General features: G+C 42.3%; 4 protein-coding genes across 5 annotated transcripts; 2 read left to right on the top strand and 2 right to left on the bottom strand.

The window, feature by feature from the left end:
- The first annotated feature begins 2,018 nt into the window (after window positions 1-2,018).
- DHRS7 (dehydrogenase/reductase 7) lies at window positions 2,019-24,708 on the top strand. Its single transcript, XM_082485595.1, has 7 exons — window positions 2,019-2,172; window positions 7,162-7,314; window positions 14,983-15,089; window positions 16,095-16,334; window positions 21,941-22,063; window positions 23,557-23,772; window positions 24,505-24,708. The coding sequence occupies exons 1-7, from the start codon at window positions 2,037-2,039 to the stop codon at window positions 24,538-24,540; spliced, it is 1,011 nt and encodes a 336-aa protein (XP_082341721.1). The 5' UTR covers window positions 2,019-2,036; the 3' UTR covers window positions 24,541-24,708.
- Window positions 24,709-28,795: 4,087 nt separating this feature from the next.
- PCNX4 (pecanex 4) lies at window positions 28,796-40,088 on the bottom strand. Its single transcript, XM_082484931.1, has 11 exons — window positions 40,034-40,088; window positions 38,602-39,328; window positions 37,090-37,269; window positions 36,484-36,998; window positions 35,828-35,928; window positions 35,597-35,719; window positions 34,985-35,348; window positions 32,124-32,227; window positions 30,634-31,670; window positions 29,902-30,088; window positions 28,796-29,535 (listed from the first exon to the last, which is right to left on the bottom strand). Exons 2-11 carry the CDS (start codon window positions 39,288-39,290, stop codon window positions 29,284-29,286), a joined length of 3,552 nt encoding a protein of 1,183 aa, XP_082341057.1. The 5' UTR covers window positions 39,291-39,328; window positions 40,034-40,088; the 3' UTR covers window positions 28,796-29,283.
- Window positions 40,089-43,072: 2,984 nt separating this feature from the next.
- Window positions 43,073-111,713, bottom strand: LRRC9 (leucine rich repeat containing 9; the record flags this gene model as incomplete). Its single annotated transcript, XM_082485757.1, is given in 24 exon segments — window positions 43,073-43,503; window positions 72,349-72,515; window positions 80,585-80,634; window positions 80,638-80,724; window positions 81,077-81,183; window positions 81,954-82,021; window positions 82,798-82,904; window positions 83,426-83,442; window positions 83,445-83,547; window positions 84,260-84,412; window positions 84,415-84,461; window positions 84,854-84,893; window positions 84,897-85,000; window positions 85,003-85,030; window positions 90,021-90,158; window positions 101,188-101,191; window positions 103,246-103,372; window positions 105,481-105,584; window positions 106,105-106,154; window positions 106,156-106,173; window positions 107,512-107,589; window positions 107,593-107,649; window positions 108,217-108,435; window positions 111,672-111,713. Coding segments are annotated over 24 exon segments (2,346 nt in total).
- A 26,741-nt stretch (window positions 111,714-138,454) lies between these two features.
- On the top strand, window positions 138,455-263,513 carry RTN1 (reticulon 1; the record flags this gene model as incomplete). 2 transcript variants are annotated; one of them, XM_082485906.1, is made up of 9 exons in its annotated part: window positions 138,455-138,644; window positions 209,982-210,716; window positions 215,019-215,801; window positions 258,922-259,129; window positions 260,279-260,417; window positions 261,298-261,367; window positions 261,757-261,803; window positions 261,894-261,952; window positions 263,471-263,513. In XM_082485906.1, 9 exons carry the CDS (start codon window positions 138,455-138,457, stop codon window positions 263,511-263,513), a joined length of 2,274 nt encoding a protein of 757 aa, XP_082342032.1. The 2 variants fall into 2 exon arrangements, with proteins under 2 accessions (XP_082342032.1, XP_082342033.1); XM_082485907.1 differs by lacking the exons at window positions 138,455-138,644; window positions 209,982-210,716; window positions 215,019-215,801 and adding an exon at window positions 247,372-247,432.
- Between the last annotated feature and the right edge of the window lie 24,845 nt (window positions 263,514-288,358).

Below are 288,358 nucleotides of genomic sequence, written 5' to 3'. Positions count from 1 at the left end.
TGCTGAATACCTGTGACTTTGGCGATAGCGGGAAAAATCCCACTGGGACTATACTGTGCAGGTGCAGTGTATGTCTTCTTCCAACATTATACTGCCTGTTCTGGTGTGTTGTAGTGCAAAGCTCCATGATCTTGTGTGCACCATCTGCATTTCGCACAAGGAGGAGACAAGACCCAGAAGATGTTTTACCAGAGCTTATAAGGATCTGGCAGGGATGGACAGCTGAACTTCACAATGAGAAAATTTGTTCATCACACCCTAATTTTCCACTGGAAAGTAAGAAAAATAGTTTAACTTACTTGCTCTTTATTTATATGATTTGTGTTTTGTGTGGCATTAAGGTTCCATTGTGCTATGCATTGCACTAACACAAAATAATTCTCAATTCAATAAAACAAGAGAAAACAGGGAAATACAAAAAATATATGTAAACATGATGTATAACTTTGAACAGCCACAGTTCCTGTGATAGTCTTCCTTCATAACCTCCAAAGGCCTGTTTCTATTCTGAAACACAATAACCACTTAATTAATGATTGGTTTGGACACAGTTGAGGATAGGTGCTATTTACAGAAGCAAGAGTATGTTGGCAATGTATTTTTATTTTTCTGTCACCTTTCCCTTGTTGTATGGATTAGGGTCTGACTGATTTGCTGAAAAATCAGCCAGAACCTACAGGTTTAAAGGTAGATCATGGCTGTGTTTTGCCTCAGAAAGCTGTAATGCAAATTTTGTGGCCATTCAGGTAGTGATTCATGAATCCTTGTCATAGGTGGAGCTGGGACAGACTGGGCCACTGCGTGCGGTCAACATGGCCAACCCGTGCTAAGACTTCTGATAGATCATGGGCCTCAGCCCATGAGGTTTTGGGAACAGGGTCTATGTGTCCCTCTGAACAACTATGTGGCCTGTCCTACGTAAGCTCTGCATGCGTTTGTGTCAAGCGTCTGGCAAGGAGGCAGAAATTATTACAGGTTCGTCTTCTTATATCTGTACCTCCTGCTGTAAAAGACTTTGAAACATCAAGGTAGTAAGGACAGGTAGTCGTGCCTCTGCACATAAGCACTAACAAATCTACGGTGAAGAGCTGTAGACGAGAGCGATGTGATGTCCAGAAATGCTGCAGGCGCTGGGTGTTTAGCACTCGTGGGTACCCAGCACCACCGATTTTGGAGCTCAGGGTTCCAACCAAAGGTCTGAAACGTTGGGCAGAGGGGGCGTATGTGAGAACTAGCTTGGCCTTGGCAGGCAGAGCAGGGGGAGGCACGGCCATGAGCAGCATGACTGCAGGCACCCGGGCGGGGAAGGCCTCCACAGCCGCTGCCTCCTCCACACGGGAGACCGTGGGGTCTGTGACAGGAGTGGGGGATGACTGCCGCTGGGCTGGGGGCCGCTGGGCAGCTCCGGGGGTGGGGGGGAATGGCTGATGTCCCTGTGAGGCTTTACTCAGGAAGGCGGGCACCGTTTTTATTGATGACTAAACACCAGGTTTTGATCTTCGAAGCCAAACCGCCCTGGACACCCGCCCAACGCCCGAGGACGTGCAGCCGCCAGCGTTGTTTTGGAGCAGTAAAAGGCCGGGCAACCCCCCCCTCTCCTCTCCCCCTCTCCTTCCCCTCGGGGGCACGCCGAGGAGGGAAAAATAAAAGAGGGCCCCGCTCCCAGAAACCGACCTTCACCCCCCTGTCACATGCGCGGCCTTTCCCCCACAAACCCGCCGCTTATCGCCGCAGCCTTGACTGTGGACAGCCCCCGGGGTCCGCCTCACCCACCAGCCCCGACCGCCGGGGGGCTCCCGCCGGGGCCGCCTCGGGGCCGGGGAGCGCGGGGCGGGGGAGGAGGGGGGGGAAGCGGTGCGGAGCTGCCTGCCCCTGTCCGGTGGGGAAAGGGGGTGGAAGGGGAGGCGGGAGGCGGGGAGGAGGCCGGCGCTGCGCTGCCGTGGGGCAGGCGCTGGCTTCAGGCAGCGGGGGCGGCTCCCGCTGGGCCGCAGCCCTGATAAAGGGGACGGCAGGAGCCTAGGCGGGGGTGGGCGGTCATGGCGTGGGGCTGCGGGCTTTGCCTGGTGCTGGCGGGCGGCGCCCTCCTGGCGCTGCTGGTGCAGCTGTTCCGCTGGCTGCGGGCCGACGGCGACCTCACGCTGCTGTGGGCCGAGTGGCGGGGGAAGAAGCCAGGTAAAGCCGCCCGCCAGCAGCCGCCGCCCGCCGGGACGGGGGGGGGGGGTTGTGGTGGTTATGTTTATGGTGGTGGTGGCGGCGGGGGGGCCCGCGGCGGAGGAGGGGTGTCGCCGGGAGCGGGTTTGGGGCGCTCCGTGAGGGGAAAGAGGCATGGCGGCGTGTGGGGAGGGGGGAGGAGGGTGTGTGTGCCCAGGGACGGGGCTGAAGTCGCCTCAGCTGGGTGGACCCAGCTCTCCCGGTAAAAATAACCCCCAAAGCGTAATTTTCCTGCCCGTAACCAGCGAGGCATTGGGTCCCTCTCACACGCCGCTAAAGTAGCTCTCTAAAAGCAGCTTGGCAGTAATAGCGAGCTCCAGCAGATGTGCGGCGAGCGCTGGCTCCTTTGGCCCCAAAACCAGTTGTTTTGCACCATTTCCGGGCAGGTGTTGGCTTCTGGCATGGGCAGGCGGAGTAACCCCGGCTGAGCGCCAGCTTCAGGGACGGTGTGGAAGGAGGAAAAAGGAGGAAAAGAGGATGCTTGGCCTGTGTGCGTGGCTGGGATGAGTTGCTTCGTAGTCAGTTTAGCTTCTGTTCCAGTTTGCTGTGGCATTTTCAAGCAGATGTCAGTTTCACCGTAAGTGCTGAAAGTGGTTACAACGCAGTAAACATGAATATTAGTTTGCAGATTAAATGGATTTTCTCTTCGGAGAGCTGTGCCCTGAAAGGGATAAGGGAACAGCACCACACGATCGCTGTCTGTGGCTTTGCGTCACTTTTCTGTAAGGTGCTGCTTTTGACACCTGTGGGTACAAAAGTTCAATAAAATGCCTTCAGACAGGGGTTTTCAACCCTTGCTCATGTTGATTTTTGTAATCTGACTAAGTCTGCCAACTTCTGGGCAAAGATCTTTAAAAATCGTAGGTTTTATCTGCTTAATAGAGGCTTTTGATCAGAAAAGCCATAAATTTCTGAATATCCCCTCTCAGCTTATCCAGCAGTGGTGTTTTGGGGCTGTTGTGAGCTGTGCTGGGTGTGGGTGGTTGGGGTGAAAGCGGGGAGCGCTGCTGGCATCTGACCAGTCGGGGGAAGAAGCTGATCAAAAGAAGATAGGACATGGGACACTGTAAGCCTGTCCCGCCTGGGAAATGAAACTGGATGTTGGGTTGAGATAGAACTGCATTGAAGGAAGGTGGATCAGGAATGTGTGACTTGGGGGAATGGTGGAGTAAGGGTTTAGGTTTGAGGCTGATTTGGTAGGGGATGGTGGCACGGGTGAAGATCCCTTCTTGAGAAGGACTCTTCTTGAGAGAAGAGTACGATGAACCTGTTGAGACGTCTGTCTTCTGCTTTCAGTAGAAGCTTGCTGCAAAAGTGCTAGTCTGTGTAATGGAGAAGAGAACAAAAAAGCATACACAAGTAATAAAGCACTAAGAAATACTGAATTTAAATCTGTGTGAGCAATCTTCCGGTAACTCTTTAATATGCAGCCCAAAGTTTTATAGTAACTCCATCAGGTAGTTCTCTTACTATAAGAAAATTACAAAAAAGCTTCGTGTGTGGAATTTGCAAAGATTATGGAAAGGCTCAGGGCAGAAAAAAAAGATAAATCTTGACTAATACAAACAGAATTGAAGCTTTGTCCAGAGGGATCTATGTGCAATACACATCAAGATGTAGGAGCTCTCAGGTAGACATAGTGTTATTTCAGTGTAGCCTTCAGTCTTACTGGAAGCCTGGAAACCTTTTAACTAGTCTCTAAAAGTTCCCATATAAAGAGCAATGTATTTATTTTCTGATGTAGTTGTTTCAACATGTAAGAATAATCAGGCAGAATATTGTCAACATGAGCTCCTTTGCTCTGCAAAGACATGAGCTGCGTCTTGCTCCCTGCCCCCCCCCTCCCCCCCAGCCTCAGTGCTTGTAATTAGCTAAAATACATAGCTGAAATGGTAGCATTTAAGTGGCATTTTGCTGATAGTTCGGCCATATACGTGTGGGTTGGTGGTGCCACAGTGCTGATCCTACCTGTTCAGGCAGGAAAACAGAAGGGACAAATACTAGAAAAGATGTTTCTTTAAATATATTCCCCCTTTTCTCTTTCTCCTCCCCGTATTGTACACATAATGTAGTGTGCCTAGGCAAGCAACACGTAGATCCCATGGAAAAAAAACCTTGATTTTTATTTAAAGCTGTTATTAGATCTGTGACTTTTGCAGTCATTATGTTGTGTTATCACTTCTACAACATTATGGATGTCACAGTTTTTGGAGATAAAAATACTTACCAGAAAGCAGACTGATCTCGTATGTTTCTTTCTCTTGTGCTATAATTATGAAGAAAGGCCTTAATATATGTAAGGCTGGTTCCATTTCAATAAATCCATTGTATAGGGGGAATTCACTTCTGGATTTTGTCATTGGCAGGTGCTGGATTGCTTCCCATCTTCTAAATATTTGTGTGGCCGGGAGACAAGGGTTACTGGGTGCTGGATGACTTTTCTTACGTGTTGTGTTTCATTAGCTGAACAGCAGTCACTCTAAACGGTGTGCTTTTCACAGGCAGTGTAATATTATCAAGCGAAGGAGGATCCTTTTACGTATGAAAACCTATGTATCTGAAAGCCTACTCTTAAAGCTGGGAATAAGGGTATGATGCTTTAGGGCTGTGGGGAGGATGTTCTGCTTTAAACCTCCTCGCCCCAAATTTTTTTAATGAGTGAAATGACATGGCAACCTTGTGCTATAGGAGCTATAAAATGTTGGAAAAAAAACTAAATAGAGCTACAGAAGCACTTCTTGGATTACTTGCAGTACTACGCTGTTCAACCTCTCATTTGTTATGCCTTGTAACACAGTAGTTAATGGTTAGTAATAGTATAATCTGCTTTTCTTTTTTAATTTGTCATGGTTAATTTTTAAACTTATTTCCAGTAACAACAGGACATTTATTCTAGAGCAAGCTGATGGTTTGATACTTGTTCTACAACAGCATTTGAGCTAGGTTTTCCATTATGTTAACTGCCAGTAGCTCCGTGCTTGGTAACTATCAATCAGCACTGAGGCATCAGTGGAAAACTTTCCTTATCTCAACTAATTATTCTGTCCACAGAACAAGATCCTGAATAACTGCAGTGAAGCTGCCCAAGACAGGTTGGGAACAGGGAAACTAAGTGGTAGGAGGAAGCGGATTTGTTTTCAGTAGCAAGAGGAGAGGAGTGTGGTAAGCAGGGTTGAAAGTATGTCCATGTGTTCTTTTGTTCATGTAGTGTTTGTCTACACAGGTTTTCTGCCAAAAAACCACCCCAGTAACAGGAGACACGAAACCCCATGTTTCTTGGGATTAGTTCAATGAATTAGTAAGGAAGAGAGTGTGAATAAGCTTTACAGACAGCAGTGATTTGGTATAATTATTAATAAAGTGGTTATTCCTACAACTTCAGTAACACCTCTTTCCACCTCCCAAGTACATCTCTCCTTTGGAAGGGGGCTGTTGCTGCTTTTGTTACTATTTTTAAAAGCAAACAAAAAAACCCAAACAACCCAAACCCACCAAATCTTGGTTTTAGGAGGGATTTTTCTTTGACTAAAATACCGTCAGCTTAAAAAAAGACAAATAATACTCACTACCACAAACTAAAGTTGAGCTCTGATAGTCTTGAGCGCTCTCTACTCTTGTCAGAAGGGTGAAAGGTTTTGGTGCTGATCTCTTTCTGGGATTTATGTCTTTAAGACTCTGAAAATAGAAATTTGAAGCACAGTGGAGAGAATCAGGAACTGATTACTCAAGTGAGCAGGAAGTAAAAGCAGTCCCATCCACTGGCTGTAGTGAAAAAGAAGTACTTTTGCTAAATTAAATGAGTGGGTAAGTTTCAGTGAGCTGAAAAATGCTATTCTGGCTTTTTTTTTAGAATAGAACTGGCTTTAAGCCTCAGGAATTGTATTTGACTCTGCTATTTGAATGATACGATGGAATCTTTCTTGGTTGGCTAGACATTGTTGCAGTGCTCTTCTGTATGAACTTGAGAATAGAAGGAAGAGCTCCTGTCAGCAGTGCTCTTGAGTACTTGAGTCAGATTTTCACCAAGACTAATAGTCACTAAAACTACTCTTGAGGAACACATACAAGCGTTAGACAATGACACATTCTGGAAAGTGCTGTGCTATTAGTGATCGTTCATCCTTAAGTCATGTTCTAGAATTAAGTGGGTGATTTTCATCCATCTGTTGTTTTTTGAGTTTGGATATGTGTCTGGAAAGCTAAGCCTTTTCCCAGTACCCAGGTGTATCATGGAGTGGAGATGATTGCAAGCAAGGGGGAAACAAGCATATAAGCAGAGGAGTAAAAGGAGTAAGATGCTACTATTTTTACTACAGGTTAAAAAAGCATGCCTGGGCAGGTACTATGAGTACACAGGAAATTCACACGTGAGCTTATATCTTGGGAACTCTGTGTACTGTACTCTGCCCAATGCAGGAATTAACCTGCATCAGATACAAAACAAAGGATGAACACCGATTTGGTTTGTTCTGATTAGCTGTCTTTGTTCAGAGAATTTTCTCCTGTTGGTGATTACTTAGGAATATATTTGAGGCAGAACAGTATTGGGAAAGGTTTGCTTTGGCTTTTGTTTGGATTTGCAATGCAGTAACTGTTTCCTGTCATTTCCAAGAATTCTCTTCTCCCTTTTCCTCTGAAGCTCTTTTTGGTGAGGTTAGTGGAAACGCTATGTGTAGATGGCTTGCAGAAATGCAATCAAATTTCTTCCATCAGGTAGATAATCAGTGTTTATTCAGATTAGCCTTGGAACAAAGTTCAAATGGCAACAGAATAGCTGTGAATGATTTCACAACTGCACGTGACCAAAAAATAAAGAAGTCAGGATTTTGTTACAGCCCCCCAAAATAAGCATATTTCTTAAAAGCAGTATCGGATTATAGCCCTGCAGTGACTTAAATGTTTATCCTAGCATTGGCAATGTGTGAACTGCTGTCTTGATTCTTCTGATAGAAAATGAGCTGCGTGGCAAGGTTGTCTGGGTGACAGGAGCTTCAAGTGGAATTGGAGAAGAATTGGCTTACCAGCTAGCTAAGATAGGAGCCTTGCTTGCCATCTCAGCAAGAAGAGAGGATGAGCTGGAAAGAGTGAAAAAGAAATGCCTTGGTAAGTACAACTTGCTATTTCATGTGATCAGTTCCACTCTTGCTGTGTTGGAGTTGCCACAGAATACTGACCCACATATCACAGGAATAAATTCCGTGATGAAAGTAAACTTTATACATAGCTTCACCATACATTTGAAGCCGTTATTTTCTTTTCGTGAGTGATAAGCCTTTTTATAGACTTGCATTATGAGTTTCTTCATAAGCCAATATTACTTTAAAAAGTCTCATTGTCAATTGCAATTGGTCTTGTAAGATTCTAGATTAAGAAAAGGTATAAATACTATTGGGAATGGAGGAAACAATCTGAGGGGCATCATCCTATTAAAAACCAAACCGTGTAGCTGCATGCTACTAAGAAGTAGTCTTCCTTCAGGTTTATGTATGTTACAGGTAGACTGACAACTGATTTTCCTCTCTGGAAAAGGAATGAATAGAAGTGTTCAGAAAAAGTTGTTCTGAGCAAGTGCAAGAAAGAGAATGTCCTGTAGATCAAGAGGAACAAATGTGAAGCAGAATGTTTAACTATTCCAGTTATTTTTCATATGCCTGCTGACTCAGTAGTCTGGCTTCATTCCTCCTGTTTCTCTTTTTCCCTCCTGTTTTCTGGTTTTATAGTGAGAGGGATAGACAGTTAATTCCCACTGATAAGTAGAGGTTTTGGACATGATTAACGTTATGCCTCTTTCAGACTATTTATTCTCCATGGTTCAGTGTGCAGTATTTTATACTGAGTATATTTTCACATTGACAGTTCATTCCTAGTAATGTTGATAGAATGTCCACAGTCTACTTGGAATGTGTGCTAGTGAATAATGAAATGTTTACTTGGGTTAGCACTTAAACATTTCTAGAAATCTAAACATTGCAGTAGGCTACTCTGAAAATCTGTCAGAGAGCTTTCAAAAATGCACAACTCCTTATTTCTATCTACTGGTGCTTCAAAAAAGCAGTCACTTAAATAAGTATCTCCAAAAAGAAGCAAGAGACATAAGATGACAGTGTGGTTAGGTGGTAACCGTGGCAAAATTCCAATGCTATATGATGCAATGTTTAGCAGTCAGTAAAAGTATGCAACTACATTTGCGTCTGTGATCATTTGTTGTCATTGCAAAACCGATAACACTAGAAGGCTGGCAGGAGCCATAATCCTGGATATCCATTTTCAGTCAGCATTTGTATGAGGGTGTGATGTACTAAGAAATATTCAGAAGTATTATTTCAATTGATGTGAACCAAGAGTACAGATTTATCTAAGATGATTTATGCCTCTGCCAACTTTAAGTGACCCTGTGAATTTCTTAGAATCACTGACTCATAGAATAGTTTGGGTTTGGAGGGATTTTGAAAGGTCATCTGTTCCAACTTCCCTGCAGTGAGCAGGGACATCTTCAATTAGATTAGTTGCTCAAAGCCCCATCCAGCCTGACTTCCAATGTTTCCAGGGATGGGGCATCTACCACCTCTCTGGGCAACCTGTGCCAGTGTTTCACCACCCTCATTGTAAAAAAAAAAAATCCTTATCTAGTCTAAATCTTCCCTCTTTTAGTTTAAAACCATTACCCCTTGTCCTATCGCAACAGGGCCTATTAGAAAGTTTGTCCCCATCTTTCTTACAAGCCCCCTTGAAGTACTGAAAGGCCTCCCCAGAGCCTTCTCTTCTCCGCAACCCCAGCTCTCTCAGCCTATCCTCATAGGAGAGGTGTTCCATCCCTCTGATCATTTTTTGTGGCCTTCCTCTGGACTCACTCCCAACAGGTCCATGTCTTTCCTGTGCTGAGGCCTCCAGAGCTGGACGCAGTACTCCAGGTGGGGTCTCACAAGAGTAGAGGGGCAGAATCACCTCCCTTGGCCTGCTGGCCACACTTCTTTTGATGCAGCTGTGAGTACACATTGTTGGCTCATGTTCAGTTTTTCATCCACCAAGTCCTTCTCCTCAGGGCTGCTCTCAATCCCTTCATCTCCAGCCTGTATTGATACTCGGGGTTGGGGGTTACCCTGACCCACTTGCAGGACCCTGCACTTGGTCTTGTTGAACCTCATGAGGTTCACATGGGCCCACTTTGCGAGCTTGTCCAGGTCCCTCTGGATGGCATCCTGTCCCTCAGGCGTGCCAGCCACACCACTCAGCTTGGTGTCATCTGCAAACTTGCTGAGGGTGCACTTCATCCCACTGTCTATGTCATTGATGAAGGTATGGAATGGTACTGGTCCCAATACGGACCCCTGAGGGACACCACTTGTCACTGATCTCCATCTGGACATTGAGCCATTGACTACTACCCTCTGGATGCAATCATCCAACCAGTTCCTCATCCACCAAATCCATCTCTCTCCAATTTAGAGAGAAGGATGCTGTGGGGGACAGTGTCAAAGGCCTCACAGAAGTCCAGATAGATGACATCCATAGCTTTCCCCTTGTCCACTGATGTAGTCACTCCATCCCAGAAGGCCACTAATTGGTTGGGCAGGACTTGCCCTTGGTGAAGCCATGCTGTCTGTCTCAAACCTCCTCCCTGTCCTCCATGTGCCTTAGCATAGGTTCTAGGAGGATCTGTTCCATGATCTTCCCAGGCACAGAGGTGAGGCTGACAGGTTGGTAGTTCCCAGAGTCTTCCTTTCTACTGTGGATGCAATGTTTCCCTTTTTCCAGTTACCAGGGACATCAGCTGACTGCCGTGACTTTTCAGATATCATGGGGAGTGGCTTGGCAATTACATCACCCAATTCCCTCAGGACTCCGGGATGCATTTCATCAGGTCCTATAGACTTCTCTATGTTCATGTTCTTCAGATGGTCACGAACCTGATCTTCTCTTACAGTGAGAGGGACTTTGCTGGGATGGTAGGACAGTCTTAGCTGTGGTATATACTAGATTTAAAGTCTTATGAAGCTCGTGTTTTGCAAGTATACACTACTGAACTTTAATTATAGGTCAGATTGGTAGGATGGAAACTCTTCAGTAACATAGTTACTCCATATTTTCTATAGCCAGCCTTTGAGTAGTGGAAGAGAGTAGTTGGACCCACTTCCCCTCTTATCCTTCTCAAGTCTATGTAAACTCAGGTTTCCACCGCTTTCCTTCATTATCATGTGTGCTAGACCCCCAGCCAACTTAGTGGCCCTGTGCTACACTATCTCAAGTTTATCAGTATTTTTCTTGAACTAGGCTGTCCAAAATTGGACACAGTACTCCAGATGGAGTCTTAGAGTGCTGTGTAGATGCACTTAAAAATCACTTCCCTCAGTCTGCTCTGGCTAGTGCAGCCCATTAACATTTTTAATTGCCAGAGCTAATTGCTGACTTACATGCAACTTGCGGTTGTCCTTCTATCAGGACCTCAGGTCTTGTTTGGAGAGCTGATACCTAGCTATTTGCACCTTGGCCTGCAGTACTGCATACCATTCTTCTGTCCCAGGTGTGAAATTTTGCATTTTATTTTGTTGAGCTTAATGAGTTTCATCAGGCTATTCTTAAAACTTATTAAGGTGCTTCTGAATGGCAGTCCTGCTTCCAGCACAGCAATCACTCCTTTGAACTTGATGTTAACTGAAAATTTGCTGAAAACCTGTGTTTTGTCCTATAATCTGGGTCGTTAATGAAGATATTAAAAGATACTGATCAAGGACGGATACCACTTATAACTGGCCACCAGTTAGACTTTGAATGGTTGTTTCCTATTCTTTGGACCCAGTGACCCAGCCTGTTTTTCACTTGCTTTGCAATCCACTCATCTAGACCCCTCATATTGCCCCAGTATAGCTTCAAAGATGCTATGGAAGACAACATAGAAAGCTATGTAGTCAAGGTAAACAACTTCACCGCTCTCCCCTTGTGCACAGAGCCAGCCATCTTATCACAAAAAACGATTAAGTTGGTCAGGCAGTATATCTCCATGCTAAATCTATGCTGGCTTTTCCCAGTCACCTTCTTGTCCTTCATGTACTTGGAAAGTGCTTTCAGGAGGAATTGCCACATAATTTTCCCAAAGACTGAGGTTAGGCTGCATGACAGTTGGTGTTCTGGAGTCACTGGGGAGCTACTCCACTTACCAAGTGCCTTCCAAAGATGAGTGACACTGGTCAGCTCTTGTAAATCTTGGGTGTAAATCTTGGGTGTATATTCTGCCCTGCTAATGTGTGCAGTTTGTCCCTAACTTGGTCTTCCTCTGATGTTGGTAGTATTTCTTTCCCGCAGAGTCTAGCCTTAGGAGTGTGGGAGACCTGAGAGGAGATCTTGCCCGTGAAAACTAAGGAAAAGAAGGCAGCGAGTACCTCATGTTTGTCTGTGTCCTTCGTCACTTCATCGTCATCCCTATTCAGCAATGAGCTCACTGTGTCTTTGGTTCTCCTTTTTTTGGTGCTGTACCTATGAAGCCCTTATTGCCTTTCACATTCCTCACCAGTTTCAACTCTGTCTGAGCACTGATCGTCCTAATTCCATCCCTGCATGCTCGGGCAGTGGGTCCACGTGCTTCCTGGGTGGCTTGTCCCTGCTTCCACCTGCACGTTTTCTTTTTGCAATTGAGTTAAAGAGTATTCTGTAAGGTCTGAGTAGCATGGGATGGGTTAAGATTGAGCTGCAACATGTAACATCAACTTGAATTTGGCTGAATTATATGGCATAATTGGAGCTAATCGGCTTTAACATGTCTGCTGTAGAGCTTTAAACAGCAGCAACTTAACTAGATAATTTGCATATTAATGTCCAAAACAAGCACATATTCATGTTTAAAATTTAGAGACACCACCCTATGATATACGTTTATGCATTCTACACTGCTTAAAAGCTGAAGGAGAGAGAGAGAAGGAAAAGTACTGTAAAAGCCATGGTAATATCTGTTGAGTCATGCGTATGCTTTCTCAACACTTCATTGCACGTCTGCAGGAGGGGGAAAAAAACCAACTTGTATAACTTACTTGGTTCCTGCAGGTGGCTTCTGTTCTTCCCACAGCCACTCTCTGCAATGTGAGCTGAATTCAGCGGTAATGTTGGAGGCTGTTTTCTCTCAGAAGACCTAAAAGAAAAAAAAGTAGAAGAGGGTTGGGGGGATGTTGTTTCTTCATTTGAAAAAGCTCAAGTATGATTTAAATATGGATAGGCCGAGTGAATGACAATCTATAAATTACAGAATTATACAGTAATTGAGTTTGGGACAGACCTCAGGAGGTCATGTTGTCCAGCCTCTGCTACAAGCTCATGTTCTGTTAAAGGGCATTATACAAGATAGGAATAAAAGAGGTAAGAGGAAATGCTGAAGAGCTGGAAAATAAAGGATCTATCTTGAGTAATAGTGTTTATCATGTTACAAGAAACTACTATCTTGGATTAACATGTATTGAACAGGGTGGTTGATGTGAAATCCTCTATGGGATCCTAGGGGAAGGAAGTGTACATTTGATGTTGTAACAAAACATTATTTGAAGTGAGCATTATTTATCCAGCTGTCTTTCGAAAACAAGTTGGCTTTGAGTGATTGTAACCATGTTTTAGTTAAAGAGTAACTAGAACTTAAAAAACCATCAACGGGGAATAGACAGCCTATGATTGCTCGATAGGAGAATGTCAGTCAGAAGACCTGCTGCTTGGTGGTTGGGCAGTTCTGATCCTGACCAGAAGCCATGTAGTGTAAAGCTGCTATGTAAGGAGACTTTAAAAGACCTCCAGAAAATACTGTGGACTAGAAGCGCACAGCTTCACAGCTGTGTGAAAGTGGCCTTTGTTCTGGGTAGGCTGAGATGTGAGCACTCAGTTTCAGATATGTTGCTTCTGAAAGCTGGAGGCCATGTGCATTTGACTTCACAGCTGGAGGCACTTCACTAAAGGATGTTGACTAACATATGTTAGCATTTGTGTAAAATGGTGAACTCTTAAAACTAAGGTCTCCCACTTGGGAGCAAGTGTTTTTCTGGGTTATTGTAATTGTTCCCTTGAAAACATCAGTTTGGTAGTGGCCAAAAAAGGAAGTGAAATATTAGGGATTATTAAGTAAAAGGAATGGAGAACATCATTCTGACAATGTATAAACTGGGGCATGTACATGTTCAACACTGCATAGTCCTGGTCATGTGCCAAAAAAAACAGGGGTGTGGGTGGGCAGTAGAAGTAGTTTAGGAGAAGGTAACAATAATGTTTGAAGTTTCGTGAAAGCTGTCTATGAGGAGTGACTAGAGCAAGGATTCCTCACCCTAGAAAAGAAGTAAGGAGGCTGATAGACTGCACATCTCTAAGTGCTTTGGGGGACGGTGGAAATCAGACTGGGCTACTGATTGCTCCAAAACAAGAACTAGGCCTCTGCTTTGATGTTTCCTGAAGCCAAAAGTTTCTTACATTATATGAGAGAGCAGTTCCTTCCTTATCAGCAGTTTGTGTCTCTTCCTCTGCTTTTTTCTCCCCACCCCACCCTGCACAGCTTTCTTGGCTGGGTTGACTGTGTGGTCTTCTTAATCCACTGCGGAAACACTCCAAACCCCAGAAAGCTTCAACTGTGCAAATCTGCTTGAGGGAGCATGAGGCAGAGGTGTCTCTGAGAGGGTAGTTTAAGCTACATGGATTTATTGCTGTTTTTCTGGAGGAAATGGAGGTAAAAATGCACACAGAAGAGTTGTAGGGAGCAATAAATGGAAATACTGGTAGCTTTAAACCAGACAGATGGGTTTATTATAACCAGTAGCCTAAATACTAGTGACCTTTGAGCAGAGGCAACTTAGGGATTTAAGTAACCTCCTTAGTTGTACATCACTGTAAAGATGAAATTCAACCTTACCTGTATAGGCAAGAAGTAGTAATTAAAAAATCAGAGCCATAGGCTGTCTAAAGAGGGCATCTGGTTAAAGGGGAGCAGGTACACTTAGTTGTGACTAGAAATCAATTTAGAAACAAAAATAGCACTATCAAACTAATATAAATAAAGTAAAAAAAAAACACATGTTGTATGTAGTTAAAAAACCTGAGGAGATTAACATTGAAGATTTTATTTTTGTGGATCATCTGCTCCAAAACCCCAGGGTAACAAATCACTACTCAAGTACTTGCTATGGAAAAGGTCAGTTGTTCTGAAGAGGCAGTGGTCAAAACGCTCAACATGAATGCTTGAACTGGATGATGACAGCTGACTTTTATTTCAGGAGATGGATATATTAAAAGCTGTCAGTTAAACAAAACCTTCTACCTCCTCCAATAATCTAGCTTCTCTACACTTTGCTTCATATCTATTCATGTATATATGTTGTGTTTTGGGTCTAAATTGTAGGAGGCCTGTTGTCAAGAATAAACATGCTTGACCAGTTAGCATACAAGCAATGTGTCAAGGCTGCCCATGTGCTGTGCTTCTGAATAGCTCAGTGAAAAATTTGAGTATCAAATGATCCCATTGCATGTTACTCCCAACTATTGCGATTTATTTGAAGAACTGAATTGACTATATTGTGTTTAATAAAATCAAGCTTTTTCACAAGCAAAAACATAATGATGAGAAAGAAGGATTTGGTAGGAACACATTAAAAACAGAGATCAAAATGAAAACAGAGCAAGCATTTTATTTCCAGCTTAATGTTATGGTTTCTTGGTGTCTTTTTAGTGAAAATGTGGTGTTTAAAAGCATGTTACATTTCCCATAATTGTTATGTTAGCAATCTTATTGGTTGCCATTCACTTTATGGTTTTTAGAGATTAGCAGCTTGGGTGAAAAAGATATCCTTGTTCTGCGTCTTGACTTGACTGATAGGAGCTCTCATGAAGCTGCAACCAACAGTGTTCTTAAGCATTTTGGCAAGGTAAGGTGTGCTTCTGGAGTTAAAACTTCTTTTACTTCTCTGTCTCCTATCCTTGCATTTATGTTCATATTTCACTTTTATTCTATCATATGGTAAATTCATCAGTATCTACATCTTGCTTAAGTTTCGGTAGTAACATGCCAAAAAGCACCTAAATTCACATCCTTTCTGTTGCTTGCTTCTGGGTTTTGACAGGCTTTGCAGAGGTGCAGCAATGAACAAATAATCACTGGTCATTACCAGGAACTAAAAAATCACTTGCTTGATGTCCCTGAATTTCTGGACCATCTGGAGCAATGCTTAGCTGTATATTTAGGGCTTAAAACTGTGTAGGGAAGTCAGAACCTTTATTTTGTAGTTTCAGTAGTGCATGTAATTTGGCTTAGAGCCATATGGGACAAACCTGGACACCAGGCAAAATTGTCTTTCTTGTTTTGTGCATAGTTTTCTTGATTGCTTGTTCAGAGCATGGAGTTAAGACTGTTGCGGTCAGATCTAACCAATATTAAGTACAACATACAAAACTTCAAGCGAGGCCTCTAGTCCACTGGTATTTTGATTTCACAGTGAAATTACTGGTAGAAGATTTGTTTCTTCTGTTCTTTACTGTAGTTCGTTTCTGGTTTTGCACAAAACATGTTTTCAGAGGTCACCTTGAAGGACCTGAACATTGTTATTTGCTACAGTGCAGTCGGGTTAAAAAATGTTGTGTGGAAAACAACTTTCCAACTGCCAATGTTCCTGTACAAGGAGTTAACCTTGTTTGACATCAAACACTGTATTCCTGTTTTGTTGACTCAGCTCAGAATTAGCCTGCCTTCAATTCAAAGGGGAATCTAGTGGGGGAGGGCAGCTGCTGAAACTTCTTCAGCAGCTGCTGCATCTTAGGTGGGTATGCCAGAGACAACACCAGAGGGAAGAGAATAGTCAGTTAATGGTTGCCTGAGGAAGTGCAAATATTAAAGGAAATGTGTTATATTAATATATTATTGTGTCTTTCCTGAGATTGATGTTTTGGTCAACAATGGTGGACGTTCCCAACGCTCTCTGTTTGTGGATACAAACCTGGATGTCTACAGTGCCATAATTGAACTCAACTACCTAGGTACAATCTCTTTAACAAAATATGTCCTGAATCACATGATCCAAAGGAAAAAAGGAAAGATTGTTACTGTGAGCAGTGTGATGGGTATCATGGGAGCTCCTCTTGCCTCCGGGTACTGTGCCAGCAAGCATGCCCTGCAGGTAAGTTAAATTTCTGAGATTAATTAAGTCTTGTCGTGTAATAGACCAGCATCAGTTAGTGCTGTAGTGGATGACTTTATTCTGTGCAGAAAACACTAGTCTCCCCTGAAGTTGCACACAGAATATGTAACTTACTCAGGTTTTGAAAGTCCTTCAAAATTAATTTGCTCTGAAACATGAAATATCTCAGTTTCCAGCGTAGATTTATTTTCCTGACTAAAATTCAAATGCTGTCTTCATTGGGTTTAACCACTGCGTAGTTAAATTCCAATGTGAAACACAAGACCTTAGCCTCTGGTCTTCAAATGAAGGAATACCTAAATCAGAGGATTATTCTGTTGCATATAGAAGCCCTAATGTTCTCATCTTAATTCAGTTAGGGAGGAAAAGTCACTGGTGAGAGTTTTAAGACTACAGAAAATCTTTAGGACAGTAAAGTGAGAACAGTGGGTGTTAAAGCAGACTACTCAGAGAGATGAGAATTCCTGATCTAGCTGGGAACATCTGAACAAATCTTCCACGAATCTTCCCAACAGTTCTGAATCTTGCTGTGGTGTGAAGAACTGGCAGCTCATACTCTCTTAGGAAGTTATCTTCTGTATAACACTTAACTTTCAATATTGCTTGGAAAGAGGTTTTGAAAGTAATCTCACTTGTGTAGAAAAACATAAAAGAAGAGGTCAGAAAAGTATCTGGGGCAAAAGAGTGCCTGTATCAGAGGAATCATTTGTTTAACTAGTAAATTTATTTAGACATATTTGTCTTTCACCACTGTTTGACTTCCTGCTAATGTACATTTTGATCTCAGTAAAATAAACTTCAGCTGTGCTCAGTGATGATTTAAAAAAATGGCACCTTCTTACTCCCTGCTGGATTTAAGCACATAAACAGAGTAAATAACTCTGCTTAAGCTGTGGAATCAGTATCTTTTTGACAATTTGACTGAAACCAACAAAAATGTAACAGGTGGCTGACACTGCAAAGCCACTAGACACTTAAAAGAAGTAGATGTAGAAGGCAGGTCTCTGCTAATAAAGTTTTCAGTTAGTGATGGGGACAGATCTGCTGGTCTTCATTTGAGTGGTAGTGATGAAATTGCCCATTAGAGGCCAGCTTTTGGGTTCAGTCTCGCAGATTTAAATTAGAAGAATGCAATGAGCAGAAGCATGAATTCCCTCTGTGCTCCTTTATTAAGTGTTCTTTCAGTTGAATTATCTTTTGGGTGTGGTGTAGCTGGTCTAAGCATGGCTAATTAGTTGCAGAGCACAAGGAATTCACGTGTTGCTTTAAAAATTCTCAGAACTCTGACTATCATGTTAAGGTCAAGAACATGGAAGAAGGTTTAAAGACATAGTTTACTAAAATTTCTGGGTTAATTAAAAATAAGCTAACTGAACTGCATGTATCTTTGTTAGGTTCTACCTCTGCTCAATAACCAGGACAGACTCCAAACCCCCTTTCTTGTTTCTTTCACGGTAATTCAGCAAGTACTAATTTGCAGGTGTTAAAACATGTGATTTGCAATACAGATTTCAAAAAGACTCAGTATGAGAGTCTCTTGTCAGTGTGGAGTTATGGCTAGATGTTGGTATGAAACGCCAAAAAACTAGAAAAGCTTTTTTGAAATACCAAACTTCACCAGTACACTTCAGGTAAAGGAAGTCTGTAGGAATGGCGGTCCTCTTCAGTAGCCCAACTCTGACGATGACCAAGAAGAAATGACTAGAGACAGGGTAGGGGAAAAGTTAAGATGAAGCATAAAGCGGTGCTTTTCCTGTTGTGTTTTCCCAGCATGTATCAATCTTTATTCTAAGATCTTCATGAAATGAAGATTGCATTTGGGCCACCAGTTATTAAATATGTGTGCCTATCTGACAAGAATTCATTAACAGCTGACAAAGTTAATGCTGCAATCTTAATCATGCCTTTTTTGAAAAAGTACCTCCTTTTGTTCTATGTGGGGGTTTTGGGGGATTTTGCTTTTTTTTTGTTTTGTTCTGTTGGGTTTTTTTAAATAAATTTCTTTTAAATGGCAGTTGGAGGAGGAAAGAAGGAAGAAATTCTGTTAAGAATTAAAATTTGGTCTTGAAACAATTGCGGTTTTATTCATGCCAACTGGAATTCTTCATAACAATGTGCTACTGATGAAATTAGCCTTTATTTCTGGGAGTGCTGTAAGAGCATGAGTCAATTCCATGGGAGTCTGCATGTAATTGATGCAGTTTCTCTCCTAGTGTGATGATGCTCATGGACATCGTGTGCCATCATCTAGTTGTAATTTGTATAATGGGTGGCATGTGGAGTGGATCGGAAATGGTGGCCTTCAAAATGTTCCGTAATGAGGAACTTTTCTAATAAGCACATGGCCTGCCCTGAGCACCAACCACTGCTCCCTTTGTTCAGTCTCTGGCCATTAGGGGAGTCTTTAAATGTTTCTGTCACCGTAGAAGTCAGTTCAGCCTTGCCTTCTTCAGCATCTTCTGGGATCTGGTCACTAAGCTGGAAAAGCCCAGAGATGGCTTAAAGTGGTTCTTGTTCAACAGATCCTTTGTCTGCCTGTAAGAGCTGGCTTCAGTCTGGGCTTGGGGGAAATGCTCAGATTCTTCCCCTTGCACTTGAGTTCCTTTAGTGCTCCCAAATCTGGGTCTGCCTCTGCCTGAATTTAAAGAAAAGAGAGCACTTAGGAATTCTAAGCTTGTCTTCTGAGAGGAAGTGGAGGAGTTTCATACCACTTACCTTTGGATATCTGAGATAAGTGCTGGAATTGGAGAACCTGTATGTACTGTAGATGGAGCCTCCAAAGGGGACTGAGAGTATGTGAGGTACTGGTCTTAGGGAGACTCTGTTCAGTGCATATCGGCCAGGATTTCGGTTGAGCAAGTGTCCCTGGACATCCTGTGTTGCTGGTGAAGACTAGACCTCTTCCATGGTGCAAAAACTTGGTACTGCAGCACAGGGGAAGGAGGGGCCACACAAACCCCTTGAAATGAAGGGGGATAGCAGAATGGCCACAGAGCAGAAACAGGAGCTTGCAGTGATCTCTGGCGATGTGCATTTCATGTTTACAGGCTGTGCAACCCTTTAATGAAATAGCACTGACTTTGACAGTGCTACTCAAACAACACTCTGAAAAAAGCCTCAGCAGCCCTGTGCTCGGCTACTGTGTAGACAGGATCTCCAAAGATGACATAAGCTTGCTGGACCAATGCTCAGATTTTGGTATCTTGCAGTTTGCTCAGGTCAGCAGGGCTCCCTTTGTAACACTTGGAGAGAAGCAGCAGTCTGAGTGGAGTGTGCCAGAGCCAGTGCACTCTGCAGGAATGTGTCTGAAGTTGCCTACAGAGCTGGGTACTGCTGTGTGCCGCTGTGTGGCTACTCAGGACTGCAGGCAGGTGTCCATTTTTAGGTAGAACTTGGATCCCAGAAGCCGCCCAGCATTTGAGCAGGTGTAGGTACTTTGTCACAAGTGACTGAGCAACATTTCTGGCTTTCTTTCCCTCACAGCATTCCCAGACACACACTCTTCCACCTCCTCGACTCCTGGAAGTACATCTTGAGTTTGTCTCCTTCAGGCAAAATGGGAGTCAATTCTGTTCCTCACCAAATCACCAGTGAGCGATACAGGAGTGTGGGCTGGGAGAACTCTTGCTTAGTCCTGCTCATGCAGTTCAGTGTTGACAGAATAATGATTGCCCAAAGGAGGGAAGATAACTGTGTAGGCTGTGTTTCTAGGAGAGCCTGGGCTTCCCATCATTGCTGCAGTGAACAGGATACAAAGCATTCATGTTTACACGGAGCAGTACCACGTCTGCCCCTCACCCAGGTGGCTGTGCTGGTGACACATGCTGCCACCTTCTCCCCTTTGGGGTCTAGTGTCTTTTTACTTGTTACTCTTTCCTCAGCTGGACTGATAGCACAATTTGTGTGATAGGACTGCACAACTTGGGTGTTAAGGGGCTTTTCTGAGATAAGCAGGCTCAAGACCCTTTGGGGAAAAGAGGGGGATGTGGAAAGCGCAGGTGGGGGCTGTAGCCTAGAGTAGTGGATAAAGCACAGTTCTATTGGTGCCACATCTGACAGTGTTCACCAGGGGTGGAGGAGCCTCCTGTCAGGGCAGGAGATAATCTAGGGGAGGGCCCAGGTTTTTAATCCAAAACAACTGGGTGGTTGGCAGCTCTGAGTGGCTCTCCGATGTGTCCATAAGCAGACTTCTGGGCATATAAGTGTCCTTGTGTTAGAACTTATTCCTCTAGAAGTTACACATCTCCAGGCTTTGATAATGTGCTGTGAGGATCTGATACTAGATATGGGGCCTGCAGGTACTTATAAATTGAAATACATGGTCATCTTTTTTACAGAATGTAACTGCAAAGTGTGTATGCAGTCTTTAAGCTGGAATTAGTCACCAGCAATTGGGAAATTAGAGCCTATGTTCTTGGCCATAGATGTGCACCAATGTGCACCTCATTGCCTAGCTTTAGCGGGTTGCCCCAGTTGACTACTTCTGTGTCATCACAGGAGCATCTGACTGATTTTAACCCTGTGTTGCAATTTAGTTCAGAGCTCTAGGTTAGCTGGCTGTCTTCCCAAGCTGGATAGGAGTACAAATGATAAGTTTTTGCTATGGTGGGAGGATTTTATCAGTCTGTGCTCACTCTCTCTCTGTTGTGACACAAAATTAGGTGTTAGAATAAATGCAGGGAACTGTTGTTAACCAGAGCAAAGATAAGACATGATGTGGTGTTTGCTAAATTATAGCTCTGCAGTGCTTGACCAGCAACTGGTGGGAAGCACCTTCCTGAATCAATCATGTTCCCCACAATAGTTGCTGTCTAAATGTGAATTGTCACCGAGGTTAAGAAAACTTGTATTCTGTTAGCTTAAAGAAAAGAAATACTTGCAGCTTTTGTAATTTTAGTTTAACTTAGATACACTAGTAGCATATTCCTGAGCTGAAATGAGATTTATATCTATGTGTATGCAAATTTAAATCTCTGCAGTGAATTGAGTGGTAGAGAATTACCCCCTAAAGTAGCAGAGTGCACCTTTGACTTCATATGCTGAAAAGTTTTCCTCATTCTCTTACATAAAACCAGTGCCACTTACTCAATGGAAACAATTTAAAATCTTTAATCTCGCTGCAAAAAGCAATTCCCCTGCAAAAGATGATTTCCACAGTATTGCAGTTCTGACGGTTGGTGGCACTTCCATGAGCAGAACAGTGAGGCTGAGCACTTGTAGCTGTGGCTAGCAACTCCAGTGGGAGCTGAAGGGGTGCAGTATCTCCAGTAATGAGCCCCCATAATACTCTGTCAGTGGGACTCGTCTCCCATACAGGGACAGCAGAATCTGGCTGTGGTTTAGAGAAATTATTGTATATTTGAGAAGGCAAGGATAAATTCTTCAGTAATTTATGTATCAATGATGTCTACAATTGCAGATAAGCCATTGAACACAAAAAGTAAAAAAAAGGCAGTAGGAATTGGTTTTAGTGGAATATGGCTATCTTTGCAGTATAGAATTAGAATGAAAATACATAGTCAGTTATGCCTTGCTACACGCAAAAATGTGGCAAAGGAAGATTACATTATAGTTTTTTCTTCTAGGGTTTTTTTAATTCTCTTCGGACTGAGCTGACTGACTACCCTGAGATAAGTATTATCAACATATGCCCAGGACCCGTACAGTCTAAGATTATACAAAATGTCTTTACGGAGAATCTTGCAAAGGTAAGGACTCGATTCTGATGTGATAAATTCAACTTTTGCTGCAGGCCCAGTGATCCTTCCATGTTTTTCCTTTCTTTTTCTCCTCATAGCAAAAGCCAACCTCATCTTCTTACCAAAAAATGCTTTGATTGGTGCAGAACTTGTATAGTCTTGTAATTCTTGTGGTATCAAGTCCATACCAAATGAAACTAAAGTGTGAGAGTTGCTATGCCTTCTCTCTTCCAACACATACAATCCAAGTCTAGTAAAATTTACTGTACAGCCACCCTGCTGCAGTTTTAGGGGAAAGACCAGGATTTTCTGGACACAATTCTGCATGCAGAGTACTATCCTTTCTGCACAGGTAGCCTTTTGTTTGGCCTAGTCACGATGTCCCCTGTTCGGTTGACGCTGTTGTTGGCAAAGCCGCTAGAGTCAGCTGATGCCAGGCATGCATTCTTTTCCTGTTAGGGATTGTTCAAGGAGAAAAAGCAAAACCTTACAACTGCACAATTGCTTTTAATAAAGGCTGTCTAACAAAGTAGCTGGCAAAAATTGCTACTATGATACATCAAAATGTAATTTGTCCTAAATTCAGTCAATTTAAAGCTCAGGATAACCCACCAGTGAGGGGGAAGAAAAAAATCTCCCACTGTTGAATCGAGTTTTGAAAGGATTCCTGGCTTGCAAAACTTCATGCTTCTGTGAAAGAAAAGATGTACTTTTTGAGCAATCTGGAAAGCTTGCACAACACATTCCTCAGATTTCAGCATGGCAAAAGACCTAGGAGGATGACTGAATCTAGACCAGAATTGCTTTTGCTCTGGGAAACAGAAGAGGTTGATAGAGAGGTTGATTCCCTTACTGCTGGAGGGAAATGCACATAAATTCATGGGGCTGTGGCTTACGTTCACTAAGTGATACCTGTGGACAGGCTGTCAAGCAAGACATCCCTGCCACGGGAGAAGCCTGTTGCTTTTCCCTTGTGTGGGCCGGCTGCCCACAGAGCAGAGCTGGCAGGAATATTTAACTTAATGGGGAATATGGCCTCATCTACTAACTTGTTTACTGAGTGACTTGTAGCATATAATGGGGTAGGCAGCTGGGTAACAGGAAAGTCCCTGTTTCTCAGAGCCCTCAGCTGCAGAATGGGTAACTTGTCCTGGTACGTTTATTTCACAATGAAGTAGAAGCCATGCTGAAGCAGGGCAGATTTTGGAAATGCAATTTTTTAACCTTTTTTGACCCATCAACCAAGGCATTAATTAAAAGGGTGCTTTAATTAAGCATGTATGGTAAAGGAAGGTGGTAAGTGTTCCCACACTGAAGGCTAAAGGATTAGCATAGTGAGGGATGGGGTCCCCAGCCCCAGCTGGTGCTGTACTGGCTGGATTATTCTACTTGTGCAGAGTGGAGACACTGGGAGGAGTACATGTGTTGTGCAGAGCGTGACCCTTTCTCTCCCACAAACAGAAGTCTGGTTCTAATCGTTCCTCACTGTCTCTCCCTCCCAGTCCATAGAGAACAGTGGCGATCAATCCCACAAGATGCCAACTGACCGCTGTGTCTGGCTCACCCTGGTGAGCACAGCCAATGACCTGAAGGAAGCCTGGATCAGTGACCACCCCTATCTGGCTGTTTGCTACCTCTGGCAGTATGCACCCACCTGGGCCTGGTGGCTGATGAACAGAATGGGCAAGAGGAGGATACAGAACTTTAAGAGCGGAGTGGTAAGTTTATTCCTCTCTCCTCCGCTTGCCTGCTTTTTTTTATTCCGCTGACAGACTGTTTAGCCATGGGAATGTTGGGATTGCATTTTGGATCCGTTTCTTTTTTCCCTCCTCGCTTCCCTAGCAGGCCAGACTCCATCGCTGCATGCCTGCTAGTCTAGAATTACCGTAGCGTGGCCACATCGCAGAACAGCGAAGTCAGTACATTGTGTGGTGCCAAAGGTCTTGCTCTGATCTTCATCACATGGGCTGCACGTTCAGCGCTCAGCATTAACACAGAGTGAGCTAGAAGTCACTGGTGTAAATTATTCAATGCAGCTTGGCATTAAGACTCGAAAACATCTCCTCCCTTGGTTGTGTCTAGTTTTTATATCAGGCACGTAATCTGAGCACCTCCCAGAAGTCCGTTAAGCAATACTGTCTGTCAGGGCTCTGCACTCACATTTACATCTCTGAAAACAGGTGTGCAGTGCAGTGTTCTGTTCCTGCAACACTGCTTGTGAGATGGTACTTTTCTTACTGGGTTTTTGTTGAACTTTTTGTACAAAAACAACATGCCAAAGTTCTCCAAAAGCAGGAAATGAAAATATAAGGGTGGCGTGTGCAACTTAAAGCTTCCTGCTTCCACACTGTAACTGCCCGCGGTCACAGGCTATTTCAAGCAAAATAACACTGTGAGCAAAGGACTAAAGTAAGGGGAGGAAATACTGATTTAATGTACTCTCACTCCAGGACGCTGATGCCTCTTACTCAAGAAAGAAGAAGTAAGGACAAATGTGTACCAGATCCTGCTTGTGCTAAGGCTGAGAAACTTTTTTCATATTGCGTGACTGCAAGCAAAAGCTTTTTTTTATGTTATACCTTTGTCATCATGTAACTTGACAAATCTATCAAGCTGTATACTCATCTGACTAAATAAAAATCTCTTTCTAAACATACCTGTTTCATGTCAAATTCCCATAGGCGGAGCGGTTAAGCTTACAAGAATTGAGACAGAAGAGGCCAGGCAGTGTTATTTTCTTTTTCTGCTTCTGTCACATTGGCAAATACTTGGTAAGCAGGCTAAAAATTATATACCCACAGGATCCTGTTTCCCTCACTTCCATTCCTAATGGACCTTCAGCAAAAAAAAACACAAGTAGGAGCTTGTGAAATAGAGTAAGGATGTATAGTCTGTGTTTGAAGTGTTTCTGTGGGAAAAGGAGATTATATTTCATCTTTGCTGTACAGGTGGTCTGAGAGCAAAATGTATATCATCATCATGTGTATTTAGAGCTAAATCCCTTAACTTCTGGCACAACATGTAGAAGTACTTAATCTTTAGGTCTCTGAGCACCACGGCAGAGTCCACAGTCCTCCGTCTTCTGGTTGTTTTGTAAAGTCAGAGGATTGGGCAGCGTATAACGAAGCAGCGGGGAAGGGAGAGTGCGATGGTGTAACTGTAACCCCTGTGTAGGCAGTACTCAGCTTCCCTCTGAAACTGTCGAGCATCACGGAGAGAGGAGCAGGGGAAAGAGCCTGTAGCAGAGCAGCAGATTGCTCACAGCCAAGACACCAGTGCTTGTGTCAGAGCTGACCTAATTAGGGCAGACATCGCAGGACAGGGAATTTAAGCATGAAATAGATGCTGCGTTCCCAGCTCGGTCAGAAACAGGCCCTCCCAATACAGACCAGACAGCACTGGTGTTCTTGGCGCTGGACAGCAACAGCCCTGAGGAACCAAGGATTGTTCCATCCCATCGACTCCCAATTCAACCATTAGCTAAAAGTACCTCTGTACTGGTTACTCGTCTATACTTGCAAGTCTGGTGACCTTCTTGCTATTGACAAAGGCCTCAGTAATGTTTGGACGTGCCTCAGGCCACATGCTATCCAGGTAAAAAAAATTCTTATTTGTATCATTGAGGGAGAATAAAAGAACAACCACCCATTTATAAATTACTGAAACTTTCCAACCACAGCAAAGAATAAGCCGAGAGTCATGTTTTTAACATGACAAAGATGCAAACTGCTGTCTAGGAGAAAAAAAACACCACCAAAACCGAACAAATGGTGACAGTTGTCTTGTCTTGGGCCGTTCTGGAAGAACAGAAGGTACATTTCACTCGCTAACACACCAGTTCCTGTACTGTGGTTTGTGAAACGTGCTGTAGAGGCAGCGCTAAGTCTGCATGACAAAATACAGTACATGTGCAGATGCTGTTCACGGGATGCTTTAGCTGCCATCTTCTAATCCCCAGAAGATTTGGCAGTGCGGCACTCAGCAGGCAGCTCCCTCTCCCGTTTACATGCAACTTTATCTCCTTTTTCACTATAAAACCAGCCTAAGCTTTTGTGCTCAAAGAGGTCACTTCTATCGCTTGAGCTAAGGACAGTTGCTGCTAGGCAACTAACCACCGCCCCACCTTCATGGACTGTGCTATTGCCACCACTGGCATGAGAGAGAAGAGCATGGAAGGAGTGACGGCAGTGATGACAGGTGGTGAGGCAGTCGGGTCCTTTGGAGAAGAAGCAGACATTCAAGGAAAATGCAGGAAGTAGAAACTTTCCAAGGACAAGGCATTTGGCATTTGAAAACCTCACTTCCCCTGACTCTTCGTTCCATTAAACTGATTCCTGTGGCTTTATGGTACGTGAATGGGACACAGGCAGTCTCCAGAACTTAATGTTTTTTGTAAAGGCTGAAAAAAAGGAGTGAAAAATCATCTAGTAAGGATTTAAAAGTCTTTAAACTGATCTCGTTAAACAAAGATTCTCCAAAGCCACGATGAAGGTGTCTTACACTTTGTGTGATGGACATCACAGTCTGTAAAGCCAGTCAGTGTTGGTAAGAATTAAGTAAAGCTGATGCACGCAGCTGGTTAGAAAACAGAGCAGTTCTCAGTGGTCACACAGGAAAATGGTGGGGGGTCCTGTTCTAAGCTCAGCCCTGGATATTCATTCCAGTGCTAGCATTCCAGCTGTAATCCAAATAGCACCATATATTATATGCTTACCAGAGCTGCAGACAAGACCAGGCTTGAAGGTGCTCTAAATTCCTGATAAATCAAAGAAATGCTCCAAAACAAACAGGACACAGTTCAAGGCCACGCAGACAAAACAACACACTTAACCAGGGTACTCAGCTGCACAAATTTGCAATACAGAACAAGAGGCTGTAACTCGTGGTTCTGCCAAAAGAAAAAAAAAAAAAAAAAAATCTAAAGAGGGTTACAGAAAATTGTAACATGAATCAGGGTCATGCTGTTGCAAAACATACTGGAATGTGTTAACCAGCTCGGTACATTAACGAATCAGGGGCTGTAGGACGTGCTGCCTGCAACAGCGGGGACAGGATGTCACAGCCCTGTAGAGCCCAACTCCACATTCCTGTGCACAAACAGGAATTCTGCACATCACTAACTCTGGTCCTCCAACTGGTACCAATCGGGATCTCTGCTGGAACACCAGGGCCGGTAACCAGCACCACTTTCCAAGAAGGCTTAGTGGCAGATGGACAGAACCAGAAGAAAGGAAGAGAAAATTACAACAGCTTTCTCCAGTTTTTCCTCAACTGGTTTATTCGGTTTACAGAAGGCAAAGAATGAGGGCAGAAATTATAATTTTCAAATAAAAGACTGCTGCTGCAAAAAAATGTAATTAAATTTTCTGCAACCATGCAGAAGACAAGTAGTAAGAGGCTTACAACGATGCAGGGAGGTTTAACTAGATTCAGGAAAAACCCCCAAATTTTCTACCTGCTGCAAGAGCAGCAAAGAACTGGAGCCAACTATTTGACAAGTTCATGATACTCCTGGTATTGAAAGTTTTAAATCAGATTAAACATTTGCCAGGAGTATTTCCTTTGGAGAGGGAGCTGAAGTAAGTGGTCTCTAAAAGCCCCTTCTGGATCAGTTTCCCTGACTGTATTTCCAGACACAGCTTATGGCCAAACAAGGTGATTTGAGGTTATTGGCACTTTGTTATTGACACTCCCGCACACCAAACAATCACCTTCTAAAAGTTGCTTCCATTAATGTTCTGTGTGAATTTCATCCGGTATGTTTAAGTGTTATACCATGGAGTTTGACAGGTGTTTCCTTACCACTTCTGAATTCCACTACACAGTTTGCTTATTTTTCTTTAAATCATTTATGGTCACTGATCAAAAGAAGTCACTAACAGCCAAATAATAAGCATGTTCCAAATTATACAACACTGGGTGTTCTAAACCAGTACTAATTCAGTTACAGAGCAGATCTGATTTAAATTGATTCTACAGGTTAAAAGAAAGACAATTACCCTGACAACTACCTTGCTTGGTATATCCCAGCAGTGACCACCCTGTAACTACTGATCTACAGAGAAAACACATTTATGTGCTAATAACTGGTGGTAATGAACAGGATAAACAAGCCACTGGAGAGATGACCCAGGCTTGTCTTCAGGGAGACCTACAAACCAATTGCCAAATTCTGTTCTAACCTCTGGTATGGCAAAAAAAAAAAAAAAAAAAAAAATTAATTCTGGCACAGACAGCTGGATTCCACCCCTCCATCATCAAACTCTCGCTGTATTCGTGGAAGACTGGTTAGTGATGTGGACATAGGTTGCAAAAAACATATATTTCACAGAATCATGGAATCGCGGAGTTTCAGAGTTGGAAGGGACCTCTAGAGATTATCTAGTCCAACTCCCCTGCTAAAGCAGGATTGCCTAGAGCACAATATATATTTACATATATAAAATACGTGGATATTGGAAGAAGGAAATAAAATTAATCCATTTGGACTTAAATTCCTTCTCTCCCCTAATTACAGGTTTACTTTCATCAGTAGGTCACAGGTTATTAACGTGTCAGAATGCACACTGCTTTATATAAATTCTCTTTGCCCCCAAACAAGTACTTTGGTAAAAATCATCCCTTACAACTTACTTCATTAAAACACAGCTGATAACTTACTACAACTAAGGAAGATCAGCTAAAGTCATATATTAGACCAAATGCTAAAATTGAACTCAGTCCAATATAAAATGGTAAGAATAAAAAAAAAAAAAAAATCATATAAATAGTCGTATGTACACTTTGGCTACCAACTCTACAGTTGACGGTACTACAGTGAGGTGTAACCTGTCAGTGCAAGTCACCTGTCCAACTATTAAAAATAAAAAATAATAATTAAAAAAAATCAGAATGCACCACAAGTAGTTAATGATCAGAATTACGCTGCTCTTCTCTAAACTAGAGAAGAGAATTTCAGCATCTCCTGGCTCGTTGGCCACACGGGCAATGGTGTCTCTCACATGTTCCAGCAGCAAGAAAACAGCTCAAAACTTCCTGACTGCTGAAGGTTCTGGCTAGCACCATTTCCATGCAAGTTACCTATGCTGGCTTGGCACTGCCATCCAACGCCGTTTTGAGAGTAAAATCTTATTTGTAGTGTATAAATGTAGCATGAACATTTGATTCCTAACATGCAGACGGAAAATACAAAATAATAATAATACAAAAAAAAAAGTGCTACAGACATTCTAGAACAAAGGCAGATGCAGAAGTTCAGATGAATAAATGGGGTAGCCAAGAGGTGGGTCCGCAGCTTGCACAGTAAGGTTGCGCAGGAGAACGGGGTGTGCCTGGATGCTGTAACGTTCTTCATCATCATTTGTAGCATACAGCAGCTCCCAGGACAGATTTGCCCACTGACCTCGGACAGCTTCATCATTAAGTTTTCCCACTTGTACTAACAATTCCTGAAGAGTGAGGACTCGCCCAGTGTAAATTCCCTTTAAGAACAAACAGATCAAAGTGTTCAGTACATTCTGCAAGAATTTTGGTTACAAAGCACTAAATCAAGCTTTGGGGCTACATACTATGAATATCATCCCTTTAAAAACAGCAAAGTGTATAAACTAGTCTCCTCCGTTCAATTCTTCCATCTTGGAAGATAGTCAGGAAATATTGTTGCATCCGAAGAACAATGCGGTGTGATTTTCAACAACAGTGATATCGGCTCCTGTCTAGTATAAGCAGACTTTGGTTGCACAGACTCCATGTTGTGCAACACAATTAAAAAGGAGAAAAAAAAAAAAAAAGGCAGTGGAAAAGAAAAACAAACTTTTACCCTGCTTACTAGTAATTTTTCTTCTTACCATGTTTGGGTCATGCCCCAATGAAAAAAGGTATGGCTTTTCCTGCAGAACTGCTTGCTGCCACTCAAGGTCTGATACCAGCCCAATGTACCAATCGTTTTCGTATTCTTCCAGATAATTAACCAGCTCTTTGAAGTTCTCAATTGGACCCAGGCTTGATTTGTCAACCATAAGTTTAAAAGTGTATCTGAAAGGTACAGAAAGCCATACAGTAAGTGGTGCAGCAAAAGGCAGGAGGAAGAAAGCCTCTTCAGGCTAGAAAAGGCAGAGAGGCACCATCAAATGTTATCAAGCGCTAGCAACTTTGTGAGTTATTGCTTGTCAGCTGAGTCACTAGAAGTTAGTAAGGGTATGCTTTTAGCTCACCCAGATGTAAAACACATTAGCTTAAACATCCTTCATTCACCTCAAACACTGTTACCGCTGCCTGATAATGGAAAGTGCCACACATCTAACTCCATCACAGTCCTCTTAGATTATGGGGACAATGAAAATGGGCGTTGTTTTTTTTGCAGTTTTGGAGGCAGCTGCTGTGGGGAAGGGAAGGAGGAAGGAACCTCCATATCGCAGTCTTCACTGCCTGGAGTTACAGGCAATATTTATGTAGGAAGAATCTACAAATATATTTACATGATATGATTTTAACGTGAACTACTCTTAGTGAAGTGATACCTACTTTCAAAGCACAGGACTCTATAATTTTTATAATAGAAGGGAATATTTTTCTTTTACCTGAATGCTTTCAATGCAAGTTGGAATAGCTCCGGTTTGCCCGTTAGCCAGTCCAAACCAACAGACCAAGGAATACCACCAGTGTACGCTCGGAACACATGGCTCGGGGCAGGCACGGTGTTATCCAGTCCAAACAGACCAAAACAACACGACAATACTCCATGGATGTATAAGTCTTTCAAAGCTTTATCTTTCATAAGGTCTTCAAGTAAATTGGAAGGCTTTTCTTTCAGATGAAAAAAGTCCAGCTGACTCAAAATGAAGTGGTACCATTCTTCTGGAAACCTCTGCCTCATTTCATTGACTTTGGAAGTAGGCACTGGGGCTGTTCTCCATTCTTCGGGAATGCTCAATAGCTCTGAATAAGAGCAACTAAATGCAACCCGAGGTAAAACTTCTTGCTGTTTGCCTTTGTCTACAGCAGGAAGCCCAAGCACAACAGCCCTGTATAACTTATCTTCTGGTGACATTTCTTGTGGGATGTCTTGGCTCTGTGTGTCTACAGATCCTGGAATGGACAGATGTACTTTTGGCGTAGTTCCCCACTGCCCAGGTTCTTTTCTGTCTTTCATTCTGCCACTGGGTTCAAGATCAAAAATGTCACTATCGTCAGTCCAGTCCTCGATTGTATCAACACTAAAACTGTCCTCTTCCCTCAGAGGCCTGGATCTTTCTACTGCAGCACTATGCTGATTTTCCAGAAATGATCCTTTTTTGCTCTTGTCGGCATTGCCCAGGCTTTCCCATGTTTTTGATTTTTTATAACAATACTGGACAAGCATCCATACAAGCACTTTAATGAAATCATCTTTCAGATGCTTTAAATTTTCATGAGAGTCAATTATTCCAGATAACACATTTCTGGCATCGGAATACAGCCGCACAGGTAGAACAGTACAGGGGGTCAAAATGTGTCCAAAATGGTGATTAGGAGAGAGAATCTTTGCCTGCTCCTGATGTTCAAAAGCCATTTCAAAAATTTCATCAACTCTGTGAGCTTCAGCAGCATGACAGGATGTTTCCTGCAATTCTAGCCCCTAAAGCATAAATGAAAACAATTTGGTTTTAGTCTTCACCAGTACATATCCTTAAATGCTAGCAAGCTGTTTTCTTGCAACAAAATTTTTCTGAACAAATACATTCCATTGTCAATATTTCCACAACTGAACCTACAAACCTAACTAGAGATAATAGTAATAGCAAAGCACTCACTACAATATTAGACATGGATCTATGTCTTAAAACCATAAATCTTTGCCTCATACAGATTTTATTAGTCAGCTTATTAAAGAGGTGTCACAAGCTAGATGATAAAAAATTTCACATCTGCTAAGCATGTCAGTTCCAAAACTAGTTATTATAGCAATAATGCTCATCTTAAAAACCTGACCCTAATATCAGGTAAATTAGTTACATTGTTGAAATATCATACAGCAAAATGTTTGCATGATTTCAAAACTGTAATATGTCAGCCCTCAGCATGCAGTTACCTTAATGTTAACACCACAGTAAGTGAAGCCTTTTTCTAGCACCAATATCCACATTAGTCTATCTTGAAAACGGCACAAGTAATGTGATCCAGGCAGAGAGAGACCTAGACAAAAAAAAGACAAATCAAAACCTATGGTATTGCTGTGGTATTATATTGATAAAAACCCAAGGAGTTCAACTGCAAACACAAAATATTTCTGCATCAACATCAAAATGAGTTAGAACTGGTTATCTAGTACGCTAGAATCTTAAAGGAACTAGCTGCAAAGCTAGATCTTGAAACTGTAGTGGTATCTTTGAAAAAGCTGTGGAAAACTGGGAAGCCCTTACAGAACTGCAGGACTACAATGTTCATACTGGACCAGTGTTAAGCAACCCCTCCCTCAATTCCCTTTGTAGACAAGACTTTCATGATTCAAGATCACCTTTGGCTACTTTTCCAAGTGCACAGTTCCCACTGATGCCACCTGGAGATCTAAAAATTCTTATGACTGACAAATACATTAAAAAATTGTCATCTAGCACACAAGTATCTTAATGGCTCTGTTTGCTGTGGAGTATGAAGTTTATTTGTTATGGGAGAAATAAAAATGTAACTTAACAGGATTTGTTACCTGCACTACCAGTTCCTAAATTGACTTGTCTGTATTCCAGAATGATTAGAAAATACCCCTAGGATGTGAAACCCAGAGTGTAAATGATTCTGCTCAAGTGTCAGCATACCAATGACATAATGTCACATCCTTTTTACAGATACACAGAGGCAGAGAGATAAAGGTCTACATTTCAAGAGCACCTGCTCATCTTTAAAGATCTGTGAACCAGTATCGTACACGTTGAACACTAACAGCAGATACAGTAGAAATCATCTGCAGTCTTTCCAAAATACCTCTGTGTGTGCGTAATAAATCTGATCCCACTGTCTTAAGTTTGACATCACCAAAAATACAGCCACACAAAATAAAATGGAATTTGAAAATCAAGTCCTGAACAACTTCAGATCACCCATCAAAGTAATTAGTACTCAAAAATCCCACAATCTGGCTGTCACTGTAAAAATTAGATGACACTTATGTCCAAAAAAAAAAAAAGTACTTTTTCTTTCTTATACCAATTTCAATAAAAAGTGCAATGTCAAACTTCCTAGCAACTGGTGGTTATACTGTATTTCTTTTAAGTTAGAGCCTGTTGTCAACTTCTCCAGTACAACGGTGCTATTCTCTGTTCTTAAGGATGACATTTGCTGCCAGCTTATGACCTGCTTCTGCTCTCACTCACGTCCAAGTGATCACTCACTTGCACAGAAAATTTTAGTTTTAGAACGTTGTAAGATGAAATTAGTGAAACCAACCATTAAACTGTAGTTAAAATTTAAGTAACCTTTTCTATCCCACTGAGCTAATGAAGTGCATTTTCTTGCTAACATTTTGCAAAGATTTTAATTCTTTTCTTGCTAGCTGTTAAAGCTACTAAAACTCCTTTACATAGAAAAAAGTATGGTTTTAAATTAAAATAGAGACACACAAAGTGGTACCTCTTCAATTTGAACTCATCTGAGAACACCACATTTTTTCTTGCTTGAAGACATTAATTCACAGATTTTCACATTAAAGAAGAGACTTTTTCTCCCCTTCAAGACCGGTGTTTAAATTATTTAATCTGAGGCATACATGCCACCACAGTCATGATAGCAACGGGGAAATATATATACATCTATAAAAATATGTATAGATAGAAAATAGATAGACATAACATATATATAACAGATATTTATATAATAGAATAGATATTTATATTTATATCTATTATGTATAAAAAACATACATAGGCTGATTCAGTAGACAAACTGAAGTGTCTCTCCTCTTTAGAGGAAAAAAGCTTCCTAGTTTTATTTTTTTAATACCTCTCTCTACACCAGTACTAAAACTGCAGCAAGTTTCCTAGTGAAGTGCGTGCATATAGTCTTCAGAGAAGTGTGATTAAGGTTAACTTCCACTGTCTTCAAATATTAGCCCATTTTTTTCTAGTCATAAGCCATTTTCTAAGAGGTTTATGTAAATATTTGCCTCCTGTCTAAGGGCAATGATCTTTTGATTATTTAGGTTACACAAAGAGTGTTTCTCAAGAAAATGAGCTTGCAATTTTAACAGTTATTCTGTCTCCAGCTGGGAAAAAGACTTGGCATTTCTTCACCTCTGTTTATATAATTCTGTGAAATACCCATCATGATGCCTTTCACAGGCTTTAAGACCAGAAGTCCTGTTACAATCCTACCCTAACAAGATATGTCATTAAGTCTTATCAGCTGGTTCTGTTCTCAACTGTTTACTGCCAGTTAGGCTACATTGTGTATGTTACAAACATCCAGTCCATATTCACCATACCTAATTAAGACAGATAAATTAGCAAAGTCACTTTCTGGATCCTGAGTAATGGGACTGATGTAGAGAAAGACACACACACGCACAACCATGAAGAGCAGTTTGACACACCTCCTTCTCTTTACAGTCAAGAGAACTCCTCAATTTATTGCCTCCAACTAGGTGGGACAAATGCATACCATCCTCTTTTGTTCAGCATACAAAGATTAGGATTGATACTGTTTCATCACCATTTAGTTTCTCCTTATTTTAAAGATAACAAACCATAATTATTTTCTTACAAGAATGTAAAAAATAGAGATGTATGACAAGGATAAAAGTAAACATCTTTTCATCAATTGAGCAATCTCTGAATATCAGATTTAACCTACGCCACGAAACACTGTTTAAATCGGATGCTACGATTCTCCTGTTCTCCAGCAAAATCATGTTTCCTAAAATATTCCTACATTACTTCACAGTGTTGCCAGCGTACCTACCTAGGCTACCGGCTGCTAGTGCAGACTGCAGAGCAACAGCCAGACTTGGAACCATCTGCTGGTAGTACACAGTATCAGAGCAAACACACGCTGTGGCGCCTACAGGTCCTGGCCAGCTTCGGATAGGCCTAGGAAACCCAATCAAAAATACCGGGAGCGTGAAGAGTGGAAGCAAGGGAGAAGAAAGGATGGCAGAGATGGTGATGAAGGTCAGCAGGATCGGGAAGAAAATGACATTGAGTGTGATTAAGGTGGCGGTAGATTTGCGACGTTGCTTCTTCTCTGTCCATGATGTCAAAATAATAGCTATGGCAAACTGCAACTTTGAGATGAACTGAAGCAGTCGATCCCGTAGGATACCAACCTGCAAGATACATACAAGCAACACGTTTATTTGTATCCTGTATCATATTGTATTCAGCACTGCCAAAGCTGCCTTATCTACAGTAATTTTAAGAAAATGAAGTGTGATTATCATTGACTGGTATCAGAGTGGATATCTGAGTACAGTTTTTCAGCCTCTCCGAGGTCCTGAACTAATTCTCTAATATGGCAAGGAAACAAAGACTTGAAGTGGGAACTATCTGCTTAAATTTACAATATGACAATTACCAGCAGGATTCTGATTCCTGTATCAAGGCTCTTGTTCCACCAGAGGTCTGGATTAAACACCAACATCTGTGCAATTGACACAACCACTATGTCCAGTAGGGCATTTTCTGTATTCTGCCAGACCTAAAATAGAGGTATGTTAGGTATATGTTTAGAAATTTATTTATCTATCTCTGCTTTCATCATGTAGAAGAGAATTTCTTAGGCTAACATACTTAAAATTCATATTACCATCCTAAATATTCTTGTGAATCCAATGCAAACAGACACAGAATGAAGATTTTGTAGCGAATGGTCTAGTGACAGGAATGCTATCATAGCAAATGGCGACACTGCAATTGAAATAAAAGAATCATTGATTTCCGTTCAGAAACATAGTTAAAATCTACAGAGGTAAGCAGTCTTATTGCAGAATGGAAATCTTAGCATAAAGAGAACATTTGTCCCTAACCTACCACAAAGGAGATTGTTCCCTTCACTAGCAAGTTGTACGAACCAAATATTTAGTCAGTTTGAAGACTTTCAACTCAGTTTTGTTTCTGAGTACCTTTTAAAAAAATCTACAAGAGCCATTTTTTAAAAAGCAAGCAAGTACTGATGTTACAACTAAAATCCTTTAAGAGGCCTTACTTTCTGAGCTGGACTTTTAAAAAGCTCAACTTTTTAGGTTTACCCCTCAAAAAACAAATAAATCACTAATCACTTTCAGATATTCTGAACCAGTATTTTTAATCTCAATGCACAATTTACAAAACATCAACAAATATTTCCAGCAACTTGGTTTTTCTTAGTTCAATTATAGAATCTTGCACATACAGTTATTTTAGCGTTGTTTCAGTCTTCCTACAAGCATCATCTAACAAACAACAAACAGCGCATATTCCTACCTAGTGTTAGTAAAATCCTCCTGACAACACCAACTTTCATTAGCCTTCTTTGCTTCTCCATGAACACAGTCACAGTCCTGACATCCTTTGGATAAAAGGGGTTTCGGAAGACTCCAAACAAGTACACTCTCTGAATCTCTCTAAGAATCCACATAATTATAAGTAATATGATCAGAATGTAACTCGCTATAGCCTGAGGACTGGCTTGGGAAAATGATGAAAAGCCTGCAAACTGATGCAGCAGGCTAGCTTCTATAAGAGCAAATGTCAATACAGTCAAATAAAAAATAAATTCCCTCCACCCAAATTGTATTCTAAGACCTCTCTGCATATTTTTAGATTTGCTGGAGGCTAAATGGCTGATCATGGTGTGTTTGAAGGCAAACCCAATCTCGCTTAGGTTAAGACTCAGTATGAACCCAAATCCAGTCATGAAGAGGATCACACCGAGAGTGCTGGGAATGAAATACGATGCTATTGCTGTTCCAGCAGAAATGAGAAACATTACTAATAACCTGTGAAGGAGAAAATAAAAAAGATTTGCTTGAAAAGAAAAAGGTTATAAACAATACTGACATATTTTACAATTATATAAACAACATTTACTTTGTGTTACTTGACATAGGTGAACCTCCTAGTCCAAACTCCAACAGTTGTTCCATTCCCCATAGAAAAAGTGCGTCAAGTGGGGGCAGAATTCCCATTGCCCATAAGAACGGCAGAAAAAGAAATATGATGTGCAAAATCTGGTTTGTCTGTTCTAGAATGGGTGTGTTGACAGCAAACCTGGATAAAAGAAGAAATGTATTTGAATTCTGTGATGGAAAAGATAACTGATGTGTGGGAAGACTTTTTGTTTAACTACTACAGCAAGTCCAGAAGTATAAACATTACATATTTTATCTACAAAATCTAAAAGGGTATCTTTTAAAAAGAAAATAAAGTACATAAATTTATGCTTGGGGCAGTAGTACAGTAATTAGAACATCAGAACACAGGATAATTTTTCATTCAAAAGATTTGAAGCCTTCAGAGTACACAGATGAGTCAAGTGATGTAAGTATCCTAATTGTTTTGATACCATTGTGATAATACAGTCAAGAAAAACTTGTGCAAAAAGAAAGGTCCAGAACCTCAATTGTTTAACAAAAAAATGCTAGAGTATTTTTTCAAAATTATAAAAGCAAAACTTTATGCAAGTCCAAGACCCAAAATGTAAACATTAACACTGAAAGAACTGGCATTAACAAAGACATCCCGTAGTGCAAAACTAGTAAAATCAAACATGCTTTTTTAAAAATGCATTTGAAGTACCCCAACCATAAAATATGTACATGTGACAAAGTGATATGAATATCACCTGATAGGAAGAAAGAATACATAAAGTAAATCTAAAGGCATCTTGCTTTGAGATATCCCACAAATTCTTTAGCTAAGACATTCTACTGAAAAGTGGAAATAGAAGTGTCTCCTATTCGTAGACTGACATAGTTCTATCACAAAAGCATTTAAAAATTCAAGTTCAAAATCCATATAATAAAGATATAGCAATGTTCACGTTTGCTTATCTATTCATTAAAACCAAATTAATTGTCCTTTTTGTGCATGTAATTTATAACCCCCTGCAATCACTTTGCGGAGATTAAATTAGCAAATATTCCAGGATGAAATCTGGATATAAATCCAGTGCTGCTGAATTTTGCAGCAGAGATTACATTAGAAAATATTCCAGAATGAAATCTGGATATAAATCCAGAAGCTCCTGAAGCTTGCAGTGTTTAGATCTCCGATTCCAGGTCAGGAATGTGTCTTTAAAATGCAAATGCTCTTGTACAAAAATACTGAAATTGACACTAGAAGAAAATTTTAGCTGTCCTTTACTTAGAAATGGCTCTTCCTAATTTAGATCGAATGCTATGAAAATTCAAGAATAACCTTTTATGCACAGCACAGAGCATCAGTTTTTACCATATACTCTTCTACCTTCTTCTTTTGTAGTTCCTATATTTGATTAAAATCTCAAAATAAAGCTTCCTCAGAAGAATCATTTTATCTTTCTCATTAAAAACATATAGAATAACCATTACTTTAATTAGCTAAATGCTATATTATGTTTACCTGTGTGCAAGATCCACTGCAATAAAGACAAAAATGTAGAAAGGTCTCATCAGAGCAGTGATTTCATAAGTATCCAGTGCTTGGAAAGTAGCTGTTTCGGTAGCTGTATTTATGATTAACGAATACTCTCCTATACATATAGTCACCCATCCAAATACAAAGATCATTACAGTTCCTCCAATGTTGCTATACAGCAAGGTTATTCTGTTTGGCAGCAAATACCAAGTTCCCAACCCACACAATACCCCTGCCAGAAAGGAATGAAGTACAGTGTTGATTATATACTTCTTGCCAGGAATAATAAATTTTACTGTCTCTGAACCTACACAGCTGGAAAATTCAAACTCATCTTCATCCATTAGGGTATTCTGAATTTGCATTCTTTCTACTGTCACCGTTTTCTGTTTTGCATATAGATTTGTCATCTGAAGAATAAGTGCAGTAACAAACATCAGTCCTCCTGAAAGTGCTGCGGTATAGTAGTCTTTCATAACTCCTAACTGATACAAAAGTGTTCCTACTCCTCCCAAAACCCATGGCATCAAGAAAAGAATAATCTGATTCACATATATGTAAGGAGGAGCACAGTAGCCTAATTTAAACCGGGGACCTCCCAGCACAGTCTGTGGAAAACGCTTCAAGAAGAACTCCTGTTTGTAATCATTCAGCAGAGGTACATCTGGACCCATTCTTATTACTCAGGAATGATGGATGTATATCATTTTTCCTGAAAGAGAACAGAAAGAAAAAGAAGGAAACATTACCAAATCTGGAACTGAGAACTTAACCAGGGAATTCTTTGGTCCTGTTTTCATTTACTAAGTTATAGTGGAATTCTGACATGTTAGTGTTAGCAGACATCATCCTAAAGCACGGACAGAACCTGCCAGAAAGTAGCAAACACCTAAAGAAACCACTAAGCAAACAGCTAAAATGGAAAAACATTATCTACTTTAAAATAAGGAATATATTCACAATCTGAAGCTTTAGGCAACAAATAAAACATATAATCAGTTCTTGGTAGATGATAAAACCAACTCATCTCCACACCAGAACATCTTCCCGAAACTGAATTTTTTTTCCATCCAGCCTGATTACAATCACATCTTGCCACAGACCTCTAATTCCAATTAATCCTATTAAAGATTTCCATATACAAACAGAAGAGTCAGTGATTTCAGTGAATAGTCACATAAGTGCAACAATACAGTCACACTGAGCTCCCTGTAAAAATCAAAGCCTTATGTAATAAACTAACTGTAAAAAAAATTAGTAGAAGCATTAAAAATTGTTTTGCACGTCAGCATTTTTACTGTCCTACACAGCCTGGCTGCAGAACAGGATCTCACTGTCCTAAGCACTACAAGACGTAAAATAAACAGTTCACTTTCTGCTTCCTAAAACATACAAAATAAAAAAATAAACACAATACTTGTGAGTGGTAGCAGAATCGGCACATATTCTTCTGTCTGTCAATGGAGAAAGCTGAAAAAAGGAAAAAGGATACCTGTAAACATTTACAATGAATCATCAAATAGAAATCAAATATAAATACTCATTTAGAGACAATGAGGCAATGTAGAAATAGTGAATGTAAGAAAGTAACTATGATATTAAAATATATTTTTATGCTACTAGTCATAAAAGCAAAAATCCATGAATGGCAGGTAGAAATACTCAAGCTAAGAAACAGGGTGATAAAACAGCACAAAAATGCAGTGCTAAAGCACTTCATTAATAATTCTAAAAAAGAGATGTTGGTGTGCATTAGGAGTTGTGTAGCTACTGAAATCCTGACTTTCTTCTACTGGACCTGTATAATCTGATGAATACCTATTAGCCATTATTGCTGATATATTAAAAATGAAACCCTTGGCTGCCATGGAGTTTCCAAACTACTGTGATCCCTTCTTTATACAATACCAAATGCTTATATGCACTTCTGAGAACAATCTACTTCTTACGTTTAAACACTTGACTGTAGGTAGATATTGGTCATCATGGGACTAAATTAGAAACAGTGCAAATAAGAGAGATTAAAGGCTATTCATAGGCATAATCACAACTGGAAATTTGCATTCAGGGTCCACGAAGTCAATACACTCCACAATGAAAAGCAGGACCCCACAAGCTCTGTAACTACTTTTTGAGTAGGCTGTCAAATGACTTAGAACACTGAATGCGGAATATTGAAACTACAGAGGTTTTTGGTCACACTATTTCAAGCCCTTGAAAGTTTCTTAAGGGACGGAGAAGGCAGCAGTCACTCTTAATGGAAAAGACACGTGTTGACAATGGAGAGGGGAATTCATTGCAGTCAGCTCAGGAATTTGAAAATGCAACGGGGACACACCCAACTAAAACCAAATTTCAACTGTAATTTAAAAAAAATAAATCACAATTCAGCCAATCTCGTTTAGAAAAAGAAATGCTGTTTAGAAGGCTACACAGGCATGAAACTAAGTTGCTGTGAAAGTTACACACAGTAGAATATTTACATGCACCTAAATGATACAAGTTGAGTTTTAAAAGAAATGTAGAACCAAAGGTGCATAGTTTTCAGGCAGCTGTGTTTTTGTCCTCTAAGAAGGGCTATTTTTATTTCATTTGTTTTCATTTGTGTTTGTCAGTTTATATTGCTAACAAAATGTTAACAAAACATTCCTCTTACAGTTTCTGTGTAAACAATAGACATCTTTGTGTGAGACAAAAATCTGTGTACATAAACAATATAGTTCTACTTTGCTACACTCCAAAACAAGCCATAAAAAGATGTGAATTTATTTATAAATGAGAATCCTAAGACTGAAGCTCACAAACTATGGAAACGATACCCTCGACTATTCTCCTGGCTTCCAAATAGCCAGGTAGCACATTAAGACTTCAAAGAGGCACTCATGCGTGTCTCGTTATTTCTGTGCAAAGCCCTAGCAACAAGACTCCCCACATAAGTGAGTGTTTACAGGACCTGGCTTCAATATACATTCCTAACATACAGGCCTGGCCCAACTTTGACAACTTGCCTAGTTACCCAAACAATCTGCACCACAACAGTTTGTCATCACCAGCAGGGATCCATGCGACTTAGATACTATCATAACAAGGATGGTAAAAGAACTTCAACACCATAAAGTAATTTAACATGTGTCCCCTCCTTCCCCCTAGTATTCTCTCTATGTCCTTATTACAAAAACAAAGCAAATCTTGCTCAAAATCAGGCAGAACTTCACAGGAGGGCATGAACTTTTGCCTAAACGAACATCAGCCTTCACGTCCATCCTCCGCTGACGGTGGATCAGCTCAGTGCGCTCTGGTTTTATTTCAAGCAGATTACAGGAGAAGAGGTGTACAGCTCTCAGCCGTCCAAGCTGCCAAAGCGCGTAAGGCTTAAAAATACTTACCTCCGTGGTCTTCGAGGTCTTTTCGCATGAGACTAAGTAACAGTCACAAACCACCTGCAAGCGCAGGCAGGCGGAACGCCAGTATGGGAGGTGCAGGGGGAGCTGCGGACAGCCCCTCTCCAGGCAAGCCCCGAGGCACCCCCTGCCCACCTGTGCGCCCCGACACCCACACCTCCACTCCATGGTTATTCAGCTGTGCTGCAGGCCAGCTTCCAACCCAGGAGGCCTGATGGACCAGGCTGGGAGCCCTCTCCTCCACAGCATCGATGCCATCCCCCAGTGAGACCAGCCAGGGACGAAGCATTTAAGGCTGACGAGCCCCAGTTATGGGAAGAGCGTCCCGGGGCCACTTTGGGAAGGGCGGCTCACCACCTCCTCCCCGAGACACCTCTGCACCTCACCAGGTGTGAGCTCCTACCAAGAGCCACCACACTTCCTAGCCAGCCACCTCTCCGCCGGCTCTTCTGCAGGAATGTAAACAATCAACCAAGCGACCCAAAATAAAGCCTCTGCTGTTTTTTAACTCCGCAGGGGAAGGGAAGCCGGGCAGCCACCGGGCCTGCCGAGGCACGGCCGGTGGGCAGACTCGGGGGAGGGTAATGCCGGTCAGGCAGAGCCAGGCGGGACGCGCTGCCTCCCCCACCTGTCCCCGCACCGCCGCCTCCACGCTTTGGGGAGGCCCCGGCGCCTCTGCCTGCTCCAGTGGAGGGCCCCGCGGCGCCCCGGTGGCTGCACCCCTGCGGTAAACGGCCGGGGCCGGTGAGAGGCGACCGCGGTAAAAAGCCTCTGCAAGGCGGGCACCTACCTCTGGCCCGAGCTCGGAGTAGGTCAGGGGCTTTGCGGGGCGGGGGGAGAAGGGGAACGGGGCTGAGCCTGCGGGAGGAGAAGGAGGAGGAGGGAGGGAGGGAGGATGGCGGAATGCTCCCCCCTTCCCGCCCCTGAGGGAGCGTGAACGGCGCAGGCCGCGGTCGGCCGCTCCTCCCCGCCGGCGGGGCCCCTCCGCCCCGGCACCGCCGCTGCTGCTGCTGCTGCTGAGGACGGCGAGGAGGGGGGGAAGGTGTAGGCGGCGGCTAACGGCGGCCGTTAGGCCCGGCCTCGCCGCGGCGGCCCCCTCCTCTCCCCGCCCTCTCTTCCCTCCCCTCGGCCATAGCCGCCATTTTGCCCGCCCGAGGCAGCTGGTGGCCGTGGTAGCGGCGAGGCGCCGCGGGGGTCTCCGCTGCCTGCGGGAAATGGCCCCGGCTAGCGGAGCGGTAGCGGGTGGCTTCTCCGGGCGTCTTTTTGGCGGTCTCGGGACAAAAGCTGCGAGCGGCGGCGAAGGCATAGGGGCTGACCGCCCTCCCGCTCCTCCGCGGCAGGCAGGTGCCCCGAGCTCGGCGGATCCCCGCCCGCGCTTCCCTCAGGCGCCCACGGGTTTCTACAGCTGTGCTTTCCACACGTAACCGTCGTCCTTCTGTTGTAAAATTAGGGGTGAGGCATCTCTCTAGCTGCGGTCTGGCAGCAGCTTCCCGAAGTGAAGGAGAAGAAGAGAGAGGGGTGAAGGAAATCCTTCAGTCCGCAGTGGGGCCTGTGGCTGCCATGGCCGGCCCTGAGCCGGGCCCTGTGCTCTGCCTCCTGCGGCCCCTCAGTCCACATGGGTCCCTGTGCCCCTGCTAGCAGCGCAGCTTCGGGAGGCTTGGTCCCTCTTCAGCTGGTGAATTTGTCACCCAAATGGCTTTGGTTTCCTGAAGTCTGTTTCTGTCCCTCTCCTAGAGCCAGCATGGAAATGTCAGAGGTGTTTTTTTCATGGCTTTTTTTTAGTCCTTTCCATAGTCTTCCCTCATCAGCAAAACTGCAAAACCAAATGAATCGGTCTGCTTCTTTAATTATGACAACATTTAATGTTAATGTTCAATACACAACATTCTAGTATTATATAAAAACATGTAGCACAAATACTCAATCCACAGCATTCTGACATGATACTGAAATACTCTTAAACATTTCCTTAATCTTGAATGTTAATGGTCTTTCTCTGTTTTACTAATTGGAGGTGAGAACACTGATTCTAGCCTCAGGTAGAGGAAAATGCATTCTCAGTTTTCTTTTAGGTTAGATAAATTTGAGCATTTACTGGCAAATTTAAATGTAAATCCAAATACTGCAATACTACTTACCACTTCACATTACACCCATTAAGCACTGTCAATATTTAATAAAGTGAGCATGTTTAATATAATTTATATCTAATAATGCTAAAATGTATTACTCGCTGTATTCATTAGAGCACCAGGGCATGCTTATGTCTGCCATCTATGTTATAATAATCACCATATAAATTCTTACAGTAATACCTATTTTGATCTGAATCCCTAATAAAATTTAACACACAGGCATACGCTTAGAATTTTAGAGAGACTAAAAGAATTACTGTAATCAATTTAATTCTTATCAGAGGCATCAGAACCTTTTTGTAGGTCTGTTAATCTTTATTCTGCGGAGATAATAAAAAGGCTGTTAGATTGGGCTATCCAGTGTAAAACCTTGGAAATGCTAGCAATGAAAAATGTTCATTTAGCTTTACTGAATTTCTTTTAAATGAGGTTCAATGATACAAATGATACTGAAGTCCAGCCTGCTGGAAGACAAAGACAAGTATCTCAAACAAACTGCTTTTCTCAGGATCCTTGACTTAGGATTTATTCACCCTGTCCTTCAAATGTATCTGTTGCAATCCTATTAAAATTAAGTATTTGTCTCACAGGTATTCCAAGGTAAATAGCATCTCTGTACAATTCACTAAAGGTCTGTAGCAGGTATTTACTCTTTGTTCACAAGTTTCGTCCTGTACCAGTTCACCAGTTCAGTTACGATTTTGTAAAGATGATGATTCTGTTCTGGAATATGCAAATCCTAAATAGCAGCTGCAGGGGGGGAAGCAGACATTAGATTTATTTCTTTGCAAGCTCCACTGCTTGTATTTCAGAACTCAGAGAAGGCTTCCTGCCTGTCCTTACTTCCTATGATTTCTCCCTTGCTCAAAAGAATAAAATAAAATTTCAGTCAGTGCAAACTCCAAGCCGTTTACTGGAGAAGGGAACATACTAATTTATTTCTCTTAAGAGTTCTAAGAATTTTCTTGGTCAGATAAAACCTGCTAACAGAGTAAACTATTCTAGGTAAATTCTGCCTTTTTAGCACACAATGTGTAACTGCAAGCATGTGAACTGTCCCACTGAAATTAATAGGACTCCTCATCTGCTTAAAATTAAGATATACATAAACGATTTGCAGACCTGGGACTTGGTTTTTGGCTTGCTTCTTTTTAGTTTGTAAAAAGGCTATTAGTCCCAGCTCCCCACATGATCATTTTGCCTATTTCCATATTTTTTACGTTTACTTTGTTTAGAATCATGCATGCAGTAGCAAATATTTTTCTTACTGACCTTTCTCCTCTTTAAAGATAAACAAAAAAAATGATTTTTCTTTTGGAATGCATCTTTATACAGTGATAAGAGTAGGAGAAACAGATGCTTTGCTGCATTTACTGGTTATTAAGGAAGACAGAGCTTTTAGGAAATTGTTCTTTTGAAGATAATTAGTGCTAGGTAAAAAAAAAATGGTTATTTTCAAATCGAATCATGGAAGTTATTTATTCTCTTTTTCCTGGTGCCCGAAATTAATTATTGGTATATTGTGATCTGTAAGATGGCATTCCCAAACAAAAGATGTCAGAGTGAAATCTGACTCCTCATTTTACTCCCTCTTTTTGTTCTGCATCCCATAGCAGACCCATCTTGTGTTTATCTGTGTGGCTTTCTGGAAAGCTCTGTATGCTCGATGAGTGTTATCCACGACTACATTTCTATGGCTCCCTTGGAAGTAATGCCTTTCGACAATATGACCTTAGGCTGGCAGAAAAACATGAAATACTAGGGAGCTTGCTTCTTTCTGGATGACTTTATCCCTTTAAAATAACTTTACGAAAAAGTAACCCATTTCTACACGTGAAAGATACCTATGTTTTCTTGAAGGCAAAGGCTTTTGATGACCGTTCTGAGCTACCACTAAGAGGTCAAGGGTAACAGTCATCCATGTCACGAGTTTTATCAATTGATTTATAAACTCCCATTCAGCTACCCTCACTGTATGGCAGCTAAGCATTATACTTCAAAACATTTTAGAGTTGATACCTACATATTTATTAGGATATTAAAGCAATATAAAAGTATTTCCCATCAGTTTAGTGTGTAATATTGTTTGGATTTTATGAGAACTGTATTCTTCCAATATTGTTGCCAGTGAATGATAAAACAGTCTGAGTTTGCAGATTTCCTTTTAGTTTGTGTAGGATATTCTTAAAATCAGAAGCTGTGAGCTGAATTCTTTTTGTTGTTTAACAAAGCAAAGTTTTCCTTTTTTTTCCGCCTTGCATTTAATGCCGAAAACATATCAATTATGGAAGCAATCTAGTTAAATATTTTATGTTTTTGGAGAGACTCACGTGCCTTGGAAGTCTCTTTCAATTGCTGTGTTTTGAGAATCTATTACTGATCTGAGGAGAAAGGGACAGAGAAAGAATTACAAATCGCAAATTTGTGTACTTCTGGAATCACAAGTGACAACACAGGATTGACTGTGGGATATTCTGCATCTTTAGTTTGACAGCGTGTAACAGTCCTGTGGCCATACAGACTTCACAGTTGTCATTTATACCACAGTCCGTGGCCACACAGATGTTGTGGTTATAAATGGAGACAGATCGTGTGCAAGACACTCCACTCCAGTGACATACAACCTTTCACTGCTAGAGCTTAAGGACAATTTGTAGCTGCCACAGCAGTATCAAATTTTGTATCATCTACATGCAAGGCAGTGTATCCTATGTCCTTGAGTACTTCACCCAATTAAGAATGGTCATATTCACATGTGCTAGTTGTTAAAGACCGGGTTTAGATCTCTGCCATTAGGCATCCAATTTTGCAATGACTTAAAAAAGTATTCTTGACCCCAAAAAATTAATTCAGAGATCTAAGTGAGACATTTTGGCTTTGTGCAAGACTGGGAACAGAGCGAAGTAGGTGTCTCTGGAGGATAGTTGGGTGCTCACTAAGTGGAGAGCTGCTGCCGTTAGCTATTGGGAAACGTCACTCCAGCAGCAGGTCTGAGCTGCTGTCTTAGTGCATGTGATGAACGGTTGTGCATAAAGTGCCTCGATCCACTTGGGGCAGCAATGCTCCTGGCAGGGCTGGTACCTGCTAAAGAAGGACTAAAAGGCAGTGGTATGATGCCAGGAGCTGCCTTTTGTGAAGTAGGCTAGTGGCTGCTCGCCCCAAGAGGAAGGAGGCCAAGGATCTTCTTAGCCTGCAGGAGTCCAGCTCACTGTGCCACTGTGTAAAAGATGTCCTAAACATGAGGCTACAGACAAGACTATGGAAGAGCCATTATCTGCGGTTCTAGTAAAATCAGACTAGAGAAGGAGACTGATCCCATCACCCAAGGATGAGCATTTCCCTTGTATGGCTGACTTAAAGTATTAATTAGTCCTCACCTGTTGCTTCTACAGGTGTCTTCAGAAAAGCAGACCAGCAACAGAAGGTCTCAATGTGAAGATTCTCACATGAAATTTCCACAGTACTGAGGAGTTCACCATGGTGTCTTGGTATACACCATAATCATCACTTGCTCCTACAGCATTACAGACTATTAGGTCTGCTGGTGAATCTCCCACATGGAGAAGAGATCCACTGCCAGCCATCAAAATGCTTCCCAGGAGCAGAGCTGGCCCTTCATAGGTCTTCTGGGTGGCAGTATTGAATAGTATGCTTAGACAGTAAAGGAACATTGTGGGTGAACTGGTTGCTCTTGAGAAGGGCATGTGAGCATGCCTCTGTTTAAGCCTGTCCAGGTCTGTCCTAAGTAGTAAACCAACATATATGTATAGACACAAATGGTAAAGTCGTGTTCTGTGCTGGTGCTCAGCACACTGCAATACTGTTAATTAAGTTTTGTTATTTTGATGTCCGTTTTTTCTGACATGGGTTTTGATCCAATCTTGCAGAATTCTAAAACTCTGCCTTTTTTTCTTTGTATGTGCAAGTACATTTAAAAAGGATTTTCATAATTTCTTTGTGTCCAGCTTCTCTAATAAGGTTGGACAGATTCTCACAGTTTCTGTTGCTAATATGATTCCTGGCAAATAGAGCAGAAGGTTCAGGAGAACAAAAGAAATGATCTAATTTTAGTAATGGTGCAGACTGAGTCTGTCATTTTTCTCTCTCTTTTATCCTCCTACCCTTTCTGAATGTCAGAACCTCTCCCAGCACTGCCTCTTTTCAGTTTGAATTGAATTCTTGTTCTTCATCAAGGACTGGGCATAGGGAGCTTTTTAGATACTCCTCTGAACAGAAGTTGGAGTGTTTGAGAGGCTTATCAGTGAAATTCTGACTTGTCACAGGTAATTTGCTAAGAATGAACCACTTCCAGCGAAGCTCTTTTTGCAAATTAGAAAACCTTATATCTGAAATTTCACTTAATATGTATGTCATATTTCTGTTATCCATTTTAAACCTTCAATTGCAGTTTGAGTCTATTCCAGTATAAAGACAATAAAGGAATTTAGTTCCTGAAAGACAAAGAGGGTTGCGTTTGATGTAGTAGGCCTGCTCAGTTTGCAAGGTGCTCAGACCTCCATTCAGTGAAGTTCTTTGGCCTGTGCATATTGCATATTTGAAGTATGAGAATTTCTATGGAAGCTTTAACTTAAAACATATTATTTCAAAGTCAGCGGAAATACTAACATGTTTTAAATTAAATATACATTTACAAAGTTTGCTAGGTTTGGATCTTGGAGCATTGTTCTAGTGAACAACAATTATGCTTGTCTCAGTTGAGCTTTATTCTTGTGGTCCTGTTTTGGATGTGATAAATAAACAGGCTGTATTTCCAATTTGGAGGGTGGCAATTATAGACATCTGATGTGCAGAACTGGACAAGAAAGCAAAGAGTAAAGAATAACATGGTTTGAAGTGAAAATTGCTTGAGCAGTAACAAAATGCAGAGGATGTCCTTTCTCGGGTGTTAATTTATTGAGTGTACAACAAGAACACCAGTGTGGTTAGAAATAAATTATAATTCAACATTTAGAGACATAGTATATTACCAAATGAAAAATAAAGCCAGCCTAAAGATTAATTCTGTTCCTCAACAGGTCTATTTAAGCAACCATGTCAAACTTGATTAAGAATGTGCAATCATTTTTCAAAATAAATCATTCCTTAGAATCTAGCTCCAGTTTGTTTCATTTCATGTCATCCGTATAGAAGGGGGCAGGCAAGCATCGCAATTAAATCTATAAAACCTAAAACCATATTCACGTTAAAATAACTTCCTGTGATTGACCTAACAGACCACGCTATTAGGCCTAAAATTGGGCTTTGGAATACACTTGATGTACTTTAGAATAGTATTTTAATCTGAAGATGCTCAGTAAATAATTGGGCACGCCTCCTCCCCCAACTTGCGTGATGGACTTTAAAACTAAGCTGAATGATTTTGAGATGGGAAGAGTACTGCTGCTCATCTTTGTGTCTTTAGGAATTATATTTACATTGTTTTTTTTCTGGAATCGTTAGGTCTGAAAAAAAAAGAAAGTTTAGATGTATTCCAGGAACTGGAGCTTAAAAAAGGCCTCTGCCAAATAGGCCAAGTTTGCAGTGAAATCTCCCTTATCCCCACTAAGCAGCTCATCGTTTAGCCAGGAAATGGAAGGGAAGGACCGTTTTCTCTGTGTTCCTGTTTTCTGTGCATGAAGAGGTTTGGATGGTTCCACTCCGATGCTCAGCTAAATGTGGCATTCAGGCTGGGACAGTGTCCCCTACCAGCCTGCAGGGCTGGATGGGGCAGGTTGAATGGTGGTGGGGAACCGCTACACAGCAACGTGGTGGTTCCCTGTGATGCAGTCCTCTGTGCCGATTCCACCACGCAGCGTTAACAAGAGTCAACTGCCCCCTTCGTCCTCTCCCTCTCCTGCCACAGTAAATACACGCGTGGCTGCCAGCCCACCCCTTCTCAGCAGCTCTCAGTCTTGCTTATCCCTCATCTCTTTCTGCTCTGGTGCCTGGCCATCACTCCTGCTCTACCTACAGACATGGAATAGCACAATATTTCTGTTTAAATCAATGTTCATGAAATGCTCCTCATCCAGGGGCCGGGCGGAAGACTAGAAACGGACAGGAGGATCTGAGGGTCGCTGACAGTTTTGCCCAGAGTACAAGAAGGTCAGCTCTCCCAGGCTTCTCTGTGGGCGCACTGTAACCATCTTCAGAGGTCTTGCCTATGTCTGGCACGTGTTTGTCACAGGATGATTTTCTGGCTGGGCTAAGGCATCCATAGCCCTTTTGGTGCAGCGGAGCCTGCGGCACAGGCTCAGTCACCATTTCAGCCAGTCCCCCCCATTACTATCACATGCAGCTCTTATCAGGGTGCTAATACTGTGGCTAATGATGTCTATATTCCTAAGGCACATGAAGAAATCTGGCATATAGCCCACAGCTAGAGCTCAGATTCTGTAACAATAATGTTTACGTTGGCAGGCCTTCGAACAGAAATTCGCATTCACTCCAGCTGGCTGGTATGATTCTAGCAATTAATTCAGCTTTTCCAGTGGTAAGAGTTTGTTGATACAGCTTGCTGCTCTTCCTGTTGCAAAACACATCAATAACTTGGAAAAAAACTGGCTAGGCAGTCATGGAATCACAGACCGTTGAGGTTGGAAAGAACCTTTGGAAGCATCTAGTCCAAGCCCTGCTCAGAGCAGGTCAGCTACAGCGGGCTGCTCAGGGCTACGGCCAGTTGGATGGAGACGCCACAGCCTCTCTGGGCAACCTGTTCCAGTGTTTGACCACCCTCTCAGTAAAAACTTTTTCTGTTTAAATGGAGTTTCCTGTACTTCAGTGCATGTCTATTGCCTGTTGTCCTCTCATTGGGCACCACCAAGAAGAGTCTGGCTCCATCTTCTTGCTCCTTCACATCAGGTGTTTATACACATTGGTAAGATCTTCCTGAGCTTCTCCAGGCTAAACAGTCCCAGCTCCTTCAGTCTCTCCTCATATGACAGATTCTCCAATCCATTAACCATCATCGTGGCCCTTTGCTGGATGCGTTCCTGTATGTCCATGTTTCTTGTGTACTGGAGAGCCCAGGACTGGACCCAGCACTGCAGATGTGGCCTCACCAGTGCTGAAGAGAGGAGGAAGGATCACCTCCCTTGACATGCTGGAGATGCTCTTCCTTATGCAGCCCTGGGAGGCTGTTGGCCGCCTTAGCTGCAAGGTCACATAGCTGGCTCATGGCCAGCTTGTTGTCTACCAGGCCTTTCCTGCAAAGCTGCTTTCCAACCGGGTGGCCTCAGCCTGTACCGGTACTTGGGGTTATTCATCTCTGGATGCAGGACTTTGCAATTCTCTTTGTTGAACTTGATGAGATTGCTGTTTGCCTGTTCTAAGTCTTTATAAAGAATCACTTGGGATAGAACTGGAGGGATGGAGGTTTAAGTGTCTCAGGTTCCCACAAACCCCACGTTGTTATTTATCTAATTTTTTTCCTCATGACTTTCACGAGACCAAGTCATCATCCTGAGCTCCGGAGGCTGTCAGAAACCTGAAATGAAGACAGAAGCAATCCATACAATGATTAACTGTGTAGGTTTACATAGAAAGAGGAACTGTAGGTATTTAATTCTCCGTGTTGTAATCTGAGTCCTCAAATTTTGTATTTATAGCATTTCTGTTTTAACTACAGGAATTCTGCCCAAAAATAAATGTGTGTACATGGAAGCTTCTTGGTTATGAATGAACTACTTATTTTCTGTATATTTATATAACTGAAATTCATCGTTTCCTCTGTATACTATGTTTTGTTTGCAAGGTTGTTCTTTCCAACAACAAGGCCTCACCGCCTCTGCCCTCAGCTCATCTATGGTGAGGAAGTAGAGCGTCCATGTTGTTTCCTGACTATACAAAATACAGCGAAATGCTGGCCGTGAAATGTCAACGACTAGAATTGCCATCAGATTGCCAAATGTCCTGAATATGCCCATTTTTTTCTTTGCCTTTATTATGTTGCCTGTTATTTTGGGGGTAGAAGGGACCTAGAGCCTCATGGAGTGGTCTGGTAGAGCTCCTGGTTTCTTCCTTTACTTTTGCCATTCACATTGGACAGTCATCGATTCATGACATGGATTTACACCCGGCTGTGAAGATTTGTTACTTTGGGCCCTACCTTGAATCCAGACTTTCCAGTCTATAATGGATGGCTCAGTCGGTGCATTGAGGACATCAGGGGCACAGTCCTGGTTTCTGGGGAGTCAGTAATGAATATGTCTTTGGCATGGGAGTGTGACTCTCTTCATGTTCATCAGCCCCTCAGCTCCGCTGTCTGCGTGGCTGGATGGAGCCCAGTGCCTTGCTGTCTATGTGCCCTGCCAATATGGTGCCCCGTACATCCCCGCAGGGACACTTCGATTTGGAGGGCGGAAGAATGGCCTTGTGTTTAAGTTACTGGACTGAGATGCTTCCAGGCTAAAAAAGTGAAAAATTGTTTTCTTTAAGCAAATGTGGTTTCATCTGACCTTCAGTAAATCTGCTGACTTCAGCTTTCCCCCTGCAAATTAGGTACTGTCAGGCTAAGTTGGTTGCATACCAGGTGGTCAGAGGGGAAACCTAATGATTTAAAAAAAACCCCAAATCCTGCTTCATGGACGGACCTCATCTCTTGTAAGTAGGTCAGAGTTATTACAGAAAACAGCGGTAGTTGTACTAACAATAGGCTCTGGTTTATTTAATAGGTGGTGTTAACATTTAAGACTTTTTTTCCCCTTTTAAAATTTCCATTCTGAAATCAGATGATTCACGATAATATTGTTTTCCTTTTGTGGTTAACAGGCTGACCCGGCATCTCGGCAGCAGCACTGGGAAGCTGTGGTGGTGAAACCAGGTCCTCAGGTCTCTGAAGGAAGCACCCATGAACAGGTCCCTGGGATTAAGGAGGAAGCGGAGGTTTTAATGAAGCAGACTCCATTCTTCGGAGGGGTGAAGAGAGGTAAGGGAAGCTCCTGTTCCTTATGCGATTATCGCTAATTACTGTAATTGAACATTCTCATGACAGGAATATTTGGTGCCTGAGGTAAAGGTTGTTTGCTTCCATTCCTTTTTTTTCAACTGTCTCGTGGTGCCCTCTCGAGGTCGGAGAGCAGCCCATTTCACTCACTGTCTTACGGCAGCTGGAACACAAACTGGAAACGCAGACCCTGGGGAAGCTGAGAAATTGCTGTTTGCTTTGAAAGTCAAATTAAGTTTGCTATAACTCTAGGCAAAGTCAATGTTTTTTAGATTCCCATTTCAAAAAGCACACCTATCCCTTTGCCTCAAGCTTTTCCACTAGAAAGGACACAATAAACACAGGGGATGCTTCTTCGCAGTGCCCTGAGGCCACAGAGGTGCATTTCCCCCCGAGTGTGAGACAGCACATCATTGCAAGGTTAAAGGAAGGAAACGCATTTCCCGCAACATGCTCTTGTGCCCTTGAAGTTTAGCACAAAATGCATCAAGAAATGCTGACGTGTTTGGATACTAAAGTGGATTAGGAAACCTTGACATATGAGGAAGGCCAACCTCTGGGCTCAAGCCAAATAGAGGGTGTTGCGCTTGTGGGGAAGGTCTGGGAGTGAGGTACCTATCCCTCCTGGTCAGGGGCGGGGGAAGCCAAATGCCTTGGATGTGATCACCACCTTGCTGTGAGGGACTGCAAGCTGTAGGTTTTTCTTTAAAAGCGACTGTTAGATGCTTGGTCTTGAAATAATCTCTTGCCAGGTGACAGCAGATTGTTTTTCCAAAAATGCCTCATCTTAAATCCAACAAGGAGCAAGGACTGGCAATACGGTGGGTCCTCAAGAGCCAGTGAATTAATTACTTTGGGTTTGGACAGGGATAGAGTTGATGCTGAATGTTTGGGGCAAGGACAGCCTGTTTAAGTGATGAGCATGCTATGGGTGCACACTGATTTATTAGTAGTCTCCCTTACAGCTAAGTAGGATATATTTCACCTCACTGTGCGGCCTCTGTCATTACCTTTTCACAGGATCCTGCTAAGTCACCCCCGGCTGCTTCCATCCAATCCCATTCAATGTGGGTTTCAAGAGAACAGGCGCAGGAAAGCCTGAGTCCTTTCAGACCTCCTGCCCCTTTCAGGTGCCCTGACAGCAACAGTCACTATGAAGTCTGCTATGTCCATTTGAGCAAAATCCCTGTTTCTTTGTTTCCGATGTACCCTTCAGATTAGGTGAGCACAGAGTGCTTGGTACTGACTGACGTTCAGACCGAGGAGCAGCAGAGGCTATGATGGGCCACGGAGGTAAGCACACCCACGAGGCTGACCAACATGGTGGGGTTTTTGGTTATCTCAGCAAGCAGTGTGACACCTTTTCTCCTCCTGATAGCATGACAGCTGTGATTTTCTGAGGCACCTGAACCAGTAGGCACCTGGGGAGCAAGATTTTCTCAATGAAGTGTTTTTTGCTCTGATTTTCCTCTGCTGCTATTACAGACTGCGGACTTCGTGAACTACAGCCCCTCCTCCATCCTGTCTTTTATGTGCAGCTCAGTTTTGGAGTTCGGAAGGCTTTTCATGTGTTGATTTTGTGTCCATATTGAATACATTTTAAAAATACTTCTCTTTTAAATATCTCTGCTTCTCACAGATAAATTTTGGTGGGGACATTTGGAAATAAATGTAAACAAATGCTGAACCAACATGCTGAATCTGAAGGCATAAATCCCCTCCACAGAGCTGCAAATTGAAGACTCAAAGCTCCTGTTGTGTTGAAAAGAGGGACTCTTGGGCCCGACAAGGGGTAAGATGTTAATAAAACCTTTGTTCACTGTTACAATAGGGAACAGCTAAGTGTGGTTTGGGGTTTCTGCCAAGTTAACTCTGACTTATTCCCATTGTCACAAGTACTGCTAAGAAACCCCTTAACATGTTGTTAAAGATAACGAACGAAAAACAGTTAATACTTTTCATTTTGAATGCTGCATTTAAAGCAAGAGCTTTCATTTTAAAAACATCCTTAATTCCCTTTCCCTAGTTGCTAGACTAGGGGCTTTAAAGAAAATTCACATTTTATGTGGCATTAACTTTCTTTTTGTGGGGAAAAAACAAAGTTAACTTAAATGATCTGAAGCTGGCACTGTCGTTAATATTACTGGAGTCTTATTTTTTCTAAGATGAAAGTGCAGGTGCCCTGAGTCCCTCCGAACACATGCTAACCTGGCTTATTTGATCATTTCCTTCCCTGTGGTCTGTTGGGCTTTGCCCATCCGTGGTCTCTCGCCCTGTTGTTGTTAGCTCCTTGGGGCAGGAACCATGTGCAGCACATTCAGGTCCATGACTGGACAGCATTGGTACGATAATGTGAATAATAACAACAAAAAGCCATGGAAAAATAAGGCAACATTCAATCAGCATTTCAACATTTTATTTCTTCAGTGAAGAAAGGCAAAAGAGGGACAGCTTCTGTCTACAGTCCTGCCTTTCATTTGCAACTGTGCTGGCAGAGAATCAGAGGCTACTCAATCAGAGGCTAATCAAGTCTTGGAAACCCTTTGGATGAGTATTAGATTGTAGGAGGCATTGTTTTGGGTGCGTCTCCATGAGAAGCTGATAGTAGTATGATGACAAGTAGTATTATCTTGACAACTAGGGAAGAAATGAAGGAGAGAGGTGGCAGGTGTACCTGAGTACTCTCTGGTCAGGTCAGGATGTCCTGAGTTTCAGGGCCACAGAGGTCCAGTGGTGTCATGTTTAAAAGCAGGCTGGCAGAATACGCTGGGGTGATATTCACATTTCTTCCAGCCCTCATACCTTCCTCTGCTCTCCTTTGTGCCACCCACTCATCTAAGGAAAGGTGGCATTTTTGTTCCGGTAGAATTAACTAATCAAAGTACACTGTTGGTGATTTCAATTATAAATGTTTCCTCCTATTCTTAAAATGTTTCCACTTGTTTTCTTGGCAGGACCTTGAGGATCTCTCCTGAGAGTTCGTTTCACATAGATATGCACAGAATGAATAGTTCATCTCCAGCTCCTGCTGACTTTCATGAATAATTTGATGTAAAAAGCTAAATTGGACTTCTGCTGTGTCGGATTACTTGGGAGTACCAGCTTCTAATATTCCAGCCACAGACTGGAACAGACTTTCTAGTTTTAGAGGCCACGGTGGCCTCTCTGACTTCCACTCACCTGCAAGCTTTCTTGGAAATTTGTAATACCTTACCTTTCCCTCCTTTAGCTACCTGGCTGCTTTATGAGAGAGGCTCTAGGGCTTCCAGCTGGCAGAACTCCTCTTGTGAATGAAAGCTAGTTACTTAAACAAAGAAGATTTCATGGGACATATGACTGTGATTTTTACTGTGCCTTGCCCACCTCCCCAGGTGTATGCCAGAAAATACTGTGGTTGCTCCTGAAGGTGAGCAGCTTGTTTTACGGCGTGTATTCATCTCCCCAGTCTCATTGAAGGCAAACAGAATTGCTTATCTGAGTAATGTCACACACGTGCCTAAATGATTGCAAGAGACTGAAAGGAGTTGGGAGTAGAAATAATAGCACTACTTTATCTCTCACAGAGCAGCGCCAACAAAATAATGAAGCCATGTGAATAAAGAACCAACATAATAATCAAGCTCTAACCATTTTTGGAAAATTAGCACTTCTTCCATAACAGTAACGGCTGCTGGGAAAATGGTACAAAATATTAACTGTCAGGTTAAGCACACCTTAATCAACATGTGCAGAGTCCCACTGATGTGTCCTCAAACCTGTTACTTAAGTACTTGTTAAGGCCAATTAAATAAACAAAATTTTAAAGCCTAATAGCATAAACCACATAAATAACATAAAAGCGCCATAATGGCTGAATGGGTGGGTGTTTAGCCCTTCTTGATTTAAAACAGTGAAGTGAAAAATGTTGGAGCCCTTGAAGGTGATTTCGAAGACGAGGAAGTGACTGTGCTACACAAACAGCAATCAGAGACAATTAAGAGAACTGGGACAAGTGCCTCATTCTCTCCACAGACTGCATGGGAAATTGCGCTTTACATTTCAGTCTTGTTGCATTTCAAATAAGGCCCCCAGCTATGTCATTTTTCAAGTCCCAACTCAAATCAAAAGATACCGGTTAAAATCTTCCTATTACTCCAGAAGTGAAAGGAATGATTGTCTATGCTGATGAGCCTGGAAGATTGTCTTGGAAAGAATTTGACAGTTTTGTCTCCCAGTCCCATTATAATGTTATTACTGCCCCTGAAGAAGACTGACAGAGCCTGAATACCGCGTAAGTACGGGGGTAGTTTAGGATGGCTCTCTGCTGTCTGCTGCTGCAGATTTCATGTTGTTTCTCTGCACAGCAGAGAAAACACATGCACAGCAGAGTGCACAGTTTCATTTAAAGCTTAATCTGATGAAGAATCTTAGCGAGAGAATATAGTGACAAAAGAACAGAAAATACAAGCAAGCTAAAAAAAAAACCATAAAAATGGAAAGAATGAAAATAGGAAAATTTGGAAATAATTATCCATGTCTAATTATAACCTGATCCCGGCGCAGAATACACAGCCCATGAGTGATACTTTTTCCAAGAACTTTCTGATAAGCACAAAAAGGTTTCAGTACATGATTCAGAAATTTCCTGATGTGCAGAAGTGGCCTCACTTTTGTAGCCTTCTTCCCAAAGGCAGTGAGTTTTCAGAGCTCTTCTAGCTGGTTTGGTTTGTTGTAATATGCTGCGGCGCTTAGAAATGAGCACCTTACTTTTTAAACGTGCTTAAACACTGATTTAAGTGACTATGCTTCCCCTGGGGCAAATGCTCATCTGCATGTAATTTGTGTAATACAATAACTTTTGCTAGTATTTATCCTCTTAGTTACGAATAAGAAGTAAATGAGAAGTAAGACGAACATACTGAATTAAGCTGCTTACCAGAACATCAGTGCTTTTTGATGCATATGCAAGAAAGACAGTTTATTTAAAAAAAAAAACAAACAACAACAGAACATAGGGGCTGGAGGAAGGGTTGAGAGCAGGGATGTGCTAGAGGCACTGCCAGGTTGCGCTGTCTCAGGCGCAGTGCTCAGCTAAATGCTTCTGTCCCTGTTTCCACCTTGCTGCAGCCTGGGAGAGCCGGAACGCTGTGGAAGCCCATTCCCAAGTGCCAACTGCTTCCCCAGGCCTGTGTGGGGCTGCTCTGCCTTCATCTCCGGCTGCGTGCCGAGGGAGCGAGCGGTGGGCCAGCCGCTGCTATTGCCCCGGCACATGTTGGTGTGCAGAGGGATGTGGGGGGACTCTGTGCTTGGGCTGACGGCCCGTGTGGTGCTCAATAAGCCTTCCCTTAACCAGCCCTGACTGCTCTGCTCACTGTCATGAAACTGTAAGATGGAGGGGCTGTGTTGTGTACAGAGAAGTGACGCAAGCTTTGCCTTACAGCAATTTTCCCAGGGAAGTATCAATGTCAAGCTCATCTCATTGTTTTCTTTGCATAAGGCACGTTTTTTCTTTGAAAGATTTTGTTTTTAAATGAAAAAGGCTCTAAATGTAAATGTTCAATTGTAATGTTAATAAATAGAAAGTTAGTATAAGATCTCTTCATTCACATACAATCAACTCTGCATAAACCAGGTAATCTTAGAAAACAAGAACCTAAATCAATTATTTCCAGATTAAAGATTTAAACTTTTACTTTTCACTATATTACAGTTGACTGAGAGATAAATTACGGTTACAATGAGAACCTGGTACTCACTCTCTTCAGTACAGTACATAAGCTACCCAGATCTCTGAAAAAAAAAAGCAATGCCTTGTTGATATGTGAGGGCTGCAGAGCAAATATGCCCACTGAAATTAGGAGGAATTTGTAAAGGAAACAGGCTGCTTCTGAGCCAGGGATTGTAGAATTCCTTTATAAATTGTGATGACCCCAACAAGGAGCCTTTCCCAGTGTGGTATCAGAAAGCAAGTCCATCTAGATCATTTGCCTATGGAACTACACAAACGAAAGGAAAATACTGAAAAAAATATTCACTGCTCTCAGAACCTTACCCCAGTACCCAGAGTCTGTAGCAGAAAATTCATTCATTTCAGTGGGACTTCCTTGGAGCATGGTACTACTTAACTAATGATTGCAAAGTTGGGTCGTAACTGGCTTGTTTTAAAACATCTTTAGCAAAAATATATTTAGGGACCAATGTTTTTTTGTGACTTAGTTTCTATATTATACAACAAACTACCTTTTCTTACATTTTCGTGTATCTCAAATATGTTACTCCTAACTGGAAGGAACACATTTATATACATAAAAATTATGTGTATAAAAATTAATGTTTAGTATTTTATATTCCCTGGTAACTCTATGGCTTTGCGTTACTACCTCTCTGTCGTTTTCTGAAACAAAGCTGAAAGGCCAATGGGAGCAAAATACCAACCTGAGATAGCAATGTAGCAAGAAAAGCAATGCTGTCACTGCAGAGGGACTTGTAGCAGAAGAAACGACACTTCCAGTTACTGAGACTGTCAGTCCAAATCCATGTTGCTTTGGTACCCCGGATAAAGATCAGGCCAACTTAAGCGCTGGCGACACGCCACGCAGACAGATGGACAGATTGGTGAGCAACACAGAGACCATGCAGGAGCATCAAGTGTGGATTCTGAAGGCAGCATTCCCAGCTGGGAGATTGAAAACAGCTGGCCAGCCTGATTTTTTTAAAAACAATTTCTGTTTTAGGAAAGCCACCGTTGGTTTGGTTCTAGATGATGTAACGTACCGAACAAACCAGGGATAGGAAGGGGTGTTGTTATTTAATGTTGGTAAAACTGGCTTGAGCGGCACAAAAAGAAGGGAGTGAAGAAAGGGCATTCCCTCTGAGCCCTGGAGAGAGCGAGGATGAGAAATGGTAATGGAATTTGCCTGTGCTCTTCTGTGGTGGGGCAAAACAGATCCCACACACTGCTGAGTGGAGCAGCAGAGGGAGTGCCAAAGCTGCTCATTAGAGATGGGGAGGAGAAATCTTGCCTTGGATTCAGAAACTGGAATTCATCATGAACTCACATTTCAGCCTTCCTCTCCCAAGAGGATCAGAGTCAGGGTAGGGGCACTGTGGGACAACTCCTTCAGGACTTCAACAATCCAGCTGACCCATGAACACTTCTAGTGCCATCTCAGGACAAAACTTTGGGATGTTCCTCCATCTTCCATGGCCTCTGTAGTTCCCACATAAAGGTAACACAGGCAAAGGCTAGATGGTGGTTGTGTTGTATTAAGGGAGAGCTCTGATTTGGATCATCAGAGGCCCGAGATCACGTCTGTCAGTGTAGACATTATCTAACTGTTGGCCCTATCTTGGCTTGCAAAGATAAAGTGCAGAAGATTGTGCACCACCAGCAGAGAGAAAGAAAACATTACTGTGAGCCCAGCTCTAAGCCAGTAACGTTACAAAGGGGTGAATCTGGATTTAAGTCCGCCTCAGCTTTTTTAAGGTCACCGATTCTCTCTAAAGAAACAAAACAATGCATACTTGTGTGCGCAGAAACACACACACGCACACACTAATTAAAAGATTTAACACGGAAATTAGGTTGTGTTGCAAACCAAGATTCTTGTTAAGTGGAAATTTGCCATATGCTCTCCAACACTAGACGCAAAGAAGAGTCATTCTACTAACTTAAACCTCAATTTTGCTGGAGGATTGGAGTGTATGTTGTTGTCAATTGACTTGTTTAGTTTAGAATATTAATGTTTATTTTGGGGACTGTATACCAAGGTTACTCTGAAGAAGTTTTTGGAAACTCTTTTTCTCTCAGTGTGCTGAGCTTTTATTTTGAGGAGAAAGTACCACAAATAATAAAACGTGGAGGTGCCAGTGGGCTTAGTGTAAAGAAGACTTGGAGGTTTATATGTCTTCCCTCTTTTTTTTTTTAAACAGTCCAATTATGTACCACATAGCCGCAACTGGGCTAACAACAGCCATATGATGGAATAGCCTGTAATCCGGTTGTGGGTCTAGCTCCATGAGACAGACTCCAAGTAGATGAGTTTTAAATCTCCTTAGAATTAAGAAGGGTTTGGCAACCAAATTAATTGTTTTGGAAAAATCCTGCTTTATGGATCATGAAGAGGATAAAAAGGGAAAAAACATGTCATCTGTAGTGGTTAGTCAGATGTTCTTTTGGAGTTACAACGATTTCCTCTCTAATTCCTCTTCTTGTTGACATTCCCGTTAAAAGAATAATGAGTACTATGTTCGTTGCTTTAGTGCTACTCATCCCTGTGTACATTATGAAATCTTTGCATTAAGCTACCCAAATGGATTGAACCATATTGTAAGGCAGGCACTAAAAACAATTGCACTCAACTGTAAGCATGCATAAAAGCGAAGTATAGACTGATACGCTACGATACAAGTGGTAATAATCACCGGTACCCTGTACAGTAGTTTGTTTCAAAGAGGCGGTGGGGCCCAGACAACCGAGAGCACACATCAGTCTGGTTTAGCAGGACTGAATTATTTTAGTCTTTGGATTTTTAATATTTATGTCGTTACTCTTTTACCAGTGAGGTTGTGATGCTTTGGAAAAATATGTTATATGTATTATTAATGCCATGTTTAAATAATGGGAGACAATTAAACAATCACTGGGTAATAGTTTCCCAGGTGTAATTCTATTTTATATATTTTGTAGATACGTAATGTATTCTCACAGGGGCTACATTACTTAATTACCCAATGCTTTTAAAGTATTTTGGTAAAAATAGGTGTGCAAAAAAAGGTATTATTATTTCACAGGTGGCATAAAAGCAGCTTCATTAAGGAGGCTGGTACTAATAGTCCTTTAATACAGAAAGCCAGGAGATGGTTCTTCACATGGTACATTAAACAGTGAAATATGCCAATTTTGACTTGATTTCTATGCTGCTAAACTACCCCACATTCATTTGCTTCAGCTTTAAGCCCTTCCATTCTAGTATTCTCTAGCCCCGGTTACAGAATTGCAGCTTGCTTTTCACCTATCTTCTAACAGTTTAACATAGATGTCTGGGTCCAGTCCATTGTTCCAATTGTATATAGTTTAAAAAGCTCTGCAGTATTTTACTCTTTCCATTATATCTTGGCTTCCCTGAGCGCTCTGCTCGCTGCATTTTGCTTGTACTGGCTCTGTTTTCTAAACCCATTTATGGCTTTTTTTCTGTACACACTTGTTCATTGGGGAGCTTAAATTGACTTCTCTCCATTCTGTTTCCTTAACTAAAAATGCACCATTAAGGTTGATTGAAGTCTTTTGAAAACACTTCATAAAAAATGAAAGGCCATAAGAAATTAGGCTACCAGTGTTTGCAAATACCTGTTTTCAGCCAAATTGATGGGAAGGAATAAGAACTGAAATTTAAAAATGCTACTGATATATATTTGTTTGCTACTTATTTTCATGAGACTAGAAAAAGCATGTGTAAAACATTTTGAGGAATAAAATATTGAGACATTAACAAAATATGCCATGCAGTAGCTTTTTGCTGCAGAAAGCTTTTTCCCCAAAAAACATCAGGCACAGTTCTGAAGAGAGAAAATGGCAGCATGAACGGAAGTATCTGGATCAGTTATTTTCCTGTTTTTCTTTCTAAAAAAATATTTTTTTTAGTCTTAAATATTTCTCTTCAGACAATATGAAAATTATTTCTTTCTCAGAGTAACGTTTGAACCATGGAATAACATATTTATTAGGAATAGGAGGGGTTCTTAAGGAATTGCTTGACAAATGGGAGAAAAAGAAAGGTTAATTAAATCAGCGAAACTTTGAGTCTCCTTTCAGCACAAAAACATCTGTGCAGTGGTTGAGGATGTTAAGTGTGTTTTACATTATGTCCATGTACACTTAATAAACAAAGCAGCCTCATTTCAGCAAATCACCCGACAGGAATAAGGAAAGTCATTCTGAACAGCACGCTGAATTGTCAAGGAAACTTTTATGGGCATATGGAAATGCATCTACTTTAAAACGAGAAATATCAAGAGGGATTTGCACAAAGTTAAAAGCAAAGCAAGTGCTTTAGAATCAAAAGTGATTACATTGAAAATGGCAGCTTGCTTGTCAGGGCAGCTGAGATGGCTCCCTCACCAAACAAAATACTAAGTGTTCCAGCTGTTTCCAGGCTCTCCTAATACTGCTGCTTATCATTAAAAAATATATGCTTTAGAAATGTGGAAAGCTCTAAAAGAAACATTGTTTGATTTTAGTTTATTTTTAGATAATTTTTCAGACAACTGCCAAACATATTTTATTTACGAGACTTATTACTTCTATGGCTTTTTCTCTTTTCAGAAATAGAGATATTCATTTTGACAGTCATCTCACTAAGTGTAGACATCTAAAATGCAGGAGACTTTCAGTATAGGACTTCTGTTACAGAACAGTAGCAAAAAATCTGCATAGTGTGAGTTTTACAGTTTTAATAGACTTTTTCCAACAAAAAATATCTTAATGTGGAAAAAAACCCCACCTAGCCCAAAGTTCAAAATCAGGTTTGAATTCAAGATCAAACTTGTAAATGAAAGCTGTTCCCAGACTTTGCCTTGAATATTATGATCAGTTTAAAATGTTTGTTCCTTTTTATTTTTAAAAGCAATAGAATAAGCCCGCCAGACCTCAAATGCGGTAGTATGTGATGGTGTACGTGAGCACGAATGGTAGCACACGGTATCACTTCCTTTAGAAATTCTCCCGTTAATGGAGGAAAAGAGCAGCGAGATCAACAAGAAAAGTAGCTAAGTACAAGGAGGTCATGCAGCAGCGATGAGTTCTGTAGCAGAGGTACAAGGAAACCCTGTCAGTTTCCATCCCATTAAACAAGCTATGAGCTATGTGTTGGACTCGCTGGGATTACCAGCAAACTCCTACCAAGCTGTGTGCTAGCTCTTGCTCACATCCGCTATCAATTATTCAGTTCCTTTTATGCAAATAATGTTTCATAGACGCAATGGAGATCCATAATGGGAAGAAGAGGAACATCCATTTAGAAGAATTAAATGGTAGATGAACAGTGTGACACTTTGCAGGCAAAAGCTATTGAAAAGCTGCAGCACCAGTACTTCTTAAATGCCTGCATGCATGCACAGATGGGGAGATTCAAAGTTTTGTTTGCTTCTTTTTGACGAACAACTTTATACAAAATTAAATAAGAAGGCAATAGACAAAGACTCCTGCTTTCACAGTGCTGCCCAGGGGACGGTCGCAGAAGCCAGGCCTCTCCAGCAGACCTGCCTGTGTTCTTCAGGCTCTAAGCCTTCATTTTGTATTTTACAGGGAACGTATGCAGTAAGCCTGGATGCAAATGGTGCTTACCCTAAGGAGAAGCCTCACTGTTCTTCCCAGTCAGGAGTCAGAAAAAATCTAAGGGCTGCTCCTGTATCCTTTTATCAGGCAAAACATCCCATTGATTTCAATGCATATAGGGGATCAAAACTTCTCTGCTGTAGCACCACTACAGTTCACGGGGCCAAATTCAGTAATGGTGTATGCAGAAGCAATTCCATTCCCTTCAGTGGAAGTAAGCCTGCTGAGTGAGATTCAACAAAGATGCTCCAAAAAGGCTTATGTTCTTCTGACACTCTTCCCTCAGAAGAGATTGATGAGTAAATGCAGACAATCCTGGGTGCATCCAGCCGAAGAACTGATCATGTCTCTACTGCGAGCCTTTAAATCCTTGTCTGGGATTTTCCTTGAAGGTTTATCCCTTTTCTTGTAAGTAAACTAATTATAGTCTTCCTGCTGAACCGTCTGTGGGCTGTTTGATCACTTATGTCTGGGTCTGCACTGGCAAGTTTGGGAGTGGACTAATACCTCTCCACTGCAAAGGTTGTGGTGGAGCCACTTGTGAACATAAGCAGGTCAGTGGGGGTAAGAAGACCTCCTTCATCCTGTGTGCTCCAACATCAATTAGAGGATCTCATAATAACCTTGAATTTTATGTTTAATAAAGTGTTTAATAAGGCAGAAGCACAGAAAGAGGACCACAGCCTCAAGGCTTCTATGTCTGTCCTGCTGCAGCCCCTCTGCCACACTTTGCTAGTGCGACTCTTTGTGTGCAAGGAGTGTGAATTAAAAGCAAAAAAGTGTTATTAAATCTTTCTACTTAATTTTGGGACACAACACCTAAATGCTAAGAAACTTCTCACAGCTTGAATCTGTATTTCCTGGAACTTGTGTGCGTGCTCCAGTGTTGTAACTATGTCTTCTAGACATGAAGACATTTCTTCTAAAAGCTTTGTAATGTGAGTGCCTTGTGTATTTATGGTGCTTCTGCATTTAACTATCTTTAATTATACTGTCATTGGCAAAGGAAATTTTTTGCTAAACCAGGAGAGACTGAAAGTGTGTTTAAATGGAGTGCAGTTAGCCCCCCGAAGAGAAATATGCTTCCATCATAAAATTCTACACTTAAAAACGCCCTGGCAATAGGCAAAGGGGGAATTTAAAATCCCTGAAAGAGATGGAAATTTGAAAGACTATTACACGCAAGCACAGATAAGTTCAGAGGATTAAAAAGAAGCAAAGCTATAGGGGGCACACACATATTTCTAATTTCATGTTCACCACATTGTGCTTTTACAGCCTACAGAAACGAAAGCTCTTCACCTGTAACAGGCTGGCAGAGCAATGCTCTCCATCTCGGTGGCAGTGTGCCACAAGAAGCTCCAAATCCTTTAGGAAACTTTGGCTGCTTTAGAGCACAGGGTATTTCTACTCAGGATTATTTAAGGGGCTTTCTGTAGAGTTCAAAATTACACAGAGAGCACAAAGCAAAAAGCTGCACGGAGCAGCCTCTGCAGAGAGCTATCTGAGCTCACCCTCATCCCTTTCCTCTCCCCTTATCCCTCATTAAGGCCAATTGTTAAGTCTTGCCTTAATATTGACTTGTTATCGACGGAGGGCTCGGACTGACCTTGTACAGAGATCAGTAACACCAGGCCATGAGTACCACATGCTGCGTGAGCAGTCCTACTCTTCTTTTTCCTCCACATAGTACTTTTACAACCAGTTCACTCATAAGAGGCTATCTTCTGTTTTGTGTTGTTCCTCTGCCTCCATCAGCCACACATGTGCTCCTCACTCCTTTGGGCTCACCTGAGGGGTACAAACTGTTTTCCCTGATATTCCTGTGTCCTTGTTCAGGTCCCTCTAGCTCTCCCGCAACGAACAAACCTGACTGCTAGCAGGTGACAGCCTGGCAGTGACTTTTACATGCAATGTGATCCAAGTTCTCTGTACAAAACCCAAACCAGTCACACTCAGACCCACTTCGCAAGAAGTCAGGGCTCCAAACTAATCAGAAGGCAAAATGAATCTGACCCAAAGGCTGTGCTGCTCTCACAGACCCGTGCTGAGCTCTGCAACTGCAAGTGGTCGTTCCTTGCCTTGAAATGTCACGGATGGGATTTAAATCTTTGATTTGTTCTGCCATAACCCGGCTGAAGTGAGGGGGGAGTCTGTTACCCTGCGTATTCATGGCATGTCTTAGTGGCCCTGATGTAGAACATCAGCAGTACAACAAAGACACCTGGTGGATGTCCTGCAAACCGCACGCCAGACAAAGAGCACTTACCAGCCAGAAACCCGGGGATCTGACCCAAACCTGAGTGCCTGTGGTCTGGTAGCAATTTCACCCTTACTGCCTGCCGTCTTCTTCTAAGGATAATTAATACTAATCCCTCTTTCAAATCACCTCGGAGAAACAAACAAACAAACAAGTATAAGGTGAGTGTAATAATTTCTTAATTGTAAAAATTAAATCTTATCATTCACAGAAATTTGATGATGGCTTCCAAATTAAGCATAGAAACTCAAATTATTAAATTAAAAAAACACAGTAACTCTGGTAGTAATTTAATTAGACCTGTTACGTGAAGTGAATGCTATGAAAAATCTATCAAGTCTGGAAGTAAGCTCTTATATTAGAGATGGTAATCTCATGTCCTCTAAGAACTTTAATTTCATAGTAACATGGTAAGTTATCAACATTTACTTTAAAAATACTTATAATTTTATTAGAAATCAGCAGATATATAACATGTTTATAGTTTTGTATACCAGTATATTTTTTAAAATCCTATATATTCCTATACATGATACCCCAAACACTGTTTTAAAAAATATAATATGAAAAATGAAATGTATTTTTTTAAAAATAGATGGAATAATAAGGATGTAGTTTCATTGCTATTCCTTGCGTCATTTCACACACACACTTATATGAGAAAGGCTCTATAGATATAATAAGTGGCAATTTTTGTGATTATCTAAAACTGTGGTTCTGAACAGCAAAACAAAATCTTGCACAGTAAATTTAGCAGCATAAAACCTTGATCTGAGATGTAATTAATTCATTATAATATAACCCATTATATTTTCCCAGTTTAGTAGAAAGGAAGAGTAATTCATTCAGATCATAAAGCTCTTGGAAAAAAGACCAACCCACTATGTAGTAAGGGTGGGGAGATCAAACTTTGCCCTCTGTTTTTCCAGTGCAAATCTGAAGAAATTATAATAAATTCAGACTTCTTGTCAACAAAATTCTGAGATTTTATTGCTTATTTATACCAGAGTGAGTGAAAACAGAACAAGCCAAAGGGATCTCCAATTCCCACAGGATCCAGGTATTCTGTGTGTGTGTAAATGGTTGCTTCATTGAATTAAATAATTTAATAACATAATTGATAATTCATATTCATTATATCCACAGGAATATTTTTTCCCCATAATTTCTCGAATTTTCACAGTTCTTTTGAGTCTTATGGTTGATTTAATGTGGAGAGACTAGAAACAATTCCAAGTCAAATGACAGAGACTTTGTTTTGAAAAATATCCTTTAATTCAAAGAAGTAATAATAATAATAATAATACATATTTAATACATTAATAGCATGATATTCAATCCTATCATGCCCTCCCATGACAATAACTTTATTATGTACCCTCATGGATGAAATCAGGACTTTGCTTAAATAACTTGGAGATCTACTGCTAATACAGGCAAGCCAAGATTTCGCCATGTACTTTGCTAAATCCCTCTACAAGCATTTTTAGAACTGTTTTTGTACAAAGAAGATGAAATACTGAATTCCCTTAGGATCAGATTTGTAAACATCCCTAGGTATTGCTCTGTTAGCCCTGCGAGGCCTAAATATCTTACTAGTTTTAATTCTACTGAAAATCAGCTATCATATTGCCCATACTAACAAGTGGTTTGCAAATGACAAGCAGAGAAATATACCATCAGCGGTTCATAAACATCCTGTTGCATCTTTTAACTCCAATTTAACTTGTTGTTTTCTCTGCATAAGGAGGAAGCTTTTAACCCCATTCAGTTGTAATAACATGAGAACAGTACTGACCTAGTACTAGGGAGCATGTGTCCCAGACGTGACCTGAAAGAACCCGTAAGATAAAAATGTATTATCTTATTATCACTCTCATCTACAAGCAGCTGATGGATGCAGTGACCGCCTACTGCTTTGTGCCATCAAAGGATAAAAAGCCAACACTCTAAAAACACAGGTGTTTCCTTTCAAGTCCAAATTATCTTCTTTTAATCACCTCTTTTTGGTAGAATTTGCCTCCTATTGAAATATAATTTATAACTATAATATTTAAAATGGAACAAAATGAAGCCTGGAAGATCTTAATATTCAGAAAGGCAACCAAATGTGATGTTCTGTTTTAAGCAGGGAACTCTCATGGAGACTCCACTGGTAAAGTAATGTTGTTTTGCACATTAAGCAAGGATTCAGGCTCCTTTTGTACATTAAAGAGCGCATGCCTTTGTACATTAAACAGCGCATTACTAGCTCTCTAATAGAATGGGAAAATTAAAGCAAATCCATTTGTTACTTTTTGAAATAAAATGAGGTGAAACCCTGTCTTTTAAGAGCTTTGCCTTTCTGTGTGAGTTGTTTCTCCTTCTGATCGTAACAAAGGAAAAATACACATGCTTTAAACTTTCAAGGGAAATATATATATTATACGTAGACTGCACTTGAATAAATTAGTTGGCAGTAAATTTAAGTTACTAATAAAACTTGTACACAAGTGTTATGATTAACAAGGTCACACACAAACCTAAACAAAAATTCAGTTAACTCCAAAGGGTAACTGTCTTAATATGCATCCACCAACCTCTCACCCTGTGGCCTCCATGGCTAATTTTCATACAATATTTCCACATGTTGTAGTGGTTCGCTAGCATAAAATTGTTAATTGAATGTTAGCTGTCCTGAGAAATGTCATAGCTGCAAGGTACCTTGAATATCAATGGAGCAAAGGACAGTGGGCTGATTTTGGGCATTGAAAAAACATTGTCAAAAGACCTAAAGTAACTTTAAAACCTTAAAACTTTTTGGACTCAGGAAACTAAGATCTTCCTTCCTACATAGGTACACAGGCAAAGTTGAACTTACATTACCATACAAACTAACCCTTTGACTACCAAAGACTAAGGAAGAAATGCATGGGTTCATATGTTTTCTGGTGATGGAATGCAACTATAAATTTAGCTTAAATAATTACTGTAGTCTTCCTGCTTTGATGTATAAGCGAATCTTCCTTGAAGTTCAAAAAATAAGTACTGATTCGAGACCAATCCTGTAAACAGAAATAATGAAATAATCTCATAACAGAATTCTTGTTTCATTTTTACTTTAGGGTTGTGTGCAGAATTTCTTATTATTAATAAAATAAAATTAAAATATAAATTAATAACTAAATTTCGGTAACAACTGTAAAATGCTAAGAGATGCTACAAATATCATCGAAATGAAGAAATTTAGGGAAGATAATACTTCAAAGAAATCTAACCACAGTAAGGTAAGAATTAGACTGTTAAAACACCTGAATAGCTTTAACTATGCCTGAAGAGATGCCATGAGGGGAAGGGTTAAAAACAAGGCTGATTTGTCCTAAAACATCACTTCATCTAATCTGGGATAATGTGACTAGTGTTGCTTAATCAGACGCAAACATATTTTTTTTTTTTTAATTACTATCTGGGTGCCTTTGTGGTGGTGTTCTAATTTTAGCATGTTGGATTAAACTGGAAACACCCAGACATGATGCATAGTTTTGTAATGTTACAACAAGCTGAGAGAAATGGGAAAAGATCAAAGAACACGTGGCATGTGAGGAAATGCAAACATAGGTGCTGGCAGAGGATGCTTGCTACATTATTTAAAAATATGTGGTCTCCATTTGTTGTTTTTTTTTTTACTGTGTGAGGATCAATCTATAAGATGGGGAAGGAGTGATACATGCTGCTTTAAGCCAGAAAAAACCCACTTTTTAAGTAAAAGAGAAGTACCTGTAAAAGGATCCTGGACAGTGTGCAGTTAAGATAGAATCCAGTCCTGTGAAGAGGCCAACTTAGATCGAGGCTATGGGGAATTTAGTTCTGTATAAATCAGTCATGCTGAGCGATGTCACTTCTGACCACTGCCTTCTCATCTGTAACATCTGAGTCAGCATGGGACTACATAGTTTAAATAAGGTTTATTTAAAGTGTTTTCTCTCTAGAGGTTTGGTGATATTAGTCACCAAAAGTATATGTTCCTTTGGAAACAACTCCTATCATCTCTGTGCATATGTAAATACCAATTGAAGACGGTTGTGGAGAAACATCTTTGGGTACAAGCCCTTAATTAGTGCTCTCTTTTTCATTGGCACATATGGCCTACAGCTTTTACACACATTTTTTCTGGCAAGGGAAAAAACATACCTTATACCATAGTGTATAGGTATAATAATATATTAAGTATGCCTGAGAAAACTGCTTGTTTGGGGCTAATCTTACATGAAAAGCAACTATGCATACTGATTCCAGAAAAATCACCTCACTAGCTTACACAACTGATTTTGAGGGAATCTCTTTAGGTAGTAAATATTAGTAATCAAGATGGAAATTTAAAAGTCCCAGTGCCAGACCTGTTTATTCACTTCCCTGTTGTGGAGAAATGTTTGCTACAATAAGAAATGTTCAATCACACAACAACATTCAACACAATCACACACTGATTCACATTCAACATTCAATCACACACTGGCTCGTTCCAGCTGTGGCAGTCAGTAATAGCAAGATACTGCTGTTTGTATCACAACTATTAGATCTATTTAGCTACAGTAACAGCATTTCTGCTTCCATACTTAAGTTTTAATTACTAACAAAATGAGACTTCATGCAACAGAAACCAACAAACCAAACAAACCAGAAAAACTCCAGATAGTGACAGAATAAGATTAAATATGGATTTGGGAGATACTGACTTATTTCTGTTAAACAGCTGGCTCCATTTTATATTATAGTCATTGTCCTAGTTGCAAAATTTTAAATTGTCCAGATGTTTTCTTAGATACATTGCAAGTTTTAACGGAAGAAAGAGAGTAAAGAAATTTTTGGTGGATCTGGAAACTGAGGTAAAGAAAATATGACAGCATTTAGAGAAAGAAAAGTAAAGTTTGAAAAGAAGTGCCTTGTCTGCACGTCCCTGCCCCCCCCCCCCCGAAAAAAAAAAAGAAAAAAAAAGAAAAAAAAACGTGGAAAGAAGAAGCAGCAGTGTTTAGGGCTGTTAAGAGCTTCACCTGCCTGCATTTTCTGTGTTGCCCTGATGCAGGTGGCTGGTTGGGGAAGTAGCACTGTGATGCACTAAATGGTTTAGAAGATTAGTTGCTGCTCCTTTGGCTTGCCTAAGAGCTCTTTCTGCATGGATGCTTCAAAGATTATTTGTTGTAATTCCTGGGTTCTTAGACTTATCTGTAACACAAAATGCACATGGATATTCTCCCTGCACAGCCTCACCCCAGCTGGCAATCATCAAGTACTGCACTCGTTCTTTTCTTCTTAATTTTCCTCACTAGAACGTTACATCATTTCCTTTCAGTTCCTGGTATAGTTAAAACTTTAATTTACAGACTGAAATTGATTAATAAATTTAAAAAACTCAAACCCAAAGCTTTTGAAAGCACTGAAAGGCTAATTCTATCAATTATTCGGACTGAACCTAAAAATCCATCCTAGTGTGAAGAACTGACAAAGATATGTATTCCTCCAGAAAAAAATATTTCCCAGCTCTGGGAAGGTTGTGAGAAACTTACAGACTTGCAATACACCCAGGAAAGATAAAAATGTCCTTGTTAAAAATGCTTTATAAGGCCATATAATATGTAGCATGAAGGAATATAACTACGTTAAGTATTCAGGAAAATGTAATCCTGTTTGTTTACGCTTACTTTCATTTGACTTATTCAGTAGAGGCTCTTCAAGTTCATGACCAAATATAAGATCAGAGGCAAATAAATGGTTAATGTTTTCATTAAGATTCCCATTTGTTATTCTGAGGATTATATCTTGTAAAGTTTGCTGAAATCCACTCTGGAGAGTTTGCAACTGGAAAACCCTTCAGAAGAAAAGGAAAAACAAAAATAAAGATTATGTATCTTGGTCTTTATGATAGAAATGTCTTTTTGGTTTTGCAGTAATATAAACAGTAATGATCAACTTTTTGTGAGTAAAGAACTGTAGGATCAGTTCTTCAAACTACTGTTGTGAGCTTGAGATTTGACTATTGCACTTTCTAGACAAGCTGTCAAACACAGAAGCTATGCAAGTTGTGTAAATTAAAAAGTAACAGTAGCTATGAAACTCAAATGCTTGAAACAAAATTGTAACCACTTCAAGAACAAAGCTACTGTAATGCACTGAAGCTGTTTTACTGAGAAAACGATTTTCCATTGTAAACCTATTACAGGGGATGGCTGGCAGGGGGCTGATAGAAATTCAGCTCTGGAAGGACCTTTATAATATTTTAAAATACTTAGTAATTCCTAAGTCTCACTTTGTGACCACCACTTCTTGTAGCAACTGATTTAAGGCTGTGCGCCAGTCTGCGCTGATTTGTTAATTTTGTTAAAACTGGGTACAGTACAATGACAACGGTGATTGCCTCCTGTAAATCATCTCTAATTCAGCAGTAACAGTGTTAGAAGATTTAATCAATAGCATGAAAAAAGAAAATATTATTATGTACAGAGTGTTCTGGTGTCTACCTAAAACAGTACTAAATAAAGTGCTAGCCTACTTTCTGCTGGGAAAATCTCTTTTGAAGCTGAAGATCAAAAGCACTTTTTAAGCTTAAACACCACCATACGGTTTCAATTCTTGCTTTCTAACAAGCACTTTAAAAAGCACAACTAAAATGCAACTGACAAACTTGAAAAATCTTTTGTGTTGTTCCACTTGAGTGATCTAATGAGAAAATGGCTCAGTTCTGTTGTAGCTAATGAGGTATAACATCTTCACTGAACCTGAATATGAAACAGAGATTTCTCTAAAGATATAGTCTTAACATGCTTCTATTGCTTTACGCATTCTGCCATGTTTTTATTTAAGTGATGTCCAATGAATAAAAGCACAGGTCAGTTTTGAAATAAAACATTTACACATGAAATTACTCAATCCAAAAGTGCTTTGAACTCTGTATACAAGCATTGTGGCTTCAAGTGGGAAAATGTGTTTCACTAACTTACTAAGGTCTTGAGCCTGCAAACAGAGATACTAATGTAGTCAGACAGAGATCTGTGATAACACACTTTTGACAGATGAAGTTCTGAGACAGAACCCCAGTGTACATGGATTTTAACCTATCTGGTTTCAGCAGTGACCTACTATCAATGTGAAGACAGATTTGGCAAAACAGTGAAGATACCTCTAATATCAGTATCAAATAACAGCTTTTATTCTAGTAGTAGCTAGAAGCGAATATCCTGCTAAAGGGCTGCATCTATACAATAAAATATTAATACCAAGAAATTTATACAAGGATACAATAAGAACATAGCCCATAGGTGTGGGAAGCATAAGATAACAACAGAGGTGTTAGATTCAGTGCATCAAGTAGTATTTGCAGCTCAGCAACAGTTTAGATGTGGTTGGGCATGGTGACAGCATCATGACAGTAAAAAATTTAAGGCGACAACTGGAGAATAACCTTGTGGTGTAGGTGTCTACTGGTAGGGCTTCTCATCTACATGTGTCTACAAGTGAAGAAGTTTGAGGGAAAGCTGGACAGGTTGATGAGGACAGAAGAATAAAACCGATCGTACTGATGCTTATCATCCTTAGTACTTACGTTTCAGATGTGTAAAAGAACTATTTCTGTGCCCTGTAAACATGAAACCGAGATGTGAAGAGAGAACTGGCTTGAAGAACACAGACAGGGAACAGACTTGAGATCTCCTCATTATTCTATTGATCATTCTGAGGAAACCGATGGTTAAAATGCATACTGCAGTTTTTTGAGCTGGAAGGAAAGAATTCTGTCCATCAAACAAATCTCCAGAGAAGTTTCATGCTGTGATACAGAAAACACAGGTCTGCTGTGGGACAACACACTCTTTCAGTAAGTGGTGTCTTAGTGATAAACAGAACCACAGAGACAATGAACCTTCTGTTCGTAGGAGACACGTGCTAGGCTAGCCTCCTCTCTGACTCCTTACTGTTGTTATTGTTATTCTTGTATTTAGGAAACCTACCAGTGAATCCTACTAAAAATCTCTGTTTCAGTGAATTTATACTGTAATACGAGATGAGGCACACCCAATGAATGCAGACAGACTGACAGATGGGTGAGCACAAGAAAATAATGAGCAATAAAATTGGTCAGTGTGACAGACAATGGTCACAGCAGATGCCCAACTGTTGTGAAGCTTTCTTTTGGTTTCATAGTCAGTGAGAATTTCAGGGCAAGGTTTGGAGTAAAACAACAAGGTAGCTTGTCCAGGGAGCCCCTTCTCAACAAAAGGAGTAGCAAAGGTAGAAATATGGCAGTGAAAAAGGGGTGTTGCACCTCAAGGCATTAAGACGTGACCTCACTCTCAACAAGAAGCATGGGGATAGGCAAGATTGAACCACAGCGATGGAGACAAGTACTTTGATGAGGAGGGACAGTGAGAGCTAAGACAAAACAACAGGCTTATGGGCAAAGCAATAAATGAAGAATATTATCTGTGCTAAAGTATTTCTAATGGATACAGATGGGACAAGAAACTATCTTTCAAGACAAGACAATATGATATTGATTATCAAATTATAGTTGAAAAAAATTATAAATTTAACTATCAGTAAGAATAGAAATTGGAATCAGGTGTGTCAAGAATCCCATTTATCAAGAGAAGATGGACAGAGAAGTTATAATGGTGAATATTTCACTTTGAAATTACAGTTCAAAACACTGACACAGAATTGCTATGATACTGCATTATGTAGTAACATTATGAGATATAAGAATTAGGTTTCTCTGAAACTTTTAGAAAAAATTAACAGATACAGATACCCTGTGAAAGTATGGGTACTTCTTTTCCTTCTGTTCTTATTCCGTATGAACATCCTTGCATGACACTGGTAGTGCATCTGCTTAACCTATGTATGAGGATTTGATTTATCAAATGTGGACCTGCAAAGTTGATTTCTCCCCATGACCTCATTCTACCTGTAATCTAGACTATCCAAAAGCTGCATAAGTGCACAGGACTATGAACCGAGGGTGAAACCTGCTGGAAGAAATGAGTGGATTTCCTGCAGCATGTAGCTTCAGGGTAAGTATAAATTGCTACTGGGGGTAAATTTCACATTTCTGAACAATAAAATCTATGGTGTTATCTGTATTTATAGATAGATGAGTCTCAGGCTCTAATGGGTTTTTTATAGTTTTTAAATACAGAAATGAAGGCTGGGTGGAGACTGGATTGAGAACAGCCCTGAGGAGAAGGACTTGGGGGTATTAGTGGATGAGGAGCTCAACATGACCCAGCGATGTACGCTTGCAGTGCAGAAAGCCAACTGCATCCTGGGCTGCATCAAAAGAATCGTGCCGAGCATGTCGAGGGAGGTGATTCTCCCCCTCTACTCTGCTCTGGTGAGACCCCACCTGGAGTACTGCATCCAGCTCTGGGGCCCCCAACGTAAGAAGGACATGGACCTGCTGGAGCGAGTCCAGAGGAGGGCCATGAAGATGATCAGAGGGCTGGAGCACCTCTCCTATGAAGACAGGCTGAGAGAGTTGGGGTTCAGCCTGGAAAAGAGAAGGCTCCGAGATCTTATCGCAGCCTTTCAGTACTTAAAGGGGGCCTACAGGAAAGACGGGGAGGGACTCTATCAGGGAGTGTAGTGATAGGATGAGGGGTAACTGTTTTAAACTGAAAGAGGGTATATTTAGATTAGATATTAGGAAGAAATTCTTTACTGTGAGCGTAGTGAGGCACTGGAACAAGCTGTCCAGAGAGGCTGTGGATGCCCCATTCCTGGAGGTTTTCAAGGCCAGGCTGGATGGGGCTTTGAGCAACCTGGTCTAGTGGGAGGTGTCCCTGCCTATGGCAGGGGGTTTGGAACTAGATGATCTTTAAGGTCCCTTCCAATCCAAACCATTCTATGATTCTATGAAATGTTTGGTTTCTATTACAATTGCCTATAATGGGCACCTCAATGAAGGTATTACAACACTTAAATTTTCCTGGCAGGATGATAGAAAGAACATATTATAAGTTCTCACACTCATTAGATTCTGTGGTGAAGAAAGAAAGCAGATAGTATGTCTTTTTTTTTTTCCTGATTTTACAAAACCTGAGATTGCTTCAGAGGGTCTATTCAGAAGGAAAAAAAAAAGATCTATTTTAATGCTATGATAACCACATTAGGCATCCATTATAGGTGACATGAATATTGTCCTTGGAATTTGAATAACATTTGTTTTACTTGTTCCAGGGGCTGATAGTCAGCTCTCATCCTCTCTTCTGCATTTACTGGCAGTCAAAACAAAGCAATAAACAGTAGTTTTTCTTGAGAGAACCCTGTGGAAAGAAAATACAAATTAACCCAGAAATGAGGTCCATGTCAAAAAAGTCAATTTGACAGTATCTTGGCTACACCAGTAAATGTCTGAACCAAACCTTACACCAATGCTACTCTCCTAAAAACAGAATCCAAACTGTGCATAAATGATTATATACCTTTGAGAAATATTTTTCAACTTTAAGTGCCCATGAATAACTGACACTTTGTACTGACAAAGTGGCATGCTGTGTGCAAATTTATACCTTCCTTATCAAGTTAGCCCAGATCACAGTAGCTTCTCATAGCCCTCAGCACATATGAGGATTCAAGTGCACTGTGCACCCTGCAGAGACAGGAAACAGCCTTACAGAAGGCCAAATGTTGAGATGCATGCTGTGCTGCAGACAGAAAAGGCTAGCAATATTTTTCTGTTTTAATATACAACGTTAATGAAAAAGACAGGTGGTAAGGTATCTGAAGTGTGGATCATAGTGGCAGGTACTAACTGATGTTTACTAATACACTGTGAGACGTACTTCTTAATGCCACATTGTATAGGAGACAGCTGAGCCCACCACCTCAATCCCCTTTAGGAGAAAGTGTAGGCCTGCAATTCTACAGAAGGAGACCCTGGAACAGCAAGTTCCCAAGAGGAATCTGTTTGTCTTTTTTCTTTGTGAAGAGCATGGCTGTTCTTCCCATTTCTGGGGAACATTCAGTTTGCTTGACATTCTCCTGTCATTTCATCATCCATTTCAGAAGCCAGTTCATTTCCCACTCTGCATAACCCTTTGAAAGTTGGTTTAAAAAATGTCCTAAGTGCAAAAACATTCTTTTGAGTGAACCACTGAAATCAGAGTGCACGACTGCACCAAATGTGCTATTGTTCCAGCATGCTCCTGCCTTCTCTCTTCCCTGTGTTTCTAGCTGTTGCTTTAGACCAGAAGCTGCTCATTTATGGTAAAAGCAATATATAAGCACCACCTTGGAGGTGGAAATACTACATATATACACTTCTATTCTGTGGATGGTTGGTGAAGTTTTCTGGATCCAGATAATGAAAATCAAACAAATAAATAAACCCCCTCCTCTGCTCACAGAAGTCTGAGGAAATGAAAACAGCTGTAAACCACTGTTTAATTTAGTAAAATACTTACGGCAACATTTGTTTGTATTCTTACAACAGTTGAATGACAACGGGGCAAAATAAAACAGCATATACTGTTCCACTAATTTGCTTGTCAAGCTTCATTTCTGTTACATCTGACCTGCAATTAGGTAGCATGAGGAAATAGATTAAGAAAGAGAAGGGGAAAAAGAGTCCTAATTTTAGCTTTGCTTCTTGCTCACAACCTCAGTTTCCATAAACCCACTAAATATTGGTGATTGCTGAGCAGGTAGTGGACATTACTTGATTACATTCATATATCACAAACAAAACAATATCCAAACTGTATGTTAATATGTAATATTAATTTGTGTTAAGATGTGTAAATATGTACTATGCGTATTTTATGCTTTATGCAGGCTTATCTCACAAGGCTACAAAAATTGAGAGCTAATTCAACCTCCGAAGAAAGTGTCAAGAGGATCTGGGGAAGGTTTAGGACCATTGTTGTCCCTAGAATATCTCACAATTGATAAAGAATGCAACAGACATAAAGAAGACAGTATCCACTTAGTGAGAAATTAAAAGCAGCTATAATAAATGGAAATATAAAGAAATTGACAGTAAGAAGTAAAAACTTCCAAAAAACTGATGAAAAGAGCAAATGCACATCAGGGGACAGTGAGAAACAGTTTGAAAATATATCAATAACAGAAGTAATCTTGACAATGGTACTGGATCATTACTAACTGAAGACGGTAGAAGTATCAATAAACTTGAAACGAAGCATAGTTGTTTACTAAATACTTTTGTGCTACATTTGTGGGGAAAAAAAGGAGCAATGTTATTGATCTCATACAGTAACAATGAAATAATTTCCATTCCAGTATTGACTGGTTGTTAAGTTAAGGTTGTTAAGTAGCAGCTGCTGAGCTACAATCTAACATGTTTAAATCAGTGACTTTGAGTAAGTCACATTCAAAATAGCTGGCTGAGAAACATCATGGAATATTTATGTTTACTTACACTAAGTTTGGGAACATCTGCAAAGTTTTAGTGGCCTGCAAGAAAGCTAAAATTTGTCCTTATTTAAAAAGGGAAAGGGGAAGAAGCTGGAAGGCATTAGTGTAAAAAAAATCCCTCCCACCAACAAGAGGGGCCATCCTACAGTTACTGAACAACCACTTCAATTCTTTTTTGAGCCCCCAGTCTGTGGACAGAATGTTCATCTCTCATGAGGAAGCATGTAAGCAAAATTAGCACAGATATTTGTCGTATTATGATGGAAGCTCAGACAGTCTATATCCATGTATGCTTCTGCCAATGTCCCTTTTCCCTGAAAATCTGAAAATGAATTCATGTTTTTCCCACACTCCAGATGCTGAGCATATGCAAAGAATGAAGACAAGAAGAGCTGGGTGAAGTCTTGAAAAGTATGCGCACAACAACTAGATTTTGCAGGATTGTCTGATGCTCTGTCACTGTTACTTTTATAAAACTTGACCAATGTATAGAGGGAATTCTGCATGGTGACTCTGCAAGACTCGTCTGATATGATAAAACTGAATTTGACCATGAAGGTTGCCTTATATACACAAAAATAAGTAAATGAATCCTGACAAGTCTCAGAAGTATCAGTCCTGAAAGAGTGCACAGATGAGAAATGCAAACTGAAAGATAATTTGAAAATGCTCTTTAGGACACAGGCTGATCTAACGTTGATGGCAAAAGGAAGAAGAAAGAAGTATGACCATCTCTGTCAGAGGATGATGAAAAGAATATCACTTATGAAATGAGAAAAGGAAAGGAGGTTTAACGGCAGAATGAATGACTGCTTAGACTACACACAACCTTGCAGAACAACTTTGGATGAATATACAAAAGCCTTCTTTGCGCTCATAAAAGATACTGTAGTCTGAACTGGCTGAAGTCATTGATTCTAACAAGTGCCTGTCATAGCCATCAGGACACTATACAGTGTAAGGCAGCTGAATTTTCACGGGTCAGGCACAAGGGACTGAAATACTATCTCAATATATTTTACTCACTATATGAATATATTCCTAAAATTTTGTAGTGTAATGTTGTCCAAATTTAAGTAAAAAATGAAAACAGAATATGAATGATCAATCCAACCAGAGATAAATGTACACACTCTCCCAGATCAAAGCAGCAGCCAGAGAGGTAGATAGTTTCCCTACTCAAAATGAAATCCTGTGTAGGAAGGTGAAAAAACGTGAATGTATGCCTAACCACCTATGCAATAGGATCCAAAGAACAGATAACAGCAGCCTGGTATCGTTAGTGGCGTAACAAGTTGTTCACAAAGAACTTAGGAAATAAAAGCCAACTAGCTGATGCCAAACATACCATATGTGTGCAAAACAAAATAAAAACCTAACATACTGGATTTCTTCAAGCTAGGAGGGGGAAAAAAAAGGGAGATCCAAAGCTACTGACACTGAAGACACCTCCTTCCTCATCAGTGGAGTAAAGGAGAGATAAAAATATATTTTGAAAGCTGATTGTACTTGCTTCCTTTGGCAAGTCCTTGCCATCCATAGCCACACAAGGCCATCTTTCAGTACAGCTGCTGCCTATTTGTTACCTGATTTGGGAGCTTTTGTCCAGGCAGTATTGATTCAATGTGATTGTAGTTCAGATACAATACCTGTAAAAAGGAAACACAATTAATCAAACAGAATGTTCCTCTGCTAACACATTAGCAAAACGGCCAATTACATTTTTCTGGCTCAGAAATTTGATCTTTAGAAAGATGATTGGTCTGTTTAAAGAGCTTAAAAAGGTTTGGTGCAATTCATTGATTTTGGATCAGATTACTGCAACAATACTGTAAAATTCAAACAGTGGTTGCAATCAGCTTTGTGCTGATTGATTGCTGTTGTTACAAAAAACCACAAACAACAGGGTATTAAAAGAGATTAAAGACTATTTTCAATCAAAGGAAATTAGTTTATCATTAATATTATTACAAAAAATAGAAAAGACTGTCATGAACCTGCCTTGGCATTAGGAAGGAAGATTAAACCACTGAAAGACATGAGATTATTGTTCTGTAAATTCATACTGCAGACATTTCTAAACTGGTCTGCTAGCATCAGCTCTACAGCTTGGAATTAAGTAAAAGAAGACAAATATTCACTGAGAATACAAGTAACCGGGAAAAATAAGATAGAAATGAGATACGTAGCACGAGCAGATCCATAACATGCTGACTTTGGGGTAAGAAATGCAACATGCTCCTATGAAAGAAGCACCCTAATGAAAATCTCACAACAAATTCACAGTTCTTTTTCCAGTAGCAAACAATTGATTTGATTCTGACATCAAAGGCAAGGGCTTTCAACAGTCTGCTCTGTTTGCTTCTATATCACATTACTGAAATTCCAGTTCCATAGCTCTTAAGCTGTCTTCATTGCTTTCCAACAGCACTGGAGCTGTAATTGCTCAGATGGAATATTCCATTCTCCACTTACCCTGAGGCCTGCCAAAACACCACACAGATTGTAATTGTGTACCTCAGCTGTGTCAAAGCCTGCTTGCAAGGTACTCGTTACTACTAAATGTTAGAAGCAGGATACTCTATTGGTCAGAGGGACATTCCTCAAGTAATTTTTATGAATTCATAACTGTGCTGTTGATACATGTCTAAGAAATTCAGGGCTCGCAATTGTAATACCTTAAAAGGCACATAGTCAGTGTTATAGTATTGCTCTACAACCTTCTACAACAAAGCCTCCAAGGAATGAACGTCCTTGCAGAAAATAATTCTGACAAGAACGTTTAGATGCTTGTATCTGTCCTCACATCTTAAAACAGTCTCTTGAAACCAAGAATCAAACTAAAAGGAGTTACAATTTCTTTATGAACAAGACCTACTCAATTCCACCAGAGTATTGACACTGATATTCCTGGCATGGTGATACTGTTGCTGAAGGCCCTCTCGGCTATATTGAGATCAAAAGGTGAAGATTGTGGACTGTGCCATGAAAATTGTCTTTACATGTTACATCAGGTAGGGACTTTCACTGATAGATGCAGGATACTGGGAAAGAATAATACATAAATATGTCTCTAAGAGGACAAATACATACATACAACCCATAGAAATACTCCCCTAAAGATTAATTTCAGGATGATGTCTGCAAACAAATGTGACTGGTGCTGTGCAAAATACTTTTGTTGCAGAACAGTGACTGTCTTACTGGGTGCACATACTAGTGTTCAGTTAAGGATACACTTAATGAACCCAATTACAGGCCATTCTTGCTCTGAATTCCTATAGTTCTACAATGGACAAGGCAGCTTTTTAAGAAATCAGAAGACTGGAGAAGGAGCACGGCGCATACATACATGTCTGTTCTCACTTTGGCCAAATTTGTTCTGAAATGAATCAGATCAGGTGGGTTTTGATCAGATAAAAATCTCTCTTCTAGGTACCCTATCTCTTCCTAGACATTTTCTGTCAAACAGTGTGCAGGCAGCACCACTCCCTAAATGAAAAATGGAAGCATCTAGAGAAAGAATATTTCTTCAATGAAACAGCAGAAAATCACCCTTTGTGATGAAATTACACTATGGATCAGTCAAGGGAATTTGGCCTACAAAGGCCAGGGAATTATCAGCGATATTTGCTAGAGATTCTAGCTTTAGATTTTTACATTTTAACCACAATATTAGATGCTACTTTTAATAGATAATGCATTTCTCAAAATCATTGCACCTGATATGCATTTTTGTGAAGTCTGAGTGTCCCCATCTATCTGTAATCATGTCAGAGGTGAGTTTGCCTCCAAACAAATCTTTTGCACTTTTTCCATCTGTTGGCTCCTGTTAAATGCATTTGAAATGGTCTGCTATATTAATGTAGATCTAGAACTATCATAGTAATATAGGCAAGGAACATTTTACAATTCAATGAATTAAAAATGTTTTAAATCAAAGTAATTTAAAAAGTGTTGTTTTGTCTTCATATGAGCAGACCTGGATTACTATTTTCTTACACAACAGATTAATAGAGATACTGTGTGTTCTCTCAGTTTACAATACAGATTTGTAAGTAATGTACACTAATTTCATAGGTGTTAGAAATTATTAAGCTCCAAAATTATAACTAAAGCCTTGGGAACCCTAGCAGTGTGCCAGGGCACTATTGTGCTAGGTATTATTACAAAAAAAAGGCAACTTCAACCCCAAGATGACTAAAGAGAGACAGAAACAGACAATGGAGTATTATGGAGTATATGAAAAGATTACACATGTATTAACAAGTCTGATCAGCCAGGTCTTAATTTGTTAAAGAATTATTTTAAAAAAAGTTATAGTCATAATCTGCATACAGAATAACTTACTACTGCGACATCATCAAAGCTTTGAGAGAGGGACAATGGAATAATGCAAATAGTTGGTAGCGATCTTGTTTCCAGACTATTAAATTTCTACTCTTGTCCAAAATTATCAGATTAGTTAAACCCTAAGTAGAAAAAAGCATGGGTTTATTAATACAACTTTAAAACATCCATATATAGGTGTATTCAAACTACTTTGTTTTCAGCTCCTTCCTCAGCTGGCATCTGCATGACTCAAAACTAAGAAATCACTTAACAAAATCTTCATTTAGATTAATATCACTTTTCAACACTCAAGGCACCAAGAAATCCCTTAAAGTGAGTGAAAACTATACTGACATTGCCTTAAAAGCCTTTGTGCTCTCACACAGTTTACAGAGTCTGAACATAAATAAGAATCAGGGCCTCAGTCTCCAATCAGTATCTGAATCCAGCCAACAAAGTTTATAATACATACATACATACACATATTACCTACATGATCATTCCAGGTAAGCTGAAAAGAACTGGAACTGCTGCAGGTGTAACTGTTTGTTATTTGACATGAGTTGCAGTATCATTCCATGGATTGTAAACCTTGATTTAGCCTACCTGGTATGTGATGTTTGCCTCTGCAAAACATTTTGCACCCAGTACACCTGGAAGGTTCAGTACCTCCTTCTCAGGGGTGAGTATCAATCCAAAAATGTTAGACTGGAGTTCTCATCAGTTTGGGTTCCACTGTAACGATGCATGAATGCCGCACCCACAGACAGAACCTCCAGCTATGTTTAAGTATAGCTTCCTCTATACTTGAACAAGTCAGGAAGGACTAGTTTTGAAATAGTAAATATTTACCTTTAAATTATGTATCTCTTGGTTGGTATAAACAAAATTATTACTTATGTATAGCTCTATTAGGGAGTAAGTTTTCTTTAAACCAACTGAAAATGTGATGGAAATGTAATGAGGATAAGACAGATTTTCAAACACCTGTCTTTTGAGGCTGGTACGATGTTTTTTACATTATGTTTTGTAAGTTTGGTGAGCTTTGAAATTCCTTGAAAAATATGCAAGATGCTCTTACTATAAAGTGAGCTGTAATAGAAAAAGGTGGCTGATACAGAGTGTAAAACAAGCTACAAGTGACACAGTTGGTGTTACTGGGTCCAACTGTAACTAGATAATGATCAGTAGATCAATTAGATCATTAAACATAGATAAATATGCACATTTAATAAGAAATACTTATTTTGCTGGAACATAACTGTTCTGCCTCACTCCCTTTCTTCAGTTCTGCTAAAGATACACTCAGATTTTTTAATATTTGAAAAACCCACTCTGTTGGCAGTGAGTGAAAACTCACCCTCTAAAATATTTACTATAAGGAAACATTTCTACTATGTCCCAGCTTAACAGCCTGCATTATCACTACCACAGTAAATAACGTACCATCCAGTGTTGAAATGTAGTTTTCATCTAAAGTAAGTTCTTAGAGGTTAAGACAAGACTTCATTTCTTCTATTTGTGTGAGATTGTTGTTGCTAAATGATGCCCATCTTAAATGCTCTAATATTTCCAAGTTGGAAATTTTGAAGAGTGCTGGTCATCCAGATTTATGAGAGTGATCTGTAATAAAACTCAGAATTGAAAGAAAATGAGCAGTCAATTAATATGTAAATTAATTCCACCTATTTATTCTGTGCTTAGTTTCTATGTGTACATTTTCTACTAATATCAATGGCAACTTCTTGGATGCAGGATGTGATAATTCCCCATTATACAACAGAGCTATTAATTTTTAATAGATTTCAAAAAAGTTCAGCTACTCCTCAAAAAAAAAAAAAAGAGCTCTACAACATAAGCATGTCAGCTCCCAAATGTACCTTTGCAGTTGAAGCTATCTGGACATAGAATTTTTTTTCTTGTCTGCATTAGATCTCAGATAGTTTTGTTTTAAATTTAAATCCTTCTGCAATACATGATTATTTTATTGGCTAGTCTGCTTTACACATTCTCATTCTAGAATCGGAATGGAAACAGGATTTCAGCTTAACACCAAGACTGGATATTTAGCCTAGAAGAGGCTGAGTGCAAAGTCAGAGCAGAGTTTATCCTAACTTTATTGTTCTTCATACTTGTTATATACAAATTAAATACTCTTTTCTCTATATCATAGATTAACAAATTCAGTAATTTTCCTGTTTGAAATATTCTTCAACAGAAACAAATAAATGTTGATACCAAACGTGTATTTTGCTGCCCAGGTTGTGAAACGACTTTCTTACACAGGATCTGACTTTAGACACCTGGCAGCAAGCTTCCAACCTAAACCATTCTATGATTCTATGATTCCTGTAAAGACAAAGCTGTCAATAATCCAGCTGACAACCTGTTTGTATGACTACGACTCCCCCTTTCCGATAATACTACAGCATGTTAGCCAATCATTGCACAACAAAGAAAAGAAAAGGAAAGAAAAGAAAAGAAAAGAAAAGAAAAGAAAAGAAAAGAAAAGAAAAGAAAAGAAAAGAAAAGAAAAGAAAAGAAAAGATCATAGAGTCCCAACCAAAAAATTCAAATTGTATTGTAGTGGCCCCAAATATCCAATATCACAGTATTGAGATTGTATCTAAGACAAATAATCACTTAAATATTAAGTGCCATTAGACTGGCTTTGGTGATGACTAAAGAACATTCTTTGCTATATTATTTTATTTTTCAAAGTATTTATCTTACCCTTTACCTTTATGAATCCCTTCTCTCTGATATCACAAAACTTATATGACATATGCCAAAGCATTAATTTTCCTTGCAATTTTTCTAAACATGAATTCCCCAATGCACACAGAATGAAACGCTATGCTTATCAGCAGAAATGTGTTTTCCTCTAGCTATTCTATATTCTAATAACAAATTGAACTGACAAAGGAGCTGTTAACCTTTCATACTGGGTAGATTAACATAATTCCAGCTGATGGATCAGAACAGGTTAGGATGACCTTGGATCTTCCTCTACTGACTCTTGTGGCTTTTTGTTAGCTCAGTTGCCTACGGAAACAAGGTTAATGTAATCATGCTATCCATCTGCTAGCCAGACCGCTAATTTTTAAACCTACTGTCGAATTTCGGCCCTATCTGTCAGACAAGCACTACTTGAATTCCTACAAATTCCATGGAAACAAGCAGCTGAATTAGACTTATAAACTGATGATCCCAATGTCGGAAAGGCTACAATACTGGCTCAGCTACAATGCCAGATACTAGAGGATCCAGGAGACACCTGTTCTGAATGATCTGAGAAACTCTGAGAGCTCATACCTGATTAGGCACTAGATAACCCAAAGACAAGGTTCTTTCTTAAGGTGAACAAATTTCCTTCAGTCCTGCTGCTCATCAAGTGACTGCTTAATTAGTTTGTAATTTTAGGTAGTCTTTCAAGGTGAGAGATAATGTTCACAGGGTTATTCTCAATGTCTGTTGGTTTGAAATTAGACCTACTAGCTCTCTTCTTGCAATCTGTTTTTCCTATTGGTATTTAGTAGAACTCTCTGAAATTTTAATCCTGCCTGATCACACAAAATAGATTAGTTAAGAGAGTTCAATATGGAACTGGCAAAGCTCATTTGGCTTTAGACATGAAATATGCCTAAGCCTCTATATTTTAGGGCAGGATATATTTGAAGGGTCAGTATTAGAAAACTGTGTTGCTATATGCATTAGAGAATTTATGTTTATAGAATTTACTAGGAGAACTAATGTTTCAACATTATAATTTTGTGACATCAGAAGCTGGGTTCAAAATTGGCAGAATAAATAAGCTAAGCATAGCTACTGAATTTTCCAATGAAAAATTCTAAGGGCCAATCTCTACTGATCAGGGAGAGAATGCAAAGGAACTGGCTGCAATTTCCTGAATCAGTCTGGTTCTGTCAATATTCTTGCCACCAGTGTCCTTGCTCTAAAAAATTTCTCAATATTATTGAAGCTTCACTGACACTCTCCTTTGAAATACTTCCAGAGCATTTGGAATTCCTGGAATCTTTAAATGAAGCAAGCAGCTTAAGGACTTTTTCTTGCCTTAGGAGGCAATTTAAAAAAACGGGCAAGCGTATCTTATAAGCACATCCTTTATATAGCCTTGGCAATTTTCATACGCTGAAAGCAGTCATGAGCAAAATGAGTGACACAAAAACTTAAGCTAAAAAATGTGCAGGCTAGTTAGGAGAGGTTTAAAGATGCAGAAGTTTACACATTAAACATTTCATCATTACACACTTTTTCATTCACAGTTAAAAAATCTTCACCCTTTTAAGTTTACAGACTAAAGCAAATATTCATGAGCCCTACTGGATCAGGTCATAGCCCTTTTGTTCCACTACTGCAGAAGTGAATGAAAAATAGGAAAAACGATAGCAGTGAGAATAAAACAGTTATTAGAAACACAGATTACTGAAAATGAAAGCTAAAAATGTCAGTGAAAAGTTGATGGCTAATATAGTTAGAGATAATAATCAGGACCTAATGAAATTCAAACAACGCTTGATCCTATCTAAGGATTTTAAAATAATCAATCAGAATATAGAAGAGAAAGGTAGTTTCAATGCATATTTTTCTCTGCCTTTTGAAAGAACCATGATGAGGCGCTCATAATTTATGTGGATAAATAAATACTTTGTATTTCATTAAGAACTAAAAAGAATCTAAAACTGTAACTACTCATGTTAACATTTTTAAAGCAGGTATTTTTCAATCAAGGATATTAATTGAAGTTGAAGAACTTTCTGAGCCACTCCTCAATTAATTTCATGCAAATGATAGTATCCTTGGAAAGTTTTAGAAGGTTATGAACAAACTGAAGTTACAATAGTATTGAGGGTAAACAGGATGACCAGAACAGGTCAGTTAGCTTGATATCATCCTTAGGTATCACAGAAAGTCTGATATGCAACACAGTAAATAATTACAAGGTAACAGCCTTACAAATAGATGCCAGTATGATGCATAGGAAACAAAAATGAATATTAAATTGCTTTTGATGAAAATTTAAATGTATTGGTAACATTAATAGCTTCTGCCTGAGAATGTAATAAAAAAAAAAAAGATATCCAAAAGAGAAGGTAACTCTTGTTAAACAGACAAGAACTGATTAGCGGGTGGATCTCAAAATCTAACTAGAGAAAGTATATCATCGCTTTACAGCATATTTTTATTGATGTTCTGCTCGAAATTCTCAATGATCTAGCAAAAAAGAATGGGAGTCCCTTCCTGGTAAATTAGGAGATGGCATAAAGATGTTAGTAAGGTCAGCTCTAAACAAGAGTTTTATAATGACTAATATGGTGGCCCTATTTATAAAGCACATTTCTGCATAGAAGAATTTGTAAATTATGCAGCTAGGAACAGAGAGATTCACAGTCACACAATGCAAGACAGTATCTCAAGAACCTTGAAAAGAACTAGAACTTATGATAGAAAACCAGATTAACATGAGTTTGTACTGTTGCCACAAGTACACGCATGTCAGTTATTATTTAATCATTGGACTAGTGAATAGGATTAGGCAAGTGGAATATTTCTGTGTATGTTATTATCAGTCCAGTGCTGGAAGTTTGTGTATAGATTTGTAGGAGGCCATATATAAAACCCATTTGGACATAATGAAAATGCTCAGAAAGGAACTAGAATAATGTTATGAGAAATAAAAAAAAAATGCTTTATAATGAGACACTTAAGAAGCTCAACCTAACTTAGTTTGTTTAAGATAAGATGAAGTGGGGTGATTTTGACTAAAGAAGGAAAAGACTTTTGGTCCTTTAGAACATTTGGTTCTGCTCCTTTAGAACACCAGAAAGAGACAAAATGAGACCCAGTCGATTAAATTTGATAGTAGCCAAATTTTTTATAGAAATAAGATAGGCATAATAGAGAGGTAAGACAGATCTGGTAGATTCACCGTTACTTGAAATCTTTAAACAAACAATAAGATTGGGTTTCATACCAGCAAAACAGTATCAGCAACAGAGATAATCTCCATCTGTGGTGGCTGTTTGGGCTCTCCGGTAGGATGCGATTCACTTCAACCTATAGTAACCCTCTAACTGTTAGGTGACTAATGTCCCTAAACTATTTTTGTTTCTACACTGTCTATAAGAGGACTTTGGGGTGATTAGTTCAAGTGTGGTTACCTACACTGTAGATAAACGAAGTTAGGTGAGATTAATAATCTGAATGGTTTACTGTAAAATCTGCTGTAGCTCAAAGAAATAGTATGAAATGGATGTAGAAATTGCCATGTAATGATTTCTTGCCTGCTTTATACATAGTCAATCTAGAGAATCTTATTAATACCCCTTGGTCTTAAAAATCTATTAATGCTAAAAAGACAGTTGCACTGCAAAATAAGTAACTTAAATGCTGTCTTCAGGGTATCCTGGACCTCCTGTAAGGCATCTGGAAATGGCCATTCTCAAAGCTCAGAGACAAGGTAACCATTGGTTAGACCTGAATATGTTCAAAAGTATTTTTTAACCAAAACCCATCTAAGTCAACAAAAGAAAACTTTTACAGAAATTAATCTAAATGTTAACCTAAATACATTAAACAGCATCAGCCCTACCACTGAATAACAGTTATTATGATGCATCTGCAAATCTACCTTGTTCTTGCAAATTTGAGACAGAATTTGAGTGCAAGGAAATACACTGAGAAGGGGAGTTTTTTCTTCAGCAGTCCTAGAATATTCTAACAGAGACACCTAAGGGAAAATAAAAGAAAACACTGTGTTAATTATATTATATAATTAGATACAGTATACATACTTCACAGCTTAGTATACAGTAAAAATGGCATAAAAATCCTGCTATTCTTGGAAGGGGAAGGTGATATATTAATAGACATAATAATTCATAGTTCTAATAAGTTTAATAGTTTCAAGACTCCTATAGATCTTGCACATACATTAGTTTTCAGTACATAAAACAGTGAACATAGAGCTCATTAAAATGCTCTGTATTAACTATAGTCTGTTTTTTTGTGGAGATATTTCTCCTTCTTTTTTTTTTTTTTTTTTCCGAAAACATGATCTTATTCAGCATGTGAGCAGACATAGTTTCACTGTGACTGTGTTGTGATCATAATTTATGAGCTAGATGGTATAACATCTTCTGAGAGCAATAAGGATTTTCTGCTTTGCTCTGAACTGAACTACCTAGACATTATGGTTAGATGCTTAAGGAACTCCGGAGAGGCACAGGTTTAGCGATGTGTAATACTCAAGGGTTACCATTTTGACACACAGAGCTGATGGCAAAGAACACAGCAAAGTTAAAAGTTTAATCTAATAAAAACATAAGTAATAACAACAAAGAACCAGAGACCAGAACTGGTAGCTCTTATTATTTCTTTTTATATTTTAGCATGTATTGAAAAGATTCACTGAAACTTAACTGACAGGCCAAATAGACAAGGCAGCATCTTTTTGGATGCTTCTTGGGTGCCCTAATGGAGTTCTGTTTCCTGTGTTAGTTTGTTGTTCAAATTATTTGAGAGGTATTCTATTCAAATAATACTCTGTTTGCCTGACTTTGACTTGTACAAAATACTAAATTTAGTGTTAAATGTTCATTAAAAAAGATTTTTAAAGAGACTTTCAATGTCCCAAATTTGTAAGGTTTAATTCTGCTGATTCTGACTGAGCACTTCAAATAATTTTAAGATGTACTGATTCAAAGGGAATAAAGAATAGAGAGAAATATTTGTTCCAGAAGCTGGTTGGGCAATAGGAATGAATGAGAGTCAGTAAAAGGGCCGAGTATTGCCTTTCTTGCCAAAGCTCCTGCCAACACAGCTGTGCTGCTGCAGACAGATACATGCAGTAACAGACAGACTAACAGTGTATACGCACAGCCCCAAGGCTAGGAACTCTCTCTGCTCCCACCTCTTATTCAGTGCAGCTGAGATAGCAAAATTGAAGCCAGGGCTTGGTTTTTGATATCTGGCACAGGCCACCAATAAATTTAATTGTTAAGGGAGTCAAAAAAGAAAGGAATTATGCCTCAGAGATATCTCTGAGCAAAAATGCCACAGAGCTTATTCACTTGGTTAAGCTGTGACTACAAAAAGAAGTGAAGGCCCTGTGAGAACAAAGATGCCATAACATGATCATAAGGCTTCTCACATTGCAAGGCCCTTAGAATAAATAAGGTGCAGGACCAGATTTTAAGCCCTAATAACTGTGGTCATGGTTAGAATGCTTTCCCAGGAATTTCAAGTGCTGATATGTATCTTATGCCATGGGTTGTGTGTGATGTCAAGATTGAGTATGTTGGGAGTGTCTTTATGTAAGATGTTTATATCTTCTCTGGACTCTGAAGAACTGCAGTTTGCTTAAGCCCCTAATGCCTTCAAAAGTGATTGCATAGTTAGGGCTCACATCAAAATATTCCCAGCTGGGCTGCCAGACTTTGCAGGTTTGAAAATAGTTGTATGGCCAATAGTGTTGCAAAAGAAACTTTTGTTAAAGTAATCAGACGCATTTAATCTTTAAATAGACTTAATTGGATCCGGTGCCTAGGACTGGGTCTGTTGAAGGAGACCTAGTGTGTCTCAGACATGTTAGTTTTGTTAAAAGGAAATGACCATTTTAAAGGGGTGGGTGATAAAGTGATACCACTGTAATATTGTGATTCAAATTGGAGACAACATCAAAAGACATCAAAACTGTGGGCTGCTAATAATATCTCACAGTATTCATGATCCTAGCTTAGTCCCCCATTCTGTTCCCCTGTGTGTGTCCTGGCACAATCCTGTCTTCTGGGCACACCTCACTATGCAAGAATATTTATGCTATTAAATGTTCCTTTAAAAAAAAGAATTAGAGCTTAATTTCTCACCAGGTCATAAACATTATTTAAGGAAGTAAATTCATTAAAGCTGATGATAAGCTTTGAAGTGTTTTTAAGTCTAGACATGTCCTGCAGCATGCTGCCTTTAAAATGAAAAAGCTTCAACTGATGGAGTGCAAATACAAATACTATCCTACTGGTAAACCATAAAAAAATATAAAATATGAATCCAAACCAACATGAAATAGTGAAAAGACAACAAAGGCTATGATGACTCTTTCACTTATCTGAAGACTATTTCTTCTCCAATTTCTCCCTGAAATAAAGGTGACCTGGGTAAGATGGGGCGTCAGACAGTCAATCAGTTCACAAGAGAAGGGAACAGACGCTGCCAACACTAAGGAACTAAAAACTCTTCCATTATGAGAGAGCAGTATGGGAAGAGTGGAGTCAAGCGGACTGGCAGCAGATCCTCAGGAAAAGGCAAAGTCAGAAGAGAATTGGTAGTATCTCACTGCAAACACAGATCACTGGAAAGATGGCACTCTGGTAAAAGAAGCAAATTGTTATTCTCCTCTTTCTTACAGTTGCCTCTAAATAAGCTTCAGAAAAGAAAAAGTTTAATTGAAACTGTAAAAGAAAAGGGGATTGAAAACATAACCATCAAGTATAACAAATAACACCATTCACAAACTAGAGTTAAAAATGGAACAGTTCAGAAACTATTTCACAGTTTTTTGTATCAGGTATTTAGCAGGGCTACTTCATCAGAAAAGGCAGCTACTGAAGGTGCCACACAACAGTTATGCATGAACGCAATGTCAGAATTATGCATATAAATGTCCACCTGAAGAAGCATTTTTCTGTGCAGCTATTATAACAATACGTATTTATGAAGCTAAAACCTGTAGCCTGCTACAGTTTGATGTGGTTTTTTCCCCATGATATGTTCTCGTGACGTTTAATCTGACAAAAAAAATCTTTTCAAGAACAACTGGCATAATGGCATGAAGTCATGTATTTCATTAAATTCAAAGGAAAGACTGATAATTTAGGTTGTGTCCTACTCTTAGATGCATTCTTCTTAAAAGGTTTCGCATTGAAATTACATGTCCTTTACACAATAGGAAATCTAATTAGGATTAATTGTAATTCACGTATTGCATAATAACTGACAGGCAGAGGAACACAAGTTCTAGTGATGTTAAGTAAATGTAAGCATCATCAGAATCAAGCCCAAATGGAAACATTAGTTTTTAACTTTTGTGTTTGGTTAAGGTCATGGGCCCAGCTGAATAACAAAGTAATAATTACATAATACATACATTTTACTGAAAATTTGACAGCAATACCTCAGCTGTATCTGACTAAATATTTGCCTTAGCCACTGAAAAGACTGGGGTTTTTCATTTAAGCAAGCAATCTGAGGTCTGACCTTTACTGTCTGTTCCATGTTCAAACCTTCATCATCGTGTTGCAAATAATAAGACAAAATAAATCTTTCTTTGCTTCTCTTTCCCTCTTCCACAATTATATTGCATGTAGAAAACAGAAAAATAAAAGGCATTTGAAATTTGCAAATGTTCCAATTTTTAATAAATTTTAATAAATTAAAAACTGAGCATAAAATGAGAGAAAGAAAATGAGTCAGGAAATTAATAGCAATCAAGTCAGGAAATCATCCTTCTATAGCACGGATCTGCTAGAAACTGGGTTTAATTGCCTCATAATCAAAGCATTGCATAATATTTTTGCTTGTATGGGTTGTTGTGTACCATAGAGAACTCTGGCTAGAATCCAAAGAAGTACACCTATGTGCTGAAATTCCCAAAGTCCAAGAATCACAGTAGAGCAGCCTAATACTGGACCATGGGACCAGGCAGACCTGAGTCATCAGTGAATTTGACTCTCTCCTTCCTTTCCCCAGAGCAGAACACCCCACTTCCCCATACTCTCTTTTTTTCTAACAGACAGAGTAACTCAGAGTCTGGAATGAGCCCTTCTACCCTGGCAACAAGTTATGAAGTTAGATGAGTGGCACAGCAGCATCATATGCTTGTAAAAATGAATAGAAGGAGTCAAGGAAAAACTTGTTCAGAATACCAGTTGAGAATAAAATAGATTTTCTTTTTTTTCAAAACTGCACATGTCACAATTTAAATCAAACAACTAAAGATCATTTGCTCCTGCAAGACCCCATGAAAAAAAGATCCTTTGCTCAGTCAATACTGTAAGTTTTACTTTGCATGGTACCTCAGAGAAAGTAGTTCTTGGTGAGAGAGGACAGTTTTATGCTGCATTTCACTTAATCTGTTGAAACTTACAGGATCTTTGCTTTCTTTGCTATGCTTTTTACAAGTACAAAATAAAAGCCTCTTCCAAATCTCACTACAATGACTGGAAAGTTTCTCACTGACTTCCACAGAAGTTTTATTTGGTTCTGACAGAAAGGACAGAAGAGAATCAACCTTAAACCTGGGCTTCTTAGGTCACATTAGTAGAGCAGAATTTAATTTTACCTACTTGTTTTTTTTTCCTCTTGATCTGTGAAATCCAAAGCTTGCCTTCTAATATCAGCAGGAAAAACAAAGTTCATACCAGTGTAACGTACTCAAACTCAGCAATGTATTCTGGCAGGACCAGTTAATGGTCAAACACAAACTACTGGAAATGCCAATGGCTGCAGTCACAATGTCTCTCCAAAGAAGCCCACATTCTAAAGTGGAGGAAACAAGGTAAATATACTATTGGTTTTTATCTAAGTTTGGTGTCAATTTCAGAATGTTAATAAGTCAAAGGTATCTCCTTCCATGAAGATGCATCAGTTTTATTCCTTTCTGTCGTTCTTTGCCATACAGACTCACACAGGCTAATAAAGGAGTTTAACTTGACTATCTAATACCCTATGTAGAATAAGCAACTGTCAGATTCCAGCATGAAGATCACGGCCTGCCATAGCCTAGCTTAGATCCTCAGAGCATGGACAGCTCTCTTGCAGTGCTTTCATTGTTGCGCTGTTCAAAACTACTCCATCGTATCATAGTGTGATTAGCTTCCAAATTAGCTTTAATTTTGTTTCTGGTTTCTTAGAAACCAGAAACAATCCCAGTTCCTTTATAAAGGGACAGATATTGCCCCCTGTTAGCATCTGAAAGTTTGAAGGGTATATCAGAGTGACCAGGTAAAATTATTACTCAATTCCCACTCTTTTCTCTTGCAAAAAAAATAGGGTAAGGCAGAATCTGTCACTCAGAGGATACATATGATATAGAGATTTAATCTGGTTACCTATAACAGTGTATTTCTCAGCAGTATTCGTTATTATTTTGCTTAAAGATAAAGGCTGTGGTATTTAAGGGTGAAGATTTCCTTTGTGGTATATAAGTATTGCCCTTTGCAAGACTCACCCAATCCCACTGTATGAAGAGTGGGTATGAAACTGCATGAAGTAAGCTACTTCTAGTGTGGACTAATAGCTAAACAGCAGCATGGCACAGCTCACATTCTGTGAACAAAATAAGCACAAATATTTATTAAAAGATGAATCTTCCTTGCTTGTTTTGTCTTTGAAAAAATGCACTTCAGCTGAGCAGAGACTATGTTCTGATGAATGAAGCCTCTTGACACGATGAATGAAACCTCTTGACACAAACCAAAGTCAAAGATAAGTTTAGAATACAAATATTAATTTAACCATAACTGTATGCTAACAAGTGCCTACAAATACATACCATTGCCAGAAGTAGATACATCACTTTCTAGGCATTTCTATGACCTGAATACTGAATTAGCTTCTGGGCAGCTGACTCGATAGATGGGATTCATTGCACCTTGCTGGAGCACGGTGGCCAAGGAAAACTTTTGCAATTTTCACTTTCCCTAAGTGAGGAGAAATGACACCGAATACCTCTAATTCTAGCCTGGGGTGCAGACAGGATTATTCAACAGTAGTGCTTAATGTAATAACAAGCAGGCTAGATCTTGGGCTGGCAAATGAATGCTCTAATATGTATATAATATATATTAATAAAATTATGTACTTTTTATATATATTATGATTCTGGTTTTATGTTTTCTATGAAACAAATACACTTTGGCAAAAAAGATTGCACTGTGAAATCTAACATTTGAAGCCAGCTAATTTTAAAGCCAGTGAAATCAGAAATACAATTGATTTCATAAAGAGTGGAACCTGTGAGGCCAGGTATCCTTTGGACTTGTGTTTTCCAACCTCTTTCTTCCATATTGCAGTAAACCCAGCTTCCTCAAGCTCCCTATGACACCAATGCCAAGCAGAAGGTAGTATGTGCAGTGGCTAGTCTCAAGCTTTATATACACTGACAAACTTGCCAGAAATCCATGCTGACTGCCTTGTTGGCTGATGCTAAGCAAACCCTAGAAAAGCTGAGAAATGTCTCTTTTCTTTGTGGGGAGGAGGAGAGGGAAGAAAAGTATCTCTATTTAGGTTAAGCCAGATTTCTACAAAAATCATAAATACTTAATTACCCTCTTCTATGCCTTTTTCAAATTTGATTGAAATGTGATGATTCCTAAGCCACTGCAAAGACAGTCACACAGAATTACTGGCATTTTTCCCTCTCATGTCCGGTCCTAGACCCAGATTGACCCAATGTATTTGTGCCTTTCCTCACTCATCTAATTAATTCTCACATGAGAACATTTCTCATAGATGCTTCAAACTCCTGTCTGGGAATTACTCCCAGCAGCCCAAGCCCTTTGTGGGGCTTCTTAATACGCAGAATACTACTGGGACAGACTTCAGCAAAGTTTCAGACCTCCTTTCAAGGCTGCATACGCCATCTCATGGCCATCTACAGTATTTACAAAATATCCCTTCTGTAACAGCAATTAAAACAATCCATCAGCAAATATTTTACATCTTTCCAAACTTTGAATTATCATGCTTGAACAACTTCTCAGATCACTGCTGGGTTTGCCTTCTGCCTTAGCTTACTTATTGTTTCAGAAACTCTGTTCTGGGACATTCACATATGTTTAGACTGTTACAGAGACAAAAAGCTTTTCTTTCTGTCAGACTGCTGCAAAGATTAAAGCAAGTGCCAAGTATCTTTATTTGACTTAGACCATGTAAACAAATGTACACAAATTTAAGCAGCCTGAAAATTTAGCCATGAATTATCATAAGGGATGGCAGGCAGGGAAAACAAAGAATAATGAATAAGAAAATAGTTTATGGTGTCATTATTCTAACAGAATGAGAGATACAGACAAGAAAATCAGATTGCTAGCTCTGAGGGACAGAGACCCCCTTCCCATATGCTTATATATCATTTAACACAAAAAGGAATCTCAGTGGGGCCTCTGCAAACTAGCATGATATAAATAATAATAAAGCAAAACCGGACAATAGATACTGTATTTGAAGATACAATCTTGCCACCCAAAAATCTGAAGTCTTCCCAGAGCAAAAACAGAAAGGCAGGTGTGCAAAAGCTTGGAAAGAATAAAAGGAGAGCAATGGGGACTAGAGAAGAGTTGCTCTGAATTAATTTTCCTACTTGCTATTCTTATCTTTCATAAGTCAGAATGAAAATTTCCTAACTTGATATGTCTCCATCCTTGGAGACATTCATGGTCCTGCGCAGCCTGCTGTAAGTTACCCTTCTTGATCAGGTAGGTTGGGCAAGGTGACCTCCAGAGGCCTCTTCCAGCCTCAACCATTCTGTGAGTCTGTGAAAATACTTCTTCTATTCATAATTTCTTACTCAGCATGAAATAATATATTCCGTCTGTCTGGCTATTTTATAGTCTGGAGATGGAAGGGGTCATTGGGACAGGACCGACAATTTCTAGGGTTATGAGTGGCCTGACAACTAGGATCCATGCTAGAGGGACCCTACATTTAGGGACAGGTATCTGGACATACCAGAGGTAAATGGACTAGGATTAAATTTAGGATTAAGGACAAAGGAGGCAGTGATTTAGAGTTAGGATGAGGCTTGCAAACCATGACCTGGGATGCTATATTACTACAACTGAGACTGAAAGAACTGAAAACCCATGTTACGCTTTGTGCGAGCACTGGTAGGAAGAACAAAATAATAGCAAAATAATATTGTGTTCAAACAAATACAAATCAGAATTATAAAACAAATGGCTGAAGAAACCACCGAGCCAATCTGTTCCACAGGCAGCAAATACAGATGCTGCAGCTGTTACTGTGAAGACTTCTAAACTAGTACTGCATTAGTCCCCACAAACTCTAGTGGGAGCACTGATGAGAAGCGGTGAGTAAGAAAAGGCAATTTGCAACAAGAAGAGAAAGGGCAAGGACAGGAAAAAAGATGATGAGAAAAACTGGAAAGCACTGATCATGCCTTTGCCACAGATGGCATAAAGACGTGAAGAACGAAGCAGAGGTAACATGAAGAAATATAATGAGGATAGAGGAAGAGAACAGAAGAAAGATGAATAGAAAAATGATGAAAGGAGGAAGAAAAAGAGCGCAGCACTTTTCTGCCTCCTCTCTTCCATGCTATCCTTTACTAAACAACAACATTCTTCTATCCACAATGCAGCATACTGTATGTATTTTCAGACCTTGGAAACCATCCTCCAGCATTTGTAGCAGCTGCTTTTCTTTAACTGGCTATTCAGAGTTGCATATGTAAGAGAGATTCCATCTTTTCTTATTAAGAAACTACAAAAAGAAGAAATAAGGAAAGACTCCAGGTTTTCATTATGCTGTTTCAAAAGCAGGCAAAAGACAAGAATAAACATTCTGACCATATAAAGTTTATACATTGCACAATATTTACTAAGTATAACAGACTATAATTAACACAAATTCCATAACACTGATGTTCACAGTAATCATGAGATCACTTGCGAGACATTTTTTCCTGCCTCTTTATAATCAGTAAGAGTAGTCTCCATGTCCTGTATTACATAAAAAAAAATATTTAAAAAAATCTATTTATTTGCCTCTGGAACCACAAGTCTTGTCTTTGCTGAAGATCCTTAGCAGGAAGGTTGCAACAGCATGAGATGAAAGAGAAAAGTACAATATATGTTGACAGCAGATCCAGAACACCATACAAATACTACAAAACTGTTGATGTTATTTTCTTCTTGAAATGTATTTTTTCATAAGGATGTAATTTCTGGTGATTTACAACGCTGTAGTTTGAGTGGCAGCAGGTTAGTGTGAGGATTTGATTAATTATTGCTGGACTCCTCTGCCAAAATGAGAATCACACCATAAGGTTTCAATTTAAGAACAGTACTGGGCTGATAGCTGCTTCTTGGGGAAGATGCATAAATTGCCTACCACCAACTGGAATGGGCTTTAATACATATGAACGGAGCTGATCTGACTAATCCATACTAGAAGCTAATACGATGAAGACAGTTCATACAACCCGGAGGATATCCTACCAACATGATACAGAGTGCATTGGGGAGCTTCCTGAAAAATTTTGTTCTCTCCAGGTAATATGAAAAGAGCTCCTAAAATCATTAGCTGTGCCAATCTGACTTCCCCATGGGCCAAAAAAAAGTGCAGCAAGCAGGTAGTCTGGTACAGATTCTTACCTCAAATAATTTCAGGTAAAGCTATAAGAGTGAGGGTCATTTTGTGTTTCCAAATTTTTGTGAAGAATAGCAAAGGGTGAACAAATCTGTTTCATGCTGTGTTGGAATGGAATAGAAGCTCAGCTATGGGGGGAAAATTTAGCTAAAAAACTCTAAGTGGCCCAGTCCACAAGATCATCTCTGCCCACCTCTGAATGTTTCTTGAGGCTATGCTGTTTCTGGGTCAAAATACCACATCCCTCAAACTCCCAAGCAAACATAAAACCACCTAATCCCACATCCCCCTTCAAAACATGCTGAGCCATGTGTCGTGGTTTGGCCTCAGCCAGCAACAAAGAACCAGGCAGCCGCTCGCTCGACTCCCACAGCCGTGGGAAAAATCGGCAGGAAATTGCAAAACTCGTGGGTCGAAATAGTGTGATTTAACAGAACAGCCAAAGAGAAGAAGAAAGAAAAAAAAAAAAACAGCGATAAAGGAGTATAAGGACGCGAGTACAGTACAGTACAGTACAGTACAGTACAGTACAGTACAGTACAGTACAGTACCGCAGCGCAGCGACCGCGACCGCATGGCCACAGCCCACCCCCGGGTGGCGACTGCCCCGCCCTCCCCGGCTAGCGCTTCTTATAGCCCTGGCATGGGTCACGTGGTATGGAATACCTGCCTCCCCTGCCGGTTCCTTGGGGAAATTAACCCCCTCCTTGCTGGAACCAGGATACCATGTTACGCCATTAACCGAAGTACTGCATCTCAGAATGGGCACACTCCCAGGGAATCTTTTTTGATCCGAGCAGCTAAAATGTCCTGAGCTCAGAGGGCACCTGCTGTCCCTCAGGCAGATAAGATTTTGCTTTCAAGATTGAAAAGGTCTTCCAGCTGCCTTCAAGCTCTCACCTCTGATTTCTACACGCAGAAATCACACATACATTTATATGTATGAAATAAACTTTCACATACGTATAAACATAGTAAATGCACATAAAAAGATGAAAGGCACTGTATTAACTGTACCAAAATGATAACAATACAGTCACATGGTATCAAGTCAGCAAACTGCTCAGTATGCAAAGAAAGAAATGGATTCAACAGGAGTTCTGTCTCATAGCTACAAGTGGGCAAATGGGTGTCCTAAGATCATTGTTCCACTGGTGACACAGTTCTACAAGCTGCTTTGGGCAGATGCTTCCCAGTGCTTATCACAAAGATCACGGCTGCATCAAAAGTCTCAACATGATTCTTGGATGGCAGTGAAATAAATGAGCACAATCACACAAATCTCAAAGTTGAGACTTACCCAGAAAAACTTGGGACTTACCTGCATGGATACAAATCCACCTTGTGACTGTCCTGACATATGCACATACTTTCCTGTAATACAAATGAAATACAGATGCATATACATCTGTGTGGGCCTTGTTTTGTTTCTGCATTGTTCATCTACTGCTGCTTTCCACTTTCAGAAATGTGGCCATTCATAACAATATTTACTCTGTTTTCACAACCATATTAGGAACAGATGAGGTAAGACCCAGATTCTAACAGCAAAAATCTGAACCGATTCTCAAGTTATGGATCTCTGAAGTCCAAGAACCAGTCATAGAAACACCAAGCATAGGGACTTTGGAGAACTTCAAGCCACCTCTGTCTGGGTAAAACTTCTTAATAATCCTAAATTATTTCATGCTTTGCAAAACTTTTCTGTTCTTATAATCACAAAGTTAACTTTGTTCACAGGCCAATGCTACACTAAATAACTCTTAAAACTTAGGCACTTACTCTGCTACACTGAAAACTTCTTTTTACAGAAATATTTGAAACTTCTTAAATTTCAACCTCGGAATTTTATTGTGCACTCTAAAGATGTGATTTATTGTCATTCCCATGATACTGTATGCTCTCAAGTCCCAGGTACAGAATCGTGATTGAATTATATAACAAGAACTAAACCTGAGTGCAGAAATGCACACAGGAGAGCAGTAAGTTAATAATATTTTCTTCTTGTTTTGCACTGAATTTTTCAGTGATATCTGCATGATTTTCTTCTGTTTCCTATTCACAAGAAAGAATCACAAGCAATACCTCTAGCCTGTTTCAGTTCATTATAACTTTGTTCTCTCAGGTAGAGACAAACAAATTTACCTTATTTTATTCAAATGCTGCGTTCAACGTTAAGCATCAAACATCAGTATCTAATCATATGTGATTCGTTGTGTTCCTTCTCTCCATTTGCACTGTCATATTTAAAATTTGTTTAAATCCTTCTTCACTATGCAAATGAGCAGTTCCACTATACTAAGCACAATCATGCTTAGTGAGCGTGGTTTGCAAGAACCTACAACAGTTTCTAGAGTCAAACTTGAGAAAGAGTGGACAGTCCACTGGCCAGCCAGGAACCTGGGGTCAGAAGCTCACCTATTCCCTATGGTACACAAGCCAAATCACTTAAAAAATATGCAGCAATTTTCTTTCTGTCTGACTAGGAAGACAAAAAATTCCTGGACTTCCATCTGGTAATGGAAGATTCCTTAGAGATTATGGGGTAATCAGACACCTTAGAAAGAGAACCAGCCTAGAAATGCAGTAGGTTCTCCAGTTTTTCAATCAATGGAAAGTTTTCTTAAAGAAAGAAGAAGATATAACATTCAAAATCCTTACTGCAACTAATAAAAATATTGCTCTTTCTCAAAAAGATTCTGTGCTAAGATTACTCATCCAAAAACCTTTGGTTTGGCTTTCATCGCTACACGAGTCATTTATTAATTCCTTCTTGCCAAAACAAAAAGATCCTTGGCTTAAGAAAGTGGCATTAAAAGTAAGCAGAATGCTATTTATAAACAAACTCAAATGGAACCTGTAAGTACAGAACTACCTGCAGCTCTAACAAACATCCCTGAACGCAAAAAGAAGGCATAACTGAGGTGGACAAGCTTGGAGTACTCAAGCAGAAAACAGTCCTTGAAATACTGACAGTCTGAATTTGAATCTCCGCTCAACTAAGCGGCAAGGTTACTCACATAAAGATTATGTAAGCAACTTCTAATGCTTCTTTATAAGTAAAGCTGTGTTGGAACTTAGAATAATAATTATCACTGTTGTTAAAAAGCAATTGGATAGCTTGCTTATTCTTTTATCTTCCTTTTTTAAAATCAAGGGCTTCATAAATAGGTAATAAAAATACAGGCAACAACAACAACAACAACAAAATTGGTCTTTGTGGGCTCAAAGCTTCAGCTTAGTACACCACCAAGAGAAGGAGAGGGGAGCGAATGTTTCCTTTCTTGTCAGCTATCTGCAAATGGAGTCTGTGGAGCATTTATGCTTCAAAATACTCCAGACCCTTGTAACAAATTTGTTTCATTAAATATTATGAAGTTGGAATCATAAGTAACAAGTTCTAGTTTGAAGTATCTTTAAAAGTATACCACGTGTTATTTGATAAACCTTCTTCAAAATGAAAGTTTCCCACTGTTTCCAAGTCAATCAACAAGAACTGTACAACCAAATTAAAACTTTCCTTCATTTCCACCTGGAAATCTTTTAAAATCCCGCCTGGGACAACATAACAGGACAAATTAACATAATTTTGATTTTCTTTAAACAACAAATTTAGACAAGTGAATGATTACAGAAAGATTTTTTTTTTAAAAAAATCTGAAATACTACAACTGTGGATATACTGGTCCTATACTTATCTATAACACCAAGCTTCATCTACTGCACCAAGCAGTGAGTAGTTACTCACCCCAGCTATTTTTGTTCAATCCTTTTCCTATTTACTAGATCACCAGTAATGGGAATGGCAGCATCTGCTGACTAGAAGGTGGCCTGGATCCAATAATTCAGACCACATAAGAGCTGCAACTTTAATGATACTTGCAATACTCCTAGTTTCCACCTTAAAAAAAAACAAATGCGAGACAGGCTTCAAGTCCTATCATGAATCTCCTAACCACCAGCCACCATCATACCCAATTATTAATGTCTAAAAATATCAGAATACTGTTCTTGTACAATTCATGAAACATACTCATTCAGTTTTCTGTTCTGGAACGCTGTTCTTTCCTCCAGTGCATTTATTTTTTTGTAAGAATGCCTTTTCAAGACAGGTCTTTTCTGTATCTTCATTATCATGAATTGAATTTTCAGTTTCCAGATTCCTGCTCCTTAGAGATTTATTACTTGATGCTTTACCCAACATTTGCAGCTTGGCCAATTCATGTTCCAGCTGACAAAGAGACCCCACTAGGATTCAGAAGCAAGAGGTTATGTTAAAGTATGGAAGGAAAATTATCTTGTGTTTCCTCAAAAGACAAAGCCTCTAGATGTGTACTAAAAAGCATACTTGAAAAGATCAAACCAGAAAACTATTTGAATATATTCAAACTCTTGATTGTCAATAGAAAAAAGCTGAATTACTTGGCCAAAGGGACAGCTCTGCTCTGAGCAACTGCACATACTCTTCTCTTGTATATTGGCTCATATTCGAGTCCTGTTCATATCTATTAGACCATTGTTTCACCCAGGCAGGACTGATCCTTCAATGTGACTTCATCATGATGCAAGTCTCAGCAATGAAAAGAGAATTAGAGGGAACAGGCAAAATGGAAGTGCAGCTTTTCTTCAGACACCTCAGGACAGGGTTCATTTCTCTCCACATGTGTGATCACTGTGTGGCATAGTAATTACTGTCTGCTTTGTGGGAGCAAAACATTCTTTTTTAAGAGGTAAATCTTTAGGACCAATCCAGCCGCTATACAGCTCATATTAGGTAAAGCAAGAGAATAAACTCCTCATTCCTTTTGAATAACAAGCGAGGATTTGGCACCCAAGTATAAAATTTTCATAAAACTCTTCTTAAAGAAAGCAACTCTGCTACACACCCCAATGAAAATGCTGAAATGAATATTCATATATGCACTAACTATAGGCACTTCTGACAAAGAGATGAGGTGATTGAAGCGCATGTCTGCTTCCTAGATAATCCTGATCTACATAGGGCAAGCAAAGGAGGAAGATGTGACCATAAAGGCATGAGTCTGCACCGGCAGAGTCCTTTGTCTGTGCATCCCTGGTCAAAAGAATGTTGACTTTTGATTCAAGTACTTTTAAGGGCTCCTATTTACACAATCAGCAATATTTTTTCAGTGACGTGTACAGACATATGTGCAAAGAGCTCACTCAAGGTGCATTAAAGACCTACTAGGAATGTTTACAAACTGCTGTACAGAAAGTCTGTAATACAGGTCTTTTCCTTTTAGAGTAACTGCAGTTGCACTGAGGCAACTATAGTCTGACTCTGATCCATTATGTTGCTTATACTGTTCTTAAAGGAAGGGGAACAGACTAAGTTCGAAATCAGAAAAAAAAACACCCAGTAACTTGAGAGCTGGGTGAGAAAGAGCTTTCTAATCTGCAAAACACAGACCTTTCAGAAATCTTTAGAGTATCAGCTAGAATAAGCAACAACCATAATAATCTGGGAACTCAGCAGGAAGGTCCTCTGCAAACACCTATACTGGATGAATAAAAGAAGCAACCTGAAACTCAGTTTGCCACATTAGGTGAGTACCTTATCTAGTCCATTGCTCTGGACTGGATCTCCAAGTTTTCCTTCTTGGTGCAGTTCCATTTAAGAACCCACTGGTCAAAGCACTTACCTAAGACTTGAGACACCAGATGCAAATAATTATGAACCTGGCAGAACTGGAAATGGATCCCCTGCAACACATTAAGTGTCCTAAAAAGTTGGCTGTTGATTATTCTGAAGAATAATTAACACAAACAATGATATCACACCTATAATATATTATTTTCCATTTCCACTCAAAGTGCAGGGATAGCATTTGGAAGACCTTTTTATTACAGATAAAGATAAACCAAGAAAAAATAATAGATTCTCTAGTATGTGTTCAGCAAAGCAGGCATGATCTACATTTCCATTTATAACCAAACAGGCTTGATTTACATTTAAACTAAAAGTCCTTTATAGTAAAGGCAGTGGAAAAGAAAAATAAATACATGCACAAATGCCACTGATAGCTAATTTCTGTCTTCTTTGACATGGCTACAGCAATGGAAAGGAGTTTGGAGTAAACAAAGATGTGCCCTAGGCAGTTTTGACACAGACTTTGGGATGATCAGGGCTGTGTATATAGGATATGACTCTGAACCATGCAAGTTGGTAGAACATTTTTATTAGAATGAGAGAAAGATTAAACCATGTACATAAATCTTTGGTAGTAATCAGAATGCTCATGCTAGAAAGGCCAGACTGATATCACCTTCCTATTTTTTCTAGTGTGTTTCCAGTGAGGTTGACCTCTTGCAAACTTTTGCAGAGTATGTAAGCCCTGCAAATGTTTTAAACAATACAGTTTTAATCTAATATAACACTGCAAATGCTGAAGAGCCTGTAGGCTAAGAGGCAGATCATTCAAATGTAAAAACAAATTTGACTGGAGTCTAAACAATGTTAGCCTCTGTTGTAAACTATAGCTTTATTTTGACATGGAAAGAGAGAATGCATTTTGCCGAAAGGGAACTGGCTCAGAAAGCCTTTGTAAATGATACTGCAATGAAAATAAACTTAGTCCCCCAGCCTTAGTTTCACAGCTGTGCATGAGAAACCTAACAGATCATGCCCCATGTCATGAGTACTCATTAGCTTTTGGCTGCAGCCCATGTCTTGGCCTCAGGATACCATGATGATGTCAATCATTTCTCTCCATGATGACACTGCACTTCTTTGCAGTGAGATGCCACTAGTGTTTGGTTGCTAATAAATAGTCATTTTCTGGAAACACTCTCCTGCCTTTACGCTCGTACTCTGTCAGCTGTAATTTCTCAGTCTTCCTTTTCCTTCCCTATCATCATGCCCAACTTCAATTTCTCTCTTCTCTCTTTTATGGCTTTGAAGGTTCCCAGTGATCTGGTCTCATTCATCTCTATCAGCATCTCCTGCTCTAACTACTTTTATCTTGGTATCATTATCTCCCTCTGCCTTTTTTTCATGTACTCTCCCAAGGGAAGGTGGACTGAGCTGCAGTACCTCTGTCTCCATGTTGGGGCACAGTAACTTGGATAATTCAGAAAGCTACACAGTCTTTCGCTAGAAACGGACATTTATGTATTTCTTCCCCCTTTACATGCCAAACTGCTAATCACAAAGCTATCGCTGGTTCTGGACTAACTGCCAACTCAAAGTTAGCATGGAGAGTATTAATCTGGGGAGAAATAAATTTTTCATAGGAGCTAATTTGATATAAGACAGCATGAGAAAAAGCTGGGATAAAACTTCTCCTGAACAGGAGTTAATCTCTCCAAGTTATAAAAAAAATAAAAACCCCAAACACTAAAATAAAAATTAAATGCCAAGCCTTTTACATAATACTGAAGTGCAGACAAAAATCTGCAGTTATAAGAAAACTAAAAAAATCTTTTCCTCATCAAGAATCTCAGAGGTATTTGAAAATGAGTGATATATTTAACTCTGCATATGCAGAAAACCTTAACAGCTAATCTATTCCAAATAGGGTTTCAGACTTAATTATTATAAATTAAAGTTTAAAATTGTCCCTTCTGTTGTTCAATAATTCTAAAAGTTAGCCCTACTTATTAGTCACATCTATATACCATACTATTAAAATACCATGCATTAGACAAATTAGAAGAAAAGACACCAGACTCACCTCTATATTTTTGATCAGGTTATTATTCAACCAAATACAAAGCTTTGTTAGGGCTTCCCGACTTTCAGTCCTGGAAATTTAACTGCAATAAAGATAAAGCTTTTGCAAATTTACACATTTTTGTAGACCATCTATTTTCTGCAGTAGAAGAGGTTTTACTTTGCAGCCCTGAACAACAAAGTGTCACTCTTTTTGGTCAAGATGCCATTAACTTGCACAGTAAATTGTTATGTATTTCCAAGTAATTTGAGACCACACTGTCTACAGAATTCTGCTGATTTAGAAAGCTTTTCAATTACACCAACAAAGGAAAAAAAAGTAGCAGCTACAAGGGTTCATGATAAATGACTATGTGTTTTTAAATACAGTATTATTTTCATTAAAATTTCTTCAGTCTAACAATTTTCCTGGAAAAGGTTTCAATGTAATTATTCCAGTTTTTAAAAATATTGTTTCTAATGATAAATACTCAACAATAGGTCCTAAATTGCAAAAAACTTTAATATGTAACATATGTAATTTGATCCATATCTAAATTGGCATTTTTGGATACTTAAGTAAAGAAGTGCCAGATTCTGATTCCTTCAAATAGTGCCTTCTTCCCTGAACAGATGAATGGAGTGTTTGTGAAAGAATATGATAATCATTGTAAGGGACTGGAAATTGACTAATGTTGGCTAGAAAGAAAACTCATAGTTAACTTACCACTAAAGAGCATTCAGCAATCCACAGCAATTTGAGCAACAGCCAGTACCCTAGGTGTAAAATATTTTGAATACTTTGTCCAATAAGAATGACAGTAGTTATAGTTGGGAAGTATTTAATGCCTACAATTCTGGGATAACCTGAGAAAAACATCTCCAGTGCTGTTGGTTTTAGTCCCTCTTGATCAATGTTCTCATAAGACAATACACTACATGTGTACTGGAAATGAAAAGCAACCATTATTCTCTTTATGTCTATGCTGTAAAAAAGTACATTACACAGTAGAATGTATTACTGCCATTCCAGTGAATTAGAGATTGCTGCTTAACACCAGTTGTGTCTTTAAAGACTTCCTCTGCAGTAAAATGTTTTTGCAATTTTGATCACATTCAGCTAAGTAGCTTTCTTCTGCTCCCAAATCACATTTGGAAAGTATTACATGAGTGCTTCATATCACACCTCAGAATGTATCTTCAATTTAAAACAAAATAATTTTAAATTATGCTAATTTAATGAAAAATAAAAACTGGAAATCCGTAACTATCTATAAGCTAGTATATGTATGTGTATACATACACACACATACATATACATATATAGATGAGGATAGATGGTCTGCTTTATCAGTCTTGTAGTTTTCTACTTCTGGAATGGTTGTATCAAATAAAAATTATAATAAAGTCTTTTGGCCAGGAAAAAAAGAAAATGTTTACATGGAATTTCACTAAGGGTGAGATTGAGTTTTAGATGAAGGAACAGGTATCCACACGTGCGCCACTTGCCTAAGATGTCATGTTAGTCGACTGATTTAACCAAAGGATCCTGGAAAGCCATTCAGATGGCCAGACAAGAGGGGTTTATGTCACACAAAACTGACTTATTCTATAGGTTCCCTTGACTATATTGACTAACAATGGGATTCAGAATATCCATTGCTGTTTCAGAGACCTTAAAAGCATCCTGCCACAGCCGTTCCAGTAGGGTGCAGTTTTCTGTATATCCTCCTAAATATGTGCGTTGTCACAGAGACTTACAAGAAATTAAATTAGGCAGGTGATAAACTCAAAATAAACTTTGTTCTAACCAAAACTGTTTAAGACTCTGGTGCATTAATAATCTACATGTTTAAGATGTAAAATGGAATTATTACTACACATTTGATTTAAGAATTCTTAAGCTTTAGAAACAAGGATCCAAAATGCGCAATCACTCACCAAGTAAGGTGAGGGCTCTCAATCTGCAGGAGTTACCATGGGCAGTGTCCTGAACCATGGGGAGAGCCCCCGACTGCAGACCCACTGCTCTGAGGAGGACTGACTCAATTTGCCCTCCAGCAGGGGTCCATTTATATTCTAGTTGAATCTGATCTGTGGTCATATATGGTTACGTTTGTCCTCACTAGCTGAGGGCCTTAATTTCCTTGTCTTTAGTGCCACGTGGATTGGATGGCCTGAACCCCAAACTGCAATTTCTAGATTTTTCAAGAAGTTTGTCCACGGAGGAGGTGCAGCTGCCACAGTCTAAGATACCTTGAGGCAAGTAAAATGGCCGTAGACAGATATATATCTATGCAGCTGAATCCTGTCATTGATTTCTATTGACTGTAATGAGAGCCAAGAAATTAAATGCATATGTAGACAGGTACCTGTAGACACCTAAATGAAGGTGTCTTAAGCTGGAGTGGGATTCCATTTTAAAATTCTAACCAGTTCATAGTAGACAAAATTTCCACCATCTTAGTTAATCACGTGATTCTGCTCACAATTATCCATTGTCTAAAAAATGCAGGACTGAGTCCAAACTACAAGATTTTTTTGATCAAATTAATATAACAAGCTTATTTCTGTTTCTATAAATGAATATTTCTGCAGGGTACTTCACTAGAAACAGAGACAAAGCAGGTAGTTGTACCTTAAAAGTAATTTACTCTGAAGAGTAAATCTCTTGAGTGATTCTCGTTTCTGCATCTTAACTAGTAACGTGTTTCCCACAGTTCTGAAATGTTAGATCACCACAAACTGTTATTAATGCATGCCCTATAGACCACCTTTGGGGCACTCCAGAATGGAGACAATCCTACAGGTGCTATCTCTAGGGAAGCAAAAATAATTGTATATTCTTGCTAGAATATCGATATTTATAGAAGTACTGAGAGGAAAAAAAAAAAGATTAAAACCAAGATCAAGTAACTTAACAGCTCCATAATAATTTCCACAAGGTTCTGGTTTTCGTTATCAATTGTATCATCTCTTGAGTTCTCTGCAGTGACTATTATTTCTTAGTATTTTCTTCGAAAAAGTATAGTAATATTATCAGCTGCGTAGCCACCCACATAATTTGTAAGTAATGGGATTTCCAAGAAGTTTGGAAAGATCTAAATTCTTAACAGACTGAGTTCCAGAATCTGTATTTCTAGTGGAATCACAATGCAGATTACAACAGATGAAAGTTGAAACTGCCTGGAATACTTTGATTTATTACTTTTTCAATTAACTTTTTTGGATTCTAAAGGTCCAGAAATTATTATAGAATAAGGTATTCCGACCACCTTTATAAGGAAGGGTGAGGAATTGCACCTACTTATCTTTGTATGGGATTTGGTATATTGTATTTGCACAAAGCATAAAGATGTGGTAAAACCAAACCAGTCAGAACTCATAATTCACCAAAAACCTCAATGAAAACCCTTCTGCATGCATGAAAAAATATATCAGAATATAATTGATAGTATAAAAACCTCTGCCACAATTTAAGTAATCATACAGCTGCTACAATTAATCTTTAGAATTATTACTTATTAGTAGTAAGATTGTTGCAGCAGCTTTTTTTTTTTTTCCTTTTCAAAGCACTTCCACTGTATATTAATCACAGTATGCACAAACTACACCCTGAATATACCACATCCCTCCTGCTTTTGAATTTCTGCCACAGTATTTACTGACACACAGCCCCTCTAGCGAGTAATTTAGCACAGGAAACAAAGAATATATTTTTCCAATTACAACAGCTAAGGAAATTACATTAGACCTGAATTAGATTTGGGTGGATGCTTGCTCCTCTGGGCTCTGTAGGGGAAGCTCAGGGAATTGTTCTACCTTGCCTAGAAGGGGCACGACTTTGCAAGCATCTCTTCTGGAGCACGGCCTCCACAGAGAGCTTCCATATAACATATTCCCACAGCGTCATGCCACCTATTTGCCTGCTGCGGCCTAGACAGGCCCTCCGGGTGAAGCCTCAGCACTGCCGCTGACCTGGCACGCGGGCTCAGCGTGCTGCCGACTGTGTGCAGCAGATGGCCTTGCCCCGCCCAACCAGAAGCAGATGGCCTTGCCCTGAGAGCCAACCAGAAGCGAGTAATTCGCCCCCAGTGGCCAGGTGGGGCAGAGCAGCAGCCAATCGGAAGCGCGTCTGTCAGGGCTGGTCCAGTCCCCAGGGAGTGGGGCCAGGGTGGTTACCTCAGTGAGAGGAGTCTGCAGCCGCAGGGGGTAGTGATACATCCTTGAGGGCTCAGCACCAGTAAGCCCAGTGAAAGGGGCTGGTGGAAACTGGGTTCTCGCGTTCTTCAGCTGTGCTAGGCCAAGGGTCTGACAGCAACACACTAGAGACCCTCCCTATCCCTTTATCGGGCACCTGGCCCAGTGCTGGTGGTTCATTTAAGCTGCAGTGGCTTTTCCTCTTGCTCTGTTAGTGTGTGGGGTGCTGGAGTGTAGCTGATAAGCAGGTTTGTGAAATGTTGAAAAAAGAGAGTTTTATTCTGGCTTGTGTATCTCCCTTGGTCAGGGAGGATGTCAGGTCTGTGCAGCAGTTTATCTTCAGGGGACGACGTAAGCTGACTGTGCCAAACTGCAGCACAGAAGCTTACTGTGGCTTAGCTTAAATCAATTAGAAATGTGAGCATGAGATAAAATAGGCCATGCTTAAACCAAAAGAACCGTGTTCACTGAGCCATGTACACTGGATTAATTTTATCAATCTAAAAAAAAATTATAATTAAATAGCTGTGTGTGTTTTTTCTTGTATGCAGTGAGATCAGCTGAACATTTTCCAGTAGCAGAATTGCTCAGCAGAAAATTGGATCCTCACTGAAATAAATGTCATCAAAGATGTCTGATTTGTGAGTAAGGAGGTTAAATTTATTGAAAATTGCAAAGATTTCTGCTAAAGTACTTGTATTAATGTTTCTTAATATTTTTAATGGAGAGGGAGAAAATTGCTCAAGCAGCTTCTGCAGTTCTACCAAGGCGGATCAATCGGTCTGTAGCTCGTTACTTGCACTGCTTTTTCGTGTCACCAGATGTCACTCCAAGTCCACATAAGACAGACCACTGCCATTTATTTATACACTGTAAAAGATGTTCTGACTTGGTTCTTGGACTTCCCTATTCATAGGTGCTGCATTTCACTTACCCAAAGACAAAAATATATATACCCTGCTTCTTTTAGCAGAGGTTTGTAATAAGGTAAGTCTATGAGTCCAAATATGCTCTCCTGAATTTACATGTCCTAACAAGTACAGAATGGAACAATTTGAAATTAGAAAGGGGATGTTAATTCTCTGAAAATTATGCACACTTTCTAATTCAAGGAAAAAACAAAACTAATAATCTACTCTGAGCCTTCTCTAGAGAAATTTTTATCTAATTTTGTGTAAGGGGAGTGTGTTCTGTTCCCTTTAAGAAAGAGGGGCTCGTTTAGCAAATGACTCCTTTCCTTTCTCATTGACAAAGAATCTTAGGGGCAACTTTCTAGGTAAATTAGTTTAGGCAGCTAGGCCAACTGATACCATTTTGTGACCCGTTTCATTTTTTTTTTTAAACAGTAACTGACTGAATAAGCATTAAAACTGGACATTGCATCCAAATTTAGATATTCATTGGTACTATCAGTAGCAAAATGCAACTGCTTTTGTTTGAGAGCGTCTAATGGAATGACTCATCATTGGCAGCGAGGAAAGCCAAATGATCCAATTTGGGTACAGGGATTTCTGTTTGACTGGAAAGCACTCCTCTCTTACCAGAAGGGAATCATTGTGAAATCATCATTTTTGTGAAACACTGCAGTCCTTTCTAGGCGACTGAATTGTCTCAGAGTGACCTGCTCTGGCAGCCTAAAATCTGTGTGTGTAATACTCCTAATCTCTTCAATTTCAGCAAACATGCAGGGTAGCATTACAATCATTAACTCAGCTCATTAAGTACTAGCTAATGTTACTGCTAGATAATCTTGTGTCAGTTTATAAAGCTGTTAAAATGTATATTTGCATGTACAGGATTAAAAAAATATCTGGCAGCAGTTGCTAGGTTTGTCTTTTAATGTAAAGGATTTTCAAACCTACCTCAGACTGAATGAATCATTGCAAGCGTGTTATCTTTCACCTTCTGCTGTGGCACATTCTGCTCTAATTCTGCTAAAGCCTTTTAGTATAATTTGAAATTGTTTCATAGCATAGTCAAAGCAAGTGTTTAAGTGCTGATGGTGCTTTGCTACTGTATATTTACTTTTGGAATTGTCCTTGTAGTTTTGCTGACTACTGTAGAAACTTTTCAAACCAATGTTCATCAGATTCTCATGGATCACTGTGCATCATAGGCATGTGTTTCTGTCTGTGCCTTCTACTGATGCTCATATTTTTATAGGCTAGTAGATGATTTGGTTTTACTGGCATTGCTAAACAGTCATCATTGTATTTGTAGAAGGGTCTCTGTTGTTAAAAAAATACTGTTTGTAATCTACGTGCAGCTTTTTGTCTGCTTCTGCTTCATATCACTGGAATATTTCTGACTTCTACTGTGTCATTTTTTAATCCAAATGCTTCTAGTATCATCTCTGCAAGCCTGTGCATATTTAGATGAGATGTCAGAATAAGTGGCAAGAAGCAGTGATGATAGAACTCGTGTGAACATTTAAGAGAGATTACATTTTAGAAACTAGGCTCTCTATGCCTTATCATTAATTAAACACTTTAGCTAACTTTTAGTATCGGGTAAGATATATGAGATAGGCTTTGGCCTGTTTTTTTCTAATAATTTTAGCAGGATAAATATTTTGATGTGAGACATGTCTATGTCTTTTGAAGTATTAAAAATAATACTAGATTTCGCATTAAGCACCTGGGAAATGTCACCCCTTCAGCTGTGATTGGAAGCAGTTAGGTTAGCAGGATAAGTACAGACAGTAGTTGGAAACATGATCTAGTTATATTGATGTCTCCACTCAATAATGCAGAGTCCTTACTCCCACTGAGGTCAAGAAAAATATTGCTGAAACAAGACTGAGGAAGGCTTCTAGGGTTTGGCCGAGCAGTTGTGATGCATAAACTGTGTTCACAAGAGTCCCACGAGCCATGAGTGCAAATGTGGCAAGGGGAGAAGAGCACTTGCTTACTTTTGGCACTGCCAAAAATAGATATTATTTGGGGAGCATTCTGGCATGTATCCCAAGCTAGTTACAGCTTGACCTGCAGGATCAAATGGGATAAAAGTGGGTTGTCTCAAGTATGTCACTAGCGACAGACAGTTGTCACAGACAATCCAGAATCATAACTTTAAATGCATATGCACTAGTGTTTTATCTAAAATAACTTATGAATATCTGAGCTCTGTGTGGAAAAGGCCATTTCCCAGCAACTCTGGCTGCATCCTCATGCCACAGAGTATGTGATGCAGAATGAATGTCAGTGCTGTGGGCCCCTGATTTCTCTGCAGCTCACCTGATTTTGCAGACAACTGTTAACCATTTTTCTAAAGTAAATGAACTAAACAGAAGTATATAGATGGATATGTATGTCTGTGCTTTCTATTTTGCATGGTTTTAGATCATCTGAATTGCTGTATTTTCTTGTTGCTTTGGATGATGGGCTGTAAAAACTGAGGAGTGAACTCAGGTGGGCACTGGGCATCTATAAGAAATTCCCTGTGGAACAGGACAAGTAGCTTCTTATGTATCTGTTAATAACATGTAGGAAGGAAAACTGAGTTATCTTAGGTGACTTTGTCTTGGGTATAGCCGTTGCAAGTCTCCTGTAAGGAGATTAAAAAAAAAAAACAACCCCCAAAACCCCCAATAAAACTTCATTAGTGCTTTTAAAAACAATAGATAAGAAATTACTTATAGAATGTTTTATTATTGCAGTAACTTCTTCAGCCAGCTCTGGACTGGATGTCATGCTAAAAGACAGAAATGAGCTCAGCATTGATCTATAAATTAGCAGTTGCCTAGTGACTCATGCTCCTGGCATACTTGCTTTATGCAAACAAAAAATAGCACTATGCAGTAATGGATATATGCCAATTTTTTGTCAGGGTCATTGTCCTAGAGTTTACAGCAATTTTTGACATAATTTTTGACAGGGAGTGTAACTTGAAAATGGAAAATGTCCATGTAAGCAAGGAACTGTTCAGAAACCATCATCAAAGTACCCACAAAGGAATGTTGCTATAAGAGGCGAAAAAAAACACACCAAAAAAAAATCTGGCCCAAAATATATGAAAATAAGTAATGTAGCATAAGATAGAATTTGTAGGGCGTATATTAAATGGGTTAGAAATTGGCTTAAAAGCAGATCTCAAAATGGGAAAAAATAATTGTCATGATTATTAATCAGTTTAATGAAGCTATCTAATCATTTTATTGGCCATCCAAATGGTAACATAGGTCTCTGCCAGTTAAATCTGCAGATGGCAAAGGCTTGTTGAGTAGTAAGTAATGATGTTACACCTACAAAATTATTTGAATCACCTAATTAAATGGTCACAGTCCAGCAATATGCACTCCAATAAAACCAAATGCAGGCCGATACCTCGGGGCTATATGGATTACAGCCACACGGTACGAAACCCTGTCTTGAAATGCTTTGACTCAGGAAAGTGATATAGGGTCATTCATAGCAAAGTACTTCAGCCTGAGGTCCCACTGTAGTGCTCTAGTTAAATTAACCAACATGATCTAGGGGCTTATCAAGTAGATGAACACAGAGAATAAGCCAGGGAAGGGATTTTTCTTTTGTGTGCAACACTGATGAAACAGCTCCTGTAATGGTGTGTTCATTTAATGTGTCTTCACTCCAGGCAGGGAGGCCACAAACTTAGCCATAGACTGGAAGCAAAACCTGATGATACACTGCTGACAGACCCTCACTGATGAAAGGAAGGTTGAGACTGAACTGAATAGTAATATGTAGATAGCTATGGAAAACTACAGCTGGTTACAGAGGGCTTTTGAGTCTGACAGGAAGAGGCGCAACAATATCCAGCCACTGAAATTTTAAGTTGAACAATGTATTGTAATATGCATGTAATGTGTTGTCAGCGTTAGTGGGGGTAGTGTTGTGTCAATGCCGAATTCTTCTGTACCATTAATCTCAGTGGGATCTGAGTTAGGTTAGAAATCAGCACCTGTAAAACTTCATCCTGATATTTTCATGGACAATCTCAAAAAAGAAGTTGCAAGATTTGCTTTTTAGTAATTTCCACTTTATCTTTCCTTGTAATCTATCAATAGTATCCAAACCCTTTGAGCTTTTTAAATTTTACAATCTGTATTTTTCAATGCTTATGAATGGTAAAGTTAATAATTTCTCTAGGAGGGAGGTCAAATTCTTCATGCTTTCTGAAAAGGATCTGCAGATATAGGAATGCGAGTGTGTTTCTCGTCTTAGTTGTGAATATTTCCAATTTTTATGAGAAAAACTCTGCTTGCACCAGGACTTTTTCTTGTCTCCATCCTTTTTGTCTTTCTTTTCTCTCTATGCATCGAGGGCCTCAACAAGCTCCATTGAAACAAAAGTAAATCTTTCATGGGACATGGTGTCATTACAGGCTCATGAAGTCACAGGAGAAGTAATTTTGGCTGTAATCTGCACTCCATGTGTACTCCTATAGCTCCACTGAATCCCATGGAATGATGCTAGTTTTGTGCCTGCTGGAGGCCAGAACTGTTTTATGGTCATATTCTTGCCTGCTATTGGCAAGGCGCAGGGCATTAAACCCACACCACAGTATGTGTGGAAGAATCATTTCAGTCTTATGAAGCATCCCTATAAATCACCTTTTCCAGAGCCTGGTTACATTGAGATCAGGACCACTTGTTACAAAGTGGTAGGAAGAAGCAAACAAAAATATTTAATGAAGTCCTTGAGCATATTCTACAGTCACACTGTAATGTTGGTCACCAGAGGTCTCTAGGAAATGTGAACCTCAAAAAGCACCACAGAAGTAGCATTGGAATATATTTGTACAGTGACTGAGGTAAAAGAATTGCGCTTGAAAGCAACAATGAAATGCAGTGAGGAATTTTTACCTGCTTTGCTTTTCTTGCATTTTTCCATGGTGACTAGCGTATCTCTTTGTCTCCGAGGCACAATGGAAATTGAAAACCTGCTGGACTGGAACAAGTGCAGTCAGCTTCCCAGGATGAAATAATACCTTAATTGGTCTGTCTGCATGGATGAAAAAGGGCCGAGCCCTATCATCCCAGTCTGAGAGATATAATGAGAAAAACATCCTAGATCTGATATCAGCAAATATTCCTGGAGCTATTTGTATCTTTTCATGAAGAGACCTGGTAACATAATTCACAGAAGAGGGATACTGTAAGACTTATGTATCAAAACATTGTTTTAAGCATGTGATGAACTTCCTATATAACTAGCTTAAGGAAATTGTAAAAAAAAAAATCTTGCTCTTGTATTTCTTTTTTTATCAAACTTTTTTTTTTTTTTTTAAATCACAGAAACAAGACTAGCAAGCACCTTGAGAAGTCGCCTAATTCACCTCTTTGCTCCAAGGCAGAATGGACTTTTTCCAAACCTTCCCTGTTTCTGTAACCTGTCTTTAAAAGCTTCTGGTAATGGAAATTCCAAAACCAAAGGCTAATGGCAAATGTTAATTGCAATGAGCAGAGAAGGTTAGTGAGTGCAAGAGAAAATAGTGGCATGCTCAATGGTACTTTGATATTACATCACCTTTTAGATTTTGCTGTAGGAAAGAAAGAATCTGGAAGTTTCTAAGGCTCAGCTGGCTGTTTCAGGAGCTTCCATCATTTCTCTGAAAGATCTGTACAGGTTTATATCCCTTTATGTTCCTTAAGGAATACATTTCTTGTTCAAATTCCTGAACTGAAGATTGATAGTAGGAAATGGAATGAGTGTGCTTTTGACTTATTATTGTGATAGAGAAGACATTCCCCCCCCCCCCAATTTATAGTTTTCAACAATTTAATATATTGCAAACCTCCAAAACATAAGTGTCAAACCCCTCAAAACACAAAGCCATTTTTGAAATAATCTAACAGGGAATCATATTTAGCTTTCACTAGGTCCCACTATAAAAAAAGTTGTAACACAGTCTAAAGGACTCAAAATTACAAAAAATATAAAATTAATATTCTAAGTTAATATCTGAATTAATAAGTTAATGAAACATCCTAAAGGCTGCTAAACATTGTTATACTTTGGGGAAAAGGAAGACTGAGAAATGATCAACTTGTATTACTAGCAAACAGTTCTACTTTTCAAAGAAGGAATTAAGGGTCTCTGTTTGTGTTATAGTTAATGAAAAAAAAAAAAAGTTCAGAATTTCTGCCCAGTTCTGAGAGCCACAATTGATGTATTTCTTTTGAAAAGATGCAGCAAAAATGTGTCTTTAATTCTTTTTCTTGTATCTCCATGTTCTAGGGCAAAAATATTATGTACGAGTTTCTGTTATGGAAGTGACTGTAATCTGGCAGGTTGAGATACTGATATTGCCAAAGCAAAGGAGAATTTTGAGAAGCCTAAGTGACTGAGTCCATCTGAAATGTAGAATAAGTCCCTCAATAGATGTGCCAGGCCTGTGGAACCCCTGAGTATCAAGAGGCCCGACAACTGCCTTCAGTTGCTCTGGGAGAGGGATTATGATTGCAAAAGTGCAGCTGAAAGGCTACACTCACATTTCTGGGAAATTATGTGAGCAATATAATATACCAGTCTTCCTGAGCACAGTATAGAAACTAGATACTAGGGCTCAGGACACTCTATAATTTCATTTTTGGAGTGAAGAATGTGTCTTTCTCTGATGAGAAAAGGTTGGTTCTATTGGTTCTCTGACATCTGATGTTGAAAATCTCAGGTACACACCATTTCCAAACCTTCATCTTACCACCTCTCTAATAATTTGTAAGAATCACACCTGGGCCTCCTTGCTCTTTTAAATGCAACTGGAAAAAGAATCATAGAATCATAGAATGGCTTAGAGTTGGAAAGGACCTTCACGATCATCAAGTTCCAACACCCCTCCCGTAGACAGGGACACCTTCCACTAGAGCAGGATGCCCAAAGCCACATCCAGCCTGGCCTTGAACACCTCCAGGGATAGGGCCCCAACAACCTCTCTGGGCAACCTGTTCCAGTGCCTTACAACCCTCAAAGTAAAAAATTTCTTCCTAATATTTAATATAAACCTGCCCTCTTCCAGTTTAAAACCATTCCCCCTCGTCCTATTGCTACATGCTCTAGTAAAAAGTCCTTCTCCAGCTCTCCTGTAGGCCCCCTTTAGGTACTGGAAGGCTGCAATAAGATCTCCTCAGAGCCTTCTCTTCTCCAGGCTGAACAGCCCCAACTCTCTCAGCCTCTCCTCATAGGAGAGTTGCTCCAGCCCTCGGATCATCCTTGTGGCTCTCCTCTGGACTTGCTCCAGCAGATCCATGTCCTTCCTCTGTTGGGGACTCCAGAGCTGGATACAGTACACCAGGTGGGGTTAACAAGAGGAAAGGGGCAGAATCACTTCCTTTGACATGCTGGCCACACTTCTTCTGATGCAGCCCAGGATACGGTTGGCCTTCTGGGCTGGGATTGCACATTGCTGGCTCATTTGAACTTCTCATCAGTCAGCACACCCAGGTCCTTCTCCTCAGGGCTGCTCTCCAGCCATTCCTCGCCGAGCTTGTATTTGTGCTTGGGGTTGCCCCAACCCAGATGTAAAACCTTGCGCTTGGCCTTGTTGAACTGCATGAGGTTGGCTTGGGCCCACCTCTCCAGCCTGTCCAGGTCCCTCTGAATGGCACCCCTCCCCTCCAGCGTGTCTACCTCTCCAAAGAGATTGGTATCACCAGCAAACTTGCTGAGGGTGCACTTGACCCCACTGTCCATGTCGCTGACAAAGATGTTGAACAGTACAGGTCCCAGTACCTACCCCTGAGGAATGCCACTCGTCACTGCTCTCCACTTGGACATCGAGCCGTTGACCGCAACTCTTTGAGTGCAACCATCCAGCCAGTTCTTTATCCACCAAGTGGTCCATTTGTCGAATCCATGCCTCTTCAATTTAGAGACCAAGATATCATGTGGGACAGTGTCAAATGCTTTGCACAAGTCCAGGTAGATGCAATCAGTTATCTTCCCTTGTCCACTGCTGCTGTAACCCCTTTATAGAAGGCCGCCAAATTTGTCAGACGACCACTGCCCCCCCTCCCCCCGCCCCCCCAAATGCAAAATAAAGGGGAAAAAACCACAGAAAAAGCAAAAAACACACATAAGGGCCACATGGTCTAGTGCCAGTGAACATTAGTTCCCAGAGTGGGCTATCATGGGTGTGGATCTCAGAAGAGAATTTCCAGCCACTACAACCAAGAAGAGAATTTCTCCATTAGAAGAAACACAAACATTGACAGCATCAGGTGCTTTTCTTCTTGCCAAAAAGATGAAAAGTGTCTCCCTAGAATGTTAGCTGTACTACTGCATCATATTCTTGACCACATCTTCAGCCAGCTTTGACTCAAATTATTTCTTTTATTAAACTAAACTCCTCATAAGAAGCCCACTAGAGCAGCAGTAGCAGACGCCAGGTTGCTATCTACAGCAAAATGCACGTGAGCAGAAAAAGTGCCTTCTGGGATTAAGAGGGAAAGCAGACATAATGAAGACTTGTTTCTTCATTGTGCTTCCCACAGACCAAATTTATTCCAACAGATGCACATAAGATGGAAAGACATGCTAATTAACAGCTTTTTTTTTTTTAATGAACCTGTACTTCGGGACCTAATTAGCCTTCTAGTTAAGGTTTATGTTTTCTGTGCTTTCAGAGGCAAAGGTGGCCAAATTTCTGTTTCTCCAAGGGTTATGTTCATGTATTTCAAATGCTTGAAAAAAACTGCTTCAGATTTATGAATATTTATTTATATGGTCTAGGTATACACTCTAGATGATAAGAGCCCTCTTTCACTACAGCTCTGGGGAATTACACAGCACAATAGATTCTGCAAAGACAGAGAAGGTAAAGGGAGCACAAAGGTTGAAAGTCATGGGTAAGACCATTATACCAGAGTGGTGGAGAACAGTCATGGTTGTGAGACAATAAACAGAGCGAGAACAGAACAGGAGGAGTCTGGGAGGAACCACAGTAAGAGCAGAAAAGCCAAGAGAAATAGCCTACAGTTTGTATGTTGAAGGAAGAAAACAGAAAATATTTAATGGAAAACAGGGATGAAAGGAAAAAAAAATCTAGAGAAAAATGTAAAAAAGAAGTTAGCTCGTTAGATTAAATTGGCTATGAGGATAAGATAACTTCCTGGCAAATATATGCGAGTACTTGTTTGTATCATATCTCAGTAAATTTTGGGGAAAAAGATATGTATGGTAAATAGTTGTGCTGGAAGAAATTGAGACTTAACACTCTGCTGTTTGCAGCCTAATCCACTGGATTTACTACCATGACACATGTACTTTTAAAAATTCAAAGCCATGCTGGCAAGTAAATTCTTCTCAATTTTTATGCTGCAATTTGTGACAATTAAGATGTTTGAAAACAGTTAGGAAAACCATGAAGGAGGCTGAAATGCTGGTTCAGGGCCAAACTTGTACTAAATTTTACATCAAGTCTGACTTCAGAAATACTCAGATATTTAAAGATAATTGGATGCTAAAATGTTCGCTGACTCATGACAGCAATGAATAAAGGCACAGAGGAAGTGTATGGTACTGTACTATAATGGTGGTAGCATGTAGCGAATAAAGACTTAAGGACTGTCTAAGCATGTTTGAAGCACGAGCTCTTAGCCTCAAGACTACAAAAGTAAAGGACAGAGGTTAATTAATTTGTTACTGTTACTTGGCTTTGGTAATGGTCAACCACAAAGGATGCATTAAAAAGGCCACCCCGCACCCCAGCAGCTTCTTGCAGTGTGACAGATCTATGACTGTGCTGCCACAGAGGTAATAAAGACAGGCTCAGGCAGCAGCTTTTCTCTTCCAGAACTAGCTCTCATTTCTAGGGAAATACTGCAAAAACTAGAGAGGAAAGAATGAGAAAGATGTTAAATTTGGCGATGATAATGAAACTCTCAATATTGGACTAGCATCAGGTTAGACTGATTCTCTCTTGCAGGGCAGATTTGATTGCTTTTATAATAGAATTATAAAATGTAATGGAAAGAAGGAATCAAAAATCTGCCTTGTATTTGATGGAATGTGTATTTGAAACAGATACCTCTCGAATCTTAATTCAAGGGGATTTAGGTGGGGGCACTGTCACTAGCAGAGTGGTAACACCTGTACAAGATCTTATTATGAAACTGGCCATTGATCAAGCGAAGTCTTCAGCTTTCCAAACAACGAAATCTCAGTTTACTGTTTTGACAGGTATTGCTGGAAGTACAATACAGTTCTGCCTCAATCAAATCAATTACAGAGAGCACAGGAGTATGGAGACGAATGCTGCTTCTGCTGCAGGGAAAGGAATGGCTATGCTGATTTTCCTATCCAGATACATCCTGTGAGAGGAAACATCAAACACAGTCCACACTGTCTTGATCTGTTCCACTTAAAGTTATGGCAAAATTAATCTGCCTGCATGACATTTGTCCCTGATGATTATTTATGAGATTATGGTGTGAGAGACAAATCAGAAATTGGTGATGTGTGGATGAGGAAGCAGCAAACATTGTGCAACATGCTCTTAAATTCTTGTTCAATAGTTAAAACATTCACTGTTTCCTGACTGCAGTGAGCTTTGGCACTGGCAGTACACCTGGCAAAACCAATTTCTTCTTTCTGTCTCTTTCTAATGCCTCTAGACTTTCAGTCACCAAAGGAGATATCAGAGGTCCAAGTTGGGTGGAAGCCAGGCAGAAAGCAACAGCTTCTTTCAGCATTAGTTTACACACTGTTCTTAGTCTCTAGTCTCCTGGGGTTTCAGCTGGATTCAAGATACTTATGTGGGTTAGATCCTGTTGCCCCTCTCCCTACTGTTTCACCAAAAGAGGAGGCTATGGGCCAAAATGGGCTATGGGTAAAAAATCCAGGCAGCCTCTCCAGTTGTTGGGACCCGCCTACAAAGCTGCAAACCCTGATCTCCAGCCTCTCCCAAGGGACCCAAGTATCACGAGATAGAATCAGCAAGAGGATATCTTCACCTTTTTGTCCACAAGGAGTTCTGTCACTCACCATGCCACCAGAGAAAGATGAACACAATGAGAGTCAACTTAGAAGACATGGAGATGCTTCATGCATGCCTGGGTTTAGGGTTCATGTGATGTGCATCCTTGTTTGCTGTGCATGTCTGATGTGGTCTCTCTACACAGTATGCAGTCCAGCCATGACATGCCAGTCCTTACTGTGCAGAAGCAATGGCTGTGGCATATCCGGAGTGATATTTCTGTTGCTGGAAAGTCAGAGTCTGAAGAAGACTTATGCCACCATGCTTCCTAAAAGGCAGAGTCTGCAAAACCAGAGGACACAAATCACTAAAATTATCTGTGTCACAGCAAAGTTCAGGAGCATAGATTTAGTTCTGTGAGAAGAATTAGCAAGATGGGCATGAAGGAGGGAAATGGGGGGGAGGCTTAGTGAGCTGAGGGGCAGAAGAGTGGAAAATGATGATTGAAAAGAGGGGGCACAGGGGTCATAGTGTTCAATGGATGGATCCTCCCAGTAATGTTCACGGGAGATGTGATGGATATGTGCTGCTCGACATATTCATAAATGCTGTGGAAAATGGAGAACAGTGGTGTGACCAGGATTACAAATGGTGCAGAATTAGTCAGGTTAGTAAAAACAAAAGCTATCTGCAAAGACTTGCAAAAGGGACCTCATAAAATTTGAGCAACTCAATGGTGAAACAGTAGATGAAACTCCATGGCGATAACTGCAAACTGCTGCACATGAGGAGAAACAGCAGTGACTACAGATATGCACTGATGAGCTCTAAATTACCTATCACATCTCAGGAAAAAAGATCTCGGAGTCATTGTGGCTAATTCAATGAAAATATCAGTTCCATGTTTGGGAGCAATTAAAAAAGCAGACAAAAAGTTAGAAACCACTGAAGGAGGAGACAACAAAACATTGCACTGCAGCAGCAAATCCCTAGTGTACCCACACCTTACATCGTACCAGCAGTTTGGCCTCTTCCCAGTTCCTTGTTCACAATTTTTTTTTTTTAAAATATAACTAGAAAATGCTCAGGGTAGAGTATGTAACATGAACAGCAGTATGGAATAATTTTCATATGAGGAGAGTCTAAATAGATGTGCTCCCCTTGGAAAGCAGATGACTACATCACAGAGGCATATAAAATATATAAAAAATATATATTTATATATAAAAGTATATAAAATATACCACACAAATGTCATGATGATGTAAACGGGGAACAATAGCCATTATTTCTCACTGTATAAGCACATCATGAAATTGCCAGGCAGGTTCAGAACAAACAAAAGGCAGTATTTCTTCAAGCAGCCTATAATTAAATTGTGGAACTTGTTGCTACAGGATGTCATGGAAGCTGAAAGCATAAATGAATTAAAAATGTGATTAGACAAATTTATGGATATACCTCCATCAAATGTTGTAAAACAAAAGGATGTGGTTTCAATATCTGGCTCAGGAAATCTTTCAGCACAGATTGCGGGAAATTTGCAAGGATATATTGAGAAAGGACAGAGGATTTTCACTCCTTGTGAAAGGGAGTGATTTTTGCTGCAACTGCGATAATCAGCTGCAACTGGACATTCTCAGAGACGGGATCCTGAGCAATCCTTTGGCTTCACCCATTATGGCCGTTTATAATTCTTACTTTATTTCCTTTCTCTTTTCCCTTTATCTGTCTTTAGTTTTTATGACCAAGCCACTGGATTAGCTAAAATTCCCAGTAGCATTGGTCCTGGCTGACCAGATTTTATAGCCCTTTTTGACTCCTGGGAGTGTTGGACAGTTTACCCATGACTTGTCTTAATGCTTGGCACCTGGTAAAATGGGGAGGATTTTTAACTAGCTCCTGGGTGCATAAGCCATAGAGTTTGTTTTCCTTGATGCAAGCTGGAAAAGTTTTTGAAGGCACTGCTAGGCGAGTGTGGGCAGTTGTCTCAGGCACACAACAGACTGGAGTTACAGTTCTAATTAATGGTGATGTGCTCCTGGAATGACTATGATAGTGCATAACAACAATAGCTCATGAGTTGAGCTAGGTTGAAAAAAACTGTATTAGAGCTACTCTTCATGAATGAATTTCCATTATCTAAAAAAGCACTTAAAGCCACAATTCTAAAATGTGTAAATGATCCAGCTCTGCAACAGGATGCAAACGCCAATTGGGGAAAAAAAGAGCAACCAGGAAATGGAATTTGGAAATTTGTTTTAAAAAATGAGCTCTCTTGTAAGGTGATACATCTGGGAATCACCTTGCCCCTCCTCCTCCCCATATTCCTGTTCTCAATGGGAGGCAGAAATGTTAGTGAGTACATAGAAAAGCAGATGTTAAGTGAACAGTAGCAGGAAAAGGAAATGACAGTGGTATATTGAAACGGAGATGGGGATAGTCAATTTGATCTGCATATACAGAGGCATTAAGTCATGAAGTCTCTTTTAACATAACCATAGTAAAATCACATTTACAACACTGCAGCTAGTTTCAGAAGACTGTTGATAAAAAAAGCAGAACAACTTACACAGAGTTTAAAACCTACAGCAAAATGAAAATAGAGAGTGACTTTTGGGAAGCTATGAATACATCAGCAAAGAAAACACCAGGGAGGCGGAAAAGTTGTTTAAGCTAAAGTACGCTGTTGGCATAAGAACAAATGGCTGTAAACTGGCCATGAATAAATTTAGGCTGGAAATCAGAAGAATTTTTCTAATGCTAAGAGAAGTGAATTTTTGGAACAGCTTTCCAGTAGAAATAAGAGGGACAGAACACTCTACCTTATTTTAAAATGACAGTGAACAGTTTATGTGATATCGTTGCCTGAAATAGAAAAGGACTGTGCTTGGCAAGCCAGGAAGTCCCTTATATTTTTGTATTTTAAGCAATTGTGTATTATAAGATGAAGGTAGATTTGAGAACATAAACATTTGAAGGGCAGAGAGAGAAGTACTTTCTTGAGAAACTTTCTCAGAGTGAAGTGGTTATGCAATATTTACTCAAATGAAGTCATGGATGACTCATCATTTGGGTTGTCTAAAATAAGACCGAATAAAGCAGTAATCCAGGTACTTTCAAGATGTGCCCTGCAGTAGCTAGTGTAATGAACAAGGCAATCTTAATTGGTGTGTCTTCATCATGAGTCATGTTACAAGGCCTTGAAGGTTTAAACCCTAGAGCCTGGATATACACAGGGAGATGGATTCTCTTCAGTAGTTGCTGAGAAGGAGGAATTAGTGACCAAAAGTCATGGTTGTTGAACTGGGGACTTCTACGTCCTCACCTCATCTTGCAGGCAAGTGGTGTCAGGTTTCCACGTTGTTGGTATGAGCAGTGTCTACATCCTAGAGAGAAGACTGCAGGGAGGTATGCATTTCAGAAGGAGCTTCAGAACCAAAGTTTCCAGCTACGTGGTTTGAAGTGTTATGAAAGAACCTCAGATTCTGAAAGCAGGGGGCTTCAGGAGAGTTCACATAATTAAGGTACTAACCATGGAAGTCAGTACTTAAAAGATCAGATCTCAGGTATAAGGAGTGGCCAGTGCAGACTACAAAATTAGCTTCTAATTTTAGTTTTATCTTCAAACTGCTTACTTTTTCTCTCTGAAGATGACTTTTTTTTAAATATTAAGCTGCCATCTAATCTTGTGTTTCACTTTGGGAAAATAGGAGGTTGGAAACAATCAACGATCCCCTCTCCTCTTTCTCAGGCACATAGGAGGGTCTTCTGTCTTCTGAATGACAAACATAGCAGTGGGTTTTCTGTTGAGAGCTGTTGGAATATTGTTTTCCAGATCAATGGTGAAAGTGGTCATATGGAGACTGGAACATGTAGTAGGACAGAAGAACAGGTCAAAATGCTTTTCTCTTACAAGAACAGTCACTGGTACTTAGCTTTAGTGCATCTTAGAAGTAATAGACTGGATCCTTTGTGGCAACAAAGGGCAGCTAAGATGACTGAGGGCTTGGAGCATCTGCCTTATGAAGAAAGGCTGAGAGAGCTGGGACTTTTTAGCCTGGAGAAGAGAAGGCTGAGGGGAGACCTTATTATTCCTTACAAGTATCTAAAGGGTGGGTTGAAGGAGGATGGAGCCAGACTCTTTTCAGTGGTTCCCAGTGACAGGACGAGGGGCAACAGGCACAAGTTGGAACATAGGAAGTTCCGTTCGAATACACGGAAAAACTTCTTTACGGTGAGGGTGACAGAGCACTGGCACAGGCTGCCCAGGGAGGTTGTGGAGTCCCCTTCTCTGGAGATTTTCAAGACCCGCCTGGATGCAGTCCTGAGTAATGTGCTCTAGGCAATCCTGCTTTAGCAGGGGAGTTGGACTAGATGTTCTCTAGAGGTCCCTTCCAACTCTGAAAATTCCATGATTCCGTGATTCTGTGGCATATCACTGTGGCACTAGGCACAATACGTGTCTCAGAGAGTGCCATTATTACACCAACAGGTAATGGCTTCACAGTGGTGTTTCTAGTGAACTAGAATAACAGAGGATGAAGATTCAAATTCTAACTTAATTGATTGTCTGTTTTAATGGAAAACAAGCCATAGTAAAAGCAGACATATTTGGGAAATCAAGCTCTCCAAATGAGTTTTCTGATTTTAATTCAAACTAAAGTTTTGATTCTTTACATTTTGACGCTTGCTCCCATGCATATCAGTAGAGGTAATTTATGCACTGGGGGCATTTAGTATCTGGCCATGTCCACTTATACAACAGATGTCAAGCAGTTACCCTTTATTCTTAATGTACAATCAAATTGTTAAAAGCATTGAAATTCCAGGCTCTGCCCAAGACCAATGGATGAATAATTAAAGTAAAAAAGACTTCAAGTTCTCACATTTCTTTTTCGTGAACTCACTTGATGTAACTTTCAATACTAAGAATACCAGAGCTGGACAAAACCCTGTCGGCAATACTTTCACCAATAAAATACAGGTTTAGGATCATGAATTATTTCCTACCGATTCTGCTGAACTGCTTCAGCTGGAAGATGGAAATGCAAATCCAGAATCCAAACCACTATTTTGAGATAGTGTCATTTAAAATGTTTAGTTTTCATAGAAGTTATCCTATTAACCAAAACGATTTCAAAACTTATTTTATATGAAATAGTGAAAATTTAAAGATGAAAAAAAGAAGAAAAAACCCATGTTTCCACCATTAATAAGCACAAAGGCAATTAAGCTAGTAGCTTAGTACGGCTGTGAGTAGGAGATGCTAAGAAAGTTCTGAAAAGTCAGAAAAAAACAGAATCACAAATGATTCTTCCCTGTTTCCACAAGTCAAACCTCAAGCAGCCTCTTCACAGCTTTTAAGTTTTCAACTCTATATTGAATCATGTGGTCACTTACTTGGTGTTCATCTCATTTTGATTTCTCACCCCTGGCTGGAGAGTCAGAGTTGCCCAGATTCCCCCCTTTCTCAGAAGCCTCTTTAGGAATGTCACAAGAATTGTGTATATATTAGGGAGGAATCATTCATGTTTTCCAGGTTAATTTTGTCCAGAATGTGGACAGTATTGTGAAACCTGTTCTACTAACAGCTGAACAGAGGCAATGCTGACCTGAAATGCTTTCTATTAGCATTACAATCCTCCTTCCATTTGGAGTTCACCTTTCTCAGGCTGTCCTGGGACACCAGTTACCCCCCCTGCCCCCACATCTATCTCCAGTTTGCTTTGTAGATTGAGATCCTAGAGCTCAAAAAGCTCCTGCTGCCCAGTGTAGAGGATGGTATTATGGGAACATACAGTCTTTTCACCACCTAAAGGCAGGCCTATCCTTAGGAAGGGTTGATAAGGCTTCCAGGTGTAAAGCACAGAAAATATTCAACTTGTTTCACTTGTTTCATTTTTCTCCCTAACTCCCCAGGCTGTGTGAAGGGCAAAAGCTCATTTCCTCTTACAGCATCTCTCACTAGCTCTTATCTATTTCTGTTTTCTTATCTATTTCTCTACCATGTTCAGCTGTAATGAGTTGATAAGAATTCAGATGTGGAAATTACAATGAATGGGACGTTGTTTTTTTCTTCTTGGGCACAATAAGGACAGATTCTTTATCTGGGAAACTGATTCTTTTACTCTGGAAAGCCGTCCCTGTAATGCTGCCTGCGAGTGGAAAACCCCACTTTGTTGTCACAGAGATGAGTCGTAACCTGTAGTTCTGTTTTCATAAACATAACATTGATGGTCAAAAGTTGTATGTTGATACATACTGTGAACTTTCCAGGGCAGTGATTCATCTCAGCATTTTGAGGAAGGTAACATTTTCTTTACAGTCCAGCAGAGGGCCCTGGATCTGATTTCAGGTTTTTTTTTGGGTTTTTTTTTTTTTTGGCAGAAGATGACTTTATACAATGGGGCTGTTCACGGGAAACCAGCAAAGCCCTGTTTTCAGTTCAGGTTTTGATTTTTGTGAAAGTTAAGTTACATTACGAAAAGAACATGCCACAAGTTACAAAAACAAGTAATCAGACTTATTTACTTGTCTACCCACTCCACTGCAAAATGCAGAATAAAAAGGATGATTTTAGGGGTTATTTATATCAGGGATTAATCCTGCCTGGTTTTGCTTTTTCAGCACTGACATCAGCTAGAGTTTGGTGGATGTAGGCTTCTGTTCATTGCAAACATTTAATTCACAAAATAAAGCCACAGATGAGTAGAGCTGGTAAGAATTTGCAGGTTGTTCTCTCCAATTTGAATAATGTGATATACAGAATGCCCTACAAAGTGATTTTGAAATGTAAAGCAATAATGTTCCCTTTGAAGTGCTGATATCAAGTGCTAAATGATATATCAATTAAATGCAAAAACAAATCCCATCCCTCCAAATATTATACAAAAACAGCTTCTTTGAAGTCAATGGGACTAATTACAAATATAAAATAGAGCCTGGTTCTACAGCATTTCTGTTAACTGGAGTTTAATTTCATGAGTTTAATAAAAAATAGATTAAAGGTCTCAGAACAACTCTAGCTTGGCTTCACACTGGCAAAATGCAATCCCTGCCTGACTCAGCCATCTGTGTGCCTCTATCACACAAACACCTCAGAATTGTGTTTAACTTTGCACTGCAGACCATTACAGTTCTCATATCATAGATGAGGTATGTGGGCACTGACTGCCAAAGGGTTAAATTCAGTATTATAGCCGAACTAGTCAGTATTATAACACTTAACCTTTAGGCAGGTAGAGCCAACTCAAGAGGGTAACTAGACACATCTGTTATTTGCTGTCTATTTTGAGATAGAGTAGCCATGCTTAGGGTCGACTGGGTATGAGCCAGCTAATGAACACGCAACGACCTCTTGGTCAGATAACTTCTTCTCGTAAGAAATATTTAAATGAATAATTAAAATGGAGAGTTCTGAGCCTGATTTTGATTTATTGGTTCGCCCCAGTGGCTACTGTATAGATGTGCTTGGTTCTTATTTGTATACAAAGCAAGAAAATTAGGTCTGTGCTATAAGAAATGGAAGAAAAGATGAGTATGGTGCTCATTAGGGGAATATAAGTCCCAGCTATCAAGGTTACACTGAGGCAGCTATTGCAATGTTCAGTTTTATCATAGGCGGACTTATCTGTCCTCAGACCTCTTACATTAAACTTGATCTCTCAGGTTACCTATTCGCACCATATCTTTAGATGAATGATGTGTAGATATGTGTAGATATGCTCATGCAACTATTAGAAGCATTGCTGATTACCTCCAGGTGACAATTGCTTAGAGGTATCTCTGGGCACAAAGCAATGTGTCTATCATCAAGAACATGTTCCCTTTCACTGCAGTTTTGTCAATATTTGCATATTGCAGTAGTTCTGGGTCTTAGGGATGGTGGATGTGCCTCTCAGTTACATTAAAAGGTGTAATCTGTTGTGTGTTTTAGAAGTGATTGCAGGTCTTATCTCCATAGGCTGATTCTCTGATAGCCTCTGTGCCATGCCAAATCCTAGACAGAAGCATATTAGGCCATTTCTGTTTCTTCCAGCATGCAAGCTGTAATCTTTAGCATCTATGAGTTTCCAGAGACATGCAAACAGTACATAATGAACACTCAGAGTCTGACAAATGCATGTACTGTATCAGCATAAATCAGGACTCAAATGCTAACCTCTAATGGACTTGCTGTGGAGCTGTGTAAGTGCACGGTGCACAAATACCTTCTGATGTAATGCAAGGGAATGAGAAAACTGTTTCTGCTTCTCTGGAAGCTGGCTGTATCTTTTAGGTACCAACCGAATTATCCTACGATGGAAGCAATTCTGGTTAGATCTTTGTTTCAGTTTCTTCAGTTTGTCCCAAAAGCAAATCTGTGGATATTTTAATTGTAATTATTTTTATTGTACTTTTGCTGTTCTACCAGTATCAACACCATTGCCCATATAAACTTCTGGTCGCTGTATGATCTGTTCAGAGATCACATAGACTATCTGGTCTGATACTTTCTTTTCAGCTGGACCATTAGCAGTGTAATTAAATAGCACCAGACCCATTGGTATCAGTCTGAATGTTTTTCTCAGTGATGACTGGCCTCTGAAACTGCTCTGCGAGGTCTTGAAGAAGGAAGTCCTGTTCCGTGCAGCTGGGAATCTCTGATGGGACGAATTCTAATGCTGCTTCTTTTAATAACCCTGGGCTGGGCTCCCAGGATGAGCACTGTAAAAAGAGAAAAAGATTACTCTTCTGAAGATGCTTGTGAACAGCACTTGCAATAGCACGCAGAGGTCCTGCTGCTTGCAAATAATATCACCAACTAAGATCATGCATTCGCATGCAGACTTCTGGTTCAGTGTCCTCCAGGACAGGGAGTCATTTCAATAGACATATGCTGGAGGTGAATGCAGAGCCTTTCAGACATAGCACTTGGATGGCAGTTCAGCTACCAAGCACTGCTGAAACTAGGCCACTACTGGATGTATCTTGCATATGCGGAGCTCCCACCTACTCACCTGTCTACTCTGCTCAGTTCTCCTTCTCTACAAAGAGGTTGAAGCTAGGAAGAAGGGGGAAACAGGCTGTGTTTTTCAGAGGCCTGGTGGGTTTTCTCCTCTCTGACACCTGATACACGCACATCCCATGGCTGTGCCTGCTCACGTGGTCAACAGTATTGCTGTTTAAGCTCCTGTCACTGCATTTCATTGTAAAACTCCCCTTTCAGAGAGTCAGAGGTAATCCTCATTGCTCCTAGAGCGGCTGTTGATGTGGAGGGGATGAAGGACAGAGCAGTCAGTCAGGCTTACTCAGGGAAGGCACCACCTTTAATCACATTTCATTACAACTGGAGGGCTAGAGATGCTGAAAACTCTCACATGATGTGGGAATTAAAGGGCCAGGCAGGGACTTTATACACTGCCATAGTATGGCTATAGCCAGGCAGACCTCAGAGCAATGAACTGTCTGCTAAAGGCTATGGCTGTGAGCTTTGAAAGTGAAGGAAGGTTAAATTACACAATATGCAGTAAAATTGCTACTATTTAGACTCCGGTATTTTTGAAATTGCACTTACTAGTGCACTTACTAGTTGAACCGATGTCCTCATTTTACATCATGTGGTAAGCGGTGTCCCTCTCTGGGATATCATGTTAAGAGCTGCAGTTTTAGACTAGAGTACCTGTCTCATCCCTGCAACTGTTCATTACAAAGGAGAGCACACCCTACACAGCTACAGCTGTTTGTCTGTGGAGGCTGTTATTACACCCGTACTCAGAATTCTGTCTTTTCTGGGCTTAATCAGTTTTGCTGTTGCTTTCCTGGCACTGGAATTCTTGTGCTTTCAGGAGGAAAATTGGATCTAAGTCCCACTGGCTGATACAGAAACTTACTCCAGGTTATAAAGCAGTGCTGGGATAGGAGCCCATCTGGTGTGTCCCAGGAGTGCTCTGGGGGAAGCAGAGAAGTGGGTGATGCCTTGGAAGCTCTCCAGGAGGTTGGGGTACCTATTTCCAGACAGACCTGAAGCATTGGCCTTGGCAGTTGCAGCAGTGGGAGGAGTAGATGAAAAGGACCTGCTTCATTGCCAGACCTTGTGGACACGAAGAGGGAGAAGGTATGAAGAGCAAAGGTCCACGGGGCTCCCTCAGAAAGACCACTGTGCAAAAGCTCCTTGGTGGACTGAAAGATGATGGATAGCCTTTACTCTGGGGAGAGTCACCACCATGTGTCTGCTTTTATCTTGGGCCATGTGCCTCTTTGTAGTGACAGTTTTGAGTAGTTTGGCTTGCCCAGGAGGAGTTGTTATTCTCACCAGGAGTCCAGCCTTGCCTTGGGAGTCATGATAGCTCCCTGTGCCTTGTGGGGCAGGCGTGTGCCTGGTTTATCCCACAGCATAGTTTCTGGGGTTTCTGCCTGGCTGTGTCTGAATGAGATCTGATTGCATGCTGTGGAAGGAAATTCATGGATGCTGGCCAGGCCAGTGCTGTCATACACTCTCAGAGGTTTGCAGGTTCAGGGGAGAGAGTGTGTGACACACATGGAAACCAGGTGGTCTGCAGTGCAGATGTGGTGAATAGAAAACCAGACTGTAGCTGCTACAGTGCTGGAGTCTTTGCTATGGGGTAAGGGGAGGTTGTTTTACTTGTCTTTGTTTTCCTATTTATGTCACAAGCCTCTTTTCTTTTCTTTTTTTTTTTTCTTTGCTTTTTCCTATTGTAGTTAATTTATTCTAAGACCTCAAGAATAAATCCTCAAGGAAGAGGAGATGATTTTTTTCTGTTGCTGAATCAGTTGATATACCCTGCCAGGTCCTATGCTCTTTGCCGGTAATGTTACATCTGAGACCAAAAATCCCCTCGAGGTTCAAAGTCACTTTGGCCCAGCAGCATACATCAGCCGCAGAGCACAAAAGGCTATAATGGAAAGAGAAGCAATTTGTGTGTATATGCTTTCAGACTTCATACATTCAGAGACTTATAATGTCCAAAGGGAAGAGAGAGAGAATTAAATACCAATGAGCAGAGATAGATGAGCCTTGTGCAAGTCAGTTTTCAGCACAATACAATACAAACTACTGGGAGCTTTTGTAAATTCATTGAAAACAGAGGGAAATCATCTTTGTTCCTTTATCCTATTACTTAAATTCACACCTCTCTTAAGTACACATTTGATTAAAACTTCATCCAGCCCAATCTTCCTGCAGGGATCTTAAAAAAGCCTGTAAAATCTCTAGTGACTTAACCTTATACACGACAGCCCAGGTTGTGCCAACTTTCTGTACAAACTTGCAAAATGGATCGATCAAGCTTTCTGAGTATCTGTCCTGCTGTTGCTGTTGTTTTTTGTTTTTTGGTTTTTTTTATTCATCCTGGTAAACCAAAGCTTTGCTATCAGAAATGTATGTACCACACCTGTGATGGTCAGTGGGAGCCCAGCATTTGTATCCAAGGTTTCAAATTGGACTTGGACCTCTAGTTTCCCACACAATGTTACGTGGTGATGAGCAGGGCTGATTGTATTGTATGAGACTGTTTCAGGTCACCTGGGGACTGTATTGGTGAAATAAAGCCCTGGGTTGCACTACAATTGGGATCCCTGAAGCAAAAGCCACTATTTTTCTTTATTTATATATTTGTCTGTGCTTGTCCCCATTTCTCTTCAATAAGCAGAGCACACGGTCCACACTCTTTCCTCTCAGTCTTTTACTATAGTAATACTGTCTCTGTTCATGCCAGAAACCCTCAGATCACGATAACCTTTTTGGTCTGTAGAAATGAATCATTCCTAGCGTGTGTGCACACATTCTGATGATGCTGCATTATCAGAAGACCTTTGTGATGGTATATTGCTCACACAGCAAAGCTGTCAGGGGCTTGGTGCTCTTACAGGCCTTCTCCTGAACCCTCCAGTCCATTACCGACCCATGCAAATAGTATCATAGGGCTGCCCCAGAGAGTGATGGACACAAAAGAAAACTGGGGAGTCTGAACAAGGACATGTATTAAGATCTATGGGAAGACATATTTTTGAATACTGTATATCATTAACATAATTAATAGTAACTTTGAAGTCATCAGAATCTTGCTGGAATCCTAATCAGAAAATATATGGTGCATGAAATGGTACATGTCAAAGGAGGAACCATGAATTAGGTAAATTCGTCTCCTTTGCTTGTGAGGTGAGCTTAAGGTGGGGGATTTGGCAATACAAACACGATGACTAAAATCACATGCTACTGAACTACAGCAAACACTGTCCTATTGACATAAACAAGTAAAGAAAATCCAATGAGCCTGTGCATATAAGGCAGGTTGAGCACACTGGAGGGGAACATTTTCACCATTGTTCCATGAAGACGTTAAATAATGCTTAATTAATAAATGTTTTATGTATGAATTACAGAGGAGTCAGCGTTCACAACATGGGGTTCAGCAGACCTGCATGGTTCAGGCAGCTTTTTCCATAATGGCACCCTCAGTTAAAAAACTTGACACTGGCATAAAAAATATATTTTTTTGTCTATTTCGTGTGTCTTTTGAGTATGGATTACCTGGGAATAACTCCCAAATAAAGCTGAATTTGGTAGACTATGTTCTGTGACACTTAACTCTGTAATTGTTTTAACAAAGCAGTGGTAAGAGATTCCTTGGTATTCTTTACCCTCTGGACAGCCATATTTCAGCCAAGTGGTTTGGAGTAGGTTTCTTGTTCTAGCCCAGATGGTCTTGCATGCTGTGTTAGAGCATATGTTACCCTGAAGGTAAAATGACCTATATAATAATTGCTGATCTTGAAATAGGGCGCAAAGCATAGAGAAGGAAGAAGTGGGTTTGATGTCACTGTTTTTCAGTAATTAAACGCACTAGGGAGCTCAAAACAAGAAGTTATTGGTAGTTAGTTGCACACTGTTTGTTGAGATCTGCCTCAAGTACTAACTCGCCAACCTATACCATGAGTTTTCAAGTATGGCTATCAGGGCAGGCAGAGCCTCAAGAGTCCATGGGACCTTGTGTGTACAAGTGCAGTTGATGATGGTATGTCATGAATCATGTTTGCAGAAGCTGTCCCACAAGACATCAGAGCTTACAGGGCAGACAGAAGACAGTACACTTGGTTTATAGCTACTTCTGAAGTATTTTTTTCATGACAATATAGGAACTGTCTTGTGATTTCCCTTTTTAAAGCCTAATCTTGCTGGTCTTAGCCTACAGTATCTCCACAATAGAATTGTACCATGCAACCCCAACCAGAATAATGTCTTATTCTTTAAAATCACCCTTGCTACTTAGAGCTTGAGACAGCAGAGTTTATCTGAATTCACAGCAGTCACTTCACTTCCAGTGTGATTTGGCTAATCTTGAGTATGTTGCTCACACTGGCAGCTTTGGCTGCAAACTTCCAAAAGGACACCCCTGTCCCTGGTCCACCCCACTGTGCTGAAGAGCCCATCTTTGAAAGGCCATGGGGAGCTGGGACTGAACAGCATGGACTCAGGCAGCAGCAGGATGGCTCCCAGAAATCGGTCCTGGACTGGAGTGAGGATAAGGTTGGTGATTGCCCAGGAAGATAACACAAATGGAAATGCTGGAGACTACTTCTGAGGCTCTTCATCTTGCACTGTGGGCTTATCCTGAATTTCCTCCTCCCTGGCCTGGAGACAGTAGAAATATGTTAAGTTTTCAAACCCAAGCATAAGCATGCTGGAGCTGGAGAGAGTTTGAAGCATGGCTAGGGATGCTGTGACATAAAGATCACAGGTGGAGATCTGTTGCCTGCAACAGGAAAAGAGCCAAATGGGGATGAAGTCTCTTGGCTGGGGCAATTACTCTCCACTTTGTAGCTTGACTTGTCACATCGCAAGAGAGAGATCCTCCTGCAAGACAGTAAATCCCTTACTCTGACCTGTCAGTGCTGAAGCTCTGTGCAATGCAGGAATGGTCCCATACCATTTACCTGACTCTGTTACCTCATCTGTGAAAGGATGGCAAGGACACTGGTTCCCAGCACACCTGGGAAGTATCCCAATCCCTCCCTGTACTTTCACCTTTGCTATGTCACGCCACTGCTGCTCTCAGTAACAGCAAGGATCCCTGAGAGTTCACACCGCCTCCGTAAGCAAGCAAATACAATGGCACACCAAAAAAAGGAAAGAAAAAAAAAAAAGGCACACAGACACCTGCTGTGAGTTGATTTTGACAAGTGCCATTTAGATGCAATAAGCTGTGATCATCTCTGTGGCATGGCTATAAACAGAAAGGAACCAACTGGGGAAACAAACCCAGGTGCTCAGGCACAGTGTGGCTTATTCTGCTGTGTCGGGGAGCTGATGGAGAGAGGGGGGAATGGGGAGCTTTTCGGATGCGCTTCGCCATGGGCTGTCTTTCCCCTCTCCACCAAGTCTGGAAGTGCAGGAGAAACCAGAGGCGTTCCCAGGGCAGGCGCGTTGCTGTGCCTGGCTGCGGTGCTCTGTGGGATGCTCTAGAGAGAGGAGGGGATGCAGAGGAGGGGGATGCGCACTGTGTCGGGGACCGCAGGAGTGGAGAGGGAGGCGTGTGCCTGCCTGGAAGGGGGCATTTCTTTGCTTATCCACACAAGCCGATGCCTACCCTGCTGAAGCAGTTAAACGGGGGAGAGCAGCAGCCAGGCTGGCAGATTCCTGCCCTGTGATATGCCAGCCACAGGGTGACGCAAGGGCTGGAAGGCTCCAACTAACAAGCCATTTTCACCTGCGTAATAAGCGCTAGTGGAGATACAGCAACAGCAGCAGCAGCGGCTCCGAGTCCCTGCAGCCAGACAGACTCCAGTGCGGCCGCAGCACCATCCAGCCCTCGGCAGCCACTGCAGCTTTTTTGGTGACTCCCGCTGCAGCCTGAGAGCAGGAGACCAGCGGCCGCCTTGCAGGCAGCATGTCAGCCCCACCGGACCCCCAGGACCTGCTGCTGGCGGGCACTGGGGTGCACTGGGCTGCGGATGGGGTGGACCAGTATGCAGCTGGGGCTCCACTGCGGGATGGAGATGGGGCTCAGCAGCGGGAACAGCTGGTTTTCGGCTCCGCCAGGGAACACCCGCCCGTTGCCATGGCGACTGCATCCCCAGGTAAAAGGCGAGGGGTACCCAGGGATGCTCAACAAAGGGGCCCTGGCAGCAGCATTTCCTGGTTGTCTTGTCCCCGTCCCTTCTCCAGTTCTTCTCCCAGCCTGGCTGCTTGGAAACATTACTAACGAGTTAGTGAGCGCATATAGGAAAACAGAAAATAACAAGCAATTGCGGCCTTTGCAAATAATAATTTTTGCTGATGTGGGGGAGGGTGACACAGACCCCAGCCAAGTTCCCCAAAGCTCTTTGCAGTTTGCTAGGCACAGGATATCCAGATTTCAGTCAAATGTTGGAGGGCATTTGATTTCACCTGACTTGATGGGGCTCTGTCCTCATTTGTTTTATGCCTGTATACATCTGGAGTCACAGATCTCAAAGGAGTTGCTTCAGCTATTCTGTGTGCACCTGGAATTCCTGCATGCTCCCTTATGTTATTTCAACATCTACCTTTTACTGGAGTGCCTATTCTGAAGTTTTTGTATATTTTCTGCATGCTTTTGCAACATGTCCATTTAGTTGTGGACTTTTTGTTTGCTGTGTTTTCCTCCTTTTGCTTTTCTAGGTGTATTTGACTTAAGGTGCCTTTAGTTTAGCTAGGGTCTGCAGGTTCATTGATTTTCAGTTTACTTTTGGGCTGTATTTGATTTCCCTTGGCTTAGGGTTCCTTTCTTTAGTGGTTGTATTGATAGCAGGTGTATATCTATTAATGAACCCCAGGTTTCAGCTTCCAGTAGCTCGTGGTAGAAATGTTTGGGGAAAAATGACTCTGTTTCCTTCTTGGTGACACTTCCCTACTTTCTTTCCAATTGCTGCCCATCAGAGAACCCAAATAACCGAATAACCCAGCCCTGTGGAAGCTGGTGGATCCCATCTAGATTCCTCTTCACTGGGAAGTAGAGGTTTTCCATTATGCAGCCTGACAGCATTAAACTTGTCTTGAGTAAGTTGAGGGTCAGGGTTTGGGACAGGAATCTATCTCTGTTATGCAATAGCTGCAGGAGCATTAGGAGCTGCGTTTTTGGGCTGAGTCCTTTCTAATCCCTTCCAGTCAATCAGCACAAAGAGTAGCTGGCCAGAAACATAGTCTGCGTGACTACGTGTATTATTCATTTATACCCATCTGCATGTTTTTTTTCAGTGTCTGAGTGTGCATCTGTGCATGTGTATGCTTTCAACATGGATGTTTCCCTGGTGCTTTTCTATCTGCTTGATGCTACTGAGTTCAGTAGTAAAACGCCCATTGGCTGATGTGGGAAATGTTTTGCTGTTTTGTAGCTTTGGGCAGGCAGCTAATCTGCTGATGTGCTGCTCATTCGCTGATCTGAGTGGTAGGTTGTGAAACGTGACTTTTTACTGGAGAGGGAGGCAGATGGCTTGTAATGTAAGACTGTTCTAGGTGCAGGGGGTGTGTGTGTGAAGAGGGACAGGATTTGGGTCTCCAGGTAGGGTTGCCTCAACAGTATAATGACATGAAAAAGGAGGAAAAGATCTTGTGAGATTTTGTTGTTCAGTGATGGATAAAAATATGGCCATGCTGAATCTTAGCATACAGAACAAAGAGGGTTGGTCTCTTAAATTGTGTAAATCCCCATTAAGTTGAATGACTGATGCTGCTTACATTTAACGAAAGCTTCTTCAGGCTTAACCTGATCTGTAGATACCGGCTTATAGAATACGGAATAGAAAGACAGAGAAAAAGAAAGAGAAAGAGAAAAAGAAAGAGAAAAAGAAAAAGAGAATGAAAGAAAAGGAAAAAGAGAAGCAATTAAAATACTTTTTGGCTTTTGGAATCCTCTGCAAAGGGGCTTTAGACATGTTTGTTTGCAAGTGTCAAACTGGCAAGGTGGAGATAAAGTGAGCAATACAGAGCATTTTTTGGTGTTTGTTAGCTGTGGATTGACAGAATGTCAAATTAGCAATAACATAAGAGTAGTAATGTTTTTTAAACATTTCCCATTTTGTTATCCCTGTTTAATAAAGTAATTGTTACGTGACTCTGTGTGTCTAGCTGACCATGGCAGACAGACCAACATCCCAACCAGTACAGTTGCGCACATGCAGTTTCCTTTTCTTTTTGTGGCTGCAGCACCTGTATTTCTGTTCCACGCTACCTAGACAGCTACAGCTCCCGCTCCCTTCACTGGGGGAAGTAAATAATTTCCCTGTTCTCTGTGTGTGACTTAATATTCTTAAGTTGCTGAATAAGAGGTCTGTCATATTGCTGAATATCTAAAACTGTAAAGTATTTCAGAAAACTCTTTAATTCTCCTGCTGAGAGGGGGATTTCTGTGTGTTCCTAAGCTGTAGGAATGGACCCAGCAGGATATACCTAGATTCAGCAACTAAAACACTGCCAAAAACTGCCATAAACTTACAACACTCCCTATACAGTGGGGCACCTGGGGACACTTTAGACAAGGAACAATGCATCCAAACAAGAGTGAACTGGATGGTATGTTTTCCCGGTAGTTTACCGACACATCCTGTATCTTCATCCACACCTCTCAGACCAGCCCTTTTTGTGAAAGACATGGTTCAGCTCTTTGAGGCAAGAGCAGGGTTTGGAGATTGAGAGATTTTCCCAGCATGAAAATAACTGAAAATAAATGGTGGGAATTTATCTCAAGTTGTACAGAAGTTTTCTTATACAACCTAAAAATTTGCAAACTTTCCCTGAACTTGGCTTTTGTTTTAAGTTTGAAAACCAGCCAGGGATTGTTGAAAGGTTCAGGAATACTTTCAAGCTGGCTGTGGGCCCGGCTTTGAGCCAAACTGGCCTTGCGTCAAAACCTTGTGAGTGGTTTCTGAATGATGAAAAGCAATGGATTTCACTCCCCATTCTTCAGATCAACCAAAATCGGCAATGATTTGGACTGAAGAAAAAAATTCCCACGAGGAGTAGAAAGCTCAGAGATTTCTCAGGCAAAGTCAGGGCAATAAGGAGCTGCAGATCCCACATCTGCTTCTCCTCCTGCAGAGCTTCAATGAAGATTGACTCGAGTAGCTTCTGGAAAGAGACAAAGCAATTTCTCTTGCTTTTATACTTGGCCCCTGGGTTTTGCTGAAAATGTTTCTGTCCCTCAAATGGAGAGTTTTTCTTCTTCCCAAAGATGAATTTGGTTCAGGTTGAGAGGATCTTGCAGGCATCTCTCTCAAGGACTGGAGACTGAAGCAGTCCTGAAACGCTGGTGAGCAGTTGCATGTTGGTGAAGAGAGCCCCATGTCACCCAACACACCATCTGGTCACAGATTGTGTTATTTATTTTTATACATCAACAGTGATTAAAATTCCTTGAAAATAATTATTTCAAAAAATATTACACAAGCTACCAAGCATTCCCCAGGATAAATACATATGGTTTCCTTTAGAGAAATGGCAAAAAGTAAGAATGGACTGTACCTCCATGGTGCAGGTATGTTTAGGGGAAAAATGAGGGGAGAAAGGGCAGGAACTCATTCAGATGGTGATTCCTGTTTCAGAATCTGGGAAGTTTTATGCAGCCTTGTGTTCTGGTGGATATCTGCTGGGTGATTTACAGGCAGCAGTGGTTATGTCCCTACATTCATGTAGCTGAGGTTGTGAGAGCTGCCAGTGAGCCTTACCTGCTGATACGCATGCCAGGATGCTCTTTGCCTTCAGGAGTCAGGACATCCCTGGCAGTGCTGGCCCATTTCCAGCTGCCTCCAAAGACAGGTCACAGGTGAGGTCCAGCTGGCCAAATGAGAGGTGGCCAGTTCCACAGGAGATGGCATTACAACTGGGACGTGTCTGTGGGGATGCTGTGAGATGGCAAATATGTCCTATGGGAACCCTTCTGGAACAGCAGCAGCCAAGGGCTGGTTGGGATCCCCCAGGGTGCCTCAGTGGCATGAAAGTCCTATGATTATGGGACTGAATGGCACCCATCTGGTATGTGCCAGCAAGGCAAGGTGGGAAGGAGGGACTAGAAGCTGCTTGGATGAAGCAGATAAGTTGAGGAGCAGCCTCTGCCTGCTGAGGAGTGGTGAGATACCAAATCCCGGGAGCGCTTCATGCTCTGATGGGTTTAGATGTAGCGCAAAAGACCATGAGTGGTCCTGGCTCCTGCTGCTCCTTGATGAGGACAGACTGTCTAGGCTCAGTGCTTTTAGTAAAGACATTTTTAAAAATCCTTTCTAATTTGCTTGATTTGTAGAGGTTGAGTTTGCAAACGTGTGCTGTGTACCCACATGCTTTTACCATGAACTAACCCACCAACCCCTTGCCAGCAAGGGACTGCAGTGAGGTGCTCCTAGCATAAGCCTGTGTTTGTACTGATAACGCTTCACCTGTAAATCTCAGTTTATTGTTTCTGTCCAGTTACTGGAGAGGGTGGTTACTGGCAGCTTTACACCTCAACATGAAAGAGGTTTTGCATGGTTTTCAGGCAGTTTGAGAACCCTGTGATTCACCTGGGTGGAGAAAAGTGAGTATGAATGTAAAAGTCTGTGCTGCTTGGGTTTGGCACTGATGCATTTTGGGGATGTCAGGGCACAACCAAATGCAGCAGGTTCCCCAAGGCAACTTGCTGCTCTTTGTGGCCTCCTCACTCCTTTCCAAGTATTGCTTTAGCAAGAGCTCCCCCTTCTTAAGCATCCATGGCAATGTACCGCTTAAGGCCATGAGCACTGTAAAGGCCAAGCTCCAAAACCTGATTTTTCAAGTTGCTGTAGAAAGAATCTTGATACGGTGGATTCACTGACCTAAGCATATGCCACAGGGGAGGCTAAGCAGCTGTTTGGAAATGCATCCTCAACTGCCAGGCAATCTTGCTCAGATTTAGCCCACTGAGGCCAGATTTAGATTTACTTTGGAAGAGTATAGCTTCATGCCAATTCTATTATTGACATTTTAGTCCTTCATGATTTAAAGAATTGATTGTATTTTTTCTCTGTTCCCTGGGTTTGTCCCTCAAAACCTCTGACATACTGGTGTGAGTGAAGGTGATGGAGATAATTTGGTGAAGGCTCTCCCCATTCCCTGAGGTTTTGTGAGTGCAAGCAGATTTTGCAGAGAGGGACAGAAACACAGAATATTTCTTCTTGGATCCTTCTGTTCCTGTAATTCTCATGAAGCTTGACAAAGTAGCCATTTCTTCACAGCCCACAGTCAGTCATCTAAATAAACTTCCTATTGAAATACCATCCTTCATTCCCACTTGGGTAAAGCAGGAGCAACAGCTCCTGTTGGGCACCTCCAGCAAGTGCTCTGCATCTGGGGGTAAGAAGTGCTATTGGAGGTGCATAACATCCCCTGGTTAAAATCTGTGCATCAATGTAGTTCTCAACTCCATACAGATTAAAATGCAACTGTCTTTGCCCTGTTCCCCACAGGGATGCAGGTAGCTCCATCCCTGCTTTGACTTCCATGCTGATGAATTTTCTTCAGCCTTCAGGGCTTCAAATGGGTTGAGGAAGAAGATGAGGCAGATGAAAGAGCAGAGTAGTACCAGGGAGGGTGACTCACCTGCCTTATTTTAATCTTCATCACTCAGTAATGAAATGTTTTATTTATAGGCAAGGAACTGAGGAGGAGAGGTTGGGGAGGAGGAGAACGGCATGGAGGGGGATGCTTTGGATGTCTCAGTTGCGGCGAGCACTGGGTCTTGCATGTTGCAATATTTCCTGGGTTGCGAGTCTTTTCTGGGCTGGATGGTTCACTATATCTCACTGGTGTAAGGGCCCTGGGAGTCACATCTTCCTCCTTTTTTTCTGCAGCTCTGGAAATGCCATTCAATGACGTCATACACCTTATTTCCCCCCCCAAAAAAACCTGTAGTGTGCAGTATATGCACACTCAGCATGTGCCCTCAGTCTGCCTGGGGATGGCGACCACAGCAAATGTCTGAGTGCTGCGTCTGGCTCAGTCCTCCTGGAAAATTTTGGGCAGATCCCAGAGGTCTGTTTATCATGTCTTCACAGCCTGTCCCGCGAAAGGATGCTGGCCCAGCTGTGTGGCCTGGATTGACCTGTGATACTCAGGACTAGCATTTGTCTCTGCTTTAGACCCTGAGATTTTGCCCCAAGACCTAATTGTTTTGTGCACATGTGTTTTAGTTCAAAGTTCCTGAAATACCCAAGGAGTTGTGCTGCAGGTCTACATAATCAACAGGGAATGGAGGTTTTTAAATGGGTGACTTAGGAATTTGCCTCACTTTCCATCCTGAGTAGTTGGTACCTCTAAAATGGGCCAAGTATGCACTAAGCCTTTTTCGCTTTTATGTAGCGTTTATGTCCTTGTGTCTGTTTTTCATGTTGTATTCTCTTACTGCCAGATCAGGGCTGCTTACAAGATTCTGGGGGTTCTTGTTTTTCTTAGGTTGTTTGTTGTTTTGTTTTCAAAAGAAAAAAAAGGCCTTCACATAGCAAACCATGTTTCAAGTAATGAAGCATTATTTGTAATTAGTTTTCTAATTTAGGGAAAGTAAATATGTATGCTGCTGTAGACTGGGCATGATTCAGCACTCAGGAACACACCCCTCATTTAGTATTCTTGGTTTTTTTAAGACAATTCTGATTTATGGTCAGCCTATTCCTCTAAAAAACCCCGTACCTTCAACAGTGAGAATAAATTCTTGGCACCTTAATCACCTATTTCAGTCCTCCATGTTCTAATAAAGTATTTAAGATCCTAATTATATGGAACATAAATGCATTCTTAACTGCTTAAAAAAATTAAGATGGTCTTAAGCATATGCATAAAGGTGAGCATGTGTTTTGATGAATTTAGGGATAAATGAAGTAGAAGATATATCATGGATAAATTGGCTTTATTACACATTAGAGCAGACCGCTTCAGTTCACTTGTGTGTAAAATAGAGACACCAGCACTTACCTATCTCATTACAGCACTGTGAAAATTAACATTTAAAGACATTGAAAACTTGGAATGAAAATCCTTATAATGTTGTTGTTTATTTTGATCTATTGTGTGTGTCCAGGTGAGACTAAAAATTGTTGGAAATGACTACAGCCTTCATAAGCCTGTCTCTTTCAAATATTAAGGATGTTATCTCATAAGCATTGGCTTTATACTTTAATATTCTTTAAAAGTAGGCTTTTCCATCTTTATTTAAATAACAGCTGTTAAAAGACTTCTTTGAATATTTCTTTCACTGCTGTAATGAGATGCCTGCCCTCGATACAGTGTCCAATTATCATGAGATCTCATATCAGAAAAGGTAGCCAGTTCTTCAGAGATTATTTCGACACAATTGCCATTAACAGCTGCAGCATTCCCAACATCCCCTTAACATAGCAGTGACTCCCATCCTGGATACGGCACTGCAGCGGGGTGTTTGCTTGGGTGCAGGTGAGGATGGAGCACAGGAGGATGTTCGCCGAAGGATGTTTTCTGTGCCGGGTTGACTGTGCAGACCTGCAGAGTTATGTCAGCTCAAGGCTTTACTGTGCCGTTCAGGACATGAATTACATCTTATTTTTCAGCAGTGCTGAATTTATGAACTGCAGCTGATTTATTGTTGGTAGATTTAAAGGCATTGAAGGGTTTGTTAACTGTGCCCAGTAAAAAACAAATGTATGGGGCAGACTTGTCAGGCTGGAAACCTTCCTGCTCCCAGCCCCTGGGGATCTTGTGCTTCTCTTGTCTCTCAGTTTTTTTTCTGTGCAAATGTCAGTCCATGTCTCAAGTGCACATGCAGGCGCCTCTGCGTGAGCCCCTTGGCCAAGGAGGAGGAACCCTGGCACCAGGGGACAGCCTCCGGCCATGGGGCTGGGCAGGAGCATCTCACTGCCAGTGCCGGCAGTGCTTTGTCTCCCAAACACAGCCCAGGGAGGCTGTCCTTCACCCCATCGAAACAGCCTTCATATGCACACTTTAATGCCGCAAATATGGAAGTTATGGATCTGAATGACATCTCCAACCTTTTCCTGCCTGTGCTTCATTAGTCACTGGCTGTATGACCAAACAGCCTAAAAATCCTCACCCTGAGCAGCCTCTGCAGCTCAGCTGTGCAGAGAGTGGCAGCAGACAGCCTGAGCCGTTGGAGTTGGTACTGATTTTCTACTGCTGAGCCTGACCCCTTACACACTGCTCCCAAAAGCACTCGGGGGTACCTGTAAAGGAATTGGTTGGGAGACAGACTGCATTTATGGCTTGCAATCAGCAAGGGAGTTTTGCCTTTTACAGGCCTAATCCTGCCTCCCAACTCGGAAGTGGCAAGGCTGATGCAGGGAGGATGCCTGCACCCACCAAAGGCAGCATTTTGCGTGCCAGGGAGGTGGGAAGTGCCTCACCCCATATAGATCCCAACACCCACGTAGCCAGCAGCTCTGCTTGGAAATGCTTTTAATCCCAAGGTCATTGGCATAGCAAAAGACTAGGCAGATCCTGAGCAAAGCCTAAAAGTCACTCTTAAGTCTGTCGCCGCTGTGTGAGTGTTCACCTGTTTTTGGGACAGTGGCGTTCCCCTCCCTGTGCAAGAAACATGCACCAGGGCCACAGCCGGGGCGGGAGGTGAAAACCTGCAGCAGGCAGACCCAGGAGCACAGCATCTTGTCTCCGCTCTGATCTACTGAGCACATCCCCATGTGCTTTGTGGGAGGGTGTAATGAGATTTCACGGGTACCATCTCTCCACTGACTACTGATGTACAGGGGGGTCTGAATTCCAATAAGTCTTAATTAGGTCTTTCCCTTGATGTCCTTAATTTAGAGGCAAAAGAGATGCACTCGCTGCTCATATGCGTAGGGAATGTTTTGCATATCAGAATATTTTCATTTCTGTTGACTTCAGCAATGAAATGCAGTGCAACTTGCTGGAAATTAAATGTACACTTCAGCTGAACCGGAGGTTTATATTTTCACTAACATCACTGACAAATGGATGCTTTAAACTGCAATATTGCTGTGCACTAAACTTTGAGACAGTTGCCCTTGATGCGGGGCTGACCTAAAGCTGAGGCTGGTTCCTCCGTTTTGCAGCTTTTGCAGTTCTTTAAAAAAGCCATAATGCAGCATTCATGTTGTTGCTGTTTTCTCTACTGCTCTAGCAAAAGTATCACTGTGGTTGAATATAGAATTGGTTTCTCAGGACCTCCCAGATATCCTGAAATTCTGTGTGTGTGCTCTGTGCTTCTGAGACCGCAATTAGTTTGTAAGAAAGGTATTGGGCTCAAAGGCAAAGCTCCAAGATGATGTGTGAGAGTCAGAAGAAGTCCCAGAGGAGTCAACTCCTCTGAACGTGTTGTTTATGACAGAAAGTACAGTTTATCGCTTTCACTGATCCGAAATCCTTACATTAAAATGGCTGGTAAGTGGCATCTTGGTTACAGGCAAGATAGGATTTTAACATCACTGAACAATTTGGAGTAGATTTTTAGTAGGTGGTATCTAATTCTCTACTTTAAAAGTTTCATGTGTGTTTAATGTGGGCACATTGCGTGTTTGACTGAAAAGTCAAGCAAGCAAATAATTGTTTGCATGCATAGATGTGGAGTCACTGAGTAAAAACTGGGTTACTTTTACAGGTGTGAAATAGGAACTCTGCCTTTGAAAATGCATACCTGTCTCTGCTGATGCCAGTGTGAAATAGGAACTCTGCCTTTGAAAATGCATACCTGTCTCTGCTGATGCCAGGAAAAAAGGACCGAATTTCCCGAAATTTAAATTTTTTGAGAAATTTGCCATCAGAAAATAAATACCTTTCCACAAGAGATACATGGATTAAAATAATAATTAAAAAATAGTGAAATCTTAGAAAGCAGTGTATGTATTTTCAAATTATTCCCAAATCAATTCATATGTTTCACCTGATTTGGCTGGCATCAGTGTTTAGAAATGTAACTTGTCTACATTTGGTTTTACAGTAGGACATTTATTCCAAGTACACATAAATTCCATTTTAAAAGCACTAATTTTGGCCTACAAAGTTCTCTATTCTATTTTAGAATTGCCATGTCATGCACATTTTTTACTGTTTTTTTTTTTTCTTTTTTTTTTTTCTTACCCTAATAAATATTGCTGGAGATTATGGTGGATCATCTGAGCAGCTATCATAGTAAAAGCCAGTTGCCATTTTGGGTTTTTTTTTCTTCAAAGTCTTTCTGACATTAGCCTTTATAATTTGGTTGCTGTGTAGTAGAAGTTCAGGTTAGAGCTAAGGAGACAGGCTTGAGGATTTATGCTGTGTAAAATATATGCAATCTGCTCTCACTTTGAACATGGTAAACAGACCATGTATAATCCCTGGAATATTTGGTCGATCTGTTAGGCCATGAAGATGGCATTTGTAATATTCATCTAGTTACACATATTTTTACATGGTTGTCCATCCCTGTGTTATTCAAACTCTATTCAAAAGCAACCTGAGGAGGGAGGGCTGAACAAAGAGTGAAAAGAAAATATATCATTCCCAGAAGGAGATTTCGGAGTTTGGGCTTCTTTTTCCCCCCTCTCCGCTGTTGCTTTTTAATGAATCGTTCTTCTAACCTACTTTAAATCAAGCATCTAGTATGCTAGATGTTTTGCAGATGAATCATACTGTGCAATGCACTTACGCATATCTGCTGTGCAAGTACATTGTCAACTTGTGTTTGATAACCTACCAGCAAACAAGATTTTTTTTTCCAGAAGCTTGGGATACTAGCATCATTCTCCAAGTGAGAATAATTCAACCACTGTTAATAATGCACTCTTAATAATTCAACCTGGGTCTGAGGATGTTTCACCACTTTCACTGCCTCCTTGATTAGCATTATCCTCAGAGGTATAAATTAAAGAGGAAAATATATAATCTGGGAAGCTTTCCAGCATCATCTTTGAAAATGTGAGCTCAATGCTTTGCTGAGATTTCTTTGGTGGAGGAATGCTAATAGCAATGCTGAAGATGTGCTCTGATTGCATCCGAAAGGGTAGGAAGACACATAGAATAGCTTCGTTTCTTTTTCCTTTGTCATCAAGATAATTTCTAATGCGATCTGCACAGGATGAATCTTGAACTGTTTCTACACAGTTCTGTGAATGGGTCCCAGAAGTGCAGCTTTGGTCGATCCCTTTTCTACTACTTGTTCTCTTAGTCTGACATCTGCATAAAATATGTTACATGTTTTCCCATCTCAGCCTGCAGATAATTGCCTGCAGCTGTTAGCAGTGACTGGACACGGTCCCTCTGCTATATCGGTCAAAGCCTGAGCTTCAGCCATAAGGATTTCAGGAATTTCTTCTGACTGTTCCTACGAGGTGTCATCGCAGCCGGTTGGTAACTCCTGACGCCTCCTTCGCTGCCAAGGGAAGAAAAATGTGCGGCAGAATGTGCTGATTTGCAGAAAAATATTTCACAGGGAGGGTTTGATTTTAGCAAAGTTCCAGCTGTTCTAAATGGGCAGAAAAGGGATTTTTCAGCATATCAGCAACATCTTGGAAATGTCACATCCTCCAGCACTTTCTTAAGAGTCAGTTTTCCTCTTCCCCTGCCCGTAACCCACTTGGGTCCATGGTATTTACTGGAACTAGGAGCTTAGCAAGACTGTAGTACTTGGAGCCTTGCTTTATAACATGTCTGTGTTTCTATTTGCTTTCTCTTGGCCAGCTCTCTGCCAACATCATCCTTTGCTTTCCAAGAGATGGTGAAAAGTGCAGAATGCAAGACTAAGTTGGTGTTCCTTAGGTTGCATTTTGGGGAGGAAGTAGGTACCTTTATTGCTATTTTGCTAATGGGACAACTGATGCACAGTGGAGTGAAGGGTCTTACAAATAGTCCCCAGCAGCTGCATTTGAACCAGGTCTGGGTCTGCTAAGGCCCAGGCAGTGCCATGCTGCTCCTAAGGGGTCTCAGCTTCATCATTGGTGAGTCAGTTTGTGGGACCTCTCAGGCTGAGTCTCCAAAAAGTCATTCCTCTCTCCTGAAAAATGTAGGGCAGCTATTTTTACTTATGTGCATGAAGGTAGTTTTTCTTTTCACCTATTTTTCACTTTTAAACTCATATTAATGATCTTCAGTTATTTTTTGCAAAGGCATTCACCCTTCCATCTGAATTGAGGGATTACCATGTGTTATTTGCCATCTCTACTGACATTAATAAATTTGCTGAAGCAATGTGTTTCAACATTTCCAAACATTTTTCCTGTGGAGCTTTCTCTTCCATAGAAAGGTTTTCTGTTTCCCCTTGATTTGAGATGAAAAGAAAATTGAAAATAATATGAAATTTTCCCAGAGGACAGAATTTCTTTTCCAATAGCTGCACTTCGAGCCAATGTCAGGAAAAACACAACTGCAGTCAGTATGCTTAATTTCAACCCTGCATTTATGACTTATTCTTTGCCGTTGCTGTCTGAATAGCAACGACATCAACACACTTTACTCTCAGCTTGAAAATACCCATTAAATCCGAGAGCTAGTGCACTAGCAAGTAGGATTTGTTAGCACCTATTTAATGTGGCCAACAGGAGTGTGACCTTGGTTTTCTGTTTCTGATGAAAATGAAGTTGCCTCCTGGTCCAGCCCATCTAATGGTTAGCCCCTAGCTGCTGAACTATCATACCGAGCAGGTTCTTCCCTCTTTATGGCAGACGACTTTGCCACTCATGTGGTGAAAAAGGCATGAATCTCTCAGTGTTCCCCAACCTACCAGCTGCCCAGTGTCCTTGGATTAAAATAATTATATAGTTCTCCACACCTTACTCACTTAAAAACATGACTTGCCTGTTGGTGCTGAGCAAGGGAAGGAAAGCCAGTGAAGACAGCAAATCTGACTTTCTTCTTAGGCTCTATACAAGACAACTTCTTTTCAAACACCCTCCCCTTCTCACTTTGTGTGGGCAGGAAAGCAGTGCAGGCTCCTCCGTGAGCAGGAAGTGAAGTCTTTAGAAGCCATCAGGTTCCCTTTCCCGACCCTGCACTTCAAGCTGCAATGACAAGTACTTCCTCAGCCTTGCTGTGCTGTATGCTTTAACCAGCATTTTAGAAAAAAAACGGGCTGTTCCAGAAGTTTTCAGGCAATTTCAGACCCATTTAGCTGGATGGCGGTAACTGACAGAGCAGATAAGATCCAAGGCTTACCAGTTGTCCTCTGCTCGTGCCTGCACCCAGCACCAGATGCCCCAGGCTTTTGTGGCCTTTGGAAATGAAAAAGCTAGATGTGAGCAAAGCACCATGTTGCCTGCAGGATTGCTTTCTCAGGTTTCTGGTCACAATGAGTCTGCTGTGCCAGGTACAAGTCAGTTTCGGAGAAGACGGGTTGGAGGAGCTGGTTTCTAACCTTGTCTGACAGAAAGTTGAGAGGAAGAGCAGTGTTTGCTCCTGGTGCTTGGGGCAAATGGCCAGGAGAAACGACCTACACTAAAAGTCAGTGTAGGCACAAGGATAAAATTGTATAAATTGGACAGCAGCATTCAGGCTGGGGAGGAGAGGAAGTAGTATGGAGAGAAAAACGAATAGCAAGAAAAAGAAATCCAAACTACTCTCAAGAGTTTGGATTTCTCAAATAATGGATTTCTCATCAGTTTATGGAGCGTAATGTGATGCTTGTAGTGGTTGGGGGTTAAGCTTAGAAACTCAGCAGGTGCTTTCTGGTCCACTTCTCCTGTGTTCATGAGCTCTGGAGGCAGACTTTCTTAGCAAAACCGTCTCCCCCCACCCTTTGTTTCGTTGGAGCTATTAATATAATTTCTCTTAAAAAAAGCTTTTGAATACATTTTACTTTTTCAATTATTTCTTTTGCTCAACTGGAAGGGCATAAAATATCCATTGTACAAGGCAGAGACAAGTTTGTTTAACATTTCACCGTGCAAGTACTACCTGGAGGAGTGCTGTGCCACAGCTGGACCCAGTGTGCTGCCTTTGCTCTCCAGACCCTTGGAGACTGGCCAACCTCTTCCAGCTCCTACATCTTGCACTAGAGAACTACAAGGAAGACCATGAAAACTCAGAATGATCTTGGCCATCTGTATAAATGGTCTGAATAAATAGGAAGGAGTTCAGCAGGGACAGGGCATCTCAGCAGGAAGAGCCAACTTCATAAACACAGGATGGGAAACCACAGATAAATCCGTCAGAGAAGGATTGGGGTGTTAAGGGTCACAAGCCAAATGCAAGCCACCAGAGGGTGCAAAGCTTGTGCTGATGCCACACTGAGATACGGCGATGTGGGGTTTGTGCACACGATGCAGCAAATGGCCTGGGGAGGAGCATGGTGTCCAATCTGGAGCACAACACTTCAGGAGCAATGCAGAAAGTCTGGAGGAGAGCAATCAGGGTGATCAGATGTCTGGGAAACATGATCTAGGAGGGAAGATTGAAAGGACTAGGTTTGTTTAAGCTAAAGTAGAAAATAGCTGGGGGACAGAACAAGAGCAGTCTTTAAGTACATGAAAGTCCAAGCAAAGAGCCTGAGTTAACCTGATCCGCAGGTCCATAGTGGGCAGGAATGGATGTGGCTTCAATTGCAACATAAGAGATTCAGATTAGTCATTTGGAAAAAACTTGTGGAGAATGTAGACATGTAGGACAGAGAAACACAGGTTGCTGTGGGGGGGAGTGGCTGCAGTTCCATTGCTGGAGGGCTGTACAACCAGTGCAGAGGGACATCGCTCAGATGACATAGGAAGTGGTACTGCTGCCTGGGGCCAGTGATGGAGCTAGGTAACGTCTTTCAGACCTTTCTGGCCCTATGTTTGGAGGAGTCTATGAGGTGAGGGATGGCAGCAAGAAATACACGTGTCTTCTTTTCCCATCCTAGTTTGGTCCCTGTCCTGTTCCAACCAACAGCTTCTTCTGAAAGTGCGCACCTTTGAAAGTGTGCACCAACCATGAGTCACAGAAAAGTAGGAATGGCTGATATTTTTTCTGTTTTGGTGTCTTTTGATGGTAATTTATTTTTTTAAGAAAAATAGCTTTGTGTTTGTTTTGCAGGAAAAGCCCTGCTTTCCTTGAGGGGTGAATTGACTCCTGCAGCCAAACCTAAAGATAGCATTCAATGACTTAAATTGGACAAACTTCAGCAACAATCAATGAACAATCTTCAGCATAAAACATTAATAACAAGGATTTTTAATAACTGCAGGGTTGGCAGGGAGAAATTATAGAAAATTAAGTGTGCAGTGGTAGTTGGAGATTAATGGCATAATGCCTGCATCCAAGGAAATAGGAAAGGGAAAAAGATACAGCAAGTACATGCTTATTAATTTGAACTAATTAGTATTGTTGAGAACATTAAGGTAAAAGGAAAATGAGAAAAATGCATCATTGATTTATAAATGTGGACTGTGAAAACAAACCTGATAGTTTACTTCAGTAAGATGCTGATTGTTTTCTGACTGGGTTTCAGTGAAGTGTAAAATCCAAAACTACATGGAAAATTGCTGGTTGAGGTGGAGAAGGTGGAGAAGGTGGAGAAGGTGGAGGGCAATAAAGCCATGGCATGCTAAACAGCAGACAGCTTATGCTGAAAGGATAATGCTCAGGCAGCATGGGAGCTGCTGGTGGTGCTCCTTAGTCAGTTTTGGGGCACATCTTATTAAATACCTTTGTAAAATGTTTGGTACCAAAAGCCAGAGCTGACTATGGCATGCTGCCATATGGTATGCTGGAAGTCGGGGTGAGAGGCGGCTGGAGCATCTTGCAGGGGAAGCTGGCTGAGCTGGGCAGTCGTGAGCTGTGGAAATACACCCTGACACCCTGCAAGGGTGAAACGAGCTGTGTTTGTTGAGGTGTATCCCCTCTAGAGTGAGGTTGTAATGCACAAGTGCTGGTTCAGCCTCTGCTTTGACCTTGGGATCACCGCTGTCATTCAGTGCTGTGGGTAACTCTGCACTGGTTATGTACAGAATCACTACTGCCTTCTGACGAAATGGTGAAAGCAATAAGAATGAAATCAGAGAAAAAAAAATTTGAAATGTTAAATACTTTACACTTGGTTTCAACGTTACCCAAAACAAAAATATGTTTGCTTGGTAACAGTTTTAAGTTGAAAAAAAAAAAAAAGAAAAAAAGATAAAAGTCCAGTTTTACTGCAATGCCTTTTCCCAGCCAATTCTTTTAACTAAAATTTTCTGATCTCCTCAGAGGATGAGGAAATAATCAATGAAAGTAATTCTGAAAAATGTAGCACCTCTTCCTGGCTGTGTTAATATCAGTGAACAAACAGTGTTTCCTCAGACCAACTTGTGAGCCGAATTTGGAAATTATTCCCTTTATATTTGGGCTCTATGGACTGATCATGAATATTTGAAATGTGAGCTGTACTGCTTATTTATAGCCTCTTATATGAGTCACATGATTATTTAACGAGGATCCTTGATTGGAGGAACAAGTGAACACATCTTTTATACATATTTTATATGTATCTTTTATACATACTTGATTGTGCCACTTTCGGTCCTTATTTTATCTTGATGCTGATACATACATGTTTGTCATTGGCCTTGGAAAACATTTCTTTGCCAAAAAAATCACTTCTTAAGCATTGACAGAGAATGATGTATGGATTTAGCTAATATAAAATCACTTCAACATGTAATAGCCTCTAAGAAATGTTAATATCACCCCCTCTATACCAAAATGAAGAAAATAACACTAAGATTCACTTGTGAGATACATTTGGGTGGCAGCACTGTGTATGTCCAGCTGTGAAAATTTTATTAGGTGAAGTCAGAACCAGCTTCAGGAAAAGCTGATTTGATTGCTTGCTTAGCTCTGCTGGAAGTTGAAGGCTTTTCTTGCATTTCTTGTACATTTAGGTTTCTTCTGGGCGCTAGGGTGGCTGTAATTCTCACCTCAGAACAAGAGTGGGTTTTGTAGCTCCAATATATCTGCTCCAATGCCATGTCTGCTGCTAGTCTCTGGGTCTCATCCTGCAGGCAACATTAAAGGGGAATCACAGGGTCCACAAAAAATCACCATGTGAGAAGACTGGTAGTTTTACCATTTGTTGGTTGTTGCAACAATTTTTCATAAAAGTTTGTTTATTAAGTTTGGGAAAAAAAGACTTTATCTTTCCTGAAGATCTCATTAAAACATTAATCACGACAGAGTTCAGAAGAGCCTTCTCTGAAGTGCCTCTTCATTGGATTTAGAGCTCTGTTTCATGACTATAAAACACAACTTATGTGATCTTCCTTCTGCTCAGATGTAAGACAGTGAGCCAGTGAGCTGCCTGGATTGAAAAATAATGTCCATTTTTCACACTGTAAAAGTCAGTACAGCTGCAATGGTCCAGGATACCTGACCTACTTGATCCCTGAGATTACAGGGTTTTTTTATAGGGTACAAAGGTGAGAGTTTATCTGTTTGGATAGTGATTCCATGGGTACAACACGCTCATTTTCTATCCCAGCAGAGATTCCACCAAACATTGATGATTATTTCCCAATTCAAGTGAATTTTGTAAATTCATCTTGGTGGCAGGGATATTTCCAAAATTCCTTGGTCTATGTGTTGGTTTAAATTATTAACAAGCTGTCCTTTCAAATGCCGCTGCCAAGCCAGCCACAACCCCTTGAACCACAAACATAATAAAAGGCAAATTCTTTCCAAAAACACAATACTGTTTGTTGAATAGATTCCACTCACTGACCAAAGGAATGGCAGATTAAGTAAGAAAAAAGGGAAAGAAATAACAGGCTTGGAACTCTGAAGCTGGGCATGAGTAAACAAGAGGGGATTGTGGGCAGTCCTTTGAGATGCAGAAAACACACATTTGGGAAGAAAGAATGGAGTATGTTTGGGAAAACATCTGGAAGGAGCAGTGCCAGATGGTTGGTTTCCTTTTTGATCGGCCTAGTGTTTTTCTCATAAAATATGAAGACCCAATTTTCATGTTTGTCAATATTTACAGATCTCAGTCTGTATGTAAGAAGGAAAATAAGGTCTCAAATAGAACTCTGTGCATGCTTAAAATAAGCTTCATATTCTGTGCTTTGCTGACTCAACCAAAATGGCCTGAGATTTTGAAGTGCTGGGAACGCCCAACTCCTTTTCTGGTTGCTGTCAACTGAGAATCCTACACCCCTATTACAGAAAGGGTTTTATTTAGAGGAGCAAACTCCAGGCACCCATGACTAGAAAATTTTAGCTTATGTTCCCACCGCAGCAAAATCTTGCTGATCTGTTAGCAGAGTGGCATTAACTGGAATCAGCTTTCTTAGTTTCTGCTTGTTGCTGGTGATGCAGTTGCTGCTTGAGAGATTTGGGACTCTATCTAATATTGCAGAGCAGGGAGAAGCTCAAAGAAACAAAAGGGGGCAAAGAAGAGAAAGCACGTATGGAAATTGGCATGCACTGAATATTTCATTATTAAATGCTTTCAACTGCAAACATATGCTTACCCCCATCAACCACTATGATTAGGTGAGGACAAAATCCATTTTTTAAATAGCTCCCTAGATTTTTATTACATGGATTTGGGGTAACATTGTTTTCCACACTTACAAGGGAACATATCCATTTTATATAACCTTAAATAGCTACAATAAGCAATGAGTATGTTTTCTACCAAATGTTTGGGTTTTCTTTCACAAATCAATGGTCTTAATCTTATGTTTATAAGACATGCCATTGAAGTGGTGTTGAACTGTGGGTATTTTTTCATTTCATTCTATGCAAGATTGAGAAGAACTTCCATCCAGTTTGAAATTCAAATCCTGGGGTCTGAGTGGGACTGATAGTTAATGTCATTATCGCATGGGGCAAAACCACAATTTCTAAGGAATTTAGAGAAGTTCTTCTGCCATTTTCCACCCGGGGCCTTTCCCTGGGGATCTCTGGAGGATATCCTTAGGATGCTCCAATTGAGCATCATCAGGCGATGCTCCCATCCAGCTGGACATCACCTTTGCAACATAAGATGCTACCTCATTTCAGGGACACCCGGGTCCAACACCACCCACTGACAGCCTCATATTTTGGAGAGCTGGGAAGAGGATGTGGTACGGTCATGGGTGCATGACACCCTGGAGGGCTCCAGGGTCTGCTGTCCAGTTCCAGCCCTGAGTCATCCTCCCCATGACACTCCTGATCCTGCCCTGTGGCATGTCCCTGGTGCCATGTGGATCACTGAAAGAAGGCAAAAAATCTATGTTATGGGGCACTGAAAACAAATCACTTCCTGTACAGGGAGTGAATAATAGTGAGTAGAATTTTTTTCAGCTCTTAGGATTTTATTGGACTTTTTTCATTTAAAAATCATTAGAATTTTGCTAGCATATCAGAATAATGCATTTATTCACGCAAACATACATGTGTACATTGCAAACACATGGTGCAATTGGTTTGTCAGAATGATGTGCAAAGGTTCTGGTGTTCCGGTCATCAGTAAATTGAGGTGGAGCGAACAGTGCGGGCTGTATAAGCAAGAGCAAAGTCAGCAAGTCGAGAGGAGATTATTTTCAGCCAAGGGTGGATAGAAGGAAAAAATGAAGCAACCTGAGCTAGCTTTGAAATAACGCTACTTTGAGCGGGGGTTGGACTGGAGACCTCCGGAGGTCCCGTTCAGCCTGATTTTTTTTGTGATTCTATGACTTTTAAGACTCGGCTATATCACCTTTTTCTCTGCTGTGCTTCTACGTACTATTCCTGGCAACTTCCACCTGTTTTCCCATTATAAATAAAGGTAATTAGGGCTATTTTAAAAGCTGACTGCTGGCCCTTAAGGGACTTCTGCACCAACAAAGGGCTTGGGTTTCTTCTCAAGCCCAGCTAGGTATCTTGTTACTCTGCAAAGTAAGTCCCTTCTCTCTTTCTGATTCACAGACTGAATCAATGAATTAAAAATGTGTGTATTTCTACAGGTCAACCTGAGACAAGGAATTTACATTTTCCTCAGGAAAAAAAAAAACAAAACACAAAAAAGTTGTTTTTATTAAATCCCAGGTGTTCAGTTTTCTCCCCGCCAATTCTTTTCACTTCACTTTGGAAAGTATTTACTATTTTTATGAAAAGTCCTTTTTGGCAAAAGACACTGTTTGAAGATAAAAGAAATTACAGTGCAGTTTGCCACAACCACTGTGCAGTAAATGCAAGCCTTTTCAACAAAATCTTTTTTCTTAGCTAAAATTATTGACTGAATTTGGCAGAATTCCAACCATTGGGGTTGATCAAGTCTGAGCTTTTCACCAAATAAGTTATCAAACCCCAAAATCTCATGAATCTTTAATTCTGGCAGTGCAACAGGGAGATCCCATATCCCATATTTGTGCTACAAACTCAATTTTTTAGCAGGATAAACCAGAGATTTGCACTGGTGAAGCTAATGCTGGTTTCAAGGAGGAATATGCTGGCATGGAGTATTTTTTCTTGTTTTATAGGAGTAGTGAAAAGCTGCACTGAAGCTAAGGAGAACGGTGAGGCGGCAGTGATGAGTTTTCTGTGAAGCAATTTAACTGGGCAGCTGAAATGGGGACAGCCACCCATTATCCTGAACACTAATGTGTTCAAGACTTGTGTGCATGTCTTTCTTCCTGTTTTTCTCCCTCTTTTCCCATCCTCAGAGATGAGTAACTGTTGCCTGTCAGAGCTGGCACTCTTTGCCAGCAGTGTTTTGTGCAGATGGGTGGTGATAATAGAGTAAGGGCAAGGTAGTGACAAAAGTGTTGATGCTTGTCCATGTGCTGTGTTATCAGCTCATGGGTGGGAAACTCAGTCAACACTTGAGAAATCTTGATTTCTCCAGAGGAAAAGGTGTTTGGCCACTAATCTGCCTTCTTGGAGTGTTACTCCAGTTGTACAGTGGTAGGACCCAGCTCACACCAGCTGGTTTGGACCCAGGCAAAGGGAGGAGAGCAAGTCTTTGGGGCTGCCGCATCTCTCCTGCTGTGGGTTGGCTTGTTTATTTTCTGGTTTAATTTCCATGAGCACTGTGCGCTTCTCCTGCTGTTCTACTCACCATAGTGTTGTTACAACTTTTTAGCAAGGCAGGAAAGAAAAAAGAAGCACCATTATCTATCTCAGATGGTAGCTGCTTGCATGAGGGGAGCTAAGTGGGTGTGCTAGACCCCAAAGGTGCCATACCTTTGGGGTGATGGTGTGATGCAGACTGTCCTTTCACTATCAAGTACTGACTTTGCATTCCTCAGGTCTTGAATAGCTTAGGAGCAAGTGCTGTGATATGAGAACAAGGTGCAGAGTGTGATGTGGGGTGGGTATTCCCAGGGATCCTGGCCCCAGCAGAAACGCCACAGTGGGGATGCGAGTGCTGCAGGTGATGCAGAGACACAAGCAGGATCTCCAGATAGAGACAGAATGGGAAAGTAGTGAGAGAGATGTTTCTGAGATGTAGGGGCAGTTGAGACCAGGCAATAGCAAGCAGTGCACCATGGATGAGCCATCTGTCCGTCCATCCTGGGCTGCACTACACTCTGTGGAAGTGCCATCTTGGCCTTGGAAGCTGAGCTTCTGCCTGTCTAGACAAAATAAGCCTCTCAGCAGAACTGAGTAGCTGAGGCTTAATGCTGTGCTTCTGTGGTGGCGCAATGTGTTCTTAGGCAATGCAGATGTGCCTGAGGACAAGCCGGACATTTTCCACCATCCAGTTTGCAAAGGGTGAATGGGTTTGAGAAGACTGCCAGCCTCCTGCTTGTGATGGTAACTGGTCTGTAGAAGGCTTGGGAAATAAGAGGACACTCATCAGGAGGTCCTGGTATGGAAGGTTGCATGGAGATTGTAGGTCAAGTGGAGGATGGGAATGGCATACAAAGGTTTGTAGGACAAAGAGATGAAGGCATACCAGAAACCTCTACTATGCTTTGCTCTTAGTTTATAGAATCCATGAGGTGTGCAGCCCTGCTGCATAACGTTTCATTCTTGAGTGCAGTTTTCCAGAAGTCAAGCTGTGCTGCTGAGCCTTAATTTCCTAAGTAACCTAATACAGTCTGCCCCAAACATAATCTGCTGTGCCATTTATCTGCACAAAACAGAGTATTTCCTAATGGCACAAACTCCAGCAACCCTTAATTGGGTGGAGTGGAAGAAAACATGTATTTGAATCCTGAACAAAATATGAAGTCTATTGTTAAGGCCTAAATGTGTTTTGAAAGGAGGTTTAAATAAAGCAGAAGCATTTACCACAGATATTTACTGCGTCTTTTTGCACAAGGCTGCATCTCTCTTGTTTCCTTTAAAAACCCCTGCTGGAGTTCCTCCAGTAAGACCAATAACATCCATAACATCTCTGCCACCCTTGCATGGACCATGCCTTGCTGTAAGTACCAAGGGTGACATGTGGGGTGGTAGACCCAGACCCTTGGCCACGTAAGCCAGCAGAGCTCCACTGAGGTCTCTTCTCTGGTTCTTCGAGTTCAGTTGGGCCATGGATTTGCAAAGGCCTATTCCAAAAGCCTTCTCTGCCCCTAGCCTGTCCTTGGGAAGGGTAGACCTGATCCCTCACAGTTTGCACACTGTTGACTTTTCCCTACTACGTTCCTATCTTGATTTTTCCAAGGAGATACTTGGCAATTGCTGGGAAGGCTTTTGGTCCTCCCTTTCTGCTTTCTTTGGATTGCAGGCATAGAAAACTACATTCACAATATGCTAAATACTTTTTATCAATTTCTCACCGTTTACAAGCTACTCCGTCTCTTGACCTGTCGCAGCAGCAGATTAAGCTGGTGTTGACCTTTCTCTAATCTGCAAATCGAGAAATTTGTCGGCTATATCCCTTAGTTATGAAACCAGGATTATTCCAGCAAGGATAAAATCTGAAGGCCATCAACTGCTCTGGCTGAGCTCCTGACCAGCTGGGAACAGGAATACATTTCCCCCTGCTGTAAAATTAGCTGGGCTCTTTGTGGGAGAGCGTTCACCATCTCTTCTAAATGCTACGCTTAAAGCCAGGATGTTCTTTGTTTATGTTCTGAGTAGGAAAATAAAGCCTCTGGCACCACTGTAGGCGTTAATATGTGGGTTTGTATCCAGGCCATTTCCAAGGAGATGTGATGTTTGCAGGTCATCCCTAGTATCCAAGCTTGTCCTACTTGCAAGCAACCTTGCCATTCCGCTTCTGCTGGGGATTGTCACTTCATCAGGCTCAATTTTTCCTCCCTTTTTCTCCTGAGCATCAGCTGGAGATCCTCTCATATGCTCCTGTAACTCCCCACATAGGAAATGAGTCACAGGGTCCCTGTTAGTGCCTTCCCGCCGGCTGGCGGAGCCCTGGTGTCAGACAGCCCTCTTCTCCACCACCTCGTTGCACCCGGCCCCTTCTGACACCATGACAGCGTGTCTGAGATGCCTCCCTCTTCTCTCTTTTCCATCTGTCTCTTGGGGAAAAGAGCATCATTATCTACTGTGACAGGCAGGGTTACACAGAGGAGAGCTCCTCCTGGAAAGCAGATGGGACAAATTGAGAGTGGACAGAAAGATGCGTTAAACAAATCTGGGCCAGTCAGTGCATCGAGCAAGTGGTAGGGAGGACGTGTGCCAGGAATGGAAAGTTATCCACCATCCACAGGCCTGATTTTTGACTGTTATAAACTGGTAGAACTCCTGCGCAAGAGATCTGGGAACTCAGGGACACTACTGTATACTTCATATTTACTACTTGCTCTACTGAATGATACCCCCTTCCCCACTCATCCTGTACAATACTATTTCCCTTATGGGAGTGGCTTCAGCCGAAAGCACATGCTCTTGAGTGGGACACCAGAATTTCCTTTGTATCTGTGAATGCAGTTTGTGCGGCCTCCCTGGCCCACCCAGGCAGGCACCTGGGGCTCAATAAATAGTTAAATGGATCTGCAAAATACACTAGGGAAAATAAGTGGCCCTTGAGGCCCGCAAGCAAGTCTCAGAAATATTTCTGCTGCTTTCTTTGATCTGTTCAAAAGACAAATTGGCTGCTGTTTCTGTGTTTGGAAACAAACTGTGGAAAGGTGCCTCTTCCAGAAGATATTGAATGGTGCGAGGCGGACTTGTGCTGGGATACCGAAATTGAGGGCAAAACCCCACTCCAGCAGGCAGAGCTGCACTCCCAGAGAAAGGTGATTTTCCTGACCCTCTCCCCTGTCCCTGCTCTTACGTGAAGCCAGGGAGAGTCCCAGGTTGGTACATGGCACTGCCTCATAGCATGCACAGGGGCACTGCCCTGGCAATATCCGTGGGCATCAAAAAACATCCCCGTAAACACAGCAAGGGAATGTTTTCCCTGACCATAAAAAGCTCATGGAGGTGTTTGAAAAACATATTATATTTGCCATAACTTTCTGTTGGCATTTTCCACAACATTTTTCATGTTGTCTGCTCCCAGACACCCAAATTTCCAGGTATTTGTTGCTCAGAAAATGGAAATTCTTTGATCTAGGGCTGTTGAAAGCACACAGAGACACAGTGCAGGACAGGGAGAGGAAAGGGGGTTAGAAACTGCTGGCGGGAAGGAGGACAGTCTTCCCAGAACAATTTCCATGTCATCAGTTTGCAACTTTTTTGTGTTTGGAAGGAAAAATAAAAGGCTTTGACCCAATAAACACTCTAAGTTTTTATTGGAATTTATAGGGATTTATATGGAATGGCTTCTTTTGTTTTCTATGTTATTAGGTGCTTATCTGCATCCCTGGTTAGACTGTGAGCACCTGGTAACAACTATTATGTGTCTGACTGACCATTACATGCCTGACTGCCTCTTCATCACTGCAATGCACAAGTAGGATACTGCAACAAGCAGACCTCAAAGGTCTGCTGGTGTTCAGCCCTTATTACCCCAATGCACCTTGGAGCCAAAGGGTTATAGCAGCCCACAGAAACCCCTCAGCTCTCTGTTTTGTGTCTCTCTTTATAAATAGCCGAGCACCTTAAGGCAGACAGGGAAACCCTGCTGGGATGCTGCTATTTTTGCAGTCCTGTGGATTTGAAGCATTTTCTTTGCAGTTCACCTTTTAAAGGACAAAAATGCTGAGGAGCCTGAGGTAAGGCTGGCCCTTCGCCATCCTCAGGAGCCATGTCTGGTGTCAATCATGGAAATTTTGCAAGGACTAACATGGCCCAGGGCTGCTTCTCTCTGTGCGAATGGATCTGGTCCCCTGGCAGAGCCCAGATTCTGGCATAGGTGCCTGCCTGTGTAGATGAACCTGCAGTGTTGGCCGCTGACGTTTATTCCCTGTGCACTGCTCCTGTTAAGGTTAATGGGAACCTGTTCTTAAGGATTTTTTTAAAATACCTTTTTAAAGGGAAATGATGTTAGATTAACTCTTTTTTCATTGTCTTTTCAGCTGGTTTCCTGCCATACAGTGTAAAGGGTTGTAGATAGGAAGGGACTTGTCCGCTTGGGGTTATAATCCTACTGACTTTTAAACATGGCCACTGTAGATTTTGCTGGGGGGGGGAGGGGGAGAGTTTTATAAGACAAGGACTCCATCAAACACAAAATCAGAACAGCCGATCATGAAACAAAGGGAGGAGGTTTTTTCCACTCTTTTCAATTGAAAAAGTATATTTTTCAGCAGCAGTTCTGCCAGATCCTCTGCAACTTGCAAGGAGTGGAACAGCTGTAATAAAAAAGAGAACACTGGAAATAAGTCTTATATTTTTCTTGTATTTTTGCCTTCATTTGTGCCTTTTGGTCACTGTTCTTGTTGTGGTGGGAGTTTCATTGCAGCTCAGGGGACTGTGCAGCAGGGCTGGGCTTTACGGTCCTGGCACTGCTTTCCTACTCTACCCGCTTCACTGCACACTGCATCTTTGCAGGTGGCAGACCCCAAATACTGTCTTTGTGTGGGCTGGGGTTTTCCAGAGGTGCCTGAGATGTTAAACTAGCAGCTTTTCTAGGTAGCTGAGTGTGCCAGGCACCTTGTTAACCTCCCTAGTGGCAAACACCCTCAACTGCTGCCCTGGGAGACCAGGAGGGAAGGCTAGGCAGGTAAATCCGACTCCCCACCACCCTAGTCCAGCGCTGAGAGGACAGGAAATTTCCTGAACTGTTCAGGGCCAGTGGGTGGGCAGTGACAGGAAGGAACACAAAGGTTTTTGGGCAGTCTGTGCCGCACAGGGCACTTTCTGCTGTCAGGAGAGCATCCTCCATGGGCAACGGTGCGGGGAAGCGAAGCCTCCATTTACCCGTCAGGAGAGATCAGTCCAGCAGGCTCGCCTGCCTCAGCAAGATGCAGGGATGACCTCTGTGTCTGCAGCTCCTGCAATATTTATGCATCTGATCTGGTAAACGGCATGGTTTTTACTCTTTGTTAAGTGGATCAGTGCCCCTCAGTCCCTCAGCTATCCCAGCCCAGTCCCTCCAGAGTGCTCTGTGGCTGCCTAAAGGGAGATTATGAAGCATCATTTCCACAGCCCTGTGCATATTAAGTAGGTTGCAGAGAGCTCACACACAAATCAGTGCTGGTTTGGGAACATACAGGTTAGCAATGTTGCAGCTTGGTAAAACCTGTGGGGGCAAAGAGATCAGGCGTTAGCTGAAACTGTGCAGCGAGCCTATTTAACCACCAAGGAAGGAGGGATCCACGGTGGAGAGCAACAACCCTTCCCTAAAGCAGAGGAAATACCTGAGAAAAGAGGAAAGTATGGCAATGAGGACAAAACCTGAGGCCTTTGCCTCCAAGCCATGATCTGCAGCAGCCCAGGGTGGGCTCAGGACTGGGGTGTCCCCTGAGAGCCCAGGCCGCTACAGCCTCTGCCCTGCTGTCTGCCCTGTAGGGAGGAGGAGGAGGAGGAGGAGGAGGAGAAAGAAGAGAAGGAAGAACTCTCCAACAACTTCCTTGCAATGTAGTGGGAAGTGTGGGGAGCCCCTTCTCCCACGGGATGTCCCCAAAAGGTCTCCTTTCACCAATGCAACGTGCCTCTTGCACTTCCCCTTTTTTGTGCCACACTGAAACCTCAGTTACATGCTAATGCGCAATCCCAGGTGGCTTTCTGCATCAGAGTCAGCAGGAAATTAATCTCTGTCCCGCGCCAAATGTGGATGTGTGGGAGAGCCCCTGCTTTCACTCACTGGGCAGGGACTGAACTGCTGATTAGGAAGCCCAGGCTGAGGCTGTCAGGACCACCCTGAAGGGGGATTTGGAGGCATGTCTTGCATTAATTCTGGTGCTGTTAAAACCAGCGGAAGTAAGTACATGAGCCAAAACCAAGACACCTGTCAGCACCTTAATCTTGGAGCTGGGTGTCTCAGTGTTGCCTCTCCACCTGTCCCAAGATTTCCCTGTGTGCTGGTCTAGCATCTTCCAGACTGCACCAAACATGTTTAATACTAGCTTTCACTCATGGAGAAATTCTTGAGGTTATTTGGTGGCAAGTAAAGTGACACACAGAGACCATGCCCCTCCAGAGGATGCCTTTAATGGTGCAATCTTAAGGGGAGTGCAAGGATGTGTGCTGTTTTTTCACTTTTATTACTATTCAGGCATGGAAAGGAACAGCTACAGGCCACGAACCAGTTATGTGCATATGCATTTTCCTATTTTTTGCAGCCTGGTTTCATGACAGCTATAGTGCAGATACTATTGCTGCAATAACAATTTGTTAGAATGTATTGGATTCCAAACCTGCTTGGTAGTGAATTTCTCTGGTAGAGGGAAGAGACCCTTGTCAGCAGCGCATGAAGAAATGATGTTGGACAGTTTCTCTCCAGTGAGCAGAGCCCTCCGAACCAGAACCCTTATGTAATTATGTGGGTTTTTTGACTCAGGATCCTAAGAAACTCGCTCTTGAATAGTATGTTTCTTGCTAGTTTGTTCATCTGTGAATTTCCCTGGCAGGTAGCGTATAAATAGCTCCAAGGCACAAGCGATCCACGAGTTCTTTTCAGAATACAGTATTGAGTCATTTTAAAGCCTCCTACTGTAGCTCTTTTAAAGATGAACTCATTATTTAACTGTAAGATTTATGCCTGAGAAAGAATGAGAAAAGTCTGGCTTAAGTTGTCCTTCCAACAAAGTACCTTGTTTAAAAACCAATAAAGAATAAAATCACATGTGAGCTGGCCAGTCAAGTGAGCAGGCGACATCTGCCCATCCCTGCCGCGGGTTGTGCTGTTTGTCCCCAAAAGGCTCTGCAGCTTTCCAGAGCCAGGAATAGAAAACAGCGTTCCTTATTCCCAGGAGCCCTTTGCCATGTAGGGCAGAGCAATCCAGCTGGATCCCTCCGGCCATCCTTTCTGCCTGACCCCAGACACCATTCAGCTTTCAGTAATTAGGGCAGAATTAGGGCAAGATCCTTGGGGATGGAGGCTGCCAGAGCAGGGCTTGCACAGAGGGCAGACCTCATCTATATATTGAGCTGAGCCTCCTTTCCCACCTGGAAATTTTGTCCAAAGAGAATTGGGGGATTTGATACACTAGTATGGGCCTGGCATCCCAACAGGTATATAGCAACAGGTCTGTCATTGCCCCTGGATATCTAGAAATATCAGATGTGTCTACAGTGCATATTCAGAGAAATACCTGCTGTTGGTGCACCAGGTACCCAAAGCTTCCACTCTCAGAGGCTTAAAAACTAAACCAAGTAGGAAAAACAAAAAGAGAGTTTCTCTAGCGCCACTGACCTTGGAGTGCAGTGTTAGTTGCCCAAGGAACAATAAAACGTGGCTATGGTGCTGACTGCATACAAGATGAATAACGTATTTTGTTCAAATAGTAGCAGACCACTTAAACAGACAAAAATGTAGTGACCTGCTATGGAAACTGCCCAAGACGCTTCTTCCCTTGTGCAAAATACAACTACGCTGCTCGTGCACGAGTAGTTGAGGGCTGTTTCGCACATTAGTTTTTTGTATGGATGTACCCCAGCACAGTTTTCAAGTGGTGGGTCAGGATTTACTTCCCCATCAAGTCAGACCAACATCCTTTTTGTGGGGGGAAGAGGGGGCAGATTGTATGTAAGTCTGAATTGGGATGTGCGACCAGATATGTGATGTGTGAAGGGAGTTTTAATGGGATGCCTAGGTGGAATTTTCCTTTCTTTTGTCATCTAAACATGCCTGACTGCCCTGCCCAGACCAGCTATTTCTTTTGCTAGGTGCATTGTGCACACATATATTGGAATTAGTACTGTGTCTTCAGTCCATCTTCCTGCAACGTGGCATCCAAATTCTGCCCTTGGCACAAAGTGCAGTAGTGGCCTGTCTCTCCTGCAGGGCAAAGGAACACAGGCAAATCCTGTAAGCCATAAACATCTGTAATTTCTCTTAAATTTCAAGGTGAAAATTAAAAGTAGCCATTTGAAGCCTCAGACTTTTGATGCATCTTTAGCATGTGGCTCTGCTGACATGAGCCATGTGAGTCACACATGCCATCAGCACTCTGCAGTTTCCCAGCGCACTTTTAGGGGTCCTTCCTGGGGCACTCCTGTCACTGCTTTTTCACTGCCACATCTGCGGCGAGTGAGGGACTGAGCCAAGGGCCACAGAGCAGCAAGATGCAAAGACCATGCCCAGAGGTATGCAGTTTACCTGGGGCTTGTGGGCGGGGACTGACACCATAAGTGGAAATTATCTGCTGAAGATCAGACACCCTGTGCCGTGTTCCAGATGAACAATGACATGCTAAAGTCTGTAGTCTTAATGGCTGCTGACGTTATGATAAAGTAAAATATAAAAGTACAAAAATGTTCAAGAACCAAGTGAATAGATTTGAATCCATATATTATTGAAAGGTAATAAGTAATGTGCATACAGAAACACCCTAATGCATTAGTGCATTGCTCCTTGGCTCAGGAAGTTACACAACTCAAACTCATGGTTACCCTCCTGGTCAGTTAAGGTATCCAGGATGGCTGAATATACATTGAGAATTGCCTTGCATGACTGTGGGTGCTTGGGATACAGCAGAGTTGAGATGGAGGTGCAGGCAGATGAGCACATGGCCTTCTCCACTCACCACAGCAGCTTAATATGAAAAGAGAAAAAAAAATAAGAAAGGAAAGCTAAAGATCAGAAGATCAGTTACATTTTATGGATGGAGGATTGCTGGTGGAAGGAAATGGTCCCTCATGGATTTAAATCAGAAGAAAACATTACATCATTCATCATTTAATCTGACATCCTGCAGAACTCCTGCTTACAGTTTTAATCTTATGGTGCTATGGCAAGGTCAAATTCACTCTGTGAGTAATTACCTTGGAAGTAAGTGTGTGTTTCTGTGCACGTCCATATTTGAAAGGGGTGGGAAGAAGCCTTTTCATTTCTTCCCAGCGCTTGGTATATTTGAAATAAGCAACTCCCCCTATTTTGTACAGGTCTTCTACATTTTCATATATATCGTAATTCACACATGCTGCCTCTTCCCATAGCGGGTGTGGAAGTATCAGGGCCAACTGAATAAACAGATGCAGAAATTAAGTAGAGTGCCCAAAGCCACACACCTCTCCCAAAACCAGGAACAGCATGAGTTTGTAGCCCTGCATTGTGTTCAGGCTGCTTGACCTCATCCCTCTCTTCTGTACTATGCATGAGAGTGGAAACACATGGAGACTTTTCTTTGTCAAGTCCTTTTCTGCTCTGTATCTCAAAGCTGAAAATAATTTCACAGTGCTTCTTTTAATCTTCTTTGACAACTTCATTGTTTAAAAATAAAGCGGTTAGGACAGTGGGATAAAGCAACACTCACAAGTGTTTGCTTAAGTTCTGATCAAGTGCGAGGTGGATCATCCAGACTCCAGTGCACTAATATGAAAGCAATGCTTTTCTTCATTTGTACAGGGCTGTTCCTTGATAAAAGGGATATTTGTTATTCATAATCTGCTGCTGGTTATTTTCATCATCAGCTGAAGGAGACGACATCATGCGAGTTAATTGTTTAGTTTCACAGCGGCTAATGAGTACTGTATATATTCCAAACTAACAATTTGCCATAGCTCCACAGGAGAGAGAGTATTAAGTGTTCAGTGACAGCATACAAATAATGAACATATTTATAGAAAGCAGAACTGATGGAAAATAAAAAGGCCTGGGTTTCTGGATAATTTATTCAGAACTAACAATATGATAGTAAAGGAGATCCAGATTAAAAACGTACATATGCCATTTGGGAACTCAAATGAAATTCCCAGCTTTTGAAAAGTTCAAGCCTTTTGCAGGTCCTTTTGAAAACAGTGGGAGAACATTTGTGAAAGATATGGCTGTTTGGTATCTGGATAAAAACGATCCAGCCTTTTTGTCTGGCACTGGTGATATAGTTCCCTCCTAAGCAAATTTCTTGGCAACATATTTTCAGCAAGGCAGTGCTTGATTCTTACATCAAGCGCTCGGAAAACTATGGATCTCAGCTGAGCACACTCAGAAAATGTCTGTCTTACTATTATCACATCTAGCTTATAACATCAGTCATGGTCAAGGCACTACTGAGATTGGTACTCTATGGACATGTAGTAACAGAGATCCTTCCTCTGAGGTGCACATAACTGAAATAGTAAATGGTCCCAGTTACACTGACATGGCTTCTTTGTGTTCCCCATATCTCCTTGTTCTGTTTGGGGAAAGACTATCTTCTTTGCTTAGCGTTCAGCATATAGGAGTATAAGTCACTATTGGGACTCCTATGGTTTATTGCAATTCAAATAATTACTAATAACAGTGCGTGCACTACAGTTAATGGATTGTGTGCTTGTGTGCAAGTGCATGTGTTTTTATAGACTTAAGGTACTATTGCACCAGATGTGCATCAGAGCGACAGATTATATTTTTAAGAGCATTTCTCTTTGGAAGCAATGGCTTGAAAGTCAGCCTTGTCCATTTGACAAAAGACTATTTGAACATATTTTGAGCACCCTACACTTATTTATCCTAAGAACAGTGTTGTGTGGAGGCAGGTGAAGTTCTTATGTCCTATTGGCTCTACATGGGACAATAAACTCACCTGCAATCCACAGTGGCTGAGCAGGAGTGGGGAGCAGTTGTATCTCCTCACCTGGGTCAGCAACAACAGTTTCTACCGTTCCACCTCTCCTTTTCATGAGTACAACAGAGTCTTTGAAAAGCTCTTGAAATTCCCACCTTGTTTTTTAGGAGACAGGCAAAGCTTTCCAGGCTGACTGTTTTAAAAGATACCTCATTGTAATTGTTAAATCTGGATTATTAGAGGTGATTGACCTCTTGGTTGATTGGTTCATTGACCCCTCAACATGGTGATCAAAGGACTTGATGGGAATAACAGCCATTGACTTCAAGTAGAACGATAAATGAATTAGTAGGGTGATTGTTTTCTTTCTTTGTTTTAAACACCCAAGCCAAAATCAATCCTTATAGTGACAAATTTTAGTGTGCTAAATTCCCTTGGCATTACTAACTCACTTTTTCTTTCCCTATCCTTAAAAAAAAAAAACAAGCAGATATAGCTAGTGCTGCGTCGCATCCCACGCACTCATGTTGCTCCTGCAGTCTGTTGCTTTTTCAGATTCACACACACATTTGCATTTGCAAGCGCCACTATTGCTTTGCAGTAAACACTGCTCATGCCTCTCTCTTAAGAGGATCCAGATGTCTTTCTCTCGGGATGGTGCATTTATTTTTAGATTTTTCTGCCCGTTGCTGCATACATTGGATGTCCTTTGCTTTGGCGTATAACCCTTGGTTCTCATCACACACATGGTATTCTGGGGTGAGGACAGTGATGGGGAGTGACAGATATTTGTCTTCCAGAAAAACAAGTTTTATTTTCATTCTTCCGGTTCCATTAGGTCCCCGCAGCCAGGTCTACGCTGTGAGCACTTTTCCCATACAGCTAACACTGCCTCTCAGCTGTGTGCTTTTTGATTGCACATAGTATGTGCAGGTATGTGCTGGCCTTTGGGAGCTGAATAAGAAAAGGATTTTATTTGTTCAGTAGCTGAAATGAAAAAAAAAAAAAAGACTTTTTGTTTAGCAAAGGAAGGAAAAATCTGGATAAAGGAACTCCTCTCGTTGTCAAACCCCTCTTGTTGGGAAAGAAGCGATGGGTGAATCCTGACTACAGTGAAGACTGGTGAAGTTTCCACTGAGTGCAATGATCAGAATATCATCCTGTGAATTTTTAAAGCAAGTGTACTGAGATCTGGAAAAGGGTGCATGGATTAGTAAATGCATTTACTCTTCCTTCCACTTCAGCCCAATCTTTATGTCATTATTAACACCTCAAACTTGGCTGTCAGAGCTGTTTGACAGAGTCATAACAGTGTTGCAGCTGTGACAGCCTGAGGATATGCAAGGCAGAACTGGTAAGAAGAGATAACAACTTCTAATGGACCAGCTAATATTGGTAGGGAAAACAAACACCGTCTCAAGCACAAGTGCTTCCCTGTGTCTCCTTCTGTTTGCATCATGGGCATTTAGAACAAGGATTTGCATCTTCAGGGAACAAAGTTCCTGCTGACCAGGATAAAGGACCAGCTCCTCAAGTTCAGTCAAGGCAGAGAGTGATTGTTGTAAGCGAGCAATTCTGTTGCATTCCTGGGGAGAAACTTTTTTGTTTTCTTCTTCAAATGGTTTCTCAAATCGGGACCCTAATCAGGGTCAGGTTGCTATTGGGAGCAGACTCACAAGCAGCCTTTCTTTCCCCTGATTTGGTGCAGTAAAGGAAAGGAGAGGGTTTTTTAGCAATCAGTAGGCTTTTCCTAATCCTTCTAGGAGAGATGTGAGAGCTGTATCTTCCTTAGCCCCACTGGTGTGTGTTTTCATGGAGGTCTGGAATTATCACAAAGCAATTGAAGGTCTAGCAAAATAGTAAAAATGACAGCATTATAAAAAAAAGCCAGCTGAGTGGTGGCATTGTGTGCAGTCTGATGTATACTTGAATAGAGTTATAAATACATGTTTATGAATGTACCAGCATAATGCCTGTTAAATGAAAGACATGAGTAAGGAGAAAATCAGGCCAAAAGATGGCTGCATAGTGGAGGCACTCAAGGGTGTTGATTTCACACATGAGACAACTCCAGAAAGGGAGAGAGAGAAAAATATGTCCCTATTACTACATTGTTTTCTACATGCAACCACATGCAAACCTCCAGTGAAAAGCTCTATGGAGCCATTAGGGTTATACCTAATCTAGTCATTGCATGGAAAAAGGCTTTATAACAAACTACCATGTCAATGGGAATGCAATGGGATACACCCTACTATGCCCTGTGCACTCTTAAATCCCAGCCGTGTCGGAAGGGCATATCTCATCCCTCCTGTGCTGCTTCTCTTGGCGATGGCCCCTACAAGTCTCAGTGCTAGCCATGGGGTCAGCCATGCCACCAGCACGTCTCCTGCCTGACTTGGACCCTCTGTCTCCTCTCTCCCTCTCTACATAACTTCTTGCGGGAGGGAAATCATCTACTGGAGCTTGGTATTTCACTGCCTTTTAAAGTTGCATGGAGAGGAGAAACAAGAGGGTGATTTGATTTTTTACGATCTTTCACCCTTTTGTCAACTTTATAACCTTGACCTGCAGGAGAGGAATTCTTGTAGGAGGATACTGGGAGGACTATGATGTCCAGTACAGGGCCTTTATCAAGGGGAGTTAGACTGACCTGTAATGCAGTGAGGTTTTATTTGGAAAATATTTATGGTCACTACCCAGGGCCAGTGGTTTCCGTCCTCAGCTCATCTCATGCATGTTGAAGATCAGGGGCTAAATGGGGATTGGATTTAGTATGCCCTGCTGTATCAGTTGTCTGCTGCTACACATGGTTTCCATAAGGTCACAACTTACCAAAATGTGTGCCTGGAACGGGACAGAGAATTCACATCTGATCTGTCACTGTATTAGTTTACAGATGGGATGCTGTGAGGTAGTGTGGCTTTGGGTGAAGATTTATAACAGAACAAGTGCCAAAGCTACCAAAAATGGGGAGCTGGTGTTTTCAATGCATCACTTGTGGATGGAGCCGCTGATAGCCAAATACTTTAGCAGATATACTGATCCCCTTCACTAAGTCCTGTCATCACTTGCTGAGCCAAAGCAGAGTGAGTTAACCTGCTGTGAATGGCCCTCTCCTACATGACCCCTTCATTGCACATTGTACCTTAGCGACATACTCATTCTTAGTATAGACTACCATCTTCATGTCTTAAAAGATGAAGCTCTTGCCAGTGCATTTGAAATGCCAAAGTCAGGACTCCATCCACCACCCTAAGGTTTCTTTGAACTGGCCCATGCAGAAGAAATCTGCCCCATTTCCTAACACTAGAGTATCAGCACTCCCACTCGTGCTGCATTTGGTGGGCAGGCTCTGGGCCCCACAGGAAGGACCTGAGGGTGACAGGTAGCACAGACAGGGGTCTGGGGTGGTCCAAGTCACACAAAGCTGTGCTGCCTTCTGCACTTACCAGGATGAGCAGCTTCTTTAATGCCTGAAGGCTGACTACAAAACTCAATATTTCCCCCTAGCAGTTACAGAGCACAGAAGTTTCAAAGCTAAAATTTGGAAAGTAGAAAAGCATCTTAGATCAGGGGGTTTTGGTTTTGTTGTTTTTTTTTTTTTTTTTTTTCCCTTTCTTAAGTGGTATTGAGGATTACCACATTTGGTTACATAATAATTTATCTCAGCCTGAGCTTTTTAGCAGTTAATTAGTCAGGGATTTGGGGGAAAAGATGTCTAAACTGTTGAATATTTGCTTACTTGTCCACAAATGTGCTCTATTTTCTTGTAGCTGCTGTTTCTAAAAGCCTCAAGAGAAATTTCTTTTAAAAAATGGAAAAATCCATGACATAATTTTTGATTTTCATTTTCTGTATCTTTATTCAGTGACCAAGGCTAGGGAGGGTATGACAAGCTAACACGCAGTTAGCGAGAACAGCAGTGCTGGTGCTAACGGGTTCTGCAGAGCCTCTTCCACCCAGCAAAAGGGATTCAGGTACTTCTTTTTCTCGAACTGCATTTCCCTCATGGGTGTGTCACAGGCAAAGCACTTTTGTAACCTTCAGTGTGGCTCCAAAGTTGTCAGAGCTGAGGAGTATGATCAAAACCATCCAGGTTGTTAACACCAGCCTCTGAGCCATACAACAACCTGCTCCAGCTGGGCAGCCAGAGCCTTTTAAAGGTGCTGTTTCCTAACAAGGTTTGTAAAACCTTTGACTGCTTCAAGATCTGTAGGTGAACTGTGCCATATAGAGGCTTCTGTATTTATTGTCTCCCACCAAAACCCTCATCACAAGGAGAGGGAAAATCCCTGGGATTCCTTGGCCTAGAGGGGAAACTCAACTGAGAGCTGAAAATAGAGGATGTGCCCTGACATTATAGGTATCTATAGATACATCGTTAAATTGTTTCAGCCCAGCATGTACTCTGTTGAGATGTTCCCTATCTTTTGGAAGATACCGTCACTTCTTTCTCCATCCCTCTAATTTTTCTATGCTAAAAAGGATCATCAAGCATCTTTATCCCTAATACAGATAACAGTGAAGGAGGACTTCCAACTTTACGGGCTTCCCTTCTTATTTTTGCCTTCAGACACCAGCTCACAGCAGTGTGATGAGTGGGCGCTAATTATGGAGAACTACATTTCAATAACAGAGCCTTACTGCTGTTGAATACAGAAAAATTGCTCATTAGAGCAGCATGGTATTTAGTCAGATTGGCTTCCCTAGATAATAACATTCTGGCATTAATGCAGACTGGCAGTGTAATACTTGAATAAAACTATCTCAAGATAATATACCCAGAAGGACTTGTACAACTGCGGTCCAGCCTGTGGGGTTTGCTAGGCATTTCTGCCAGGGACTCCCACATGCTGCTTCTGCAAAAAGCCCTATTCTTGGATTTCAATAACTTACATATACTTTTTTTTTTAAATAAGATGCACATCACAGAGCATGGTGGATCATGCATATTATTTATTTCACGGCAATGAAATATGCTGTTCTTGATTATTTTTCCAGACATTCAACTTTTAACCATGTTGTTTGGTATGGCTATGCTGTGTTCATGATGTGGGTAGCATGGTTATCTGCTCAATGGCTCTCTGCACACAACGAGGTGTGTGAAATGTTGATGCCACCCTGGAAAATTCATAGTTTGTACCCGTTGCATAGTATAATGTGATAAAGGAAGCTCAACAAAAGCTGGTGTTTGAACACGAAGACACCCTGGAAACTTCATGTGCCTTGTTTCAATGCAAGGAGGCTGTGGGCTGGCAGAAGACTTTAGCACCAAGATTTTCCCATGCAGTTTTACAAGCAGCAAATGCAGCAGCTGTGGGTTCATAATGCTGCAAGCAGAGGTGCCTTTGCTTAGACATAGCTACCTAGTCCTCCATCTGCAGCAGCAGTGGCAACTCCAGCTTGGCTTCCTACTTGGCTTTGCAGAGCTGCCCACATCTCTAACACTGTGTGGAGAGAGCCAGTAGATCCTCTGGGCGCATAGGCTGGTGCTTCTATCTGTGCAGCTGTCCGAGCTGCCACTGCAGAAGCCATAGCCACAGGGAATTCCTCGATCCCACATCCTACCCGCTTCCATCGGAAACAGCCGCTCCAGTGGGCTAATGTAAGTGGTATAAACATACACAGAAAAGACATAACTGTTCTGTGGACAGCAGCACTCATCTATCGACATATGCCAGAGCTTCCTCTTCTGCAACCCTCAGGGCTCCCCTTTGACTTGGATACCAGCTTTTTTCTAATTAGCTCAGCTTTATCTAATTAGCACCCAAATGGGAGTGCCTCCCTCAGCTGCCTCTGAGCTTGCAAAGAGCCCAGAGCTAAGGATTTATGTGGAGGAGCAGGTGAGAGGTCTTCCCTGGGGTTTGCATGGTGTGTCCTTATCTCTGTGTACTAGGAAGATGTGTCCTTGTACTGGTGTTACTCAGTTGATACTGACACTGGGCAGTACCTGCACCAAATTGTCACTGTTTCATCTAACTTCTTTCCTGTGAGTTTACTGTGTGTGGTGATGTGTGTTTTCTTTTTTTTTTTTTTTTTTTTTTTTTTTAGAATATTCATGGTGTTTTGCCCATAGTTTGCCTTGGGAAATAGAGTGTGTCCTACATCCATATCTATTTTAAGACTCTGTTCTGTTGCCTGCTACCAGCTGGGGACATGGCTAGAAGGAGCAGTGATTTCATGTTATAAGAGGAAATGTTGGATGTTTCTAGGGAGCCTGTGAGATCCTATATAAGTTTATTACCTAGAATATTATGCTTTTAGGGATAGTACTTGTCTCACCTGACTTCAGTATTTTAAAAGTTGGCACTCTGTTTTTACTTAATTGAGTAAGTTCTGTTTGCAGACAGTGGCGAATGAGTCACAGCTAGAAAGCAAATTAATGTGCTTCCAATATTTGTATTAAGAAGAATATCCTTTTGCTTTGTGTTAGTTCTGCGCTTGGGTTTTGGGGGACCAGTAGAGGTTATGTTATCTTAATGATAAGAAAAATTCTGTTTCCTTTTCTCTGCTCTGCACTAAGCAATTGGGATTTACCCCTCTAGATGCTTTAGGCACTCCTCATGACTCTGCCTCTGCAGAATTCAGCAGAGCCCAACAGACCAGTGATGTCTGTATGTTGTGGGATGCTTACATTTGTGGGTAGCAAATTTTGTTGTTTCAAGACAAAGTGCATCTGTATGGTTTCCTTTTTCACAACGTTGTATGAAATGGACTGAAGTGGGCTCCCAGTTCATTGCAGTAGGTGATGAATGCCTGCAGTACAGTCACGTTAACCTTTATCATGTTATGAGGGTCTGTGTAGGGTTCATACTTAGAGCTGGAACTGCTCAAGTCCTCCTGATAGATCCAGCCAAAGGAAGTTGTTTAATGGTGGTGTTGCACACCCATGTTCAGGTATGTACTCAGTAAAGACTGCTGTAAGAATTCATGCAGAGCAAATCAGTCCTGCTCTTACTAACAAAGTGCTTGCAGGACCCAATCATTTACTGATGGAAACCTACTAATTTCTGTGGTCTGTCCAGATTACAGTAGCTGAAGGTTATGTGCATTTTCTCCAAAATTAAAACAGCCAGACAGAACCACTGCTTGCCAGAAAAAAATTGAGAGCAGGAACACTTACAAATGCCTTTCTTACCATTGTGCATATTGTGTTCATGCCTGTGAGGGTGTCAGCCCACAGCTGTCCAGATCAAACGCTGAATCATTATCATCCTGATTGTTTAGTTGTGTTCCCACACATGTGTTTTTGGGTGGGCTGATTAGCATGGTTTTAGCTAAATCTCAGTTTGAGAAGGAATGTGGGTCAGAACTACTTCCAGATGGGAGTCCAGGGGTCTGGCTTCACCCTATGTGTGCATTGGCCCCATCCCAGAAGGTTTTATGCCCTCAGACACCCCTGGGTGCTCTCCTGCCACTACTCTGGGTGCACAGTCTTAGGTGATGTCTTTCACAAATGCTGCTCTGCTGCATGGTGTGGTGCTTGTGAAACTGAAAAAAACAACAAATACTTTATGGCCAGATATGGGTCAAGAGGGGTCCCAGGGCAAGTGCAGTGTGGTGTCTCTGGACTTGTTGGTTGTGGTTGTTTGGGTTTTTTTTTTTTTTTTTTTTTTGTTGCGGGGGGGTTCTTTTGATTCTTTTTAGTGCTGTGGCCTGGTTGAAAAGAGGGACAAGAGTATCTAAATGTGACCCTTTAGCTCAAAGATGCAGCTACTTGGTAAACCTGGTGCAAGTGTAAGTTGTTCCATGGTTTAGGGTGGGCTCTCTCTGAAGTGCTTCTCTTCTGGTTAAATAGCTCTTTGCTTCACAAGAGTTGGATGATTGGTAGGTCAGACCTGATTGTGAGAAACTGCAGTGTGAGACTGCTGCTTCACTGCCAGGTCTAAAGGTCAAAAATGCACACCCCTCCCACCCCCCTTCCCTTGCTCCTAGTTCACCTGAATATGTGGTGGCCCTGATGTTCCTCTGCCTGCACTGGTGGACAAACCTGTCTTCCTGGATTTAAGGCAATGCGCTGGAAATACTAGGGAAGGATCATACTCACCAGGACAAGCTCACCAAAACCAGTAAAGAGGAGAGGCTAGAGAGGAGTGCTATGAGTACATTTGGACCAGGCAAGGTGATTTGGAGGGGACGCAGCCAGTGTTTGTATTGGCGTTGTCCCGTGCTGCATCAAACTGGTTGGGAGTTAAAGTAACACCCCTGTGTCTGTCTGGCATGCGCCACTCGCACATTATAAGGTAACACCTGGTGCTCTGAATGGTCTTTTACTGTGTTCGGTGATTTTTCTGCTTTTCTTCTCTGAGGAGGTCCAAAACCACTTGCAAACCTGAAGCTCGCCTCTCAGATTGAAGAGGAGGAGAACTTTCTCAGTCAAACAGAGTCTTCCATCCACTTTAATATTTAAGACAGCATAAAAAGTTACAGTTTATGCAGTAGTACTGGGGAGTGAATTTTGTTTTGATTTTAAAATTAGTCGGTTTTAGCTTACCATTTTATGCATCAGAAAATGGCCTTAGCTTCAGTAGGAATGCTGTATATTATTAATATACATAATTAATTTATTATTGGCATTGGGCTAACAAAAGCACTTAATTCGTTGCCCTGTCCTCAAAGTCAGACAACTGATATCTTAACAAAACTGTGATGGGGAGCAAAGCCATTTCGGAACAGAACTGTGGTCCTACCATTCTGTTCCTCAAACACCTTTTCCTTTGGGGGTCATTTGCATCTCCAACTGGGTCAGCACAACAGTGGTGAGTCTGGAGGTACTTGCTGTCTGGAAGCTGCAGGTTTGATTTTGGCACCCAGGCCACCCACACAGAGGCTGGGAAACCCATAGTTGCTAAAACAGCTGATTTGGGTTGCAGAAAAGGGGTGGGGTGGGAATCTCCCCTTGTCTGGGACATCAGTGCCTTACCCTTGTGTTCAGGAGGGCTGAGTGCATGAGTGCCATCCCAGCAGGGTAAGTGCATGAGCGTGCGTGTGGTCAATCGGAGATGAAAAGTGCTAGTGCTTTCAGGCAGGCCTCCAAGGCAATTTCAGCCCCTGTTCATATGCTGGTTTATTTATAAGCTATTAAAGATGTATAAAGTGATTTTTGGAGCAGGCAGAGGAGACTGCTTCCAAGTGCATGGTCTGCTGGCTGGTTACAGACTCCCGCTTGCTTTCCTTTTTTGTGTTGGGTGCTGCCATGTTGGACACTATAGTTGTTCCATTGACATAAAAATGGAATCTTTGTAGGATATGGTTTAGCTAAAGCAATGAGCAACACAACGCATAGTTTGTTCTGAGCGTGACACTTTCCACCAGAATTGCTGGTAGTCACATTCATGCTGACTGGAGATAGCTTGATCTCCTCTGCCAGCATTGTGGCATTCACTAATTAAAGAGCATTATTGGTTCAACTTTTTGTTGCAAAAGAGCAGCAATTTCATCAGTAGATGTGTATTCCTCCCATCTAAAATTATTTTGCTGCTCACAGGCTGCTTGCTTATGGCATCCTGAAAATTAGTTTCTCTTTCATTGGTTTGCAAATGCAATTAAAATGAAATTGTAAACAGAGGACCTGCTGCATCTTAAGAGTGTACTTGATCTCCTCTGGCAGGAATGTATGTTACACAAATGTGTGATATTGTAGCAAGGCTACCTTTAAAACAAACAAACAGATACACTAACAAAAATATGCTTCATGGATATAATGATTTTTCTGAGTTACTTACTGTGGTCTGTTGTTACACAGATGTTGAGGTGTGACATCTGAGTTGAACTGATGGTGCTTTCAACTATACCCAATCCTTCATGACGTTAGTTCTGGAAATACAGCATTATGACATATGTCATTGTTTTAAAGGCTTGAAGGATGCACTGCGCAAAATACTGATGAACCCTAAACCTTAGAAAAGCCATTTTGTAAATTGCTCTTTTAAAGTCTTTTCAGTCTGCTGCGGTGTCCTTAGCATTGCTTACAGCTGACATATCACATCTAGAGAGTGCTGCAGATATGCCATTGAGAACAGCCAACAACAGATCATTTTAAGCTCATAGGTATGTGAGGGTACACAAGGTATGACCATCATGTAGTTTTATTGTTGTAAAAGCAATTGTAGTAAAAGTTCCAGTAATCCCTGGTGTTGGGCTTCAAAGACCCTTGAAGTCTGCATAATGGCTCCATTGTATTTTATCAGCCTTTGAGGTTTCCCATTGTAGGACATTATGGATCAAAACCTGGTGCTCCAAAGCTGTCTTCAGAAATCATAGCATGGTTTGGGTTGGAAGGGACCTTAAAGATCATCTGGTTCCAACCCCCCTGCTATGGGCAAGGAATACCTTCCACTAGACCAGGTTGCTCAAAGGCCCATCCAACCTGGCCTTGAACGCTGCCAGGGATTGGGCAGCCACAACTTCCCTGGGCAACCTGTTCCAGTGTATCACCACCCTCAGAGTAGAGAATTGCTTCCTAATACCTAAATCTACTCTCTTTCAGTTTGAAATCATTACCCTTTGTCCTATCGCTACAAGTGCTGATAAAGACTCCCTCCCCATCTTTCCTTTTCTTTCTTTAAGTACTGGAAGGTTGCTGTAAGGTCTCCCGGGAGCCTTCTCTTATCCAGGCTGAACAACCCCAACCCTCTCAGCCTGTCTTCATGGGAGAGGTGCTCCAGCCCTCTGATCATCTTTATGGCCCTCCTCTGGACTTGCTATAACAGACTCCCACCTTATCTGCCTTGTTGGCCTTCACCCTGATTCTTACCCATAACCACTCAACCCTATCATTACCATCATCAAGCTCTAGACAGTCCAAACACTCCATAAGATACAGAGCTACCCCACCACCTCATGTTCCTTGCCTATGCTTGGGTGCTTTTTTCTAACATATGAGTAAACCTTGCAACTTTGCTGCTGCATGGATCTCCATCCCTACCTCCATTGAGACAGCAGACTGAAGGACCTTGCTAGCACACCATCCCTCAAACATTGGCATGCTTCCCCCAGGCTTATCCCTAGCGAGCCTGGTTTTACCTCCTTCCCCCTTCAAATCTTATTTAAAGCTCTTTCAATGAGTCCTGCTAACTCCTGTGCAAGGATCCTTTTTCCCCCCTTTGAGACAGGTGTACCTCATCTGTTGCCAGCAAGCCTGGTGTTGTGTAGACTGACTCATGATCAAAAAACCCTAAATGCTGCCAGTGACACCAGGCTTGGTGCCAGGTGCTAATCTGCTGGCTCTTCCTGTTTCTTCCCTCATCCTTTCCTGCAACTGGAAGGATAAAGGAGAACACTGCTTATACTTCTGATCCCTTAACCAGTTGTCCCAAGGCCCTGAAATCTATTTTGATCACTCTTGGACTTACTGTAACTTCTTCACTGCCTATGTGAAAAATCAATATTGGATAATAATCTGTGGGCTGTACCAGAGTAGGCAGTTTTCTTGTCACATCTTCAACCCAGGCCCCATGGAGGCAGCAGACTTCCTAAGATGTGTGTCTGATCTGCATATTAGGCTGCCCTCTCTCCTCAGGAGAGAGCCTTCTATGATAATGACCTGTCTTTTTTTTTCCTTTATGGGAGTGGTTTTGATGCAGGCTGTAGGCTGACTTAACCTCAGCAACACCTCTAAGCTAGATGAACCATCGTTCTTGTTATTGTTTGGTTCCACTTGCACAGCCTTGTAATTATTATACAAGGGTACCTGGGAAGGTGGGGTAGTCACAGAGGAGACATGCCTGCTGCACTGGGCAGGAACTTGTGGCCATTGCCCCCTATCTCTTAAGTCACAGTGTTCAGCCAGGCATAGAGATGATGGAGAATCCTCTGTATCATGCATCCAGTCTGCCTGTCAGGCCCATCCCAGGGAAGGTAGGGTGTGATTCTGGTAGCCTACCTCTCTCTTGGACTCCCATCATCTGCCTGCCAATGGTAATCTCATAATCATAGAATATCCTGAGTTGGAAGGGACCTACGAGGATCGTAGAGTCTAACCCCTGACTCCACACCAGGCACCCTTAAAGTTAAATCAGATATCTAAAAGCATGGTCCAATTGCTTCTTGAATACCAACAGGCTTTGAGCCATGACTGTTTCCTGGGGGGAGCTTGTTCCACTGCTTGACCACTTTCTCAGTGAGGAAGTTTTTCCTAATAGCCAATCTGAACTTCCCTTGATGTGGCTTTAAGTCATTCCCTTGTGTCCTATCACCAGACTCCACAGAGAAGAAATCGGCACCTCCCTCTCCACTCCCCATCTTGAGGAAGTTGTAGACACCAGTCAATAAGGTCACCCCTCAGTCTCCTCTCCTCTAAGCTGAACAAACACAGTGTCCTCAGCTGTCCCTTGTAAGGACATGCCCACTAGTCCTTTCACCATCTTTGTTGCCCTCTTTTGGATGTGTTCTAATATTTTTATATCCTTCTTACATTGTGGAGCCCAAAGCTGCACACAGTACTTGAGGTGAGGCCACGCAAGGACTGAGTACAGTGGGTCAATCCTTTCTTTTGACTGGCTAGCTGTATTGTGCCTAATGCACCCCAAGAGATGGCTGGCCCTTTTGGCTGCCAGGGCACGTTGCTGACTCCTTCTGAGCTTACCATCAACGCAAACCCCCAGATCCATTTCCAAAGCCCATACACTTTTGTTTGCTGCCTAAGTTCCCAAAGGAGACCCCTGGTCAGTCAAGCCAGCCTTCTACCCTTCTTGCTTGACTTGTGACACATTGGAATTGCCTGCTCCTGTGCTCTTAAGAAATGGCTCTTAAAAAGTGACCACTGTTTATGAACGCAGATGCCCAGGGGACCTTACTAACTAGTTCCTTGACCAGCCTAAAGTCTGCTGTCCCAGAATCCAGGGTAGTAGCTCTGCTGACAGTTTTTCCCATGTCAACAAAGATTTTAAACTCAACCATTTCTTGATGACTGTGGCCAAGACAGCCACAAATCATCACTTCACCCACGAGGCCATCTCTATGTACAAACAACAGGCCTGGGAGGGCACCTTTCCTAGTCAGCTCCCTTTGTAGCCATATCAAAAAATTATCTTCAGCATGGGCTTCAGGAATTTCCTGGGCCTGTTCATGTCTGCTCTATGAAAGTCCCACTTAGCAGCTGGGAAGTTGAAGTCATCCATAAGGACGACATAGGCCGAGTGAACTAGAGACTTCCCTTGATTCCTTATAGAATCATATATCAGTGTCGTCATCCTGGCTGGGTGATCCATAGTAGACTCCTGCAAGAACATCCACTTTATTAGCTTTTTCCAGAATCTTTTCGCAGAGTCTTTCAACCATGTCATCCCCATCTGCAAGAGTGTGTACAGCGCAACCAACCCCTCCTTTAAACACAGGACTACCCCTCTGCATCACCTGCCCTGCCTCTCTCCCCTGAAGAGACTATAACCATCCATCACAGGACTCTTCCCAAGAAGTCCCACTTATGCCAATGATGTTGTAGGTCTGGGACTGAGCCAAGGCCTCTAGTTAGAATCAGAATGGTTTGGGTTGGAAGGAACCTTAAAGATCATCTACTTCCAACCCCCAAGCTCTCTCACTACTCTCTTCCTATTCTCCTGGCAGTTACAAACACTTACAGAACCAGCATTTAGAAAGTTTTCTTAGATCTACTCATGAAAAGGACTGTCTAAGAGCTAGATATTATTATTCTGCCATCGTATGTCAGGTTAGTGGGTTACAAAGTCTATGCTACAGTGAGGAGCTTGCTGCCTTAGATGTCTGCATGAACCCATTCACCTCTACTTTTAAGCTATGATGATGGAGCTTTCCTGTTGTGGGGTGGAACCTATTATAATCACTCTTTGACCAAGCTCAATAAATCCCTCTTCATTGCTGCTGCCTAGTCTAAATGCAAGATCAATGCCTTAAAAGAGGTTTTTAAATTTTAAAACTTGCTTTTCTGAAGACCTTGGGTCTGTTCTGAACATGGTGCTGCAATAGATATGTGCATCTCAATGAAGAGCAAGTCAGGCAAAAATGTCAGGAGGCCTGCATGGATGAACAATTTGCTCCTGGATAATCTCAAACAGAAAAAGGAAGCCTACAGATGGCGGAAGAAAGGACAGGCAGTGTGGGGGAGATAGGTATAGGAGAAATTGTCCAAACAGCCAGGGATCAGGTTAGGAAAGTTAAAGCCCAGACAGAGTTAAATTTGACCAGGGATGTCAAGGGCAACAAGGAAAGCTTCCATAGGTATGTCAGTGACAAAAGGAAGACTAGGGAAAATGTGGGCCCTCTCTGAAAGGAAATGGGAGACCTGGTCACCAGGATATGGACAAGGCTGAGGTACTCAACAACTTCTTTCCCTCCATTTTCACCAGCAAGGGCTCTAGTCACACCACCCAAGCCGCAGAAGGCAACGACAGGGGCCAGGAGAATGAGGAACTACCCACTGTAGGAAAAGACCAGTTTCAAGACCACCTAAGGAATCTGAAGGTGTACAAGCCCATGGGACCTGATGAGATTCATCTGCAGGTCCTGAGGGAACTGGTGGATGAAATTGTCAGAACACTATCCATCATATTTGAGAAGTCATAGCAGTCCAGTGAAGTTACTGTAGGCTGGAAAAGGGGAAACTTAACCCCCCTTTTTTAAAAAAGGAAAAAAGGAAGACCCAGGGAACTATAGACTGGTCATTCTCACCTCTGTGCCTGTCAAGATCATGGAGCAGATCCTCCTGGAAACCATGCTAAGGTAGATGGAAAATAAGGAGGTGACTGGTAACAGCCAACATTGCCTTCACTAAAGGCAAATCATGCCTGACAAATTTAGTGGTCTTCTATGATGGCATTACAGCATTGATGGATAAGGGAAGAGTAACTGATGTCATCTACCTGGACTAGTGCAAAGCATTTGACACTGTCCCGCATGACATCTTTGTCTCTAAATTGGACAGACATGGATTTGATGGATGAACCACTCAATGGATAAGGAATTGGCTGGATGGTCACACTGAAAAGAGTTGCAGTCAACAGCTTGATGTCCAAGTGGCAAGCAGTGATGAGTGGCGGTCCTCAGGGGTCAGCGTTGGGACCGGTACCGCTTTGTTGGCGACATGGATGTTGGGATGGAGTGCACCCTCAGCAAGTTTGCCAACAACACCAAGCTGTGTGTTGTGGTCGACACGCTGGAGGGAAGGGATGCCATCCAGAGGGACCTGGGCAGGCTGGAGAGGTGGGCCCATGCAAACGTCATGAAGTTCAACAAGGCCAAGTGCAAGGTCCTGCATATGGGTCAGGGCAATCCCAAGCACAAATACAGGCTGGGCGGAGAATGGTTTGAGAGCAGCCCTGAGGAGAAGGACTTGGGTGTGTTGGTGGATGAGAAGCTCAACATGAGCTGGCAATGTGCACTTGAAGCCCAGAAAGCCAACCATAGCCTGGTCTGCATCAAAAGAATCATGACCAGCAGGTCGAGGGAGGTGATTGTCCCCCTCTGCTCCACTCTTGTGAGACCACACCTGGAGTACTGCATCCAGCTCTGGGGCCCCCAACATAAGAAGGACATAAGAAGGACCTGTCGGAGCAAGTCCAGAGGAGGGCCATGAAGATAATCAGAGGGCTGGAGCACCTCTCCCATGAAGACAGGCTGAGAGGGTTGGGGTTGTTCAGCCTGGATAAGAGAAGGCTCCCGGGAGACCTTACAGCAGCCTTCCAGTACTTAAAGGGGACCTACAGGAAAGATGGGGAGGGAGTCTTTATCAGCACTTGTAGTGATAGGACAAAGGGTAATGATTTCAAACTGAAAGAGAGTAGATTTAGATATTGAAGAAATTCTTTACTCTGAGGTTGGTGTGACACCACCTCACCATAACCTGGGAACAGGTTGCTCAGGGAAGTTGTGGCTGCCCCATCCCTGGAAGTGTTCAAGGCCAGGTTGGATGGGCCTTTGAGCAACCTGGTCTAGTGGAAGGTATTCCTTGCCCATAGCAGGGAGGTTGGAGGTTGAAGGTTGATCTTTAAGGTCCCTTCCAACCCAAACCATGCTATGAGTCTATGAAATCCCCAGCTGTATTTGCTCTGTGACTGTAAGGAATCCTCCTGCTGAGTGCAGCCACTTGTGCACATGAGTGAAGGGACATGTGGAGGGCACCCGTTTTGTGGGTTGAGCAGTGATTTGAGATGACCATTCACTTCCTTGATCTCCCAGTGTGGCTTTGGGCATGTCATTTAAATTTTCAATCTCATGGTTTCCCACCTGTAAAATGGGAAGAGTAACTACTTTCCTGGACTGGCCCTATGTAGGGTCACTCTCTCCAGCAAGGATGCTCTGCCCAGTGGATGCAGCGCCAGACTGCTGGTGAGGAAGCAGGTTGGAGACTGCCCCTGCTCTGACATGACTGCAGTGCTCTATGGTGTAGAAAAAGGAGGTACAAACCTGCATCGCTGCCTTGTAGAGTTGCTACTTTTCACAAACCTGGCTGCAGTTCTCTGTATTGTGCAGTGCTTGAACTGTTTGTGTGCACCCTGATGGAGCGCGTTGCTGTCTGTATTTCCTTCACTGAACATCAGGCTGTTAGCTTTTTTTAACTGACTTTCTTGCTAGTGTTGCCAGTGACTTGGTGACACCTAGAAATGCATTTTCCAATTTAATTGTTCTGATTCAAGTCCCATCCTGCACTTAGCAGAGATGCAGCATCAATTGAGTGCGCATCTTCCTGAAGCTAAATTAAAAGTGCAATGTGCCTCTGCTCTCAAGCAACAATTCCTCTCCTTCTTTAATAATGTCTATGGGAAAATTCCCAGCACTGAGCACAGGCTTCCTGTTTGCGTTTGCGCTGTTCAGATACTCCCAGGGGGACTTTGTACCATTTCTGTGATAATTCCTGCAGAAAATTATTAATTCCTCCCCTGTTTTGTTCCTATAGGGATGGAGGTGACCTGACTGAAAGCTTCAGCTGAGCTGAAACAATTCAGACTGGCTGAATCGAATTTTCAGTTAGGTCTCAAATATGTGAATACCTGCAAAACTGAGATCTCCTTCCTAAAAGTCACTATAGGTAAAAATACAGTTCATAGCAGACCTTGGCTCTCAGTTTGCTGCAATCGTGCAGCTGGGTGTGGAGAGCAGTTTAGATATATTGGGAATGGCCCATGATCAGCTAAATATTGTGCTGCGTTGTGCCCCTACGGAGACACCCAAGCCTGTAGCATCTGCCTTTTCATGTTAGAGACCTGCGGGTTAGGTAGCTCTGCACAAAATATATCCCCAGCCTGTCTGCACTGCAAGCAGAGACCATGGGGGCTGCTGCTTTGGAGGACACTATAGATGAGATGATACTGTGACTAGTTCTTTATTTACAGCTTCTCAGAGCACAACAGACAGCATGTAATTAGAGCAATTGGCTCTGATGTTAGAGAAAGAGAGGGCAACCTTGTCGATCAGTGTGTCAGAAAGGCAAGAAAGTACATGTCTGATGGGCTCTAGAGAGAGGAGATGATGCTTTTGGAGAGGGAAGCAGGATGTAGTTGTCTTGCTTTCATTATGGATGGAAGAGAAAATACTGTGTTAATGGGAAGGTATTGAACAGCCACTAACTGAAGCTTTTTAAGCTGAAAGGGTTAGGAAGAGAATTGGCCAAAGAGGGTTTTGGGAATGGGGAATGCTGAATTTGAACCCACTCTGGAACACAGAAGGGAGAAATGACTAGGGAATAAAGCAAACAAGGTAGTGGTACTTGTAAATAAGGTAAATGAAGCAGGATTAGCCTACGGTTGAACAGCCGGAGTGTTCTGGCAACCCATGGTGGAGGTCACCAAATTGCTCTGAATTTTTGCAGGTGATCCCTATCTCCGTCTTGTCCTTAATCCTGTAGAGAAAGAAGAGCGGCCTCTGGTCTGCAAGCAGTTGTCATGGGTTCGCATCCTGATAGCTGTGTTCCTGCACTTAGCTGGTTTGCAGCTCTTACATTTAGCAGGTCTGTGTTTGGCTGGCTGCTTTTGCAGGCTTTTTGTTTAGGATTCGTCAGCGCCAGAGGTAGTGTTAAACACAAAGATCCACGGATCCCTTGGAGTGTGAGGTTAGTGGAAAACACTATGTTGATAGGCCTGGTGGTCTCTGGGACAAGAGGGAAGTGAAAATGGAAAAAAATGTTTTTATTGAGGCCTGCTAGATGAAGAAATAGCCAGAGGGCTGAGATAACCTGAGAGCAAGAAAGTTCTTTGGGAGGGCTGGGAACTGGAGAATGATGAGCCTGAGTAGGCAGTAAGGACCTCAGTTTAGCTCGTGAGTCACAGCTTTTTCTATTTGTTATGGCTTAGCAAAGCATGGGCTTGTATTCTGGCTACTCCAGTCTTTTATGTTAAATGTGCATTAAAGAGGAGGACCTGTGGGCTCTGCAGAAGCAAGTAAGTTGATGCAGATCAAGTCTACAGAGGTGGGAACTCCAGCACAAAGGTTGGAAGCAAGAACAGGGCAACACAGATTGAGGAATGCAACCCACATCCACCTGATCTTCCACCCAGGGGTGCCACAAAACACAGAAGGCTTCCTGGGGTCTGAGCTTAGCATTTAACCTGTCCCAAGTTAAATAATCTTGATGGAGAAAATGGGCTTCAATTCCATGGTTTGAAGTGCTGAAATCCAGGGATGGTAATAAAATAGGCAGCACCCAGTAGATGAGGATAGTGGGACAGGAAGCTTGCAAGTAAGCCCAGGGCTTAGGTGCCCAGAAGAGCTGAGGGCCTGATTTCCAATTGCCTGTGCTGTGGATCTCATCAGGATGCTGAAGTGACTGTCCTGGAGGTGGGCCAAGCTGCTTTAGCGCCTCCTGAAGTCTGGGACACAAAAGTTGGCAAGAAACACAGCCCAAAGCTTGCCAGTTATGGTACCGCACTGGGAGTTGGGAGACCCCAGCCAGCTGCTGTTGGCTTGGAGCTGGATATGGCCTGGGGATCATCATAGGTGCTGGTGAAATACCTGTGATGAGATGTATTTAACAAAATCTGGCTGTACTGATCCCCTTTGCTCTCTGATGCAAGTGGGATGGAAGGGAGCAGGGGTGGGGGAGTGTCTACAGCCCCACTGCAGCAGCGGATGGGCTCCCTGGATCTCCCAGGCATGCAGTGCAGGTGACAGCCAGTGATGTCCCCTTGGGGTGAATGTGCCTCTCTGAACCCCAAAGAGGTGTGTGGGTGCATGCAGCTTGGTTTGAGAGGCAGGGGCCAGGCAGGCAGCCCCTGCTGCTGCTTCCATGCTGCATCCTCCTTGCCTGAGACCTAGCAAAGGTGACTTCTCCTCCGCATGCCTGGGGAGGTGATGCTGGGATCATGGGGTCCTTCTCTGCAAACTAGGCTTGTGGCTTTGCCAGAAATGACATCATTTGTTAGGCAGATTTCTTCATTAGGAAGCTTTCTAATCTCGGACATGAATGACACAGAAACCCTCCCCACCCCCCTGAGCACTGAGAAAGCTGAGCTGCATTGCCAGTCTCTGCAGTACGCTTTGCTTATTTATCATTCATGGCATCATGTTTGTTTTATGACAAATGAACTTAATCACGATTTTCACAGTGGAATACACAGGGAAATACCCAGGATAACCATAGCTGCAGGTATAGAAAACCAAACTTAATTTAGAAAGGATACACAGGAGCAGTCTAAGCAGCTGAAGAATTGAATTAATCTAATAAAAAGACACAGCTATATATAATTCTTCATGCTGGAAAAATAGCTCCATGAGATAGCATGGTGCTCAGATTCTGCATTAAACTTTTTTCTTGTGTGCTTAATGCTGAACAAATCATTATCATTATTTGTTGCTGAAAGTGCATTGGGTGTTGGGAATATTTTTTCCCCCCAGTGTTGCACAGTGGAGGAGGGTAGAAATTGCAGATCATTTATTAATGCTCTGCTCCATTGTGGTCTTAATCTCAAACAGATGGGCCAGGATGCTCTGGCTAAAATTCTGTGGGAGCATGCTGACTTGCGCAGAGCTTTCCGTTTCAAGTGCAACGATGCAGAGACTGGGCCAGGGCACTGGGTGTGATGGTCATCCAGAAATGTGATTCCAAAAATTTTAGAGGCTGAGAGTTAATCACTTCAGCTTGGGAGAGAAAGGGGTATGCATATAGGTGTGTGTGCACACATATGCATGCAGACATATGAATGTGCTTTGGAGTATAGTTTGGTTTTTATTCTTTGATATGGTATTTACTGTGTAACTGTGCTTGCCAGGGAAAATCTGATAACTGCTTGCTTGACCCTGACAGTGCTGTATGTTTCCAATTTCTGCATATTTTCTGACCCTTATTAGTAATTTTTCTTCCTCTTGTGATACCAGTGCAGAAATTAAGATGGTTGAACCAGGAAGAATACTGCTTTAGAAACTAACCTACTGCTATCAGTGTATTTTCATGCTACTCCCACCAAATGAAATAATGGTGTGAGCTGTCTGCACTGCACTAAAATGCATTTCTGTGTGTAGAAACATCATTAGAGAGTGGCTTAAAGTACCTAGCACTAAAGAAGGATTTAGGACAGAAAATAGAAGAAACTTCCCAGAGCGTGGCATCAGGCATTCTAAACTCTCCATAAGATTTAGTGTAAGGGTGTGGAGAGTTTCCTTAGGAGACTAGAGACAGTAATTTGTTTGGTCTAGCAAAATGAGAGCTCCAAGGGAATGACTGCTTCCTATAAATATTTTCAAGGGGCAAAAGCTGATGCCGACAGAAGAACTAATGGATGTAGGTAGGTGACAAATAAATTTAGGAGACTCCTAAACACCAGAGCAGTCATGTCATGGAACAGTTTTCTAATAGGTGTAAGAAGTCAAAAGTAAAATTGCTTTTTAAGACTGACTTTGATGTCCTGAAAAAGTCTTGTGATAGTGTTTGCCACTGGGGAAGGGGATGGCTGTACTTAGTGATACAAATATTCCCCGTTTTACAGCTTTACATTTTATTGAAGGCTGGTTCCTTTGCCCATGAAGTCTCCTTAAACTGTGTTGGAAACCAGCAGGCTGCTGTGTGACTGAGCAGCTTGGCTCCAAAATTCTGACTCTTTGGTTTAAAGGTGTTGTCGCTGGAGATAAATAGGATGGCCTTGTTTCATCTGATGACTCGAAAAAGTGCAAGAAGCAAGATCATGGAGAGGCAAGTCACAGCAGGGCTGGAAATGGCAGGAGCTTACAGTGCATCACCTTGTGGTGTGCAAGCCCTACCTCCTTGCACATCTTGCACCCTGCTTCCATTATCCCCTTTGAACAAACTATCCTTCTGTCGTGGTTTGGCCTCAGCCAGCAACAAAGAACCAGGCAGCCGCTTGCTCGACTCCCACAGCCGTGGGGAAAAAACAGCAGAAAAGGGCAAAACTCGTGGGTTGAAATACGATAACTTAACAGAACAGACAAAGTGAAGAAGAAAGAAAAACAATAACACCGGTAAAGGACTATAAGAACGCGATTACAGTACCGCCGCGCAGCGCACCGACCGGACCCGCACCCCCGCAGCCCGCCCCGGAGTGGCTACTGACTCCCTCTCCCCGGGTAGCTCCTCTTATAGCCCGGGCATGGGTCACGTGGTATGAAATACTTGCCTCCCCTGCCGGCTTCTTGGGGAAATTAACCCTATCCTTGCTGGAACCAGGACACCTTCCCTTCTGGCAACATGGGTAACTCTAGGCTCCTGCCAAGTCGTGGTAGGAAATAGGTTTATTTTTGAGGGCTGAAGTGCTGGTGAGCAGAAGGGACATTCAGCCATTTCCAAGGCTGGCGGCAAGCCTCAGATCCAAGATATCTAGGCTCTTTCTTTAGGTGTGGCATCAAGGCAGGCTGTGTTTGAAAGTCTGCAACAGAGATCTCTCCCACATCTCAAATCTATAAGTTTTTTGTTTCTATGTTGCCCATGATCTGCATGACTTTGCATGGAATGGATGACAGAGGAGTACCACGAGAGAAACTGATGCCAATCTGGACACTTGTGTACTCTCCGCTTTCTGCATACGCATGATCCATTGAATTCAGCAAGAGCATGTTCCTCCAACCCTCAAGCATCACTTCTGCATCTTCACAGCCTCTGCTGCTGAGCCACAGCCCTGCCTGGAGTTCAGCACTGCTGCTGCCACATTTCCACCCAGCTTCGCCCTCCTGACATCTCCCTGCATCTCTGGCACGCTCCTCTGGCCATGGTACACAGCCCAGCCTGGTAACTTCATTAAAGCCATCTCTGCTGCAGTCAGGACCTATGGGGGTTCAATCCCAGAGACTTGGGGAGTGGACCAGAACTGGGAAACCTACCAATTTTTAAGCAAGTGTCTGTATCTTCTGAAAGAGCAGTGAAGGGATTCGAGAGCCCCACATCAATTTAATGAGTATGAACTGTGCAGGCACTCAGACTCTGATGCACATTACAGATATTTTTAGTGTCTGGACTCTCAGGAGGATGCATTTCTGTCAGCCCAACTGCTATAAGAGGCAGTTGAGTAAAGCTGGATTGCAGATGGACAAAAGTCTTATTTTGTTTTTACCTCTCATGAAAGTGAAGCTTCCAATGCCATCTTATAAAAGGTATCAATGTCCTAATTCATACACTTCCAGCTGAATAAGGCTGCATAATTTAGGTAATCAGTAAAATATAGCAACCAAAGGGAAGGAAGGTGTGGGTAAATGGATAATCAAAAGATGGTTGTGTGAGTACTGCCAAACCTTGGTTTAGCTTCTGTGTCTCAGCTCATGGTTGTCCCCAGCCACCTCCCAGGGAGGAGAACAGATGCTTTTCAAAGCAGGCTTAATGTACGGTATAGTATGGTCAATTTGCACGTGGCCTGGAGGGGGTGCTGGCGGTGGGGGGAACAAGTAGAAATCGCTTTGTGCATCTTCAGGTGCTACTACTCCATACAGAGTCACTCTTCCAAGGGGAGTTAGAGCGGCCTTGAGGAAGGGCTAAGTTATGTCAGCCTCAAGCAGCCCCAAAGGGAAGAAACTGGAGTGGATCTTTTATCAGACTCAATCCCTGCCTTCCTTGTTGTCCTACCTAAGAAGGAATCCATGGCTTATACAAACTTTTGGGTTCTTCCTCCTATAACTGGATAAATGGACTTCAGCTGATGCTTACAGTGCAGGGCAAAGCAGCTGTAATGTGCAGGGAACAGGACACAACAGCTTATTTGACTGATTCAAGCACAAAGGTGACACGTGGGGGGAAGGCTCAGTCCTAAATCAGCACATTTCTGCCTTAAACTAATCCTCTCCCTGCCCAGTGTTGCACCCTGCAGCTGTGTTAGCCAGCAATATCCCGGCCCTGCTGATGAGGATGGCAGCACAACAGCACAGAGCAAAGCGTCCTGCCTCCCTGCTCCCTCACGCAGCGGGTCTGCTGCACCCAAGGTCTTCACACCTGATGTGGAACAGAAGTAGCATCAGACTGGTGCTGTTGAATCTGTTGCAGACTATCATTCATCAGACTGGTGCAGAGGGCATGGGCTGGCCCTGGTGCAAGAAGGAGCTGCCTTGGTCCAGGCAGCAGGGCCTTCACAACAGCTCACAGCTTGACCATGTTGATCCCCTCCTTCGGTGTACATCTTGCTCCTCATGCCCTTTGCTGCTCCAGACTGGAAAAGTGCCTTCCCTGCAGGAAGTCAGATAAAATGCTTGAGCCATGCAGGGCTTGCAAAGAGCACCTTCTTGTTCATGCCCAAACTTCCTCTTCTTCAGGGCTGTGCGCACATCTGAGAATAGCTCCTTGCCACAGCCTCCTCTGCAGAGACAGAGTTATTTATTCATAGGCACTGGGTTTTCTCTGATAGTCTTTCTGAATTTATTCTAAAATGAAGGCTCCCAGGCTGCCCAGGGAGGTTGTGGAGTCCCCTTCCCTGGAGATTTTCAAGACCCGCCTGGATGCAGTCCTGAGTAATGTGCTCTAGGCAATCCTGCTTTAGCAGGAGAGTTGGACTAGATGATCTCTAGAGGTCCCTTCCAACTCTGATAATTCTGTGATTCTGTGAAATTTGCCTTGTGCCTGGGAAGTGCCTGGCCCTTCCTCCAAAATGGAAGCGAGAAAAGCGCCTAGTGTGTTTTTGTACATGGTTAAAAATAGCGTCATAGAAATGTATGATTGATAAACATGAATGAGGGAAATGTAGATCAAATGTAGTAACCTTCAGACTGTACACACAGACAGGTATGTGTATCCATCCTAGCATTTCTAAAATTTCTTCTGTCTCTTCTTGCCCATTTCATACTTCAACCTCTGCTTTCTTCTCTCTGTCTTGTCCTTTGTTCCTGTGACTTTGTTTTAATTCTTCTGCATCACTATTCTTTCATTTAATTCTCACTCTGCTCTGCCTATTTCTCTCTCTCCACATCAGCATCTTTTTGCCCTCTTTCCACCCCACTCCCACATACCCCATCTTTTGCTTGTCTCCCAATACCTCTCCCTGTTCTTAGCACTGAGCTCTTTCCCCTGTTCTCCCTCTTGTCTCTGCATCCTTTTCACTTCCTTTTTCAGCTGTTTCCTTTTGATCATCACAACCCAAAATCTGTTGGGGATGCTCTGCCCATGTAGCCTCTGGGGCAGGCAGGTGCCAAAGATCTCTGGTGCAGTTTAGCCACCTGCTACAGAAATGGCCAAAAACCCATATGTGAACTTAAAAGCTGACTTGAGACCTAGATGAAAGATGCAGAGTCTGGGTAAACTGGGCTGGGGGATGAAGCATGTTGCATCAAGGAGACCACCCGTGGTTAGGATGGAAAAGCTATTTCTGCTCTCCCCCTTGACCTTGATCTGCAGTTTGGGTGAGAGCCACCCAGAGATACCTTGAGGCAGGTCCAGGCAGGAGATAGGGGCTCTTGATCCCCGAAGGTGGGAGACTGACCTGGGTTGGCAGCAAAGCCTTTGGCTTGGGAACAGGGATGGCAGCCAAGGGAGGCGTTTCAATGCATCCTGGATGCACAGACAGAAATATCTCACTGGAATGGCTGTTTACGCTTGTCATCTTGGTCAAAAGCCAGCATAAAATCCTCAAGCCTTTATCTGATGTATTTAAGTGGATGAAAATAGTGAAAATGAAGAGTCTGCCCATATGGTGTGAGTGCCTTACAGTGACAAACCTGAATGTTTATCCACATGAAGGCCCTTTCACCCTGCAAAACAGTGTTAAATGGCTTCAGGGTAAGTGGAAGTTGACCCAGTAAGGGTATAAATAGCCTGTTAGAAATACTCTTCATGCAGTCTCCCATCCTCAGCTTCCCTCATCTTTCCTGTTGCTAGTTTTTAAAGGAGGAAAACATTGGTTATTGTCTTTGGGCTATTTCAGATCAGGCTGGGAGCTGCATGGACCTCAGAAGCACTTTTTGTGTTACAGCCCCATGGCTGACATGACTGCCCTCACGGGCAGTAAGAGATGCAGCACCCAAGCCATGTGGCATTTGGATAAGAAGACATCAAATGCTATTTTAAACTTCCTGAAATTCCTAATTTATTGTGGAAAGTCATTGCCTAATAAATTAGTTGTATTTAACTGCTGAAATCCAGTTTTCCTCTTGGAAGAGGAGTTTAGTGGAAGAATGTAGTGACTTGTGTTTTAGAGCAAGGTGCAGCCTGGTTCTTCCTCCATCCAGTCCTCTCTGTCCATCCTCAGCCCTGTACTGGCTTAATTTCGTGTTTGCTAAGGAATTTGCGCTGTTCTAACATTCAGCATCAGAAAAAAAAAAAAAAAGTTGATCATTCTTTTTAGTAAAAGGGAAATGTTCAGAAAGTTCTACTGCAAAATTTAATCTCTGCAGGGTCATACTCTAAATTCTTTTGAACAATGCAGGGGAAAGGGACTCAGATTTTCCTTGTTTGCTTGGGCTAACAAAAATACCTGTTGCCTGCATTTAAATTAGAGTATATTTTGTTCATTCACTTCTAGAAAACGTGTAAGCAAGTTGCTGTGAAGAAGCAGCTTTAAACAGCAGTTGCTTTGAACAAGCTAGGCCAGTTGGAAGTGGGGGCACGTTGCTTTTTTGCACTCCACATCTTAGTCCTGCAACTGATAGAGCTGGGGAAAGATAGGGCATGGTTAATTAACTGCCCAGATCATCTGCCGTTGGGAGCCATGGAGAATGGAAAGCTGTGCAGGTGAAGATGGCTCCTACCCCTGCTGCACAGCTCCTTCCAATATATGGGATTTTGGGACAGTGATTTCTAATAATACTCAATAGGATGTTACTATAGCAACAATATGATGTGGTGAATAATTTCATGGGCTTAAATCCAAAACACTGGGAGCTAAAGTGGGTCTGAATGTGATTTAGGACTGCCTGTGAACTTTGGTTGCGTGGGTGCTATGCTGAAGTGATTGGACTTGGGAAGAAGTTAGGGAAGAAGATAAAAGGTTCTTCTCTGACTCTGAAGGGAGGTGCAGCCTGTTAGGTGCAGCTGGGATGGGGTAGGGAAAATGAAGGCTGCCCTGTAGAGTCCCCCTGCACGCACCATGTTGCGTGTACTTCCACAAGGGACCCTATGCACAGTATTTCCTCTTGATATTTGAAGTTTGCTGTAAACCAGATCTGACATTTAGCTTCAGGTCAAATTAAATTGATTTGACCTAGAATGATTTTTATTGGTTTCTTTTCATGTTTCACTTAAAAAAAAAAAATTCATTAAAAAAAATATCTGTTACAGCTCAGTTCCAAGCAGAATCACTTCCCTTTAATTTTCTCTCTTGCCAAACTGAAGTCTCTTATTTGCCCAGATTTCATCTGAAGTGCTAATGTACAAGAGACAAAATTGGGCTATCGACTGTGGTGCCAGAAAAAGACAATCTGGAACCCCCTCCTCTGGCAGAGCTGGAGTTCATTCCTTGCTAAGGCCCATCCAGATGTGCTGTAATGGGGAGATGGCGTCTGGGCACACCCTGTTCTGCCTCTTCCACTCCTCTGCCCTTATCCATCAAGACATACACTTTGACATGTAGCCTAATTTTATCTTAACTTCAAGCCATTGCTCTTGTTCCTCCCATCCTCTAAGACTGTGACTAATTCCCCCCCCCCGGGTACCTTTAGAGTATTTATAGACTGTGATCCTGTTCTCCCACTTCTGTACAATATAAATTTATCTCTGTTATTGCCTTCTCCAGACTGGTCCCAGATGTCTTGCCCTCCAGTGCTTATGCCAACAGCATCTTCTATAGCTTCTCTGCATCTTCCTGTGCTTTTCCTAAACAAAGAAAAGAAGCCCCAGGCATATCTGGCTCCTGGTCTATCTGTGCCAGAGGATAAGCTACAGATAAATAGTGGGAGTCTCTTCTCCCTGCCCTGCCCATCCCTGTATGGGACCTTCTTTGTTTTACATTGCAGGGTTAGTCCTTGAGCTCTTATGTCTTTTGCTGTCTGTTCATGGGCTGCCTCTTGCCTCCTTTAGTGTCCGCCTGAGTACTTAGTCATGCTCATTCTGCAGCACTGCATACACCCTTGCACTCTGGGCTTCTGCCTAAGGGAAGTATGCCACATCCCTGAGCATAGTGTCATCCACTGATGCATTTACACTGCCCTGGCTGAGGTTTTTAGTGCAATGAATGATTAGACAGTATCTGATACTGCATGTGAAGAACTCACTCCAGGACATTTTAGTGTCTTAATTCTCTTGTTGTTACCTTGTTCAAGTGACAGATTTCCTGTACATATGTTATGAGTTGATTACCGGAGAGGACTGAATACCAAAAATACAAGAGAAAGTGAAGTTTTACGCACTCACTACTTTTCCTTTGCTTCTTAACACCAAGCTTATAGCCAAGAAGGCTATTAGATACTTTTTTTTATTTTTTTTTAAGCACAACCTAATGCTTAATCTTAGCTAGTAGTCACGCTCTTCCAAATGACCTCTGGTTCACTCACTATGGTAAACTCTCAAAACGGGCTTTTCCTGGAGGACATAGTGCTTCATTTGCCCTGAAGTTTTCTGGGTGTCCCCTTCTGTCTTTGAAAACACAGCAGAAAAACTGCTTGCCGTATTTGTTTTTTCTCTTTAGCCACGTTCATCATTTTGGCACCAACCTGTAGGTGAATAGGCAATATCTGTGGAGATGTCCTGTCCAGAACTTAATCTTTCTTCTCAGGTGAAGCACTCGGTTTATTTGTTGGGTTGGAAAGGTCCTTGTTTGTGATCATAGCTGCAAGTCTCACTGTTGTGTAGCCTTTTTCCAAAAGTAGCTCATTCTAGAGCCTGAAGCAGGAGACCTGCTGTGGAGGTCATATATTTATCCTGTCTCCCCAAGCAGGAGCACCTCTCTGATAGTATTCAAGAGTTTGGTAGTATTCAAGAGTTACTTGTATAACTACCTTTAAAACCCTTCAGTGTTTAGGATCTGAAACCTCCCCAGGCTGAATAGGAAACTATTTCGGTGCATTCTGCCTCTTCTAAGGTCAGTATGACAGCAAAGTCAGAGATTTTCAGGTTTGGAGTCTTGGATGTTTCACTGGGGGAAGGGACGTTCTTTGGAGGAAAATAGACCTCCCTGTGATTGAAAAGCTAAGTTTTCATTGCAGCTTTTAATAGAAATCTTCCAGCAGATGTAGGTAAAGCACTGGTGTGCGATAACTGCTTCACAAGAACTGCTTCAGCAGCACTGTCAGTACACAGATGGGAGGTCAGGCAGAAGGGGAGAGCTCTCTGCTCCTGCCTTTCACTGCAGCTTCCACTGTTACCTGACGGCTGACCCTTTCTGTGCAGCAGCAGAGACTCTGGGAAAGCTGCATGAAGCATCGTGATCTGGGTAATTATCCCCATCTTTTCATTTGCAAAGCCAAATGCCAGGCTGTGCTGCTGAATGCAGAGGGAAGTGCCTCTCAGAGAGGTTGGTCCTGGCACTGCTGTCAAGCTGCTGCCCCCCTCCTGCTTTAATAACACACAATAATTCCAGCAAATGGTTGGTTTGAATCAAGGTTGCTCCACCACAACCTCAAAAGCTTTCAGTAGTGCAGCCTCCGCTGTCTTTAAATCTGCAGAAGACTGTGATTTAGCCACTAACTCTGACTGTGGGGTCCCCTTGCAAACAGCAGAGGCATGACTTTGCCTTGCCTTTTCTCTGCTTTTCCAGAAAAGCGGTGATCAGCAGCTGCCTGCCCTAAAGCAAAGCAATTGCCCCCATCCCTGCCCTGCTGGCTGCAGCAGGACAGAAGAGGGCCGGAGCTGAAGATACCCATTTCCTAGGTTTCCTTATCCCATGAAACAGCGGGTGAGTCTGCAGTTCTGCTTGTGGGGCTGCCTGCACAGTGTACACACACGGAGGGGAGAGCAGCTGCTCCTTTCCCCCCAGCCTGGGGGTATCCAGGAGTGAGGAGCTTGTAGGTGACATCCAAGGTGTCTCTGAAGGGTGCCCGAAGACAAGCCAGCTTGTTGACCAGGCCCCAGGTCACCACGAGGGTCCCACATCACCCTTGCAAGACCTCGGTCTTTGCAGATGAATAGAGGTGGAGAGCTGCCGAGTAAGGAAGGAACAGAAGCTTCTCCTGGGCTTTCAGGGAGGGGGACAGTCTGACTAACCTGTGTTCTTTGAGATCTTAATTATGCCTCTGCTCAAAGTACAGACTTCAGACTTGCTGCCTGGTCTCCTGGATGGGCGAATATTTTTGGTGTCGTGTATTCATGATCAAGAGACGGAGTGGCTTGTAGTTGTATTGGTCCTTCACTAAAGTGGAGTGAAGGGTGGTATAAGTCTCTAAAAACGTCCTTCAGGGAAGTGAGATGTCTGGGGAGGATTTTTCCTGTCTCTGCTTGGAGTAAGCTCATCTTTTACAGGGAAGTAGACACAGTGGCAGGTAAATAAAGCAGACCTTGAAGGCAAGGACGTTTACAGCATTAGTTATAGCACATATGGTCCGATCCTCCTTAAGCAGAAGCTGGAGCCAGCAGGTTGATGCTGATTTATGACTGCAGTGGCTCTGCCCCATATTCTGCACTACTTTGAGAGGTTTAACTTTTAATATACTTTTGAAAACTTTTAGGTTGACTTTCAGATGTGCCCTTGGTGCCCCATGTTCTAGAAATAGAGGGAAATCACTTAACATGCAAGGAAACTACATTAATGCTTGGATCAGAGCCTGCTGCCTCACCTGCCTCAGCAGAACCTCCTGGTTTCTCTTCTTTTTTAAATATTTTCTGATGCTGCTCATATTTCCTCAATCCTCCTTGATGGATCCTACTCAAAGCTATACAGTGTCTTTTTCCTAATGTTTCTATTGCTGCAAATAAAGGTAGTCACCAGGAGCCAGCATACACTGGTCCTCCGGTCTCGCTGGCACAGGTAATGCTGCGATGGGAAAACCTTGGATGAAAAGAGAGTTAGATGGTGATTTTTGAGCTCTGTCTCTTTGCCTGTGTCAGCCTTGTGCCGCCGTGTCCTCTCTGACCTAGATTTCCCTGCTGTCCCTTGGGCATTAGATTTGATCCTGATTTGTGGCCGGTAGTGTCTTGTCTTCAGATGCTATTTGTTGGCTCCCAGGGCCTCATATTTTCTTCCCCGGTGACAGTTTTATGCAGGTGTAACTCTAATGCCTTTGGTGGAGTCGCTTCTGATTTACCCTAGCCCTCAGTACCTGACAGCTGGTTTTCTCCCTGAATTACAGTGCCTGACACGTTGCTGTAGGTGTTATGCGTTGTCACAAAATTAATTTTCCTCTCGAGAGCCCTTAGTGATTTCAGCTGAACTTCGTGGCAATTGTCGCTCTGTCTCCCTGGAAGATTCATGCTGCTGGGTTGGCTTCGACCTTGGGGGATGGGGAGCCAAGCCCAAATGCAAGACAACCCTTTCTTCCCTTGTTTCTCATTTTTTAATAGCTGTATTTTCATGAGATGTTGCAGTTGGATATGAACGGTGTAGAAAAAAACTCAGTAGTCCCTCCAGATGTGTATCAAACTCTTACTCAAAGACTCAGGTTTCAGCAGAAGCCCTTCTCCAATGCTGGCTTTTACCTCCCTGCTGCTAAACCCTCTCTCCCTGGGTGTGGAAGAGCCCAAAGCTGTAGGGTAATGATTTCTGTCCTGAGTTTATTGCAGCACCAAAAGCAGCTGGCATCGGCATTTCTCTCTTTTCCAGGCTGAGTTTGAATCTGCAGTCGTATGGCTGTGGATTGCCTTACAGCAGTCGTGCGAAGCTGAATTTATAAGTAACTGGGACTCAGAAAAGGTGGGGCTAGATGTGCAGGAGGTGCCTGCGGCAGAGCCCTGGGATGGAGGCTGGGTGGGGAAAAAAGGTATTTCTGCAGCGGGTATTGAAAGACAAGCTGGTCTGAATTTGCAGTGACCAATAGCTTCGTAGCTGTCTAGGGGTAAAAACAGTTAATAGCTGAAGTTCCTAAATCATGTTTGAAATGGGATTTAGGTATTTTAGAATTTAAAGACAAATGAGACTCAGCCAAGCACATCCAGATTTTGGGAGATACTTTGGTGTCTAGTGCTCTAAAATAGTTGGGCCCTGTTTCAGGTCATTGAAAAGCATGATTGAGGTGCTAATCCACTTAGTGCTTGGAGTACTTTTGTCATAGGACTCGGTAGAGTTTGATCATTCCAGGGGAAATGTGACTACAGTGAAGTAAGAATGAATTACTCTCATACGTGGGGTTTAATTATCCTTAGCAAAGTGTATTTGATAGCATTTTAGGCAGTACCTTAGTGTCACTGACCCCACTGACCAGTCATGTTACTCCTGCTGATACTTTCACAGGAGTGAAAACCTGTTTTTTCCTGAACCAGATTTTTGTTAAAACTTACTAAATTATGTTTGTGTCCTTTTCTGATAGTTATGAAGATCTGCTGCAGTTACATGTCTAGCAGGAGCATTTGCAACTTCATGCATGTTTGAAACCATTCTTCTGCTCCTCTCAAGGCACTTTTGTTCAGTGTTCATGATTTTTCACACTCTCTAGAGTACTGGGGAGGGTTGTCTCAGACCTCATACCAGGGTTTTACTGTCAGGTCAAATTGGAGCTCTCTGAGACCATTTATTGAAGCAGAAAGCCTGGAGGGGATGTGAGGGTGGGAACTGAATCATTTACTATGGGTTCGCTTAGCACACCAGCTGGTTGGCTTTGGGGAACCTGCTGAGCATCCCCTGTCAGATGCTGTGAGCTCTGTGGATGTCCATGGGAGCTGAGGATATTCAGCATCACCAAGCCAAGCTCTGCTCCTCCCTTTGAGTTGGCTTGGTCTGGGGTGCACCGCGACACTCACAGTGCCTATTGAGAGGCAGCAAAAAGGTGGACCCTGGTATCTTTTTGGAGCAGCACTGGCAGGGAGATGATAGCTGTTGCAGTGCAGAGTCCATGACAAAAAAATAGATGCTGTTAATAGCCCGCTAGGATGACGGTGCCGGCAGCACAGTGTGTCCTGCATTCCCCAGAGTGGCTCTGACTTAATCTTATTAAAAGCTCATCAGTGTTTCCTACACATCCCTTCTGCAGATGGGGCTATAGCACTCAGCAGCTGAGCCAGGGCCTGATTTGTGTCTGTATGGTTTTTGGAAGAAACCAGAAGTCAGCTGGAGCAACAGAAGAACCCCCCATGCAGGGTCTTGGGAAGCCACATGGAAGGACCATGCTTCAGTGTAACATGGTGGTGATTGACACCAGCTGGGGGGAGTCTCTCAACTGGGCAGCCCCCAAACTGAAGCTCCCCAAAGTGTTAGGGTCTCCAGGGGCTGGAACCTGAAAGCAATTTGTGTGTGTGTGTCCCCAGCCTCTGCGTTTATTAGGAGGTGGTGAGTTGCTAAAGGATGCTCACCCTCAGCAGCCAAGGTCAGCCAGCTGACCCCCACCCCCATATATATTTAGCACATGGAGGACCAAAATGAGAGAATCTTGGAGCTGGAAACTGCAATGCCTGCTTACACTAGACAGCTAAAGCACTGGGGCTGGAGGCTGTAGTAACTCATATCCTCTGCAAATTGATCTGGAGGAGAGGTTTTACATGCATCAAAGCATATCATTAATTTGTTTGAGTTTCAGACTTGCTTTCCATCTCAGGTTGGATGAATCAGAAGTCACTCCAATGAAGTCAATGGAGTAACCAGAGTGTAAAGAGAGTTAAGACTCTTTTTTCCACTCTGTCCTTTTGCCCTCCTACCTGTGCAGGAGACAGGACCTGCCTCTCTGCATGGCAGCATTTCTTCTTGCTGCTGTGGGATCTCCAGTGGAAGGATGAGTAACTTGCACAGCTGATGCACTGACTCACTCCTGTCCCCAGCAGCTAAGGCGCAGAGCTGTCAGCTGCTCTGAGACAGCGGGAAGCAGCCTTCTTGCTGCTCTGAGTTTCCCCAACACGTTCAGAACCTATGCATAGAACCAAGGGGAAATAATAATAGAATAAAAGCATGTATCCTTTGGATACCTCCAGTTTTCTTATAGCATCTATTGTGCAAATGAATCCCAAAATTACTTTCGGAGTGTGGCTATTCATGTTTGTGAACGCTGTGACTTGTGGAGTTATGTCTTTCCCACAATCAGGATAGGGAGAGTTCTGGAGGAAAAGAAGTTGCTAACCTGTAAAGTGGGTTTGCAAATCCTGAGCTAAAACAAAGAGCACCATCTCCTGGCAGCTGGGAATAGCTGGCATTGCTGGCAGGGATCCATGCCTAGCGCAGTTCTCTTGCAAGCAGCTTGCTTCTCTCTGCACCTAACCTATAGCGTCTGGAGGTAGGACAGCTCAGGGCTGACAGCTGGCTACGGCTATTGAGAAAGGCTAATCCAGGGGAGACCGATAGCTGATTTAGCACTGTTATCTGCAGCATGGGGATGCCTGCACTTGGCATGAGGGGGCTCAGCCGTTTGGGTTTCCAGTTCTACTTGAGTTGACACGCAACCGCTCAAGTACTTTTGAGGTTTGGATGGATATTGAAGTGTCCTGGGTTAGATAATTCATGGAGAAGGGTCTTGCAGAATTGAAAGCGTGGCTCCCAAGTACGCTCAAATATCCCTGGGGGTAGCCAGCCTACTTCAAAGCGTTGTGCGATTTGGCACGGGGCTGAGAGATGCCACTCATGCAAGCTGCCCTTGCCGCTGCTGGGAGCGGGGACTAGCAAAGAACATTTGGAAATCTGTGAAGCTTTCCTGAGGTTTGAGGTAGAGAGGCAGGCAGAGAGGAAGAAACAGCTTGGTCTGGATCTAAGAAGACAGGGTGTGTTTTGAATTTGGAGATAGACTTGGGACTGCTGGTCCATCTGGGTACTGTAAAGAGAGATGGAAAAGTTATAAAACACTGAACATCTGTATAAAGATGTATAAGACTACAGATGACAACATAGTAAGGCAATATAATATGAATTTTAAAAAGGAAGGTAACTGAGCTGGAAAACTAAAAAGAAACAATGAGACATCATGTATCAGGGTCAAAAGAATAGGAAAAAGTCTTTGCCTTTTTTTCTCCTTTTTTAAGGCTAAGTTAGGAATAAAAAGAAGCCAAGGTCAAGCACAGGCTTGTTGCTAGTAACTGGTGACAAAATTACAAATTTGGTACAGAAAAGGCAGGACTGTTTCATAGCTACTTTTGTTGTGTATTTGGAAGAAAGCAGGAAGATGCGTCCATCTGATGGTCGCATATGAACAATAAAAATTAAGGAGAAGCTGGAATGCAATCTGCTGATGTGGGGCTGGGCTGATCATCAGAGAGGGCCCCAAGATGTGGTTTGATTTCCAGATACATATGTTTAAGTGGTGGCAAGGTCTGGACAATGGGACTGTCCTGCATCACTGCCAGGTGCAATGGGAGGCCTTGATGGCTCCTTAGATTTAGACAGTCAGCCTTGCTATGAAATCAGCCTTTCTAGGGGAGAGGGTAATTATAAAATAAAAAGCTTGAGCAAGTAGACCCTGTTGCCAGGAGGCTGTGATCTGTGTTGACTCAGGAGAGAGCTGGGGAGGCCCTGCAGCTGGGGTAGCTAGCAGGCCTGCAGCTGGGGTAGCTGGTTAATGACTCCTGAGTCTCAATATCCAAAGCAAAAGTCATAGCCAACTATTTAAGAGTTACATGAATTTTCTGGAATCGGCTTGCTCATGCTATTCTGCTTTTTTCTGAAAAGTTCGCTGAGACCTTGATTCCTCCAGTTGCAACCAAAGATCCTTCCTCTTCTCAGTGCAGCTCCAGGCTGTAAAAATAGCATAATCTAATTAAAGGTTAGTTTCCTCTCTCCTCTTCTGAAAAATTAATAATTCTGACCGAATCACTCACACACAATAAATACTGAACCTTGCATTGTGGGGTTGCCAGCTGTTCTGCAGGACTGAAATTTCATGTCCTTCTGTGTCTGTCAGCGCCGTTGAACATCACCAGAGTTGCATATGAAGATTAAGAAGGGCAGGTTTGCATGTAAACTGGTTATTTTATTGAAAATGGAACACAATATTCTGAAGTGATCAATTTTAAGAAGACTGAGCATACTCTAGTTGGGGAAAAAAAATCAGTTTCATTTAAATTAGCTCTTTTTCTTGTCTATTACCCATAGGTAACTTTTTGTTTCCTCTTCCAGTGTGCTGCAGCAGTTCAGCTTGCATTGATCCAAATTGGGCTTCAGCTGCCTTTCTTAAATTAAGAGTTACTCTGTGTGGAATCAACGATTTCTAAATTATTTCCTGTGTCAATTGCTAAATAGCTCTAAATCCAATGCGGTAGGAGAGGATTTCTGGAGCATTCACTTACTTATTCTGAGGAAACAAAACAGTCATTTTCAAATTTTTGTTTTCTTTACAGTTGATGAAAACACATGTAACTTGCTGAGCATCTCAGCTGTGCTCGAAATGACTGAATCAGACCCATTACTTCTTAACTGGTTGCAGGAAGTGAAATTATTTCCCGAGGGCTTGTATTACAAGAAAGCATGACTGATGCTTTCAGGCGCTGAATAGCTTTGCTTTACCTGAGTTGGCAGGCAAGTTTTTGGGCACATTTGAGGGAAATCCAGATTAAAAAACCAGCCCTTTGTAACAAGGGTAAATTCAGATCTGATACTGCCATCCGTTACCAGTGCTATTCAAGGCTTCTCCTTCCCACGGATATTGAACTAAATAAACTTAAAGTCAGAGATGGCATTGCTTAATCACCAGGCTCTGAATACACTATTCTTCAGCAAAAATCTGTTCAGCTATTATAGGTTTCCGTGTCTTTAATAGCCAGCCTAATAGCTGATAGATTCACACTTCCCAAATAAGAGGCAGTTTTACCAAGGACTTTAAATCATTCCCTGTGGAAATAGATAGTTGCATTAAATCCTAGTAATTAGGCAATTTCAGCTGTCTTCAGTGCTTTTGACTCTGGTTGCCTTGAGAGTTGGGATCTATGTCCTGCTAATATGAACCCTTTCTTCCTCTCACACATGTGTGTGGACATGCTCATACACCCTTTAACTTTTTGTCTTCCTCCTGAACCCCAGCAAGAAATGCATTTTCTGGTTTCATTGTCATTTGCAAAACCATTGCAGGAAAAAAGGTTTGTAATGGACAGCGAGTCCATTTTAAATCGGCTCTTGTGTTAACATCTGCGACAGCTTTGGTTTTGTCCTATTCGAAAATGTGAAGTGATGTTTCTGTTGATGACTATTCCAGGGTTATTTTTTCTTTCTGCTGATGAATAACATAAAGAATAGGATGATATTTTCGCAGGCTGTCTTTATCACAGTGGCTCTCCTGCGATCAATCCTGGCTTGCTGTAACTCCTGCTATGAAGCACCTGACAAAAATGCATTAGAAAACCTCTCACTACTCTATTGATCAGCATTACTGAGTGCTGTAAATGCATGTGCATCTGGTGCACAGATACTGTGGACAAAGCAGAAATGAAAGCTGCAAACAGCATCCATAAATATGGTTTGATGGTGACTTCAGTCTCCTTTGACTATGTTTGTGCTCCCCCTTTAGCGGGAGCAATAGTGGGATGTTTGTAGAAACAGAATTTTGTTCATTGACAGTGTTGTGACAGTGTATTTTTCTTGAGCACCCAGACCAGAAAGTATTGCACAGCCATCTTGAGCTGGTCCAAAGCCACCCGGAGTCAATGGGACGTTTCTAGTGAATTCGGTGGGCTTTGGATCAGGCCCAGTAGGCACCGAAGAATCATCTAATGAAAGAGCAGCCCTGAAACCCCGTGATTTAGTCAGCCACTCACCCAGCACAAATAGTAAATTACAAACAGCAGATACTGGCAGCAACAGGCATGAATAGTCTGTAGTCAGCAATTCACAGTCTGAAATATGTTGGCATAAACAATGCATCAGATAATTCCAGCTAACCAACACATTTGTGAAAATCCAAGCCTGTTTATGGATAATTTTCGAAAAGGCAAGTTCAGCAAGAAAAATATTTGCAAGAAGAACCTATCCCTTTTTGCTAACTGATCATGTAGAAAAGTTTTTTGAGTATGAGCTGTCCTCGTGAGGCACTGGATGACCTCAGGTAGGACCCGATGTGGATGCTGGGCAGCCCAGTTTAGCCCGTATTCAGCTTTGGTTTCACTGTGGTTTTCCACTTAGGTTCTGTTCTCACATACCTTTGCTGATAAGACTGAGTCATATGGGGTAGTGAGGATGAGAGCTGCCTGCAGCGAGTTGCAAAAGGATCTTGCAACCCTGAGTGAGCTGGCAGGAAAATAGAAGGTGAAATTTAGAGTAGGCAAATGTAAAGTTACACAGATAGAGAGGAAAGAAAAATCCCAAATTCACATGCGTAGGAAAAATCTCCACAGTGACCATTACCGCTCTGAAATAAGATCTTGGCTTGATCATAAATATTTCTATGAAAAGTTCTGTGCAGTCCTCCATAGCAGTGAGAAGAGCAAACTGAGGGCTGGGAATGACTGGGAATAGTGATGGTACTTTCCCACCTGCTAGCTACAGCACCCCTTGCTCCGTGCTCTGGTATTGCAAAGGCAGCTGCCACTAAAACCTGGCCGTGGGCTCTCAGGGTGTGGGGATGGAGCTGCTGTCAGCATCATGTGTGCAGTAGCAGGTTAGCGGTGAGGGCTGGTGGGGGACCAGCAGCCCCCAAAGTTAGTAAGGATGGACACAAAGGAGCAGGTAGCGCAGACAGGCTGAAAAGCAAGGTGTGGCACTTTTGGGTTGCTTTTTCCTTATGCTACCAGGTTTCCCCTTATAAAAGGAGGAGCATGCTGTTCCCACCCTAAAGGTGGCCCAGGGAAGAGAAGTTGCTTGCAAGTCATCGTAGCACTGAGCAATGCAAAAATACAGTGAGGGAAATGGCCATTCTGCGTTTGTGCTGGGCTTGGGTTGTGCATGTCAAATCCAGTAAGGTTGTGCAGTAAAATAAAGCCTGCAGCTACACACTGAACAGTGTTAAGGGGAAAAAAAAATTGCTTTAGGGCTCACTAAATGAGCTGCATGTGCCTGATGCAGGGAGGACTGTGTGAAAAACAGTTCCGATGGTATTTAGAGATGGTATTATTATGTATGTGCAATGAGAAAGAAAATAACCAAATGCAAGTAGCTCAGGAGCTTTCACGCTGACATTTCCCAGCTTCTGACTTTGCAGCTGCAGCAACATCCCTTTAATATTACTGTTAAGTTTGCACTGTGTGTGGCAGCTGAGGACACCACACATGTGGAGGAGGTCAGGAGCCCCACATCCCTTGCAGGGTGACGAACAGAGGTTGGGGAAAGCTGTCCAGCCTCTGCAATGCAGCATGCATCGGTGCACAAGGGGTTAACAGGCTACAACCCTCCTGTAGGCACCAGCTCCTACAGACATTAGCTTTGTTCCTCTACATCCCCACTCCCCTAGCCCCTATAAAAATTTGTCTCGCCACCTCCTGCTTCCCTTATGGGGGTTCTCGCTGTTCCCGTCATTGAGCTGTGTTTTAGATTAGTGCTCCAAATAGAGTGGCCATCATTTGCCATTCAATTAGCGACATCCCCAGGAACTTAAAACATGACAGAGAGAATTGGAGGTGGTGTATGACAATGATGCATGGGTGGAGGTAGGGGTTTAACTACTTTCATGCCAGTATGTTTTGTAGATGATGCACACAGGATTCTGCTGTGTGGGCATGTGGAAATCACTACATGAGGATGTTTAATCTCTGCTCTGGTGTTTCACAAATTTAGGGTGGCTACTCTTAAAAGAAGAAATCTAAAGCTGCCTACCCACTTTCCATCTCAATTTCTGTCCAGCAGAACTTTTTTCTTAATGAAAAGTTTCCTTAGGGTGAAACTCCTTCATTTCTCTTATAAAAAAAAAAATAAAAAAAAAATATATATATCTCTTTTTGCTCAGGACTGGTTTCGTATTGGACATTAGATTTTTTTTTTTTTTTTTTTAAGGATATTGGATGGTGAGCCCCTGAATCAGACTGTGAGGGAGGTTGTGGGATTGGAATCGCTGGATATTTTTATGCGCAGGCTGGGCAAACATTGGCCAGGAACTCTTAGCAGCTATCAGGATCATTATAGCTATTTTAAGAGACAACAGCATCTGGAAGCCTTGTCTGACAGATGTGCCACTATGTCGCCCAAAGGTATAGAAAGAGAGAGTCCCAAAGAGCTTGCAAGCGAAGACAAGTCTGGTGCACAAACCAGATCTATAATCAGCAGGGAGTCAGTATGGCTTTGCAGAAAGATTAATGCATGCAGGTACTTTGTCTCTTCACCATGCATCATTTTTGTGTCTTTGCTTTAGGTGTCACAGCCTCATCGCACCTCTTTGACTATGGCTCCACTGCCAATGGGGGCGACAGCTCCTTCTACACCTCTCTGATCTCAGACGTCCACTACACCACTCCGCGGGACTCCACCTATTTCACGGGCATTTATCAGCAGGAAAACAGCCCCATTCCCTGCTCAGGCAGCACAGAGGGGTTTAATGCGCTGGGGCATCCTGTTCAGGATGTGACTGGGTTTGAGTCCCGTGGCTTGTTTAGCTCAGATTCAGGAATAGAGATGACTCCTGCGGAATCTACTGAAGTCAATAAAACCTTAGCAGATCCCATGAAAGTAGAAGCTTATAAATACATGGACATAAGTAGATCAGAAGAAATAAAATACCAAGAAAAACATGACTCGGATTCAGAAGATGAGAGCCCAGGCCTTACTGATAAGTACCGGGGAATACCCACCGGGTCCAGCCACACTGCTGAACCTCAGCAGATGGCGGAGAGCATGAAGGCAGCCAATGAACAAGACTCGCTTGAAGACACAAGGTCTGGAGATCAGCACAGTGCCTCTGTGGTTACAGCCCCCGTCAAGATCATGCTCACCGAGATAGAAAGCACTGGGGAAGCTGCCAGCAAAAAGTCAAGCCTGATTCAGCCAGAGACTGGCCTGAAGCCGAGCCATGAGGTGGTACCAACGGTGACTGTGTCGGAGCCAGAAGATGACAGCCCGGGGTCTGTCACACCACCGTCCTCTGGCACAGGTAATGCTGGTGCATGGCACTGGGTTTTTTTTTTTGGTATTGAGAGAGTGGTTGCAATTGTAGCCCTGCACATTGGAGAATTACTATGGGTTTGTGCGGTAGGTCTAAGGGGGTGTGAGCAGACATTAATGGGTCCCCATGGGTGGAGGCATTTACACTCTGCCTGGGCACCACTTTGCGTTGCTGAATCAAAGGGGGATGCGAACTGTGCTGCCCTATCACTAACACACTGCTCAGGATGGGCTGCCCTTTCTGTGTGAAAAGAGGGGAAGGCAGGGTTGGAGATCCACAGAAATAAGTTGCTGAGAGCCACTCAGGAGCATGACTGGGGTCAGATCCAGGCTTGCTGAGCCTGGTCCCCACGGGGATCTCTCCTCAAGGGGAAGTTGTGAGCTGATGGGTGTCACGGGGGGTATCATCATCCAGGTGATGGTTTGCACTGGATCCCGGTGATTTTGGGGTCTCTTGGTCACCCTGGCTGGCCATGTTCCCCAGAGGAAATGAGGTGTGTGGGACCATGGCACTGCATTTGTCTGGGTTCATTTTTTAAAATTTTAATGGCTGTTTTAACATCTCTTTGCTCTTGCAGAGACTAAGGTTAAATTGTTAAAAATAATTATTGTTTTCATGTGAAAGTGCTGCTTTTAGAAAGTGCTGAGGAGGAAAATGCTGTCACCTCATTTACAAAGAGGACTGCAGGGACAAAGGGTTAGTCTCTTTTAAAGGCTCCTGATTTCTACCGGGAGGCACCAAAATCCCATGTTTATATATTTTCTTATTGTCTGATTACTGCAGTAGTACATAATATCTATTCCTCATGTTCCCTGTTATACACTGCTAAAATATTAAAGTGGCATAGTGTTTTTAAAAGGAATAAAGTTCTGTGACAGGAAAGAGACTTTTCAGACTTGAAATTAAATTTTAGTGTCCTGGATCAAAACCCTTTGACAATGAACATTTGACATTTGGCAATGAACAACCCCAAGCTGAAATTTCCATTGCTTTGATGGCATCTAGAAGCATTTAAAAATCAACGGGAATTTCCTTAAAACGGCAGTCTGGGATTTCCACCCATGTTAATACCTACCCTTACAGAAATACTTAGTTCCTATGCGATACTGAGTGTGCATGGGTACACTTTCACACAAGAAAAAGAGATAGAAAGAGTCCACCACAGCTGTGAGTTTATCCTGCCTGCATCAGCAAGAGACCTTACATAATAAACAAACTTTAGAGTCCCATTTTTCTTTTTTTATTTGACTGGGTGACATCACATGCTACTTCTGAGACATGCCGGTTTTTATCAATTTGCACTTTTTGCACAAGGTAATTAAGAACTTCAGGCAGTAATTGTTATTTATTCAGTCCTTGGCAACTGTTCAAGGCTGCCTTCATGACACTTGATAACCGTATCCCATCAAAACAGCTGAATAGTGTGTGGCTGAGCCTCCCGGCTGCTGCCTTACTGGGAGGCACTGGTGTGGCTGGCATAATTGCCAGCATGGAAATGTTCCTCCCTGGGCAAAGCTGCCCATGCCACTGTTGGGGCATGCTCCCTAGCACTGCCCCAACAGCCCTGGGAGGTCCCACCACCTTACACTGGGGTGCTGGAAAGCCAGAAGCACTGCTTATCTGTTGTGTTGAGGAAAGAAGCAGTCATTTTCCTTTAGGGGCTGGCTCCTGCAGGGTGTTTTCTTTGGATTTCCTCCCTTTCCCACAGTCAGGGACACACTGGGCCCAGACTCCACGTTCACAAGCAAGGAAGAAATGTAAAACCTGCCCTCATTATTTCTACCCAGTGACCCAGCAAAGTCGTTGCTCCTAGATACCCCTCAAGCATTCTGGCGAAGCCCCCAGTTTCCCCCCCTGCTTGGATCAGGACTTTTGAAAATGGTTTGCTTTTAATTACTGGCCATCATCTTTCTGAGGAAGGAAGACGCGGTCCGTTCATACGCTGCGCTGGCGCTGAAAGGTGGTGGGTATTTATACGCTTCCCCTTGCCAGTGGTAAATATGACACCCTGCTGCTGGCCACAAAGGACGTTTTTGTTCGCAAGGTAAATGCCATGGCTGAGAGTTACAAACTGCCAGTGTGGGGAGGAGCAGTATGAAGCTGAGGGGCGGTGCGTTGCTGCGCTACGAGGGCTGGCGGTCACATGCCTGTTTGGATGTGTGCCGGATTAAGTCATCGCTCAGGGAGAGAATGCTTACATGCGGTAATGCAGGAGAGAGGCGCAGCTCCCGTGGGCTTCCTGCAGCCGGAGGAAAAGGATGCACAGGCTCCTCCTCAGCACGGCCGATGCAACAGAAACTTCCCAGCATTGGGAGAGGAGTGTGTCATAGCAGTCCCAAACACCTTAATCCTGTCTACAGCCATACTCTGGGTAGCAGAAGGACTTTCTCATGTGAGAGGGATGAGTTACAAGAGAGCTGTTTTGTCAGAGGAGCTGCAGACATGCCAACAATATGTGCTCAAAACTGCTCATGACATGTGTATTGGCAGATGCACAAACCAGAACTGCTCGGAGGGGTGCAGAGAAGTTGTTTTTCCTCCCTATGTCCCGACAGGATGCCATGGCTCAGGTTCTATCATTAAAACTTCCCCCTTTACCTGATTCATCTTGAGGAAGGTATATGATCAGGAGCAAATCAGCTATGGTATTGCCATGACAAATTAAGTCTGGAAATAAATAGCCAGAAATAGTGATTTTTGTCCCAGGTCTCTTTCCCACCCTCTGTTGTAGAGGAACTTCCAGAGGTGGCCAATGCAGCTGGGTGGGCTTGGGTGGCCGATGCCAGTGGCTGCACCTGAATCAGGGCTGGGCAGAAGGCAAATAACCACTGGGAGCAGGCACAGGTCAGCTTGAGGCTCCCCATACCTGCAACTGAGGGGCTGGAAACCTTCTCCCACTCCACTGCGATCCCCAGACATTTGGACACAGGCGGTGTCCTGCCACGGGCCTCTTTGCCAGCATCAGCAGGAGGAAACTTGGGGGTTATCATTTCCTGATGGCTTTCTTGAACCCTCACCACCTGTAATGCCATTTAGTGACCCCTATCATGTCAATAATGATACAAAATCAGTGAATTAGCACTTGAGAGTTCAGAGGACAAAATTCCACGTGTGCTTGATGGCTGTTTCAATGTGACTGTAGAATTCAGCCTTTTTTCTCCCAAAAGGGAGGGTCTTGCATGTGGATGGCAGCAATCTCTGGGTCAGTGAAGTGCAAGGTGGAAACAGCGATCAGGAGATGGCAGTGGCCAGGCGCCATCAGGGGACTGGGTGTAAACTGCTGCCATGGTCCCCTTGGCATAGACAGGCTCAGGTGGCCTGGCTGGCCTTGCTGCCGATGCACCAGGTGTGGTTTGGGTTTGAAGCTGGCTGATGCTCTGTGAATGATCAACTGAAGCCTGTTCCCCATGCGGTAACTCAAGACAGCTGCTGATGCACCTCATGCTGCCTCCGTTGCCTATTATTGTGAACACTTTACATGCAATTTTACTTACTTTGTTATTTCATTACAAAATCCCACATGGTAAAGTGATATACAAGGAGGCAGAACAGGTGGGAAGTTTGGTGCTTGGTTCCTTTTTAGTATGGGATGTGGGCTCCTTGCTAATCCTGGGTCACCAGCAAATCTTTAAACTGCTTATTTTCACTCTCTTAGCATATCTTCTTCCAGTGTGAGCCAGAAAATGCATAGAAATTTTTTTGTTTCAAATTTTGTGTGACAAGTTGGTCAGTCATTATTTTGCTTAATGTAGTTCTTAATGATATTAAGAATTACTGTAAAATAATGAGTTTCATGCTTGGACCCAACTGAGATAACAGCAAACAGAGAATTCACAACCCCATCCTCCCCCCAAAAAAAAAAGTTTCTGACCTGGAACTTGTCACCCCTGAAAGTTAGAGTTTGACAAAATTACTAGTAACTACACGTGGGTTGTTACAATTGCCAGTACCAGGAACCCACCAGCCCTGGGTGTGTGTTTGTTCCAAAACAGACCCATATCCGTCAGTGAGAGGCAGACACTGTCTCATGTGGCCTGAGCCCACATTCTTTGTGACTGGTGATTTTCCTGGCAAAAACCATATTGCTGGCCAACCACTGACCAGCGTTGCCTTGTGCCTCAGCTTTTTCCTCAGTAAATGATGCTAATAATAGCTCTTTTATAAGGAGTATGTGCATGGAAAATGGTCTGTAAGGACTGAAATCTATTGTGTTTGTTGTCTAAGCAGCTAGAAAATCTAATTTTTAACAACATTTTTCTTCCCCCCCCCCCCCCCCTTTCTGGGTGGCAGAACCATCCGGCTCAGAGTCACAGGGCAAAGGCAGCCTGTCAGAGGATGAACTCATCAGCGCCATCAAGGAAGCAAAAAGCTTTTCCTTTGAGACCCAGGAGATGCAGCGGTCACCAGCCCTTTCCACTGACAAGAAAGACCAGCGTGTCAAACCTGGGCGCCCTGCCATCTCCTCACACCTGGATAACGAAGCCAGCAGCGCCGAGTCAGGGGACTCGGAGATTGAGCTGGTCTCGGAGGACCCACTGGCTGCCGAGGAAGTGTTACACTCCAACTACATGACCTTCAGTCACATTGGAGGGCCCCCTCCGTCACCTGCCTCCCCCTCCATCCAGTACAGCATCCTGCGGGAGGAACGGGAGGCTGAGCTTGACAGTGAGCTCATCATCGAGTCCTGTGATGCCTCGTCAGCCTCTGAAGAAAGCCCAAAGAGGGAGCAAGACTCCCCTCTGATGAAGCCCATGGTCATGGACATTATCAAGGAAGAGAACAGCTCGCGCACTGATGCCTCAGACTACAAAGCAAGTAAAACGACAGAGAGCAGGATGAACAGGGAAAACCTGGCAGAGTCTGCATCCTACCTGAAATGCTCCTTTGTGGCACCAAAAGTAGGTGTTGAGCCCCCGACCTCCGCTGTCAGCACCGAGGAGCTGAAGGAAAGAATAATCCTGAAGAAACCCATTGAAGAAACTGTTGTTAACCAAAGTAAAGTGTCTTCCAAGGACTCTGGCAAAAGAAGTCCCTTGGCTTCACCCCTACTGCCGTTTTTAAATAAGCAGAAAGGTAAATGCAGATGTTTTTGTTGTTTTTGAAGTGCTGCTGAGAAGGGGGAGGAGGGACAAGTGCCTGTTCCTTGCATGGGAGATGTTAGTAGTGCCAAGCAGGGGGAGCTGCTGGCACTGGTTAACCTCAGCTCGAAGCTGGGCACGCCTGTAACAATGCACACATCCTCTCTGACCTTCCCATCCCCTTCTTTTTCTCCTTTTCCTTTACCTTAGGAAAAAAAAAAAAACAAAAAAAAAAAAAACAACAAAAAAACAACAAACCAGCAACCATAATGTTTACAGTTAAGCGTATAGATACTGGATCAAGCATGAACCCCAGTAACATAAGGCTGATTTGTACATCAGGCATCGGGAGGACAAAGAGCAACGAACAATCATTTCTCCTTTGAAATACTACCTGCCTTGCCCCAGGGGAGAGGTGCAATCAGGAAGGTGGTCCTCCCCCTCCCAGAAATGTGAGAATAACGTTTTTGAGGATACATTTAGGAAAAAAGAAAGATTCTGAGGAGGAGAGGGTTGGGTTTGGCGGGTCTGGGTGTTTCTGAAGCTGGTGCAGCTTAAACGAATCTCTCTCATGGTGGCTGACGCCCTCCATCCTGAGGGGTTTGTGTACGCTTCCAGGCTGATGCAGGGAGGTGGGTGGCTTAGGGGTGCTCATCCCAGCTCTGCATGCCCTGGGGGCACTCTGTTGTGCCCCTCTGAAAGGCCCTTCCCTAATCCAACTCTGAGAGGGGCAGGACACTTCCCTAGTAATCTGGTGAGCTCAAGGGCACTTGTCTCCCCGTAGGATCCCTTCACAGCCAGTGTAGAGCCAGCCAGGGCCGGTTTGCTGTGCCAGGCACTGAGGTCTGACTGCACCCACAAATCCTCTAGAGCCACCACCAGCTTTTGGTCTGAGCTAAATCCTGAGGACCAAGGGGTAGCACATGGTTGCTGGACACTGACACTTCCAGGGGTCCCTGCAGCCTGTAACTAGCTTAGTTCACAAGGCTCACGAAAGGAAAAAAAGGCATTTTATTCTTTGCAAGATGCCAGCTCTAAATAGCAAGGGACTCGCCTCTGGCTTTGTAAGCTGGTGTGGGAGGGAGGGACATTAGTGCTGCCCCATGCCTGCCCTGCTCCCCCTCTGCTGTCTCCCCTGGCAGGGCTGGGGGGCAGCGGCTGTCCACGGCTCTTCTGTTAGATGGGGGTTTGCAATTCAGAGAGCTGCTGCTTCCTTGCAGACAGCTGGATAGACATAGAGGGAGGGTGAACCCCATCCCTGATGTTTACTTAGCATCTTTTTCCTCCGTCCGTGTTTGTGCAGACGTTTGACCACATGATGGCATGGAGATGTGGCAGACATGTTTAAGTGGCACATTTTTACAACTGATTTTTCTAGTACTGTGAACCCAAGTCATGCAAACTTGCACGATGTGCTGAAGACTGCAGGATCTGTAGTGCAATAAAATATGTTAATACTGATATTCTTAGTGGTAACGAACTAATGACATTAATAGGCTGAATAAGAAACATATGATTATTGCTTGTAAGTATGTTTTCCTGTCAGATTCTCAGAACTTGCAATGTCACACCGTGCATCCCTTGGCTCCCTCATGGGTAGGATGAGCTCCAACAATTTATCTCCCCCTTCCCAAATTCCCCTTTTGTAGGACTGGCCCAGGCCCTGTCCAGACCCTAGAAGCTGTAGATTTGATTTAATTTACCTTACACACCCTTTCTGTAGTGTCCAGCATTGGGTCTCTGCAACCATGTTGCGTTCTTCATGTTGTTCTGGGCAGACAACTATTTGGTCTTGGATTTGGGTAAAGTAGTTGGGGAATATCACATGGGCAGCTAGTTGCCTGTCCCTCAGTTTTGAGATTTCAGGCCCCATTACAATTTTCAGCCCCACTCGGTTGTATTCATGGGGTTTTTTGCCTAACTTTTGTGTCTCGTTTAATTTCTGTCATTGCCTAAACTGATGCTAACAGAGACTTGTTCTCATATGGTGGTCAGAGAAAACCCCTGTGTGTGTAAGCAGACGTTCTCCCTGCGTCGCAGTGTGTGCATGTTTCCTATGTGTATCCCCACAGGACAGTAGTGGCAGGAAGATTTCCTGCAGGACAGACACAAGACGGCTAATTACTATTTGGTGGTGCATAGAGGACTATTTCAGTATGTGCTTTTCTCCCTTGAGACACACCCGTGCCTAAGGCAAAGAAAACAAAAAAGTAAAGCCTATCAAGAAGGTTATTGCTAAAACTTGTGGAACTTTCTAAAGCTGATTTCAAGGTACGGGGAGGTAAGCTCAAGTAAGAAAATATGGAGGATAGTGGTGTCCAGTTTACGGTACCTTTGAGTCACAGGTATTTGCTGCATGGGTTGCTGTGTCTGGGCGCTAATTAAATTTTTATGTTGAAAGTAGAGTATGGGGCGCTCCTTCTGACCTGGGAAATGAGAGCATGTCCCTCACTCAGAGAATTCACGTGAAATCCTTCAATGGTTTCTCAGTTATCAGAGGTGAACTGGGGGATGCATTAAGTGGCATGGTGGAACCAGAGCGTCCCCCACGGGTCCTCCCAGGTTCCATCAGCCTGGAGCTGTATCGGCTAGCAGGGAAATGATGTGACAGAATACTCCAAGGGGACAGGGACTGCCTCATCAACTTGAGGTCTCAGCAGAGCTTTATATCATGGCATCATATATGTGTCATATGCCAACTCAGATGCACCTGGCAGGCATTTAGCACAGGCCACACTCAGCCAAAGTGATGAGAATAGAGGTAGATGTGGCAGTGATGTGCAACGGAGGTGCATAAGAACGATGTCACCCAAAGCAAGAACAATGTCATCATTCATTAATTAAGAGAATTATCTTAATTATCTATCATTAAAAGAACACTAACAAGATGTGACTACGTACTTGTTAAAGATAGAAAACAGAAATATCTTCATTGTTTCCTGTTACCTCCTTGTTACACGTCACCTTGGAAGTGTTATGCTACTGGTGTATATCCTTATTAAGACAGAATGTTTTTAGTGATGTTCACACAGTCCAGGTGGGGACTGATTCCCCAATGGCCATGGCAAGTTTCACCTGAGTTCTGGTCAGTGCTAGCCCAGCATTTCTGGAGATTCATAGGAAGCTGATGGATCAAACAAAAATATTTGTCACTCCTGGCTGTGTTTTTGACACCTAGCTGTAGATCTTTCTGTGGCCCTTGGCCAGCTCATAGCCACGTATATGTAATTTAAAAATAGACAGCCATCAGTTTCACATGTAAGTGTTAACTATTTCACAGCGTGATACTGTAATTCCACCAAGGAGCTTTTCACTCATATCCACGGCATTAAATATGCTTTGCATGGCCCATCAGAAGAGTTTGACCCGGGTTGGCAAGAAAAAAATTGAGTGCACACTCCAGAAAATACATGAAGAAGCTGTGCAAAGTGAAAGCCCAGCGTTCAGCCTGACCCGAGGAGCAGTCTTGCTGATTGTGTTGCTGCCAGCCTGAGGCTTACTCCCTCAGAAACCTTTCTGGTGTGTCTGCTACGCGTGCTGAAATCACGGCTGTTCCCCTAAATAACAAGGTGGGGCACAGCAAGTGCATGCGTGGTTTGCGCAGTGACAACTCAACGTCTCTGCTTAACGGCTGTTGCCATCCAGTGGCAACAACAAAAATGGGCAGTGACTCCATTTTACTGGAGCTGATTATCACGATTTGAAATAGTGGAGCTATTCCTGTGATGTTAACCGCTAAGCAGCCTCGCTCGCTTTTCTGCATGGGCAGAAAAATTGCATTGCTTGCTGCAACACAGGCTTTGTTTTGGCCAGAGTTGTGCAGTTGCTACCTATGGTAGTGTTACTGACTCCTTTGCTTCCTGCAGAGCAAACAGGAGAAGGCAGTGCTGTAGCAAGACATTTTGCTGGTTGGCTGTCGCTGCCCTCACATCACTCCTGGCATCTCCTCCCAGAGATGGACGCAGCCCTTACACAACAGGGCTTAGAGCACATCTGGCTGTGGCTCTGCAGGAAAGGAGGCTGCCAGCTCAGTTGCTTTTTTTTTTTTTTTTTCTTTTTTCTTTAAATATTCAGCACGGAGAAGAAAGATCAGATGCAGTTGTGTTTTCCAGTAGCCAGAATAAAGAATGCAGGATTTTAGGTTTGTTCTAAGAAAACCCTGTCTTGCAACTGATTTTCTTTGGAAAATAATACAGCTGATTGGTGTGGCCCGCATAGTGCTGTGACATTGCATAGCCCAGGTCACATCCAGGCTGGGCTTGCACATGGTTTGGGCACGCAGGAAATTTCAGAAAAGACCTGCTGTCCTGGAAACGGGCATCTTTTGGCCTGGGGCAGTTTGCAAGAAGCCAAGACCAAGGCAGTCTGGGAAGGAGCATTTTGGCTGAGTCCTTTCCTGTCTTCTGTTGCTGTGCCTTGTCCGTAGGTCTCTGCCAGGGTGGCCTGGCTTACTGCATGTTGGTGTCCCACAGGCTGGGGACCTGGTCCTAGGCAGAGATTTCCCTTATGCTGCAGCACCATGTTTCTCTCCAGTCTCTCCGTCAATGACAATATTAGGAGATTCCTTCTGCTTGATTCATTTAATGAAACATTTCAGATCAGATGTCTGAGCTCAAGTTAAAAAAAAAAAAGGAAAAAGATGTGGACATTCGTAGTAATGTTTACTTTCATTTTCTTTTTATTTTATGGCAAAATTTAGCATAGGAAAAGGAAAACCCAGGCCCAGGGCTGTAGGGTCGGGCTGTCGCTCACACCCTAGATGGCACAACTGGCAGGACCTGCTGGAAACACAGTCAAATAAAATTCATCATTTAAAGTGCCTTATTCTGCAGCACAGTACTATGCCACCCTGATATGAGGCATCCTGATTTTTATGCCTTATGGAAGGCTTTTGCAGCATTAATCTGGTTAGTCCCCTGCAAGAGCTTGTCCTTACCGCACACCCTTCGTGGCTACTGTGGCTCTAAGCACCCATGAGGGATGCCGTGGTTCATGGCCACCCATCTCTATGTGGTGGCCTGGTGTTTCCCAGGTAGTGTCACAAGCTGCAGTCAGGATCACTTCTGGTTTTGGAGTGACACTGGCAAATGCCCAGGGTTGAAGAACGTGTTTCCCCTCCTCCCTGGTGCCTCTCGTGCTGTCCCACGGTGTCCAGGGCTGTCATGCAGAGGACAAGCACAAAGCAGTGTGAGTTTTTCCCCTTTAATCTCTCACTGCCTCCATCCCCATTTGGTGCCACAGACACACTGATTTTAGTTTGTCAAGGAGATGGTTTTTCAGCAGAGATCTGGGAGAGACCTTAAGTTATTGGGAATGCTCTTCATTCAGCAAAACGTCATCTGCATTGCGTAAGCACGTCCCTGCTGTTGGAAGAGTTGCTAGTGAGGCATTTTTCTGTAGGAAGGGGATCTTTGGTAGGGTGATTTAGCAATCCGAGGCTCATTTCTCATCTGCGTGCTTTCACAAGGCTGGCTCTGCAATCAGCAGCAAGCCAGGCCGCGGCTTAAGCATACGGTAATGTTAGTTTAATATTTTAGTGCCATCTGCTGTAAGTGCCTCCACACTCCGAACCATCTGTTTTGCATACTTCAGTTTGCTTTTTATGGGGCTCCTGTAGCTTTGCATCCTTTGGAAAGTCCCTGCTTGGAAAAGGTGTAGGGGAGAGGGATGTCCTGCCTGGGGCTGGATTGTCTGCACCTTGGGATGCTGTAGGAGGAGTGGGGTAAAACCTGCCTGGAGAAGTAAAACACATGAATCTAGGACTGGCCTTGCCACGAAAACTTGGAGTAGATTGCTGAACCCCTGTGCACTTGCCTCCCACATGGAATAATTTAGGTGGGAAGGGACATGTAGAGGTCTCTGGTCTGACCCCTTGCTCAAATCAGTTTGGTCAGGTTGCTTGGGGAGTTGTCTACCTGGCCATCTTCTCAGAAAAAGCAGAGGTTTGGGGGTAGCTGAAAGCTGGAGCCTGCAAATCTGGGTCAGTCGCGTGATGCTGCCTCAGCGCCAGGAGCTGCAGGTACACTGCAGAGAAGGGTAGAGGAGAGATACCACTCAGTGTAGCTTCATACAGAGTGGGCTGGCAGGAACTTCACAGGGTCCAGAGAGCCCATCTCCTGGCCCACAGCCAGGATTCCTGGTAGAGCACACTTGACAGATGCTTGTGATGCATTCTGAAAGGCCTCTGTTGGCAGATCCTTCACCAGCTCCCAGGCATCTATTGAAAACAGTTGCCGTTCTTCCATCCTTCTTTACTTTAGGCTAAGAAATTCTAGCTTCTTCAGTTTTTCCTCTCTTGTCACGTTTTTGAGCTGTCTGAACTGTCTTCTTGTTCCCTTTGTTCTCTTCTGCCATCAGTTGAATCCTTCTTGAAGTGAACTGGAGAGGATGCTCGCATGGAGGCCATCCCCATGCTGATAATGGGTTATGTGCCTGCCCTACAGGCTAGGACTGGGCTTGTAGAGCGCAGTGCAGCAGCACGACATTGACTTCTATTGCTGCAAGAGGGATCTCTTCCATATTGCTTGGAAATGTCTATTCAGACTTCTGTAGCAGACTGTGCTGACCCATCTTTCCCTACTTGGACTCATTTGACTCTCTGTTGATTTTCTGCATGACAACAGGAATGGAGTAATTTTTGAAGGGTTTGGGAAGCCTAGTGGAAAAAAAACGAAGTTAACTGTGATAATCTTGCCCATTTCTGAGAAACTGAGAACTCGAATGACTTCCTGCTCAGACAGCTGACTGCCAGCTGAAGTGGACTTTCTCTGTTAATGCAGAGCAGATGAATCTAGGGGGACAGGTGTTTTCCAAGAACCATAAGCAGGTGTTGAGTGGAAGAAGTCCTGCAGGCATGACTTAAAACTTTTCAACAAATCTCCTGGACTCTTCCCCTAAGCAAAATGGTTTCTTTTTCTCCTGGGCTGTCTGACCCCACAGCCCACTTTGGTTCACAAATCTCTTGCTCTGCTGTGTGCATGGCCCTTCCCTAGTCTACTCTCCTTAGGAACTGATAATGCTCACTCTCAGTTGCAAACCAGTGAAATAGCTTAAGAGGAAGAAATGACACCTGCATTGCTAGGCTCCTTGCCAGGGTCACACCTGGAGCACTGGCAATCAGTTGGTTTTCCAGGCCAGTCTTCTCCTTCCATACCTCTACTTGACTGCCCTCGTGTAAGGTCAGGGATGAATTTAAGACTAAGGTGGTGGGCAGGAGAAAATGCAGCAAAGGCACGCTCATGTCTCTCTGCTCTGATGTGTGTTCTTCCTTGGCTTTTTGGCCTAACAACCCAAAGTTATGGCAAAAATGGACAATTAGCTATTTATTGGCTAGATTGATCAAAAATGGTCAATAAGAGCAGTAAAACAGTTTTAAATTAAAGCATCTGAGGCATGCAGAGCTGCAGCCAGGAGTGAGGTGTAATTTTCTTACTGAGGATAGTTTCATACCAGGGATTCACCTTTCCATGGTACATTCTTGGTATTTTGGGAGGTTTTGCAGTAGATTGGTAGACCAAGAGGTCTTGACTTCCAGGTGCTTTGCAATTCCACTTTTGCTCCATTCAAGGAATCTAAAAAATTACTCTGAACACAATAGGACATAAACAGTGAGCTGTGATGACATTGACCCTGCAGACACATTCAGATGGGGTCTCACTTCAGAGACTTTTGAACAACTGAGGCAGTAGGGTCCCAGACACCTTCTCCAGCCACTGTGACTGGAAGAGTTTCCCTATCCCAGCTGAGCTGCCCCAGCAGCAACTCATGGGCATGTTCCTCTGCCCGTGGAGGAGGGGAGGGAACTTCACAGCTACCCCTTTTCACTGTGGGCCAAGCAGTTGGAAATGTTTCTGCCTTTGCAGCAGGCTATGGCCTGTCTCCCCATTTCTGGCCAGTTAATGCAATTCAGCTGCCACATGACAGCTTGTTATAACCACCAAGCTGTGATAACTCAGCTGGAGCTGAGCTCGAGAAACCTGGAGATGTGCAGGTTATGGTGGTGGCAATGAGCAGTGTGCACACCAGCAGGTTTGTGCTGTACATGATTTCTCTTTCACTCCTCCCAGACTCCTTTTTTTCAGGGAGGGAGGAGGGAGGAGTGAGTTTGGCACTTTCTGGCTTCAGGAGTGGTTGCAGGGTCACCTGTCCTCTCTGCAGAGAGGACAAGGACAGCTGATAGATGGTCAGATGCTGGCTCTGGGGTTCTCCCTGGAGTCCTTGTCCGGTGGGAGCATAGCAGGGTCTCCTAAGTGAGGAGTGGTCACTTAGAGGAGATGCCTGAGTCCTGGAAAGGATCAGAGCAAAGCAAAGAACAGGTGATTTTCTCTCCTGTCCCCAGATGATGATTTGCTTTGGTGGTAGCTGAGATCAGTAACCAAGTGCAACAATGCCCCCTCATGATTAGTACTGTGCACATATACCAGAGCATGACCTTGATATGACCTTCAGAAAAATCTCAGTAAATCTCATGTCCTTCAGATCACAACCTGTGTTGTCCACAGCCGGAGCATTCTGGCCCATTTCACCTCTGGCATCTGTTTCCTCCCCTGATTTTTGGTTGTGCTTGTGAAAATTACTCCTCACGTGTTAGGTAAGGTCAAACTTTTAACGCACGAGTGTCAAAGCATCTTAAACACAGGGGCTGGATGCTCAGAGGTGCTTTTAAAATTGAGTATAGCTTAATGTCAGAGGATCATACACCTTCTCTTGGGACTGGTATCCACTCCACTGCCTGTGTGTGAGTTAAGTACAGAGCTATAAAAATTTATAGGCTTTGTCCTTCCATTTCCATGTATCTTCCCTTTCAGAGCAAAGGACTGCCTCTGAAGAGCTGTCATAAGTCATAGCACTCAAACAGAAGTATACAGACCTTTCTGATAGATATGACACAAGATGGTGTTTATAAAGCATTTCTGCTGGGTCAGGATTACATCATGACCAGTGGGGGAAAAAAAAAAAAAAGGCTACTTGTTTCACTGTATACAGGTGGCTGATGTTTATGTCAAATGTTTAAATATCAAAGCCATGAATGGCAAAGTCTAAGCCAAGCGCAGTGAGTTGGTGGGTATCTGTATACAGTCAGAAACCTTCTAAGAAGAGGTCCAAAGAAGAAAGATGTGTAATATGTGAAGACCTTTCTCAGTGAGCTGGGCTGCACAAGCCCACTGCTTGCTCTGCCCATGTCCGTGTCCACATCCATGTGCATGTCCATGCCCCTGGCCTGCCAAGCCGAGCACCCAAGGACAGCCCAGTCCTGCTCCTGGGGAAGGCTGCATGGAGACAACCGCCCTGCTCACGAGTGATTTTTCTGTTCATGCAGACAAACCTCAATTGCAGAATCACTCACAGTTTAAGCACATTTTGGAAGCCAAAATCTTGACACGGTGTCCCTTTTGGTGTCTCTTGGCATTAGTGATCAATGATTCAACGTTCAGGGAAGGCTGTGACACTGACAATCTGATGGTAGCCGTTTTTTCCCAGATGCCTAGATATAGAGATGCTTTGCCTGGATACTCCCAGCAGATTTCAGAAATTTATTATTGACAGAGAAATCTAACACCTATGGATAGCTTTTCTGTGGCTGACAGAATATACAAGAGGAAAAGTGTTTATTCTGGGTATACAGAAACAAGAAAAAAAGTGCAGTACATAATGAAGGGGAAAAGTTATACCACCTGCAAGGCTTTTCTGTTAATGATGTTAAAAAGCTTTTTCCATCCAATTCATGCTTTTAGCTCAGAAGGTGCTTAGGGAAGTTTATATACTATAAAACAAATTAGGTGAAGAAAAAATAATAATAAACCATTTTGGTTTTAGTAACAAAATATTTTGCCCATTAATGCAATTTTCTCATAAATATAGTATTTTGCAGGGAACTTCTGGAATATTTTGTTTTCTGATCTGCTAGAAGTGCTGCTTCTGAACCTCTGCAATGCTCTCAGAGCTGGGAATCACAGGTTTTCACCAATTCTATTGATTAATTCAAATGAATTTGGAGTCATTTCAGGTCAGATTTAAAATTATGATTAAGGTTTGGTGATATAAAATAAATCTCTAGTTCTCAAGGAGAGGTGAAATACAAACTTTTGAACACCTGCCTGTTTCAGGGTGCCTCAACACTCTAATTCTTCAGATGTTAAGCAGCATAAGGACTTCCTTGAGTACTGCTATTTGTGACTGGTAGATAGCATGAGGTTAAAATTAATGTATTTGATTGGAGTGAAGGGGGGGCATGTGACAGGAGATCTCCATTGGGGTTGAAACCTGGAGGTGGGTATTGATTTTACTGATGTTTTTCCTTAGCTTCTGAGAGTGCACTGCTGATTGGGACATAATAGCAATATTGACTGAAAAAGGGATTTATGTATTTATCTTTTTCCCTTGGGAGGCTGCTGTGTTCATGTTAGTTCAGAACAGTATAGAAAGTAAGGGACATGCAATGGTCCAGCAATTCGGGGGGCTTGATTTCCCCCTTGAAGAAAGTGGTGGTTTTGTCATTTTGACTCTTAATCTTACCACTTTCTTTTGTTTGAGTCCTCTGCAGTAATTTTTTTTTCTAACTCTCTTGGCCTTTACCAGCTTGGGCAATTCTGCCCACTGTTTTGTCCAGAGAGGTATCACAGGTATCCTCTCTTCCCTCTCTGGCTCTGAGAGCAACTTGGTGGTTACACGGGAACTGTAACAGTGAGATGTCATTCTGGTGTTTTGCTTTCGTAGCATTTCATTTGTGAGTGAGGGATACAAACAAGTATGCAAAAAATTAATGCTACAAGAGGACAGGTTGGTTTGGATGGCAATAATCTTCTACCTCCACCACAGGTCTGCCAGGCGCTAGCCTGCCTGTTGGGGACATTTGGTGATGTCAAGGTTGCTTAAATCAGCTCTAGCAATGAAAGTGAGGGTTTGTCATTTTGGTAGTGATGATCGATTTCACAAGTGCTCTGAGTCTGGGAGGTTCCATCATTTAGGAAAATTGGGCATACAAAGATCCCCATGGTTCTGAAACAGGCATTTCTCCATTCAAGAGGACTGAGTGTTTCCTGCCTATTCGGGGCTCAGAAGACACAAAGCATGAATATTTTGAAAGCCACATTACTCATCAGTGAATATTTTGTGGGGAAAACCCCTGCCATTTGGGTTGCTTTTAGGTGAAAGGCTCTTTGCTTTCCCAGAAGCCTCATTTTAGGGTTTATCTTCCTTGCACCTTGAACCTGACTCACAGGTCTGTGCACCGAAAGCTCTTTGGTATCACTTACTCGGAAAAACCTTTTCTCAACATGTGCCATATGATTTTATGTGGAATTGGTGATCTCTTCCAAAGGTTTCAACTGGTGCAGCTCCGTGTAGGAGTCTTCATGGGCACTGATTAGGTCCACCTGAGTGCTTCCAATCCTCCAATACTTTCCTGCAATTCTAGAACATCACTAGAAAAGATGTAGAAGCTTTCTCATAGTTCATATGAAAATAATCCACAACTTAGTTCATTAGAGTGCAAGCTACTGTGAGAGGTGACCTCAGGAGTCCTTTAGAGCCGGGGTAACTTGAGAGGCACAAAAAGGACACAGATAATCAGTGTTACCTTTACAAAAAGCCATGTCTTAGAGAGAGAAGGCTTCCAGGGAATCAAATTTAGCTTACATTAAGATTAGGCATTAGACTATCCAGATTGCTAGGTAAAATAGAAATCTCAGTAAAGACTGTCCCCTTTCAAACTGGATCCTAAGGAGTAATTTGCCAGGGAAACAGCTCTCAGTGTTGCTACATCATCTGGCTAGATGTAAACACTGTTGGAGCAGCGCATTTCATACAAATGAGGAAAATGTAAATTTTTTTAATTGCTTCTTATCTTTTGAATAGAAGGTGCAATGAGATTGCAAAATTTAAGGGAAAAGACAAATACAGATTTCCAGGTTCTGATACCACCCACAGCCTGGCTGGTATAAACCTTCAGCCTTGCTTGATGTTACTTGGGATCCACAGTGGTGTAAAATCAAAATGCAGCCTCTGACAATCCCGGAGACACTGTTTTCACAGTGACTTGTTTAAAAGCAACCTAGGATCTATCCTCACTGAGAGAGTGCTGTTGGCAGAGGCAGGCATTGTACAGACAGTTTTTTCTGATATCTTTCAGAAATATAGACAGTTCCTTACAGAGGCAGGGGGGAGTTACTGCGTACATCCTAATGAAATGCTGATAGCATGCACAAAACAAGGTCTGTATCTGGGCAATGAGCAAGAAGCAGGGTAGGAGAGCTTACAGAAAAGCCGGCAGGGATTAATATTCAGGATTTCTGTAGGTTACTTTATTGGCTAATGTACCGTTGAGACATGAGCAGCTATGCTTACTTGCTTAGGTTAAGTGCAAGAGCTTTTCCAAAGAATGGAAGTTACTTCCCAAAGTGAACAAATGGGCTGCCTTCACTACTCGTCTCAGACGCCTGCACTGGAGCTGCTGGAGCTTTGCTGCTGCTGCTGCTGCTGAAACAGCAGACCCATGTATACCCTTAGCTGAAAGCGAAAGGTTTATTGCTCCAACCAGAGGTCATAAAATGAGCGAGATTTAATAAAAGCCATAGTAGCAATTGTGCCTTCTGAAACAGGCACTCACCTATACACTTTATTTGCACAGACAGTTATTGCAGCTGGGTATTATGTGCTGACTCTGCTGCCTGGCACTCTCAGACATGGTAATTGCACATGCAAACTGGGTCAGAAATTGTGTGTGCAGTTATGTCTGACATTCCAGAGAAACAGTCCTCCGTTCTTGCAGAGAAAGGGTCAGAGCAGTGCCATTTTGGGGGACTGAAGTAAAGATGGTTGAATCACAGGGACAGGACTACTAGAAGCAGTGAACCTACAGGTTTTGTCCATGCTGAAAGCGCAAGTTTTTTCAGCGCTGCATGTTGGCAGCGAGCAACAGTGAAACAGTCTAAATCTCCAGGCAAAGCAAGAACGGAGATTATATTATCTCACAGATGGGATGCTGGAACACATGCACACCCATCCTAGAGCCCCTTTGTCTAGAAAAGCTGGTGAAAAAAGGACTGAGATTGACTAATTTATCATATGATTAATAGATTTGTTGGGTGTGATGAATTGATTTCACTGCAATAACACCAGGAATACACAACAGAACTGGGAAATGACGGCAGGTTTTTCTGCTTTGTGAGTTCATCCTTATTGCCTGGTTATTGACCCTTACATCCAATAGATGTCTGTAAAAAAATAGAGGGTTTCTCCATTATTCAAAGTGGCAGTGAGCAGGAGCAGCAAGGCACCATGCATCAAGCAGAATGGTTAGCAGCAAACCATTTCTATCAAAGGGGTGATTTCCATATATATAGCTGTATTTCCATATAGCTCCGGCAATGTGATTTCTACTTGTACATCTTGCTCCTCCAGCAGCAGTAAAGGGGAGATTATGTTGGAATGAAGTTTAAATGGAGAAAAGGGCCAAAGAACTGATCCTACTAAGTGCCAAAGAGACTTTGACATGTGCTTAATGATGCTGAATTATTCATTGAGCTGGCCAGGCAAACTGACATTGCAAAGGGAAATAAATGAGGGTGCCGGAGAGAAAATGCCAAACGATTGTCAGCCAAATGTCCCAGTGTTACAGATTTCATGGAGGATCCAGCCTGGGATCCCACCCCTTAAGTGCTGGTCGCTGCTGGGTGCAAGCCCTTTGTAAAGAAGAGAGTGGCTCTTTTTGCCATGCACACAGGTGCAATTTTGGTGAGGCTTGTGTGCCCAGTTTATCTCAGTTTGTGATGGGAGACCTTCCCTTTGAGGTGAGGTATTGCGAAGAGCAGGGAATGGCCAGAAGGCATGTGTTTCAAGGGAAGGGAGGGAACTGAACCTCATCCTGGTTAGGATCTGACTCTCTTCTCAGGGGCAGTCTGAGCAGACGTGTTGCTTTTGCAGTATTCACTGCACTACAACCCACTAAGCTAAGAAGAGTATCCGGGACGAGCAGGAGCCATCTAACACATGCTTGATGCTACATGGGGGAGGCTGAAAAGATCAATGTGATAATCATGGACTTACAGGCCTGGCTATGCTGTGGTTTGAGTCCTGCCTGGGGAGCAGAATTGCTTCCTGGCACCTCTCTGTCTGCTAAGACTAGAAATGTTGCCTCAAACACCATGTAAATGGCTCTGCTACATATAGCTGAGCTCTCCCGGGTATTCTGGAAGAAAATATTCAGAGCACTTGGCTTCAGCTCCTATTGCTGTTGCTCTGATTTGAAGATGCTGGCAGCTGAGATTTTCAGGATTTATTCAGATGCAAACTTTGCTTTTGCCCTGTGGGTAAGGGTGGAGGTCAGGTCTGAAGTTTCTATTCATGGATTTGAGCCAGGCATAGATATGTATCATACCTATATGTAGAGTTCTATACCTAAGCCTTCCCATCTCTTCCTGCCTGCTCTGTGCTTGTTCAGTAGAGAGAGTTCCCAGTGCTGCTAAATGGAAGTTTTGCAGAGAAAGCAAGGGGACAATCATGCAGCAGAAACACATACCGCAGGAACTGTCTGGGCCTTTGCGAAGCCAACATCAGCATGTCCAGCTGCGCTCAGCTGCATCCAAATACTACATCCTTGGTTTCTTTGGGCTCCAGCAGAGTACAGTGCTCCTTCCTGTTTACAGAAACGAAAGCAAAACAAGCTGTTATGCCATCCCCACCGGAGCTGAGCCCCACTCACGCCTTGGGGTAAGACCATCCAATACACTTCCAGCAAATGCCAGAAAACAATTGTGATAATTGGGGTTCGTAGCTGACCCGTCTCTAAAGATGTCCCTGCTGGGGCATGCTGTGGTGAGCCCTGAGGTCCTGGTCCCTATTACTCAGGACAGGGACTTGCCGGAAGGACCCACAGCCCCCACCCAGCCTGTGTGGGTTTCCTTGGAATCTCACATCCAGGTCAAGACAGATGTGACCAGGCGTGTGGGCCAAGTGATCACCTCATCCCTATCAGCACTGGCTCAGGAAAACGAGGTACAAACAAGGTACAAAGCATGTGCATCCTAAACCACCAAAGTTTGTGTTTTCCCAGGATCAGTTCTCCTTTCCTCAGCAACATACTCTAAGAAATGGGGAGAGTCCGTTTCTGTTAGCTTATCTTGGGTAATCCCCACCATAGGGAAAAGAGATTTGAAAAATCCAATCACTGAAGAAGGTTCTGCCACACACTTTGGTTTTGTGCAGTATTTTAAACAAGTTTAAACTATAGGGGTTTGACTCTTTCCAGAAAGGTGAGAATGCAACATGCTTTCGGCTGTCACTCCCGCAGGATTTCGCTTTTGCTGACCAAAGTGAAGAGTCTATAAAACGCTGAGGCACCCCCTGTGCATCCTTTTAGCATATTTCAAAACAAAATAGAAAGAGAGGGGATGTAAATATTTACTGGAATTGTGTATCAGAGAGCATCCAGGGATCCACATTTGGATAATCTGCATTGCAAGAAAAGTCAGGGGAATAGCAGATGACTTTGAAAGGCTGTAGTGCTAGACATGTTTCTTAACACGCACAAATTGCTCCCTGATATCATAAGGAAAAAGAAAGCTCTGCACTGATTATTAGTTTTAGATCTTATTTTAGTTGTAGAGCCTGGAGACCCAGTCAAGATCAGGATCTTTTGTTAGCTGAGATATGAGCATTCAGTGAAGTCCTCTCCTTGGAGAGTTTGGAGGGTGAATTTCAGTCTAAGGAGGATGGTTTAATGCATGAAACCAGTAAATTCCACCATTTTGTGTTGGCTGAGTCACTACGTGCCCAGCAATGTCAGTCAGCCCCATGTACCCTGAGTGCACCTCTCCCATTACAAAGAAAAAAGATGAGGAAACATGTCTAACATTTGCTTTATTAAACAGACATACAGAAGTCTGCCCACCTCTACTGAAAGATGAGATGAGTCTCTCCTCCTCTTCAGGAACTGTTTTGCCCCATTACTTGTAGGTAGTGTGAACAAGGGATGTTTTCTCCAATCCCTACACTTGCACATGTTTGCTGCATGGTAAAATGGGACTACCTTCACACCCCAGGCCTGTCATCAGTCTGATTCAAAGCTGCTCCCATTCCTGTTATATTTGAACTCAGCTTAAAATACAGCCGATGGAGAAGGATGCAGTGAGTTTGGTAGGAGATGAAGCACAGCCAGTCCATGCGAGTGCATGATTCCTCCTGCCACATACTATAAATGATGCTTCTGCTGTACATTAGAGGAACGGAACTACGTTAGGGCTGGAGGACCAAATGGTCTGCTTTAATTATTCATCATTAGCAGTAGCTATTATTATTTAAGAGCTGCCCTTCTTAGCCTGAAATATTAACTGCTAGCCTGTTTCTTTCCTTGATTGCAACCATCCAATGCCCTGCTGTATTTGCTCTTGAAGTGGGCCCTGGCAAAGGTCTTCTCCATCAAGCTGGCTCCAACTCATTGCCGTTCCCCAGTAACCCAGGCCTCCTGGATCTCCTCTGAGGGCTCTTCCTTGCAGTAATTCATACCAAGCCAGGCAGTGCTTTGCTTCTCATGTTGGTCCCAAATATGCGCCGGGTTTCCTTTGCTGTGCTCCATCGATATCCCCCTGAGCCTGACTCAGATGCTGCATACGATACATTCAAGGGAAGAGTTCCCACCGGTGGTGCCAGCACGCCTTACTATCATCTCCATTTCTCCCTGAGAGGCACAGGCCTTGTTTACTTTTCTTTTAATAACACAGATGGTTTTAATAGTTCTCTGCCTTCGCCCCCAGTTCTTTCTCCTTGTCTGTAGTCTGTTTAATGCTTCCTTCTAAGTGATGGCTTTGTCACTTAATCTCATTAAAACTTCTCTTCATTGAACTCGGTGAGCTGCTTATCAGACCGTAAGCCTAATCTCCCATTTGTAATTAATTTGTTCTGTGCCTCCTACAATTTGGCATCATTAGATGATGGCATCACTCTCAAGGTCACTGATACACAGCACGAGGTAAACACCCATGGTTCCAGCACTAGCTGCCTCGCTAGCCTCCTCCTGCCTCCTCTCTTTTCCACACTGCTTGATTTTATTGACAGCTTTCTTCCTTTCCCTCAGCCAATTTCTGATCCATTTTGGATGCTTCCTGTCCAGAGTGTGCTGCTGTGTGACTGTGCAGATCAATAGCCCACACTGTCTAGGGGCAAGCGCTTTTCTGACATCCTCCAGACTCATCTGCACTAGTTTTCCTCTCACCTTCCATTTCTTTCCTACTTGGTCCAAGAATTTAGGTGCACTGTTCTTCCTTTGCTGAGTTACACGTTTGTAAAACTTGCAGAGCCTTGTCCTCTTGGGCTCAGGATCAGGAATGGGATACAGGAGCCTTTCACCTTCAGGCCACTGGTCCTCAATGGCTTGCTCACCAATGGCATAGGTAGAAACAAGCCACAAATCACTATTATGATTGTATGTCCATAGTTTTAAAAAAGGAAGAAATCCTGGATTATCACAGTTCATGGTACCAACCAGTACCACCAGGCAATTCCTGTTGATGGGATGAGGAAAGAAACCAAGCATGAACCAGAGATGAAAACAAAACCAGTGCTTCCCTACTCCCTGGAGGTCCTGCCAGGGTGCTGGTACTCAGCACTACCACAGACTTTGCCTCCAGCCGGTGCATAAAGGTGTTTGCGTCGCCCTGCTCTGTCTGGCTCTGCTGGCTTGAACTCCCCTTTTAGCAATGAATTTCACAGGCTAGAAAAGGCGAGAATGATACCCTTAGTGACACTGCCATTTGCTCATTGGGATTTTCTGGTATAGAGTTGTCTGGGACTTTTGCAGGCTCTGGAAATAGTAGCATTCCCAGTCCAAGCTAAATCTCTTCATTTTCTCAAACAGATTTATTTTCATCTCACGTACTTCCCTGTTCAGATGTAGCATCTAACAAACTCAAGTTGATGTTTTAACCATTCTTTCAGTTTTTGCTGTTCTCCCCTGAAAGCTATCTACTCAACTTAAGTAATAGATGCACGCAGAGCTGTCATTAAATCATAGGTATTGGTATTCAATACAGTATTGATCACAGTATTCAGAAATTCAGTGTTCAGGCAGCTATAGAGAGCAGCTCCAAATCCATTACACAGAGCTGTGGGGAGGAAATCTAACAAGCACTGAAATCTCAGGATTTTTAACTCATGAGAGTCTGCAACTGTATTTCCTAATTGGCAGTTTTTGTAAGCGTGCCTAATTTTTCTTGCCTGGTAGTCAAGAAAGAAAAAAAAAAATCTACTGGTGAGAAATTCTGCTGCCTTTTGGGAGAAGGCAGGCTGCTGTAAAACAGATATATATTTTTCTGAGGGGGGTAAATGCAGGAAGGACATTTTGCATTTGCTCACATAATGGCTGCATATATATCAGCTTTGCTACCTTGCTGGGAGCTGGCACGAGGGGACCGGGTACATGCAGCTCAGTAGCTCGAGAGCATCTGTGTTGAGCGGCTGCGTTCAAGTCGCTGAGTGCAACATTTTAGGTAAGAGGCAGCTCTTACCTGAGGATATATGGTAATTGCTCCCAGTGAAATGTGCCTGGCTCAGCAGCAAGAAGATGTATATACAACACACTTGCAAGCTGTTAGGAACTGCATGTTTTGTTTAAATGTGGTGAAGTCTCAAGATTCTAGGTTAAGGCCAGGAAAACTTTGTGGTTATAGTCAAAAATAAGTTCCTGCTCAAAGGACGTGTTGATAAGAGCAACTGACTGACAGACAGACTGACTTCAGGAGACTCATTCCTGAGATCAGAACCGGGCTTGGATCAACAGATAAACCTTCCATTTCCCTAAACAATCTGTGTTTCCTAAACCGTCCTTGTTTTGATCTCTCTCTGCAATACACTCCTCCAAACCATGCTGAAAACATCTTTTTAATCCATTTATATAACTCTCTTTGTGTGCTGTGCTGCCATTCTCTGTGCTCACACAATCACTACACCAATGTGATCAACAAAAGAACAAAAATCATTTTATTCAGCGCATACTCCGTTTCCTCTGAGAATGAGCCCAAGTTCACTTTCATTCAGCTGTAATGCACTTGGACCCTGGTTCCTAGAAACAGCATTGCAGCACTAAATATCAGCTATCTACTATCAAAAAGGATTTTTTTAAATTTCAGTTTTGTTTTATTTTTAATGATCCATTTGTCTCTTCAGACTCAGGAGCAGACAGTGAAATAGCTGTGATTTGCAGCCACAGGCTGCCCGTTCCCTCCTCTGCTTCCATGGAAACACGTGTTGGATGAGGCGAAACCAGGCATGGATTTAAAGTACACGATTTCCAAAATATTTGCTTTTCCTTGCAAGGAGTCCTTTCCCTTCTGTTTGTACAAAGCTCCAGATGAGGAGGAATTGCCTCTAGGGAGGGGCAAGTTTTCAAGGTGCTGACTGGTGGAATCATAGAATCATAGAATTGTCTAGGTTGGAAGAGACCCTTGGGATCATCAAGTCCAAACATCTACCCTACTCTACAAAGTTCTCCTCTATACCATATCCCCCAACACAACATCTAAACGTCTCTTAAACACATCCAGGGATGGTGACTCAACCACCTCCCTGGGCAGTCTATTCCAATGCCCGACCACCCTTTCTGTGAAGAATTCTTTCCTAATGTTCAGTCTAAACCTACCCTGTTGGAGCTTGAAGCCATTCCCTCTTGTTCTGTCATTAATTACCTGTGAGAAGAGACCAGCACCAGGTGTTGGTGTGGGGGTTGAAATCATCCTCCCTGAGCACATGAACGTGCCCCTTTGCTGCTCAGAGATGAAATGCATGAGGCAGTGCAGGGACAGTGAGTTTTAGAGCTGGTATCATTATGGCTGTGGCATTTGTGGTCAGGAGGCTTCAGCTTTAATGTAATCCCTTTGCTTTACCTTTGTCTCCTCCCTGGAGGGGTGGCGATCATACCCTCCTGTGCATTTTGGGACCCCAAAGATACCAAGTTAGCTCTGTAATAGCTCCATGTGTCCGCTGGGCAGCCTCTCTCCTCTCTGGGTCATGGTAAAAAACAGATTATTTGCGGTTTGAGGGCAAACCAAGGAAGGGCTGGGGAAAGGGCGATGGGTCACGCAGACCTGCATGGCATAGGCAGGGCTCAATACAGCTTTTTGGGTGGGTGGTGTGTTTTGTATGGGAAACTGATTCAGAAAGAAAGAACTTGTAGGAGAAAATGGACCTTAAGCAACAGCCACCAGCTCTTCCTGCCTCTCTCATGCAGCAATCTCTCGCTAGAAGGGCTCTCACCCTACATGGACACCAGCTCACTCTGCCACTGGAGGCCAAGCTGGACACCCACTGCCTCAGGCATGATTCCGTGGGACCTGGTCCTGCTGTGGGAGCCAGGTCCTCTTGTGGTGGTCTTATTTGCAGGATGTGAGCCCTGCTCCTGGCAGCCGCACACCTGGTATATTCTACTTGACCCCTGTTTCTTGGTGAGTGGGAAAAAAGCCTCTCAGATATGGTGCCTTTAACAAGGCCCTGAGGTGAATGAGTTGCTGGCTGCTACTTATGCAGGGTGTCTTTCCTGCATGGAAAAGAAGCGTGTTTTATCCTCCATCACTTGCAAAATGTTCAAGTTTTGAAGGCTGCTTCTGTCTGTGGCAGCCTAAGGACAAAGTGAGGCAGAAGCCTGTTTTTTTCCAAAATAAACCCCAAGCCAAGCCCTTTTGGCTGCAGGACGGCCTCCCATTTTGGCAGCTGGAAAACCCATCCACCCTTGGCCTCTTAAAAAAGCCCGAAATCAGGTGTCAAGAGGTAAAAATAAATGTCACTCCATGCTGGCCGATGATTCCAAAAGTTTCACACTGATCAGAGCCCTTCATTAATTATTTAGCTGAGGGGACATGTGCCGAAGGGTTCTGACACTTCAGATGTGCAAAGTAATTGCCACATTTACTTCCCAGCTAATGGGGAGGCCAAAATAAATTGTATTGGGCTGAGTAGGTATGCGTGGGTGGGCAGGGGAGGGGGAACCAGGACCTTCCTGTTCTTGCATGTGGTTTTATCCATACCCCAGAGCCCACAGAACTTCACTGTGTCTCGAAGGGCTCAGGGTTGTCCCCCTATGTGTCAGCATGGGCCGGACATGTCACAACACTCGGCCACAGCCACCTCCACCCTCCCCTCCGTGCGCTGCTATAAGCAGCCTGTGTCTGTGCATCACGTCTCCTTTTGCTTAGTGCCCACTCCAGGGTTGCTCTGGCTCCTCCGGGCAGCACAGGGGCTGCTGGTTAGTTTGCTCCGAGTTGCCAAAGCAGGATTGGACCCCATGTTGTGAGCGGTGCAGAGCTGCACCCTGCATGCAGGGCTGTGCTCCTCCCCAGTTGCTGAAGCACATGGTGACGAGCAGCAGCTCTCCCTGCTCCAAAAAAAGTAGGTCTCGACTGCAGGTTTGCAACCTGAGGAAAACAAACAAATGCAGAGCAGGATGGCTATATTTATCTGAAACTTAGAAGCTGCGGTTTGCAGGAAACTTTGATCACTTTAAATGTCAAATGACATGGGGAAAAAAAGGAGAAAAAAAGCACAATTAAAACCCAAGTGTTTTGGAAAGGGTAAAAGGTGCTGTTTCCAAAATGAAGTACGATTTCTTCTGGCCTCCATTACTAGACATCCTAATCCAGAGAGGGCTGATGCCTCTTGGTTTCAAGCTAGGGGTACTCAAAGGCAGAGGTTTCCAAAGCCCAGTCCCGCAGGTGCTGAGGACCAGCAGGACTCAGAGACCTGCCTGGCATTCAACAGCAGCTGATCACATCTACTGTATCTGTGAAAGATGAAGTTCATCCAAAACAAAATATGGCATTTGGGTTTGGGGTTTGGGATTGTTTTGTTTGCATACACAGATTGTAGTTTTCATTAATTTATCATAATTTAAAATTAATGTCATGCCATTGTGTTTTATCTCCGATTCATTTGCAACAAATTAATCTTAAGTGTCTGGCGTATGAAATGCAAGAGCCTTATATGGGACACAGGGATATCGTGCTTTTAGTCCCTGGATGTTTTTATTAAGAATGAGGTATCTGATAGAGTACAAAGGGGCATTTGGTGATACCTCTCAGTCAGGGATTTTCAACAAAGATCCATCTAGTTAATTGTTTGCAAGGAGTGAAACACTTGGGGAAAGCGGTTCAGAAATCCCAGCAGATCTTTTGCGATGCTTGCCCAGACCTATTTGACTATTCTCTTGGAATTCCCCAGTTTCTGCAAAAGCCAAACCTGTTGCAAGGGAATTCACTATTCATGCAGAAAATGTAGTATGCTATCCTTCCACCTCGCATTGTTCATGTGCAGTGCTCTGGGATAACAGCTATTTCTGTACCTCTGCAAATCTACACTGTTCCTCTGAAATTACTGCTGCTTCTCCCATATCCATGTGCTATCCGTTATTGAAGCGGAGTGGTTAAATGTACTGTGACATACGGAAAACATTTCCCCTTGTTCAGTTTTGTCCAGCTTATTAATTGATAAAGATGGCAAAATAATTCCATTTTGCATATTTATGTTCAAATGCACTCTATACCTCTTATTATGTATTCACGCTCATGCCAGAGTAGAGGGCTGTTGTTCTTTTGCAGAAGCAATCGGGAAAATGTGGCTTATGGTATTTAACAATATAGTCAGGGAAATCTGAATTCCCTAGGCATTTTAGTTTGTTTTTCTAAATGTGAAATAGTTTTGCTAATCTATCTTTAATCCTTTGGCCTTGAGAATGGGAAATGAAATTGTCTTTTCTCAGATACTAGACGTCAGCATCCAAATCAGGACTTTCTCATTGTGCGCAGAGAGGGGGAGCGAGGATACGTGATATTCAAGTACTCAGAGATGGAATCTGCTTTTCAGAGATAAACCCATTTCCACAAATTCAGTGGGCTTACCTGGGTTCTGCATTTTTTTCCTTCTTTTTTTGCTCATTTTGCTTCTGTATGCATAAGGTATCTAGTTTTAGGGATGAATGATATTCAGTTCCTAATTAGCTGGCTCCAGGGCGTGGATTTTCATTGCATATTTTTCTGATTTGATGCTGGAAGCTTACTTGACCTTGCTTGTGGTGTCTTCCATAAGATACATACACATGATCCATCCTTTCCTCTTTTCTTGGCCCCATGTGAGGGGATGTGCCAGGGCAGGGCCAGCTCCCCCAAATCTCAAACCATCACTGCTTTTCTGTATAGCTCTTCTTCCAGCCGATGTCCTAAAATGCCCACAAAACCATTTTCCCTGTTCATTTCCCCAGCAAACACAACTCTGACCACTTTCCAGGCAACACTTCTGGCACATCATTTCCTGATCTAATTCTTCTAATTGCCCTAGAGGCCCATAATAACATTTAAAAACCAGAGTGCTGCTTTACTGTCCGAAGAGTTTCTCTAGGCAGTGCTCATACTGTCTCTCACCAGAGGCCTGCTCATATTATCCCTTTCCTTTCCCCCTCCCACAGCCTTGCACTGACATTCCTGTCTTACACACCAGTATTTTATGTCCTTCATTTTTCCTTGTTCCCCGCCCCCCCCCCCCCTCCCCCCCCCCCTTGGACAGTACTAATGCAGTCCTCATTCATCAGCCCTTCGCCCCACGCAGCGCTGTTAGCATTGCTGAAATAAGCAGCCACGCTCTCTGCCTCCTCCATCGCCTTTGCAAGCACTGTAGGGTTGGATTTGCTCAGGATTAGAAAGTGTCTGCTTTCTAATCTCCCCACGACCTGTCCCCCCTTCCTCTCCAACCTCGGCCAAAATCTTTTCCATATTAGCAGGTGACTTCCCAGCTTGAGAATGATCTAGAGCTGTGGCTGGGTGAGTGCCAACCCTCCCTTCGCAGAGAGCATTTTGGTACCCAGGTGTCTTGCATCCATGGAGCAGGCGGTTGTGGCTATTACATCCAGTGGTGTATTAGTGATCTGTTGCTGTTTTCTGGGGAAAGCTGAGGTTGCCATGACGATTGTGAGTCGGTCGAGCTGGTGTGTGCATGGTCACAGCATCTGCACACCTCCGCCACTAATGCATTTATCCTCTCGGCCTGCCAATGCAGTGCAGTGGGGGCAGTGGTGGGGGACGCAAAGATGCCCAGGCTGAGATGCTCGAAGCAGCTCTCCATCACAGTGCAGAGGGGTAAGCAGCTCAGGGCCTACTCAGTGACTCCTTTTCCCAAAGAAAATGACTTATTTTTTTTGGAATGGAGGTTGGGGAAGAGACCTGGTCTGTAGTAAGTCACTGCACATTCTTCCACCTGCCTGGTTTGGGCCAGCAGGAGGAGCGCTGGGTGCAGGAGCAGAGGAACCAGCAGAAATGCTGCAAACCAGAGCCAGTTTGCCAACATCCCGGCTGCCTGTGAGAATCCCAGCCTGAATTAGAGGCTTGTGGCACTGCTGCAAAAGAGGCCTCGATCTCCCAAGGGTCTGCTTGCAGGCTGTCGGTTTAATTTGCAGTCGCTTTTGCACAATTTGCAGTTGCATTTTGCACTTAGACAGAGCATCCCAGCCCCTGAATCAGTACCTGGAGCTTCAAAACTTGGGCCTGATCCCAGTAGGGCAGGAGGGAGGGGCTGTAAGATGGAAGCAAGGCTTTGGGCATTTTTGTGGGCACATCAACCCTGAGGGCTGTACTGGAGCTGCCTCAGCCCAGGACCTGGACAGGTGGAGGAGCAAAGAGCAGGACTTAACCAGGGAGGCCCTGTCTAGTGCTGCCATGCAGCAGAGCTGCGTTGGTGTGGCACTTCGCCTGGGCTCACAGCAGAGCTGTGTGCCTGGGACATGGTGCTCTCTGTGTGCCACCACACCACGTACCTGCCTGCTTGTACCAGCGCAGTTCCTGCTCACGCTCTTGTTTCTGCCTCTTACTGCCTCCTCTGCTCCCAGCAAAGCAGCTCGGAGGGGCTGTGCCTGTCAGCATCATGGAGGGAGAACCAGTGAGATGAGATGCTCCAGGGCCACCTCTTCTACTCCCATCACAGGACCTTGCTCAGGCAGGGACAAGGTTCCTGGTGGCTTGTGGCACACCCATGGGGTAAAGTCCAGGCCTCATTTCCCCAGCTCAGGCACTGACAGCCAGACATTGCTTTGAGAATTTGCTACAAGTGTGTCTTCTTCATCTCTTCTGGGCATGCTTGGCCAAATAGGAGGCTCCTCTGTACCCCAGCATCCTTGCACAGCACCAGGCAGGATTTCACCATTTCCAAGAGCAATGCAATCCCAATTCATCTTTATGATCTTGCTTGATCTCCACTGGTCCAAGAATGACAGCCAGTAACACCAGCCTGCAAGTTATATGGCAAAAATGAATGAGGCTCCTTTGCCAGAGCAGCAGATGTTGTGCTGGGTGCTGCAGAAATAAAGCTTAAAAAGCAGAAGATGCCCCAAATTTAAATAGACCAAGCAGACCCAGAGACCTAAGAGAGATAATTCCCAAGGTCACATAAGAAGCCTGTGGCAGACGTGAGGACTGAACATAGATCTCCTGAGGCCCAGCCACACTATGGTCTCAGGACTGTCTTCTCTTTTGTCTTCCAGTCCATTAGGAAGATCAGTTAATGAAATGGAATTAATAATGCCAGCTGCAGCACCAGCAATGCTGTAAGGGAGACAAATTTAGCAGCATAGGCTTAAAAGCAGCAGGCATGAAAATGGGAGTAGGGCTGCAAGCACCATAAATGCCTGTTCTTGCGGGGGAATGCAGTAGGTCAGCCAGAGTTTTAGGGTCTCATCAGCTTTACTGATCAAATCTTAAAGGAGGAATGAAGATGTACCAACTACCTCCCCCAGAGGAGAGAAACACCCAATTTTAAGGTTCCCAGCAACTGAAAAAAGTAGTCCCACTGGAAAGAATCAAAAGACTTTTCTAGGTCAATGGCAGTAATAGAGCCTTCATTTCTATGATCCTCACGGTTCAAAAATAACATTAAAGAACAAGAGAAATTATCCACTTCTGAAGAGTGAGAAGTAAATCAAAATTCATTCTTATGTGTAAGACGTGCTGTTGCCTGCAGTAGTCAGTGAGCTCAAATGGCACTGAAAAGTGCCAGCTGTCTCTGGGATGGCCATTGCAGAGGATCTGTGCCAGGTTCATTGAGCGACTGCACATCAGTGGTTCAATAACCAAAACAGAAAATTGTTTCTTGACAACAGCACCAAATCTAAGGACTTCCCCCCACATAGCTCATTTACTAGGATTCAAAGAAAGGCCACCTCATTCCCAGGGTGGGAAGCAAGTGCAAAATATATCTCACCTGATTCTTTCACCTGCTCGTTTAACTCATGTCACATGGTTGTTGTGAAGTCCTTACAGTAATCTGAGACTTTAAGCAAAAATGGGCATGAAAAACAGATCTGCTGAGCAGAAAGTGAAACAGAGGCGGCAGAGCAGAAGCTTAGCAACATATCTCAAAACACACCTCTTGCCCCTGTGAACAACGCAAATATTTTGACGGGTGATTTTAAAAAACCCTCATAAACACAGGCATTTCAAGACTTCTAAAGGAAATCTCAGGGAAGCTGGAACATTATGTGACATGTTGGGACACAGGGTTTCTTTTGTTATGAGTATTCAGGTCCAGACTTAAACCGTACCAGTTTAAGACCATATTGTCTTTTTTACCAGCTTATTTATTCCTTGTGTGGTCTAAAGACCCGAGAAAAGAAGTAATTAGTCTCCTAAGAGAAAACACCAAAGACTGGGGGCAAAAGGCAGCAAGGACAGAGCTGTCTGTGTTCCACCTAGACTGTGAATGGTGATGGACCTGAAATAGCCCTCAGCATCTCCCAGCTCATGGCCTTTTTGCCTGAGCTGCCTCGGAGAGATTCTGCAGCCCAGAAAATGCATTGTGGAAGAATGAGTGCAAGACAGCAGGAAGGGTGAGAGTAGAGCCAGGATCTGGCCCATCCCTCTGCTATTGACAGCCTCCTCACGAAAATGTAATTGCTGGCTGCCCTTGGCTTGGAGTACTCAGGCAAAAATTCCCCACTGCTCTTTAGAGCTTTGAGACATATTAATGCAACTTTTAAAATAGCATCCCCTCTATTTTTGTTTCTAATGTTAAGAACAAATTAGCTTAGAAGAAAAACCCAATGATCTCCCTTAATGCTGTTGTTCTCCTAAAGTGCTAAATGTCAGGATCTTACAGCACCACGTTGCAGATCTGGTGCTGCCCTCAATGTGTCCCACGATGCGTTGACGTGGAGTGATGCAGAGCACTGTTCTGAAAAACATAATCAGTCCAAATGTCTTCAAAGTCACTGCGCTTAGAGCAGAACTGGCAATGGTTTCAGCTCTATCTTTGAAATTTTTATCATTAAATAGTCTTTGAAACCAAGGCTGATTTCCACCCTGCCTTCCAGCAGGATTGTTAAGGGACAGCCCTGAACTTTACGGCCATGTGTGATCCTTCCAATGGTAGAACAGTGGGTACTCCTGAGCTCCTATGGACTGTTATGTCAATTCAAGTATATTTACCTAAGTCTTCGATGTTGCTAACTCTGACCTCATCAGAGCTCATCAATGGTGCACAGGCAGGCTGGGTCACTGTGGAAGTGGGAGGACCTTTGGAAGGAAGCAAGGTAGAGCTGGAGAGCTAGTCCTGATGTGGGGCTTGTTGTGTCCCTGTAAGCAGCACAACCCCGGTGGCCCACACACCACAGCAGGGTGCCCGTGTCCTTTGCTGAGCTGCAGTCTGCACCTTATCCAGCAATCTCTGTTGGGGTTGGAGGGATGGAAAGAATTGAGGCAGACAGCAATACCCTATTTATGTGTTAACTTGGCCAGAAGATTCCCTCAATGGGAGGTTAGGATGGGCTGAAAGCCACCAGGTAACTTTATTTTACTGAGTCCTTACCTCACACATCCTACATACATGGGTCATTATCTCCAGCAGAGCTACTTAACAGGCAAATGCCAATGAGCCCACTTGGCTTGTGGCTGTGCCATCCACATTGAGCTTTAGGTGACCTCACTAAAACATCTTAAGATCTGTAATCATTTCAGTAACATCCTGTGGCAAAAGGAGGCTTCCCGTGGACAGTGCTCTGAAGGGAAGGGAAGCAAATTCCACTTACTGCTTTTAATTGTGCTTCCATTCATGGTCACAGGAAAACTCTCCTCCAAGACAGCAGTATCCTGCTGTTGACGCCAAGATCTCCGACCTGTGCATGTCTCAGCCTTTGAAGATCCAGGCAGCGTTATGCATATTTGTGCCCTCCAGTCTGCTCAGTAAATGTTTAGTTGGTGGTCCTGATTTAGTTTTGTTGCAAAGAAGTAGTTATCGCCCTCAGTCTATTGATGGACAACTGCTTAGTCCTAATTCTGGCTCACTACTTACTGAATGCATAATTTAAATTCTCATTGCAGAAATGCATTTTTTATCAATTGCCATTTTAGTCCTGGATCCACCCAGGGCTGACTGGGATTTTGTTAAACTTTTTGTGCAAGTCTATACAGACACACATACAGCATTAATACCAGGTGCTGCCTCTCTCCCTCACCTGACAGCTCCTGGGATAAGTGAGTGCATGCTGGAAGACCTTCTTACATCATTTGCATTTTCTAAGTTTGTTCGTCTCACAGTTAAAGTTGAGTTCTGTTTCATAGAATCATAGAATGGTTTAGGTTGGAAAGGACCTTGAAGATCATCGAGTTCCAACCCCCCTGCCATAGGCAGGGACACCTCCCACTAGACCACGTTGCCCAAGCCCACGTCCAGCCTGGCCTTGAACACCTCCAGGGACAGGGCCTAAACAGCCTCTCTGGGCAACCTGTTCCAGTGCCTTACCACCCTCAAAGGGAAAAATTTCTTCCTAATGTTTAATCTAAACCTGCCCTCTTCCAGTTTAAAGCCATTCCCCCTCGTCCTATCGCTACATGCCCTAGTAAAAAGTCCTTCCCCAGCTCTCCTGTAGGCCCCCTTTAGGTACTGGAAGGCCGCAATAAGATCTCCCCGAGCCTTCTCTTCTCCAGGCTGAACAGCCCCAACTCTTTCAGCCTCTCCTCATAGGAGAGGTGCTCCAGCCCTCAGATCATCCTCATGGCTCTCCTCTGGACATGCTCCAGCAGGTCCATGTGTTTCTGACACAAATGCGTTGTTCTTGTTACTGGTGGTAAAGTGATGGGTTCTGGTGCCCTGAATTAACTTAGCTCTGGAAGTACCGTGGGACAGTCTAATCACATGGGCTAGGTCTGAAGAGACACTTTCCAAAGGGAAGTAAGAATTTAAACAGGAAAACTAATGGTGTGGTTTATTTTGGTGCCCTGGGGAAGGAGATGGAGACCTGAAGTCTGGGGCAAGAAGAATCCCTACCAGCAATGAAGGAAAGGAGAAATCATCACTGTTTCATACAACACTAGGATGTTAAATGTACACGGACCACTCTTCTGTCCAAAGGGAATTTGTCTTTTATATCTGACTGAGAAATGAGGGTTGCAGTGAGACTGAGCTGAGATTTTGTGTCTTCTCACTGCTGTGTTGCTGGTGGTACCTGCCCAATAGCCATGAGTTTCACTGATGCACTGTTTGAGGTCTCTTTGCCTTTTTTTCAAGGACTCAAGGATTTAGGAGTTTCATGTATATGATGGCTCTGTTTTATATATGCTGTTTGTAAATACTTCGTATTATGGATTGGTGCTGGGAACCCCATCGCAGAGATGCAAACAGTGTGCAGAGCAAAATGTATCAATAAGGATATTTTCTGTTCTTGCAAAGGGTCTAAAGCAATCAGTTCATGCTGAGATATCATCTCTTCCCAACCTATTTCTTCCTTTTTCAACAAATCCAGGAAGAATGTAAAATCAAGACTTGTAACATTGTTTGTAGATGGTTTAATCTTACTATATGCAATGACAATTGAAGCCAGTTCTTCACCAATTAGTTAATTATTTCCCTGTTAGGGGACTGAAGATGCTGGATTCAAGCCTAAAGCAAGTCTTTTGGGGGATTTCAAAGATGGTTTTGAAACATGAACAATAGCTGTTGACCTCCATAATCCCAGCAGAGTTTCCTAGGTAAAGGTTAAGATCACAGTGTGCTGAATCTCTCCTTAAATTTTGGCTTTCTTCTATGAGTTACCTGAGGGAAGGATAAGTGACCTACTACTGCCAGTTGGAGGAGATCTCTGTTAACTCAAGCATTAAAGACTATTTGGTTTCAGAACCAAAAGAGCAGAGAAATTCAAACTCTGTTCCCCATGTTGATGTGTAGGTGACCCACTGTGTCTGTGCTGGTGTCTGTTTCCATATAAAAAAGCTAAACTTGGTATAACACAGCTAAAGTAAAATTATTTCATAAACTAGCAGGATCTACAAGATTAAATACAACCTCAGAGCTGAGTGGTCCCCAGTTGGGATCATTCTGCCAGTGATTACTGGACCAAGTCTGATATGCTGTATCTCAGGTCAGTCTTCAGTGAAATGGGGTGAGTTTTCACAGAGCTTCTTTGTGATTAATAACCACCTCACTCCCCAAAATCTGAAAAGGCAAATAAGTTGGGTGGATGTAAAGCATTTTCTTTCCAAGTATTTACCAAGTACCGCTTGGCCATTGCTTAGTTATGACATCTCTGCAAGGCTACTTATAGTAGTTTATTGGTGGGGAAACTGAGGCAAGGGCAGTGTTTTACCCGGGGAGGGGTGTAAGGGCTGGTATTATAATTCAGTCATTAGTGGGCTCACAGTTACTACAGAGAGCGCATGCTTTTTCACAAATTATCTTGTATACCTACACTCCTACACCACAAATCCTGGTTTATGCAGCATTTTGAGCAGCGGGAGGAGGCAGTGCTCATACCCCGCACACCCTAACCTGGTTGCAGCTTGCAGTGCTCAGCATCTGGGAGGCCATGTGGGTCACCCCATGCTTGCGGGTGCTCATGCCCGCAGGGGGAGAAGGGTGATCCCCGGTGGTGTGGGTACTCTGCTATTTTCTTCTGTTTCTGGAATAGTTTTGAAAAAAATAGTGAAATGGAGGTTGCTCTATTAGGGTCAGCTCCTGAGCATGGGTTTCTCCTACCTGCTCCCCAGTCTCCCCCAACTGGGCAGAGGAGAGGGGGGCATCAGAACCTGGAGAGCTTAGGCAAAATTTGGCCCTCACAAAAAAAAAAAAAAAGAAAAAAAAAGAAAACACCAGATTTCATCACTCTCAAGAAATTTCTGGAACACGAATAGTCACAACCACAACCATAGAGTCACATAGGAAACACTGCTCGTCCCCGTCCTCGTCCCCGTCGTCCCCCCCCCTCCACCCACACCCAAATTGTTTTTATTCCTTTGCCCGTCAGGTTGCCTTAACCATTTCGATGGCTTAGGAGGCTAAGCCGCCGAGTGCAAGCTTTTGATTTGAAAGGGGACTGCATCCCCTTTTCAAAGGAGCCTGCTCCCTAGGGCAACCACATCACACTGCTGATTTGCTGCAGTGGAGACCGCAGCGCGTACAATATGCCCTCCCCCCTCCGCCTGTGCTGCTTACAGCATCAGTCCGGAGCCGAGCGGGGAGACGGGAGCGATACCCGCTAACCCACCCATGCTCGGGAATGCCTGACTGGTAACGCAGTGCCTCCGACGAAAGGACCGGCAATTCCTCAGCTCTCCGAGATGCAAGCCAGTGCCGATTCCACCAAGATGGACTGTCTTTGGAGCAACTGGAAATGTCAGGGTATTATATCTATTCTAGTGTTGCATGCTAGAAGGACTGCATGTCAGAGGAGGCAAAGGCAGCATCCATCCATTTTTGCATTGTTCACCTGCGGGCCTTTGCATGCTGTTTTCTCTCCCTCCCCGTGAAGCTTTTCTTTGGGGGTAATTTAAGAAAGAAAGATAAAAAGCCCTTAATTCTGTTATTTGAATGTATTTCTCCCATCTCCAGCTGTCTCACCCTGAAAGCATCCAGGATATGGGACCTTCCTTCCCACCTTACAGCTCATTCCCAAAGCATCCACCCTTGCTGTTAGCGGTATCATTTCTCCTCCCTGACTCTCTCCATCAGGCTGCCGCTGGCATGATTTCATACCTTTCGGGCTTTAGGAAAGCCGGGCGACGGTGATTTTGTGCCTGCTCGGGCTCGCGAGGGTTCGAGGCGGTTGTGTTGGGCGCCTGGGTGCATCCTGCCCACGGACACACCCATAGTGAGGGCTTAGCCTAGCGTCGACACAAAGAAAACGCAGCTTCGGCAAGAAGTGCGATAGCACCGTGGTGGCCGTGGCATTGCCACCCACTTTGTACTTTGATGTAGGATTGCTTTAAAAAAAAAAGAAAAAAATGGAATCCCTTCATTGTGCTTTCCAGCACTCTGCTGAGCCGTTCGGGGGCAAAATATTGCGATGATGTTGTCTTGCTGCAGAGCAGGCGAGGGGAACAATAGCATCTCCCATTTGGGCTTATTTTCAGCTTATTTTGAGCGGGTCGGTGTCTGCGCTGGGTGGGGCTGGCTACCTTCCCGGGCGCCTCGGACAGCTTTTCAGCCATTTTTAGTCGCCTTCACACTTCCCAGCCAGCATCGAGCCTTTGTTTTGATAAAAGACAGTCTCTGTGACGCTGCTCGGAGGGCAGATTAGAGGGAGAAAAGCTTGCGGCTGATCCTGCCGGGCAGGCTGCTGCCTGCTTTGGGCAGGCTTGTTTGAATGTATTTTTTAATTTTAAGATGCACGTTTATGCTGAATAGACAGTACATGATGGTGATGCTCACAACACGGTCCCTGGGAGAGAGATTACTCTATAGCATCATCTCATTAAGGGGTCCAGGATGCTTGCAGACATAGTTTCGTAAACGCAGCTCAATGTAACAGAAGCAGAAAACCTTCCTAGTGTTTTTGGGGGAGGGGAGGGCAGGGGGAGATCTTTCAGACACTTGTCTTTAGGGAACTTGATATTTTTACAGTCTTAATTCAGCACCTAATTCTGTTTATGGCCTGAGGATTTTTTAGGGAAGATGGGTAGCTGGAAAGTAAACAGATGCACCTGTTAAATGCCAGCCTCCGGCAGCTCGGGCTTTCCATACCATAATCAAGGGCTAGGGTTTTCCATAGGATTACATGATTCATTAAGTTTATATGGGAGAGCCACAACCAAACTTCAGGGTCTTTTCAGCTGAGCTTTACATATAAACTTCTTGTTAAGTGGCATTTGTTTTTTTGTTTATTTTGTTTCCAAAAAGGCTCAATATTTTGCTGGTCCTTATAAAAACATTAATTTGCTGAGTCAGATTGCTGAACCACCTGTATTTAGAGGCAAACTAAATATTTGCCCTCTTTATCAGAAAAAAAATATTTATTCATAATTTTTAAAAAGGAGGGAATAACAAAGGGCATACTGCTATTGTTTAATTAATAATTAATAATAATAGTGGTCTTTCTCTCCTTCTGTGTTCTCCTTTTTTAAACCAAGAGGTAGATTTGCTGAGAATGAAATGACACGTCCCATGCTGATTTGAAAAAAAAAAAAAATCTGAAAAAATCAACGCAGCTAAAATAAATCACTTGCCTCACTTCCACATCATTTGCATATCGTTTTTTTTTTCTTGGGTGGTGTTTTATGAATCAATAATGATCCTGCAGAAAACATGATATAGCCAGAATATTATTTCTGTCGGCAAAATTCTTTGATCAGTCCCAGATAAAATAGAAGGAATTTAAAATTCAGAAGAATGAAGACCAGAGACTTGATTCATTGATTCTTTTAATATCTATTATTCATGTAGTCTCTGCCTCAACCCAGAATATCAGTTTCATGCAAACCTGGAGTTGTATAATTTTGCCAACTTTATTATCAAGGGGATTATGCTTTGTCTCTGAAAACTCTGGAATATGTCTGTAAATGTAACAGATGCAGACCCAAACCTCAGTAAATACAGAGCATATTTTTACTGAAATTATGAAAAATCAACATTGAGGTTAATGTCAGTTTTAATTAAGAAACAGTCAAGCCTGCAACTAGCTGTATCATTGATTTGCCCTTATAGTCTTATAATTGGTGTAAAATTGGGTGGGGATCCTGAGAAGCTGCAGGGACGCTTGGTGAAGATTTGGCTTTACCCCACTAAATCTACATACCGTTACTCCCCTTGCAGTGAAGCAATTGATGCTGCTACATGTTTAGAAATATTGCAATGTGTTTTACCTATCCATCCTGCAGGTACAGCATGGTTATGTCAATGGTAGATCATGATACAGCCCCTCGGGGGAGTGGGACAGTAATTGGCCCCTGCTGGGCATATGCTTCATTCAAAATATTATCATCCTCAGCTTTGGGGAATGGCAGCCAACTTCCACACCCAAGTCATCTTTCGCACTGGAAGGTGATGCATTTGAAGTAGGCTGAGATGGAGCCATGCATAATGCATGAGCATGCAGAGAAACATTTCTGACTGGGCATGCTGGTTGATGTGGGCCTTCGTGTAACAACGTATAGCCAACGCCAGCCGCATGACGCATCGCAGTGTGCAGCTTCCAGAGGGGAGCTGCAGGATGAGGTGTGCCTTCAGGGTCAGGTGGTGGAGCAGGTCTCTGTGCCTTCCCTGGGTAGTTGGTCTGGCTCAGCAGGACTCATCACCACGCGTTGCTGGGGAGGTTTCTCTGGATTAGGAAGGTCTTGGCACCCCAGCTCAGTGGAGCTATTTGATGTCAGTACGCTGGTCCCCACGAGTATTCCCTCTTCCCATATTTCTTCTACGTGCCAGCTCTTGGGTGGTCATAAGCGATACGCATGTTCCTGCAGCTTCAACCTCCAGCAAGACTTATTTAAAAAGAAAATCTGAAAGATCCAGAGAAAAGGGCCTGTGAACCATTCATAGAAATGATATTAAATATTATCCACATTACAATTATAACTTAATATGGAAAAGGACTGCAGACTTCATCAAATCCGTCTAACTGACATAACCCTGCTGCGACTGCAGTTTTTGACTAGCATTTTCTTGGAAGCTGTTTCCAGCGTCCTTGCTTGATTGATATATCAACTGGTTTCCAAAGGGTGCTGTGAAGCCACACCAACTATTTGTGGCAACGTTCCCCGCTTTAAGACTGATAAAGAAGTTCAATGGCAATAATACGGATGCACACTATTAATCTATAATCATGTTGACAGTTTTGAAGTCTGTCTAATTACAGCTATTATCATGAGAATATAACTTCAGCCGTTTGCTACCTTCAGTGCTTTCCTGAAAATATTGTGGGCTGAACTCTCAGCTGGGATCCACCTGTATTGCTCAAATGAGCTCTCCCTCTTTTCAGCAGCTTAAGATCTGTCTCAGTTGTTGGTTGGTCCTTGGTCAAACTAAAATCTTGGAACCAAGTCATCATCTGGTGTAACCAATTTTTCTAATAGTTTCATAAACCTACACTAACATATGAGGACTTGACTTCCTAATTACACAATTTTCCTGAGAAATTTGAATGAAATTTGTCAAGATTTTTTTTTCCACTTTCAGATTTGCTTTATTTTTTTTGTTGCTGCTGCATAAATTGTATCAACCCTTCCTCAAACACATTCCTGTTGATGGCAATACGACTGCAAGATCAAGAGCCTAAAGTTAGAGTACAAACTTTCTTAGACGAGCTTCACACTAGTCGACTGCCAACCATCCCAACAAACACCTTGATCTAGGTGGTATCAAAAAAATCACTGAGATTTCAATAACTCTGCCAAAATAGCTCTGCACACCTGCTGTGCCTTATCTGAATGTATTTTTTTTTCCTTTTCTTTTAAGAATAGATGGACAATATTCTTTCATTGCCAGAACATGAAGAAAATTACCCAAAAGTAAGATTATTTTAAGGTATTCCCCGAGGTGTAATTTAAACTCCAGCAAGAAGGTGATGATGGGGCAATAGCTGACAGTTACATTGGGTGTCTGCTTTTGGTTTCGTTAGGTCTCTGGGAAATGAGTTTTGGTGAGGCTTTTTTGATATCAGAAGGGATACTCTCTCCATGTCATATTTAATTCTCACAAATAACATAGGTCTAAGCCATTCATCTTGAAAATCTTCAGATTTTCAAATGTTTGGATAGAGTTAGGAAGAGTCCAGGTATGTTATTTTGATACTGGAGCATCTCAGGAAAATTTTAACATTTCCATAGCATTGTGTGTATTCAGGGCCTGCATTTGGGGACTCTGCTTGGTCTCCTTGGTTTCTGCTCACTTAAGGTGAGAGCAATAATATCCTCCATAAAAACTGGCCAAAGCAGGTAGTGATATGGCTTGGTGAGCAGAAGGTGTGTGGAGGAGGCTTTCTCCTGCTGCTACATTAAATCCTGCTCTTAAAGCACCTCTCGTGAAAAATATAATAATAATAATAACAACAACATGAATAATACTAATACTAATACTAATACTAATACTAATACTAATACTAATACTAATACTAATACATACTCCTCCTACTACTTCTACTATTACTAATAAACTACAATAGACTTGTGTGCGGCATGATTGTAAGTCTGATATTTTTATTGCCAATCCTCTTCTGTCTACCCAAGCCAAATTTGGTGCTTTATATAAGGCAATTAATACTTTTTTGCTCATGTCTTGATATTGCAGATGCAGTAGGATATAACATGGAGGGCATCCTATATCAAGATTTTCCTTTTCCCTGGTCCTATTCCTGCTCCAGGTCTCCTCTCTTCAGGGTTTGGGAAGCAAGAAGGTCTGGACTTTCAGGTTGAGTCTTGGGGCAGGTGGATGATAAAGATATAAAGCTGAACTGAGGACAGGAAGTTAATGAACAAAGTGTGTAGAAGAGGTAGAAGGAGTATGGAGAGATCCCTCAAGGGTGGAGATAAAGGATAAGGAGAGATGCCTCATGAAACAGCACAGATATACTGTCTTGGCTCTGTAAATCACAGCAGTCTCCTGAAGGCACCAGACTGCTCATTAAATGGTGTATCCATCTGTATTACATTTGGATCAGATCTGTTGTGGGGAGGGGAGAAAAGGCCACATTGGATCCTTCACTGGAGAGAAGAGGGAAAGCGTGGTCCTGCTGTCTGTGGTTAAAGCTGCAAACTGGAATTTCTTTGAGTGTGAGCAATATTTACTTCTATTCAAAGACTTATGGCTTTGTCGCATTTGTTGTCAAACACTATTGTGACAATGCTATGAATAAGACTGCCCTTCTTAAATTAGGTTTCCTGATCTTTTCACTGCCAGTAGGTCTGAGAAATGACTTATGAAGTCTTTATTACACTGTATACAGAATTAAAGGCTGTGTGTAGACAGGTTTTTCTCACTTCTCAATAATACTAATATTACATAGGGTACGAAGCTGTACAACCCATTGATTTTACCTCCTAAGGCCCAATGGGACCTCCATTGTGGGGAGGGCAGCTTGATCACACCCAAGGGTGTTGGTGCTATGCTGAAGAACATACAATCTTTTATTTGATCATCAAGGCCCATGGGCCTTATTTGAAGGCGGGATACAAGGGTTTTGCACACACTTTTTGTACTAACCTCCATGTAAATGCTGCTTGATGCATGTTCATTTTTCATACAGTTGTTGCAACAGAGAAAATCGTGCAACGTCAGGAGAGAACAGATATTTTCAGATGAAGGCAGGGAGAAGCTGTGGAAGATGTGAATTGTCCAGTCTGTGCTCATGTGATCTTTGTTAATTTTAATCTTAAAATGCTTTCTTTGAGACATGGAATAGAAAGATCCTTGTTTCTTTTACAAAAGTATTTTTCAAAAACATAAACAAGCAGGAGTCTGAAGGTGGGAGGACATTTTAGCTACAAGTTGGTTTGGATCCTCTGTTCTCCCTCTGGATCTCCGTTCAAAAGCCTTGGGCTGCCGCTGCCTCAGACCGCAGTGCTTCTGAGGACCACATAAATCACCAGAGCCCGTTCCTCATATTTCCACCAGGTCCCGAGGAGAATGGATTCAGGAGCATCACTACTTAGTCCACCTTGGCCACCTCAAGTCATTCACCCCTTGCCTCCAGCACTGCCCTTTCCAGCCCCCAAGTCAGTCTTCTGGCTTTTTTCATGCCAAATATTGAGGAGCAGAAACATTATCTGCTGAAAGCCATGATGAGAGCTGGGAGAGCTTTCAGGCACTGTACTCAGGAGCAGTTCCTTGCTGGCACAAACATTGCATGCTGCTGCTGTTACTTATATTTGTGAGGTTACTTTTAGCTACAAACATGGGTATTTACCAGCTGCTCATACTAACAAGTGGTTGCTTGTGTCATAGAATTTTTAACTTTGTGTGTCATTGGTCTGGGGGTTGGCCCCAAATGGAGGACTGACATAAGTTTAATGAGTTGAAATTATACCATAAAGTATAGATAAGAGACTGATTTGGCACCTTAAAAACTTCTTCTTTCAAATAGAAGGCTACTTGAATAATATTTTACAGGTTCTGCTGTCAGTTAAAAAACACAGGCAGGCCATACTTTCAGATAAATAGCTCGTCAGACATGCTTCTCTATAAAAATTCTTCAAAGGCAGTCACAGTGACCTGCAGCACTGCTGTCTTAGAGATGGCTGGCAAGTCCTCCTTAATAAATACAAATACTTTTGAGTCTGAGGCAGTTCTGGCAAAACCCAGAGTCCTTTTATACCTCCACAAATGAGCCAGAGCTCTGGTGTGTTGTACTGGAAAGAGTGCAAAGTGACCGACACTGCTTCTCTCCTTCCAGGAGGTAAAAGGGAGATCGTGGAAATCTACAGCTGAACTGCTTCTGCATGTTAATGGGCATGTCCAGGATTTTAGAGTTGGGATTTTCAAAACAGAAGGAACCCAAACCCCAGTGAAGCTGAGGCTGATTTCAGTGCCTGTTTTCCCAAACCTTGTATGCAAATCCTAGCCGCAAATCTTAGATGGTCTGAAGTTGGTGTTTTGGCTCTCAGAAGTGTACCTTGCTTAGCCAGGCAGATTGACCCACTGTCCAATTGCATGCACATCACATATCGACAGGCTCACGTGGCACCAGCCTCCTGCTTCATGCATATTCAGCGTGCTTTGCTCAGAATCATGCCATTGTAGTCGGGTCTGGGCTGTGCCGCGCATGCACACACAGACACATATGCTGTCTGCAACACACCCAGCGCTTGCAGGACCCTTGACCGCACTAGGACCTTTTATTCCTTCCCTATGGGGCGTTTTTTCCCTAAGGATTGACCAAAGCATTTAATTATTACATCATTAACTCATGCTGTGAGGGATCTCCTGTCCTCTAATTTATCTGGGGAACACTGTACCCACATAAGAGCCAGACTCAAAGCCTGTCTCAGCCTGGTGGAGCGTGGGGCCAGCGTGTGCCGGCAAGTGGCTCTGCAGAGAGGCGTGCGTGGGAAGGTGTGCAGCTTCAGCTCAGCTCCTGGCCCTGCCATCCTCATACTCACTGTGTCCCCATGTGCTGGGGAGGCTGGTCTAAGCCTGGGTGGTTGTCTCTTCCGCATGCAAAGGAAGGGGTGCAGACATGAACAGGCAGCTACCCTTCATCAAACACTCAGACCACCATTTATATTTTGTGACCTGTGGAACGGCAGTAAACCCATCGGGTCGTGAGTGTTTGAGGGAGGTGTTTGCTATCTGAATAAGTTTTATATGAGTACAGGATGAGATGAAGCTCAAAGCAGACATTTACATGTGGCAGACAACCTCATCTTTCATTTTCATTCCCATTCAGAATAAAAAATAGAGTGTGGAGGCCATTGATGCAGCCAGCCCCGGGTTCATCTGACGGTGAAGGAGCACATTTCTCATTACTTTGCCCCTTGGTATCTATTTACAACACCAGACACCAATGTGACAGGTGCTTTTGCTGTGTTGTAAATGGTTACAGGAGAAAATGGCACCCCGAGGAAGCCAGGCAAAGGATCCCAGCTAGGGGATTCTGCACTCAGTGCACTGCTACCCGCTTTTAAGGGACATTTGTTTATGTAAGGAAATGTAGGACAAAAATAATGTAAAAAGACTTTGAAGTGATTGAAACTGCAACTGAAGGAGCCAACATGGCTCTGACACGTCGCTTAGGTTTTCACAGCATCGAAATTCCAGGGTAACTGATACAGCTCAAATCCCTGAGGCCTGTTGGCAAAAAAAAGTGCTTTTTTTTCAGGGAAGTCCATGGACCATGGCTGGACCTCACAAGTCTCCACTGATTTCTGGTTCTGAACTCTCCTTCTCCCCCTTCCCTGCCCAAGGAGCCATGAGGTTTGCCTCCCTCCTGCACTCCCTTTTGCAAAGCGGTTTGGCTCACCCGCCTTCTCCCTAAGGGACAGGAGGAGGAGTGGATGCAGGAGCAGCAAATCCTGCCTGAACAGCTGGACACGACAGCAGTACCACAGATCCCTGTCCCTGCGAGGGAGATGAGGAGATTTGGTTCCTGCCCTTGAAAATCCTAACTAACCTACTGCAGGCTGTGGGTAGTGGGTTGTGTGTGTCCCCAGGCTTGACCTGGGCACCGAGACAGCCACGTAAAAATCATTCAACTTGTATCTCCCTCCTCTATGCTGAGATTATCCACGTAGCAGTTGGCACATATTTTTTCCATGCACATGGGAATATTTGCCTCAGGTCTCAAAGACACAGGATTCCTCTCTCCCAGGTCTCATTTGGCTGGCGAAAGAGGCCAGCTGCCTTTTCATCTCCTCTCTCGCGCATGCACATATCCCCAGAACTGTGTCATTTGGCCTCTGTCCATCTTGCTCTGAGTTGTGGTGAGCCTTTCCTTACCTGATACAGCTTAGTAAATATCCCGGTCATTTCATGGCAGAAAGGGACAAGTTTCAGGATATAGGCACACTTGGTCAAGTCTGTCTTGAGTCATTCAGCATCCTCCTTGTTGAGGGGAATAAGAAAATGCAGCTTGGCATCTCTCTGTGAGAATACAGCCCACTTCCAGTCTGCAGGAATATGAGGCAGAAGATCCTAGAAAGAAAGAGAGAAGGCCTAGATTCTCATTTTGGGTCTTATCATCATTGGCATTGACTCAGGGATGTCTACTGAAGTGGGCTTCTGTATTTTTTGGCTCAGCTCTCATTTGTTTGCCTGTTTACTGCCTACATCCCAGGTAGTGTTTTACCCTGGTGCGTGGCTTTTTTCTTTCATCAGCAGATGATGTTCAATGTACAGAATTCTGAGCTAGCTCACCTGTGCTCATTTCATTTAACAGGAAGGTATTGTGTGATAGAAAATTTAAGTGTCTCAAAAAGTGAGATTTGCATAAATTTCCAATATTGTCCTCTGACAGAGGCATTTTTAAGTGTAAAAATGATCAGGCTGTGAATAATACCTCCTGTCCAAACACCTGCTGGTGAAAGCACACCAGTTGCTGTGCTGTTCTGCAGAATTTTGCAGTGTCTTGACTGAAAAAAGAGTATGAAAAACTCACACTTGTGTTCTGGATGCCATTTTGTAAGGATGGTTTGCGATGCGCACATTGAAGCACCTCAACACCGTAAGCAATTGGTGGAGCTCCAGCTGCCTGCATCAATACAGCTGGGTCTGCTGCTAAACTTCCTGACGTAGGTGCAGGCTCCGACTTTGTTGTAACTGCATTTTGGAGCATTCCCTAGTCCACGCCTCTGGGTTTTTGCAGGAAGTAGACCTGGGCATGTATCTGGAAAGACTCTGGCCTGGTCCCTGATTTGTAAAATCAGCACCCTGGACCCCCCAGCACGTACCGCCAAGATCCTCATCCCTTGGCTTCCATGCAGTCCGTAGATCTATTCATGTGTGCTCATGATCACAGATCCAGTGCTGAATGCTGACACTTAAAAATATGAAAGAGTTATTATATTGTGTATGTTGATGGAGAATACAGTAGGATGTGAATGTTGCATGAAGAGAAAAGAGCTCAGTAATACAATAGCAATTTTTGCACTCAAGCCCATCACTTTGAAAAGCAATGCTAATATGTGTAATAGTAATGAGTAATATAGCTCATTGACTCAAGGCAAACATGCCGTGGTGACTCACAATTTTTGGAGATTAGATGATAAGAACTACTAGGCTGGATTAATTTTATTTCTTTCTGTATTTGTGAATATTTTTTGGACAGATTGCAGTTTTCCTGAATTTACTCTTTGTTCAGAATGATTTGACAAGTGGCATCTATGAAATCTGTTTGGCTGATGGTGTGTTCAAGCTGTTCATGAGGACTTGTGCAGTGTGTGAAATTAAAGCTGTTTTGTTTATATTGTCATGAGCATGTTCTTCGGCTGGATGAAGAGTCCTCTCAGAAACAGGTTATTGGTGTAAAGAAATTAAATGCACCTTTGTGGACTGGATATGCAGCAATAGTTTCATAAAATTTTGCTTTTATAGGGGCTATTCCTGATGGTAAGATCGTTTGCTGGAGGGGTTGGAATAAACTATACAAACTGGGTGAAAAACACTGTCAAAATTAACTGCTTTACAAATGTAAAAATATATTGCTTGAAAATGGTTTTCTGCACCTGCTTTGTTCTAACTAACACCTCCCATGGATCTAGACAAGGAAAGTTATCTAACAAGCAGAAAGGTTTTGTTTTTTTTTAATATTTCTGAGATGGTTGGATTTGCAAAAGAGATTTATTCTGAAAAATTATTTCCTACCCATGTAACTATTAAGCAGTGGTAAAACCAAGAGTCTTTTCCTTTCTCAAAACTTAGGAAATAACAAAATCATATTGTCAAAGCTTTGAATGGGAAAGTGGTTTAGTGTGGCTAACCTCAAACTTTCTCATTCATTTATCAACAACCAAAACTTGAAAATGCTTTGATCAAGCATTTGGCATTTGGACTTGTAACTAAAAAAAATATATATATATATCCAGTTTCCAGAGTAGCTAGGGTACCACATTAGGGTAAAAACTTCCATACAACCCTAGCAACAACACAAACCCCAGCTTGCATTTGCCTTGCTGCTGCAAGACACCCACCATGCTGTGGTTGGAGATATTAATCCATCATATCTAACCCAGACACAGATGCATGAAATACAGTGATTTCAAGTAGGTCATTGGTTGTCATTTCCTCAGTGTGTTGCTGAAGTCACTTCACTGCTGCTGTTGAGGAGTTCCTGTTGATGCTGATGTGAGCAGGAGCATCACTCCTCTCTTTACCGTCCTGCAGGGACTCCAAGCGTTGCAGTGGCCATGGTGGCCATCATTGACGTGCTTCCATCTCCTGCCTTTAACATGTTGGTCTTCTATCCCCAGCTATCGACCTGTTGTACTGGCGTGACATCAAGCAGACAGGGATCGTGTTTGGCAGCCTCCTGTTGCTGCTCTTCTCCCTGACCCAGTTCAGCGTTGTCAGCGTTGTGGCCTACCTGGCCCTTGCCGGCCTCTCGGCCACCATTAGCTTCAGAATCTACAAATCGGTCTTACAGGCTGTGCAGAAGACGGATGAGGGCCACCCCTTCAAGTGAGTGCTTTGCAGTCATGGCCAGGGGCTGTTTATCTTGCAAAGGATCCATTCCCAGTGGCAATCCACGTTTATTTAGCTGCCACTTTCATACCGGATAAAATTCTTTTCTTGCTTGTAACAGGGGAAATATTTTTTTTCTGTTGTCCAGTGTCTCAAGAGCTGTAAAGCTGTATTGGCTCAGATTCTGGGGTGAAAAAAAAAATACAAAAGCCATTGTCCTCTGAGAGACGGGATTTTTTTTCCTGAAATTCAAAAGATACAGAAAATTTCAAGCAAACAGAGAAAAGGGGTTTCATTAGAACTAATGATTATACAGTACCTCTGAAAGCAGGAAGAGTATTGTTTCTGAGCACACTCTGTTGGGCATAGAGGGAAACTATTTCTTTTCTCCAGCACTGCTTGTCTGTGATGTGGCAATCCATTACCCTAGGTGATGGTGCCAGTGCCAATGCCGGTGTGCTCCCCACCCTCCGCAGGGTCTGGGTGGTTTGCTCCAGGAGAGCAGTGATCCTTTCTCCTCTGCTGTGCCAACAAGTTGGTAAACCAAGTCATGGAACCAGTCTGGTTTGCAAATACACACACTGAAAAACAAGTCTTGTTGGGGTGCTGCTACTTCTGTTTCACTTGGGTTGGTTCTGAGATGCGACTCATGAGATAGGCATAGCTCAGAGAGAGGTGCATAGCAGGTGGAGGGATGGAGGAGAGAGAAGGGGGTGTCACTGCTGAAGGTGACATGTGGCCAGACAATAGCTTTTGTTCCTCCAGAGGCTGCCAGCCTCTGGAGGAGATGTCCCCTTCTGTAGCAGTAGTGTTGCACAGAAGTTTGTGGGGAAACGCCCCCAGCTAGGATTTTCATCCCCCTTTGGGTGGAGTAAAGAGAGGGATACCACGAAGACCAGGTTCTGCATGGGGAGAGGGCAAGGCTGGAGGCAAACAGCCCCGGTGCAGCCTGCAATTGCCCAGGGAGACAGGTCATGCAAGGCAAAGACTGTGTGCTGGTGACTCTGTGCCTGCAGGAAGGGGAATGCATTGCTCCAGTGCAAAGAAATGAGGTCTGGGGGTGAGGGAGTGACAGGATAGACAGGCACAAGCGTGAACAGCAGGTGAACCTGCCTGGGGTTGTAACTGGACCTCTGTTTCTGGCAGAGCCTACTTGGAGATGGAAATGAATCTTTCACAGGACCAGATTCAGAAATACACAGACTGTCTCCAGTTATACGTCAACAGCACAGTCAAAGAGCTGAGGAGACTCTTTCTCGTTCAGGACCTCGTGGATTCTTTAAAAGTAGGATTGCTTTAAATATTTTTAACTCCTCAATCTACATTTCAAAACGCTGCTTCCCATGTTGACAGTGTTGTCATAAAACCTAGCTTTGTGTATCTCCAAATATAAAAGTTGCTCTCTTTTTTTCTTCCCAAACTGCCTCCTTCCAGAGGTTTGGCAATCTGCATTTGAATTTATTGATCTGTAATACAGGAGTTATAAAAATTGCAGCACCAGCTTAACTCCACTGCTGTTCTAGAAACATCTCTGCCATATGCTTTATATGACTTTGCCACAAAATGGTGTGTTCCTCTCTGATACCTCTTTTAATCTGGATTTCCTCTAATGGTCACAATTCCTGCTACGGAAGAAAGTCTTCTTTCCCTCTCTGCTGAGATAATTATTTATTTTCAGCCTTACACCCAAGTGGCTGTTCTTCGGAGCAAAGGGACGATCATTAAGAGAGCAGACATGGGTTAGGCTCCTAAATTACTAAAGATTTTTAGAAAAATGTACCCATCTCCCAGCCTCAAGCATTTTCAGACACTGAGATTATCACTGTGGGGCTGTGATTAACCTGTGTGGGATGAACCCTCTCATCATCAAAATTGGATGCAGAAATCTGCCTGTGCCATGCTTAATGCAGAGTCCTAAATGTATGCAATTAAGCCCTAAATATACATGAAAGCTCAGCTAAGAGAGAGAGAAGCAATGAACGGCAGAACAGAGAATGGGGTTTATACACCTGGAAAAACTATCTAGTTCCTAATGTGCCTTACACATTAAAATGTCCCCTTACACATTAAAAAAGGCTAATGTGCTGTTATGTTAGCTAGTTAAGTGAACTAACCTCTTCTTACGCTGACACTGGAGGTGATGTAGTGATCCATCTTTAATTCAGTTTGCAGTACTAATGTGGCTGCTGACTTACGTGGGAGCCCTCTTCAATGGCCTGACTCTTCTGATAATGGGTAAAAGTCAACATTTCTTTTAAAATCTATTTTTAACTTTAACTCCCTCATGATTTCTACTTAGACAAAACAGCCTGTCCTCGGTGTGCCCTCCCCAATGTTGAACCATCAACTTTTATTTCCCTTCCCAGTAAATATTCATTATTCCCATTCTGTTGTCCCTCCTGCTAGAATTAATTTGTGGTTTATGGTTTTGCAGCCACTAGTCCCAGAACAATGGGAAACTCCATATGTGGGAGGTTTGAGCAAAGTTAATTTTTAATACAAAGATCCCTGGTGGATCAGCTGACCAAGTGGCATGATATGTATTTGTCGCTGTTTGAAGTAGGTCTGTTCTCTGGAGGAATCTGCTTGGCAGGAATATAACAGTGTGCTCTTTTTCTCCTCAGCTGTCGTGTCTATGTTTACTCTCCCCGTTGTATATGACAAGTACCAGGTAAGTCTGTCCGCACAGCGTAGTTCAGGTGTCTGGGTGGTTCTGCCTTGATGATGCCTGATTGACTCGGTCTCCTTTTCCTCTTTGCAGGCACAGATTGATCAATACTTGGGACTGGTGCGGACCCACATAAACACTGTTGTGGCAAAGTGAGTTCAGCAGCAGACTTGACCAGAAGTCTTGCTGTGCGATTGCGGTGCACTGGGGGTGTTTAAGAGCTGGGTGGTCCTGCAGACGACATGCCCTATACATGATGTCCTCCCAAGCTCCTGGCATTCAAAAGCCTGTGGGAGGGCATGTCCCTGGAGGAACACAGTCCTTTTCAGATAGGTGTAGACTGAGACAGAGATGTGACCCTACATTCTTCTCTCCTCTCTCCTGCCCTTTGGGAGAGCTGTGGAGGGAGCAGTCCAACCAGGGACTGATGTCCATACCTCTACCTGGCCAAGACAAAACAGAAAGAATGTGTTAACTTCCTTCCCACCGACTGACCCAAACATGGGTTTTTACATTCAGGGACACCATCCTTTAAAGTTAGTAATACCATTAATAAACAAAGTGAACAGCACCCTATTACAGAAAGCAAATACTTGGAAGCACTATGATCTTGAGTGTCTCAAACCACCATGGAGCGGACAGAAGACCTGGATGAAATTTTTGATGCAATCTGCTCTCATTCCTAATGCATTGCCTGTATCAAAAGCTTTTGTGGGATCCATAAGGGCACAGTGAGGGTCTAAGCATAGTTCTCAACACTGGGGAATTACTGAAGCAGAACGGCTGGACTGGAAGGTAGATCCATACATCTTAGTGGTTGATATCCATGGCTTTGCAAAGATTGACTGAACAACAGGTATCCAATGGAAGGTTACAAAATGGTGAAGAACAGAGAGCAAGTGACCCATGAGGAGATGCTGAGGAAACTGGGTTTGTTTAGCCTAGCAAGGAGGTAGCTAACGGATGCTGTCATAGCAGCCTGCAAGTACTTGATGGGAAGTTACAAGATGAGGAAGCTAAACTCTCCTCAGTAGTGGCAGATGTTATACCACAGAGCAGCAACGGAAATCTAGCTTGGGAAGTAGATGTTGGACATTAAGAGAAACTTTTTTTCACTAGGAAATGAGGACAGCACTAGAGCAGGCTACACAGGGTGATGCCATAACATCCTTCCTTGGAGGTTTTCAAGATGCAGCAAGGCAAAGCCCTGGCCAACCTGATCTAGCATTGGCAATAGTCCTACCTCAGGTAGGAGGTTGATTCAAAGACTTCCAGGGGTCCTTTCCATCCAATAGTTCTGTGATTCTGCAAAATCTGTGATTCTGCTTTGGGCAGGACTAAAAGTCTGTACTGAAGATTCTTTGTTTAAATTTCATTCCTGGGTTCCAATAGACAATAGACCGTGGTAGAATAATGAAGGGGAGAGGATATCACTGAGCATATCCCATGGTTAGAAGAATCACCCAAACCCAGGCCATTTACAACTAGAGGCCTGTAAGAACACATATGTGGGCATCACCTCTTTTTCTTAGACTCTAATCAACTTGTTGTGACAACACACTGAATGCAAGCTAAAGAGATTACCCCTGGATAAGACTCCAAGTAGGGATCAGCGGGAATGGAATAGCTGCCTGACCATATAATCCTTTTTTTTTCTTCTTTATTTCTAGGATTCAAGCTAAAATCCCAGGTGCTAAGAGAAAGGCAGAGTAAAGCAGACATCAAGAACTCATTGACTACATAGTGAATAACGGGGGAATCTGGAGTGAAACAGCTCTGTTCTCACACTTTACTGCAAATTTATCGTTCTTTTTTTTTTTCTCAACACCATAATCTTAGAAACATGAAACTCAGAAGCAGTGCTTTTCCCCTGCTGCTTCTGCACTTAGAATATTTGCAATCACTTGTGTCAAGCACTAAAGTATAGTAAAGAGAAAAGTGTACTAGATGTGGTTTTTTGTGTTGCTTATAAAGTGCATGATGGTGAGAGCCTAAATAATATTGACCTTTTTTATTTTATTTTTTTAGTGTTTTTCCTTCTTCTATTGGCATTGCTTCTATAACTTTTAATGTTACACGTGGCTAGGGGCTTTCCTGCTTAGCGCACTGATGCAATAGTTAAAATTGCTTCTACGTCACTGGGTTGCTGGTTGGATTCATCTTTATTAAATATATAGAATTGTAGACTGATGTTTTAGTGTTTTCCAGCACAAATAAAATAAACAGTAATCGGTACTTATGGTAATCAGTTTTGTATAACTCAAAAAAATGGAAACAAAACCCAGTACTTTTGTCGTAAGGGATTGACAGGCTGATTTACATGTATGGTAACTGGAAAGTTCCAGCATGTTAAATTTATTACAATTTGTATTACATTCTCTGTAGTTCCTAATGGACTTAATTATGGACTCTGAATATTTGCACTTATGTACTTGATACCGAATGCAGAAATAAATGTTACTAAATGTAAAAGTTCTCCTTCTTGTTGCCACGGGGATTATCTTGACATTTGCAAACTGGACACATACTGTCCAAAAAGAAGCATTTTCTCTTTCTCTGTGTCTCACCTCTTGGCATCCACACACACTTTGACCTTACAAAATGGTGCAGTCCAACAAGGTGGTCTGTAGTACATAGCTCATCTATCAGTTTCACTTTTTGATGAGTACAGAAATAAAAGAAATATCTTAGTTTGGGGATTTTTTGTTAGTCTTGTTAGCAAATAACAGGAACATGAATAATTGTCTCTTCCTCCATTTGCACATTATGAAAATCATAAGCAACACACTACGGGAGGGGTCAGCGCGACACAAAGGACTTTTCAATTTCCTTATCATCACGTTACTCTCTTATCTAAAGCTTTTCTTCAACATCTGCTTTAAACTGTGGGATCAATACTGAATCTGGAGCCTGGGAACTGAAATAAACATTTGCTCTTGTTAAAGGTGAAGGTTTTTAGAAATTGACATTTGGTGTTTGAGAACCACCAGACAAGAGAAACAGCTGTTGAACATTATCTGAAGTGCTTCAAAACAAACAATAGGTTAAGTGGAATTTTTTTTTTTTTTAATAAAAATGTGAACATCAAAACAATTTCAACCAAATTGCAGGGGTGGTGTTTCTACCACAGAAGTTGTTAAGCAGAACTTTTTCTTTTTGCACAAAGAACTAGATCCTTAAACACCCAAATGTTTTGAATTGAAGTCTTTCCTTGGATTCATTAATTTACCTTCATCTCAGTTACATATGGACATGGTGACATCTGTCCAAGGTCAGGCTGCAGTTCTGTTTGACTGTGTATAAGTGTGCAACCCAAATGCGCATGAGGACTTAGTGGAAACATTGGTATGGCTGTGGGCTAGTTAATTCTTGCGATGAGTCTCAAATACTTTTATTTTCATTTAAGTTTTATATTTAAATAGTCATCTTTGCTCTTATTTAAAAATGCTAGAGCATCTTTTAAATGTCACCTGCATCTGGATATGAACACTTTTTTCTCAGTGAAAAACCAAATGCCTCATAGTGACATATGTTGCTTTTGATCAAATGGAATATGCTTGTTTTAGCATGTGTAGTTTGCAGCCAGGAGTTAAAACTCAGCATCTACTCCCACCTTTATCTGTCTCTTAGACTTTCCTGCCAGTGCATTGAAATGGCCCATACATACCCTGTACCTCCAAAGAAGACAGTACAGCCTGTGTAAGTGTCCTTGAGGATAAAGATTGACCTTCAGAATTCTTATTGCTTACAAGATGAGTCCAACACGTTAATTTTGAAAATAAGCACATTTAATGTCGCATCCCACTGGTCCCTTTATGGGGGGACTTCATAAAGGGACCAGTGTGCTCTTCCTGAGCAGCACCAACGCAGTTCTATCCAAGACTGGCCTTTCACGATGCCGAACCATAAACAGGATTTAAATGCTATGTCTCCTGTATGTTTCAAAATCAAATTAAATAAAACCTTCTGGAAGTCCAAATATTCATAAGAACCTAAATCAATAGAGACCAAGACCCCCGTTCTTGCCTCCTCCAGCACCACCCTCTCTCAAAACCCACAGGCTTCCACTGTACCCCTGACCACCCACCTCTCCAACCCATACCCTTTACTTCTATCTTTTCTCACATCCCACCTTTCCAACCCCACTCCCAAACCTCCTTGCAGCCACCCAGATTTTACCCGTATTTGACAGAAACAGCCTGCGAGTGGGCAAGTGCTGCTGAGCAGCTGGGGTGGGTTAATCTGGTGGGTGGACCTAATTTGGAAGACCACATTGGAACGCACCAGAAGCATAGGACTTTAGCCAGGGCTTGGGTTGCTTGTGCTGCCCATGGCCACTGTCACCTTCCTGGGATCGCAGCAGCACTTTCAACACCTTTGAATGTGAAAGCCTGGAGAAATCCATCATGCCTGTAGCTTCCATAAGCCTTGTTTGTAAACCTCTTCTAACTCATGGTCCTGCAATACAACTTGCAATGATAGAACCACTGCGCATATAGGGAGTGAAAGCTTGTGATGGCCTTAGTGTTCCCTGGTAAGTCTTGTTCATAGAACAACACTGTGGGGAGGGCTGCAAATGTGAGGTTTTCTAGACAGGTGAAACCTGGGAAGCAGCTCACAATGCCTGGGTGAAACAGCACGGGAAGGGAGGGTATTACACCATTCTTTTGTCTTCAGAACGTTCTTTGCCAGAGGAACCTGGACTTGACACCACATCACTAGTGCTTCAGGAATAGGGTTGTCCTCCTGGTTCAAATGCTGCTTTAACAAGACTTGCAAGTGTATGGGTATTTTGAAGACCCATCTAACCAAGTGAGGTCATTCAGGTGGTTGGAGTTAGGCATTGTGCTTAATACCTTGCTCAAGCAGTGTGTCTCATCCTCTGTCTCTGGGTTGTATGAGACGCTTATACTCCGTTTCTGGAGAGGAAGCTGAGAGGTTTCTAAGGTGAATGTCTCAGCTGGGATGCTTGTTTAGATGCAAGGACAGGTCTGGACCAGGCCTTTCCAAGGCTGGGAACTGGCTGGCTAATGTAAGGAAGACAGCTGTGTTTTCATTTGCTCAATGTGGTGCTGCCTTTCAAGGAAGAGAACAGGTCCACCTGCTGAGCTTGCCTTTGAAAGCCAGCCCAAATGACTGTGCTAATTTGAACTGAAACTAGTTTAACTCTGGCTTGGGGATATGAAATCAGGGTGGCGTGCTAGTGGGAGAAAAAAAAATGTTAAAACATCTACACCTACAAATGTGTCTTTTTAGGACACTAAAATATCTTCTCCATGGTTTCACCTGTACCTTCCAGAAACTTTATAAGCCTGCTCCTAAATTGCTGCCTGTTAAGGAGTGGTTCAATAGTTACTGAAGAGCTCTGTCAGTGCTTTATGTCACTTGAATGTCTGTCTATGTACCTTGAAATGAATACTCCATTGGTAGTTTGATGTGAAGTGTGAATACTCTCTAACATCATTTGTTTTGATTCCCTGCCTCTCAGTGCCTCAGCAGTATTCCACTCTTCTAGTCTATGTATTTGCCTCTGAGCTGTTACTGATCTCTGTGCTTCCTCTGCTCTTTAATATAAATCTAGTGAGAGTAAGATCATAAAACACATCAGTGTCAGGAAAGACCTGGAATTGGGAGGAGATAAAAATGATATAATATTCTGTGAGCAGCTAATCCAGATAAATAGAGTCTGACTTCTTCCCCACAGCTTTTGCTATCCCCCTGCACGCTTTCAGATGGCAGCTGGCTCCCTTCCCTGTCCTGGTGGGTTACAAGGCAGTCAACTGTAAGCTGATCAGCCTTTCCTTCTCCATCTGGGCCCAGGGAAATATGTGGCAAGCCCTTGTGTTTGCCCAGTGCAGCTTTGCAAACACCAAGTGTGATGTATTCCTTCCTGGCTCTTCTTAATATACTCTTTTCTCAGTCACAGAATTAAAAGATGCTCCATGCAGGCTTCCTGGGATGCTGGGAATCGGTGGTGTGAGGCTGCAGGCATAAAGGAACCCGGTAAGACTGGCTGGCACATGCAGCCACTGTGGGACATATGGTATTTGGATACGGGTGAGACATGTCCACTGATAAAAGAGTCAATAGGTGCAGTACCTGAAAAAGGAAGGAGAAATGGTGTCTGTTTATTTCTGCCAGGCTTTCTTGCTGCTCAGCACCTTTACAGGAGAGAGTGGCAAAACCTTGCCCTCTGCTGTGGTAGGAAAAAGACACCGAGAGAGTGGATGCTCATTCTCCACAGGTGCGTGTGGAAATGGGAGTTGACTGTAATTAGGTACGTGGGTTTGATCTGCTTCTCTCTCTTACCTGACCTGCTCATTTACCTGTCTTTGGCGTTTGCTCATAAGTGAATGGTCAGCTCCCTGTTGGTGTTCTTCTCTTGTCAGCATTGAATCCAAGTAACTGCAGGCTGGATAGTCACATGCCTGCAACTTGCTTCTTCTACAACTCTTCTTTATTCTTTGTATGGGTAGCTGTTATTAGGGGAGGGTGAGCTCTGTAGAGCTTGAAAGGGCACCTGAGCCCTCTGAAACTGCTGCAAGCCCAGCTTTCTTCACCACCTCTGCTGCTCCCCTAGAAATAGTGCTAAATCACAAGTATGCCACAGTCATAATCTGGGGGACATCACCATGTGTGTGCAAGGCAAGGGAAAGTTAGACAGGCAGGTATGTGGGTAGACTGTTCTTCCTGGCACTCTGGCAAGTCCCCATTGACTGGGATGTGCCCATCTCTGCGTTGCCTCTGTTCTCATCTTCCCTTTCACTCCTGCTCTGCCTCAGCCGGAATGCTGGGAGATACTGAAGGGACCAGGATCAAGATAAGAGGATGGGAGAAGGCTGCAGAAGGAGTCTATCTCAGAAAACCAAAGGACTAAGTAGCCCTGCGCTGGCATGCTTTCATTGCTTTTCCCTCCTGTCTGCCCCTTTACTAGCACGTCACACTCATTTCTCATATCCACTGAATATCAAAATGATTCAGCCTCAAGGTTGCAATTTATGCCTCCTCGTGGCTCTTTTTGTTTAAGTTGAAAAAATAATTCAGTCCAGTGAAGCTAATCGTCATTCACAGCAAGGCCCCTCTGCATATATTTCCCTTTATGAGGGAGCTGTAAAGAGGATATTCGCTACCTTTTTACCTCTTTTGTACAGCCCTCTAATTTAGCTAAAGTGGTGTAAAGTAGCTAAGACCAGTTCAAAAATGTCTATAATGTTTTATAGATGTGACATTAAAAAAAAAGAAAAAAAGGACATGTAGCATCCAGGCAGCGGAGTGACTCTAATAGCAGATGTCTTTACACAAAATATTTTTCATTTGCCAAGTTAGACATGAGGTCAAATTTCACTTCTAATTCCACAGATGCTTGCTTGGAGAAACCACCATCTGAACGATTATCAGCCTGTTACATTGAGTGAAAAAGGGTCACCTTTGGCACAGGCTAAACGTGATCACTGAACGGTTACCAGCGGAACATCAGCTTAACTTGTCAGTTATTAGCAAATTTGCAGCACTAAATTAGGAAGTGGTGGGGCTGTAACCTTCTCAGAAGAGCTCATTTGAGGAAGCACCTCTTGTATTCCTTCTAGTCAGAAATGTTGTGTCGTTGTTGGGACGGACACGACACTGAACATCAAGTTGCAGCAATCCTATTTCTTTATTTAACAAGCAGTACTTTTTTATATTCTCTTACCCAGGTGCTTATCTATGCATATATTCTAGCATTCTACTTTTGCCCGATACGCTCTCACATCACACGCTGTTCATGCTCTGGTCAAAGCCAGGATGTTTGCCAACCCTTATCTTTTTACTTAGCTCTTCTCCGGACTCCCCAGTCTCTTCAAGGGTACACGGATATCTGCTCAAGGTTAATGTTAAACTCGCATTCTGATCCCTCGGACCAGCCGAGGTTTCCCACAATGTTGAAGTCCTGGAAACCTTTCTCAGCTCTCTCCCCCCTCGAAAACTAGACGATTTACATCTTTTTTCAGCTGAAATATACAGATGTGACAAACTGTGGAGCGCAAAACTATCAAAAAGTATATTCCAAGTTTTCACATGTCAGCTTAAAAAAAACCTTTAGGGTTATAAAATTCTGACACTATGAGGGTCACTTTTGAACACCAGATTTTCAGAAATAAGCTTAAATTTGAATTCTGACATCAGGATATAACCAAGAATCTCTCTTCGTCTAAAGCGTTTTATCTCGCCCACTTTCCCAACAGTAATCACAAGTCTATGACTCACGTACTATACCAATAGTGAAAATAAAAAGAAAACGTTGTTCCTACTACCATTTCACCAAAGGTACTCCTACAGCTCTCCAGTCACAAGAGACTTGAGTAAGTCTGCCTTCTAGAGTGAAATGCAGGATGAACTACAGGATCGTAACTTAAGTTTTGCAAAAGAAATTGGACAGAAAAGCTGCTGTCGCATCATATACATGGAGTCTCTGATGTGGTGCCATGAGACAAATTATGAGTGAAGCAGATAAAACTTTGATTAATAGAAGATTTTAAGGAGTTCTTCAGGAGCAGATGGTAATTGGTAGCGTTAAAAGGAGAGGTCAGTACTGCAGTTTCCCAAATATTAGCCATATTTCAACTTTTCATACATAAAATGAAAATAACTAAAATAGCCCAGATGCAGAGGATGCTAATGAGCTTTGCTAAAGATATGAAGTGGTGAAATATCGGAGACCATTGGGATGCCATATGGAAGGAACTGGATAATCTTAAAGCCTGTGAGCAATAAAAAATGGATGATATTTTGCGTCACAAATGCAAAGTTATGTCCTGGATTGATAGAAAATTCTCTTGTTGGCTAGAAAGAAGGTTGCTGGTTAGAAAGAAATATTGATGAGAAAAGTCTGGTTGAACAGAGTATGGAAGTGCTCAGTGGGGCAGAGAAGTGCTATTAGGGGTATCCAGGGGAATGTAGGGGCCATTACAGGAATGGAGTCCAGAAGAGTTTGGCCTCATTGCAATAGCAAAATGAAGGCTGGGAAGGAGGGATATAGTTGCTCTCTACATATACACTAGGGGTAAACACCAGGAAGGCTGAAAGCTGTTTAAAGCTAGTGCTTAATTAGGCTGCTTAATGATGACACAGGAAAAAAATTGGATTCCATGGTTTTGGTTTGGAAATTAAAATTTATTATTGGTCAGGGAAATTAACACTAGCTCCCAAACAGGATTTAGAAACAAGCACTGTGAATCTAAGAGTCGTTCAAAGTAGGAAATAGATTACATACAATGATGATTGCCTTGTTGATAAAATAAGCAGATGGTAATTCCCCATGTGGCTCTTTTTGTGCTGAAAGTGAGTTTACAAGAGAGGATTGTAGGGATTTGCACACAGTTTTTTCTCCCAGCATTTATTGTACTAGTGCATTAACTATTAGAGAGTACCTGTGTTTACTTAGCAGGAAGATAATACTACAGATGCTCATCTGATATGGACAACTAGATCGCCTGAAGTCAGAGTAGCTCTCTCCAGATCATATGAACGCAAAATTTGGCCCATTCTCTTTGGGAACAAAAGATTGCCCTTGTCATTTATTACTAACTAGTAACCTTTGTGATGAACTAACTACTAATGTTTGTGAAAGGTATTCCAGACTCAGCAGAGACAACCAGGCACCAGTGAGGCCATCATTAGAGGTGACAAAATTTTAAAGGCTCATCAACTCGTGTCCCGGTTCCAGCAAGGATGGGGTTAATTTCCCCAGGGATGCGGCAGGGGAGGCAAGTATTCCATACCACGTGACCCATGCCCGGGCTATAAGAGGAGCTAGCCGGGGGCAGGGGGACAGTCGCCACTCGGGGGCGGGCTGCGGTGGTTCTTGTCCGGCAGGTTTGCTGCGTGGCGGTACTGTAATCGTGTTCTTATACTCCTTTGTCGGTGTTATTGTTTCTCTTTCTTCTTCCCTTGTGCTGTTCTGTTAAATTACACTATTTCAACCCACGAGTTTTGCCTTTTTCTGCCGATTTTTCCCACGGCTGTGGGAGTCGAGCGAGCGGCTGCGTGGTTCTTTGAGACTGGCTGAGGCCAAACCACAACAACTCGCAAATGCAGGCGGGGCTCCGCCCCTCCTCTTGTTTCCTGGCAGTTAGGAAGAGGCTATAAAGGCAAACTAGTCCATGTCTCCTGCTATGAATCCTGTTTGCTGTGACATAATTTTGAATGCAGAGAAAAAGGTAACCGGATTACAGTAAATTCAGGTTGTGATGGATAGGTTAATAGAAAGGAGTGCAAAAAAAAAACCCAAAAACCAAAACCAGAAGTTTTTTCTTGCATAAGTAGATACAGGGAAGAAAAATCTACTGGAATTCCCTTCTTAGTTTTTACTCTAATTAACTTGTCAGGAAGCAGATTATCTATGGGAAATGTAAATTTTCATTCATGTTGAACATGTATTTGCTTTGTCCATGTTCAGACTGTGAGTTGTAGTAAAAGCAAGAAGGGAACAGATCCTTCTAGAGGAAATGACCCCTGCTTACTCAGACCTAATATCCTGGTAGCTGTTGTACGCTGATGCTGTGTTGCCCAGCTACTCTCACTATATGGCTGGGCAGGGATTTGACTTACCCCATTTGGTGATCAATGCAGCAGCTAAATTTATGTCTGATACAGGACAGCAATAAATTCGTGCAAGTCTGGAGCTAGAAATCAAAGTATTTCTTATCTTAAATGCCCTGCTGCAGTTGTAAAACCCATCCCAGTTGATGACCTACCCTTTGCTCATGTGTGAGCTTTATATGTCTGTGCCATATTTACCACCCTCGTCTTTGTCAGGAGTTTGAAAGCAATGTCTGCAAGTAAGGTCTTCTTGGACTTGCACAGGCAGCATGACAGCAATTGAAAAGGCATGTCTCTAGGAGAAGGAGATACAGCCTTGCAGAGGACCTTTTGTGGAAGAGCCACTAGAAATTTTCTGTTGAATGTTTAAGAGCTTGAAGTCCTTCGCAACTGTGGAAGTGTGTTAAGTTCTAGTGAAGCCCTGTCTTGAAATATCTGCTGGGAAAAAAAAGTTAGTATTTCACAGAATCACAGAATAGTCAGGGTTGGAAGGGATGTCTGGAGATCATCTAGTCCAACCCCCCTGCCAGAGCAGGGTCACCTACAACAGGTTGCACAGGACAGCGTCCAGGCGGGTTTTGAATGTCTCCAGAGTGAGAGACTCCACAACCTCTCTGGGCAGCCTGTTCCAGTGCTCCACTACCCTCAAAGTGAAGGAGTTCCTCCTCATGTTAAGATGGAACTTCCTATGTTCAAGCTTGTGCCCATTACCCCTCATCCTATCAATGGGCACCACTGAAAAAAGACTCCTCCCATCCCTCTGGCATCTTCCCTTTAAGTATTTGAAAGCATTAATGAGATCCCCCCTCATTCTTCTTTTCTCTAGACTAAAGAGACCCAAGTTCCTCAGCCTTTCCTCATATGAAAAATGTTCTAATCCCCTAATCATCTTTGTAGCCCTTTGCTGGACCCTCTCCAGCAGATCCCTGTCTTTCTTGAACTGGGGAGCCCAGAACTGGACGCAGTGCTCCAGATGCGGCCTCACCAGGGCAGAGTAGAGGGGAAGGATGACCTCCCTTGACCTGCTGGCCGCATTCTTTTTGATGCACCCCAGGATGCCATTGGCCCTCTTGGCCGCCAGGGCACATTGCTGGCTCATGGTCATCCTGTTGTCCACCAGGACTCCCAGGTCCCTTTCCACAGAGCTGCTCTCCAGGAGGTCAGCCCCCAACCTGTACTGATGCGTGGGATTATTCCTCCCCAGATGCAGTACCCTACATTTACCCTTGTTGAATTTCATTAGGTTCCTTGACATTTGACATCAGAAGTCCTGATTTTGAGGCTACTTCTGCAGAAAAAATGGTTATATCCTATTAGGAAACAGGAAAGTTACTATTGTTTTTCCATTAAAATCTACAATTGCACTGATAAATTTTACGAAGCTATCTGTATCACCACAACAGTGGGACCATAATTTTTTCTAAAAAATCTCAGGAAGAATGGGTGAAAAAACTACCTAGAAATGCTTCATTGTTTCCTTTTCAAGCAATCTATAGTTTTTCTTCAAGTACAAGTTCCAGCTGAGGGGATAAATTCTCAAAGAGAATAGAGAACTTGCCCCCAGTACTTTGTTATTAGAGAAAACAATTTGTTTACTTGACCCAGAGGTGCCTGAATTTTGGTCAGGTACAAAACTGCCTGCATTCTGCAACCACTGAGTTCATTGAGGCCTCACTCCAGCCTAAGACTTAAAAGGATTTTCAGAAAAAGAGGGCACTTCCCTTCTTCCTAGCAAAGCTTTATTTTGTAGTTATCAAATTGGCTGTCATGCAATGAACATACGACTTTTTTTTTTTTAAAGCCAGATAGGACAGGTCTTCTACTAGTCCAGGGATTAATATGTTCACCCAGATAATGGTATTCTGTCTGCAGTGAAATGAAGACATAGACCCATCTATTTTAGGGGTTAACAGGAGATACTTTGCATATTCCTATTCCAAAGGGCGTTACCACAGTCTACAAGGCAGTGGACACTGATTGCCCCCATCTCCTGCAAATGTCAGGAGGAGAAGAGGATGCTCACCTTGCTTGGGATCAGGTCCTGTGCGTGTACCCAAGATGCAAGATTAACAGCAGATCATTTAACACATGGCTGTTCTTGGCACAGCTCGATTTCCAAAGCAATTTCTCGGAGTGCTGGAGGTGAAGGATGGCACCACCTTTGCTGATTGTCCCTTGCTGAGCCATAAATCGATACCGAGTGTGAATGAAGAAGGTCTCCAGTAATAGCTTGGCAAGGTGGCAGCAGCCATAAATATGTAGGAAAGAAAGGGGCCATCTACTAACAAGCTGGTTATCTCCAGAGGAAAGTTACAGCACTTTCTATTAGAACTTTTTAGATAATTAAAAAGAGGTGATATTATCCTGCTACTATTTGTCTCTATGAGCTTAGTTCACACGGAAATAATCAGCAGTGCCACCTGATATTCCCTCATACAATCACTATTTTAGCCTCAATTTTGAATGGAGGGTATTTGTTCTTAGAGGCCCTGTTTTTACCATGATAACTGTAAAACACAGATGACTTCATTTAAAAAGATCCATGGGAAAGCTTCAAAATGCAACTCAACTGCAGCCTGCAGGCTTAGAAAAGCAAATAAAGAATCTAAGCTTTATTATTAATATTTTTTAATTATGCATATTTTTAAAGGCTGGGATGTCAGCATAGTCTCCGAGGCCAGAAATTATCAAGTTTAACTGCTAGGACCTAAAAGTACAGTATGCATTCTCTTTTGTGAGATTTAATATGTGGGCCAAGGCTCTTATAGGTTTATTGTAATATTTTGATCAATTCTCAATGTGATTAATTGTCCATGACAGAGGAGGGCCTCGAACCAACAGCGCAGAGGTTGCAACAATGAAGAAAACTTCCGATCAGTCATCTGCTCCCCAAAAATGACTTCTGTGAGGATGTGATGTGGGGAAGGTGGTGATGTCTTCTCCTGCCCAAAGCCTTCCTTGGATGCCTGTGCATGTCATGACCTCCCTGTCGGCACCTCTGGAGGATGGCATGGGGTGGGGGCTACAGCCCCCTGTAACCCTGGGAGGTCTGTCTGTGGGACAGACCCAGCCTGAGTCCTCGGGAGGTCTGTCCCTCTGCCCTGGGATGAGGGCATCGACCACGGCCCTGGCCCCTCAGAGCCTGGTTGCCTGGCAACAGCGAGGCCTGGCCCAGACACCGTGTTGAGGCCTGGACCATCCATCATGGCGCTCTCATCCTCTGCGGTGGCGCTGGCTGCTCTCAGCCGCCTGCAGAGCCTGGGTGGGTGCACGCAGGGCCTGGGGGGCTGCTGAGGTGCCTCCTGCCCCGGCACTGGGAGGGAGGGCTGGTCTCCCAAGGGACAACTTACCCCCAGCCTTGGGCGAGCAGGAACAGGGAAAGACCCAAACTTTGTCTTGTACATATATTTTCTAATGTGGGGATGTATGGAGCCAGGGCTTAACAGGGAAAATGGGTATTATTTTGCCTTAGCATTGTTCGCCATTTTAACTGCATTTTTTCTGTGTCAGAAAATATGGCTAGTGTTAATCTCTGTGGCTGCAGTGGCCATGGACTGTCTTTTCCTGTTTACCTGCAATCTGGTTTACTAAGGTTAACATATAAGACATATAATCCAAAGGTAAGAATCACTACAAGTGTTTGGGGGGGGAGGACGGGGAGGACTGTGTGTAGGTCATGTGTTTCTAAATGGGATCGCTGCCATGGTTATTAATACATTTCCTCCTTGTCTTTTTGGGTTTATTATCACATATGGGGCCATCTGGTGCCTCTGTGGGACTCCCAAGACTTTTTGGCAAGCACGTATGTGAAGATGTCTAGGGTTTTTCCTCTTCAAGCCTTTCTACTATATCTTATTTCTGGAAACCTTGCTTAAAAAAAGAGCTTTCATGGTCAGCTGCAGTCTACCTATAACACAAACTTCCTCGCTATCAACAGTGCTGACATTGTAGGACAGCGTTGAGAAAAATCCACATTCCACGAGAAGTCTGGTGGCATATTAAGAGAGCAAATGCCCTTTGCATGGTGGTTAAGGTGCTGTGGCATGTGGTGTGAGACAGATGCTTGTGGTCCCCTCAGCCTCTGAAGTGAGCATGTGGCATGGTATCTGAAGGAAGAAGGAAATTTTAAATATGCTTAAAGCACAAATTCATTCCTCTCAGGTCTTGAGAGGTTAGAAGCCCTTGAATTGTCTTGAATGTTAATTTTTTTCCTGGGCCGTATCAGACAAGAACCTGCTTATGGAGCTGATGGGCCTTCTTGGAAGACAAATGTGGCCTACAGAATCACATTTATCACTGTGTCTCTTGTAAGAAATACAGCCTGCTTTCAGGGTAGCTAGATGAATTATGGAGATGCAAAACTGCACCAATTCAGCAATCAACAACTTGGTGTGAAGGCCTTCATGAAGGAGATGAAGCAATGACTAAAATCAGAATAAATTTGCTTTAGAAGGAAAGATTAATCATCACGCAAGAGAAGGATTGCTTCAAATGTAAGCAATGAAATTGTGCTGTGAGTAATAAAGTTAGCCAGAGAAAAGGCACCAAATAAACTAAGTACCAGGAGATACATTTCAAACAAGTTTTATCTGGCTCTAAAATACTCCCCTTTGAGAAGTAGGAGCATACGTGTATTAAGGTTGAGCAGTCTCAAGGGATGGACACTGCCCCTGGTTATCGTTTCAAATTTTCCAATTTCAGAACATTCAAAACTTTCCATTGCTGTCAAATCTGTTTAACTGTAATGGAAAGTTATTCCTGTCTAACAAAACTGGTCTCTTATAAATAGGCAGGATTGGGTACAGCTTGTGGTTATAGATATATATCACAACATATTCACTTCTGGAGGCCTCAGCTATCAGACTGTATGGAACTAGGGCCTGAGCTTCCCTGTTGCCTTTGAGAATGGTTGCAGGGCATTATCTCAACAGCTTGGTTTCAAAGGCTGTACAATTATGTCCTTCAAAGAGCTTATAAACTACAGGTCAGAAAAAGCCATACACAGATGAGACAAATGGCTTGGGGTGACATAAGCTGCAGTATGAGATCTAAGATGATGTGGAAACACTTCATCTTCAGTAAATGTCTGTGGTCTCAGTACTCTGCCCTCTTGACCACTGTCAGGCTGTGGTTCATCCCATGCCCAAAGGAGACAGCGGGGCTGAGGAGGGATTTCAGGTGGGACAAAGCCGTGACTTTATAGTTATTGAGAATGGGGTGTGCAAGTAATGCTCTGCCGTGCAAGGAGAATGAACGGATGCTGTTCTGGAGCCAGTTGTTTGTGCCTCTGGCACTGAATGAGAGAGGCCAGGAGGGATGGAAAATGGATAGCTGACATTTTTCACATATGTTACTTTGAATTTTATGCCACTTTTAAAAGACTGAAAGGTTTGATTAAGAGAAGAGTTTTGGCAGTAAAAAGAGTGGCATAAAAGGCTGAATTTTGGAGCAGCATGTAGAAAAAAAAAAAAGGCAAGACTTTTCAAAGGGATCTTTCTTTTTATAAAAAAATGTATTTGGGAAACCTATACTTCACCAATGGCATTTAGTGGCACTTAGTTTTGGTTTAATAACAAGCATAGGAGGAAATTGAAAATATCTGAAAATTTTATTGCAATGTTTTTCTGAAGGAGATGTTTCATCTAGGAAATACAGATTTTGAGAGAGCAAGTGTAAGCACAAAAGAGGAGAGAAAATTAAATAGATGACAAGAAATCAAGAGGGGATCTGGAAGAGAGAAGACCTAAAGGACTGGAAAGTCATCTTCACAAGCAGAACTTAAATTAGGTTTTAACATGGATTTTATTTATGCACAATATGCCTTAAACTTTGTTATGTTTCTGAGAAAAATAACTCATAGTTGTTGGCAGAAGGGCAATGAAACTGGTGGAAGGTCTAGAGCACAAGTCCTATGAGGAGTCGTATGCCATACTGGTAGGTGATCATCATCAGGCCTGAAGATGGCCAGGTACGGCAGAGGTAGCAGCTGCTCCTGGCCTTTGTTCCCACCAACTCCAGATAGAAGATCCTAGTGAAATGGGAAAGTTGCTAGTTTTCAAACAAGTTAGTAGGTCAAATTAAAAATAGGCCTCTCGTCTCAGCTGGCTGAGTGCCTCGTCTTTACAACAAATTCACTTATGCTTGGATTACGAATTTTCTTTTTCCCCCTTCTATGAGGATTTAATCTCTGTTACAAAATCAGGGTATAAAAACATTTCATGCCACTGTTAACAGGCACAATAATCTTTTGGATGAATTCAAATCCTTGCAATTATTATTCCAACTCAAGCTAAATTAAATTTAACAAAGAGTAGCTTCTGGAGTAACGTAAATTTCACTTCAGGCTTTGACGAATCTGGATTAGTACTTTTGGTTGGAAAGAGACATAATGAAGCCATGAGTGCTTGGAGAAATTCTAAAGATTAGCCACACCCTGCTTAAAGGGAAATTATTTTGATCCACAGCTTTTACTTTAGTTTAATAACCTCTGTAAACTTCTCTGAATGACTCTTTTAAAAAATTAATTCTGCAGAATTTAAGTTGGAAGCATTTTGTGACTGATAATTTTACCATGTCCTGTGGAGTTCATATGCCACGTATGCATCTGCCTTTTCTGTGCACCAGGAGGAGGAGTGTGAAAGATGTTGACCTACTTTAGAACAAGGGAAAACAGATTTAGCAAATAACTAAAAAATAAATCCTTCTCTTTCAAAGTAATTCTTGCAGAACAATAGAGCAATATTTGAAGCTTTAAAAATATACATTTTAATTTCACTGTATTTTTCATTTAGAAAAACACTTGAAAAATGAAGACTCTGTGTTCAGTGAGGAAATTGTGCAGCATCTTCAAGATACTATTGCTGCTATTAAGAAATTGGTAAGAAAAATCTTAATATTTATTTTCAAATATATGAGAAAGAGTTAGTTGGTAACCATTAAATTAATCTTTTATGGTTGTACTATTGGAAGTGTCCTCTTGTGTGAGTTATTCTACCATAAGAGAGAGAGAGAGAGAGAGAGGCAGTTTGGAGTGAAGTTGGTGGGTGCTCTCATGCACTTTGCTGCCTGCAGAAGTTTGGCTGGAACAGAACAAACCAACCTGATTACTACAGATCACCCAGCTGATCCAAGCCTTAGCTCACCTGATAGTGTTTTAATGGCGAAACAGATGTCATTTATACTAGGGGCTAGTGACATTTGAGGAATGCCCAGACTTCTGTCAAAGTAAAAAGAGAAAGGGTCTTATGCTCAGCAGTAAATTGGGACTCAGGGTTGAAGTTCTGTTCCCAACTTTATTGCGTCTTCATAGTTTGCTTTTGAGCAAGAGGTGTAAGCTCTGAACCTACAGCGACTTAGGAGCATCGCAAAAATCACCTGAAGGCAGAGGTCTCTGTGTAAAGCTTTTTACACCATAAGGGCCTTAATGCTGTCGGTGCAAGGGAGAACAATAATGCTTCCCTCTCAGGGCTGCTGGGAGAATACACCCACTAATGTTCATGCATTCAGCAGATGGTACAGAGTTCAGCAGGTAGTTGGTTTGCCCTAGGACCAGGTGCAAGGGGATTTTTTGTGAACAGTTTGTCTTTCCTTGAAGCAACTGCATTATGTGTGATAATAAGAGACCTTACAGCAATTATGAGCTGAGGGTGGCTGTTCATAGATCATTAACTTTTGCTGTAGGACCACTGAAGCCATTAAAGCCAGAATGGCTTCAAACAGAGGGTATTTTAAAAGTGTCTCCACGATGTATTTGTCTAGGTAGGGGTAAATCTTGTAAACTTTCCTTTCTCCTTCAGTAGACCTCTAAATCATCTATTTCAGACCAACTCTGCATTAGTCTATCAGATGAGTGTTTTATGTAGCACGCTGAAATCATAAAGCTGTTTTCTTTTTCGCTGCTTCAGCTAATTGAGGATGTAACTCATGAAATTAAAACCTTTTACACATTTATTTTACACCTCTAAATATTTCATCTTCTCAAGGAAATGAGAGTAATTTATATGCATGCATATAGAATTTGGTCTGTAGACAGTAAAATTCAACAGTATCGTTTCTTCCCACAGTGTCTCAGCTGGTGATTGTAACTGCTAGCAAAACTGAAGGAGAAAGATAGGCTTGTTTTTTTGTATTAGTTGTGATGTCAGAGTCAACATCCATTTAAGAACAGATTTCTTTTTCCAGATGTTAGGGGCTTCATGAACCCAACCAAAAATTCTCAGTCATACAAATTGGGGGAGTCAGTTGTTTGAGGGCTCCTCCCACAACCAGTTCAGTCTGTTTTCTCTTGCTCCACCATCACTCTCAAAGTGAACCTTCCCATACCATTACCCGTGAATCAGAAGGTGACTTTCTAGTGTGTCTCAAGGCCAGCTAGAGTCCCTCTTCTTCAGTATAGCTTCAAGCCACAGGGAAATGAGGCTCTTCTGTTGCTTAAATAACACCCTTCATGCACAATAGCAGAAGCTGACAGCTAAGACCTTCCCTGGCAGTGCAGCTTTTGTAGCAGAGTTGCGGGCAACAGCTTCCAGAAGATTATTAAAAGTCAGAAGCCAACAGGTCCTGAAGCTACATAGGTTTGGTCAGCTACCTGTAAAACAAGTTACTTGTTATTTTGAAGAGTGAAAGAAAAGAGGAAAGACAGCAAGTATGAGCAAGGGGAATGGTATATCTAGCCATGGAAAAGTATCAACTAACTAAAAAAATATGAAACGGTGGTATTCTAAGGAAGAAGTGCTTTTTCATCTGTTGTTGTATTACTTAGTTCTCACTTGTAGATTTCTTTAATTGCCAGGAAGAAATTCGAAGGCATACCCTTGAATGCCTAGAAGAGGAGACTATAAAAAACAGCAATCTTCGCTTCAGAATACAGAATTTTCCAGGAGAGATTATTGCAGAGATGACAGGTAGTATTGACTTAACCAGCTCTAAAAAAAAACCCCAAAAGAACTGAATTTTCTATTGTTTAAAACAATATGAAGTATTCTATAAAATCAATATTACTCCTGAGGGTAAATCACTTTCAATAATAACTTATTAATGAAAGAAAATAGGTGTTTGCGGTTGTATGATACTGTGAAGGTTTTTCTCTCACATAAGAATGTAAACGAGAGATCTTCACTGAAGACCATGCACAAGCACTAGAGGAATGACTGGAGAACTGATCCCAGCCGTGCCGCAGCCTTTCTCTGATGCTTGAGATGGAGCACTTGAGTGCTCTGTGCTGCAAGTTCCCTCTTCACCCTTCTTCTTCACCCTCTACAACTACCTGAAAGGAGGTTTTAGAGAGATGGGAGCTGACCTCTTCTCCCTGGTGACAAGTGATAGGACAAGAGGAAACGGGTTCAAGTTATGTCAGGGGAGGTTTAGATTGGATATTAGGAAGCATTTTTTCACTGAAAGGGTTATTAAACATTGGAATAGGCTGCCCAGAGAGGTGGTGGATTCACCATCCCTGGAGGTGTTTAAGAAAAGGGTAGATGAGGTGCTTAGGGACATGGTTTAGAAGTGGTGGTGTTTTTATCAGGGTAGGTTAACGGTTGGACTTGATGATCTTAAAGGTCCCTTCCAACCTCACTAATTCTATGATTCTATGATTCTTTGGGAAGTAGGGTTAATAATGCTTATCTGATGTGACATTACTTTTGGGTGGGCTTCATCTGGCCAAATGCTTATCAATTGTCTCTTAGACAGTAAAGAGAAAGAGGCGCTTCTGGGAATGATTCATCTCACTCTAGAATAGATGTTTAAAGCAAGTCAGGAGAATAACGAACTTGAAGTGCCTCTTTCTTTCCACTGGCTATGAAGGGAAGCCAAAGCATTAGCTCAAATGTAGGTATCCAGATGAAAATAAAGTTTGAGCTCTATTTCTCTTTTTTTTTTTTTTTTCCCTCAGGTATGGCTTCACTTTTAAGACATCCAACCCATATTCTGCTATTACCCTTCTATATTTGCACTGTAGTCACAAAGCAAAGTGTTCAGGGACTTGATCTAGGTGAATGTTAGGATTTTTTCTTTTTGGGAGAAGCAAGGGAGTTGGAGTTCTTTATTTGGCTAACCATGAGGCTGCGTGATTGTCAGTGATGGTGCAGAAGGAGGGATGGTAACGTGGCACGGTGGCCAGGGAGAGCTGGACTACTTTTGGAGTACTATGGCGTTAGATCAGCTTTAAGTTCATCATGAAACAGCAGCCAGAGCTTTTCTTTTTTTTTCTTTTTTTTTTTCCCCAACTACATTCTATGTTGATTACTTTCTTATAGCAAGTTTCCTCCCTCACCTTCTCTTTGCCTATAGCACGTGGTTGCCATGCAGTTAGTCGATTGTTTATACTAGCTGTTCCCATTCTGCACTGCCTAAGTGTTTTTGTGTGGGTGGATGTACACTAATGTGACTGTTATCTCAGAAGCTGAAAATATGCTGTAGTACAACGCCTCTGCACACAGGAGCTTTAACCACAGTGCATCTTCATGCAGGCTCTTCACTTGCACACAGCGGTGGCTCTTCTGGGAGAAATGCTATTGAATTTAAGCAAGGTGATCCTGCTCCTTGTCCCTGGCTGCCACAGCTGTTTGTGCAGATTTTTTTTTTTTTTTTGAGGGGGGAAAGGAATCATTTTTATCAGTTCATTATATGTCAAGGGAATTTCTTAGACATATAGTATGAAAAAGAGCAATTGCTCTGGGAGAACACAGCAGGCTGCTTCTTGTTGATAAATGTAGATGACTCAGGGAAAATGTGATAAGACTAAACTACTGAAATAACATATGTGATTTCAGGGATGTTAGTGTCTTAGAATCACAGCTATTCCTTACCGGGTGAAAGTACCAATAGTAGTGAATTAAAAATTATGGGTCAATCCCTTAATGCATTTTCTTATATGTACCTTTTTGCAGCTAAGAGGCTTCTGCGTGTTTTGTACTTATTTTTTAGCTCTGGTTACTGCTGCACGCCAATCTAGTGCTGCTAAGATAAATCAGCTGCAATCTGCATTGAAAAGCATTGCTGATGAAATTGAATTACTGGCTGAGAAGCAAATCCTTTGTGAAAGACAGAATGCCGCACTGTGGTATGTATTCATTTGAACAAGGAAAACCATACTGGCAAGATGATTAAGGAGAACTGAAATGTTATCAAAACATGGTGAGTAGTGCTTGGCCCTCACCCCTGCAGCTAGTCGCAAATGTTCCTAGGCAACTCTTTGCTGCAGCAGCAAGCCTGATTTTTAAGATCTTGTTTCTTGAATGGCAGAGCCTGCCTGCCGCTGCCCGCCCTCTGTAGGCCTGATAAACTCGCTTAGGGAAACCTGTCTGCAGCTGTGCTTCTCACACTGGCAGGAAGAGTTTTCTCTTTCAACAGTTAATGTTGAGGAGCTACTATAGATCAAAATCATAGTTTTCAGTTAAAAATGAACTGTAGAAGGAATCAGTAACTGTGCTAGGGATCCATCTTCCTCTTCAAGAGTTACTCCAAGAGGATACAGAGACTGGAGAGATATTTGTTTTCTTCCTGCCAGATTTCATGTTACTGTCACCTTCTGCCATGCTGCTAGAGCTGTTCAAAAATAAAACACAGTGCATTTTCTTAGAGGAAGCCTACTTTCTTTGTTCTTTCAGTGCTTGCAAGCAGCCCTTCCATTTTTAGTGAAACTTGTGGAAAATAATCACATCATTAAAAGTAAAACTTTGAAAAAATTGTAATACAAATAACTGAAAGCCATTTCATCGGCCTTAGATGGTCTTCATCACAGTTACTGGTGCATGTCGTGCTTTATGGTATGTATAGTGCTATAGTAGACTGAGTTGGTAATGTATGTATAGGCAAGTCTCCATTTCAATGAATATATGAACCAAGTCTGTGATCTGAATGAATGGTAGGAAATACAATTTTCATCTTTTTTTTTTTTTCCAGTGAGGAACAAGAATACTTGCGGGCACAGTATAAAGAAAAAGTAGACTTGCTGAATGAAAGGATGGCAAAGAAAGCTAACACGAATGTTCTCTTAACTGAGGCTTGTGATAAGACAAGAGATACAGAAAGAGAAATAATCAGGGCGAAGGCAGCATTAGAAGAATTGAAAGAAAAAATAGCTCAAAAAATGAGTAAACTTGAGAAAGAGAAGGAAGAATGGGATGAAAAGGTAAAGGTTCTGAAATATACTTCACAGTTTTACAGATACTTATATAGTGTCAGAAAAGAAATTACCTTAGAAATGATTCTAGATGTTGTATTTTGATTTCTCATATAGAGCTAACCTATGTCTTCACAGCAGCCGAACAGAAAAGTGACTCTCTTACCAGTGGGTGCACACTGTTCTGAATTCTGTATACATGTGCTTATGTGTGTGGGGTGTGTATATATACACACACACACACAAATATGCACACATCAAAACTGCGTGGTATATGAAATGTGTTTTCTAGCAGCACATCTCAGAATGTCATGTCTGTATTGGTGCTTCTTACTGACTGTGGGACAAATAATCATATACTGGGATTTCAACCCCTCCAGGCAAACTGCTTAAAATAGAGGTACCTATATTTTCCAGCAAGCTGTGGGTTAAGGTTTTACTGGTTTTATATTCTGCCCTACTTTCAGTTGTGTATATTTGATATCCTTTCTGAACGATAACATAAAAACAGATGATCAGACTAAAAGAAAACTTTCTAGTAGAAAATATGGTATAATCAGGTTCTGACACTGGAATAAAATCACATGAAATTTTGACAGATCAGGTCCTAATTTGCATGTTATATTAATTAATTATTGTTTCATTTTCTTATAGAATTTGGTCATTTGGTACACAGCTGTGGCTTTTGCAGAAAATTTTATTCCAGCGTAAATTTTTTGCTTATTTAATTTTGGAAGACTTCGGATGTTTTAATACAAATTTTTAAACAATGCGCAATATGTCACTCAATTAATTGTATTATTTTCAATGTAGAATAGAGAAATGAAAAAAATTCTTGACACTCAGGAGGCAAAAACTTCCAAGAAAAAGCATGAATTTGGAAACTTGAATACAAAATGTTTGGACCTACAGCATTTGATAAGTCTGAATGCAACGGTAAGTTATATACAAAGTTGTTTTGGTTCATTAGTGCAAAAATCAAAATTCAATTTTGTAATTGGTCAAAGTGAGGGGAATTTATAGAGAAATGCAGTCCCTACCTTTTAAGAAGAAAAATAAGCTTGCATGCTGTCTAATTGACTGACATTATTAACTATAAGTTACTTGGTTATAAAGTCACTTTCAAAAATAAAAGGTCCATATAGACTGTTTTTACCAGCTTAATGAAACAGCTGGCAGCTCTGTGCTGGTCAGTCTATTCATCGGGACATTCTTATAGGGAATATTAGATAAAGTCAGTGAGAGGATGACTTGGATCCCAGTCCTGCACATGCCTCCGCTGGAGCTAGTTGGAGGACAAGCTGAAAAAGAGAAATTATAAGCAACAGATATTTAGTGGATGCAAACTATGATATAGGAGGAAGAAATAGGGAGAAATTTAGAAAAGATGACTGTTCAGGTATTATGAAAGAGTTTGTACTGGAAAAGTGTTGTAGAAACTAAAATAAGCAAGGAGACTATATTACGCTCTGCTGCCTGGGAATGCATTCAGTGTAAGTAACTCCATGCTGGTGGACATGACAATCTTAAGGAGGCTCAGGGTATAGAAAATCAAAGCTAATAGGGCTAAAAGACAACTAGGCTTTCTTTGTCTGCCACCTATTTAATATTAGCTTCCAGTCCAACCCTGCCGACTCTAGAACTACTTTTCCCTTTTTGCAGGGATAACTTATCAGGCAAAAGTAAGGAAAGATCAGTGTCTTCATCTTTCCTTTTATGATGTCTTGCAGAGTTAACTAAAACTATGTGCATTCAGTTTAACATCTACTCACTTAGCACTACTGAAATCAACCATACTGCAAAACTAATACTTGTGTAATGAATTGAGCCAAATTAGGCTGTAAAAAATTTTCTGCCCTAGTCTTGCCAACTTCTGGTAGAAGCACTGCTGCCTTCCCAGTAAAAGTCCTTTCTTTCTGAATATCACACTTGTAAAAATGCCAGAAATGGACTTGAGTGAACTCTGCAGTGAGGTTCCCTTAAATGACAGATTTCATAGGTTAACTTTTTAAAGTTTCTTTTCATTACCCACCTGTATTGCTTAATTTTTTTAACCTTTTGGTGATTATATACAATAAATACAGCCTTAACTACTGTTTCATCAGTATTCTTTCTTTGCAGGCTGTATTAATTTTGACTGTGAAATCTCAGAGTGGCTAGAAAATAGTAGAGTCTCATGCAGATGTTATGAAATCGTAAAAAAAAAGACCAGTGACAGTAAAGGGATTCATTATTTGCTGTTTTGGAAATTTCATATATTTTGACATTGTCTGTTATATTTTTAGGCTCTATTTAATGAGGAAATTCTCGTAGCAAAACTGAAAGAAAAAAGCAAGCAACTGGAAAAAACCCTGGAATTTAAAAGGGCAGACGTGCTGGCTCTCTCAGAAAAGAAGTAAGCGTTGTTAGACCATTTGATTTGATCTTTTCGCTTTTTGTTTTCTGAGGGAATTTTTCCTGATATTTAAGAAGAACCAGGCAAATTCTATAAAGTACGTGATTTATTAAATGGGAATCTTTCTATTGGCTTCTGTGGGCATACAGTAAAGACTTGGAAAACAGCTGGAGTTAATCTAAATTAGCTGTCAGGGAACAGGTATTCACAAACAGTGCCCCTTGGGCTAGAGTTATACTGTTATTCTAACAATATGCATGGTAGGAAAGTCAGTCATTACTCCCTGCACATGCTATCATCTTCCTATCAGCTGGAATACTTATATTTTCTATGGCACAGAGACTTCTTCTGTCTGTTACCTGAGGTGCAAAGCGTCGCAAATGATGTGAATAAGCAAAATAATCCAAATGACATTCTACAAGCTGGTCTATGTTACACCCATGGAGCTCAATGTGGAGATCCTCAATTTAGCATTATCCAGGCTAGCTCCATAGCTGCTTTTCTTTCGACTCTGCCATAGGCATTCTAAAGGGTTGTATGACTGAAGTGATGGGGAAAATAACCGAGACTCTTCCTGGTGATTCAAGTTTCTTGTTTGAACCCATTTACCTCTACAAGCTGAGCTAAGAATCCCTACAAAGAAGAAAATACAAGTTCTTGGAAACTTGGGTAAAATCACTGCTCTGAACTCTACTATTTTTCTTGATGGCAGAACTAATTCATTAATGTCTTCATGAAATGAATGTTGCCATTAATTAACAATGTAATTACTGTAAAAAATGAGCTGCAGCCAGCATCCAGCCGTGGCCCTTGATCCTGTAGGCAATTATAAATTGCTTATCTTTACTCTCTTGAATATTAACTTCAGTAGAAATATTTGTGCTAGGGAAGTTGACTATACTCATGTTTTGAGGGTCCAAGTAGTTTTGAGGGTCAAAATAGTGATGACCACAGAGCTGTGTGCTGTGGTGAATTTCATAGCCTGAGTGTAACAGAAGCATTGTCTTTCTGTTCTTTTTGTGCTGTATGTTTATAGCTGCTCAGTGTTGGGAAGGTCTTTAAGTGTTTGTCCTTCATAACTCATTCTACTATTTGATGTAACAGATGAGTTAGGCAGTTGAGTTAAAGAAAGGATCTGATCAGTGTATTTTTTCCTTCATAGTGTTTGGCACATACTCTCAAAGCCTGGTCAATATGGATTACTGCTTCTATATTTGCTTGCTATGAAAGTACTAGGATGCTGGAGCTTTGTCTTCTTTTTTTTTTCTTTTTGATATCCTCTCGTCTGTATCAGCTTTCTTTCTTCAAACACTTCATACATGACTCCTGTTTGGCATACAAGATAGAAATGGAAGCAAGTATCCCTTGTTCTGATTACATCCTGTAAAACATACAAAGACACAATGTCTGTCAGAAGCAAGAAGGATAAATCTATGCTCAAACTTTCCAATTTTAACCTGT

Source organism: Vanellus vanellus (assembly GCF_965231255.1).
Source record: "Vanellus vanellus genome assembly, chromosome: 6".
In the NCBI taxonomy this organism is placed as follows: domain Eukaryota; kingdom Metazoa; phylum Chordata; class Aves; order Charadriiformes; family Charadriidae; genus Vanellus; species Vanellus vanellus.
Note: the sequence above shows the minus strand (reverse complement) of the source record. Positions and strands in the feature narration are given on the sequence as shown.

What these genes read in the sequence shown, in the direction of transcription:
- PCNX4 (XM_082484931.1), bottom strand. Translation starts at nt 39,290, where the DNA reads ATGGGTCCAGATGTACCTCTGCTGAATGATTACAAACAGGAGTTCTTC. An exon ending in TCACAAGAATATTTAGGATG is followed by an intron (nt 35,720 to 35,827) that starts GTAATATGAATT and finishes CCTCTATTTTAG; the next exon opens with GTCTGGCAGAATACAGAAAA. An exon ending in ACTAGCAGCCGGTAGCCTAG is followed by an intron (nt 32,228 to 34,984) that starts GTAGGTACGCTG and finishes TTTTTTGTCTAG; the next exon opens with GTCTCTCTCTGCCTGGATCA.
- DHRS7 (XM_082485595.1), top strand. Translation starts at nt 2,037, where the DNA reads ATGGCGTGGGGCTGCGGGCTTTGCCTGGTGCTGGCGGGCGGCGCCCTC. An exon ending in TTCTTAAGCATTTTGGCAAG is followed by an intron (nt 15,090 to 16,094) that starts GTAAGGTGTGCT and finishes GTCTTTCCTGAG; the next exon opens with ATTGATGTTTTGGTCAACAA. An exon ending in AGAACTTTAAGAGCGGAGTG is followed by an intron (nt 23,773 to 24,504) that starts GTAAGTTTATTC and finishes CTCTCACTCCAG; the next exon opens with GACGCTGATGCCTCTTACTC.